The sequence below is a fragment of the Schistocerca cancellata genome, chromosome 5 (genome assembly GCF_023864275.1).
Source record: "Schistocerca cancellata isolate TAMUIC-IGC-003103 chromosome 5, iqSchCanc2.1, whole genome shotgun sequence".
Classification (NCBI taxonomy): Eukaryota; Metazoa; Arthropoda; class Insecta; order Orthoptera; family Acrididae; genus Schistocerca; species Schistocerca cancellata.
In genome coordinates this window covers 830,861,275-831,149,632 of record NC_064630.1, presented here as the reverse complement: position 1 = coordinate 831,149,632, position 288,358 = coordinate 830,861,275, and the positions used below count along the sequence as shown (strand labels likewise).

Genomic DNA, 288,358 nt, shown 5'->3' with positions numbered 1-288,358 from the left:
ACTGGCAAAGAAAGGAACATACAGCAAACAATGAGAAGAAGAAGGACAGGATTACAGCACATGTGCTAAGGCATCAGGGAATAACGTCCATGGTACGAGAGGAAGTTGTAGAGGGCAAAAAGTGTAGGGAAGACAGAGAGTACAGTACATATAGCAAATAACTGTGGACGTAGGCTGCAAGTGCTACTCTGACATGAAGAGATGGCACAGGAAAAAAAATCGTGGCGCACCACATGAAACAAGTCGGAACACTGACGCCTCAGAAATGAATGAACATATCAAATCTAATTGGCATCCTTAATCTGAGCATTCTGAAACATGACAAAGACAGAACGTTGTGTTTCAATGTTACGGGAGCCTTCTCTTGCGCTTTTTCAAAATGAGAGAACAAAAAAATTTTCTTTGTACAACTTGTCCTATTTCTCAGAATATTCAAGTTTAAAATTTATTCACTGTTGCATGCGTTAGAGTCTATACTGGAAGAACTGTTTCCCTACACTTAGCCGACCGCGGTGGCCGTGGGGCGGTTCTAGGCGCTCCAGTCCGGAACCGCGCTGCTGCTACGGTCGCAGGTTCGAATCCTGCCTCGGGCATGGACGTGTGTGATGTCCTTAGGTTAGTTAGGTTTAAGTAGTTCTAAATTCTAGGGGACTGATGACCACAGCAGTTGAGTCCCATAGTGCTCAGAGCCATTTGAACCATTTGAACCCTACACTTAGGTCGGTACCTTAAGTACATGGCTCGGGACGGATTCGAAAAGTTCTAGAGATGGTGCGTCTAACTGTTGTCCACGTGGGGCAATAACGTTTAGGCGATAAATCAGTCGAATGGGGGCAATGAGACATTAGTACGATGTTTCTCTGCGTCAAGCAACCTCCTCAGTTCTCTTGTAGCGTATATGCTACATCCATCTCTTTTTTCTCGCTCAGGCAATTAACTAAACTTGCTGCGCTGACTGTAACATTTACTACTTTATAGAGTGTGCTTTCTCTGCATCAGTTGTTTTCGTTTCTGCAACTTACCAATAAGTTTCAGCATGTGCCAGAAACAAGCTGTTTATCGCAGTGTTGGCACGATTCCTCACAAAAAAAAAAACAACCGTACCAGCAGCAACAGCAAGGATGTTGCATGCCACGCCTCAACTTGAGTTGACGAATGAAGCCCAGAAAAGTCGTGTTAGATATGCGCTGCCATGATCTAAGGTTTTCACACTGTTGCAGTGCACTAAACGCAGAGTAGTGAAATATATCTTTGACGGAAAAAAGGAACTGTTGTTTGCAATTTCATAAAAAAGGAGGAATGGACAACATACAGTGCCTTTCATAAGTTTTGGGAAAAAGAGAATAGTTTTGCATTTACTTTGAGAAATAACAGGTAAACAATTAAACGTATTATGTTTGTTATTCCAACAGACAGAATGATATTCACAGAGCAACAAATTGAACATTTTACTTCATTTAATGACCACAAAAAACAAATAATTTCATATAGTCAGGACATAGATTTGCCTTCGCAAAAATTTTGGGACAGAGTGCCGAAATGAACCAAAAACTAAGAAATGAGGAATTAGTACTTCCTACTTCTACCGCGATGTTGTAACACCTGCGCTACGGTCGCAGGTTCGAATCCTGCCTCGGGCATGGAGGCGTGTGATGTCCTTAGGTTAGTTAGGTTTAAGTAGTTCTAAGTTCTAGGGGACTGATGACCTCAGATGTTAAGTCCCATTGTGCTCAGAGCCATTTGAACCAATTTGTAACACCTGTGTCAGCCGTTTTGCCATACTTTGTACGAGCTTCGGTAAGTACGAAATACTTAGATTTTCCCATTCTTCTAACAGTCTCCTCTTGAGGTCTTGTTTGGACTATATGGGGATTTTTCGAATATTTCTAACGCATCCCATAAATTCTCTGTGGGGCTCATGTTTGGACTTTGTGGAAGGGGTTGACAAGTTTCGGACAGTTGTACAAGAGACACAACCGCACAATACAGGCAGTATGTTTGGGGTCGTTGTCCTGATAAAATTTGAAACAGTCTCCAATCTCCGTATTTTGTGCGCTCTTCTTCAAATTATTCCTTAGAATCTACAGGTAAATTATTTTTTCCATTATTCCCTCATGAAGACCAGCTCACCCACTCCCTGGGCCGACATACAACCCGAAACCATAACATGGCCAGTGCCATGTTTCACTGTAGCTCGCATATTTTTTTTCTTTCAGCTCTTCGTTGGGCTTCCGCCAGACCCGTTATTCGTCCATTCGGTCGTGGTATGTTAAATTTTGATTCATCCGAAAAAATTACTTGACTCCACCACTCCTTGTTTGTGTGTTCCCTTGCGAATAGCAGGCTGTTTCTCCTAATGGCAGGACTGATGTAAGACTTCCTTCTTGCAGTTTGCCCTTGGTAATTCTTTTTTTCTTTTACGGTATTCGTATGATTGTGCTGCGACTGGCCTTCTTCCCAAACTCTTCCTCAGCCTCAATGGCAGTTCGTGTAGCTGTGATTCGTGGATCTTTCTTGACTTTCTGTACTATTGGCCTCTCTTCTCTCCTCACAAACATCCTTCGACGGCCTACCTTTGCAGATTTTCTACCCTGGCTTCATATTTACATCGACGGACAATGTTCCCCACAGTACTTTTCTTCATATTCAGTAACTTTGCTATTTCTCGGCATGTTCTTCGCTTTTCGTGGTGGGATATTACTAACTGCCTCTGTTCAAAACAGCTTTTTTTTTACCTCTGTGTACCTACAAAGGAATGGCCCTGACTAACATTAACCTGTACCTTTCACGAATCACTTACCTCACAAAAATCTTCGTTACTCAAGCTACTGCAATACAGCGAGCGCCACTACTGCCAGCTAAATAAAAGATTCAAACTACAGAAGGCACTAACTACTGATAGGCATAGTTAGCAATTGAAAGATGTTAATAGAGAACAAACAATGTATTTACCTTAACAGTCATAATAGATATAGTAGTTCATGACATCCAGTGTTACAAATTTCAAAACTCCGCCATCTCTCTCCCCACATCCACCACTGCTGGCGGCTCACCTCCAACTGCGCAACGCTACGCGCTGTTAACATCCAGCTGCCCAACACTACAATGGCAGACAACAATGCAAACTAGTCACAGACTGCACACAGGACAGCCAGTGATTTTCATACAGAGTGCTACGTAACGTTGCCAATAAGAAAACATAAACAGCCTACTTACATAGCCCCCATGCTCCCCACAAAAATTTTACAAATTGTTTTGGGCAGTGGCTAACAATGATTTGATAAAATTTTTAATAATTACAATAACAAAGAAATCAAATGCACACACTTATTGATACAATGTTGGTCAAAAGCTAAAATTTTCTCACAGTCCATAAAGACAGTCCTCCAACAGAAACGTGTGCAGTGAAATGTAACTTACAAGTTACTTAATTTGATGAACTGGTGTCAATTACAATTTTATAACATAAAAATACAATAACAAAGGTACAAAATACATCATTAAAGAACATAACAATACAGATAACATTTGTGGTACAGGCTTTACAAAAGAATCGTACTAACATATACATCAGTGTTACAGGAATTATGACATAAGTAAATACATAAAAGATCAGAATAACTTTTGAAACATCAACTTTACACATGAGCATTAAAACAAAACAGAATAAATAATGTCTAAGCAAATTTACAAGGTAAATAACATATTATTAATGCCAATTATATTTGAGGATAACAGTATTCCTTATTCCTCATCATAGTGAATGTAGCTTAGTATTAGAAGAAGAAGAAATTCTATGAAACTACACAGAGACAGGAAGAAAACAAATACACAAGGGTACACAAACACATAGTGGGATAACACAAAAGGAAAGGACAGGGTTCGTTTTCAGTGTAACATTTGGTACTGCAGTCCAACCCAAAACTTGATTCCATAGATCTTTCGTCTTATTTCGATATTCACTCCAGCCAAAAAAATCCTATCCAAGCATGCTTCCTGTATTTTTCTCGTATAACCTCTCAGTGCATTTCTTCATTCATCGCAACTCATTCTCTTATAGGCTACCCCCTCTTAAGCTAACGTAAATCTACTGAGCTCAGATGCTAAACTAAGGGACGAGGCAATGCAGCAGCACAAAACAATTAACACAAACACCAATGAAAAAAAATGGAAAATTGCAAAGCAAGCTACAGTAAATCTAAATTACCAAGCAATACAACATTACAACTAATATGAGCCAATGTGCAGCAACAAGAAAAATAAATCAGTAGTAAAACTAGCTTAACAGAGTAATACAAAGTGAAATTTAGTAGCACTATACCTGGCAAACAGCAGCAGCAAATGCAATAACTTATATCTAAACATGACAAAGCTCAAGCATAAAAATATTACAGTAAAGACAACAATGCAGATAAGGGAAATGTCTATTCACATCTTAATGTTTATTTAATTAAAGTGGTGCACCACAAGAAGTTATTCTACAAAAAAAATTACCAAGTAGTTGAAAAGAAAATTCCGTATGCAATGCCTGTGCAGGGAAATGTCTTTGTGCTCCCCCATTTTTGGGAAATGTATTACAAAATTAGTATTTACTGGATCTGTAGACAGAAAATATTTATATTAGTACATCTATAAAATTCTACTTTAACCAATGCTGCAGTGCAGCTAGAAACTAGATATTAAAAAAAATGAAAATATGTACAAAGGAAGGCATGAAACATCATTCATTATCCATATGGCATTTCATAAGGTAGTAAAAAATCTCTCAACTATAAAGACAGTAGTCATAATCAGGTGTATAGACATAAAATATTTCTCGTCATTTCATTAGGCATTTCAGTAAATCATAAATTAAGAGCTCCACAATGTAATCATATGTTTTCAAGTTTGAGCGTGTCGTATTTGGGATGCTTTCTACAAAGGAATGTCAATAGCGAGGATAAGGGCCTCCCTTTTTTTTCTACCTGTGCCTCTGAAAACACACACACTAATGGCTTTTTCTCCAGGCATCTGACGCAGCTGGATGCCCACGACGCATTACGTGCAGGTGGTCACTTAACTTTGTTACGGAAATATTTACGACAGCAGTTTCCCCTACAGTGACAGTCTCATATACAAAATTTCAGGGGTCGAGAATTTGCGTTGCAAATGTGTAGAAACAAAATCTTATGAATATAACAGTGTCCAATAAACTTTCGCCGGCATTGTGATACATTCACGCATTTACACACATTTCATAACTCTTAAAGTACGAATCTTGGTTTCCAACATCCTTTTTCACAAGTCAGAGTCCCTGACCCCTATTCATTACTCCTTACCTTATTACACATATATATATATTCGTCGACATGTCAATCTTGCGACGACACTTCAATATTTCATCATAATAAATACATAGCATAATCAAATTCCTCATATAGCATCAGCTTATTGATCATAAACATACCGCAACAGCATAATACACATATTCATCGTAATAATAACATCATAACACCTCAGTCAACTCTAGAAATCGCCGTAGCTTCCTCCAATAATTTCAAAAACGAAAAAAATTCTCTGCTCATGTCAAAAGTGTCATCTGCCTCAAACGTACTTTAAAAATCGTGATCCCATACCAAATATATCATTCAAAGCTCTCATAATATCACAATGGGTCCAAAACAATATGAACAGTTCACAAAGTACAGACAAAATACAATTTCGTAAGTGTGAAGTTATCCAACGGTGTAATTACGTAAACATCTGTCACTGCCGTAGTAAAAAAGTTTGTCTCTCTCAGTTAAATGATCAGATAGCTATGTAATTTATGTGTTAGAGGAATATGGTACCGATGGGTAAAGTTGTATAAGCAAATACCATATTAGCTAGGGCTCCTTGTGCTTGCCAAACACATGATACACAAAGTAAGCGTGTACCCCCCCTGAGGATTAATATAATTATACCCTCAGGTGTTACAGATTACAAGAATGGAATGAAATGTATTACTGAAAACCTTTGTATCATTGTACTTCAAATATCTTTAAAAATAAATGATTTAAGTACAAAATTAATCACACAAATACGTGTCCTGTAGCGCTAAATGTGCATCTTGCTGTAAGATAATCTCTATGGAAGTGTCGTAGTTACTGTCCTCCGAAAGCTAAGTTCTGCAGAAGTCAATGTACTTACCTCATTATAAACAAAAGTGAAACGCTTTGCGTATAGATATCTTAGTTATTACGCTTATTGTTGTGATGAAGAAATTACTGTGCTGTAACGTATTGTTGTGCTACGGAAAAGGCTGTCTCATTGTAGCTATACCACAAAAGTTACTACTAAAACATGTTTTACTTTCCAGAATAATACAGAAAAAGTGTGCAGATATGAAACTGAAACACCGCAAAAGCAACATTGTAAATTGTCACTCATTAGTAGCGTCGTGATAAAATCGTGTAGCTGTCACACAAACTAACCACTGTCTCATCTGGTATCTCACAGAAAGTACTTTAAGTCCAGAATGAATTTTCAAGTAAACCAAAATGTTGCATTAAAATCTCATTAGCAGTACTGGTAAATGTTCTAAGTATGTGAGCCTTATAGTCGTTACGTAATCGTGCAACTAACAAGCAAGAATGTACAAATAACAACATTGTGTCGTCTGTTCACTATAACAATACATTCAGAATTTCTGTTGAAATAAGTTCTCTTGGTTCTTGACTGGATATTTAACTTCAAACATTGTTGCAAATTAACAGATTCTAAGTCTGGCAAAGCCTCCTAGCAATGTAAAGTGAAAAGTTATATGGCAAAGACAAAGTTAAAAAGCAGATTATCTCTCAATAAACGGTTTTACATGTGAAATGTGGTGTAAACCTTTGCTCTTCCTAGTACGCAGAGTATCAACTTTAAACGCAATTATCATGTGGTATATGTCGGTAAAGAATACTGGAATTTTTCTCAAGGTTAGCGTCTATGTTATTTTTCCCTGAGCCAGCGGGCGCACGTGGCTGCCTGCGGTGCGAGACATTGTCTGTTTCTTTGTTGGCGCGCATCGTTCCTGGGATTAGGAGACCTAACTTCTACAAATTCGCCTTGCCGAGAGGGCCCAGCCTTGTCAGAATCTTGCCAGGTCTGATGGAATTCAGGCCTGTCGTTTTGTCGGTAGTTTACATAGTTTCTTGTTTGTCGGTCATGTGGTGGAGAATTTCTCCCGGAATCGTAACTGCGTGGTGGAACGTTGCGTCTGAAGTTATTCTGTCTCCCTTGATAATAATTATTTTGGATCCCAAATTGTCTGTTTCTATGGTTGTCTCTGTCACATTCATTACTATGGAAAAGCGATCTTTCCCTGTAACTATTATTCTGCCAACGGTTGTCATACGGGTGGTGTCTATTTTGGTCAAGATTTGTGTTGTGGGAATAGCCTTGTCGCGTCCAGTTATTATTTCTTTCATCGCGGAATTGCGATGGATGTGACCTGTAATTGTTGTGTTCCTGTTTTCGCGTTCCGCGATTGTCAGTGTCAATTTCCAGTTCTTGTAACAGTCCCTGAAAAGCTTTAATGTCGTCTTTGCAACGTCCTGCTAAAATAATCTGTTGTAAATGTTCAGGCAGTTTGATTAAGCAAATGCGGATGAGTTCTGAGGGGCTGTATGGGTTTGAAAGATACTGATTCTTATGCAACATGTCTTCAAAATATTTCATAAGACTGGAAAATTCAGATTGTTCGAAACGTTTCATCATTATGATGCTATGTTTTACTCGGTCTTGTGTAGCTTGAGACCAATACGCTGAGAGGAAGGCATGATAAAATTCTCCTTCACTGTGACGATCGTGAATGACCGATCGCATTCTTACAGCTGGTTCATTCTCCAAGTAGCCACACATAAATCCTAACCTGTGCTCCAATGACCAGTTGGGAGGAAAACAATGAGAAAATTGATGAAGCCATGCTTGTGGATGAATGTCGTTGTCAGAATTCTTAAATGTTTTGAATTTACGTGTAGTAATGAACAGCTTATAGTCGAAATCATCGTCTCGGCGAGTCGCACATCGCTCATTGTTACTTCGTTTCGGCGGTTCCATCTCAAAATCCAATGCACCTTGCCAATTTCTTTCATAATTTCCGAAGTGTCCTGTCTTATTATTTTGTGGTTGTTCCGTATTTCTATGTCCCTCTTCCCGTACTGGAGCACAACTGTCCTCTGAAATATGTAATTCTTGTATTACCTGCATCAACTGATCTTGTACTTCCCGGATTTCTCTTTTGTACTGTGTATTGATTTGATTCTGATTTTGTTTGAATTTTCTAATTTGTTCATACTCTTCTGTGTCAGTGAAGGCTACGGGTCTTGTGTCATTCAGATCATCATCTACCTTTGTAGATAAGTTAGTGACCTGATCCGAAAGTTCGGCTACTTTCTCCGATAGTGAACACATTTCCTCAGTGTGTTTTTCTGAACCAAGTTTCAGAGTGTCCATTTGTGTTGAAATCGTATCTACTGTGTCCTTTAAGTTTTCTTGAGTTTTTGCAAGTTGTGTAACCAAATCGGTAGATGCAACTGAGTCAATTTTAGCCCACAAGGTCTCATGATTTTCATGAACAATGGTTTGCAGTACTTTTATGGCTGCTTCGTGATCCTGTAATGCATTTTCATGCCGCGAAAAAATAGGTTGAAAATGCTCACAAATTTGTGTTTTTACGTCATTACAGTCTTTTTGACATTTCGATTCAATGTTGTGTAACTCAGTAGTTAAATCTTCACGTGTTTGTTCAAGTGTGGTGTCTAACTTCCCAAGATTTTGTTCCATTGTGTCTAACTGTTGCTGTGTTTGTTTCTGGTGTTGTTCCATTGTGTCTAACTTTTGAAGCCTTTGTCCCATTTGTCTCTGATTTTGTTCCATTTGTTGCATTAATTGCAATAATAATGTATTAGTGTCTGGAATCTGTTTCTCTATGCTTTTTGGCAGTGCGTTTTCACCGGCAACATTCACATTTTGACAAGCAGAAAATGTGTCTTGACTCATATGAGAAAACGGTGAGGACCCAAAACCTAAGTCTACAGTATTTGCAATATTGTGTTCTGTCATTTCGGATTCCTGAGGCGAGCTGTTGCCGACCGATCGATCGATAATGCTTCCTTGTTCACTACCTGTTTCACTGTCTACACCATTATTTGCCGCCCGCTCCATTTCCCTATGCACAATTACCAAATTACTACTTCGAATGTCTGTTAATTCACTACACAGTGGTGCTGATAAGCTACGCTCGTCGTCACTATTATTTCTCAGTTTAATTTGAAGCCTAGTGTTACGTTTTTCACACGCCATTATTGTCACAATATTTCACACGATAACACAGAAAAGCACAATTTGAAGAGCAAAAATAAGAGAACACATTAATATAGCACTGAAAATAATATGTAGTTAATTGCAAGCGCAGCTGTGAAATACTTGGTGCAAATCTACATGCATGCCACAACTGTTTTACTGTACAACAGTGAAAGACTGCAACTACAAAGGAGATTCTCTCTACAATTACACACTAGAAATAAACAATAGCTACACTAATTACACAAACTACAAGAAAAAATCAGAAGATTCCAGGTTCGTATCCTGGCAGGGTCGCCATATGAAACGTCCCCTTTGAAAAATTATGTATAACTGTGCTTAAAATGACACACAATATTTTTTTAGCGCAACGCAATCTGACTTTCAGAAATCCCTACAAAGGAATGGCCCTGACTAACATTAACCTGTAGCTTTCACAAATCACTTACCTCACAAAAATCTTCGTTACTCAAGCTACTGCAATACAGCGAGCGCCACTACTGCCAGCTAAATAAAAGATTCAAACTACAGAAGGCACTAACTACTGATAGGCATAGTTAACAATTGAAAGATGTTAATAGAGAACAAACAATGTATTTACCTTAACAGTCATAATATATATAGTAGTTCATGACATCCAATGTTACAAATTTCAAAACTCCGCCATCTCTCTCCCCACATCCACCACTGCTGGCGGTTCACCTCCAACTGTGCGACGCTACGCGCTGTTAACATCCAGCTGCCCAACACTACAATGGCAGACAACAATGCAAACTAACCACAGACTGCACACAGCACAGCTAGTGACTTTCATACAGAGCGCTACGTGACGTTGCCAATAAGAAAACATAAACAGCCTACTTACAACTTGTGTTTCCATTGAGCTCTCGAGAGGTAATGGCTGAGATCGCAGGAAGTAGGCTAACGAATAACAGTGATATGTAGACTGAGACTGTTGCCAACATTTGTCCGAAAACTTTTGAAGTGCCAATTTTCAAACCTCGCAGTAAGAAATGGGTCTTGGTCTGTTCTAAATAAGAAAACATACGTGACTGTACTTTTCGTCGCCCATGTTAACATGTACAACTTGGGGACGCGCGTCCTTGTTTCCGTATTCACCATCACACATTCTTTCATATTCAGACATACTGTGCACAATGTTTGTCCCAAAACTTATGAGAAGCACTGTGCCTTTGTTGTTGTTGTGGTCTTCAGTCCTGAGGCTGGTTTGATGCAGCTCTCCATGGTACTCTATCCTGTGCAAGGTTCTTCATTTCCCAGTACGTACTGCAGCCTACATCCTTCTGAATCTGCTTAGTGTATTCATCTCTTGGTCTCCCTCTACGATTTTTACCCTCCACATTGCCCTCCAATACTAAATTGGTGATCGCTTGATGCCTCAGAATATGTCCTACCAACCGATCCCTTCTTCTAGTCAAGTTGTGCCACAAACTCCTCTTCTCCCCAATCCTATTCAGTACCTCCTCATTAGTTATGTGATCTACCCATCTAATCTTCAGCATTCTTCTGTAGCACCACATTTCGAAAGCTTCTATTCTCTTCTTGCCCAAACTATTTATCGTCCACGTTTCACTTCCATACATGGCTACACTCCATACAAATACTTTGAGAAACGACTTCGTGACACTTAAATCTATACTCTATGTTAACAAATTTCTCTTCTTCAGAAACTCTTTCTCTGCCATCGCCATTCTACATTATATCCTCTCTACTTCGACCATCATCAGTTATTTTGCTCCCCAAACAGCAAATCCGATCAACTACTTCAAGTGTCTCATTTCCTATTCTAATTCCCTTAGCATCAGCTGATTTAATTCAACTATATTCCATTATCCTCGTTGTGCCTTTGTTGATGTTCATCTTATACCCTCCTTTCAAGACACTGTCCATTCCGTTGAACTGCTCTTCCAAGTCCTTTGCTGTCTCTGACAGAATTACAACGTCATCGACAAACCTTATAGTTTTTATTTCTTCTCCATGGATTTTAATACCTACTCCGATTTTTTCTTTTTTTCCTTTACTGCTTGCTCAGTATACAGATTGAATAACATCGGGGATATGCTACAACCCTGTCTCACTCCCTTCCTAACCTCTGCTTCCGTTTCATGTCCTTCGTATGTACTTGAAAAAATAAGTCACACTTCTCGTCCCACGCTAAGAGCATTAAGCAACAAGTGAGTGCAGACACCGTTATGCTGCGATGCGTCTAACAGGTACATCACTGTGTGGGGGCGTAATGGTGTGACAGTTGGAAACGCACGCCAAAGCTGGCGCTCACAGTGCAGTACGACTCCTGTGGGCAAAACGTCTACGCGTCACACAGGTTCACCGTGAAGTCCCGGCGTTGTGTGGACCGAGCCGCAGTGAGCTCTGACCGAGGCAGTGGTCGCGTGGCAAGGGTGCAGCCGGGGCCGAAGCTCAGCGGCTGCCAGAACCTTCCGTGGTGATTATGCTGAAAAGCAGTTACAAGGCAAACACGGTGAAAAAATAGTGAACTGAAAATAAGCAGTGGAAAGTGATGTCCACCCCAGGTTATTAACCCTTTTTATCACCTACACGGTAATCTTCAAGGCATGTCCTCTGTGCCATTAGATACTGCCGAAAATAGGTACGCTGGTGTAATATCACATTACACCTGCCGGCACTGAATTTCACCGTTTTGCTTACACAAAGATAACACGAACGCTATGAAATTAAAGTCCTTAACACTGTTCTGCATTTGCGTCCTATATCTTCACTGATTATCTAGAGGTGTTTTAGCTCTTCTATAGATGTCTCGTGGATGCAGTTTGTAGATACTGATATCCCCACAGGATTCTTCTTCTAAGCAGGTCGCGAGTTCGTTGGTCCTATATCGAACGGTGCAAGGGCGAACAGTTGTACAAAATAAAATTCTAAATTGTGACTCGGCCGAAAGAAAGGAACGGACACTGACTTAGGATGCCACAAATACCTCTCCAAATGTATTCGAACTGTTCCATCAAGAACCAGCAGACACACGGAGCCAGAAAAAGTAAATTTTGAAACTTGGAATATTTCTTGAACACCGTGAATAACAGTCTCATTGCACTCAACATGCGTTAGCGTTTAGTTTGTACATCTTTCGGCAGTGTCGAATGAAATATCCCAGTATGCTGTCTCTTCTTTCCACCTTTCAGTCCCGATCGCGACTTGTGCAACCGCTCAGCCACCGTTTCGCACCTGTCTCCGCCTGCTCGCTTCTGATTGGTCCATCTCAGCATCTAATGAAAGTTCACCTTAATTAAAACACCTAACATTTCTCGTAAAAATTGTTAAAGTTGTTGAAATTATTAAATAATTGTTCCGAGTGCAAGCAGGACGACCGTATGGTTGGAAGTTCAGATTTAATAGTAATCTGCAAAATCAAATTGCTAGCGGTATGCGGCTTGGCGCCCCGTCCGGACGGCTACTCACTTCTGCTCCAGCATAGGAAGCCTCTCGAACGTTCCGTGTCCCCACATTACGTGACCATCTGGCGTCGCGTGCTGTGAGCGTAGCTGCCGACTTACGGCGACTGATGCAGCTTCGCTCGTTGCACTGCAGCCTACAGCGTAATGTAGGAATAAAAGCGGAACGCAATGTGGCGTAAATGCCACACCCGTCATGTATCGGTCTCACTTTGAAGTGAAGCACATAATTCAAGAAAATTACTCGACCTGCTACGGTAATGTCTATCTCATGTTTTCAGCTCTATCTACGAAAAATTTTTTCATTGTCTTTTCAGACATAATAATAAAGTAAGATTTCGTGGTACTTACCTAAATATACAGTGACGAAAAGAATCAAAACGTTGTGCGACATAAGGAAAATATGGTTGCCGTGTTTCTAACCTGAAAGATGATATCTGTTCAAATTTCAAAAAAATGGTTCAAATGGCTCTGAGCACTATGCGACTCAACTACTGTGGTCATAAGTCCCCTAGAACTTAGAACTACTTAAACCTAACTAACCTAAGGACATCACACACATCCATGCCCGAGGCAGGATTCGAACCTGCGACCGTAGCGGTCGTGCGGTTGCAGACTGTAGCGCCTTCAACCGCTCGGCCACTCCGGCCGGCTTCAAATTTCAGAGTAGTCGCTTAAGAACGGCGCTAGTAGCGCCACTGTGGGGATCCAAATTGGGAAACGTTGTAACGGTCTTTCAGAAGGGACGTCGTGAGTTAATGTTGAAACGTCCCCTTAGAAAAATTATACAAGACTGTGCTTAAACTGACACAATGTTTTTAGCGCAACGCAATCTGACTTTCAAAAATCCCTACAAAAGAATGGCCCTGACTAACATTAAACTATACCTTTCACAAATCACTTACCTCACAAAAATCTTCATTACTCGAACTACTGCAATACAGCGAGCGCCACTATTGCCAGCTAAATAAAAGATTCAAACTACAGAAGGCACTAACTACTGATAGGGATAGTTAGCAAATGAAAGATATTAATAGAGAACAAACAATGTATTTACCTTAATAGTCATAATATATATAGCAGTTCATGACAAATTACAAAAGTCCGCCATGTTTCTCCCCACATCCACCACTGCTGGCGGCTCACCTCCAACTGCGCAACGCTACGCGCTGTTCACATCCAGCTGCCGGTGCCCAACACTACAATGGCAGACAACAATGCAAACTAGCCACAGACTGCACACAGCGCAGCCAGTGATTTTCATACAGAGCGCTACGTGACGTTGCCAATAAGAAAACATGAACAGCCTACTTACAATGTTGATCAAAAATACCTGTAAGGTGACGAAGACGCCACCATCAGCACCTCCCTGAGTCTGAACGACGTCGTGTGATACGGCTAGGAGAAGCTGGATGTTCCTTCTTCGATACTGCAGAAAGACTTGGCAGGAATGTAGCCACTGCACGTGACCGTTCATAGCGGTGGTCACTGGAATGTGTGGTCGCAAGAAGACCGCGCTCTGGACGGCCACGTAGCACTATCGGGACGGAAGACCACCGTGTTGGGCGTGTGGCTGTGGCGCATCGCACTGCATTGCAGCAGTTGGCACCACGGTGCTACAACCAGCTGTTACGTATCGAATACTTGAAGCACAGACGCCCTGCAGTGTGCATTCCAGACCCCAAACCACCGTCTTTTGCGACTAAGCGGTGTCAAGCGAGAGCTCATTGGAGAGCAGGGTGGAGGTCTGTTGTGCTTTCGGATCAAAGCTGGTTCTGCCTCGGTGCCAGTGATGACCGTATGTTGGGTAGCTTGAGGCCAGTTGAGGGCCTGCATCTAGCTCATCTGTATGATACACACACTGGACCTACACCTGCAGTTACGGTCTGGGGAGCGGTTTCGTAGGGCAGAAGAAACACTCTCGTCGTGTTCCACATCGACCTGGTGCTTCGAGCTGCTGTGCTGCCATTCATGAACAACATTCCAGCAGCTCTTTCCCAACAGGACAATGCTCGCCCACATACCACTGCCGTGATACAACAGGCTGTACATCTACTTCTAAATCTACGTGATTACTCTGCTGTTCACAATAAAGTGCCTGGCAAAGGGTTCAATGAACCACCTTCAAGCTGTCTCTCTACCGTTCCACTCTCGAACGGCACGCGGGAAAAAAGAGCACTTAAAATTTTTCTGTGCGAGCCCTGATTTCTCTTATTTTATCGTGATGATCATTTCTCCCTATGTCAGGTGGGTGCCAACAGAATGTTTTCGCAATCGGAGAAGAAAACTACTGATTGAAATTTCATGAGAAGATCCTGTCGCAACGAAAATCGCCTTTGTTTTAATGATTGCCACTCCAATTCACGTATCATGTCAGTGACACTATTTCCCATATTTCGCGATAATACAAAACGAGCTGCCCTTATTTGTACTTTTTCGATGTCATCCGTCAGTCCCACCTGATGCGGATCCCACACCGCACAGCAATACTCCAGAGTAGGGCGGACAAGCGTAGTGAAGCATTCTCCTTGGTAGACCTGTTGCACCTTCTAAGTATTTTGCCAATGAATCGCAGTCTTTGGTTTGCTCTACCCATAATATTATCTATCTGATCGTTCCAATTTAGGTTATTTGTAATTGTAATCCCTAAGTGTTTAGTTTAATTTACAGCCCTCAGATTTGTGTGACTTATCGCATAATCAAGATTTAGCTGATTTCTTCTAGTACTCATGTGAATAACTTCACACTTTTCTTTACTGAGGGTCAATTGCCACTTTTCGCACCATACAGATATCTTATCTAAATCATTTTGCAACTCGTTTTGATCATCTGATGACTTTAAAAGACGGTAAATGACAGCATCATCTGCAAACGGCTACTCAGATTGTCTCCTACGTCGTTAATATAGATCAGGAACAATAGAGGGCATATAACATTTCCTTGGCGAACGCCGGATATTACTTCTGTTTACTCGATGACTTTCCGTCTATTACTACGTACTGTGACCTTTCTGACAGGAAATCACGAATCCAGTCGCACAACTGAGGCGATACACCGTAGGCACGCAGTTTGGTTAGAAGACGCTTGTGACTAACGGTGTCGAAAACTTTCTGGAAATCTAAAAATATGGAATCAATTTGACATCCCCTGTCGATAGCACTTAGTACTTCATGAGTATAAAGATCTAGTTGTGTTTCACAAGAACGATATGTTCTGAATCCGTGGTGACTGTGTGTGAGTAAATCGTTTTCTTCGAGGTACTTCATAATGTTCGAATACAGTATATGTTCGAAAACCCTACTGCAAATCGACGTTAGTGATATAGGTCTGTAATTCGGGGGATTACTCCTACTTCCCTTTTTGGGTATTGGTGTAACTTGAGCAATTTTCCAGTCTTCAGGTACGGATCTTTCTGTGAGCGAGTGGCTGCATATAACTGCTAATTATGGAGCTATTTTATCAGCACACTTTGAGAGGAACCTGACTGGTATACAATCTGGACCGGAGGCCTTGCCTTTATTAAGTGATTTATGCTGCTTTGTTACACCGAGGATATCTGCTTCTATGTTTCTCATCCTGGCAATTGTTCTTGATTGGAACTGAGGAATATTTACTTCGTCTTCTTTGGTGAAGGAGTTTCGGAAAACCATGTTTAATAACTATTAAGGTGTGGACATATTGCCTTGACCTGCTTGATCACAAGATATGTCTACAATCGAGCACAAATGTGACATCCTTGGATGACAACTCCTGCGTCATCCACTGACAGTGTTTACTGTCCCTGTACTGATCGACCGAGTGCAACAAGTATGGAACTCAATCCCACAAACGGACATCCGGCACCTGCACATCACAATGCATGCACGTTCGCATGCTTCCATTCAGCATTCTGATGGTTACAATGGTTATTAATGTACCAGCTTATCACTTCTGCAATGACCTACCTGTCCTCTTGCGGTGTTAATCACTTAAATATGTTTTCTGGAAATTTCGTTACTCTGCAGTAATTATATTTTGGTATTGCGATTTTCCTTTCGTCAGTGTATTTATGTATTTTAGATCAGTTAAGAACAAAATCCCTCAAAGGAACAGCTGGAAATATGTCATTACTAGGTTAAAACAAGTATTTGGGGCGCCTTGTCACGGTACGCGCGGCTTTCCCTGTCAGAGGTTCGAGTCCTCCCTCGGCCACGGGTGTGTCGTTCAGATGGTTCAAATGGTTCAAATGGCTCTGAGCACTATGGAACTTAACATCTGAGGTCATCAGTCCCCTAGAAATTAGAACTACTTAAAACTAACTAACCTAAGGACATCACACACATCCATGCCCGAGGCAGAATTCGAACCTCCGACCGTAGCGGTCGCCCGGTTCCAGACTGAAGCGCCTAGAACCGCTCGGCCACAACGGCCGGCGGGTGTGTCGTCGTTAGTGTAAGTTAGTTTAACATAGATTAAGTAGTGTGTGTAAGCTTAGGGACCTATGCCATCAACAGTTTGGTCCCATAAGACCTTACCACAAATTTCCAATTTTCCAAGTATTTGTAACCTGATGTAGCGGGTACGCCACATGTCCTAACATTTTGGTGAACCACAGCAGTTTTTTAAATTTATTATTTTAATATTATTTTGCCCCAGAAGAACGCACTGCCGACCAACATAAACATTTAATTCACAAAATCTAATCTCAGGACGAAGGATGGCGTTCTCTGAGACACTAGGTAGTGTCGGTGAAGTTTCCGGTTTTTTCGTCGATTTCTTCACCAGTCGGAATTATCTTTCCTTCGATATTCTAAGGATATCCATTGTGACCAAACAAACGGAGGTCATTTCCGTTGATGTATTTCGTGAGCGAACCACTTTAGATGGTTTCGGCTCGTCTTGGAACGTCGAAAGAGCTGACTGCTGAGTAGGTTCCGCTTCGCGCGAATACGTTCAAGTTTTACCTTCGGTTACGATATTTATATGGATTTTGCATTTCCTCAGTCGTACATTTCCAATGCTTCCCTGTAACCAACTGACTTGAACCTGTTTTTCCGGCCGTTATGGCCGAGCGGTTCTAGGCGCTTCAGTCTGGAACCGCGCAACCGCTACGGTCGCAAGTTCGAATCCCGCGTCGGGCATGGATGTGTGTGATGTCCTTAGGTTGGTTAGGTTTAAGTAGCTCTAAGTTCTAGGGGGCTGATGACCTCAGATGTTAAGTCCCATAGTGCTCAGAGCTATTTGAACCATTTTGAAAAGCGTCTGACACAGTGCCTTATTTCCGGCTTTTGACGAAGGTAGAACCATATGGAATAGGTTTACAGATATGTGAGTGTCTCGAAGGCTTCTTAAGTTATAGAACCCAGCATGTTATCCTGGACTGCGAGTGTTCATCAGAGACAAGGGTATCGTCAGGAATGCCCCAGGGGAACGTGACAGAATGACGGACAAGGCATCTGTGGTTGGTTACTATGATGCTGTGTTGTACAGTAAGGTGTCAAAGTTGAGCGACTGTAGGAGGATACAAGATGACTTAGAGAAAGCTTGTAATTGGTGTGATGAATGGCAGCTATCTCTAAATGTAGGAAAATGTAAGTTAATGAGGATGTGTCGGAAAAACAAACCCGTAATGTTCGGATACACCATCAGTTGTGTCCTGCTTGACACAGTCACGTCCTTTAAATTTCTGGGAAGAACGTTGCAAAGTGATACGAGAAGGAATGGGATTGTGAGGATTGTGTCAGGAAAGGCGAATGGTCGACTTTGCTTTATTGGAAGGGTTCCAGGAAAGTGTGGGTCATCCGTAAAGAAGACCCCGTATAGGGTGCTAGTACGACCTGTTCTTGAATACTGAGTGTTAGGGATCCGTACCAGGTCGGATTAAAGGAAGACATCGAAGCAATTCAGAGGTGAACTGCTAGATTTGTTACTCGTAGGTCCGACCAACTCGTAAGTGTTAGGAGACGCTGCAGGAACTCAAATGGAACTCCTTGGAGGGAAAGCGACTTTCTTTTAGAGGAGCACTACAGAGAAAATTTAGAGAACCGGCATTTGAAGCTGATTGCAGAACTATTCAATTGCCTCCAACGAACATTGTATGTAAGCACCACAAGATAAGATACGAGAAAGTAGGATTCATACGGAGGCATATAGACATCGCTTTTCCCTCGTTCTATTTGCGAGTGGAACAGGAAAGGAAATGACTAGCAGTAGAGTCGAATACCTTCCGCCACGCGGCGTATGGCAGAGTGCGGGGTATCAACGTAGATATGGAACAGGGGAACAAAAAAAAAATTGGTTCAAATGGCTCTGAGCACTATGGGACTTAACATCTTAGGTCACCAGTCCCCTAGAACTTAGAACTACTTAAACCTAACTAACCTAAGGAAGCCTGTTTCTTCACGAAAAGTTGGAAGCAGGAAGAAAATTCTGCTGTTAGGTAGCACTCATGGAAGAGGTGTGGGCCAACTTCTGCAGGCAAAATTAGGTGACAGCTACCAGGTCACAAACTTTATCAAGTCTAGTGCATCTCTCAACCAAGTGATAGAGGGCATAAGATCTTTGTGTAAAGGTTTCACCAAGGAGAATCATGTTGTAATAGTGGGTGGAGTAGGGAATAGTATCGATTGGGTCCAAGGCTACAGTATTGGTAGTGACCTGGTAAAAATAGCATCGCCAACGAACCATACTAATGTTGAGTTAGTGCCTGTTTTCAAGTGGTACTGTCGACCCCAGTTTAATAGCTCTGTGAAGAGGGTCAATATGAAGTTGGATCGACCGCTTCGGGCTGGTGCTGGGTCAGGGATTGGTTTGGTTCCTGTTGACACCATTGGTAAGTGGTGCTTTACTTCTCATAGCCTGCACTCAGTAGAATAGGCAAGGATATACCGGCTAGGTTGATAACAAATTCTTTAATCGTGGACACTACAACTCATGGAAGTAGTTCTTTTTTAGGTTAAACTCAATATCTACACATTCAATATTGAAACAAGATGTGTCTGAAAATGTTAAGCATAATACTTGTGAAGACAAAAAAAAAGTAACTGCAAAGTAACTAAATTTACACGTGAGGCAATACTGACCCTACGACTTATCTTAGAAGATAGATTAAGGAAAGGCAATCCTACACTTCTGGCATTTGTAGACTTAGAGAAAGCTTTTGATAATGCTGACTGGAATACTCTCTTTCAATTTCTGAAGGTGGCAGGGTTCAAATACAGAGAACGAAAGGCTATTTACAATTTGTACAGAAACCAGATGACAGTCATAAGAGTCGAGGGGCATGAAAGGGAAGCAGTGGTTGGGAAGGGAGTGAGACAGGGTTGTAGCATATCCCCGATGTTATTGAGTCTGTATATTGAGCAAGAAGTAAAGGAAACGAAAGAAAAATTCGGAGTAGGTATTAAAATCCATGGAGAAGAAATAAAAACTTTGAGGTTCGCCGATGACATTGCAATTCTGTCAGAGACAGCAAGGGACCTGGAAAAGCAGTTTAACAGAATGGATGGTGTCTTGAAGGGAGGATATAAGATGAACATCAACAAAAGCAAAACGAGGATAATGGAATGCAGTCGTATTAAGTCGGGTGATGCTGAGGGAATTAGATTAGGAAATGAGACACTTAAAGTAGTAGATGAGTTTTGCTATTTGGGGAGCAAAATAACTGATGATGGTCGAAGTAGAGAGGATATAAAATGTAGACTGGCAATGGCAAGGAAAGTGTTTCTGAGGAAGAAAAAATTTGTTAACATCGAGTATAGATTTAAATGTCAGGAAGTCGTTCCTGAAAGCATTGGTATGGTGTGTAGCCATGTATGGAAGAGAAACATGTAGAATAAATAGTTTGGACAAGAAGAGAATAGAAACTTTCGAAATGTGGTGCTACAGAAGAATGCTGATGATTAGATTGGTAGATGAAATAAGCAATGAGAAGGTATTGAACAGAATTGGAGAGACAAGACTTTTGTGGAACAACTTGACTAGAAGGGATAAGTTGGTAGGACATATTCTGAGGCATCAAGGGATCACCAGTTTCGTATAGGAGGGCAGCGTGGAGGATAAAAATCGTAGAGGGAGACCAAGAGATGAATACACTAAGCAGATTCAGAAGGATGTAGGCTGCAGTAGGTACTGGGAGATGATGAAGCTTGCACAGGATAGAGTTGCATGGAAAGCTGCATCAAACCAGTCTCTGGACTGAAGACCACAACAACCACCTTAGCTTCAATCTATTGTAGAAAAGAGATGGAGAAAAGAGGAGTTGCCACTTACATTAGAAAGGGTCATAATCATAGAAACATTGACATTCTTAAATACGGAAGTGATCAGCATTTTGAAGCATGTGCGACACAAGTAGAAACACACAAAAGAAAAATAATTATAGTCACAATATACAGGGCTCCAACTAGAAATTTCCAGCTATTCACTAAGCAGCTTGATGCAGTATTAAATTTATTAACTTCTAAAAATAATGAACTCATACTAAGTGGAGATTTTAATTTAAATTTTCTGGAGGATAGTTACTCAAGATCCATACTATAGTCTCTTACCACTTCTTATAATCTCATTCCCTTAGTACAGTTCCCAACCAGGGTTATGGGTACCAGCAGCAATGCTATTGACAACATTTTCATAGATACTACCGCACTAGCAAATCATAGTACAAGTCCATTATTTAATGGCCTTTCAGATCATGATGCCCAGTTGCTTACAGTTACTATAGTCTGATTCAACTAATAACAGTCAGTGGGAAACTCTATGAATTACGAATGAAACAGCAATTGAAGGTAGAAAAACTGTTTGAGGAATACAGACTGGAAAGATGTATACAATTCACCTGGGATAAACGAAAAATATAACTGTTTCTCTAATATGGTCATAGGTCACGTTGAAAACTGCTGCCTCAAGAAAGTAATCAAAGCAAATAGGTTAAATGTTTCAAAACCTTGGACTAGAAATGGAATAAAAGTATCTTGCAAAACAAAAAGAAGACTGTACTTAATGTCAAGGGAAAACGATGACTACACAGCTAAATCACATTAAAAATTATATTTTAAAATTCTAAACGAGGTAATCAGAACCTCAAAATGTTTTTATTTTCAAGAAAAAATAAATACCTCTAATAACAAGATAAAATCTATATGGAACAGAATAAAAAGTGAAACAGGAAAAGCTAATCAAGCAGATGAGGAAATTATGTTAAACGTAAATAATGAGTTGATCAGAGATACCTCCAAAATTGCAGACACTTTCAACAAATTTTTCCTTTCAGTAGCAGCCAACTTAGGTTTGCATAGTTCCTCAGAACACAGCTTAAAATATTTAAAAAATGCATTTCCACAGATGTTTGACAAAATTCAACCATATTCTACCTCACTGAAAGAGATTTCTAATATTATTAGCTCTCTTAAAAACAAATGTTCCAGTGGTTATGATGAAATCAGCACTACCACAATTAAATGTTGTTTCTCAGAACTTCGTGACATACTGAATTACTTATGTAATGAATCCTTGCACAATGATACTTTTCCAGATAGGCTTAAATATGCTATTGTCAAACCATTACACAAGAAAGGAGACAAATCATCATTGGAGAACTTCTGTCCCGTTTCATTAATAGCAATATTTTCAAAAGTGTTTGAAATGGTTATGTACAATAGACTTTATAAACTATTAGTACAGAAAAATATTCTCATACACAATCAGTTAGGATTTCGGAAAGGATTGTCAACTGATCAAGCTCTATTCACTTTTACAGATGACATGTTAGAATCAATAAATCAAAAGTTATTACCACTTGGAATATTCTGTGATCTGGCTAAAGCTTTTGATTGTGTTACGTATGATATCCTTATACAAAAGTTGAAAGATTATGGGATAACAGGAGTAGCAGGCTCATGGTTCTCATGCTATCTTTTTAATAGAAAATATTTTGTATCTGTATCAGGCTTACCAAGTAACAATAGTCATTCAAAATATGAAATTAATCAGACGAGATCCCTTGTTGTTTCTATTATATATTAGTGACCTTCCATATGCAGTGTCACAAAATGCAAATTTTGTCATATTTGCAGATGATACAAGTATTGGTATAAAAAACAGTACCAAGTGATTTCACTGAGAAATCAGCAAATGAAATATTTGTAACAGTGGGTGATTCACGGCAAATGGATTGTCACAGAATTTTGACAAGACCCAGTACATACAGTTTAGTACGTCACAAAGAAAACCTGACCCGATAAGTACAAACAATGAAATTAAAGCTGTAGACAGTGTCAAAATTTTAGGGCTAAAAAATTGAACACAACCTAAACTGGAAAACTCACACTCTAGACTTAATGAAACGCCTTTGCTGTACGCATGATAGCCGAAATTGCTGATTCAAAAATGAAGAATTTAGTTTATACGGCCTACTTCCATTCAATAATGAGTTATGGAATTATCTTTTGGGGAAACTCCTCTCACAAAGAGAATATTTTCAATATTGAGAAACGAGTCATTAGAATTATATCTGGTGTCAGTCCTAGGTCATCATGCAGAGACCTCTTTAAGAAACTTGGTATTCTAACTCCTACTTCTCAGTAGATATGCTCATTGATGTCCTTTGTCATTTCCAACATTTCTCTTTTTACACAAAATAGTGCAAAACATGATTATAATACCAGAACCAAAATCAGTCTGTATAAGGACTATAAGAAGCTTAACATTAGTACAAAAAGAAGTCAAGTACTTGGCTACTCATATATTCAATAACTTACCAGTGCATATCAAAGGTGTTGTAAGTGATAAAGATCGGTTTCAGAGTGAATTAAAGAACTTCCTGCTGGCCAACTCCTTCTACTCCATCGATGAATATCTTCCCAAGGATTATAGCTCATAACTTTGTCTCCATTAGAATTGTACAATATGGATGTATCTGAGTTAAAAAGAAAAAACCTTTGACTCTTCCCACATCCCAGAGACTCCTCTCCAAGGGATCCATAGATTCATGGAAAACGATAAATGTAATGTAAAAAAGGGCCCTGTTTTCTAGTGGATCCCTGCAACTTCCGAGGTCCTCTCGGGCTGATGTTAGCGTATTGGACAAATATGAAGTGCATCCCGGTAACGTTGAAGGTACAGCTTCTGAATAAGAAAAGCTTAACATCAAACGACATGCAGCTATACAACCAGCTTTCTGTTTACGACATTATAATTTACGAATGTAGGCCTCTACGTAACATTTGGTTCTTTAACCTACCTTTTCTTAAGCATCAACGATTTATTAGTGCTGTTCTCAGTTTGCCAGTTATTGGGTCGTACCTACGTGTACTGCTTAATACATCTTCTTCGTTGAAATGCAGCTCACAAAGCTTAAAAGAAGCCTACAGTTTATATTATGAAAAATACCGTTAAGACGGGCGAGACTGTGTATTGCTTCCATTCATAATACGTTTCGGAATAAAAGCTATTATGCGTTGCGATTTATTTAATGGTACTATAGTAGTTAACAAACACGACGCTACTTGCAACTGAAGGTTTACTAGGTGCCCAATCTTGTCTTTGAACAGCTGACATCCGTTTCCGTCTTAGAGATTCAGCAGAATGGAAAATAAAACATAGAAACTTCAGGCCCATTGCCGTAATTGCCTCTGCAATTTGGCATGCAACACCTCCGCGGCATTCTGATCAGCGTTTTAACTTCCGAAAGGCTCAAAGAGCTCGGTTTGCGTGACGTCACAGCCGCCTCAGACGTGCGCTGCGAGGCGTTGTCTCCCGTCAGTCCTCTCGAGTAGCACCGAGGGGCACGCAACGGAGCGATCGTCATCTGAAGTCTCTCGTGCCTTCACTTCTTGAAGGATTTCTGTAGCGAGCTTTGCAATTTAACCCAGGTCATCGGTGCAAAGACTCGTAATCACAAACTTCAGGCAACCATCTGGCTTCCCCCATCTGGCCAAATACTGACAGTGAAAATTTTCTACCACAAGGATTCGATATTCCCATCGAGTACCACGACGCAGGTGTCCTTTAGTGACATCGGCTACGGAGCCGAGTGGTGTTTACCGTAGATTTATTCGATTTTATGGCATTAAGACATATTTTTTGGTACTTACTTGTGTAATACTTCAACTGAATACTTTTCCTCTAAAAACTGCAGTGGCAGTACTATGCCACAACTAAAAATCACCTTGACAAATTCCACCCGAAAGCCATTTATATATAAACGGGGACAATTACTTTTTTCCTTCTTTTAAGCAATTTCTAAGTAGTATTTTTCTTCGAGCAGCTTTCGCACTTTGGTAAAAACCAGGATGGTGAAACCAGAAGTATCGTCCTATATTTAGATCACTGTGGCAGACACCTCTTCTCATTACGTAACATCTGCTCACTGCTAGAGTGATCGCATGGTTTCAGATTTTCTGCACAAATAATTCACCAAGTATCAACAGATGGCCGTGTTCCTTTTACTAACTTATTCAAATGAATACTACTGTAATTCGCGGTTCCCATAGTTTAGTGGAGTTTAGTGCCGACTGCATATCAACTAGTAACAAATAATTTTTGTTTTAATTGACACTTTAAAATTTCCTGGTTAAGATATTGCAAATATGCCTCACAGACAAAGCTTTGCCGATCAGAGTGGCCGAGCGGTTCTAGGCGCTACAGTCAGGAACCGCGCTACCGCTACGGTCGCAGGTTCGAATCCTGCCTCGGGCATGGATGTGTGTTATGTCCTTAGGTTAGTTAGGTTTAAGTAGTTCTAAGTTCTAGGGGACTGATGCCCCAGCAGTTAAGTCCCATAGTGCTCAGAGCCATTTGAACCATTTTTTTTACAAAGCTTTCTTTAAACAGAACGCTCACAATCATTGTCTGAAAAAAGAAAAGGTTTATGTATATAAATACGCTTTTACAGAAGTAACGAACCGAACATATGTACTGTTTGTGTTAAAAATTTAGAAAGAAAAAACAAAAAAGTGAACTTCTCTCATAAAATTCGACGATGAATTACCCTGGCTTACTACAGTTGCAAAACGATTTTCGTCATCCAATCAAAAAACCTTTAGATCGTCCAGAGCAGCCCAGCTGAAGGCGACTACTCGCTGGCTTCCAGCTCCAAGTATTGCCACCATGTTAGAGATGGACTTAAAAGCGAGGCTCTGAATGTTCTGCTTGCCTCCATATTCTTCCACCCGAGTCAGTTCACTGCTGAAAGCGTTTGAAGCTGAACGAGTCTGACAGCGGCTGTACGGTGGGTGCCTGGATCGCCCAATGCTCTGTTCACGTGTCCAAAGTTACTCAGCGTTTGTTACAAAACACTGACAGCATTTCTGCCTCAAGGCAAGAACATCTTGTACAGAACTGCAATAAGCACACACCTGAGACACAGTTTCGTAACACATTCTGCAATATTTCTTTTACAGTACAACGCAATCCATCCGCACTAATTAATCCATTAATAACGATTAATTAGCAAAACAAGCTGTCAGTTCAGCTACGTTAGAGCGTAAGGGATGTTACAACGTGAGGTACGCGTTTTCTTCTGACACGCTGCGGCCTCACCCCGAGGTCTTAGGCGCTGCAGTCCCCAACCAGCTAACAGGTTCTCCGCCGCACACCTCCTTCCTTACTCGTCGCCCTGGGAACACGAGTTCCATCTTTCCGTGTCGCCCTGCTTTTGTCCCACACCGACCGACTTCCTCTTCTGTATTCTTCCAGCCGCACAGTGTCCGCATTGTTGCCGGAGACTTTTCTCCCCTGCCGTCAAATCCGATTCCCCTCGACGACAACCAGGCCGCCTCCCCCTGGGGAAGCCGAGCACTCTGCTCCCCGACTGGAGCGTCTCCAGTCTTTCCGTAGTCGTCGGCGGAGAAAATTACGCGTCCCTTTATGCGCCGGAAATGCGTGCCGTTTTCCCCTCCAGACCTGTTCTCCGACTGACGGTTTCCAGAATCTGCCGCAGCAGAGAGAGCTTCTCAGTTTCTGCGTCTCTTCGAAGATGCTTCGTTTCAGTTACATTTAAAGAAGGGGCCCCCAATTTCTGACCATCAACTACAAATTTGCTTTGGTACACATCAACAAATTGAATATAAATAGCAAATACGTACGGTAGCCTTCCGAAACTAATAGCCACGTTTATGGAACGGTCAACAGGAACAACAGCATTCGAGTTACGGATGTTAGAGACATCATAGGCATCGTCTAGAAGCACAAACTGAATGAAGGCAGTAGCTAAAGTTAGAGTTACGATCGTTAAAAACAGGCTTCTGTCCAGAGAAACAAGTGGAGGAACAGTATCGTGAAATGATAACGCCTCAAGTTTACTACAACCAGTGGTGTTATTCAGTGACAGCGGACACCAGCGAAAGCCACCTTGTAGGAGCACCCTACAGCGATCATTTAAGACAGCAGACACACTCACCAGGAAACACTGTTACGCTGCACAGACCAAAGAAAGATATACTGATTGACGTTCAAGTTGAAGTAGTCATATTCGTTGTGAAGCAGCGAAAAAATAGCCTGGATAGGCAAAAAGAAGGAAAGAATAGGAAGTGCATTGAAAATTTTGAAAATTTCTTAGTCTTGCATTACATGAGGATGGTTTTAGTTTGACAGTTCGTAACCTTAGCCCCACAGTTTTTCATTACAGCCCTTAGACGATTTAATGTAATTTTAATAGCAGTTTATACGTTCATTGGCTTTTGTAATAAACACGCAACTAATGGCTATCGCATTTAGGCACTGCTGTTCCCTACTGCACCTCCAGTGAGATGTGTGAACGTGCGTACAGGCACTGGACAAGAATATGGAAACAATGTGAGAAATGCTTGCTCGAACATAAATGCCCGGTCGTTGCGCTGTTGTATTTGACCACGGACTGCACCTGTGCAATATCCCTAACACGTTGCAACTGTCGTGATGAGAACACTGTTCTGTCTAACTGTCAGTGCATTCCGTCGCGGCTGAGTGAGTCCGACCGCGGGCAGATTTTTGGTGCTCGTATACTAGGTGTTTCCGTAACGAAGGTAGCCTAAGTGTTCGGTATTTCTAGGGACATCGTATCGAAGATTTATACAGAAATTTGATGAGGACTGCGTTCACACCCTTCGTGAAACTGTTTAACAAACCACTCCGCTTTAGGCTATACAATTATGTTTTAATACCGTAAAGCGGAATTATTTCATTTAAAGAAAATTGTTTATACCTGATGCAGGGAAAGCGGAAAAACAACATCCGCTAGGTGGCAACGTGAACGAAAGTCTTTGTTGAGTTATTGTGACAGACGTTCATTGTAAAGGATTGTGACGGAAAATAAAGGGGCGACAAACACTAAAAGTCACTATAGAACAGAATGTCGCAGCCGCGAAACCTGTCAGCACCAAAGCAGTGCGACGTGAGCTGCATAAGCAGCGAATTGCAGGGCGATCTGCAATTCCAAAACCAATCATCAGTGATGCAAACGCCCGTAGCGCGAAAACGTGGTGCCGAAGTCATAAAATATGGTGTATGGATCTAGTGTAATTTTAACAACACTTTATACGTTCATTGACTTTTGTAATTAATACACAACTACACGCTATCGCATTTAGGTGAGATGAGACTTGCTTCACTGCCTTTGCAACTTATGGCTGAGTTCACGTCCCAAGAATGAAATGTGCCAGGGGTTCAGTAATGATTTGGGTAGCCATATTGCTGTATTCCATTTTCACGGTGTTTGCTCTGAAAGGTGGCAATACTTCCGAAGATTATTTGCATTTTGGCTGATCAGGCCCAGCCCATGGCACAATTGTTTTTTTCCTCCGGTGGTGATGCTGTATTCCAAGACGACAGAGCCCCTACTCACACAGCGCGCATCGTCCAGGACTCGTTGTTTTTCAGCACGAGGATGAAACGCCACCACAGTCACCATATCGCAATGTCATCGAACTTCTGTGGTTGACCTGAACTCGCGACTGTTTTGCAGGAAAAATGGCGTCAGACAGCATTTAAATCCACTTAGGATCTGTATTTATCCATTCTCAGGTGACTGGAAGCCGCTTTGAATGCTAGTAGGTTTCCTGTGCGCAGTAGCTTCACATTCACCTTGGAATATCTCAAATTCGGCTATTCAGATTTTGGTAATTCCTTAAATCAGTTGTGTTGGTCTTCGATTAAAAACTCTCGCTTCCCTGTCCCGCCATCATACCTCGCACTGCTCCAGCCAGGTCGGTATTTACTCTGCCTCCAATCACACCGACATGCATACAGTTCTCCCACATTCGTAGCACCTGCAAAATGCGTTTTACAAGGGTGCAGCACTTTCTGTAGACTACAACTGAAGTAACTGCAAAAGGATGGGAATTTAAGGAGTCGGGACCTGGATAAACTGAAATAACCAGAGGTTGTACAGAGTTTCAGAGAAATCGTTAGAGAACGATTGACAAGAATGAGGGTAAAATACAATAGGAGAAGAATGGGTAGCTTTGAGAGGTGAAATACTGAAGGCAGCAGAGGATCAAGTATGTAAAAAGGCAAGTGCTAGTAGAAAGACTGGAGTGACAGATTCTAATTGCTGAAAAGAGGAAATATAAAAATGTAGTAAATGAAGCACGGAAAAAGGAAAACAAACATCTCATAAATGAGATCGACAGGAAGTGCAAAATGGCTAAGCAGGGATGGCTAGAGGATAAATTTAAAAATGTAGAGACATATATCGCTAGGGGTAAGGTAGATACTATCTACATGAAAATTAAAAACAGCTTTGGAGAGAAGAGAACGACTTGTACGAATATCAAGAGCTGAGATGGAAAACCAGTCTAAGCAAAGAAGGGAAAGCAGAAAGGTGGAAGGAGTACATAGGGGGTCATTACAATGGCGATGTACTGGAGGACAATGTTATGTAAATCGATAGGGATGTAGATAAAATGAAATGGGAGATACGATACTGTGCGACGAGTTTGATAGATCACTGAAAGACCTGAGCCAAAACAAGGCCCCGGCAGTAGACAACATTCTATTAGAACTACTGATAGCCTTGGGAGAGCCAGCCGTGACAAAACTCTACCATCTAGTCACCAACATGCGTCAGACAGGCGAAATACCCTCAGACTTGAAGAAGAATATAATAGTTCAAATCCCAAAGAGAGCAGGTGTTGACAAGTGTGAAAATTACCGAACTATCAGTTTAACAATTCACAGCTGCAAAATACTAACACCAATTCTTTACAGATGAATGGAAAAACTGGTAGCAGCCTTCCTTGGGGAAGATCAGTTTAGATTCCCTAGAAATGTTGGAACACGTGAGGCAATACAGACCCTACGACTTAACTTAGAAGATAGATTAAGGAAAGGCAAATGTACGTTTCTAACATTTGCAGACTTAGAAAAAGCTTTTGACAATGTTGACAGGTATACAGTCTTTCAAAATCTGAAGGTGGGTAGAGTCAAATACAGGGAACGAAACGCTATTTACAATTTTTACAGAATCCAGATGACAGTCATAAGGGTTCAGGGGCATGAAAGGGAAGCATTGGTTGGGAAGGGAGTGAGACAGGGTTGTAGCCTATCCCCGATGTTATTCAGTCTGTATATTGAGCCAGTAGTAAAGGAAATAAAAGAAAAAATTGCAGTAGGAATTAAAATCCACGGAGAAGAAATAAAAACTTTGAGATTTGCCGGTGACATTGTAATTCTGTCAGAGACATCTAAGGACATGGAAGAGCAATTAATCGGAATGGGCAGTGTCTTGAAAGGAGGATATAAGATGAACATCAGCAAAAGAATAACGAGGATAATGGAATGTAGTCGAATTAAATCAGCTGATGCTGAGGGAAATAGAATAGGAAATGAGACACTTGAAGTAGTAGATGGGTTTTGCTATTTGGGGAGCAAAATAACTGATGATGGTTGAAGTAGAGAGTATATAAAATGTAGACTGACAATGGCAAGGAAAGCGTTGCTGAAGAAGAGAAATTTGTTAACATCGAGTATAGATTTAAGTGTCAGGAAGTCGTTTGTGAAAGTATTTGTATGGAGTGGAGCGATGTATCGAAGTGAACCATGGACGATAAATGCTTTTTAGAAGAAGAGAATAGAAGCTTTCGAAATGTGATGATGCAGAAGAATGTTGAAAATTAGATGGATAGATAACGTAACTAATGAGGAGGTACTGCATAGAATTGTGGGAAAGAGGAATTTGTGTTACAACTTGAGTAGAAGAAGGGAGCTGTTTGTAGGATATGTTCTGAGACATCAAGGGATCACCAAGTTAGTATTGGAGGGCAGCGTGGAGAGTAAAAATCGTCAAGGGAGACCAAGATATGAATACACTAAGCAGATTCAGAAGGTTTTAGGCTGCAGTAGGTACTGGGAGATTACGAAGCTTGCACAGGATAGAGTACCATGGAGAGCTGTATCAAATCAGTCTCTGGACTTAAGACCACAACAACAACAGTACTTTCTGTACAACTGTGTGAAGTATTTCGTACATTCAAAAACTATTCGACTGGTGGAAAAGTATCTTTGCTTGCATTTCGAAAGCTTTCCAACTCTTTGCCAAATAGCATGAATCAGTGATCAAGTCCAACAGCCCTAAACATACCTGCTTCTTCTTTGACCTCTGACGGTGAAAATTTTGTGTATTTGGCGTAGTTCCGAAGTGTAAATAAGTATTCGGAATGTAATAACTAAAGTAATTATCTGAGCTCGTGTTCACCACTAGACGCGTCTGTTTGCGAGGTCGGTGACTCACGCCCGCAGCCGACGCGAGGCAGCCGGCCTTCACCCCGTTGGTGGGGCAGTTTTCTCCAACAGTGTGCGCAGGGCGCCGGCAGGGGAGCCGCCGAGGTGCGGCCGGCACGTTCGTAGCCGCCAGTGTCCCGAGTTCAATTCGGAGCGCCTCCGTAGTCTCGTCGAGTGAGGCGGTAGGCCCGGCGGCGGCGTCGGTGCTGCTCCAGGGCAGAAGACTGCACACTAGCGCGGGCTGTCAGCCCCTCTCTGCGCCAGCTACACACGCGTCACGGCTGCCTACACCCGCACAGCACGAGGAAAGGTGCTACTGTGCGAGCAGCAAGGACGTCCCTCCTGATCAGGAGGCTGCACGCTGCACACACGCTTTAACCCGGAGGCGCACTGACCGCGCATTCCAAATACAACGTTGACCACGCCGAGTTTACGACGTCACACCGTAGAAAAAGCATGTTGGGGGGAGGGGGGGAGTCTTTCCGAACGGGTAGAGCGATATCAAGCACGACAGCTATCATGAACGTGCGTTTCAACGTAGCAACGTAGACCAGTGACAAAGAAGGACGGCTCCTACGTCGCATGCGTGCCATGTCTTCTCAGTACGGAGTGTGAAGACACCGTACTGGCTTTCAGCGGAACCCATATATCCTGGGTTTCACATTATAACCGACGTCCTATGAGTATACGCCATTTGATAGCAGTAGCAAAGTGATGTCTTGCAAACGTATCGTTTATTGGCACGATTTCTAAAAAATTGTTCAAATGGCTTTGAGCACTATGGGCCTTACATCTGAGGTCATCAGACCCATAGGACTTAGAACTACTTAAACCTAACCAACCTAAGGACATCACACACATCCATGCCCGAGGCAGGATTCGAACCTGCGAGTAGCGGTAACGCGGTTCCAGACTAGTAATAATTATCACATTTGTTATAATTAAATGTCAGTAATGTGTCAGAAGAGCGTAATATACGACAAGTTCGTATCTTATACTAGTTTAGTGCAACGTAATGAATTAAGGCGATTTACAAAATGATGTATCATGTGTTCCACGTACATATCTCACTCCAGGCAGTCTTTTCTACTGACATCCGCGTTTTTTATAGGTTTTGGACTTTCGTACTGTTTCAACACAAGCATATTCTGTAATGTTTGATGTTATGTAATTATAAGTGCGCTCTCTCTCAGGAATGTGTGTGTTTGACTGGTTGTATGTGCAAGAGAGCTTGCACTACATAAAGTGAGAAATATTATACATTCTTGTTTTGTCATTTATTTCAGGTATTCTAAAGATTCTGCTGTTGATTAGAAACAGTGGTCAAATGAGCGTGACCTTTGGATTTTACTAAAAATTGAGAATCATGAAAATATTTTTATCTGATGTGAAAGACTGTTGTAAATTTGTATCGCGCTTTTTCTAACGGAATTTTTGTAAGCTGATATCCTTAATCACTGTATATGGAACTTTCCTTTCTGCCTTGTAACATGGTCATAGGTATAAAAGATATTATTTATGTACGCTCCAGACAAAACAACATCACTACTATTTGAGAAGATAGGAAATGTGAGTTTTCATGGGGAATTGTACGCCCGTCCATTTCGTAAATAGCGCGCGTGTTTTGCGAGCCAAGTGCAGCTGACACGTGCCGCAGGAGAGCGCTGCGTGCCCACAAGCCGCGACGTCCCTGAGCGTTCAGAAGCGCGTCCAACTCGCCACGCTGAGCGTTGTCGTTCGAATGCGCAGTCAGTGTACCAACGGCCTTAACCTCTCCCAGTCAAGAAAGCCACACGATTATCTCTACTGTTTCCTTACTGGTATTTAGGTCCGTAAAGAAAAATGCCAACTCACCCTCTCTTCTAAAGTAGCGTGTTTGTAGGCACGTCTCATACCTAGCATTATCAAAAGTAGTTTTCCCAGGCCCTCGATACAGAATTACGTCTATTCACGGATTAACCAACGTCTCTGACCGCTTGATCACAGTTACAATCAGACTTCTTTGAACACATTATAGTGCCATGATATGATGAGAGTTAGTCGCTTTTTTACCTTTTACTGACAGTACACAAAAACTGATATGGACCACGACATTGTATATGGGTTTCATGAAATGCATGCAATAGTCGTTTATTATTTGCTGAATGTTAAAAACTGTGGTCCCAAGGTGGCTATTGCCGTCTTGTAAGAATTAAAAGTTTTTTAGTCTCTTCTAAGCGCCCATCTCGAGTTATTAGCCACTTCGACTGTTATTGGCATACGCATTCGTCAAAAACATTTATGTACGGACTACCTTTTTACTGTCGAGTACTTTACGCATCAACCGACCTTATGGCTCATTGACATTTGACGATGGCCGGCCGCTGTGGCCGAGCGATTCTAAGCGCTTCAGTCCGCAAACGCGCTGCTGCTACGGTCGCAGGTTCGAATCCTGCCTCGGGCTTGGATGTGTGTGATGTCCTTAGGTTAGTTAGGTTTAAGTAGTTCTGAGTCTAGGGCAGATGTTATATCCCATAGTTATAAAGCCATTTGAACCATTTCAACATTTGAGGACATGTGCCTCAACAAGTCTGCAAAGAGTGTAACATTTTGGGCCGTATTCAGGATGAACCACAATTCGCGTCGAATGGTTACTTGTATACTCGTACTAACAATACAAAAACGTCTGCAACAAAATTTCGTGCTGTGCATATTTCCAGTGCAACACAGTTCGCCATCACTATAGTCACATCTCAATCCAGTACCGCCATCGCAGCGAGCAGACTTTTGCGTCAGAATACTCTATTTTCAGAGTCAGACTTCCGATTTACACTACTCGCCATTAAAATTGCTACAAAACGAAGATGAGGTGCTACAGACGCGAAATTTAACCGACAGGAGCAAGATGCTGTGATATGCAAATGATTAGCTTTTCAGAGCATTCACAGAAGGTTGGCGCCGGTGGCGACACCGACAACGTGCTGACACGAGGAAAGTACCCAATCAATTTCTCATACACAAACAGCAGTTGATCGGCATTGCCTGGTGAAACGTTGTTGTGATGCCTCGTGTAATGAGAAGAAATGTGTGCCATGATGTTTCCGACGTTGATAAAGGTAGGATTGTAGCGTATCGTGATTGAGGTTTATCGTATCGCGACATTGCTGCTCACGTTGGCCGATATCCAATTACTGTTAGCACAGCCGGCCGCGGTGGTCTAGCGGTTCTGGCGCTGCGGTCCGGAACCGCGGGACTGCTACGGTCGCAGGTTCGAATCCTGCCTCGGGCATGGGTGTGTGTGATGTCCTTAGGTTAGTTAGGTTTAAGTAGTTCTAAGTTCTAGGGGACTTATGACCTAAGATGTTGAGTCCCATAGTGCTCAGAGCCATTTGAACCATTTTTTTGTTAGCACAATATGGAATCGTTGGGTTCAGTAGGGTAATACGGAACGCCGTGTTGGATCACAACGGCCTCGTATCACACTAGCAGTCGAGATGACAGGCATCTTATCCGCATGGCTCTAACGGATCGAGCAACCACGTCTCGATCTCTGAGTCAACAGATGGGGACGTTTGCAAGACAACGACCATCTGCACGAACAGTTCGACGCCGTTTGGACCAGCATGTACTATCAGCTCGGAGACCATGGCTGCGGTTACCCCTGACGCTGCATCACGGACAGGAGCGCCTCCGATGGTGTACTCAACGACGAACCTGGGTGCGCGAATGGCAAAACGTCATTTTTTCGGATGAATCCAGGTTCTGTTTACAGCATTCTGATGGTCGCATTCGTGTTTGGCGACATCGCGGTGAACGCACATTGGAAGCGTGTATTCGTCATCGCCATACTGGTATATCACCCGGCGTAATGGTATGGGGTGCCATTGGTTACACATCTCGGTCATTCTTGTTCGCATTGACGGCGCTTTGAACAGTGGACGTTACATTTCAGATGTGTTACGACCCGTGGCTCTATCCTTCATTCGATCCCTGCGAAACCCTACATTTCAGCAGGATAATGCACGACCGCATATTGCAGGTCCTGTACGGGCCTTTCTGGATACAGAAGAAGTTCCACTGCTGCCCTGGCCAGCACATTCTACAGATCTCTCACCAATTGAAAACGTCTAGTCAGTGGTGGCCGAGCTACTGGCTCGTTACAATACGCCAGTCACTACTATTCATGAACTGTGGTATCGTGTTGAAGCTGCATGGGCAGCGATCCAAGCTCTGTTTGACTCAATGACCAGGTGTATCAAGGCCGTTATTATGGCCAGAGGTGGTTGTTCTGGGTATTGATTTCTGAGGATCTATGCACCCAAATTGCGTGAATATGTAATCACCTGTCAGTTCGAGTATAATATATTTGTCCAATGAATACCCGTTTATCATCTGCATTTCTTCTTGATGTGGCAATTTTAATGGCCATTAGTGTAGGTGTTCTTTATTTTTGTTTATCTTTTTCCAATCTCAGACTGCATGTTATAGCACCCTTATTGTTATTATTTAAGCAACAATTACAGACGGTCTTATCAAAACACGTGCAACTGTGTCGTACTGACACGGAAACGAGAGAACAGCCCGCCGGCACAGCAGCTCACCTCCGGCCTTCGAGGAGGCCCGGCGTGTCGGCCAGGCGGGCTGCGGTCTCCAGGCGGTCTCCTACATCCGACCAGGTCACACAGCCTCAGCTGGTACCCACCTCCCGCCTAGTTGCACGAAACTTAAAAGTAATTAACAAACGGAAATATTTTAAAATTAACAATTTATGTATACAAGATGAGAATTTAGAAACATCGCTAAGAGGTTATAACATACCAACATTATGACGCATTATAATTCGGAAAATTTTCTAAAATAACAAGATCCTTGCATGTAAGAAGGTGAAATGAAAGATAGTAGGAAAGTACATAGATACGTATTAGAGATATACGTATTAGAGATCCCACCTCCTGGCTATCTCGCATGTAGGGCCTGACGAATCATCGAGCCTATCACATTAGAGATACTGTACAGAATACACACTGAGGATCTAAAGAAACTGGTGCTCCTGCCTAATATCGTGTAGGGTCCCCGCGAGCACACACACGTGCCGCAACACGACGTGGCGTGGACTCGAATAATGTCTGACGCAGTGCTGGAGGGAACTGACGCCATGAATCGTACAGGGCTGTCGATAAATCCGTAAGAGTACGAGGGTTGGAGATCTCTTCTGAACAGCACGTTACAAAGCATCCCAGATACGCTCAATAATGTTCATGTCTGGGGGATTTGGAGGCCGTCGGGAGTATTTAAACTCAGAAAGAATTGGAACCACTCTGTAGCAATTCTGGACGTGAGGGGTGTCGCATTGTGCTGCTGGAATTGCCCAAGTCCGTCGCAATAAACAATGGACATGAATGGATGCAGGTGATCAGAGAGGATGCTTACGTACGTTTCACATGTCAGAGTCATATCTAGACGTATCAGGGGACCCACATCACTCCAGCTGCACACGTCGCACGCCGTTACAGAGCGCCCACCAGCTTGAACAGTCCCCTGCTGACACGGAGCTTGTCTCGATACCCAAACACGTCCATTGGCTCAATACAATTTGAAAACAGACTCGTCCAACCAGGCAACATGTTTCCACTCGTAAACATCCCAACGTCGGTGTTGATAGGCCCAGGCGAGGCTTAAAACTTTGTGTCGTGCAGTCATCAAGGGTAAATGAGTGAGCTTTCGGCTCTGAAAGGCCATGTCGATTATGTTTCGTTGAATGGTTCGTGCGCTGACACTTGTTGATGAACCACCATTGAAATCTGTAGCAATTTGTGGACGGGTTGCACTTCTGTGACGCTGAGCGGTTCTCTTCAATCGTCGTTGGTCCTATTGTTGCAAGATCTTTTTCCAGCCACGGCGATGTCGGAAATTTGATGTTTTACCGGGTTCCTGATATTCACGATACACTCGTGAAACGATCGTATGGGAAAATCCCCAGTTCATCGCTACCTCGGATATACTGTGTCCCATCGCCTAAGCGCCGACTATAACACCACGTTCAAACTCACTTAAATCTTGATAACCTGGCACTGTAGCAGCGGTAACCAATCCAAGAACTGCGCGAGACACTTGTTGTCTTACATAGGCATTGCCGACCGCAGAGCCGTATTTTTTTTGTTTATTTGGCCTTTGAGTCAGAGCCGTATTCTGCCTGTTTACATATCTGTCTGTTTGAATACGCATGCCTAATGAGTCAAATAGCTCTGAGCACTATGGGACTTAACATCTGGGGTCATCACTCCCCTAGAAGTTAGAACTACTTAAACCTAACTAACTGAAGGACATCACACACGTCCATGCCCGAGGCAGGATTCGAACCTGCGACTGTAGAGGTCGGGCGGTTCCAGACTGAAGTGCCTAGAGCCGCTCGGCCACACCGGCCATGCGTAGCTATACTAGTTTCTTTGGCACTTCATTGTACCTTTCATACATGTTTGTATTACTCTTCTATTATATTTGTTACAGATCGTATGTGTTTATAAAGCATTTAATCGGTACGTCATTTGCGCATCTTTAACGTGCAATCATTTCGTAGTGACACAAAAATGGGAGTACAGCCCGCTACGTGTTTGGTGCGTCGTGTAGTGTTGTCTGTATGGTAAAACTTTATCTAAGCTCAATCCACAATTATTTCATTTGAATTACAGGTATTACACAAGATGTTTGTACTTATATTAAAATACTTTATCGCTGTTGATCCATTTCAGTTTTTCTTAATTTTGATCTATCTGACATCTAGGCCCGTATATTAATCTCACTTCCTGTGTGTGTGTTTTTGTCTGTGTTTGTGTCATTCGAAATATCCACTTCCTGCGTTTGTGTTTGCCCTTATTAGGGCATGTGATTGTTATTATTTGTATATTTCGTGTAAGCTACGTGACACATTATCGGTTATGCTATTCACTGTAGTAGACTTTGTGCTATGTTTTCATACTCAGTTCGGGGTCATTTATGTGTGATCCTGTCGCAGTGTCAAGTGACATGTACAGGAGTTTCTAAATCAAATGGTTCAAATGGCTCTGAGCACTTCGGACTTAACTTCTGAGGTCATCAGTCCCCTAGAACTTAGACCTACTTAAACCTAACTAACCTAAGGACATCGCACACATCCATGCGCGAGGCAGGATTCGAACCTGCGACCGTAGCAGTCGCGCTGTTCCGGACTGAGCGCCTAGAACCGCGAGACCACGGCGGCCGGCACAGGAGTTTCTCGTTATCCGCAACTGCACGTGGGCGTTCGGCTGAAACCAAAGCTGTGGAAGTGTTCTGAGTATGGGTCAAGGCCGGTGAGAAAATGGACGTCGCCGAGTGTGGGATCTACATGTTTTAGCGTCATTTGTTCCTCGATATTTGGCAAAAGGTGTACGAGCGACGCCCCTTTTCTGTCAAATCCCACTCGTTCGGCCAGTTGTTTGGTTGGCGCCTTCCAAGTACTTAGTGGCACCTGCCTTTCTTCAGCCAGTAGCAGTGACGTCAGAGGCGCACGCACAGTGGCTCCGCCGCGCAACGCCAGTGCGGCCACGTCTCACAGTGGCGGAGCCGAAGTCCCTGCGCCCAGGCGCTGGCTGACCGCCACTCTGTATTTCCTGGTATTTAGTCTTGCTGGTTTCTGCGTCATTTTCATTGCTTTGTCGGTTGCAAATTTTAGTTTCTCGTCAATGTGTAAACCTACGTTAGTTGTCACTCTTTTCTGTTGCACGGTTGTGTAACACCACAGCTCTTATGCTGTATGAATTTATTTTGCTTTTGCTTTATTTAATGTTACATTGTTGATCTTCTGTAAGTGTGATTGAATCGATAACATAAAATTGTATACTCTTTTCTTTGTTAAACCTTTGAAGTCATGTTTTGATTCTATGCAAAGTAGTGTATCTGTAATTTAAAGTTCTTTGTCCCATTTGGAGGGAACAGAACTTATTGTATATAATTGTAATTTTGTGTGAATAATTTTTTGTAGAAGTGTTAATATGTGAAAATGTTCTGTTTTATTTAATGTATTTGTTTGCTGTTATCTAAATTGCTGATCCTCACTTAGGGTTCTTAGTTAGTTTGTATGTAAATGGTGTAGTGGTTCCCCTCTGGAACGGAACTGTGTAGCGCGCGCAAATTGTGGTTGGCCAGGGTGGAAAAGGTGGAACTGATAGTAAGTAGGAGATGAGCAGTCAGTCGGAGACGAGCAGTCAGTCGGAGATGAGCCAGCAGTCGGAGACGAGCCACCAGTCGGGGAAGAGCAGTCAGTCGGAGACGAGCAGTCAGTCGGAGATGAGCCAGCAGTCGGAGACGAGCCACCAGTCGGGGAAGAGCAGTCAGTCGGAGACGAGCAGTCAGTCGGAGATGAGCCAGCAGTCGGAGACGAGCCACCAGTCGGGGAAGAGCAGTCAGTCGGAGACGAGCAGTCAGTCGGAGACGAGCAGTCAGTTGGAGATGAGCCAGCAGTCGGAGACGAGCCACCAGTCGGGGAAGAGCAGTCAGTCGGAGACGAGCAGTCAGTCGGAGATGAGCCAGCAGTCGGAGACGAGCCACCAGTCGGGGAAGAGCAGTCAGTCGGAGATGAGCCAGCAGTCGGAGACGAGCCACCAGTCGGGGAAGAGCAGTCAGTCGGAGACGAGCAGTCAGTCGGAGACGAGCTACCAAACTGTACACTGCTATGTAAAGTGTGCTTATTGTGCTGGTTCCGGGAGAGGCTTTTACTGCTTCTTTCCAAGGCCTCGGATGGGTGGATAAATAGCTGGAACTAGTCTGGAATTTGTATTTATCATCGCCACCAAGAAATGACAGAGTCCAGCAATTCTACCTGCAATTCCACCTACCAACATGCAGTTGCCACCACATTGCGCAATCATTGTATCGGAATACTGCATTGATGTACAGTGAAGGATCAGCCTAATGGATTTGTTAGTGTGCTGAAATATAAGGTAATTCATATCGGAATTTATGTACCTACCTTGATTTTACTCCTCATCATAACACCTCTCAGGGTCCTCTCCGTTTGAAGTAAAGTGATTACCGAGTGTCCTTATTGAAAGTACATTGAAACTCAGTTTTTTTTAATAATGCCTCTTGAACTTATTAAAAAGATAGTTAAAGCTAATGTGGTAACAGAGTGAGTTAAAGCAAATGTTATTTGTCCAATAATAATTTTCCTATTGAAACTGCTATTTAAAGTGCTGTTACCAGCTTCAAACTTAAAAGATTGACTGAGGCTTAAGTAAAGTAAATGAACACATTGTTGCCTGTAGTAAATTCTAAAAGGAGAGTCAGTTTCTTGCAATTTTGTCAACATTGTGTTTCGTTGTAGTAAAAGTGAGAAAGCTGCAGTTGTGAAACGTTACATTCTCATGTTTGCCAAGTGTTTGTCTCTCTTGTGTATTAGAAGTGCACATTAATAATAATGTTATAAAGACCATTCACTTTGTGTAAACCCTGAAAGTAATAGTGTGTTTCGGTATCTGTTATAATTCTGAAAATAGTTCATGCTGCTCTAACTGTTAGTTTCAATCTTAAAACATATGTGTGTCAGAGTTCATTGCACTCGGGTGTGACTATCTAGGTTGTGTTTGTCCGTTCTGGTTACTTATACCTGCTCTCTTAAACGAGAACGTTAATCTTTCTCGTGCCTAATTAGGCTGGTGACCGTTTCCCTTATTCTAGGAATAGTATAGCTAGGCAAAATTTTGTTTGTCACTATTCCAATATTTACGTAATTCTGACTTTCATTTCCGATAAGCCACCTCCGTTAGGAACAACACGGTCAAACTAACAAAATTCCTCTCAGAGGGTAACACTGCTCTGTTGCTTTGTGCCATAGTTGCTTTTACAAAATTGCTTTATGTTGCAACCTGCTTCTAGCATAGAGGTTATGGTACAGTAGTAGCAGACAGGGAGTGTTATACGTGGCTTTTCCGTGACAGGACTATTTGTTCTGTTGGGGCATACTACGTAATAAACCAAATTTCGTAATTGATTTCGTAAGCTACGTAAACGCTGTTGTAGTGTTATAGTTGTGTTACTTACCTTTATGCTGAAGTTTCTTTCCAGTTTTCCCTTCATTAGTAAGTTCACCGTTTTATTTGCTGAAATTATTAGTTTACTCTGATTACGTCATTCAGTGATGTCTACGAGGAGTTAAGCAGTCTTCCGTTCTCGAGTTCGCCGATACCCCTACGAGCAAACCGTGACTGTACGCCACTATCCCCTTTGCCCTTTCATCGTTCTCTAGAATATCTATCAGCGGTTCAGTGGTAAGGACCAGAATATGTGTCAACGTATGCGTCCTGGTGGGCATCCTTGCTGATTTTCTTCACAAGGCTTTGTTAGACTGCCCGTCATTCGACAATAGTCGAGAAAGCTGTCATGTGAAGCTGTTGAGATTTCAATTTGTGTTAACGCTACGAATGGCTGTGACCAGCAAAGGTTCTCGAAAGCGCCAGATATATCAATTAACATGCCCCCACATATTTTTCCTACGTGCTCTACGTTACCTTTAAAGCCCTGTTTATTGCAATGTCCATAGAGTTGTACGGTCTGAACCCATACTGATTTGGACTGACGCCCAGAAACTGTGTACCCTTTACTCTCACATACAGTATCCTCTCCTTGACCTTGCTGAGTACATTCAGTGGACAGATTGATGTGTATGATGTTGGATCTGTCGAGTCCTTGTCCTAAGACAACACGTCAGGATCCACGTTGACACAGCTCGCATCGTCTGTGTTCCGGCATAACGTCGAGCGCCGGCGACGCTAGAGTAGAGGGGGCTGTGAAGAAGACGCACGCGGACCGACCCCTCTCTAGGACGACAACGAGACAGCAAAGGCCTCTGGGTGAAGAGGACATAAGCGTCGTTTTAGGCACGGTAATTGTTGTGTCTAGACAAGACAGTCTAGACACAAGGCGAGGAAGCCGAAAGGGCACGCGTCAACTCACGCCGGCTTGCGTTAAGTCTGAAACAGGATACGTAATGAATGCTATAAAGAAAAGTACGTAGCTGCTGGAATATTTAACTTTAATCCATCATTTGTATACAGCATTCTTGATGATACAAGTGAGACTCTCTCTAGAAATGGTTAATGGCGCCTTGCTAGGTCGTAGCCATGGACTTAGCTGAAGGCTACTCTAACTATCTCTCGGCAAATGAGAGAAAGGCTTCGTCAGTGTAGTCGCTAGCAAAGTCGTCGTACAACTGGGCCGAGTCCTAGTACGTCTCTCTAGACCTGCCGTGTGGTGGCGCTCGGTCTGCAATTACTGACAGTGGCGACACGCGGGTCCGACATGTACTAATGGACCGCGGCCGATTTAAAGCTACCACCTAGCAAGTGTGGTGTCTGGCGGTGACACGACAGTAATGTTTTGTGTTTTTGGTCCGTCCTTTTGTCTAATCCCGTATTTGAATAACTTTGACGGTGCCCACTTTGGCAGAAAGACTTTCCTTAAGTGTATGGCTCTGAGCACTATGGGACGTAACATCTGAGGTCATTAGTCCCCTACAACCTAGAACTACTTAAACCTGACTAACCTAAGGACATCACACATATCCATGCCCGAGGCAGGATTCGAACCTGCAACCGTAGCGGTAGCGCGGTTCCAGACTATAGCGCCTAAAACCGCTCGCCCACACCGGCCGGCATCCTTAAGTGTAGACTGAAAGCAGTGGCGTATGTGTATGTCCATGGCACGTGATGTTTGTTACAAACGTAGGATGATGTGAGTTGTCTGTATGGGTTAACGCACCTCAGAAAATACGATGTACGATTAGTTAAAATACGGCAACGCACGACCTTCAGACAGGTAACACTCCCTCCTTCCCTCCCTCAGAGTACCTGCCAACTGTAGCGACAGGGGTCAACAGCCACCAGTTTAAAATAAACTAAAATTGCCGAAGCAGGAAATCAGAGGACGTTTATAACACGGTAAACACTGGTAAAGGGAGAGGCTCACAAGGATGGTATAGTCTCATTGTGTCCAGTTCGATTTTGAGAAAACGCTACACCCAGTTCGGTTGAAGTAAAGTTTATATTTTTGACTTGCATTCAGTTTTAGTGCGCTGTTGTGTCTGTAAGTGAACTTCAGAATGACTCGCTCACCAATGATGGTCAGTGATGTAGCCTACTTGCTTCATCTTACTGTCTAGTGAAACGATGTTTCCAGAATATTAAGAAGCTTTCCTTACTATTCATCTCGCACGCCACGGTCTTCTGCGCTTGTCTAAGGTATTTCAGTTATAACTGACGTAGTTCCGTCAGTGCCAGTAGGAATATTCCCGAAGTATAACGGACGTTCAGCTGGCGGGATTCTCCGATATTCCACGTGTTAGAGTTCTGGTGCGACGTCTATTGGACTTTTGGAGCGCAGAACTCTCCATTGAATTCCGGGAGGGGCTGAGGGGGAAAATAATTCCTGTCCAATAGCTGCCGGCGGAATCCAATAAGGCGGCCGTCGCCGTCGCCGTCGCCGCTGCCGCTGACGTCACGCTAGGTGGCAGGCGTGAGGCCTGGACACACTGCCCTTCAGCTCCTCGCCGTGTGTGGTCGCCGCGGTTCGCTGCCAGGCCACATGCAGCGCTGCAAGTTTATCTATCAGCCCATCGTCTCCGTTTCTTATTGGGTGATTTTAAGTCTTCCATGTTTGCCTTGGTTTCGTTAAAAACAGGAGCTAGTCTTGTAGCATTGTGGTCCAGATTACGACTTCGTGTGTGTATTGCACTCTTTGGATTGAATTATGTATATGTTGCTCGTATTCTGCATTATTTTTACTGGAATCGATAATATTCATTGGCGTAAATGTGGTGTCACCGCCAGACACCACACTTGCTAGGTGGTAGCTTTAAATCGGCCGCGGTCCATTAGTACATGTCGGACCCGCGTGTCGCCACTGTCAATAATTGCAGACCGAACGCCACCACACGGCAGGTCTAGAGAGACGTACTAGCACTCGCCCCAGTTGTACGACGACTTTGCTAGCGACTACACTGACGAAGCCTCTCTCTCATTTGCCGAGAGACAGTTAGAATAGCCTTCAGCTAAGTCCATGGCTACGACATAGCAAGGCGCCATTAACCATATTTAAAGTGTCTCATTTGTATCGTCAGGAGCGATGTACCACAAGGATGAATTAAAGTTAAGTATTAACGCAGCTACGTACTTTTCTTTATAGCATTCAATACGTAGCCTGTTCCAGAACTCACGCCATCCGGTGTGTGTGTACGCGTGCATTTCGGTTACCTCGCCTTGTGTCTAGACTGTCTTGTCTAGACACAACAGTAAATGATTCCTTTTTTTTCGTGTAAAACGGAAGCTGGTTTCGTCGCATAGTGTTCTCTTGGCATTTGTTCCTGCCTACGAATCCGTGTGAGAAGGGCTCGATTTAAATGTAATTATATTGCCCATATTCTGCTTCATTTTAGCTTCCATCTTTCCTCCATACATTCTCGCATTTAATGGAAAATTCCATGTTAGCAGCTTTTGATACAATTAGAATTAAACTTCATTCAAAAAATGGCTCTAAGCACTATGGGACTTAACTTCTGAGGTCATCAGTCCCCTAGAACGTAGAACTACTTAAACCTAACTAAGGACATCACACACATCCATGCCCGAGGCAGGATTCGAACCTGCGACCGCAGCGGTACCGCGGTTCCAGACTGTAGCGCCTAGAACCACTCGGTCACTCATGCCGGCTAAACTTCATTACTTCTTGTCCAGGGATGAGTATGTATTTCTGCTTTGATGGTGTTGCGTCTCGCCATTTGGTTTTACAAGTAAATAATTTTACAGTTCAAAGGTGACGTGACGTCATTTAAAAAAATACGTGACTTTGAGAAGTTAATGTTTGTTTTTGGATGAGATTTTTCGAATATATTACTTTGCAAGGTCACAAAAACCGTTCGTTTTGTAGACACGAACTTTGTTACTAGACTAGGGAGTTCCACCCATAAAGTAGAAACAAAAAGCATTGTCAGCTAAATTATATATTTCTAAATAGAAATACGGATTTTGGCCCCATATTGTCTCGTATGCAAAGCTGACGGCCAGGCCGCTTGGAGCGCTGTCGTCGTCCTGCGTTTCCGTACTGTGGCACAGGCGTCGACCTCTGACGTGGCGGCGCTGTGCGGCCGTCCCCCACCGCCTCTCAGCGAATTCGCACAGACGCTGCACGTGGCGCCCTGTGGACGAGGCCGGCGAGCCACCGCCTCAGACTCCACACAGGCGACCGTCAGCTCCCGCAACTGAGAAATACACTACTGGCCATTAAAACTGCTACACGAAGAAGAAATGCAGATGATAAACGGGTATTCATTGGACAAATATATTATACTAGAACTGACAAGTGATTACATTTTCACGCAATTTGTGTGCATAGATCCTGAGAAATCAGTACCCAGAACAACCACCTCTGGCCGCAATAACGGCCTTGATACGCCTGGGCATTGACTCAAACAGAGCTTGGATGGCGTGTAGAGGTACAGCGGCCCATGCAGCCTCAACACGATATCACAGTTCATCAAGAGTAGTGACTGGCGTATTGTGACGAGCCAGTTGCTCGGCCACCATTGACCAGACGTTTTCAGTTGGTGAAAGATCTGGAGAATGTGCTGGCCAGGGCATCAGTCGAACGTTTTCTATATCCAGAAAGGCCCATACAGGACCTGCAACATGCGGTCGTGCATTATCCTGCTGAAATGTAGGGTTTCGCAGGGATCGAATGAAGAGTAGAGCCACGGGTCGTAACACATCTGAAATGAAAAGTCCACTGTTCAAACTGCCGTCAATGCGAACAACAGGTGACCGAGACGTTTAACCAATAGCAGCCCATACCATCACGCCGGGAGATACGCCAGTATGGCGATGGCGAATACACGCTTCAATGTGCGCTCACCGCGATGTCGCCGAACACGGATCCGACCATCATGATGCTGTAAACAGAACCTGGATTCATCCGAAAAAATAACGTTTTGCCAGTCGTGCACCCAGGTTGAGTACACCATCGCAGGCGCTCCTGTCTGTCATGCAGCGCCAAGGGTAACTGTAGTCACGGTCTCCGAGCTGATAGTCCATGCTGCTGCAAACGTTGTCGAACTGCTCGTGCAGATGGTCGTTGTCTTGCCAACTTCCCCATGTTTTTACTCGGGTATCGAGATGTGGATGCACGATCCGTTACAGCCATGCGGATAAGATGCCTGTCATCTCGACTGCTTGTGATACGAGGCCTTTGGGATCCAGCACGGCGTTCCGTATTAACCTACTGAACCCAACGATTCCATATTGTGCTAACAGTAATTGGATCTCGGCCAACGCGAGCAGCAATGTCGCGATACGATAAACCGCAATCGCGATAGGCTACAATCCGATCTTTATCAAAGTCGGAAACGTGATGGTCCGCATTTCTCCTCCTTACACGAGGCATCACAAGGACGTTTAACCAGGAAACGCCGGTCAACTGCTGTTTGTGCATGAGAAATCGGTTGGAAACTTTCCTCATGTCAGAACGCTTTAGGTGTCGCCACCGGAGCCAACCTTTCGTGAATGCTCTTAAAAGCTAATCATTTGCATATCACAGCATCTTCTTTCTGTTGGCTAAACTTCGCGTCCGTAGTACGTTATCTTCGTGGTGTAGCAATTTTAATGGCTAGTAGTGTATGCCGATCACTTTGCTTACAGGGCGTAGGTCTGTGCTGAGAGCAGAAATTGCAACATTCACCTGACGGTTTCCGATTGACGATATTTTATGATTTTCCTCGTTTCTGTGCACAACATGATGTGGACATTCGATTTTGAATGGACGTTTAGCTGTGGCGGACGTCTGTCCCCGTTGAATTCTTCTGTATGAGAAAACAATTGTGGTTGGTCTCCACGCGTAAGGAAATACACAAAAACTAGACCCGAGGAAATGGAACATCGTGTAAAATTCCGTTACGGGAGAGCCAATAACCAAGCAGCAGCCAACTGTTTGGGTGGATCGCTGACGAAGCTCTGTCGAGGAAATAATCACTTCCTTCTTTGATTGCCGGCCGGTGTGGCCGTGCGTTTCTATGCGCTTCAGTCTGGAACCGCGTGACCGCTACGGTCGCAGGTTCGAATCCTGCCTCGGGCATGGATGTGTGTGATGTCCTTAGGTTAGTTAGGTTTAAGTAGTTCTAAGTTCTATGGGACTGATGACGATAGAAGTTAAGTCCCATAGTGCTCAGAGCCATTTGAACCTTCTTTGATTACCCTGAATGTTGTGGATTGGCAAGACAGCCAATCCACTATGAGGAAGCCGAAAGGCACGCGTTTAAGCTCACGCAGGCTGGCGTGAGGTCTGGAACAGGTCAAGGAAATGAGACTAGCAAAAACCGTACGTAGCTGCTGGAATACTTAGCTTTAATCCATAATTGGTGAACATCGCTCTTGACAGTACATGTTTTACAGCATAAGTGGTAACTGGTAATGGCGCCTTGCTAGGTCGTAGCAAATGACGTAGGTGAAGGCTATGCTAACTATCGTCTCGGCAAATGAGAGCGTAATTTGTCAGTGAGCCATCGCTAGCAAAGTCGGCTGTACAACTGGGGCGAATGCTAGGAAGTCCCTCTAGACCTGCCGTGTGGCGGCGCTCGGTCTGCAATCACTGATAGTGGCGACACGCAGGTCCGACGTATACTAACGGACCGCGGCCGATTTAAAGGCTACCACCTAGCAAATGTGGTGTCTGGCGGTGACACCACACTGAACACGCCTCGACTATTGTTTTGGAGAATCGAAGAAACCGTAATGCTGAATGGTACACAACATTTTATTTGCCACAAGCCAGCTGTGAAATCATGAAAACAACTGAAAACTTGTCATCATTCTTAGTCACGGTAACTGTTACGTAGGATGCCAGAAAATGGATTATTTGATACAGAAAAACGCCGTCCCATTTGCCTCAGTCACGTGATATACTGCCTAACCATTTCTCTTCGTTCCGATGTGTCAAACAGAAAACATTCACAAGAAAGTGTTTAATACAGCCAAAGGCATGTTTGCGACGTAGAAGCAACGCCTTGGAAAAAAGTGTATAACTTTTCAAAGGGAACATTTTGTGAAAAATGAAACAAAAACTACCAAATTGTTTGATGAAATTTGAAAGCTGTAAAAATGTGGAAACATAGAGAAAAATCACGTGTTTTATCGGGCAAAGTACTTTTCGATTCACATTCTCATGTTTACGAGTTATGTATGCTGCTGAGAGACATTCATTGTGATATTAAATCCACAGGAACACGTATTTAACGAAGTTGCAGGAAACCCAAACAGAAAAATGTTCAAAGATAATGGTGTACCACTTGGAAGTAATTTCACCTTGTCACGTGTCACATAGCGCTAGTACCGAGTAACAGCTCCTCTACGCTTGATAATTACATGTTTGGCCAGCAAGGAAGTCTGTAACGTCCTTCAAGTACGCCATATCCAGCTGGAGTCACGACAACGTCGCACAGGGCCAGCAAACTGTAGGGACCTGGTTGAGGCGTTTCACCCGCTCTTCCAGACATTTTAGATGAAATTAAGGTCGCATGAGTTATCGGGCCATTCGTGGTGCGAAGGGGCCTGAGTGCTCGTCACGCCAGTAGCGCGCGCGCGTGCAGTCCTACCGGCACGGCTGCTGCTATCGTGGAATCTGAGAGTGTGCACAGCACACTCACTGCGAGGAGGTACGGGAAAGGACCGTCAGAATGTTCCATTAAAGGTCCACGTTCGTCTTCAATAAAATTCTTCAGGGTATCAGACCGCATCGTCATAATTTAAAATGCGCCAACGTTTCGGCCAGCGTTGCAGCTAGCCTTCATCAGGGCCTTATGTTAAACTGCTAAATGAAACACACTTGGTTCCTTAAATAGCTGCACGAGAAAACCGTGTCGTTACTTGATTGGCTGAAAAAGGAGGAGGAGGAGGGGTGAAAGGTATGCTTTATTGGTGTTTCCTTTATTATCTGTAATTGGCTGAAATAGCTGTTTTCTATTGGTCTTTATATTAATCCACCCCATTGGAGGAGACGGACGAATAGCGAACAGGTGATGGCTGTGACGTCACACTGTTTACATGCTGTCCAGAAGCCGGCTGCGGCGTGCCATTGCTTTGTGTGGTCGCGACCACTACTGCGGCTCTCCGCGTGTCTGCATGGGCCGCCACGGCTCTGCCGCCGCTCCGTAGCCCTGCTATTGCAGGCAGCCAAGACCTCGGAAGCTTGTACCCGTCCTCTCTATTCATGTTGGCGGGTCTTTTGGCTATTTCTATCGCCTCTCTAATCTTTCTTTTGAAAGTGAGAGGCTGTTTCGCCAGGACGCGAGCTTCTTGAAAAAATATTGGTTTCCCGCACTCGTCTCGGTGTTCCGCCACTGCTGACTTAGTGTGTTGTTTCAGGCGGATATATCTTTCATGTTCCGAGAGCCTTGTGCTAATCGGACGTCCCGTCTCACCTATGTAGACTAATCCACACGCACAACCAATTTCATACACGCCAGCTGTGTGTAGTTTGTCAACTGCATCCTTGGTAGAACCGAGCATGTCTGATATTTTGTTTCTGCTTCGGAAAATTGGTTTGATGTCGGCTTTTCGTAGAATTTTGCCAATACCTTCGGTGACCCCTTGTACATATGGTAACACAGCAATGCTCTGTGCCTCCTTCTCCTCTTCCCTATTAGTCTTCTCCCTTGTCGACATGGTGCTGTCTATCGTCTGCTTCCCATAGCCATTAGTTCCGAAGATGGACCTGAGGCGTTCAAGTTCTGTCTTCAGATGTTCTTCGTCGCTTATCCTGTACGCTCTCTTCGTTAGCGACACGGTTTTCTCGTGCAGCTATTTAAGGAACCAAGTGTGTTTCATTTAGCAGTTTAACGTAAGGCCCTGACGAAGGCTAGCTGCAACGCTGGCCGAAACGTTGGCGCATTTTAAATTATGACGATGCGGTCTGATACCCTGAAGAATTTTATTGACGATGACAACGGCCGCGGAAGCCTACGCTTACGTCCACGTTCGTGTTTATTGCAAACTGAGCGAGTGGACACTATCGTGCAATGGAAACCATCACCAAAGCATCACAGAGCCACCTGAACTGCACCTCTCCTAGACAAAACGTGTCATTTAAATGGCCCATTGGGTCGTCGGTGCACTCAATGGAAAAAGAAGCAAACCCGCGACTCGTGTGAGCACTGTACGCGCCTCCCACCAGCCACTGTCCGCCCTCTGCGGTGTTCGGCCCACCGAGGGTGTGCAGGTTTACGAGGTGCCACTCTCGAGACCTGCATTCGCGTGCCGAGGCAGCACGAGCAGCAGCCGGACCCTTCACTCGCTGCGCGCGCGCACGCCGAGGAATGCAGCCACGCAACACGTGGGAGTGCAGGGGAAGCGGCGCGAGGCCCTGCTGCGCAGCCAACAGACGTGGCGTGACGGGCGAGCGATGTGGCACGTGGTGTGCCAGATAAACGGCACTGGCGTGTCACACGTGTGACCCAATGCGAAAAGAAGTGTAAATAATAAGCAACGAAACCTCGCGTCTACTTCGGATGATGAATCTGTCTATCAAAACACTTTACTTTGGAACATGAATTAGCATGTAAGCATTGTATTATGTTGACCTGTGCTCTGTTTTTATGAAAAAATCTGTTGTGATATTGAATTCTGTCTATTATTTCATGTAGACAAGGTCCCTCGGTCACCTTTAATAATATAACTGTCTTACTTGGGAAATTATAGGAGTAGTCGTGAAGCAAAGAAAATACATTGATGGGAAAAAATCACAACACCAAAAAATAATTAATGTATAGCAATGAAATTTCAGGACTACATTTGCCTAGGTAACGTATTTAAGTGATGAACTTTTCGAGACAAGGTAAGCCATTGAAAATGTGTAACCACCTGAGTGTTGAAAGTAACCATGCAAACATGCATGAATTGTATTGAACAGGTGCTGGATGTGAAATGGTGCGATGGAGGTCCATGCCTGTTGCACCTGATCGGTCGATACATGAATCTTAATAATGTTTGTGGATGATACTGGAGTTGATATCCTATAATGCCCCATATGTGCTCGATTAGAGATAGATCTGGTAACCAAGCAGGCCAAGGTGACATGTCAACACTCTGTAGAGTATGTTGGGCTACAACAACGGCATATGGGCGAGCGTTATCCTGTTGAAAAGCACCCCATGGATTGCTGTTCGTGAATGGTAGCATAACAGGCCGAATCACCAGACTGACGTACAATTTTGCGTGGGATAACCACGAGAGTTCTCCCGCAATCACACCCCAGCCCGTAATTCCAGGAGTAGGTCTGGTGTACCTAACAGACAGAAGGGTTGCGTGGCGTCCTAACCAACACACACACCGCTATGGCAGAACCAGCTTTCATCAGAAAACGCAACACACCTCCAGTCTACCCTCCAATGAGCTCTCACATGACACCTGAGAGATATTAACATCTGATGAGTCTGTTGATATAGCAGATGCCACAACTTAATATTCGGATCTTAGAATTCTAGAGGCAGCAGAGGTAACAAAATAATGAATTTAGCTGATGCCAAAAGGCTAAAAGTTCTATTACAAGAATTAATAATAAGAATTACAAGAATAATCTGTGTTGTCTTGGAGCAATAATAGTTGCTGTAACATATCATACAAACAGTATCGTGGGCAGAGAACCGAAAACAGCTGAAATTAAGAAAATTAGAGAAGAAGATAAATACAAATTAGAGAAAGAATGTTGAGCAACTACTAGATATCCAAATAAATGTTGCGTGTGCTGAAAATTTCAATTCAGTTATGTGTTGTGGTCCTGAGAAAGTAGTAAATATATATCTGTATACAAATAACAACCATTTGGATATGATTAACGTTTTGACTCCCAGCAACGTGGAAAATATATAATTTTAAAATTATTTACAAAATTCATCTTTATTGTCATCATAAGCAACAAATACAAGAATATTGGCGAAAAGTAAACAGTCAATTGTTTTAAAGGGGTGCTGTCACTTTGGAATAACTAGAACGTACAGTTTTCAACCATCATTTCATGCATATGTTTCAAAGCAAATTCTGACTTTTCCTGGACATAAATCCACACCACGAAACATCCACAAACTTGTGATGCCTGAAACAAATTATAGTCCTAAATAACAAGCCAAAATGGGCCTAAAATTTCATAAATTTTGTATCAAAACTGCGTACTGCACCAATGTCTTTTTTTTTTCAAAGTACTCATGACATCATTAGCATAAGTTCATATCTATGTTACAATCGCCTTATACTTACTTTCTCTGTCAGTGATTTCCTCAATATGGCCTATATAAAAAATCCACATGTCACAATCTCCTGCAATCACGTAGCACAATCTCTGTGCCGATTCATGCTTTGAATGCTATGAGCGACTGCTACAATACACTACATATATAGCAGTACCTTATTGTACCACTACCTCTGTCTTGCAACAGCTTTCGCGATTTCATGCCAAAGGCATTGGTATTTCAAGGGAAAGGAAGTGGTGGTTTTAAATGGAATCCACTGGTACTCAAAGGGTTAACAATGTTATCTTTCGTAGTATCATTATATTTCTGTGATAAATGTAACAAAACGTCTAACAACAGGAACGAACATAAATGCAAAGTAGAAAGCAAAGTCTGTATCGTATGCAAAGGCAAAGGACACAGTACTGTGGAAAATCAGATACAGTGCAAAAATTGTAGTAGGTACTGTCACAATGAAGAATGTTTAAACAGTCATCAAGAAGTTTGTGACAGATTTTATAAATATGAAGAATGTAAGTCCATACGTTTGAGGTATGAAGTTTTAATAGATGTAGTTTTGAAAGATGTAGAAATTGTCATCTTGAAGCATAAATTAAAACTCATCAATGCTATAAATATATGCTACAATATAAAACACAAAAAGTTGATCAATGTATACGGAACATGTATTTTTGTCAAAGGATGTCAAAATTGTAATAAAAGTAGATGTACTGTTAATGGAGAATTTAAAAATGCAATAATACAGTTAAACAGCTTGAATATTGTGAAGATGGATTCCCAAAGAAAATCCCTTGTTCCTGTTCTGAAAGATAGTTCTGGTTTAACCATCGTCAAGAAACCAGAACGCATATTCCGAATCTAATAGTAATTCAGAATTTTAATGGTGATGCTGTTTATAAAGTTAAGGCAAACAATGCATTATTTAATTGAATGATATCAATATCATGATGATTTTTTTTTCGTCAGTCTTCTGGCTGGTTTGATGCGCCCCGCCACGAATTCCTCTCCTGTGCCAACCTCTTCATCTCAGAGCAGCACTTGCAACCTACGCCCTCTATTGTTTGCTGGATATATTGCAATCTCTGTCTTCCTCTACAGTTTTTGCCCTCTACAGCTCCCTCTAGTACCATGGACAGATGTCCTATCATCCTGTCCCTTCTCCTTATCAGTGTTTTCCACATATTTCGTTCCTCTCCGATTCTGCGTAGAACCTCCTCATTCCTTACCTTATCAGACTACCCAATTTTCAACATTTGCCTGTAGCACCACATCTCAAATACTTTGATTCTCTTCTGTTTCGGTTTTCTAAAAGTCCATTTTTCACTACCATACAATGCTGTACTCCAGACGTACATTCTCAGAAATTTCTTCCTCAAATTTAAACAGATATTTGATATTAGTAGACCTCTCTTGGCCAGGAATGCCTTTTTTGCCATAGCTAGTCTGCTTTTGATGTCCTGCTAGCTCCGTCAGGCATTGGTTATTTTACTGCCTAGGTAGCAGAATTCCTTAACTTCATCTACTTCGTGACCATCAATCCCGATGTTAAGTTTCTCGCTGTTCTCATTTCTACTACTTCACATTACCTTCGTCTTTCTTCGATTTACTCTCAATCCATACTGTGTACTCATTATACTCTTCATTCCGTTCAGCATATCATGTATTTCTTCTTCACTTTCACCCAGGATAGCAATGTCATCAGCGAATCGTATCATTGATATATTTTCACATTGAATTTTAATTCCACTCCTGAACTTTCATTTTAATTCCGTCGTTGCTTCCTCAATGTACAGATTGAGCAATAGGAGCAAAAGGCTACATCCTTGTCTTACACCCTTTTTGATACTACGTTCTTGGTCGTCCACTCTTATTATTCCCTCTTGTACATATTGTACATGACCCGCCTCTCCCTATTGCTTACCCCTACTTTTCTCAGAATTTCGAACATCTTGCACCATTTTACATTGTCAAAGGCTTTTTCCAGGTCGACAAATCCTATGAACCTGCCTTGATTTTTCTTTAGTCTTGCTTGTAATACTAACCACAACGCCAGAATTGCCTCTCTTGTGCCTTTACTTTTCCTAAAGCCAAACTTATCGTCATCTAGTGCATCCTCAATTTTCTTTTCCATTCTTCTGTATATTATTCTTGTAAGCAACATGGGATGCACGAGCTGTTAAACTGATTGTGCGATAATTCTCGTACTCGTCAGCTCTTTCCGTCTCCGGAATTGTGTGAATTATATTTTCCCGAAAGTCAGATGGTATGTCGCCAGAGTCATACATTCTACACACCAACGTAAATAGAATTTTAGAAATTTTAGAAATTCTGATGGAATGTTATCTATCCCTTCTGCCTTATTTGATCCTAAGTCCTCCAAAATTCTTTTAAATTCTGATTCTAATACTGGATCCCCTATCTCTTCTAAATCGACTCCTCTTTCTTCTTCTATCACATCAGACAAATATTCCCCCTCATAGAGGGTTTCAATGTATTCTTTCCATCTATCCGCTCTATCCTCTTCGTCTAACAGTGGAATTCACGTTGCACTCTTAATGTTACCACTTTTGCTTTTAATGTCACCGAAGGTTGTTTTGATTTTCCTCAAAAATGGTTCAAATGGCTCTGAGCACTATTCGACTTAACTTCTGAGGTCATCAGTCGCCTAGAACTTAGAACTAATTAAACCTAACTAACCTAAGGACATCACACACATCCATGCCCGAGGCAGGATTCGAACCTGCGACCGTAGCGGTCGCTCGGTTCCGGACTGTAGCGCCTAAAACCTCACTGCCACTCCTGCCGGCTTGATTTTCCTGTGTGCTGAGTCTGTCCTTCTGACAATCATTTCTTTTCCGATGTCTTTACATTTTTCCTGCAGCCATTTCGTCTTAGCTTCCCGCCACTTCCTATTTATTTCATTCGTCAGCGACTTGTATTTCTGTATTCCTGAGTTACCTGGAGCGTTTTTGTACTTCCTCCTTTCATCAATCAACTGAAGTATTTCTTCTGTTACCCATGGTTTCTTCTCAGTTACCTTTTTTGTTCCTACGTTTTCTTTCCCAACTTCTGTGATGGTCCTTTTTAGAGATGTCCATTCCTCTTCAACTGTACTGCCTACTGAGTTATTTCTTATTGCTGTATCTAGAGCCTTAGAAAACTTCAACCGCATCTCATCATTCCTTAGTACTTCCGTACACCACTTCTTTAGCCGGCCGTGGTGGCCAAGTGGTTCTAGGCGCTACAGTCTGGAACCGCTACGGTCGCCCGTTCGAATCCTGCCTCGGGTATGGATGCGTGTGATGTCCTTAGGTTAGTTAGGTTTACGTAGTTCTAAGTTCTAGGGGACTGATGACCTTAGAAGTTAAGTCCCAATGTGCTCAGAGTCAGTTTTTGAACCACTTCTTTGCGTACTGATTCTTCCTGACTAATGTCTTAAACTTCAGCCTACTCTTCATCACTACCATATTGTGATCTCAGTCTATATCTGTTCCTGGGTACGCCTTACAATCCAGTATCTGATTTCGAAATCTCTGTCTGACCATGATGTAATCTAAGTGAAATCTTCCCGTATCACCCGGCCTTTTCCAAGTATGCATCCTCCTCTTGTGATTCTTGAACAGGGTTTTCGCTATTGCTAGCTTAAACATGTTACAGAACTCAGTTAGTCTTTCTCCTCTCTCATTCCTTATGCCAAGCCCATATTCCCCTGTAACCTTTTCTTCTACTCCTTCCCCTATAACTGCATTCCCGTCCCTCATTACTATTAGATTTTCATTCTCCTTCAGATACTGTATTATCCTTTCAATATCCTGATACACTTTCTTTGTCTTTCATCTTCAGCTTGCGGCGTCGACATGTATACCTGAACTATTGTTGTCGGTGTTGGTTTGCTATCGATTCTGATACGAACGACCCTGTCACTGAACTGTTCACACTCTCTGACCTACCTTCTTATTCATAATGAATCCTACTCCTGTTATACTATTTTCTGCTGCTGTTGATATTGCCCGATACTCAACTGACCAGAAATCCTTATCTTCTTTCCACTTCACTTCACTGACCCCTACTATATCTAGACTGAGCCTTTGCATTTCCATGTTCAGATTTTCTAGTTTCCCTACCACGTTCAAGCTTCTGACATTCCACGCCCTGACTCGTAGAACGTTATCCTTCCGTTGATTATTCAATCTTTTTCTCATGGTAACCTCCCGGAGATCCGAATGGGGGACTATTCCGGAATCTTTTGCCAATAGAGAGATCATCATGACGCTTCTTCAATTACAGGTCACATATCCTGTGGATACACGTTACGTGTTTTAATGCAGTGGTTTCCATTGCCTTCTACATCCTCACGCCGTTGATCATTGCTGATTCTACCGCCTTTAGGGGCAATTTCCCACCCCTGGAACAAGAGAGTGCGCTGAACCTATGTCCGCTCCTCTACCCTCTTTGACAAGGCCGTTGGCAGAATGAGGGTGATTTCTTATGCCGGAAGTCTTCAGTTGAAATTCAAAATTCATTCAGAAGTGCGCTCAAAATACAATAAAATCATTTATTAACTACACTGGAACTGAACTGATGTCATTGTAAATAAAGCAGTTAGGTCTAAAAGTTATAGATAGCAGCAATATTGTACAAGGCCCACTTAGTAGCCATTGAATTTGAAAGAGTTAATGAAAGCTTACTTCCCACATTTGTTCAACATGGAAAAAATGAAAATGACATAGGGCTTATTCTTGGTAAGAAATATTTTTGTGTTGAAACTAAGGACCCAAAAGACAGAGAAATATTTCTCAGGCGGCAAAGCCAAAAAGTTAGTGAAAACTTTGTACTCAGCATTAGGAAAAAAGTTAATGAACACTGTAATTTTGATGGAAATATATTGAGAAGAGGTAATTTAGAACTACAGAAACAGTTCCTATAAATAGCTAACTTAGATCCGTTCTGTTACCTAGCAATTGGTGGAGTTATATGGTTGCATGCAGATGGCTGAACAGTTCAAATGGTAATTCAACAAGCTGTTAATGGTGGTGAAGTAAGTATAGCTGAAAAACAAGTAGATGATTTTGACAAAAAAAAAACAATAACGTCAACAACATCATGATTATTTTTGTCATGGTTGTAAAATCTTTTCAGCTCAATTAACTTTACCAACAGCAGTACACTTTAACATAATTTGTGTTATTTTGAAAGAAACCAGCTTCAGCAATTCATTTTGCCATATTCAGGCCCCTGCATAATAAAAGAGTATACATGTTGTAATATAAAGGTGTACAAATCAAACTTACAAGAAGTCACAGGTAATTATAATACCACTTAAGCTTAAAAATTATGAAAGTATTGAAGTAGTAGTAGCTTTATTTATCTGTAGATCTCTTTTTACAAGAATAAAGGACATGACAAGGTATTTACAAGTTTAGACCAATTTCAATAAGTCATTTACAGACTTCTAGTTAGAGACAATCATTAGATTTGCTCATGGTATACAATACGTTTTTACAAATAACTTATTAAATAATGTAATGCCACACTGTTCACTCATATCTCACTATCAGTCACTGCACACACTATACACACATTGTTTGGTAACACTTCACTCACTACACACACCGACATACATACACACACACACACACACACACACACACACACACACACACACACACACACTGGTGATCTCTGGGTCATTTTCTGTACCACAACTTCTCATTTGCTATCCTGAAAAACTGAGGCGGCATCCCTCTATAATGAGTGAGATATTGAGCTCAGAAAGAGGAAGAGGTGTTAGTATTGTGCAATGCATAGCTTGGGGGTAAGTTTTTCTAAAAAAGGAAAAAAGCAGGGAAAAAAACATAGTATGAAGGTGTTATGTGGAATGTTGGATATTTTATAATCATTATTGTTATTTATTCGTAAAACATTTTTTTACCGAACCCCTGTTCTGTTTTACCTAAGTAATCCTTCAGTGTATAAAATGTATTGCATTACAGGTACTTTTTAGCTGTCTTTTTAACTAAGTGTATTTTTGCAATTTCTTTAATCTCTTTTGATAGTTTATTGTACATTTTATTTCGTAATAGAAAATGCTGTTTTGAGTTGGCGTTAATGAAATCTATGTGTACATCCAGCACAATAGACTAAAACACGCTCATATTAGCATTAAACCTAACCTCTGTGTATATCCTGCACAAATAGACTAATACATGTCTACATATTTGTTAGTCATAAAACTAACATTACAGATTTATAAGAGAACATGTAAATTCAGCAGGTCAGCAGTAGACACTGTACAACCAAGAGCTCCATAGAAACAAAGCTAATCTTTTTTTATTTTTATTATTTTATTTTTGTGATAATAAAATCCTCTGAAATCCTGTTTGATGAGGAACCACCTAGTATATATATCAATCTTCATTTAAAGTTCAAATGGTTCAAATGGCTCTAAGCACTATGGGACTTAACATCTGAGGTCATCAGTCCCATAGACTTAGAAGTACTTAAACCTAACTAACCTAAGGACATCACACACATCCATGCCCGAGGCAGGATTCGAACCTGCGACTGTGTCAGCAGCGCGGTTCCTGACTGCAGCGCCTAGAACCGCTCGACCACTTCATTTAAAGTAAAATGTCACACAGTACGCTATGAAATACAACAGTATGCATGTTTGCAACCTAGGCAATATCACGGATGGTAAGACAAGTAGTTGTCACACCATCAAAAATAGCTTGACGCAAAACCCAACGGCAGTCGACATATTAAGAGAAAATCGCATGCATAGCGAACACTAAGAATATTCACGACTATCTTGTGGCCTAGGTCGTACAGTAAATCGGAATAAAAGATACGTTGGTTTCCTTTATATCACGTAACAGGTCGGTATTACCACAGTGAAACAAATCAACAAGAAAGTCAAATCCTACTTCAGCAAGGCGATCCCTTCAAGTTTTCTTACAATTTCACTGGGAGTATAAGGCACTACCTAAGACGACCTATTTATTCATACCAGACCATCTAAATACTAAGACATAGGAAGTTGTGTCGCGATAGGGAAACGTGGGTACGGAGAAAATAAAAGTTAAGTGAGTGTGCCAAGACCACCAAATCGTCGAAGTTGAAGCCCATAAAGCGATTACCATCATCTATTTCCGTAAAGACCAACACTGATCTCTAGCAAGAACATCATAACGTTCTCCCTAAACTGTACGGGGAAGTAATGGCAGCACTGACAAACTGAAAACTTAACCGAGTCCTGATCCTACTCATCAGGAGTTGTCAAGACGTACCGATTTCCCACAAGTGAACTGAGAAATACGTCAGTTCGGGTCCAAAAAGCAACGGGCTAAAAGGTGCTAGCTGACAATAGGAAACACAAGCTCCCATTATAAGGAAGCATTAAATGTTTCATTGTCCCAAGTATAAAAGTAGCGCATAAGATACCAGTAAACTAAAACATGGTCGCTAATAAGCATACGCTGCCTACCGTTGGAGTAGGTTGCTATAAAGCGGATACAAAGATTTGCAGAAAACAAGATCTACGAGCTCATATGAAGGTGACGTATAGTAAGCTTCAGGTAACCAATCAGTGCGTTGTAGCAAGGTTGAAAAATTACATTCACGCTAAGATTCTTAGACGACAAAATATAAGAGAAGAACTGCACATTGTCGGAAACATAATGGTGAAACATGTAGGTGCTTAAATAATGTATGGAAATGAAGTCCCTTGACAGAGCGTAGGGGAGACCTGCACCGCCGCACTAGGGAAGGTCCTAATGGAGGCGGTTTGCCGTTGCCTTCCTCCGACCGTAAAGGGGATGAATGATGATGAAGAAGACGATACAACAACACCCAGTCATCTCGGGGTAGGTGAAAATCCCTGACCACGCTGGGAATCGAACCCGGGGCCCCGTACTCGGGAAGCGATAACACTGCCGCGAGATCGCATATAGAGGTACATAAATACTGCTAAACAAAAGTAGCATCTATCACCTGAATAAAAGTCCCAAAAATAACGATATGAAATTTACTACAATAAGCCCCAAAAATTACGTATGACTAGACACTTACATGCCAAAATCAGTATGGGTTATTCTAGCTCACACGGTATTATAGTTATGACAGAGATCGCACCAGTGGAATCCATTTTTAAATTTGTGTTCTGCCTCACGGCAGGTCTCGTCACGGGGGAAGCCTCGTCAGAGAAGTCCACGGCACGAGCGTCTAGGGAAGTGATTCCATTGGTGGTTTCCCGTTGCCTTCTACTGATGATGATGAAATGATAATGAGGAAAACACAACACCCAGTCCCTGAGCGGAGAAAATCTCCGACCCAACCGGGAATCGAACCCGGGCCCTTTGGCATAACAGACCTCCGCGCTGACCACTCAAATGGTTCAAATGGCTCTGAGCGCTAAGGGACTTAACATCTTAGGTCATCAGTCCCCTAGAACTTAGAACTACTTAAACCAAACTAACCTAAGGACATCACACACATCCGTGCCCGAAGCAGGATTTGAACCTGCGACCGTAGCAGTCGCGCGGTTCCTGACTGAAGCGCCTAGAGCCGCTCTGCCAACGCGGCCGGCTGACCACTCAGCTATTTTTTTCTTTTTTTCTTAATCTCATTTTGTTCGTTGCATGTGCTCGGGGCGGACGTCGCAGGACACCCGTTTGAGTTCGTCGTTGATCCATTAACTCAGTTTTTTTATTACAGAGGGCAGCTACCCCTCTGACCGAACAAGTTGAGCTACCGTGCCGGCTCTGTCGGGGCGGAGCCTGGAGTACAGTTAGTCGCTGTGAAACGACACGTCTCACTCAACGAGCCGACTATACATCACGGTGGAAAACCCTCGGAAGCCTAGTATCGGCAAACATGTATCGTCAAAGAAATGGCGGAAGCGTAAACAGTGCAAGGATTCACAACCAAAATGATGACCCCACCGCACCCTGTTATCGGTCAGAGAAGCGCTTGTCAAAGAAGTGCTTGTCATATTAAAGTCTGTACTGGGCTGCTATATTGGAAGGATCTCACGACACGAAGCTGAAATCAGTATCAAGTACATTGCAAAGGATGAAAAATGCAATTTGCAAATTCTTTATTTGGTGGGAATCGCTCATGACTCTCCGAAGTGCTGTAAAATACTTCAGAAAAAAATTGCCGACCTGTTAAAAAGTAATCAAACAGATCGATTTTATCCGAGCGTGTGTGCAATACCGCAACGAAACTGGGGTCAAAACATAAGCGTAAAACACTCACTGCACGTAATCACACTACTACAGACTGGTTGTAAACGCTCAGTCTGTGGTGTCCTGCTCTAATTACGTAATTTCTGATCCTCCGCTAACACATCGCAATAAACAGCGTCTATAAAGATCCAAAAACATCGCAAATAAAGATCTAAACATACCGCCACACACACACACACACACACACCACATATGTAGTCTTTAATGACATCTGCACCTTCCCAAGCAGATGTGCGGTGCTAGAAGACACAGTTAGTGCACTACACCTGGAGCACATTCACTCGGCGCAGCAGTAAGCGATCTGCTGGGCCATGCTGCCGCCTCAGACGGAGCTTTGTCTGCAGACCCAAAGTGGCTCCCCTATGTCGGCGTCTTGTGGCAGTTCTGCCTGTCTCATTTTAATTCTGTCGTTCGGCTTGTAGCACTTTTGTTGGGACTTTTATTACATATCTCTGATTCCAATACACCGTAGGATTACTGGGTACTTGTCTCTTCGTAGACAAATTAGATTTCGAAAAAGAATGGGGCCTCTTTGAATGTATACATTGATTTACGAATACGCTCTGCGATGGCTCTCGAGCCGTTAATTTTAACGTAGCAACACCGAGCACGATGAGTAACGACGCCGCAACACTGCTCCTGTCAGCCAGACACGGGAGACGGACTGCGCCGCATTTAGCCATCAACTGCCCCTCAGTATAAATGTCAGTCAGCTGCACATCTTCCCACTCTATTTCGCTGTGCCTCACCTTCGTACCTCACCATACATTCTCAACTTCCACTATAACTTTGAGGTCATTGTCATCTGCTACCCGGACATGTGTAGAAAGGATGAGTCTGCCGACATACCATCTGACTTTCGGAAAAACATCATTCGTACAATTCCGAAGACTGCAAGAGCAAACAAGTGCGAGAATTGTCCCACAATCAGCTTAACAGCTCATGCATCCAAGCTGCTGACAAGAATAATATACAGAAGAATGGAGAAGAAAATTGAGGTTGTGTTACATGACGATCAGTTTGACTTTAGGGAAAGTAAAGGCACGAGAGAGGCAATACTGACGTTGCGGTTGATAACGGAAGCAAGACTAACGAAAAGTCAAGACACGTTCATAGGATTTGTCGTCCTGAAAAAAGCGCTGGACAGTGTAAAATGATGCAAGATGTTCGAAATTCTGAGAAAAATATGGACAAGTTGTAGGCAGAGACGGATAATACACACAGAAGCTCCAAAGTAGCTCGTATAGGCCCGCGTATTCAAATACAGATATATGTAAACAGGAAGAACAGTGTGACAACCCACACGTCCAGAATTGCTACAGAGTGGCTCCAGGATCACTCTTCTGAGTTTAAACATTTTGGATGGCCACCAAACTCCCCAGACGTGAGCATTGCTGAGCATATCTGAGATGCCTTGCAACGTGCTGTTCAGAAGAGATTTCCAACCCTTGTACTATTACGGATTTATGGACATCCCTGCAGGATTCGTGGTGTAAGTTCCCTCCAGCACTGCTTCAGACGTTAGTCGAGTCCATGTCACGTGGTGTTGCGGCAATTCTGTGTGCTCGCGGAAGCCTACAAAGTATTAGGCAGGTGTACCAGTTTCTTTGCCTCTTCAGTGTATTTGTTCCTGTTTACAGATAATGTACAGTGAGAAGACCTAAAGTTACTTGACGGAGAACAATGCAAGAGCACACAAGGCAGCCATTCCAGGACAGTATCCAGAGGATAATTTCTGTGCGGTCTTGACCACTGGTCTCCTATAGGATGCCTAAGGGATCTGCGGTCTCGGAATGCTGTACAACAATTCAAACAAATAACATTAGTAGTTTTATTCCAAATAAGAAGAATGACAATAATTAACTCGTATTTACGTCAAGTGTCGCAAGCGATGGGCGACATGCAAATAGTAACGTTTTTCGCTATAAACAATGTCCAAACAAGCAATAGATATGGATCACTAATAACCGTTTTCGTAGCACTCTCTGCTAGGCCGTGCTAATACTCTGCGAATCCTGCCCACTGGCTGGCAGGAGTGGTGCTTATATTCCCTTCGGCTAGGGGCCCCCCTGTCGTGGTGCCGTCCGCAGCTCGTGGTCGTGCGGTAGTGTTCTCGCTTCCCACGCCCGGGTTCCCGGGTTCGATTCCCGGCGGGGTCAGGGATTTTCTCTGCCTCGTGATGACTGGCTGTTGTGCGCTATCCTTAGGTTAGTTAGGTTTAAGTAGTTCTAAGTTCTAGGGGACTGGTGACCATAGATGTTAAGTCCCATAGTGCTCAGAGCCATTTGTCGTGGTGCCGTCATAATCAGGGTACCAGTGGCCGATGTCGTTTCACCGCCTTCTCTGCTCTTGCGTTCTTCATCTTCGTTCCGGCGCTTGTGGTTACGCCAGAACAGTTTGTGTTACTGTTGGAGTACGTGCAGAACTATGTGAACGGATGATGCTCAGACATGACTCTCAAGTGCTCAGTGATGCAATTATTTTAACAGACCATTCGCAAAGCCATGTGTCCTCGTAGTCTTTCGAGACGGCATACATGAATAAAACGTTCTCGGTTTTCAAGCCGCGTCAATCCGAATAAAATCCTCGAGCTTTCGATGACCATCTCCGCCATCGTCGCCAGGAGTTCACTGACTGCCGGGGCTGCTACGGTTTCTCGCATGATGACATCATCAGCAGCCAATCAGACAGACCCGGGCAGCTAGCGGAGCTATTGCCCGTGTCAGCATCGGTGGTGCCCGGGGCAGGCGCCACGTTTGAAACTGTCGCGCATCTGTCTCTGCTTTCTTCCGATGTCCAACGCCCGCCTCCATGCCCAGCTGAGTGTGTACACCTGGTCTCTGTTGACACTGTCGTTGGTTAGACGAATCTCGGCCGCTTCCTTTATAACGGAGTCCTAATATGTAGATGCATGAGCCAACACTTTTGTATTTTCGAACTGTATCTTATGTCCGTTTTCTAGGCAATGCTCCGCTATGGCCGACTTGTCAAGCTCCCTTTGTTTTATATGGTGCTTGTGCTCAGTACAACGCTCCGCAACCGTGCGAATTGTTTGTCCGATATACATGCTGCCACATTCACAGGGTGCACCATACACGCCGGACACTCGGAGAGCAATGTCGTCTTTAACAGGGCGCAACGTATGTCGTATCTTGGGGGTGGGTCGGAACACTGGCCTTAGTCCGTGTTTCTGCAGCAGTCGTCCTAACTTGCTGCTGGTTGCTTCACAGTAAGGCACTAATGCAGTCCGTTTGGCCTCTTCTACTAATTCGCGATGTGTCTTTTTCGTCGGCGGCCCTTGAAAGCGTTTGCGATGTCTATTTTACTGTATCCATTTTCTCTATGATGAAGTATTGAATAGAATTGGGGAGGAGTATGTAGCACAACTTGACAAAAAGAAGGGACCGGTTAGTAGGACATGTTCTGAGGCATCAAGGGATCACAAATTTAGCATTGGAGGGCAGCTTGGAGGATAAAAATCGTAGAGGGAGACCGAGAGATGAATACACTAAGCAGATTCAGAAGGATGTAGGTTGCAGTAAGTACTGCGAGATGAAGAAGCTTGCACAGGATAGGGTAGCAGGGAGAGCTGCATCAAACCAGTCTCAGGACTGAAGACCACAACAACAACAACAACATTTTCTCCGAAAACACGTTTTAAGTTCTGGAATTCAGACTGCAGGTGGTCGTCGTCAGAGATAGTCTTGGCTCTATGAACCAAAGTGTTCAAGACCGCTTTCTTGTGTACAGGGTGGTGGAAACTATCGGCGTTCAAGTACCGATCAGTGTGTGTTGGTCTCCGGTGCACTGAATGACCAAGCTGGCCTCCTGCCTTCCGCTCAACCAAAACATCCAAGAATGGTAGCTTGCCGTGCTTCTCCATCTCGACAGTAAATTTAATGTTGGGATGGACACCACTCATGTGATCTGCGAACTGCTGTAGTGTATCTTGACCGTGAGGCCATATCAGGAAGGTGTCATCAACGTATCGTAGAAAGCAAGACGGCCGTAATGTCGCAGTTTGCAGAGCCTGCTCCTCAAAGTGCTCCACGAAGAAATTTGCGACTGCTGGAGACAGTGGTGATCCCGTGGCTGTGCCGTCCGTCATCTCGTAATATTCATCCCGGTACAAAAAGTATGTTGTCGTTAGGACGTGACGGAGCATCTTAATTGCAGATGGACAAAGTTGGGCCAAAAGATCGAGGGTATCTTGTATTGACACTCTCGTAAAAAGTGACACAACGTCCAGGCTAACCATTAGGTCGTTTGGGCCTATCTTCATTCTCGTGAGTGTCTCAACAAATTTCTACGAGTTGACAACATGGTGTTCACAATGTCCCAGTTTTGGTGCTAATAATCCTGCCAGATTTTTAGCAAGTCTGTAGATGGACAAACTGATTGCACTAACAATGGGCCTCAGAGGAACACTTTCCTTGTGTATGTTTGATAATCCATAAAGCCTGGGAGGTCCGGAGGCAAGGGCCTTCAGCCCGTACAAGTAAGTTTGGATTCGGGCCAGTAGATATTTTGCTGAAAGTTACTGTTGCTGTGCTATCTTTTCATTTAGTATGCTTTCGGCCATTTAAAACTTAAAAGTTAAGGTATTTTTTGAATTTTTGGAAAATCAGCTGTGGGCATTCAGCCGCTTAAAGCCTTGTTCTCAAAATTTCCTCTTAAGCGAAAACATTGCGGCCTTCTGCCTTAAAAGATTATGGTAATATATTTAAAATTTTGAAATTTAATTGTGGCCTTCAGCCGTTTGTATTTCACCTTATATACGTTTGTTCTATCCACTTCTGTCCTGAGGCTTTCAGCATATATATATATAGTTTGGTGACCGTCAGCCGTGAAAGATTTGGATTTTGAAACCCGTAGTTGTAAAGGTTTGGCTATGTGCCGTTTTCGTTTAAATGTGTTATTAAATTACAATAAATTACAATTTTGAAGTGAAACCGGCCGCCACTGCATTCGGCCCTTTCCACGATCCTAGTCACCTGTCCTGCCCAGCGGCTCTGGCGGGCGTGTCAATAATAAGTAGGATATCCGAGAGATGTGCAGTAGCTTAAGAAAAAATTACAAACGCAGGAAGGTTTCCAGGAAAAGTCAAAGCTGAATAAGGGGGGGGGGGGGGGGGGAGTGAGGTGTCAACCCAAGAGAGAAGTGAACAAATTGGAAAGGAATTCAGGAGCATTGGGCCGCATTAAAAGCTCTGAAAAAGAGACAGATGAAATGACACAGCTCGTAGTACGCCAAAACGAAGAAAGAAGAAGAAGAAATAGGCAACACATGCTAGTGTTCTAGAGAAATTACACCTATTCGGTCGCGAACGCGCCTTCGGCCTCCCCGGGCATCATCAGGCGACAGTGGAACGTCGCAAATCGAGATAAACTGACGAGTTATTAGTTGCACAAAAGATAGAGAAGATTCAGAAACGCAGTTCTCGTGAGACTGTTGTCTACGTAACCGAATGCCTATTCGTGATCAAACAAATATATTTTTTGTAGAAATTTAGCGAGTGATTCACACTTTCTGCTAACGACCAACGGGAATTTCAGTTCATGCAATTAACAATTATATAATTGACGACCTTTCTTTAAACTGATGTAATATTAACTAGGGACATGAAGAAGGTCGCTTCAGCGAAACTCGTAGCCAGTGAATAAATGTATACTATGTTAGGCAAGCTCTCGAAAGTTACACGACGCCTTCCTTTGAGAGACTGTCACTGTAGCTGCCGGTAAATCTTCCCGGTTTGTCATTTTTGTGACCCATCACCGCAAGGGAGCTCCCAAGTCGTACAGTGGAGCGGTGGAAGACAGAGAGGGGGAAGACCAACAGCAGTGCGGTGTGCGGACGTGAAAGAGAAATGTAGTGACGAGCAACGCTCAGTTCTGTCCTGGTCGCCAGTCGCGGCGCAATGCGCCGTGTTGCTTGTCCGGCCCGCCACTGAGGCGCCCTTCTCGACCTCCAGAGCAAGGGGCCGCGCCTGCCGTCCGGGCAGCGGCCGCCCTCGTGGCCGTGGTCGTGGCCGTGGTCGTGGTCGTGGTCGTGGCTGCGGGCGCTGGCGCGTCGCCGTGGCGGCGGCCGATCGATAGTGGCGGCCACAGCCGTACCTCACGTGACGTGCACGTGCCCAGGCTGCACCGCCAGTCCCTACTTACCAGCTCTCGTTACCCAAAGCCGAGTGAGGTATCTGCGAGGGTCACTCCAAAAGAAATGCACACTATTTTTGTAAAAATACAGTTTTCATTCTGCGTGTGTGAAAGTTTTACAGTGTACAGATACAACCTTTCCACTTGTTTTCAAACTTAGTTCGACCTGTTCCCGTGAGTGGCGCCGTCACAAAATTTCTTCGAGATGGCTGCTACACCTGACGTTCGTCAGAAGAAACGTGCTGTGAAACCTTCCCGTCTCCTCCACATCTCTTTTGTTACGCAACCTTCCTTTTTACAATAACCTATGAAACCTTCCCTTAGGATTTCTATCTCTTGCTTAATAATAACTAATGAAATCTTCCCTTTGAAATTTATTCTCTTTCTCAATCTTCGCATACACATTTAATTGCTGCTTATTAAAAGGGATTTGCTGATTATTTCGACGAAACATAGAATGTGTCGTCGTCGTGGCCCTCAGTCGTTATCTGCAATAACCCAAAACTGTTCCTTACTTTTTTTTTTTACTCTTACTGGATCGCCATCTCACTGCTACATCGAACTGCGACATGAATATACTTACTCTGTTTTACTATACTTCATTAGCTGCTGGTGGGCTGTCATAATAAGTGGCTGTATTTATTACCAAAGCTGACGTTTTTCTTTAATAGCAAAGCTGACGTTATTCTCTAATTAATTTCACTGACGTTACGCCATTCATAGTTAAACTTTTTCTTGACAACAATAAAATTTTGCAAAAGCTTTACGTTGATGGTTTTTGGGATGGATTATAATCAGCAATGCAATACTGCTGGCAAAAATTAATTATATTCTGAATGAAATGATTTTACAAACGTTCAAATGGGACTTACTTTTTACAATAATCTTACAACTAGCATTGCGCAAACATACCTTCACTAGTCTTGAGTTTCTCAAAAAAATAATTCAATAATATTAGTTCCTCTTATGATAACAGTTAGCTGATGTCACTGTACATCCGTTTATAATCTCTTCCAAATAATAGCTGGTGGCTGGCAGGCACACCGCTCCTCTCAACCTCTCGCTTCAGACCTGCTACCGACTCGCTTCACTTCTCGCTTACTACTGACTTCCTACGAACGCTAAAGTGCGGTCTCTCCTGCCAACAATGCTTTCTGATGCAGACATTCCCTGCTACCACAATTATTTCCAACATGACAAATATTAATTATTACTACATAACCCTATTAATAAAATATAAACATCTTTCATAAATTGTGGTTTGACAATAGACAATAGAAATATACACGTCTTACAGCTGTCATAGAATTCCTGTGCTGCGAAAACGAGATAATGGGAAACATCCACAAGAGATTGAAAAAGGTGTATGGAGATGTTGCTGTAGATCACAGTACAGTTAGTCGGTGGGCAAGCAGGTTATGTGATGAAAGCGGGCACGGCAATATTGAGGATTGTCCTCGCAGCGGCAGGGCTCGTACTGCACTCACTTCAGACACTGTGCAGAGAGTTGATGACTGCTGACAGACGCATCACAGTGAACGAATTGTCACGCTACGTTGGGATAGGGAAAGGAAGTGTTTGCGGAATACTGAAAGTGTTGGCGTTAAAAAAGATTTGTGCCAGGTGGGTTCCCAGGATGTTGACAGTGCCTCACAAAGAAACAAGAAAACCGGTATGCAGCGAACTTTTGGAACAGTACGAGATTGGTGGAGATGAATTTCTTGCAAGAATTATGACAGGTCATGAAACATGGCTCCATCATTTTTCACCAGAGACGAAGAGGCAATCAATGGAGTGGCATCATGCAAATTCACCCAATTCATCATGCCAAGTGGAACCACCATAAATTCTTATGGACATGTGACAACAGTGAAGAAACTTAGTGCCGTCACCGCCAGACACCACACGTGCTAGGTGGTAGCCTCTACATCGGCCGCCGTCCGTTAGTATACGTCGGACACGCGTGTCGCCACTATCAGACCGAGCACCGCCGCACGGCAGGTCTAGTCTAGAGAGACTCCCTAGCACTCACCCCAGTTGTACAGCCGACTTTGCTAGCGATGGTTCACAGTGTACATACGCTCTCATTTGCAGAGACGACAGTTTAGCATAGCCTTCAGGTATGTCATTTGTTACGACCTAGCAAGGCGCCATATTCAGTTACTATTCTGAACAGATAATAATGTGAAGCATGTACCGTCAAGAGCGACGTTCATCATTAATTGATTAAAGTTAAATATCAAACTAATTACGTCCGCTTTCTGAATTCTAATTCCTTGTCATGTTCCAGACCTCACGTCAGTAGAGTCCTTCCCTCCTCACGCCAGCCTGCTTGAGCTAAAACGCTTGCATTTCGGCCCCCAGTAGTAACACGGTGTTGGCTCTTCTGCCAACCCAACAAACTTCGAGCTCGACTGAGTCGTGTTCGACCACATCGGCAAAAGCAGAATGTTTTGCTGTTGCGCGACAATGCGCGGCCACATGTCAGTCAAAAAACCGTGGAAGCGATCACAAAACTCGGATGGACAACACCCGCCTCACAGTCCTGACCTGCCTCCATTTGACTATCATCTCTTTCGGATACTGAAAGACACTCTTCGTAGAACAAGGTTTGAAGATGATGACTCCCTTGTGCACGCTGCCTAACAGTGGCTCCAACAGGTTGGTCCAGAATTTTACCGTGCCGGTATACAGGCGCTGGTTCCAAGATGGTGCATGGCAGTTGAGAGGGATGGAAATTGTGGAGAAATCAAAATATTGTTCCTAAAGAATGTATCTACACACTGTACAACTTTCAAACATGTAGAATAAAAGATGGATTTAAAAAAAATAGTGTGCATTTCTTTTGGAGTGACCCTCGTATATATCTGTATCTAAGTACCTACGTTCTGCAAACCACTGGATCAACTTCAACCAAACGTACACCAACCTTAGACAACTTACAAATACACTGTAATTTCTTGACGATATTACAAACTTTCTTGGTGATGGGGAAGGTTAAATTTTTCAGTCTGAGGTCAGGAAAAAAAGTTTAGTAAAGATGGACTCGTCCGCAGCTCGTGGTGTCGCGGTAGCGTTCTCGCTTCCGGAGCATGGGCTACCAGGTTCGATTCCCGGCGGGATCAGAGTTTTTCACCTGCTCCGAGATGACTGGGTGTTGTTGTGTTATCTTCATCATCATCATCATCATTCATCCCCATTACGGTCGGAGGAAGGCAACGGCAAACTCCCTCCTTTAGGACCTTGCCAAGTAAGGCGGTGCGGGTCTCCCGCATCGTTCCCCTACGCTCTGTCAAGAAGCATGGGACTTCATTTCCATTTCCAAACTTGGACGCTGAAGTGTACACCACAAGAGCTGTGCTCACGCACTTGTTGATCTTGGCTAATGTGAAACAAACCTGTTCTTCTTAACAAGTGCTCGCAGCTCTTAAGGTATGGATTTACCGCTCTTGTTTACTAGTCAATTTTTTCTTCATTTGGTCCATATTAAGTCTGGTACCGCGCGCCGCGGAATATGAGTCCGCGCCAGACGTCGTGGACGTCGAAGACCCCTAGAGGTCTCTGCAGCATCGCGCCGTAAGCTGTGGCGGCGCGCGCCTCCTGGCCCGCTTTTAGTGTGGGGGCGCCACAGGGGGACACGTGGTCCCAGCGGCCAATAGCGGCGCCCCCGACAGCGTACTTAAGCGCCTGCCTCGCGCTCAGCCAGCCCTCCCCCCCCCCCCTTCGTCGTTTTTTCCTTCCTCCCTTCTTGTTCTTCCCCCTCCTTCAGGTCCCCTCCCCCCCCCCCTATCTGCCTTTGGCTCGGGAGTGTCATCTTTGTGCCGCCATTTTCGTGCAGTGTTTTACAGTGAGTGTTCCGTGTAGTGTTTTTTGGGAAGTGTTGCGAACGGCCATCAACTGTCGCTGGGTGTGCTTTTTATCTCTTGTGAACAGAAACCAGACTGTCGCCATGTTTTTTAATTGTGTGTGTACTATGTTACTTGTCTGATTCCTCTGTCTTTTATTAACATTGCCAACCCCTTTTGCTTTCTGTGTTAACATTCCGCATTTTTCCGCCATTTTACACTTCAAGTCACCGTTTTATAGCCTGTTTTTCTTGTTTCTTTTCTTCTTCCGTTTTTAAAAAATAGTCTGTAGGCTTTAGAGCAGCGTACTAAGCTGCTGCCAGCCCGCCCCCCTTTCGTGTTTCCATTCCAGTGGACGTGGTTGTCTTGTTCAGTTCGTTGTTGTATTCATTCTGTCCTCCGTCGGTCGTGTCCGTCCTCCTCCGCTGTGTTGTTGTTCGCGGGTCCCGCCGCGCTTTCCGTCATTGCTACCCCGCGACCGTCCTGGTCGCAGTTACAACACTAACTGCTCCCAAAATATGGAAAGCAAACAGCTGGCAGCAGAAGAGGTCCCCTGTCGGAGGTATCAGAAAGATTTTCGCTTATCATTTGAGACCCGGTTGTTTCCGGACCAGGTTCACTTACCTCAGATTAATATATTCACCCTACTGCATCATGCTTGATAGCTTCTAACACCATCATCCTGTGTAACTTATTGGCTGGAAGTAAACGTTGTGGGACCAAGTGTACCACGTCCTATTCGGGTGAGAGTGATAACGTGGAAAGAGAAGGGGGAAAGACGAGATGGACAGGCACAAAAAAGGGGAAGGAGGAGATCGACACGTTTACAGGAGAAGAGGATGTGGACAGAGAGATGCGGCAGGAAAAAGGAACGCGAGGGGCGCGAGGGGATGGACAGAGAAAGGAAAGAGGAGGAGGTGGAGGAGGGGATGAACAGAAAGGGAGGGGGCAGGTTCAAATGGTTCAAATGGCTCTGAGCACTATGGGACTTAACTTCTAAGGTCATCAGTCCCCTAGAACTTAGAACTACTTAAACCTAACTAACCTAAGGACATCACACACAGCCATGCCCGAGGCAGGATTCGAACCTGCGACCGTAGCGGCCGCGCGGTTCCAGACTGTAGCGTCTTTAACCGCTTGGCCACCACGGCCGGCGAGGGGGCAGGAGGGAATGAATCAATAGACGACTGCAATAAATACAAACCTGGTCGGTGTCGGGAATTCAGCTAGTCTAGTAGCACCGCCATGTGCGTGCCGCTCCCGCAGAGGCTGTGCCGGCAAGGTTGGATTAATTACAGCGCGCACACAACCGCTTAAGAAGGTACAATGGGAAAGTAACCTCTGCCACACGATCGCCAGTAGTTTGCAGAGTATGGCTGCAGATGAAGATCGACGACCCCGCCGTCGCCTCCAGTAGGAAGAGCCAGCTCGCTGTCGTCTTTTGCTTCGGCACAGCTACTCACTAATCACATAACTAAGCAGCAGCTCTATGGAGGAAATCGAATGAAATTAAAGTAAGCACTACCTCTTCCATACGATTTTCCAATACCTTCGCAAGATCTTAGAGAAGCAGTTACAGAAATTTTTATAAGAAGAGTAATCATCAGAACTGGTCTCTCAATTTCATGCTGAAAAAAATGAAACTAAATACAGTACAATTTAACAAAATCACACAGGTACACAAATAGGTAACTAGAACTAGGTAGTAAATTTAAATATCTCAGAGAAATCGTGCACCAGAACATTTGCGGTAAGATCCGCTTGCGTGACTCTGTCGTTTCTGAGAATCAGTAATGTACTGCTAGACTCACAATACGTGCTGCTTCGTTGAAATTTCCATCAGGTGGAAATTAAATCGAGACGTTCCGCTAGCTCTGCTCCAGCCTCTGACAGCTCGTGCGTAGAACGATTGTCGCTGGACGTCAGCGTCGCCTCTGGTTTCTCGGATTTTTTGGTTTCACTCATTTCACAAGATGTACGTGGGACAAGGTACAAGTTGCCCAGCTCGTCCCAAAATGTATTCTCTCCAGAAATGGAAAGGTGAACTTCTGTGTGACGCACAAGGCCTCTCTTGTAGTGCCTGCCGGTAGAGTTGACTGACCGCCTTCGCAACGCTCTTGCCCAGAGAAAATAAACCCACGACGAAGAACATCGCTCTTCGTTGAAGCTTGTCTGCCTGTTCTATTAATCCAACAGAATAAGAGTCCCATACTTGTGAACAGCACTCAAGAATTGGTAAAACAAGAGCTTCGTAAGCCACTTGTTTCCTGGATGAAGCACATTTGTTTAAGGTTCTTCATATGAATCTCAGCCAACTATGTCCGACATAGGTCTAAACGTATGGTCAATCCTAGGTATTTTATGGTACCTAAGCTACTGACTGTTAACGGCCTCGCCGCAGTGGTAACAGCGGTTCCCGTCCGATCACCGAAGTTAACCGCTGTCAGGCTGGGCTAGCTGTCGGATGGGTGACCATCCGGTCTGCCGACCGCTGTTGGCAAGCGGGGTGCACTCAGCTCTTGTGCGGCAGACTGAGGAGCTGCTTGATCGAGAAGTAGCGGCTCCCGCCTCGTAAACTGACGCACGGCCGGGAGAGCGGTGTGCCGACCACACAGCCGCATCCAGAGACGCCTGTGCTCTGTGGATGACACGGCGGCCGGTCGGTACCGTCGGGCCTTCATTGCCTGTTCGGGCGGAGTTTAAGCTGCTGACTCTCAGCAACAGTACAGCTGTACAATGTTCGCCTGACTGTGAGCAGTACGCCACAGAGTGAGGTGCGGGTGCTGCCGCCATTCAGGAACCTCCAGCCTCCTGGCGTCGCTGCCTTCTAGACAACTCCGTGAACTGCAGACAGCACAATGCAACTTCCGACACTGTCCACTCTTCACTGAGTAGTCGTTTTAGTTCAAATATTTCTCGAAGTCGGGCTTATGGTTATCACGCAGTTAAGTGCAGATGCAGGAAGACAGAAATTCATTCTTAAAAGCTGCCTGAAACTTACACAATGTTTGAATTTTTTCTGCTATTTTAAAACCCCCTTCCACGGCATCACTTCTTAAATTACCAACTACATCACTCATTTTCTTTATATCTGACCAACATTTAGATAACAGTCCCTGAAATGGCGTTAAAACACAGATGCGTGTAGACAACCAGCTACAGTACATCATGCGAAACAAATTTGAGTAAACTTAATTCTTCTGCTTCGCTTTTGTTACAGTAGGATAATTATTTGCTGACTTCTTAGAGTTTCTAATTTTCTTACGAAGTGAGTACTACTTTTTTTCGGTTGATATCATTTTCCAATGTATCTCAGTTTTGTGTAAATGCTAAGTACATTTTGTAGCATCGGCACTAATTCCCGTTGTAATCCAGCCCTGGTCTCCTTCTTCAGGTGTCTCAGCTCTTATTATGAGCTTTACACGTAGCAGTTTCCCATATTTAGCAGAGACTTCCTCTAATTTGTGGCCAGCGTTAATGGTGACAAACCACTAACCCATAAGCTTCCGATATTGGTAGAAACAGGTGTTTCACTATTACTACTTAACTTCTCTACTTCCTTAGATGCCACTGTTGGACTCACAGGTAACGTGTCTTATAGTTTACTTCACAGTTACTGACAGTGTCTCGCCCACTTTCCTGAATACTTTTTCAGTTGATTAGTTTCAATTTTTAAACTCTTTCATGTTTGAATAAATTCATATTTTACCACTTTTCTACAATCACCAAATACATATCGTAAATCAGATTTCAGTTCTTTGGAGTTAACATCTAATTGGTCTGATTTCATAGTATTGGCATGTAATTTAACGGTATTAGAGTCCAAGTTAGATTGTAATTTATAAAAACTTCCTTCGTAGCTCTGAACGTCTCCAGAACTTCCACATCTCCAGACTTAACTACGACTCCTAATGGACTATATATCTTTGAATTTCATAGATGCTTTGTCACTTTCATCTTTATCACATTCTGTCAACGAAATTCTTCATGGTACCTGTCCACAATGCCAGTGTGTGAAATTCTCCGACGTCCCCCCCCCACCTCCCCATGCACCCCCTCCCCCCCTTAGCCCATTTCGCTTTTATCGACAGGGACAACGGCCGTGGAAGCATATGCTTACATTTATCACTTTCGTTCCTATCTTGTTTCTACACACTCTGGCCTTCCACACAAACTAGGCACACTAATCTCGTTATTCTCTTGCACTTGCAAGTCCTGTACTGATTATTTTTACGCACATGTGCGTGGCAGGGCACCCGCCATTTGGAGGCAGTAAGTGCACTCCCTCAGCTGCGACACCTCGGAACGCCTCCCCCATCCCCCTCCCCTCCTCCCATTCTCCAGTACGTGACTGTGACCGTGGCCGCTGCCTGCGGGCCACACCGCAGAGCTTCACCTGCTGAGAGGAAGTGTCCCTCCCTCTGACCCACGAAACTTTCCCTGCTGCTGCCGCAGAGTGGGTGATCCAGTTTGCTGACAGCCCACTGTGAGGAGATCCGAGCGCGCGACCGCCAGCGCTGGACCTCCTACAGGGCGGCAGGAGCCGCGCAGTGCACGCAGAGCCAGTCGGGAAGGAGCTGAACCTCACCCCTACACAGAGGTGCGCTGTCGCTGGTCTGTGTGTGATTCCTAAATAATGTCTCGAATTCCCTACCCGTCTGACCAATATAAAAACTATTGCGGGACCCGCACCTTCTTTATAAACATTTGTGTTGCTGCGTTCGTCTCTACCCTCATATAGGCTATGTCCAAAAACAGTCTTAGCTTATTATTTGTTCAGAAACCTACTTGTACATTAGATTTTTTTAAGAGTGTCGTAAAATTTTTAGGAGCAGTACAAAAGATGCAGCCGCCCGTATTTCCAAGCCTACGTAAGTTCGAGCTCCGAAGAAATTGCTGTCGCTTGTATAAGTTGTATGTTGATTTCTTAGTACGTGGTACATATTTTATTTGAAATGTCTTTGATGGTCAGTTACGTTTTAGCACATGCCCACTTTTAAGACACTTGTGTAATCTTCCAACATCGTAAAAATAAATTTGTATTCTACTGCGAATTTGTCACCACATCGTATGAAAAGGCCAGAGCCTGAAACGTGTAATGAATTGTAAGTATTGGAACGACGATGATAGGGAGCCACTCTGCATTGTTGCCAGATATATCCAAGATGGTGGCGATGACGTCATCCAAAATGGTGGCGTGTAGACTTGGCAACAGCGCACGACGTAATCCGAGATGGCGACCGTGACGTCAGCTGATGACGCAAGTACCCGTTATTCGAGATGGCTGCATACATTTTGTTCAATGTGCTCTAGGACACGTGCATATACACAGACATACAGAAAACAGCGCAAACACCCTCCGAATGTGGAGATGACTGGAGACAGTCGAGTACAGTGTTATATTACACCTCCCGATCAGTGCATTTGGTTTACATGTTGGCAGCTGTGGTACATTTGCTGGCAATTTTAGAACACAGAACGAGATGTTATGTCGTGATCGCATGGATAGATTTGACCTAAAGTCGATACCATTGCGAAAAATGACCAACGAATAGGTATAAATTGATATATACACCGAAGTGCTGGGAAATTAAGGAAGTACTTGTGTATCTTCTGGATATAGCCAAACAATTTGTACATGAGGTCAAGCATACGGCCACAGGAGGAATCCGGGAAAATGTTGACATCGAAATGAAGAGAATCAGGGAAGTAGTGAAATTTTTCTGTCAAGGCAGTATTATACTGCATGTCTGTTGAGGTACCAGTGACTATAGTATTTGATGCTTTTTCAGGAGGACAGAGGACTATTCATCTCTAAACTTACTTGCATCTGCGTTAAAGGATAACAGAGAGTGAACGAGGTGGTTGATTGAGATAGAACTGTAATGAGGTACGATTTAATGGTTGACTGATTGATTTTAGAGAAGGAGAAGTTGGTGGAGGTCAATTTTTTTCCACTGTTCTGTCCGGATGCATCAGTTGCGTGACATAGCCTGCGTTCTACTCATATATAACAACGTGTTCTGTATGCGGTTTAAAGCAGTGTTTACTTGCGAAAATTAATGGTAAACCTATCGGTCATCAGAGGACTTCCATCTCATGTGTGATGAAACTTGACACATTCCTCTAAACGAACTTTGATTTTGTGATGTACTCCTATTCCACCCCCCCCCCCCCCCCCCATCGCATCTTGGGTGTAAAATCGAGACTTCAGCGTCATAACTAAGTTAGCGATAAGAGCTTGTGAGGTGTTGCAAAATCTGTGTATATATTTGCCTGACAGATGTGCTGTTTACAAAGTTAGTGATGGAATGACTTGTAATTTTCATATATCGGATGCTGCTGCTATAGGTTTATTTGTTTCCTTGTAGGATGTATCCCCCGCTACTAACTATCATTTTACATAGGTCTGATGCAGGCATGGTATAATTTCGGAACGGTGTTCAGATGTGAACAGTGGACACTTTACATCTCCGGAAAGCTATATGGTGCTCGTATCACGCAGAACAAGTGTTTTACGTTTCGATAAGATAGTTTTTCATAGAGAAAGCGGGAAGGAGGATGTATGTCATGGGCTTGAAATATATTTCCCACAAAGGAAATGCATTGCATACATGTGATAGTTCAGAAAGAAGGTAATCTACCATTATAGACCGATAGTAAGTACAGAACGTTGTAGCGTTTGGAGTGCGTTTCCTTATGTTCTCTATTAGCAATACCTTCCATGTACCGATCCTAGACTCTAGAACAGTACTTTAGAGTTGATAGCTTGGTTGAGTTACGTAAAAATGCGTAGAACTCCATCCGTCTGCAGCTCCATCGCCTATAAAAACATTCATTTCTTGTTCTTCTTAACTGCCTGCTGTAACATCCCAGCACTTTGAAATCTGTTATACAGATAGACAAGGAGAGCTGAGCTCCTCGACATGGGCGCATCTCTAGATGGGTGAGGACCCAGAAAGCTCCATTCATTCACGAGATGTGGAGTATACTGGTTTTCTTCTGGTCGACTGCAGATTAATTCGCTAATGGTGTTGCATGGCTGGTTGGTCATTGACGATGTGAGGAGGATCTTTCACTCTCTAATTTTACCATAAGATAGCGATAATGCTCTGTGACTCCCATACTCAGAGAGATAGACCGTAAATTAAACACTATGCTCGAAGTGATAGAAATATGTGGAGCACTGTCTGGTATACTTTGATGATTTGTGTGTTCGAGAATTAATACTGAATGGATGTACTGCACAGTCATCTATCTATGTTCGCACTGAGGCCGGCCGGAGTGGCCGAGCGGTTCTAGGCGCTACAGTCTGGAACCGCGGACCGCTACGATCGCAGGTTCGAATACTGCCTCGGGCATGGATGTGTGTGATGTCCTTAGGTCAGTTAGGTTTAAGTAGTTCTTTAGTTAGGTTTAAGTAGTTCTAAGTTCTAGGGGACTGATGATCTCAGATGTTAAGTCCCATAGTGCTCAGAGCTATTTGAATCATTTTTTTTGTTTGCACTGATACTCAGAAAGTGGAGAAGGGGTGGTTTAGCTATGATACTGAAATTGGGGGAACATGCTGTCACAACACTGGCCAGTGTTGAAGTTACTGAAAAATTGTTCACGCTATCAACAGTGCTGCTTATTATTACAGTACATCGATGTTGTCTTTTCCATCCCATCCGTGCACTGGTTACCACATAATGATTAACTGATATTGCTTGTTTGAGTTGGGGAAAAAGTTTTGGTGGATGGACAGCAACTTCTGGGGTGGATAGCACCGAAACAGAGATCGCGTACATGTGTGCAATATGAGGAATCAGTGGAAAGGGAACGCAGAGTCATGAGCTATTCCGTCAGTGTGATAGACGAGTCTAAATGTAGAGTTCCTGAATCACCTTCGGACTGTAGTATGGAGACCTACGCCAAAGTTGCAAAACTCTTCCAGTTTGCTTATGTTGTAATTGTCTTTTAGCAGTGTGAGGTGTGAATTTGGTGAGGGAGTGGTTATACCATTAGGAATGCTTGGAGGGCTGCACGTTTCCCTATTCTGTGGAAGCATTGCGAAATCTCTTTCTCCGTGCCGGACTGCACCACAGCTTGGGCTGCACGTTTCGCTATTCTGGGGAAGCATTGCGAAATATCATTCTCCGCACTCGACAGCACAGCAGCTTTGAGTCATTGCACCAGTATCGGTGACTATGTGACTTCTAATCAAAATATCCACGGGTATGCTGCCGGTCTATAGTGTCCAACGGGCACAATATTTCGGCGATCAAACATGTCGCCATCATCAGGTGAACTGACGGACTGAGCTCCTGTGAACGTGCCGGCACGGAGATCCGTACGCTATGGCTGCTCAGAGGGAACTGGGTTTGGTCGCGGCGGCGGCCGATTTAAATACCCTCCGCCCGCGGCGCGCTCCCTCCGCCGTCCGCGCCCAGCGCCACGGTCGCGCGGTGGAACAGATTGCGACGGCGTCTGAGATGACGTCGGTGTGATGGCTCTGTCCGCCGTGGTCGTCACAACTATACGTCTGCTCGATTTACTCTTGATTAACCCGATCGCTGGTTCCCAAGCCTTGCTAAGATTATAGCCACAGTCCCGGTTTATGAGGTCGTCATTGGTGCGAATTTCGATGGCCTCTCTAACAACGCTGTCCCAGTATCTCGACGTCTGTACCAGAATCCTCGTGCGGTCATACTCCATGGCGTGATTTTCCGACAAACAATGTTCAGCGACCGCCGACTTGCTCGGATACATCAGTCGAGTGTGCCTCTGGTGTTCACGGCATCGATCCTCGACGGTACGCATCGTCTGACCAATATACGACTTGCCACATTGACACGGAATCTGGTACACGCCGGCCTTCCTCAAACCGAGGTCATCTTTGGCGCTCCCCACCAGTGCACGAGTTTTATTTGGAGGACAAAACACAGTTCCGACCCGGTGTTTCTTCAGAATGCGGGCGATTTTCCCCGAGAGTGCGCCTGTGTATGGAATAAATGCAATGCCTACCTCCTCCCTCGTGACTTCATCCATCTCAACAGGTTGTGCTGCAGTGGGTGGGCGGAGAGCACGTTGAATCTGCCACTCTGAGTACCCATTTTTTCGAAATACAGTTCTCAGATGTTCCAATTCCTGGGGTAGACTCTCTGCGTCAGAGATAGTGCGCGCCCTATGTACTAGAGTTTTAAGTACCCCATTCCTCTGTGAAGGGTGGTGGCAGCTGTCTGCATGCAAATACAGATCAGTGTGCATAGCCTTCCGATACACCCCATGACCTAGGGTGCCGTCAGCCCTTCTCTTGACCAAGACGTCAAGGAAAGGTAATTTACCCTCCGTTTCAGTCTCCATAGTGAATTTGATGTTGGGGTGTATGGAGTTTAGATGTGTAAGGAAGTCAAGGAGTTTATCCATACCATGTGGCCAGATGACGAACGTGTCGTCCACGTAACGGAAAAAGCAAGTAGGTTTCCATACGGATGACGACAGGGCTTCCTCCTCGAAGTTCTCCATGTACAAATTCGCTACTACCGGTGAGAGTGGGCTACCCATGGCGACTCCCTCCGTTTGTTCGTAGTATTCTCCATTAAAAAGAAAATACGTGGAAGTCAAGACATGCCTAAAAAGTTCAGTGGTCTTCTCATCAAACTTCTGACTAATCAATTCTAGTGACTCTCGCAGGGGTACCCTCGTAAACAAGGAAACGACATCAAAACTCACCATGATATCTGACTCATCCAACCTGAAGCTATCAAGGCGTTTAACAAAATCCACGGAATTACGGATGTGATGAGGGCATTTACCCACATAAGGACTTAATATTCCCGTCAGGTATTTGGCCAACAAATATGTAGGTGCCCTGATGTTGCTGACAATGGGGCGTAATGGTACCCCCTCTTTGTGAACCTTCGGGAGTCCATATAGTCTAGGCGGTACCGGACCTTGGGGTAACAATTTCTTAGCGTCACCCTCCGGTAAATCTGCGTCTTTGAGAAGCGCCCTCGTCTTGTTCTCCACCTTCTTTGTAGGGTCAACGCTGATCTTCCGGTAGGAATCGTCATTTAGCAGGCTCTGCATCTTATCAGTGTAGTCCTTATGGGAGACAACAACTGTAGCATTGCCTTTGTCAGCTGGTAAGACAACAATTTCAGAGCGCTCCCTCAGATCACGAATGGCCGCCCTCTCTTTACTGCTGATATTTGACTTCATCGGCTTGGATTTCGTCAACGCACGACAAGTTTCACGACGTATTTCCTCGGCTGATTCTGGCGGAAGTCGAGCTGCAACCTGTTCAACAGCACTAACAATTTCTGCGACCGGAGTGAACTTGGGGGTGGGAGCGAAGTTGAGACCTCTCTGCAAAACCGAGACCGCATCATCACTCAACACCATGCCACTCAAATTGATGACAGTCTTGCACGGAACTTGCAGGGATGGTTTGTCAAGGAGACGTGAGAACTTAGCTGTTTGACGTCCTGTAGCCTTCTTATGGGCGGATTCAGCTGACACCCAGGTGACACCATCAATCCAATCCCAGGAACAAGAAGTGAACTTACTAGCTAGTTGCAAATGTAGTTTGAGTAATTCCTGTGAGATAAACTCAAGGCTCCGGCGGGTGAATTGCACTCTCTCACGTACCAATGCGAGGCTGGCTCGTTTCTTGATTCTTTTAGCTGCTGCAGAATCGATGTGATGCATAACCTTAGCAAAATTTGGAACAACATTCTCGGAACGACATCTCTTTAGAAAGATTATCAAATACGCCGGGAGAAACTCAAGAATCACATCATACACCTTTACGGGGAGGAGATGTATCGCAGCATGAAGAAATTTGAAAAGTTGCGCCACCGTAGATGTCGTTTGCTAAGTACTCTTGCCTCGGTGTAGGAACGTGCCGAGATATTGTTTTCTTTACTCAGAGCACGATGCGGTGCTAGATACATTTATTTTTGTTGTGGTATAAAGTAAAACCACATTATGAATGTATTAAAAACAGTAAATAAAAATAAATAAATAATAATTCGCACAAAAGATTTCCCCTTCCCATCCCTGATTCCTTGATTCCTTGACGGACGAGGGGGACACTGTGACCGGGCCTCGGGTTACGACCCCTGATCGCTCTGCCTTCCCCGCCCTCCCCCACATCCTACTTAAAAGAAAAAAAGGTGGTAGAGAAAAAAAATTAAAAAAAAAACGGTAGAGTCGTTGGGTAGTAAACGGGATCACGGGATTGTGGCTTCGACCCTCGCTATTTATTACATTTTAACTAACTCAGTTACGATCTTATCGGAATTCTGTATACAAAGTTTTGTCTGTACTGCTTATAGTGCACCCCAAAGCATATTTACAAGGTGCTGCCAAAGCACTTGATCTTTGAATGTATACACACATATCCCAAAACATCAGACACATTAAAATCCTAATAAAACACAATGAACAACTTTAAAATTTTACTGATATCTGATTGCCAGGAACGTAATTCATCAGCATTCAACGTTAAGGCGAAGCGCTTGAGTTTATCTAAACAGTCTGCATAGCTAAAGCGCCGCCGGTTCGGTGGCCGAGCGGTTCTAGGCGCTTCAGTCCGGAACAGCGCGACTGATACGGTCGCAGGTTCGAATCCTGCCTCGAGAATGGATGTGTTTGATGTCCTTAGGTTAGTTAGGATTAAGTAGTTCTAAGTTCTACGGGACTGATGACCTCAGATATTAAGTACCATTGTGCTCAAAGCCATTTGAACTATTTTAACTAAAGCGCACAAAATTTTTAAAAAGAAAGTCAAACGTTTTGTGGAATGATTTGCCCAAAAGTGAGGTATAAAACATACTAGAGAATCATTTGATGCACATTTTATGCACGCGATTGCCAGGATCATTCAAATGCTCACCAAATATTTCTCTGATTTATTTTACTTCCTTTAGCTAGATCATTTCTCAAAAGATATGCTCGATTTGTTTTATTTCTTTTGTTTTCAAGTTTTATTCAGAAAACATGATCTTAGTGACACTTCATTTGCCTCTTTAGCGTCTTGCATTCTCGAAATTTCTAAATGCAGTACTTCATTCAAAGGAAGACTTTTTGACAGTTACATGTCATACCAAAGTATCTTTTCACGAGCAAGATAGCTAAGCCTCCAACAGATGACATTTTTGAGACTTCATTTACAAAGCTAGCAGCAGATATTCGTGAAATATTTCAGTTTCTCCTCAGATCAGTAATTAAGTTTTCCTTAGTTACCCCGATTAGTTTCAAGCAATTAAGTATGTTCCTGCAAAACTGAACTTCACGCTGGTCTCTGTGATACCCCATCTGCCCATTTCTCACTCTTTGTTTGGCTATGAAAATTCGGACAAAACCTCATTGTGTAACTTATAGGGTGGCTTGGTTTCCCCCCGTTCAAACGTTTGACAGAGACGTATCGAGTGTTATCGTACGACAAAATGCGTCCTGTTTGCGTAATGTCATTTCCAAAAAAGCTCCTTCCAATATCTTGCACCGTGTATGAAATACGGCGATTTTTACGACCACTTCATTCCAGATACGCAGTAAAGGATTGGGGCGCCCCATTAGCAACCCGTCCGCGGATTTCGCAACCAGTACCTCGAAACGAAAAGAGAGATCATTCCCCTCTCAAGTTTAAATACAATTTCGATACGTTGGCTGCATTTCATATGCAATAATGCGTGGTCTAAAATAAAATATACGCAAAGTCTAAACAATGCAATTTTACCGCTACAAACTCTTACAAAATTTCGTCCTGTCATTTACTAAGTTTCGTGTTGCACAGTGACTTCGACGAATAAGGAAAATAAATTCAGACCTGCGTTGAGTGGAGATGTCAAGCTGTAATATGCGGAGGAATCAAATGTTTTCAGCGAATAGTTTTTTTTTTAGAATCCGGTGATAAGTATTTCACAGCAGCGAGCGCGTCCGCTGCACTGCTTTGCCGAGATGGGTCGCGGCCGTCGCTCTCACTGTGGCACGTGCTGCAGCGACGAGCTTTCGACGCGCTGCCACTTGCAGCAGACAACAGCCAGCGCCACGGGCGCCGCTGCGGCTGCCGGCTGCGCAGGAAGCGGCTCGGCCCGACACGCCCACCGACCCTCCTCGGACCGCACGCGAGCTGAGTCAGCTTCGGCACTGAACCTCTCAGCGATGTGGAACGCCTCACCTTCCTTCCGCTAAAGTTTGTTGAGCATCTCCGTAAGGCTCCGTCGGTTCCTTTAAATAAACCTACGACGAAAGGTGCCACTGTTTTTTGGGTCTTTTGTATCTCTTCTATTCGTCCAAACTGACTAAGGTCGCATACTGATGAGCGATATTCTAGAATTGAGGGAACGAGTGTTTTGTACACCCGTATCAACTGCCTTTCCCTAACATTCTTCCAGTGAATCTCAGCAGAGAATCTTCTTTCCCTACAACTGGTTCCCTGCCAGGCCCAGTGGACCGCACGCATCTACAAGTTTCTTCCTCCACTGTATTCTGTCCATTGCTGCTATCCACCATTCATCCACATCTATTGACACTCGGTTTAAATCTTCATGGAGTCCATCCCTCCAACGCTTCTTGGGTCTCCCTGGCGGTCTCTTTCCTGTACGTGTGAAATCCAGGAGCTTCTGAGGCCATCTGTGATCCTCCATCCGGGCCACATGGCCGGCCCACTGCATTCGTTTGGCTTTGACACTTCCTGCTATGTTGGGCTGCTGGTATAGTTCCTCAAGCTCTTGGTTGTATCTGATCCTCCATTCCCCTGTATCGGCATCCAGAACCGGACCGAAAATCTTCCGAAGCACTTTTCTCTCAAAAACAAGGAGCTTATGGAAGTCCTGTTTCCGGATACTCCATGTCTCACAGCCATATAGAACAACAGGCTGGATCAGGGTTTTGTACAGTCGAATCTTGAACTGTCTGGAGAGAGATTTGACCGAAGCAGTTGTGCTAGGCTGTGGTAAGATCGGTTTCCTGCTTGTATTCTGGCATTGATCTCTGCTTCACATGACGAGTTCTCAGTGAAAAGTGCCCCTAGGTATTTGAATTCTTGCACTCTCTTGTAGGAATGGTCCCCAACCTGCCGTGATTGTAGATGATCAGCAGTCTGACAATGACCACGCGTGATAACGAGGTACTCTGTCTTAGCTTCGTTTATGTTTAGCCCAAACTTGCTGGCAGCCTCCTTTAGTGCTTTGATCATTTGCTCCAACTCCTCTTCCGACCTAGAGAGTAAACACATGTCGTCTGCATAGGCTAAGTATGCCAGTCTCTTTCCTTCGATTTCAATCCCTTAGTTCTCTTGGAATGTCTGGCGTACGATCTTCTCGAGGGCAAAGTTGAACAGGATAGGGAACAACCCATCACCTTGCCTGAGTCCTGTCACAATTTCAAATTCCTCAGTTACGCGATTTCACATCTTCACCTTTGCATGTGTTTCGTTCAGACAGATCTTTATCAGATTGATGAGTTTCTCCGCTATGCCAAACTCCCTTAAACAGTTGAGCAGGCTCTTGTGATGTATGCAATCATAGGCCTTCTTAAAATCAACGAATGAAATATGCAAATCTTTACCGTATTCACCCAGTTTCTCAGTGAGCTGCCGGAGACTGAAGATGTGATCTATCGTTGACCGTCCTGGCCGGAAACCTCCCTTGTACTCCCCAATCACCGATGGGGAATTCTATGTATGAGGCAATTCGACAGGATCTTATAGCACACGTTAAGCAGGGCGATTCCTCGATAGTTGTCACATTTCAGTTTGTCGCCCTTCTTATGTATTGGATAAATCAAAGCTGTTTTCCATTCTCCTGGTAGTTCTTCTTTGGTCCATATTGCCTGTATCAGTGGGTGTATTTTTTCTGCAAGTTTCTCTCCTCCTGCCAGGATCATTTCAGCCTGTATTCCATCTTCACCTGGACTCTTATTCTGTTTAAGGTGTCTGATTCTGGAATTTATCTCATCCAGGGTAGGTGGGGGATAGTCTGCATCGGCTGTAATTGGGTACTGGAAATCAAACTGCAGTTCGGGTTCATCACAATTTAGCCGCTGTCGAAAGTACTCTTTCCATCTCTCAGCTATGTCCCTATCGTTCGTCAGGATCTTATCACGGGAATCTTTGACAAATTTCTGCTTGGCCTGGTGACCTTTGCAGAGGTACTTCACCTTCAGAAACATTTCCCTCGTCTTTTGTCCTCTGAAGTCTGTTTCTGCTTCAGTGATGATATTCCTTATGTATTTCCTCTTTGCTCTTCTCAGAATTGCTTGTGTAGTCTTTATGACCTCCTCAAATTGTGCTTTGGCCTGTGCCAGATTTGTCCCCTTCAGTCATTTGTTCCTGGCTTCCTTTCTCCTTTCCAGGGCATCTGCACATTCCTTTCCAAACCAGATCTTCTTGCCCACTGGGTTTCCCATGAGTGTTTCCTTTGCTGTATCCCTAACTGAGCTCTGGATGTTTCCCCACATTAGTTCGAGGTCCTGATTCGCACCTACTTCACTGAGTGCTTCAAACCGGTTACTAAGTTGCAACTGGTATGTGATCTTCGTTGCCTCATCTTTCAGTTTCTCCACATGGTACCTTTCCACTCTTTTTAACTTAGGCCCCGTTCTTCCTTTACACTGTATGTTTAAACGGCCTCTGACCAGGAAATGATCACCCCCACCTTCCCTGCCATTATTCTACTTTATGCCATTCTCGACGCTTACTCCTAGAAAATTTACGGTTGTAGCTGTTCCCAGTGATTTATCGCCAGTAGCGTAATATAACAATAACGGATCTAAAAAAAAAATGGTTCAAATGGCCCTGAGCACTATGGGCCTTGACTTCTGAGGTCATCAGTCCCCTACAACTTAGGACTACTTAAACCTAAATAACGTAAGGACATTACACACATCCATGCCCGAGGTAGGATTCGAACCTGCGACCGCAGCGGTCGCGCGGTTCCAGACTGAAGCGCCTAGAACCACTCGGCCACTCCGCCCGGCAACGAATCTCATTTCGTATTTGTACGCAATACGCTAACTCCGTTTACATTCAGTGTCAGTTGCCAATCTCTGCAGGAATGCTCAATCGTTCGCTACTGTCATACCCGCATATCATAATTTTTTCATTAATACGCTTCTATCTTACTTACATTAGGTACGCACACTTATTGTTTCTTCTTAGCCCGTTTCATTTAACAATAAGCATTAATTTTACGCTATTAAGACAACAGATTTAATATGCACCGATTTTTCCATCGCCTTGAACGCGAAAAACTTTAGTTCGAGATAAAACAATAGGTAGAGCCCTTGTTGAAGGAATTTTAACCCCACTCTCCCACGCCACTCTTCCGCGCAAATTCATAAACTGACAGCAAAACCTTGTGGTACTTCCGAATCTGCTGTACTCCATATTAACACAATACAGTAACATCGACAGAATCTCCAGATGTGAGCACATGTTTTGTTTCTCCAAGAAAGGGATATAAAATAAAACTGCAATCTAGGTAATTTGACGAGTTTAACGATAAGGTAGTGCGTAGAACTGTACTTAGTTATTGTCACACAGGAGAGTCTCTGACGGCTAGAAAAAATCGGGTTGATCTCCGTGAAAAAACTAATTGTTCTGATTCAGAGACATCTGGTGTTAGTCTTCTCCGGTCACGTGTTTTCGATTCGGAAATAGTAATAGTGGATGAAAATTTACAGAGACATTGCTGCAGCCAGAGCACTTATTTTGTGCTGAGGACAACAGTCTCGTAGTGTACTTAGATTTGACAAAAACCGTACTATGAAATGCACTAAAAAAGGCGCATCATGGAGGAATTATCCGAATGCAGCGGATATCGGTAGATGTGATGTAGCAGTACAGACAAACAAGTGTACATACTTTCAGAAAAATTACATGATATATTCAAGACAAAGAGCTTCACAAAATCAGCGTGGCATTGATTCGTAGAGTTGTTCGATGTCCCCCTGCGAGACACTGCACCAAATTCTTACCGACTAGCGAGTTAGATTTTCAAAATCCCGAGCTGGTTGGGGAGCCCTTTCCATGACGATCCGACAATTCCACCCTGATCAATGAGATTCCGGACCGCCCAGGACAGCTCAGGGACGCCAACCTAATCGTCACAGACCATAAGGCACGACAGCTGGGAGCGATGCTGTGGAGTCCCACTTCATTTGACAGCAGGAGCGCGGGACCCTCGCAGCACAGCACTACGTCGCCGGCGTCCTACGCGCCGTTTTATTGCCCTTCAAGGGAAGCCGTCCTGGGATTATATTTCAGCAAGATAATGCCCGGCCACGCAAGGCAAGAGTTTCTACTGCCTATCTCCGTGCTTGTCAAACCCTAGTTTGGCCAGCAAGTTCATCCGATCTCTCCCCAATTTAAAATGTTTGGAGCATTGGGGGCAGGACCCTCCAACCAGCCTGGAATTTTGATGACCTAACGCGCCAGTTCGACAGAATTTGGCACGATATCCATCAAGGGGGGGGGGGGGGGGGTCGAATAACTCTATAAATCAGTGCCAAACCGAACAACTGACTGCATACAGGCCACAGGTGGATTAAAGTGCCATTCACTTACTCAATTTGTGATGTTCTTTCTCATGAATAAATCATACATTTCTGTGAAATTGTAATCATTTTTCTGTGCACATGTACATCACATCTACCGAATTCCGTCGCACTTGGATAATTATGGTGAGTAGTTTTTTGTCTTTTTTGTCTTAGAGTATGTATTTTGCTCAACTTAAAGGGAAATACTCGCCTGAAAGCACATGCAGTTACTTTTCTATAACGTACATCGGCGTTTTGAGTGGTAGGTACAGTGACGAAGGGTCTGTAAACGTTGCAAACACAAAGTTTTCGAGAGACACGGATTATTCTCGGTGCGCTTAATGCGACCCGAAGGAACAAAAATTCTGACAGCGGAATACAATACTCGCGCCCTGCCGAGCGCCGAGTCTGTCTGTAAGAACATCTTGTAAGCGATAAACTTTTTTCCTGTCATCATTTTGTGGGGGTTGTCAGCGAGAAAAAGTTTCGTGAAGTTTTGAAATTATGCGTGAAGCTGATTGCACTACGTGCTCTCCCTCTCAAATACTGACTACCTCCGCGTCGTGAGCTACTCTCTTTTTTCACCCCCACCCCTACGCTTTTGAGAGACAGTTAGTTCTTATCCCCCAAAGTGGGCCGGCCGCTGTGACCGAGCCGTTCTACGCCCTTCAGTGCTGAACCGCGCTGCTGCTACGGTCGCATGTTCGGATCCTGCCTCGGGCACGGTTGTGTGAGATGTCCTTAGGTTAGTTAGGTTTAAGTAGTTCTAAGTCTAGGGGACTGATGACCTCAGATGTTAAGTCCCATAGTGCTCAGAGCCATTTGAACCAACCCCAAAGTGGTACTTTTCAGACAGCAAGTGGTAGGAGTACAAAGCTTGTTTGAAATTGATCCAGTGGTCTAGAAGGAGATGTGGGACATACATATATAGTACGTACATCCAATTTTATAATATGTTTAGTTTGCATAGTTCTGACAATCAATACGCATTATAAAAATGTGTGTAAAAATGCATGTTCATCATCTGATTCTATAGCCCTAAATCGTTTCAGCCAATCTTGGTAGGCATATTACTTACTGTATGGAAAGAATCGCTGTAGATGTAAGAAGCTCCTTCCTATCTAAGGGTTGGGCGTGGGGGTGCGGAAGAAGTATACCCCATGACGCGTGAATACTCAGAGTTTATTCATCCACTATTTGCGAATGAGAGTACTTAGTGACTCAACGAGCTGCACTCATAATTTCAAACCCTTACGAAACATTTTCTGACAACCTCCACAAAATTATAAAAGGGATAAATTCAAAAGGTTACTACCTTGTCTCTGTTCTTGCTGTAAAACTGCTGCATCAGACATGCCCTTTTTAATTCATTTCTTCTTTGCTACTTACTCCTCGGACATGGGTGTGTGTGTGTGTGTGTGTGTGTGTGTGTGTGTGTGTGTGTGTGTGTTGCTCTTAGCGTAAGTTACTTTAAGTAGTGTGTAAGCTTAGGGACCGATGACCTCAGCAGTTGGGTCCCTTAGGAATTCACACACATTTGAACATTTCACTCTTCTTTATGCACTATTCGCAAACACCACTGAATGTTCCTGCAAAATTACTGCAGTTTACCACACATAGTTCAGGATATATAATGTCATGAATGATGTGGATTGGCAAGAGAGCCAACCCACTATGAGAGGAAGCCGAAAGGCACGCGTTTTAGCTCACGCAGGCTGGCGTGAGGTCTGGAACAGGTCAAGGAAATGAGACTAGCAAAAAAAAAAAAAAAGAACGTAGCTGTGGAATGCTTAACTTTAATCCATAAATGGTGAACATCGCTCTTGACGGTACATGTTTTACAGCATCAATAGTAACTGGTAATGGCGCCTTGCTAGGTCGTAGCAAATGACGTAGCTGAAGGCTATGCTAACTATCGTCTCGGCGAATGAGAGCGTATTTTGTCAGTGAACCATCGCTAGCAAAGTCGGCTGTACAACTGGGGCGAGTGCTAGGAAGTCTCTCTAGACCTGCCGTGTGGCGGCGCTCGGTCTGCAATCACTGATAGTGGCGACACGCGGGTCCGACATATACTAACGGACCGCGGCCGATTTAAAGGCTACCACCTAGCAAGTGTGGTGTCTGGCGGTGACTCCAAATTCCTCCCCCGCAAATCGGCGTACGGTTGTGGCATAAGGCTTCCGCCCGCCGTGGGGAGGACCCCACGTTGACGTATGCGACGAGGTGGGGAGCCTAACAACAGGCGAGGCTGTGCCACCCGCACCCTGCCATTCGGACCGAGGGGAGCTAAGAAACGCCTGAAAACCTGCTCCAGGGTGCACGCCAACATGCGGTGTATGTGCCCGCAGAGAGACAGGAGGGGCCGAAGGGTCGACCTCCATCGGGCCGGGGCACCCGACGGGCAAAGACGACATATGGTCTGTAGCGGTCAAGAGTTCCATGTCGGAGGACAACTGGTCAAGGGAAGCGACTGGCGGCGCGTGACCCAGGGAGGCGACCGTCGGTTGCAGCGACGCGTCCACTGCGGGCGTCGCCGGCGGGAGAACAGGCGGCGGCGGCGGCGGCGCGTCGCCATGGGGAAAATGGAAGGCAGCGTCGGGAACACCTGGGGCTGAGGCGAGCCAGTAGATGGGTCCCCAGGGCGCTGACCGGACGGCACCGTCGCTGAAAGCAGACGGGGAGTGGCAGATCCCGTGCGACGACAGAGGCGCAGCTGATTGAGATGCCGACGCACCTCACAAGAGGCCCCCAAAACCAGATACATAGCGCAGCCGAGGCAGCAAAGAATGCGCCCTTCGAGCCAACGCCGTGAACCTCGATAGTTGCGGTAGTAGACAACGTCGCCTGGGGCAAATGCAGGTGTCTGCCGCTGCACAGGAACCTGATGCGGCGGATGTAGCAAAGACATCAAGGTTCGATGAGTGCGACCGTGAAGCAACTCAGCCGGCGAGTGACCATCTCGGGGCTGAGAGCAATAACGCGTCCTCCCGAGAATGCGACACTTTCAACTTCAACATCTGTGACTTGAAAGTCCTGACCAATCGTTCAGCGGCAATGTTTGACTGTGGCGAAAACGGCGCGGACGTCAGATGTTGAATACCATTGGCCTTGCAGAATGACTGAACTTCTGCAGACACGAATTGTGGGCCATTGTCGGAAACAATAGTCTGTGGAAGACCTTCAATGCAAAATATAGCAGATAACGGTTGGATGGTGGCAGATGACGTTGTGGAAGACATCCGGACAACAAAAGGAAAATTACTGAATGAATATAACACAACCAACTCCAGTGTCATCCACAAACAACATTAACCACACCTGTATTGACCGATCACGTGCAACAGGTATGCACCTCCACCCTACAAACTGACATCCTGCACCGTACAACACAATGCTGAGGGAATTAGATTAGGAAGTGAGACACTTAAAGTAGTAGATGAGTTTTGCTATTTGGGGAGCAAAATAACTGGTGATGGTCGAAGTAGAGAGGATATAAAATGTAAACTGGCAATGGCAAGGAAAGCGTTTCTGAAGAAGAGAAAGTTTTTGACATCGAGTATAGATTTAAGTGTAAGGAAATCGTTTCTGAAAGTGTGTTTGTGAAGTGTAGCCATGTATGGAAGTGAAACGTGGACGATAAATAGTTTAGACAAGAAGAGAATAGAAGCTTTCGAAATGTGGCGCTACAGAAGAATGCTGAAGATTAGACGGGTAGACCACGTAACTAATGAAGAGTTACTGAATAGAAGTGGGAAGAAGAGGAAATTGTGGCACAACCTGAGCAAAAGAAAGGACCGTTTGGTAGGACACGTTCTGAGGCATGATGGGATCACCAATTTAGTACTGGAGGGCAGCGTGGAGGGTAAAAATCGTAGAGGGAGACCAAGAGATGAATACACTAAGCAGATTCAGAAGGATATAGATTGCAGTAGGTACTGGGAGATGAAGAAGCTTGCACAGGATACAGTAGGATGGAGAGCTGCATCAAACCAGTCTCTGGACTGAAAACCACAACAACAACATGGACCGAATAACGAATTCATGCTACAGGTACCTTGCACACACAAATTTAACAGTTTGTTGTTTATTTACAGCTGCGGGAATCGGTTATGCGTGTAAGCGATTTGCTTTCCGTGAGTTCTAGTTTATGGCAGAAAAAATATTTGGAATGAAAACGTGGATACATTGCAGGATGTACGCATTTCTCATTACAATAGTTTTTATTTTTAATCCTAGTGTGACTAAGGAAAGAAAAAGAGTGATAATTAGATTACAAACATTTTGATAACATTTGAGTTAATAGCTGTATTGCCCAGGGATTACATCGTTTGTAATAAAATGTTTTCTAATATGCAAACGCATTTTCTTGCAACTGTTGCCTGCTCTTCGCCAATTAGTTCTCAGTGGCTTTGGTTAACGACCATTTCCGCTAATTTCTCCGTCGACAAGGAATTCCTGGCCCGTTGATTTCCGTATCGAGACTACATGCAGATGTGTAAAGTTGCCTTTTCAGAAAGTTATGTAGGTATAAAGTAGCCGTAACAATCTTTTTCGTTTTTTTCTGTAATATTGAAGACCTTAAACGTAGAAGCTAGAACACCAAAAACTTTATCCAGTGCGCTGTGTGCACTGGACAGTCTATAATTGAACCTTCTTTCCAAAGAACCTGTTTAGGGTTTCTTCAAAAGTTTCATAGACTATTCTGTTAACACGAATGGTCTATCAGTCAAGGTCAAGCAAAGAACGTCAGTTGCATATGGTACTTGGAGTACGGCCGGAGAAAGAATTTTCAGCGATTTTTCTCGTAGTTTCTTGTATTATACCAGTGTACGACACATAGTTCCACTACAATAAACAAGACAATGCTGAAAAATTTCTTGTAATTATAATATTCCGTAGATGAGATTATGTGTGGTTGTAATGTGATGCGTTTTCCGTCCATACCTAATATGTTGTTGTTGTGGTCTTCAGTCCTGAGACTGGTTTGATGCAGCTCTAAATGCTACTCTATCCTGTGCAAGCTTCTTCATCTCCCAGTACCTACTGCAACCTACATCCTTCTGAATCTGCTTACTGTATTCATCTCTTGGTCTCCCCCTACGATTTTTACCCTCCACGCTGCCCTCCAATACTAAATTGGTGATCCCTTGATGCCTCAGAACATGTCCTACCAACCGATCCCTTCTTCTGGTCAAGTTGTGCCACAAACTTCTCTTCTCCCCAATCCTATTCAATACTTCCTCATTAGTTATGTGATCTACCCATCTAATCTTCAGCATTCTTCTGTAGCACCACATTTCGAAAGCTTCGATTCTCTTCTTGTCCAAACTATTTATCGTCCATGTTTCACTTCCATACATGGCTACACTCCATACAAATACTTTCAGAAATGACTTCCTGACACTTAAATCTATACTCGAGGTTAACAAATTTCTCTTCTTCAGAAACGCTTTCCTTGCCATTGCCAGTCTAGATTTTGTATCCTCTCTACTTCGACCATCATGAGTTATTTTGCTCCCCAAATAGCAAAACTCCTTTACTACTTTAAGTGTCTCATTTCCTAATCTAATTCCCTCAGCATCACCCGACTTAATTCGACTACATTCCATTATCCTCGTTTTGTTTTTGTTGATGTTCATCTTATATCCTCCCTTCAAGACACCATCCATTCCGTTCAACTGCTCTTCCAAGTCCTTTGCTGTCTCTGAAAGAATTACAATGTCATCGGCGAACCTCAAAGTTTTTATTTCTTCTCCATGGATTTTAATACCTACCCCGAATTTTTCTTTTGTTTCCTTTACTGCTTGCTCAATATACAGATTGAATAACATCGGGGAGAGGCTACAACCCTGTCTCACTCCCTTCCCAACCACTGCTTCCCTTTCATGTCCCTCGACTCTTACAACTGCCATCTGGTTTCTGTACAAATTGTAAATAGCCTTTCGCTCCCTGTATTTTACCCCTGCCACCTTTAGAATTTGAAAGAGAGTATTCCAGTCAACATTGTCAAAAGCTTTCTCTAAGTCTACAAATGCTAGAAACGTAGGTTTGCCTTTCCTTAATCTTTCTTCTAAGATAAGTCGTAAGGTCAGTATTGCCTCACGTGTTCCAGTATTTCTACGGAATCCAAACTGATCTTCCCCGAGGTCGGCTTCTACTAGTTTTTCCACTCATCTGTAAAGAATTCGTGTTAGTATTTTGCAGCTGTGGCTTATTAAACTGATTGTTCGGTAATTTTCACATCTGTCAACACCTGCTTTCTTTGGGATTGGAATTATTATATTCTTCTTGAAGTCTGAGGGTATTTCGCTTGTTTCATACATCTTGCTCACCAGATGGTAGAGTTTTGTCAGGACTGGCTCTCCCAAGGCCGTCAGTAGTTCCAATGGAATGTTGTCTACTCCGGGGGCCTTGTTTCGACTCAGGGCTTTCAGTGCTCTGTCAAACTCTTCACGCAGTATCGTATCTCCCATTTCATCTTCATCTACATCCTCTTCCATTTCCATAATATTGTCCTCAAGTGCATCGCCCTTGTATAGACCCTCTATATACTCCTTCCACCTTTCTGCTTTCCCTTCTTTGCTTAGAACTGGGTTTCCATCTGAGCTCTTGATGTTCATACAAGTGATTCTCTTATCTCCAAAAGTCTCTTTAATTTTCCTGTAGGCAGTATCTATCTTACCCTAGTGAGATACGCCTCTACATCCTTACATTTGTCCTCTAGCCATCCCTGCTTAGCCATTTTGCACTTCCTGTCGATCTCATTTTTGAGACGTTTGTATTCCTTTTTGCCTGCTTCATTTACTGAATTTTTATATTTTCTCCTTTCATCAATTAAATTCAATATTTCTTCTGTTACCCAAGGATTTCTACTAGCCCTCGTCTTTTTACCTACTTGATCCTCTGCTGCCTTCACTACTTCATCCCTCAAAGCTACCCATTCTTCTTCTACTGTATTTCTTTCCCCCATTCCTGTCAATTGTTCCCTTATGCTCTCCCTGAAACTCTGTACAACCTCTGGTTCTTTCAGTTTATCCAGGTCCCATCTCCTTAAATTCCCACCTTTTTGCAGTTTCTTCAGTTTTAATCTACAGGTCATAACCAATAGATTGTGGTCAGAGTCCACATCTGCCCCTGGAAATGTCTTACAATTTAAAACCTGGTTCCTAAATCTCTGTCTTACCATTATATAATCTATCTGATACCTTTTAGTGTCTCCAGGGTTCTTCCATGTATACAACCTTCTATCGTGATTCTTAAACCAAGTGTTAGCTATGATTAAGTTGTGCTCTGTGCAAAATTCTACCAGGCGGCTTCCTCTTTCATTTCTTAGCCCCAATCCATATGCACCTACTACGTTTCCTTCTCTCCCTTTTCCTACACTCGAATTCCAGTCACCCATGACTATTAAATTTTCGTCTCCCTTCACTATCTGAATAATTTCTTTTATTTCATCATACATTTCTTCAATTTCTTCGTCATCTGCAGAGCTAGTTGGCATATAAACTTGTACTACTGCAGTAGGTGTGGGTTCGTATCTATCTTGGCCACAATAATGCGTTCACTATGCTGTTTGTAGTAGCTTACCCGCATTCCTATTTTCCTATTCATTATTAAACCTACTCCTGCATTACCCCTATTTGACTTTGTGTTTATAACCCTGTATTCACCTGACCAGAAGTCTTGTTCCTCCTGCCACCGAACTTCACTAATTCCCACTATATCTAACTTTAACCTATCCATTTCCCTTTTTAAATTTTCTAACCTACCTGCCCGATTAAGGGATCTGACATTCCACGCTCCGATCCGTAGAACACCAGTTATCTTTTTGCTGATAACGACATCCTCTTGAGTAGTCCCCGCCCGGAGATCCGAATGGGGGACTATTTTACCTCCGGAATATTTTACCCAAATAACACTCCTGGAAATTGAAGTAAGAACACCGTGAATTCATTGTCCCAGGAAGGGGAAACTTTATTGACACATTCCTGGGGTCAGATACATCACATGATCACACTGACAGAACCACAGGCACATAGACACAGGCAACAGAGCATGCACAATGTCGGCACTAGTGCAGTGTATATCCACCTTTCGCAGCAATGCAGGCTGCTATTCTCCCATGGAGACGATCGTAGAGATGCTGGATGTAGTCCTGTGGAACGGCTTGCCATGCCATTTCCACCTGGCGCCTCAGTTGGACCAGCGTTCGTGCTGGACGTGCAGACCGCGTGAGACGACGCTTCATCCAGTCCCAAACATGCTCAATGGGGGACAGATCCGGAGATCTTGCTGGCCAAGGTAGTTGACTTACACCTTCTAGAGCACGTTGGGTGGCACGGGATACATGCGGACGTGCATTGTCCTGTTGGAACAGCAAGTTCCCTTGCCGGTCTAGGAATGGTAGAACGATGGGTTCGATGACGGTTTGGATGTACCGTGCACTATTCAGTGTCCCCTCGACGATCACCAGTGGTGTACGGCCAGTGTAGGAGATCGTTCCCCACACCATGATGCCGGGTGTTGGCCCTGTGTGCCTCGGTCGTATGCAGTCCTGATTGTGGCGCTCACCTGCACGGCGCCAAACACGCATACGACCATCATTGGCACCAAGGCAGAAGCGACTCTCATCGCTGATGACGACACGTCTCCATTCGTCCCTCCATTCACGCCTGTCGCGACACCACTGGAGGCGGGCTGCACGATGTTGGGGCGTGAGCGGAAGACGGCCTAACGGTGTGCGGGACCGTAGCCCAGCTTCATGGAGACGGTTGCGAATGGTCCTCGCCGATACCCCAGGAGCAACAGTGTCCCTAATTTGCTGGGAAGTGGCGGTGCGGTCCCCTACGGCACTGCGTAGGATCCTACGGTCTTGGCGTGCATCCGTGCGTCGCTGCGGTCCGGTGCCAGGTCGACGGGCACGTGCACCTTCCGCCGACCACTGGCGACAACATCGATGTACTGTGGAGACCTCACGCCCCACGTGTTGAGCAATTCGGCGGTACGTCCACCCAGCCTCCCGCATGCCCACTATACGCCCTCGCTCAAAGTCCGTCAACTGCACATACGGTTCACGTCCACGCTGTCGCGGCATGCTACCAGTGTTAAAGACTGCGATGGAGCTCCGTATGCCACGGCAAACTGGCTGACACTGACGGCGGCGGTGCACAAATGCTGCGCAGCTAGCGCCATTCGACGGCCAACACCGCGGTTCCTGGTGTGTCCGCTGTGCTGTGCGTGTGATCATTGCTTGTACAGCCCTCTCGCAGTGTCCGGAGCAAGTATGGTGGGTCTGACACACCGGTGTCAATGTGTTCTTCTTTCCATTTCCAGGAGTGTAGTATGTAGAAAATCCGACTTTTTTCCAACCTGTTAATCATTCTTGCACTGAACTTGGTAACTGTAAAAATAAAGAAACAGTTAAGTTGTAGGGTTTTCATTTCAGGACTGTGAAACGTCACACAGCGACCGGTGTTTATTGCTTGTGAGTTAACGAGCAATGCGCTCTTATTTAAATATATGGCCGAAAGAGTCAGCCTGCAGGAATTGTGAAACGAATCCGGTCGTCCAGGCCGCGTGCCGCAAAGGGCGCAGATTCACCACGAGATGGGGAAACTCACAGGCGTCTATTGTCTATTGAGGCCTAAGCGTTGTAGTGTGCGAGTGAGGCAGACGAGAACGTACGTCATAGAGGAAACCCAGTAGAAGCCGTTGGTGGCCGCAGCGACGTAGCCGTGTTAAATATGGCGGTTCTAAGATCGGCTATGAAGGGAAACATTTATGAAAAGTAATTCTGTAGTAATGCAGGAAATCAAGCCACAGTAATTTTAATCTGCCATCCTCCATAAATTTTCCTGGTGATCCCAATAAAACTTCAATATTGATCATATCTATAATAGTTTAGGATTTACTGTTAAAGTGAAATTCACAAGTTTTGTAACAAAGACATGAACGCTAAAATCTGAACGCTTTGGTCAGTCTTAATGATCGACATTTCATATAGAATCGCATGATTAAAATGACAAATGCTGTAAATGTCAGCCAGTCGCTGTGATTGAGCGGTTCTAGGCGCTTCGGTCCGGAACCGCGCGACTGCTACGGTCGCAGGTTCGAATACTGCCTCGGGCATGGATGTGTGTGATGTCCTTAGGTTACTTAGATTTAAATAGTTCTAAGTTCTAGGGGACTGATGACCTCAGATGTTAAGTCCCATGGTGCTCAAAGAGCCATTTGAACCATTTGTAAGTGTCTACTCAGTAACTTTATTTGTCTAAAAGATGTAGTACATTTAAATTATCAGTATTTTCAGTTAAGCATCAGATCATCATTTCCTCCACACAAAACACATTGAACGATGACAGCATGACGCTTTATTGAGTCATTAGGTAGTAGAATATTTGTTGTAAAGTTTAGTGCATAGCAGTTACTTTTATTCTTGATTTATTTATCAGAAAGTACATTGGCTCAAGGCTACTGGTCGTGACATCCAGAGTTAAGAAGTAAATTGTATTGGTTTTATGTAAAAGAATTTAACGTTTATTATGTAATGGATATTATTGTTGTTTTATTTAGAACGTGAAAGTGGTCAAGCTTTGATTATTTAAATATTTTAAAATGTGAAATAATTTAGAATAACCTGTAGCGAGTCAGATGGACGGCTTCAGAAGAGGGAACTGGCCTAGTCAGCTGGGCAACGATATTCGGCGCGAGGGAAACGCCGCCGGGGACGGACGGAGGAGTGCTGGTGCAGTCGCGGAAGCGGACAGTTCGGATGCAGCCGCGAAAGCGGACAGTCGGTCTTTAGGCAGCTAGGAAGTGAAACGACTTAGAAAATGTCGCGTTGTCTGGTATCGCGAGGCTTAGTCTCTGAGCAGTGAGCAGCCTCGCGCCTGGCGTGATTGTGAATGAGATTGTGAACGATCGAACTGTGTCAAATGGAAATGCGCTCGAGTGTAACAGTAACTCTAAATACGACCACTTTCGCAATTAGTTTGCCTTCTGAATAAACATTATTCTATGCCAAATCGCAACTATGTGGCCTACATGATTTATGGGTCGTTAATTTAGTTCCCGATATTATTATCACCGCTGTTATATGTTAACATTGTATTTCGCAAACTTGCCATCAGCCAGACAATTTAACCAAAGGGTCGCAGGTGTCTAATTTAGGGCGCGTAATGCGACACGTGCGGTTCAACCTCTAGACGAGTTTGAGCCGAGACATTTCGACGAAGAGGACTGCATGTGAGCCCGAACATCTTTGGGACGTTAGCTCGCATGTTGGAATAGCGGAATGAGTCTGTCGCTACTGAACGAGTAACCGCTGCTAAGTCATCAGAAGCACCTTCACCCAAAAGGCACCTCAAAGATCGCAAGCCAGCCAGCGTGGCTGGAAGCACCCGAGAGACAAACAAAGCTCACGCAGCCCAGCTTTTCATGTGTTTGACGTACAGCCAGTGAGCTGCGAAGAAGCGACTCACTTAACTTAGCATAAGCGAAGTATGCGACCAATAACGTAATTTTCGACACTGATATGGTAAAATATTCGTATATTTATGTCACCGAAAATTACACTGCAGAAGGCACGTTGGTAGAAACAGCACCTCATGTTATGCTACAAACTATACATTCAAAAACAACAAAAACCCAGCAACCAAAACCCTTCGAGATACATCTACATGGTTGCCTAAATATTCTGTGTAAAAGCGTCCAATAAAGACTGTAATTCACATAGTTTTATAGTTAAGTTTTATTTCACTAACCTTTCTACATTCACTGGATGAGAAACCCAGCGTTGCCCAGATATTGTAGTCTCTTATTAGATCATCTCCTCCTCGTTCCTGTCTCTGTCCCCTCCCTCTACCCATCCCTTCTATTTTTATCCACTTCTCCTTCCCCCCACTCTCAACCTACTCCCCCCGTCTACCCCTCCCTCTGTGACCCTTTCCTCCTCTGCTCTATCTGTCCATCTTCTCCTCCTCCCTTTCTCTGGCGATCTCCTCCTCTCCCCTCTGTCTATCCATTTAACCCTCTCCTATCTCTGGCCATCTCTTCCTCGTCCGGTCTGTGCCTGTCTCCTGCCTCTCCCTCTCTATCTGTCCATTTCTTCGTCCTTCCTTCTCTCTCCACGTTATCACACCCACCCCATCTCTTTCAAGATTGTTAATAATTTGTGTACCAAATCTGACTGAAATCATTTCAGAGGTTTAGAATGAGCTTTTAACCCGTAGCTTCGCTCGCATACGCACATGTCAATATATTTCACATATATTTAACGCAATTCACGCGTGTTAGTAAGTATATTTCGCCTGTACGTGTAACGAATTTTTTCCTGCAGTTTTATTTTCTCGGATCTCCCTAAATCCGTACTGTACAACGGCATAGTGTTGCAGGAACATCCAATTATGTATGTGCCTATTGTTTGCGAACTGTGTTGTGAATACTGTTAGTAGTAAAGAAGTAATAAATTAAAACGTCGTGTTTCATGTGGCAGTTTTACTGCATGAACAGCGAAAATGTAGAAAGCGACAAACTTTGTTTCTTTCATCATTTTGCAAGTGGTGACAGCGAGATAAATTTTCCTAAAGCTTTGAAATTATGTGTAAAACGTGTTGCAAGTCTGTAAGTGCCCTCATTTTCAAATAATGGATAACTTAAGTATGGGTATTTTTACGTTTTGCGCCACATTGCTTTTTCACCTCTCCCCTATACCCCCCTTACCCCCACAGTGATTCTTTACAGACAGAAAATGATAGGTGTACCAAGTTTCGTTGAAGTCGGTCCGTGGTTTAGGAGGAGATGTGGAACATATATACATACATAAGTACATTCATTTTTATAATTTGTATAGATTCAACGCACCGGTGATGGCATGACAAAGCTCAGACACTTTTTTTGGTGTTCTTTGTTTGGAGACACGGGAAAGATATTGCAAGCTTGAATAGAAGTCTAGTAGTAGTAGTAATGGTAATCTGCCTTACGGCAGGTTTTGTCATGGGTTAAGCCTCTTCCACTTTTGCCTGTCCATAGCCAGTCTTTTCATTTCTGAATATTTGTCTCCTTGGATATTGTCCAGCATTTGTTATCTTCTTTTTCCTCTTCCCCTTTTTCTCACCACCGTTCCTTCTATTCCTTCCTTCAATAAACAGTCCCTCCTCATACAATGTCCAGTCCAATCCCGTTTTCTCTTTTTAATGGAGCCGGCCCTTTGTGGCCGTGCGGTTCTAGGCGCTTCAGTCGGAACCGCGTGACTGCTACGGTCGCAGGTTCGAATCCTGCTTCGGGCATGGATGTGTGTGATGTCCTTAGATTAGTTAGGTTTAAGTAGTTCTAAGTTCTAGGGGACTGATGACCTCAGATGTTAAGTCCCATAGTGCTCAGAGCCATTTGAACCACTTCTTTTTAATGACTTTCAGCATGTTTCTTTCTTCTCCAGCTCTTTTTAATACTTCCTCATTACTTACTCGGTCTTCCCATTTCACATCTCTAGTGCCTCCAATCTTCTTTCATCTTCCTTCCTCAATGTCCAGGTCTCGGCACCATACAGTGACACGCTCCATATGTGACACTTGGCAAGTCTTTTATTTGTATCTTTGTTTAGTGGTCCGCAAAGTAATTTCTGTTTCCTCTCGAGTCCTTCTTTTTCCATTGCACTTCTTTTCCTAATTTCATTTGAGTAATACGTATCACCCATTATTACACTTCCCAAGTAATTGAAGTTATTCACTTGCTCTATTTCCTCTCCCCCTATTTTCATACAGTATTTTCTCCTCTTTCCTCCAATTACCATGCTTTTCGTTTTCTTCTTCTTAATCTTCAAGCTGCTGTCACTTAGAATCTCAAAGTAAGTGCGAATCTCTTCTTCATAGTAAGCACTTTTCAAAACTGAGTTGATCCGTGCACGGCTCGCGTTTATCCCATTTATTGTTTGTCATCTTCTATTACTATACTGCCGCCTCGTTTTCTTGTTCCATTTACTGGGGTCACAAACTTCCTGCCTTACTTGCCCGTGAGTGGCAGCAGCAGCGCATATTGATAAGTGCACTGCCGTACCATCTCTGCATTTCCGGGCCGTCGTGTGTCTGGCAGTCGGTTCGGGACGGACCAGCAGCGCAGTCGCGACGCAGCAGCAGTGGAGTCGGGGACGGAGCGCCGGTGAGGGGGGGAAGTTGCAGCGGGACGACCGTTGTTTGGTCGTTCGGTTGGTCGTCTCATCAGCAGACGTGTATTCGGTCCTTTCACAGTTTCTGGGCCTGAGCAGTTGGTCGGTTGGCGTGGAGCAGCGAGGAAGTCTCCGCGGCGCGTAGTTTGCTCGCTGACAGCTTCTATGCGATCTCGGAGTGTGTGGGGCTGTTCCCATTCCAACGACGTTCGTGGCTCACCGATCCTGGACATGAAAGTTGAGTTTTTACTTAATCTACCAGCAAGTCACGACCGTTCACATTGTGTCGTTTCGAGTTCGTTGCCGGCTGTTGGGATATTCCCGCGAGCAACAACGTGTGTTTTCAAGTTGGCAAATTTTAGCCACCCGGCGGTGGAGTTGGTTATTTGAATTGAAGTGCACCAGCGGAATCTTCTGCCTTGTGGCCGTTAACGTTCCGGTTACCTGACATGGCCGTTGACGTAAATTCAGGCAGTGTATTTTTCTCATCGTATTGTCGCTGTCCAGCACGCTGTGTAGTTTGACAGCTCAATATATAATTGGTTGTGGGCGCCAATACCATCTACGTTGTTCCATTGAAGTCCCTGTTGTGTGCTGGTCGTATGAAGCGGAGGTTATCTTGTCGGTGGGTCCGTTGACTGTCTGTCGGTTGGGTTGTCGCCAGATCGACAATGGTTGGGCCGGCTGCCTGTCTCACCTAAGCGAGCGCCAGTGTTTGAAGTCCAGGCCGACCCACGGAACTTCTGAGCGCCCTTGGGTGTACTGCCTTTTCTTGTTTGTTCTTGTTGTTTGTACTTGTATGCCTTCTAGCCGATTTTTAGATTAAGGTTGTTTTGCCCTTAAGGCGTCAGATGGTTTGGGCCTCCAGCCTAATTTTAGAACTGTTTTAAGATAAGGTTTTGCCTTTTACATTTCTGATTTTGGTTGAGCTTCAAGTTATTGGTTTTCAGCCGTTTTTAAATTACAGTGGTCTTGCCCTTAAGGCATGAGATTGTACGGCCCATTCAGCCGCTTATTAAGTTCCAAAACTAAAGCTGGTTTTTTTTTTTTTTTTAAATTCTTGGCTGTTGTAATGTTTGTTCAAATAAAAGGTTGTAAGTTCGAGTGTAACTGAAAACCGCTTATTTTGGCCCCTTTCCACAACTTAAACTACCTGTCCTGTCCTGCGGGTTTAGCGGGGCGTCTCATGAGTATCGTTTTTTTTCTTACTTTTGTCTAGATCATCGTCCTTTATTGTTCAAAAGCATGTAACGGCAATGGATTAAAATTTTTAATTGCTTCTTCCACCACTTCGGAAGTCATATCTTGCATAAGTCTGTTTACCTACTGTATTCCTTGGCGACACAACTCTGTCATCCATCAACGCAGTGTCTGGGTTTCATGTTGTTTTCGATGTTAAACATCAGTACGCATGCAGTACGTTTTCGTGAGTAGTCTCTGAATCTCTTTGAGACAACTTCTCATCCATCTTTTTTTTTTTTCTCTATTTGCAACGAGGTAGATCAGTTACCACAGCAGCAGCGTCTTTTTCGTCAACACTACGAACCACAATATAATATTATTCACAATGTTATCCAGCAGTCTAGGGTGAACGGAAGAGAAAGATTATTAAACTTCTTATGTTGATGCTCGAACCTCTGATATACACTAGTGTAAAACATTAAAGCAGGAAAGGGAAATTTTTCAATATTGCGTTTATTTTACCACAAAACAGTATAAACGGGTGATAATAAAGTAGAAACAATGTAAAGAACACAGAACATAATCAACTACAACATGCATAACGGTAGACAAAAATGTTCTTCGTTTTTTCCAACTTAACGGATTTGCACAGGCATTTCGACAACTGATTAATGTGCTCAGTATTGTGTGTGAGCGCCTCTGGCAGCAATACAGGCCCGACAACGACGGGGCATGCCGTGAATGATGACACCAGTCTCACGTTGAGGCAATGACGGCCATTATTCCCGGAGAACTGCTCGCAAATCTTGCAGAGTGGTTGGTGGATGCAGACGTGATCCAGCCTGTGTTCCTGGTGCGTCCCAGACATGCTCTGTGTGATTCAAACCCAGAGGGCGAGCAGGCCACGCCACGCCACGCCATGCGTGCAGTATCTTCCGTTTCCAACAAAACGTCACTCACCCTTGCTCTATGAGGTTCAGCATTATCGTACATTCACACAAACTCTGGGTCCGCAGCACCTCGCACAGTCCCACATCATTCTCAAGATCTCTTCACGATACCTAACAGTAGTTAAACATTGTCAGTTCACCAGTACAATTTCACGAAGAGGTTTTCGAGTGGTCGAGTGGTCATCCTAATCGGTCCCTCCCCACAATGTTTGGATCCCGAAATCGTGTTCTAGGTTCCATCCAGATGTCAGTCCGTCGAGAATCACTCCCCAGACCAAATCGGGACTGATCTGTGAAAAAAATATTGATTCACTGTTCGACCGTCCAGGTGACATGTTGCCGACTCCGCTGTAGACGTTATCTTCTTTGAAGACACGCGTCAGAGGTACTCATACAGCAGGTCTCCGACAGTAAAGGCCACTCTGCCGAAGTGTCCTGTACACCTTTTGCCTCGATACAACACGTCCAGTGGATGACGCGGGGTCAGATGCCAGTTGAAGTGCAGTACTGAGGCAGTGCCGTCGTGTCATTACAGCCAAATAACACTCCTCTCTTTCTGATATCACACGTTCCCGACCCTGCCCTGTTCTTCGGGATGCAGTTTCGGTCTCTACAAACTGGTGCCACATCCGAGAAACAACATAATGCTTCACATTAACCCATCAGGCCACATCAGATTGCAACTGTCCTGCTTCTATTCTCCCTATGGCCCTCCGCCTCAGAGAGTGTGGTGGGCGCCTCCTCTCTGCCGTACTGCGCCGTCTGTGAATTTGCAGACGGCTATAGCGAGTGTGGCAACACGCGTCTGATAGGTGCCCTTACGTCATCGTTGGCATGGTTGTCCGTTGTCCGGAATACCATCTTCCATGCACAACTCGATCTTAGGGACATCTGTTAACAGTTTGTGTGATTATATCGTGAAGTGGACATATGGCGGGGAAATAGCTGTTTGTTGCTTTAATTTTTGGACACCAATGTATTACTGCAAATGGTTGTCAACATACACAGACATCCCCATACATAAATAAGCACATCGGCCTCGCTCTCGTTAGATTTCTGTGGCCGTCTATATACCCGTGATCAAAAAAGAAAATACTACAATGAGAAAAGTAATTCCAGCGCCAATGTTTACTTTTTGTGGCACAATACGTTGCCACTGGCAATTCTTTAGAAGACTTTACAAGTGCAACATATGTTATGGAAACGTATCATGCAACAATTCGTGCACTAAACCATAGTATTCGGTGAAGTGTGTCTATACACACACATAATTATCTATATATACTTTTCTTCACAATTTTGCATCAATTAATTTTTTGAACATCGTCCTACGTCACCTCCCTCCGTATTTTCTGAGCAACAAATCACACAATTCAGTCTCAACATTTCTTATTACGACATTCATTCCATAATTCCGAATTTTTTGACATCAGCTGTATTGGACACAGACATACTACTTATTCGTTACATGAAAATTTGTGCCAACCCGGCTTCCCTGCTTTCGTCTCAACCACATCGGCTAACTGCGCACGGTCGCCGAAACGGCCCAGACTTTCATGTGCCTCACATTGTCTACATCCCCTAATGTTTGCACATTAAGCGATTCCCGCGAAAGAGAGAATGAGACCTGTAATACTTTCATTTTATTTTACAATGTCTGTTCCCTCAGACACGCAAGTCTTCATTACCTAGACATTCCTGATTCTTACTTTTCTGTCCTAACGACCCACAATAGGATCAATTATTTGTTCATTTCGACGTACTCTAATCACAACAGTCTTTCTTCCTGTTTTGAACTCACTTACAACACCAAAACAACAACGAACAGTAAACACAATGATATCCACATTCTGTAGAAGGCGAGAGACTGGAAGGGCATCCCCAGTACTGCCTGCGGACAGCAGAATATTTCCCTGCAGTGCAGTACATTCCAAAAGTTTTTGGTGCTGTCAATACTACTGCGCAGCCTCTCACTCTCACCCATACACATTCAATATTACTGACCATCGAGAAAATGTCGTGCAGTATTATGGAGGGTCTAGGGGTTTAAGGCTTGTTTGTAAGAGAGGCACTCTTTGTATCGTATCCGTCTGGACTGGCCTGTCTGCGGTGCAATTATTACTGACTGAAGCTATTGCTTGGATTAGTTGAGTTACAATAGTTTTTGCTGTGATTTAGCGTGTTATGTTCAGCTGTTTTGTAAGTGGCGCTCGGAGCGGCGGAACTTTACCTCTCAGTCAGGTGCTGAATCTGAAGCCATAGCCGCGGCCCTTGTACTGGAGACTTACTGCCCTCAGCGGATTTGTATTTAGCTCTATTGTTCAGGTGTTTCACCCGAGTCTAGACTGAACTATCGCGCTCTAGATTGTAAGCTATTAAATAACTTTGAAATAAGAACGACCTCACATTTAAGAAAGGGAAGTGCCAAAAGTTTAATTGAACTTTTTTTTTTTCAATTCGAAACTAACGCTTACTTATTACTCCGTTCATTTGTAGCTCTTTCAAGCCATTTCCACATTTTTGTGGTGACGCTCCCTAACAACATTTGCAAAAACTCACCACTTCGCCTCAGTCGTTTGGTTTTGAAATATTTCATATACATTTTAGCTAAGAACTTGACTTGGATGGTACCGTGGGAGTTCGTTCGATAAGATAATCTTATACACCACTGCTACGAGAAAATCATTTCAGTAGCCAATTTCATTCCTTGAACATATACAAATGAAGTCATTCATGTACCTTCTGTAACTCATTTTGAATAAAATGGAACAGTTTCGCTTATTTTCAAAACTAGTTATCAAAACGAGTTCTTCTGTGAACCAGTTTTGTGCTTTTAGTCGATGAAATGGTCACAATTCATGCAAGGAAATGTTATTGGGAAATAGTTTCGAACAGTGCCCAGTTTCGGCTGAAAATAAGGGCTCTCGTAAGCAGGGAATGAATGGCGAAAATATTATACCAACTGAATGTTCTACGAACATGCTGACTGCTCAAATATATGCAGTGCTTTCACTTCCTGCCAGTCACGGTAAGGGCTTTGTTGCAAAATTTAGTACAATATTCTGGTTTACAGTGGAGCTTCCGTCTTGTGTCAGAGTTACACTGACTGTCAACACCCAAAGTATCGCGGAAGTTTCAGAACTGAACGACTTAGGAAAACCGAATAGCAAACAGCTGCGTGCTGTTGTTGAGCTCTTTGAGACAGTTATGTTCCTGCGAGACGAGCTATGTGTTTCTCTTACTTCTGTGCAAAGCTGAAGGCGAATGCAGTAGCCCAGTCGAGGAAGACCAAATAAGTTCGAATAGGAGAAAGGATTCGTGCAGTCACCAATTTTCGTACACTGGTGGGACGGAGGGCCATGAAAAACATACTAAATATTCAGACACGAACAAACGATATCGCGAGGGAACACTCAAGATACGGCTGACGCTGACGTGCATCGCTGCAGGTGTGTGTGTGTGTGTGTGTGTGTGTGTGTGTGTGTGTGTGCGCGCCAGCGAAGCTGTGAAGCGGACAAATGATAGCGCTTCGCGCCAGGCGACGCCGCGCAGTGCGCGTGTCCTAGAGCCGCCTGTTTTGGTGACGGCCAGCACGTCAGTGGGGGCCGACCCCTGGTGAAGGGACAGCTGACACACACAGGCGAGTCGGAAATAACCGGAACGAATCTGTGAGACTGAAAACGTTCTCATCACCAGTATTTGGATGGTAAATTAGGAGAGCAGGTCTGAAGTTCCTCATCATCACGTTTCATCCTGGGCCATATTCTAATTCTTTCTGTAATGACGACATATGCCACTGTTGATGGTGATCCGTCTGTCGAGTCAGAATGTTAAGTTCTGCATCCTCCTTGATGCTATCGGAAAGGAACAGAGTTTGTGCCGGGTCCAGGTTTCTTTTTTTTTTCACATTGTCACCACCACATTTATGTTAGGGATGGTTGCTGGAGAAGCTTGAAAATCACCCACATCCGAGATTTTTTAGACGTGCGACATGAAAGGAGAACCCAGAGGTGAGCACTCTTCCAAGTGGACTGGCCCAGTCCTCGCTACTTTTGCCTGGGCGTTATCCTGCTGGAATATGACGGGTGGTGTTGCCGAAAGACAGTGGTATTTCGCACTCTAACACCATTCTGTTTGGATGAATGCTGCTCAACTGGCTCTCAACGTATACAAAATGAGATCGAACGTTGAATCCAGTTCCTTCCCAAACCATCACTTTTGTCGCCTGCGCAGTACGCAGACCGATAGTCTGTGATTACCACTAGTCTTTGCGATGCAGCTATTATGCAGAGCATATTGAAGTACAACTTATTCAAAAGCCCTGCATTTGGCTTTTCAACATGTAAGCAATGACGTTCATGAGTCTGGGGGTGTCTGCAGTGCGTGTGATGCTATTAATTTGCTCAGCGCAATCTGTAGTGCACGTAATGATGCTCGCGTGAGTACTCTGCTGTAAGCTACGCCCCCGCACACGTATCATCGCAGTATCAGGTTCCGTGTGAAGCAAAAATGTGGCAATGTGTCACACTTGCTTTCCAGATTCCTGTCCCTCTGTCCCGTTCTAACTTATTCGCTCGCTGACGACAACTTACTGAATGAACTCCTGGCGGAAGTCTTTACTCACATGAGTGAGGCATTGTTGGGCCTTTGACGACACAGCACTCTGGATCTGTCGTCGTTAGTATACTGCTACACACATGGTAACACTTTGTGCATACTAGTGTCTTTCTTTGTGAGTCCAGCAATGTCTCACAAACTTCAGCGCTTTAAGAGTATGCGCAAACAGTTCCAATACAGGACACAGTAAAGGTACCTCTAAAATACAGCGAAGGAGAGATTCAGCCTCCGAGTTCCACGGAAATGATACACGAAATGTTAAAAGAGTCAACAATTTGAAGTTCCGATAAGAGTGGCCCTAATTAACAATTAAGAAAAGGGCGTTAACTAAATAAGAATTACAAAATCTGGAGTCGACCGACAGAAACTGGTTCATGCTGTTCTTCAATTTCTTTACACATTTTAGCTCTTGTGGTGAAGACAACGACATATTTTGTAGAGGAATTTTTTTTCTGTGGAAACACATTTCTTCACTTGTACAAGAACAAATATGCAAAAGTGAGCGATCCATTCTATCGCTGCGTTATGGAATCTAACGTCTGCAGTTGCATTTGAAACCCAACAGTTAGTATGGTAAGAACAAGTAGTGCTGAGGAGAAATCAAACACATCATTCACGCATCACGTTGTGCACTCAACACTCCTGCTCGGACAGATGGTCCGCATACTGTTCCATCACTGCTGAGCAGGGCTTGCATTGAGCTTTGTCACCTCATCAGTTAGTTGCTTTAAAAGGCAACAGTTACCGAAATTACGGCGAATTACTGACAGTGGATTACATTACTTTATCCCTGCAACATCCAGATATTTCTTTACCGGAGGTGAAATTTGATTCAAAATCATACATACAAAGTCCACATTAAAAACTTTGGAAAAGTGCAATCTATGTTTAGACAAGACCTAAAACTATAATCCACTTCCAAAACAGCCGAGCCGTCTAAGGCGCTGCAGTCATGGACTGTGCGGCTGATCCCGGCGGGGGTTCGAGTCCTCCCTCGGGCATGGGTGTGTGTGTTTTTCTTTAGGATAATTTAGGTTAAGTAGTGTGTAAGCTTAAGGACTGATGAACTTAGCAGTTAAGTCCCATAAGATTTCACACACATTTTTTGAACACTTCCAAAATGTCAGCATTGTCTTTATGCACTACTCTTTCACTAAAACAAACTAGAAAGACTGAAGATCTTTGTTAATGTATAGAATGTGTCAGGTATGAAGGGAAGCGAGAGCGTGTTACGTCAGACGTCTTTCCAACAGAATTCTTCTTTGCCATCATCGGGTGACCGTGTAGGGATCACTGAGTAAATCTCAGCTACTGGTCTCGATAGCCTCTAGAAACTCGCCAGCCATTGCTTTATGTAGTGATATCACTTAGAGAAGAATTCAGCGGGATACCTGTGTTATAGCACGTAAGCACGTTTCGTGAAGCCGAGGTGGCTAGACCGTATGGCGCACCAGGATAGTGTTGAACCGTGGCTGTTCCACAGTCTCACACGACACACAAACTACGTACTAATGAAGGAAATAAGTTTCCTAGGTGAGTCTGTGATCATTGTGAATGTAGCCATCTACATTGGCAAATACATATCTTTATTTGTAACGTCGTACCAGCTAATGTTACCATGAGACTTAACTTACAAACTGATAGCCTCCACAGGCAGAAAAAAATTTTTCTCAATGACAAGAGGATTCTTCAAGTGAGTATAGTAGAAAGCACGATATATTCCTCTGATGGTACGCTGTTAGAATTTAATAAGTCGCCAAGTGTGAGGCTACCGAACAACGTACAGAGATGTCTTGGCCTCAGCTGGTCAGAGGTAAACAACTGGGGCGTGAGGTAAATTTTGGTGTGATACTAGTAAGGACAGCTGGTCAGTTGCTGGGCGGACGCTTTACCAGCAGAGGCTGTCGTCGGCCACTGTGCCGCTAGTACAGTGGCGCGCTCCACGTGTGCCCACAGGATGCGCAGCAGCAGCAGCAGGGAGCGCAGGCGGCGCCGCCCCCCGAGGGCGCGGGCCCCCAGCCGCCGCCGCTGCCGCCCCCGCCGCCCCCGCCGCCCCCGGCCAGCCCCGGCGCCGGCGCGGACGAGGAGCGCGACCCGGTGTGGCGCGCGGCGCGCTTCCTGCGCGCCTACTACCGCGAGCTGGCGGCGCGGGAGCCGTCGCGGGCGCCGCCGCCGCCGTGGGCGCCGCAGCTGCCGGCGGGCGCGCTGCACGCCGCCGCCTTCGAGCCCGCGCTGCAGCTGGCGGCGCTGCGGCCGGGCGAGCCCGAGCCGCGGGAGCGCATCCGCGCGGACCAGCTGCTCGCGCCGCTCAGGGTGCGTCTGCGTCTGCGCCTCTCCCCTAGCGGGAACGTCAGAGCGCGGGAGCTGGGGGGAAACTCGTCACAGGCCGACCTCTGACACGTTAACCGTAGGATTCGTCCCACTGATCTTCATCAGTGCAGGGAAACAGTAACAACTGTAGTGAGGATGACCGGATTGTAATTTTAGCTGTCATCCTCAATAATACGAATCCAGTAACTTTTCACTTCGCGACCTTGCTCGGTACTGAACTCAGGTTGGTAGCTACCAATGGTAAGTTTCTCGATTCATTGTCCTCTCTAAAAGTGAGGAACAACTATAAGACCTGTCGAAAGTAATAGACAGTCCGCCGAGTAACAATTATTGAACGAGAATGAACCTAACACGGATGAAACCATTGAGATGCAGCAGGAACGAGAATACTGATAAACTTGCCCTAAGAATTAGGAGGCCAAATGGTAGACACCGTGAAGCATTTCTGGTATCTCGGAAGAAAACTAATGCGTGACAAATGAAGCAATAACATGAGAATCCAACCAGAACATACAAAGAAAGCATTTGTCGCCAAACTAAGTCTATCAGTGCCAAACATACGAGTGTTAGGGGTGTAGGTATAGACATTGCGACAACTGAAACCTTTATTTATACCATCTTTAATGTGTTAGTTCTTTCATGTCTCTTCCTATATCTTCCCACGAACACATCAACTAATTTACACTACTGGCCATTAAAATTGCTACACCAAGAAGAAATGCAGATGATAAACGGATATTCATTGCACACATATATTATACTAGAACTGACATGTGATTACATTTTCACGCAATCTGGGTGCATATATCCTGAGAAATCGGTACCCACAACAACCACCTCTGGTCGTAATAACGGCATTGATACGCCTGGACATTGAGCCAAACGGAGGTTGGATGGCGTGTACGGGTATAGCTGCCCATGCAGCTTCAACACGATACCACAGTTCATCAAGAGTAGTGACTGTTGAATTGTGACGAGCCAGTTGCGCGGCCAGCATTCACCACACGTTTTCAGTTGGTGACAGATTTGGAGCATGTGCTGGCCAGGGCAGCAGTCGAACATTTTCTGTATCCAGAATGGCACGTACAGGACCTGCAACATGGGGTTGTGCATTATCCTGCTGAAATGTAGGGTTTCGCCGGGATCGAATGAAGGATAGAGCCACGGGTCGTAACACATATGAAATGTAACGTCCACTGTTGAAAGTGCCGTCAGTTCGAACAAGAGGTGACCGAGACGTGTAACCAATGGAACCCCATACCATCACGCCGGGTGATACGTCAGTATGGTGATGACGAATACACGCTTACAATGTGCGTTCACTGCGATGTCGCCAAACACGGATGCCACCATCGTGATGCTGTAAACAGAACCTGGATTCATCCGAAAAAATGACGTTTTGCCATTCCTGCACTCAGGTTCGTCTTTGAGTTCACCATCGCAGGCGCTCCTGTCTGTGATGCAGCGTCAAGGGTAACCACAGCCATCGTCTCCGAGCTGGTACTCCATGCTGCTGCAAACGTCGTCGAACTGTTCGTGCAGATGGTTGTTGTCTTGCAAACGTCCCCATCTATTGGCTCAGGGATCGAGACGTGGCGGATAACATGCGTATCATCTCGACTGCTAGTGATACGAGGCCGTTGGGATCCAGCACGGCGTTCCGTATTAGCCCCCTGAACCCACCGATACCAAATTCTGCTAACAGTCATTGGATCTCGATCAACGCGAGCAGCAATGTTGCGGTACGATAAACCGCAATCGCGATAGGCTACAATCCGACCTTTATCAAAGTCGGAAACGTGATGGTACGTACACATTTCTCCTCCTTACACTAGGCATCACAACAATGTTTCACGAGGCAACGCCGGTCAACTGCTGTTTGTCTATGAGAAATCGGTTGGAAACTTTTCTCATGTCAGCACGTGTAGGTGCCTCCACCGGCGCCAACCTTGTGTGACTGCTCTGAAAAGCTAATCATTTGTATATCACAGCATCTTCTTCCTTTCGGTTAAATTTCGCATCTGTAGCGCATCATCTTCGTGGTGTAGCAATTTTAATGTCCAGTAGTGTACTATCAGCATAGTCGTAACTGCACCGTGAAGTCGACTATGCCTGTCAGTATAGGCTATCCAGTGAGGTGAAAAGGTGTCTGGCAGTGGGTGCCTGCCATTCGGCTGGGATCAAACATCTCCAGCCACAAACATGTCTGGCAGGGGCTGACAGCCACTCAGCTAGGGTCAGTTAGTTCTGGACATACTGCTCTAGACGTCCGCTCTTTGAGGTACAAACACGTCTGTTCCTGGATGTCTGTCAACCAGCTCTACCACATCGCTCGAGACTTGCGTTCAGTGAAGTAAAAAGATGTTTGACAATGACTACTTGCCATTTGGCTAGTATCAGCCAGGTCCATCCGCACATGTCGAGAGATGTGGTCAGTGACGGACGAACATGTCTGGAAGTGGATGGTTGCTACTGAGCTAGGGCGGGCAATCTCTGGCCACATTTCTCGAAGCACGGCTGTTACGAATGTGCCTAGCAGTGGAATCGTGTCACTTTTCAGGGACTGGCCAGTGACAGCCATATTGCTCGAGACATAGGCTCAGTGAGATGCAAACATGTCTAGCAGTCATTCTCCTACAGGACCTAGGTGAAGGTGAGTTAGTTTTGACCACATTGCTCTAGACAAGGGCTTAATGTGGTCCAAACATGCCTGGAACTGGCTTCCTTCTACAAGTCGAGCCGCACTGTTCAGTATATGGGTTCAGTAAGATGTAAACATATCCAAAGTGGCTGCCTGTAACTCAGGTGGGATCAGCCATCTCCAGACACATTGCTTGAGACACTGGTTCAGTAAGGTTTAAATATGTCCAACAGTGTCTGCCTGCCAGACTAGGGCTAGCCACGTATGACCACACTGCTGTAGATGTGGGTTCAGTGAGGTACGAACATATCTGCCACTTGTATAGGATCAGCGAGCTACGACCACATTGCTCGAGTTGTGGGATCTGTGAGGTACAAACATCTCTGCTAGTGGCTGCTTGCCACCCGACAGTGTTAAGCCAGCTCCGGCCACACTACTTCAAACGCGAGCTCAGTGAGGTATAAGATATCTTGCAGTGGCTACCTGCCACTCAGGTAGTATGAGCCAGCATCAGCTGCTCTGCTCGAGATGTGGGCTCAATGAGGTATGTGCATGTTCAGATGTGGCTGCCTGTCAGCTGGGCTGTGCCACAACGCTCGAGGTGTGACCTCAGTAAGGTTCAAATGCGTCTGGCAGTGGCTGCCTTCCACTCAGCTAGGGTCAGCCAGCTCCAGCCATTCTGCTCATGACATGTGTTCTGTGAAGTACAAACACGTCTGCCAGTGGTTGCCTACAATTTGGCCCCGATGCACCAAGCAAGAGTGGCAACAGCCAAAAGTGATCATCATATACACTGATCAGTCAGAACATTATGACCACCGATCTAGTGTCAATATAAACTTGTCCAGTCGACAGCAATGCCACCTGGTGAGGAATGTCTACTACTCAAACAACTCACAGTGGATGTAGTATCAGCGACCATGCTGTCAGTGTATAGAATGGGGAAGGCGCGCAATTTATTCGACTCTGACCGTGGAGAAACTGTGCTCAGCCTGAGCATTTCAGAAACTGCACGACCTGTTGGCTGTGGTGACTGTCTTCAGCGCATGGTGAAACCAAGTTGAAACCATGTCCAGACATCGAGCCGGCCGCGGTGGTCTAGCGGTTCTAGGCGCTCAGTCCGGAACCGCGCGACTGCTACGGTCGCAGGTTCGAATCCTGCCTCGGGCATGGATGTGTGTGATGTCCTTAGGTTGGTTAGGTTTAAGTAGTTCTAAGTTCTGGGTGACTGATGGCCACCGATGTTATGTCCCATAGTGCTCAGAGTCATTTGAACCATTTTTCCAGACATCGAGATACATATTACAGATGTCGGACGTTGTAGACTGAGCAGACAGGCGGTGAACTGTGGTAGGGTACAAGTGTAAACCGAACACTCCTGATGATGGGCCTCCGCAGCTGATAATCCATTTATGTTCCAGTGTTAACACCATGAGATCAGCAAGTACGACTGAAATGGGCATGTGGCCGTCGGCACTTTACGTTGTCGGAGTGGAAAAGCGTTGCACTGTAAGATGAAACTCGATACCTTCTTCATCATGCCAATGGGTGGACGTCAATCTGTCTTCTGCCAGGGGAACAGCTTCTTCACACCTGTACTGCGTGAAACCTGTACTGCAGAACGCAGACAAGCTGGCGGCAGCTCCATTATGCTCAGGGAAACATTCGTGTGCGTATCCATGGGTCCAGTGGAGCTTGTGCAAGGCACCATGACAACCAAGGGGTATTGTACACTGGTTGCAGACCACTTACACCCCTTCATCAAGACCATCTTCCCCAACGGCAGTGGCATTTTTCAACGAGATAATGCGCCATGTCACAAGGCTAGGAGTGTGACGGAGTGGTTCGAGGAACATAGTGGCGTATTCCAGTTGAAGTTTTATATATCGAATACATCTGGAATGTGACTGAACGTGGCATCAGAGCTCATTGCCGCACTCCCTGAAATTTACGGATATTAGGTGAACTGTGTGTGTGACAAAAAGCAGATTTCAGAGTACCTGTCGGCTCAACACAAAAGTTTTGTCTCAAGTACAGATAGTGTTGAGGATCAGTGGACAAAGTTCAAAACCGTCGTACATTATGCGTTAGATGAGTATGTGCCAAGCAAGATCGTAAGAGATGGAAAAGAGCCACCGTGGTACAACAACCGAGTTAGAAAACTGCTGCGGAAGCAAAGGGAACTTCACAGCAAACATAAACATAGCCAAAGCCTTGCAGACAAACAAAAATTACGCGAAGCGAAATGTAGTGCGAGGAGGGCTATGCGAGAGGCGTTCAGTGAATTCGAAAGTAAAGTTCTATGTACTGACTTGGCAGAAAATCCTAAGAAATTTTGGTCTTATGTCAAAGCGGTAGGTGGATCAAAACAAAATGTCCAGACACTCTGTGACCAAAATGGTACTGAAACAGAGGATGACAGACTAAAGGCCGAAATACTACATGTCTTTTTCCAAAGTTGTTTCACAGAGGAAGATTGCACTGTAGTTCCTTCTCTAGATTGTCGCACAGATGACAAAATGGTAGATATCGAAATAGACGACAGAGGGATAGAGAAACAATTAAAATCGCTCAAAAGAGGAAAGGCCGCTGGACCTGACGGGATACCAGTTCGATTTTACACAGAGTACGCGAAGGAACTTGCCCCCCTTCTTGCAGCGATGTACCGTAGGTCTCTAGAAGAGCGTAGCGTCCAAAGGATTGGAAAAGGGCACAGGTCATCCCCGTTTTCAAGAAGAGACGTCGAACAGATGTGCAGAACTATAGACCTATATCTCTAACGTCGATCAGTTGTAGAATTTTGGAACACGTATTGTGTTCGAGTATAATGACTTTTCTGGAGACTAGAAATCTACTCTGTAGAAATCAGCATGGGTTTCGAAAAAGACGGTCATGTGAAACCCAGCTCGCGCTATTCGTCCACGAGACTCAGAGGGCCATAGACACGGGTTCACAGGTAGATGCCGTGTTTCTTGACTTCCGCAAGGCGTTCGATACAGTTCCCCACAGTCGTTTAATGAACAAAGTAAGAGCATATGGACTATCAGACCAATTGTGTGATTGGATTGAGGAGTTCCTAGATAACAGGACGCAGCATGTCATTCTCAATGGAGAGATGTCTTCCGAAGTAAGAGTGATTGCAGGTGTGCCGCAGGGGAGTGTGATAGGACCGTTGCTATTCACAATATACATAAATGACCTGGTGGATGACATCGGAAGTTCACTGAGGCTTTTTGCAGATGATGCTGTGGTGTATCGAGAGGTTGTAACAATGGAAAATTGTACTGAAATGCAGGAGGATCTGCAGCGAATTGACGCATGGTGCAGGGAATGGCAATTGAATCTCAATGTAGACAAGTGTAATGTGCTGAGAATACACAGAAAGATAGATCCTTTATCATTTAGCTACAAAATAGCAGGTCAGCAACTGGAAGCAGTTAATACCATAAATTATCTGGGAGTACGCATTAGGAGTGATTTAAAATGGAATGATCGTATAATGTTGATTGTCGGTAAAGCAGATGCCAGACTGAGATTCATTGGAAGAATCCTAAGGAAATGCAATCCGAAAACAAAGGAAGTAGGTTACAGTACGCTTGTTCGCCCACTGCTTGAATACTGCTCAGCAGTGTGGGTAGGGTTGATAGAAGATATAGAGAAGATCCAACGGAGAGCAGCGCGCTTCGTTACCGGATCATTTAGTAATCGCGAAAGCGTTACGGAGATGATAGAAAAACTCCAGTGGAAGACTCTGCAGGAGAGACGCTCAGTAGCTCGGTACGGGCTTTTGTCAAAGTTTCGAGAACATACCTTCACCGAAGAGTCAAGCAGTATATTGCTCCCTCCTACGTATATCTCGCGAAGAGACCATGAGGATAAAATCAGAGAGATTAGAGCCCACACAGAGGCATACCGACAATCCTTCTTTCCACGAACAATACGAGACTGGAATAGAAGGGAGAACCGATAGAGGTATTCAAGGTACCCTCCGCCACACAATGTCAGGTGGCTTGCGGAGTATGGATGTAGATGTAGATGTAGATGTGGTGCCAACGCCCTCCAGCGACCTACCAAGACCCCATTACTTCCATGCCATGGCGCGTCGCCGCTGTTATCCGTGCCGAAGATGGACATACCGGCTGTTAGGTAGATGGTCATAACGTTTTGGCTGATCAGTGCGGAAACATCGACTGCATCTATTTTTGTCTCAGAAGACAAAACTTATCAAAGAGTATATAACTGACAAAATAGAAAGATGAGATTTAAGTTTTCGTCAGGTTATTCCTTGCATCGCACAGCATCCTGTGTCCTCTTACGAACTCGTGGTAAGAGCGGTTGCTGTGTTCGAGTAATGCTGTTGTCATAGCGCACAATCTTGGTGCCACAAAGGCTAGAGACTCCACTGGAGGGTGACAGTTACTTCTCAAGTTTGTTTTTCTTTCTTCTTTGTGCTATCTCCCAGTTCTATTCCACAAAAAAAGAGCTGTATGTAATTTGGTGAACCCACATGTGAAAAACAGAACGAAAATCACATAAAATTTATTGTATCTAAAAAAATATTGTTTATGAATGACTGGTTAAGTAATAACTTTATTACTTTACACTTAGTTACAAATACTTTTGTATTAAGGTTAACAATGAAAATTTATAAACTATTATGTAAAAAGTATGTTTTGCAGTTACGTTGTGTAAGTTACATTTTTTTTAAAACCTGTTAATCAGTGTAAAGTCTAATTTTATGAGTTGGAAACTTATGGCGATACTAAGATGCAATCTGAGGTACACATTGATTCTCTATCTCTAGATTTATTATTTTATTCCTTAATTTATTTTATTTTAATTTTTTGTAAATTATTTATGATAGTCTTCCTTTAGTCTTACGTCGTCTCAACTAGATCGTTACAAATTTCATTTTGATAAACTGGTGTAGAGCATTGAAGGAACATTCAATTTCTTGCCACAATAACGATCTGTCGTAAGGAATGTGCACCGAAATCATACATGGCAGAAATTGCTGTTATTTTACTAGAAACAAACGGTTCAGTTATTGATGATTCCCGACACTTGATCGCTTCTTGCTTGAGTCCTTTTAATATTTACGTTGGTGGTTCTGCATCACGATTCGGTGCGAATTTTATTTTCCATTCAGGAGACTAATTAGAATCAGAATCGTCAGGGTTAGAAGAAAGGAACGATAACCGATTTTTGAGTTTTGTAGCCACATATGAGAGATATTAAGCTCAATAACTTGATTTCTATAATGTTTTGAAATAACTCTGAAATCCAAATGATGTGCTTTCGCTTCTCAAGTGTCACGGACACTCCAGAAATGGTTTCTCTTCGCATGCTCACAATTAAAATTCATCACGAACGTAAAACATTTACAAGTAATAAATAGTTTCCACCGTTCACGTTGCACATTGCGCAGACCCTGGAATAAGGAAAAATGACATTCTGTTTCTATAAGAGAGATCGCAGTTAATTCGAAACCTTCAAAATAATCGTCTCTAGGCTGCTGTTCTTTAAAACACACAATCGAGGATTCGAGATGTTGTTTTGATCCAAGTTTTTCCGTCTCGAATTTACTAACATCGATACTAGAGCAAGTAGTATGAAATTTTTCAAGATTTTATGGTCCCTATGCTTCTAACAACGGTTTCACGTATGCCCATAAGAGGTAATCTTTTCCAGAAGAGTTACTTAACAAAAACTAAAATACCTCTAAAAGAGCACCTATTTGATGCTGTTGAGTGAAAAGCTAGCGCTTCCAGATAGCACTGTGAAGCCCCCTTTAAAGAGAGTTTCAGAAACATGTTTTTCCAGGTCTTACTGGATATTTCTTTTCTTTTCAAATACATTTTTGTGTAAGATATATATGTTATATTCCCATAAATATGTAGCTTACTGATTTGCTAAATTTCATTCTTGGTCTCTAACGGCACTCGTGTCTTTTTCAGGGGGTAGGGGGGGGGGGGGGAGAGGGGGGGATGGGAGGTTTTGGGGCGCTCAACGTCGAGGTCATCAGCCCCTGTTCGCTTATAAGCTCCGTTTCTCAGATAATTACCGATTGAAATTTGGCCTTCGTTTCTTTTAACCGATGACTGAACAAGACCTGGCTTTCTTTTTCAGTAGTAGTAATTTTCAAAGCATTAGCATGTGCCACAGCCTGAAGATTTTGGGAAAAGACACGTTTCATTTCGCTTTTGAACTTCCGACTATCTTGTAGCATATTAATACAGTTGCCTCAAAGGTTTTGAAGGAGTTTCTCAGTTCCTGTACAGGAATTCGTGCGTTTCTTCAAAAAATCATTATTTTTCCCACAGTTAGTGTGGCACTTCGACACACCTGAAAATTGTGTTTGAAAACCATTAAAGTTTTATGGCCTATAGTAAATTAGTAAATTACTTTCGGTTTCTTCACGCGGGTAGCGCCTGAGAAAATACATCATATTTCACATGTAAACTGAAGACATTGCTCATAATACTACTGCTGCTTTCCCTCGAAAAGAGCACAGTGGTGATCAGTGTTGTCGGTCTAAAAGAATGGCGTCTTAGCTCTGTATTGGGCTCATATCTTCATTACACCAACTAACGAATGCTACGTGTGAAATGATAACCTATTCGGTTAAAAAATTGAAGTAAGTAACTTGTTTACGTTAGGCAACGACTGAATTTACCCTGCAAAAGTAATACTTGGTAAAACTGATGTTTTTTTTTCTATATTTCACATTTTTGAAGAGTATTTTATTGAGCTCAAATTTTAAGCAGTTCGTTACTGATTGGAGTAGAACCATGTTGAGAGGCTGTGCAAGAAAAATTATGATTTTTTTAAATGTGCCATATAAGAGCCACCAATTTGGGCTGGTATTAAGAGAGGAACGTTGATCCCTTTGTATTTGTATTTATGAGTTGTGTATTTATGACTACCACGCAGTAGGGAAGCACCAGATTTTCATGTGAAATAATAAAAGGGATTCGTAAGCAAATTATGGCTATTGATAACTCCAGGTGTCAGTCCGGTATGCCTAGCACAGAGACAGGTTGGTTGCAGACCCCCAACCGACCCCTTCTAACCAACACACAGCTATGACCGACACCGAGGTGGAACCAGCTTTCATTGGCAAACAGACAGATGTCAATCCTGCCGTCCAATGAGCTAGGACTTGACACCACTGAAGTCGCGAGTAGCAGTGATTGGGGTCAGTGGAGTGCATGCCACAGCGCTTCTGGCTGGGAGCTTTCCTTGAAGTAGCCGATTTGTAACAGTTCGTTTGAGTCACTGTGGTGCCAACTGGTGTCAAATTGGTGCTGCAGATGCAGGACGGTGCACCAGAGCCAGTATTCCCTCTCAGTGCCTGTCCAGAGCCGTCTCCTTGCAATCGTACATTCCCGTGACCACCGCCGTCAACAATCGTGTATAGTGGATACATTCACGTGAAGCCTTTCTGCAATATCGCAGGAGGAGCATCCAGCTTTTCATAACCCTATTACACTATCCCATCCAAACTTCACTGAAGAGCCACAGAAACTGGTACTCATGCCTCATATCGTGTAGGGCCCCCGCGACAACGCAGAAGTGCCGCAGCACGACATGGCGTGGAATCGACTCATGTCTGAAGCAGTGCTGCGGGAATCTGACACAATGAATCCTGCAGGGCTGTCCGTAAATCGGTAAGAGTATGAAGGGGTGGAGATCTCTTCTGGACAGCAGGTTGCAAGGCATCCAAGATATGCTGGATAATGTTCATGTCTGGGGAGTCTGGTGGGCAGCGGAAGTGTTTACACTCAGAAGAGCGTTCCTGGAGCTACTCTATAGCAATTCTGGACGCGTGGGGTGTCGCCTTGTTCTGCTGGCATAGCCCAAGTCCGTCGGAATGCACAATGGATATGAATGGATGCAGGTGATCAGACAGAATGCTTACGTACCTGTCACCTGTCAGAGTTGTAAGCACAAGTATCAGGTGTCCAATATCATTCCAACTGTAGACGCTCCACACCATTACAGAGCCTCCACCAGCTTTAACAGTCCCCTGTCGACATGCATTATCCACGGATTCGTGAGGTTGTCTCCATACACATACACGTTCATCAGCTCGATAGAATTTGAAACGTGGCTTGTCCGACCAGGCAACATCTTTCCAGTCATCAACAGTCCAATATCTGCGCTGACGGGCCCAGGGGAGGCGTATAGCTTTGTGTCATGCAGTCATCAAGGGTACACGAGTGGGCCTTCGGCTGTTGGCTTGCACGCTGGCACTAGTGGACGGCGCAGCATTGAAATCTGCAGCAGTTTGCGAAAGCGTTGCACTTCTGTGACGTTGAACGATTCCCTTCAGTCGTCGTCGGTCACGTTGCTGCAGAATCTTTTTCCGGATTCAGCGATGTCGGAGATTTGACGTTTTACCGGATTCCTGATACTCAGGGTGCAGTCGTAAAATGGTCGTACGGGAAAATCCCGACTTCATCGCTGACTCGGAATTGCTGTGTCCTGTCGCTCGTGGACCGACTATAACACTACGTTGAAACTCACTTAAATCTTGATAACCTGCGACTGTAGCAGCAGCAACCGATCTAACAACTGCGCCAGACACTTGTTGTACTATGTAGATGTTGCCGATCGCAGCGCTGTATCCTGCCTGTTTACATATCTCTGCATTTGAATCCGCATGCCTATACCAGTTTCTTTGGCGCTTCAGTGTAAGTAAGGTGGTAATAATGGCGTCTTGGGCTCCTTAAAGGTGTTCTTGACTGACATCAATTCACCACGTCCAATCTCGAAGGTAGTTCGTGTCACGACTGACTGTTGGAGCGTGAATTTGAAGTGATCCTGATTTGCATCCTCATAGTGCCGCTACTATCGCCACTCTTATACGACTGGTACGAAATTTCATCTTCTAGATGTAGAAAGACGCCTACCAACTTTAATTTATGTCGCACAATTAACTCATGGTGCTGAGATTTTTTTTTTCGTCAGTGCAGTTATACAATGTGGCAATAAATGGGCATTTTAAGAAGTGTAGCTACATCCAGATATGAAAGTAAGTAACATTTAACTTACAGATGCTTTCCAAGGTCAGGACTTTTACTTAAGTCTATTTTTACACGCAGATGTGCCAACTCCACATGTCGCTGTGCGACAGTGATGTGATACCGCGAGGTGAGTATTGTGTGTGCACGCACCGCCTGCAAAGTCCACAGCAGCAGCGCTGACGCGTAACTTGTCGGGCAGACGAGCGACGGCTCGCTGCTGGAGGCGCCGCGGCGCGTGCTGGTGGAGGGCGCGCCGGGCTCGGGCAAGACGGCGCTGGCGCTGCGGCTGCTGCACGGCTGGGCGGCGGGCGGCGCCGTGGGCGGCGAGGCGTGGCCGTGGGCGGCGGGCGTGCGCCTCGCGCTGCTGGTGCCGCTGCGCGCGCTGGGCGGCGCCGCCGCCGCGGGGGCGGCGGGGCCCGCCGGCGCCGGCCCCGGCTGCTCGCTGGCCCACTTCCTCACCAGGGAGCTGCTGCCCAAGGCGGTCAGTAGCAAGCGCTGCTCTAGGCGGGGGCATCCCCAAAGCGAGAGTCTGGCCACTGTGCGGCCGTCCGGTCTGTCACCTCAGCGCCTCCTGTAAATTCCGGTAATATACTTTTTCGAGGCAGCTACTCGACATCGTCGCGTAGGGTGTCCGGTTACTGCCGCAAACAGCAGCTTAGAGTGTAACACTGTGCTCGAAAGGTGCACGACCAGAAGTTGCAGATTCGCGACCGCTGCTGCCAGATGGATAACGGTTGTACGTCCGAAACCGGCTTTTTGGAATCGAGCTGTGGCCTCCTGTGTGTGTACTGGGTCGGCAAGGCATCTGCTGAGGGTCACCGTAACCAAGGCTGGTAGCAGGTGTATCCCGTAGCATACTGCGACGCAGCTGTGGTATGCGTACTCGTTCTCCTCTGCATCAGATGGGGGCAAGCATGTTGTCGTTGTTGTTGTTGTTGTTGTTGTTGTTGTGGTCTTCAGTCCAGAGACTGGTTTGGTCAGCTCTCCATGCTACTCTATCCTATGCAAGCTTCTTCATCTCCCAGTACCTACTGCAAGGCTGCATCCTTCTGAATCTGCTTAGTGTATTCATCTCTTGGTCTCCCTCTACGACTTTCACCCTCCACGCTACCCTCCAGTACTAAATTGCTGATCCCTTGATGCCTCAGAACATGTCCTACCAACCGATCCCTTCTTCTAGTCAAGTTGCGCCACAAACTCCACTTCTCCCCAATTCTGTTCAATACCTCCTCATTAGTTATGTGATCTACCCATCTGATCTTCAGCATTCTTCTGTAGCACCACATTTCGAAAGCTGATATTCTCTTCTTGTCTAAACTATTTATCGTCCACGTTTCACTTCCATACATGGCTACACTCCATACAAATACTTTTAGAAACGACTTCCTGACACTTAAATCAATACTCGATGTTAACAAATTTCTCTTCTTCAGAAACGCTTTCCTTGCCATTGACAGTCTAAATTTTATATCCTCTCTACTTCGACCATCATCAGTTATTTTGCTCCCCAAATAGCAAAACTCCTTTACTGCTTTAAGTGTCTCATTTCCTAATCTAATTCCCGCAGCATCACCCGACTTAATTCGACTACATTCCATTATCTTCGTTTTGCTTTTGTTGATGTCCAACTTATATCTTCCTTTCAAGACACTGTGCATTCCGCTCAGCTGCTCTTCCAGGTCCTTTGCTGTCTCTGACAGAATTACAGTGTCATCGGCGAACCTCAAGGTTTTCATTTCTTCTCCATGGATTTTAATACCTACTCCGAACTTTTCTTTCGTTTCCTTTACTGCTTGCTCAATATACAGATTGAAATGCATTGGGGGGGAGGCTACAACCCTGTCTCACTCCCTTCCCAACCACTGCTTCCCTTTCATGTCCCTCGACTCTTATAACTGCCATCTGCTTTCTGTACAAATTGTTAATAGCCTTTCGTTCCCTGTGTTTTACCCCTACCACCTTCAGAATTTGAAAGAGAGTATCCCAGTTAACATTGTCAAAAGCTTTCTCTAAGTCTACAAATGCTAGAAACGTAGGTTTGCCTTTCCTTAATCTCTCTTCTAAGATAAGTCGTAAGGTCACTATTTTTTCACGTGTTCCAACATTTCTACGAAATCCAAACTGATCTTCCCCGAGGTCGGCTCCTACCAGTTTTTCCATTCGTCTGTAAATAATTCGCGTTAGTATTTTGCAGCTGTGACTTATTAAACTGTTATCTGTCAACACCTGCTTTCTTGGGATTGGAATTATTATATTCTTCTTGAAGTCTGAGGGAATTTCGCCTGTCTCATACATCTTGCTCACCAGATGGTAGAGTTTTGTCAGTACTGGCTCTCCCAAGGCTGTCAGTAGTTCTAATGGAATGTTTTCTACTCCTGGGGCCTTCTTTCGACTTAGGCCTTTCAGTACTCTCTCAAATTCTTCATGCAGTGTCATATCTCCCATTTCATCTTCACCTACCTCCTCTACCATTTCCATAATATTGTCCTCAAGTACATCGCCCCTGTATAGACCCTCTATATACTCCTTCCACCTTTCTGCTTTCCGTTCTTTGCTTAGAACTGGGTTTCCATCACAGCTCTTGATATTCATGCAAGTGGTTCTCTTTTCTACAAAGGTCTCTTTAATTTTCCTGTAGGCAGTATCTATCTTACCCCTCAAGAGATAAGCCTCTACATCCTTACATTTGTCCTCTAGCCATCCCTGCTTAGCCATTTTGCACTTACTGTCGATCTCATGTTTGAGACGTTTGTATTCCTTTTTGCCTGCTTCAGTTGCTGCATTTTTGTATTTTCTCCTTTCATCAATTAAGCAAGCATAGAGATTCAGATTGTACATAGTCTAAAGTTCGAGTCCCTCTTTAGGGCGAGTGTGTGCAGTCTCCTTTGTCCGGCAGTCCCAGGACGAAACTCGCCTTCCCATTCGTCGTGCGGTTTCTTGTGCTCAGGCAATGCTCTGCTACTGCAGATTAATCTGGACAGACCAGGCGAGTATGACAGTGGCGTTCAACACACTAATCTTACACAGCACGACAGTATGCGAGGTTCCACAGTGATACAGAAAGTCACATACACTCGGTTTCCTACTGTGGAGATCGTATTGGACAGAATCTGGTAAAATTTTGCCGAATATACGTATCGTGATCCTGTGGTAGACCTGATACCTTAACGTTCAATAAACCCATCAGGATAGCTTGACGTACAAATCTGTAATTATTTGACTGGTGAAAATGTCTCCCCAGGCTTATTTGTGTTTCATATTTTTCACCTTTGCAAATATTTAAAGTGTGGTAGGAACATAAGAATTCATAATTTAAAATTTGTTGTACTATACATAATTCAAATAATTAACGTAATTTAACGCAATTTAATTTTGTTTGTCCAGATGACGCTCCAAATACTTCTATTTGTTATTAACTCCAAATGTCACACTTAAGAACTTTTTTGGCCAAGTTGAAGAAGGAGCTTTCAGTTGTGATGATTGTTGCTGTGCTTAGTATCATGGTCATAGCTGTAAACCTAAATTTCGTCAACAGTGAAAAACTTTGGAAGATAATCTGTACTTCAGCATTTCTTCAGGTTCCCTGCAGGCTTCAACACGAAGTTGCTCCTGATTAAGTAGTAGTAACACTAACTTCGGTGCAGGCCTCCTCATATTCACTTCTTCCGATAATACAATATGTAGTGTCGTACACTGTTGCCGGCCGGAATGGCCGAGCGGTTCTCGGCGCTACAGTCTGCAACCGCGCGACCGCTAGAGTCGCAGGTTCGAATCTTGCCTCGGGCATGGATGTATGTGATGTCCTTATGGTAGTTAGATTTAAGTAGTTCTAAGTTCTAGGGGACTGATCACCTCAGAAGTTTAGTCCCATAGTGCTCAGAGTCATTTTGAACACTGCACTTACAGCTACTGCAGTTGGTATCTCCCCAGAACGTGACCACAAGTTAGAGACAGTCACTGCCAAACGAAGCGACGAATGAGAGATATCCACCGTAACATGTGACTGTACTTCGCTACTTTGCAAGTGTAACAAACATTCTAGTACTCAGCGACAGTAATGAACATCCAGAGTGTACCATTTATCATCACCACCTCCTTTGTGTGTGAAAAAAATTGTAACTGGCCAGGGATGCATCTATGTCAGGGGCTCACGCTGTGGGTGGAAACACTCCATAAAGGTTCACGAACACCACTTTCAACACTTAAGTTATCTTTCTTTTAAATGGGACATGTATGTTTTTTTCAGTTTTTATCGTTCGAAAACGTGGATCATAACTACACACATCAAAAAAAGTTTTGCTTCGCCTCGGTTCCGAGAGCTCCAGAACTTGTACAGAAAACCTGAACAGAGATCAACATAAACATCATTTCTGCCCTTTTTACTGCTCATGAAAACCACACATTGCGTGTTGTACCACCATACAGCGAGACCTTCAGAGGTGGCGGTCCAGGTTGCTGTATACACCGGTACCTCTAATACCCAATAACACGTCCTCTTGCATTGATGGAGGCCTGTATTCGTCGTGGCATATTATCCACAAGTTCATTAATGCACTGTTGCTCCAGATTGTCCCACTCCTCAACGGCGATTCGGCGTAGGTCCCTCAGAGTGGATGGTGGGTCATATCGTCCATAAACAGCCCCTTTTCAATCCATCCCAGGCATGTCGGATAGGGTTCATGTCTGGAGAACATGTTGGCCACTCAAGTCGAGCGATATCGCTATCCTGAAGGAAGTCATTCACAAGATGTTCACAATGGAGGCGCGAATTGCCGTCCATGAAGACGAATGCCTTGCCTATATGCTGCCGATACGGTTGCACTATCGGTCGGAGGATGGCATTCACGTATCGTACAGCCGTTACGGTGCCTGCCATGACCACCTGTGGCGTACATCGGCCCCACATAACGCCACCCCAAAACTGGAGGGAGCCTCCACCTTGCTGCATTCGTTACAGGCTCCCAGGTAGATGCTATTTTCCTTGACTTCCGGAAAGCGTTCGATACAGTTCCGCACTGTCGCCTGATAAACAAAGTAAGAGCCTACGGAATATCAGACGAGCTGTGTGTCTGGGTTGAAGACAGAACACAGCTTGTTGTTCTCAATAAAGAGACGTCTACAGACGTTAAAGTAACCTCTGGCGTGTCACAGGGGAGTATTATGGGACCATTGCTTTTCACAATATATATATATATATATATATATATATATATATATATATATATATATATATATATAAATGACCTAGTAGATAGTGTCGGAAGTTCCATGCGTCTTTTCGCGGATGATGCTGTAGTATACAGAGAAGTTGCAGCATTAGAAAATTGTAGCGAAATGCAGGAAGCTCTGCAGCGGATAGGCACTTGGTGCAGGGAGTGGCAACCGACCGTTAACATAGACAAATGTAATGTATTGCGAATACATAGAAAGAAGGATCCTTTATTGTACGATTATATGATAGCGGAACAAACACTGGTAGCAGTTACTTTTCTAAAAAATCTGGGAGTATGCGTGCGGAGTGATTTGAAGTGGAATGATCACATAAAATTAATTGTTGGTAAGGCGGGTACCAGGTTGAGATTCATTGGGAGAGTCCTTAGAAAATGTAGTCCATCAACAAAGGAGGTGGCTTACAAAACACTCGTTCGACCTATACTTGAGTATTGCTCATCAGTGTGGGATCTGTACCAGATCGGGTTGACGGAGGAGGTAGAGAAGATCCAAAGAAGAGCGGCGCGTTTCGTCACAGGGTTATTTGGTAACCGTGATAGCGTTACGGAGATGTTTAGCAAACTCAAGTGGCGGACTCTGCAAGAGAGGCGCTCTGAATAGCGGTGTAGCTTGCTCGCCAGGTTTCGAGAGGGTGCGTTTCTGGATGAGGTATCGAATATATTGCTTTCCCCTACTTATACCTCCCGAGGAGATCACGAATGTAAAATTAGAGAGATTCGGGCGCGCACGGAGGCTTTCAGACAGTCGTTCTTCCCGCGAACCAGACGCGACTGGAACAGAAAAGGGGGGTAATGACAGTGGCACGTAAAGTGCCCTCCACCACACACCGTTGGGTGGCTTGCGGAGTATAAATGTAGATGTAGATGTAGGTAGCGGTCATCCACTGCAGCAGTAGCCCTTGGGCGCTCTGAGCGAGGCATGTCATCGACAGTTCCTGTCTCTCTGCATCTCCTCCATGTACGAACAACATCGCTTTGGTTCACTCAGAGATTCCTGGACACTTCCCTTGTTGAGAGTCCTTCCTGACACAAAATAACATTGCGGATGCGATCGAACCGCGATATTGACCGTCTAGGCACGGTTGAAATACAGACAACATGTGTACCTCCTTCCTGGTGGAATGACTGGAACTCATCGACTGTCGGACCCACTCCGTCGAATAGCCGCTGCTCGTGCATGGTTGTTTACATCTTTAGGCGGGTTTAGTGACATCTCTGTAAACAGTCAAAGAGACTGTGTCTGTGATACGGTACCCACAGTCAACATCAATCTTCAGGAGTTCTGGGAACTGGGGTGATGCAAAACTGTTAATATTTGCAAGAAGAGTGATGAGGAAGATATGGGGACCGATTTTTAGGAAAAGCTGAATGCAATATGCGGAATAAGAGGAAATGTGCAAAACCAACAATACTACAAAAGCTGAAGACGAAAAGAATCAACTGCATGTGTCATGTAGCCCTGATATCAGAAGAAAGACAGCTGAAGAAAGCATTTGAGGCGTAACATTAATCTTAAACTTTATAGAACCTACGGTTGTGACAGGCAACAGAGCAATCCACATCTCAAGAAAGTACCTCGCTAGGGTATATTACTCAATGGCGGAGATGGCGACTAATTACAGAGCTCCAGACACAGTGCTCACAAGCTTGGATGACACTATTTTGTGCATTTAGTGCAACATCCATTCAGTATGATACAAACCATTTATAGGTTTATGTAGAGGGTTTATCATTCCTATATCGCTTATATAACATTCGTGATGGCACTACACCCATAGCCCAATGTGACCTAATTTAAAATAACGCGAAACCTACAACCCATAGACATGTTCTGCTTTGAAATCGAAAATCAAGAGATGCACATTCGTCCTCTAGTGCGGCCCGTGCTTGAGCGGTGGTTGAAAGATCGAGAAAGAGATTGAGGTACTATGCGTGTAAAATTCACCCCTACTTTGTGTGGAATGGATTGTGGCTATTTCACCGGCTGTTAAGAAATTGTATTCGTAACCGAATGACATGGGTTGTTTCTTCCATTAGCAATGTGGGATGTACAAGAGAACCCCTAGGTTTTGTAGTACCGCGTTTTGCCGCTAGGAGTGTATAGAGTGAACATTCCAGAGTCAGTAAGCCGAGTGCCGTGGCTGGAGGAAGCCAGGACGAGTTTTGGCAGACTTTACAGTGTCAGCTGTTTTGATATATTGTCTTTTTCCAATGGCTGACTTTTGTGAGCAGCGTGCGACAGTGAAATTCTGCATTTTTCTCGGAAAAATTGGGAACTGAAACTCTTCGGATGTTAAGAACGGCCGGCCGGTGTGGCCGAGCGGTTCTAGGCTCTACGTTCTGGGACCGCGCGACCGCTACGGTCGCAGGTTCGAATCCTGCCTCGGGCATAGATGTGTGTGATGTCCTCAGGTTAGTTAGGTTTACGTAGTTCTAAGTTCTAGGGAACTGATGACCTCAGCAGTTAAGTCCCATAGTGCTCAGAGCCATTTGAGCCATTTTATTAAGAACGGTGTCCAAGGATGATGCTATGGGGAAAACTCTAGTATTCGAGAGGTTTCCCGTTTCAAAAATAGCGAAATGTCATTTAATTGTTGTTGTTGTTGTTGTTGTGGTCTTCAGTCCAGAGACTGGTTTGATACAGCTCTCCATGCTACTCTGTCCTGTGCAAGCTTCTTCATCTCCAAGTACCTACTGCAACCAACATCCTCCTGAATCTGCTTAGTGTACTCATCTCTTGGCTTCCCTCTACGATTTTTACCTCCCACGCTTCGTTCCAGTACTAAACTGGTGGCTCCTCGATGCCTCAGAACATGTCCTACCAACCAATCCCTTCTTCTATTAAGTTTTCCCACAAATTCCTCTTCTCCCCAATTCTGTTCAGTGCCTCCTCATTAGTTACGTGATCTACCCATCTAATCTTCAAACGTCTGTAAAGAATTGGTGTATTTTGCAGCCGTGATTTGTTAAACTGATAGTTCGGTAATTTTCACACCTGTCAACGCCTGCTTTCTTTGGGGTTGGAATTATTATAATCTTCTTAAGCCCGAGGGTATTTCGCTTGTCTCATAGATCTTGCTCACCAGATGGTAGAGCTTTGTCTCCCAAGGCTATCAGTATTTCTTATGGAATGTAGTCTACTCCCGAGGCCTTGTTTCGGCTTAGGTCTGTCAAACTCTTCACGCAGTATCATATCTCCCACTTCCGTTTATTGTATTGGACAAACTCGAAAAATTGCAACACAGTCTTATAATAAAAGACTCTGAACTCAAGCTATCCATGAAAATATCACCCTACGAGAAGTGCGGACGAGGACAAGTAAGCAGTACAACCTAGCAAATGAAGCTTTACAATATGACACTACGCAAGAATGTAACAAACATAAGCACGTTTAATCGGAAAAATGAATAACATCTGCGAACTTTGTTACGCGAAAAAATTCAATACAGAAACATCAGGATTATGTTGCATGAATAGAAATATTCGATTACCACCACTGGAAACGCCTCCGCAGGAATTTTTACAGTAGATAACCAGGGAAACTCCAGAATCAAAACATTCTATTCAAAATATAAAAGCAAACAAACGAGTTATTTCGGCGTCCGATTAACACCAACAGAAATGAAATCGAATATGGTTTTTTTTTTCATCTAAGGACAAATCTATCACATCATGGGATCATTGCTACCACTACGCAAGTACATTTTATCGGAAACGAAGAAACAGAAATTGATCAACGATGCACAAATATCTGTGGATTCAGAGAGAAATAGCCCAAGATATATTGAAAACAGCACTAGACCGAATGATTTCTGATGATTAAAAAGTTATAGTCCGAGCAGACAAGAGATCATCTGGAGAAGACGAACTACGATTTAACGCACCTCAGATACACGAAGTCGCAATCGTAACTGTAAACAATGAAAATATAAGCCGTGACGTAATTTTACAACGCATTGTAGAGACACACCGTTCATATGATGCCCCCCCCCCCGCCCTCCCTCTTCCCCAATAACCATTAATATTTCTGCGCGGAGGGGTTGGCGTCGTCTTGTCACAACGTTTCGATGAGACAAGACGACACCACCACTCGGCTGATAACCCGAGAAGAATTCATCAAATTCAACCTGAAACAGGCGTAGAAACAAACAAAAAAGTCATTTCCAAGAAGTTCTAAGCGTACCGCTTAATAATCAGAGACAATGAAACATACAATCACAGACTCAACTTTCGCCGTGTGTTCCAACAGTTCCTGGTCCATACGTATGAAAAAAACTGATGCTTTACAAAAGACTGAATCAGAAGGAACTACGCATGGAAGAACACATCCACCTTCGTGACGCAATCATAAATGGGTGGAAGCACTGGCGACATTGGAACAATGGTAATCTTACCGTCATCATACATAGGAATTTTGTGACACGTGCACGAACACATTCAAGATGCCATGACCTACATAAGAATATATGGACGACGTGACTTCTTCATAACATTCATATGCAGCTCGTCGTGGCCAGAAACCAAAGATGAACTGAGATCAGGACAAGACCCCACGCATCGACACGGTAGAATAGCCTGAGTTTTCCGACAAAAACAAGGGAGATTTATAAAATACCATTAATAAATACCATATCTTTGAAACTGTTAGACGCTGAATGTACACTTTTTTTTTGGTTCACCAGTCTTCTGACTGGTTTGATGCAGCCCGCCACGAATTCCTCTCCTGTACCAACCTCTTCATCTCAGAGTAGCACTTGCATCCTACGTCCTCAATTACTTGCTGCATGCAGAGCTTTTGCCCTCTACAGCTCCCTCTACTACCATGGAAGTCATTCCTTCATGTCTTAACCGATGTCCTATCATCATGTCCTTTGTCCTTATAGGTGTTTCCCACAAGAATATTCTGCGCAGAACCTCCTCATTCGTTACCTTATCAATCCACCTAATGTTCAACATTCGTCTGTGGCACCATGCCTCAAATACTTACATTCTCTTCTGTTCCGCTTTTCCCACAGTTCATATTTCACTATCAACAATGCTGTACTCCAGACGTACATTCTCAGAAATTTCTTCCTCAAATTATGGACTACGTTTGATACTAGTAGACTTCTCTTGACCAGGAATGCCTTTTTGCCACTGCAAATCTGCTTTTGATGTCCTCCTCCTCCGTTCGTCAATGGCTATTTTGCTGCCTATGTAGCAGAATTTCTTCATTTCATTTACTTCGTGACCAGCGATCATGATGTTAAGTTTCTCACTGTTCTCATTTCTGCTACTTCTCACTACTTTCGTCTTTCTTCGATTTAATCTCAATCCATATTCTGCACTCGTAAAGCTGTTCATTCCCTTCAGCTAATGATGTAATTCTTCTTCACTTTCAAAAAAACGGTTCAAATGGCTCTGAGCACTACGGGACTCAACATCTGAGGTCATCAGTCCCGTAGAACTACTTAAACCGAACTAACCTAAGGACATCACACACATCCATGCCCGAGGCAGGATTCGAACCTGCGACCGTAGCCGTCGCGCGGTTCCAGACTGAAGTGCCTGGAACCGCTCGACCACCCCGGCCGGCCCCTCTTCACTTTCACTCAGGATAGCAATGTCATCAGCGAATCGTATCATTGATATCCTTTCACCTTGAATTTTAATTCCACTCCTGAACCTTTCTTTTATTTCCATCATTGCTTCTTCGATGTACAGATTGAAAAGTAGGGGCGAAAGACTACATCCATGTCTTACACGCTTTTTAATCCGACCACTTCGTTCTTGGTCGTCCACTCTTATTAGTACCTCTTCGTTCTTGTACATATTGCATATTACCCGTTTCTCGCTATAGCTTACTCCTATTTTTCTCAGAATTTCGAACATATTGTACCATTTTAGTTTGTCTTACGCTTTTTCCAGGTCGACAAATCTTCTGAACGTGCTTGATTTTTCTTTAGTCTTGCTTCCAATTTCAGAATTGCCTCTCTCGTGCCTTTACCTTTTCTGAAGCCAAACTGATCGTCATCTAACACATCCTCGATGTACACTATCGAACGGCAAAAACAAGTACTGCCTCACTCACACTATCTCGCAAGGCTACACTACAGAATTCGTCCCACGGATATCAACAAAATCATCCATGCTGAATTTCCCAATTCACAAGAAGATCCGGAACTGTGCGGAAAATGAACACAAAAAAAGAAAAAAATACTCAAAACCATACTTGGACGACACACAAACCGGATTTGATGGCTATCCCAAATATAAAAGACGATCACGCAAAAACGAGGGCTTCACAGCAAAGATACGAAAACGAGACAGCGACGAACTGGAAATACACTCCTGGAAATTGAAATAAGAACACCGTGAATTCATTGTCCCAGGAAGGGGAAACTTTATTGACACATTCCTGGGGTCAGATACATCACATGATCACACTGACAGAACCACAGGCACATAGACACAGGCAACAGAGCATGCACAATGTCGGCACTAGTACAGTGTATATCCACCTTTCGCAGCAATGCAGGCTGCTATTCTCCCATGGAGACGATCGTAGAGATGCTGGATGTAGTCCTGTGGAACGGCTTGCCATGCCATTTCCACCTGGCGCCTCAGTTGGACCAGCGTTCGTGCTGGACGTGCAGACCGCGTGAGACGACGCTTCATCCAGTCCCAAACATGCTCAATGGGGGACAGATCCGGAGATCTTGCTGGCCAAGGTAGTTGACTTACACCTTCTAGAGCACGTTGGGTGGCACGGGATACATGCGGACGTGCATTGTCCTGTTGGAACAGTAAGTTCCCTTGCCGGTCTAGGAATGGTAGAACGATGGGTTCGATGACGGTTCGGATGTACCGTGCACTATTCAGTGTCCCCTCGACGATCACCAGTGGTGTACGGCCAGTGTAGGAGATCGTTCCCCACACCATGATGCCGGTAGTTGGCCCTGTGTGCCTCGGTCGTATGCAGTCCTGATTGTGGCGCTCACCTGCACGGCGCCAAACACGCATACGACCATCATTGACACCAAGGCAGAAGCGACTCTCATCGCTGAAGACGACACGTCTCCATTCGTCCCTCCATTCACGCCTGTCGCGACACCACTGGAGGCGGGCTGCACGATGTTGGGGCGTGAGCGGAAGACGGCCTAACGGTGTGCGGGACCGTAGCCCAGCTTCGTGGAGACGGTTGCGAATGGTCCTCGCCGATACCCCAGGAGCAACAGTGTCCCTAATTTGCTGGGAAGTGGCGGTGCGGTCCCCTACGGCACTGCGTAGGATCCTACGGTCTTGGCGTGCATTCGTGCGTCGCTGCGGACCGGTCCCAGGTCGACGGGCACGTGCACCTTCCGCCGACCACTGGCGACAACATCGATGTACTGTGGAGACCTCACGCCCCACGTGTTGAGCAATTCGGCGGTACGTCCACCCGGCCTCCCGCATGCCCACTATACGCCCTCGCTCAAAGTCCGTCAACTGCACATACGGTTCACGTCCACGCTGTCGCGGCATGCTACCAGTGTTAAAGACTGCGATGGAGCTCCGTATGCCACGGCAAACTGGCTGACACTGACGGCGGTGGTGCACAAATGCTGCGCAGCTAGCGCCATTCGACGGCCAACACCGCGGTTCCTGGTGTGTCCGCTGTGCCGTGCGTGTGATCATTGCTTGTACAGTCCTCTCGCAGTGTCCGGAGCAAGTATGGTGGGTCTGACACACCGGTGTCAATGTGTTCTTTTTTCCATTTCCAGGAGTGTAGATAATCTATGCGTAGTACCGTACAAAACAACTATCCAAAATGTTCCAAGGGCAAACAAAAGTAGAATACTGCAATCCAGCGAAATTTATCAAATATGTCTGTAAGTATGTGAACAAAGGCACTGACATGGCAGTACCTCAAACAGCCAAAGACAGTCAACAACAAAACAGAAACGACGAGATCCTCTTGTACCAAATGAGAAGATGCATCAACAATAACGAAGCAGCGTGGCGGGTTTTAGGTTTTCACATACACGTATGCGAACCAGCAGTGCAAAATCTAGTAGTACATTTGGAGACTGGACAGAGTGAGTACTTCACAAAAAACACCGCCAGAAAAACTGCAAGCGAACCACCTCAGAATCCTACATCAATAGCTTTTTACCAGCTTTGCCAAACGTATCCATTCCCTAAAACATTACTATATGTCGGCCATCCCTACCTACTATGTGTGGAACACAAGAAAAAACACCTTTTAACGACGAAAAGAAGGAATTCCAGTAGAAGGCCATCCAGGAATAATGCAAACTAAAGCACTAGACCGAGTATACACCGTACATCCGAACAACGCCAAATGTTTCTATCTCCTGATGTTGCTAGATGAAGAACGGGAACCAACAAAATTCCAGAACTCAACACTGCTGGCGGCTACCAATGACAGAAATACAGAGAAGCGTACCAACGCTTAGAACTCCTGGAATACGACAACCACTGGGAATTAACACTACATGAAGCCTCACTCACTGCCTCAGCTGAACAAACGACGGAGTATTGGCCACAATCCTAACAACATGCAACCAAATCAAAATGGTTCAAATGGCTCTGAGCACTATGGGACTTAACATCAGTCCCCTAGAACTTAGAACTACTTAAACCTAACTAACCTAAAGACACCACACACATCCATGCCCGAGGCAGGATTCGAACCTGCGACCGTAGCAGTTGCGCGGTTCCGGACTGCGCGCCTAGAACCGCTAGACCACCACGGCCGGCAACATGCAACCCACCGAACCCAAAGCAGTCGTCGGACTCCTTAAAAGTGAGTGTGAGTGATGACATACTGTAGCAAATCCGTCAAAACTCATCCTGAACTGACCATCGAATTCAACGACGACATCGCCTACAAGACATTCATTCACCTGCAAGATAAATGTTTAACAGACTCCAGTACAATTTGGGCTGCAAGCACCACGAAAAGATGCTGTCAGTATGCTGAACTCGGAAATTAAGTAGGAAAGAAATCTACATCAGTGAACTACTTCAATACATTTCTCACAACAAATCACTCCTCAGTGATTTACATGGGCCGATTCTACAACACTGGGCCGGCCAGTGTGGCCGAGCGGTCCTAGGCGCTTCAGTCCATGAACCGCGCTACTGCTATGGTCGCAGGTTCGAATCCTGCCTTGGGCATGGATGTGTGTGATGTCCGTAGGTTAGTTAAGTTTAATTAGTTCGAAGTCTAGGGGACTGATGACCTCAGATGTTAGGTCCCATAGTGCTCAGAGCCATTTGAACCATTTTTGACACTGGCAGAATTATTTACTTGGACGCACCATGTGGCACCGGGAAAATGTTTCTAATAAAACTATTGCTGGCAGAAATACGTGTCAAACAACACATCGCACTTGCTCCGGTGGCATCTGGCACTGCAGCCACACGTATGTAAGGAAGGCGAACTGCCCGTTCCGCCCTACAAATACTGTTGCATATAGAGCCGAAGAAAAATTCCCGGTTTGTAAAATCTCAAACGCATCTGGATGGGTTGAACTTCTAAACCAACTAAAATTAGCTTCTGGAACGAATGCACAATGACACGCTCAAAGGAATACTTGCGAGGAAGCTCTGAGGTTACGGGAGGAGCCCTACTCATACTCTCAGGAGATTTTCGACAAACACTTCCAGTTATCCACTACTCACCACCAGCAGACGAGATCAATGCATACTTTAAAAATCACATCTCTGGCCACACATACAAATACTGCGACTAACAAAAAATACGAGAGTTGAGCTACCGAAAGACGAAACAACAGATCATTTTGAAAAATGGTTCAAATGGCTCTGAGTACTATGGGACTGTAGTGCCTAGAACCGCTCGCCCACTCTGGCCGGCTCAGAAAATTTTGTTCAATAGCTTTTACAAACAGGCGAAAACACATATCCTACTGACCAAACGACCGGCCTCAATAAAACGTGGTTTCTGGAACATAGCCGCTGCTGAAAACGAACTCATTATCCAAACATTGTTCACAACTATACCAATCGGGACTGGCTATTTGAAAGGGCAGCTCTGGCAACTAAAAATAATATTTTAGCGGACGATTTGGATGGGATTCGGTTAATGAAAAGGGGACATATAATTCAAGGTTTATTTCCGCAAAACAATTAATTAATTAATTGTAATAAATTACACTGTGGCTTACAAATTACAGTGACACAAACAAATCAAGCTACTTGCAATATGAGGTAATAAAAATGTTATATGCCACTGGTGAACAGAGAAACTTCAAAACTGTTTACAATTTGATACATTAACATATAATCATTGTGCATACTACATACTTCCACCTAATACAGTTAAATTTTATAATGTGAAGCACAAATGTATAATTTACAATTAAATTTTCTGTCGAAGTTACTCCTTCCTATACCTTCTTTAAAAGAGTGATAAAATTTCCAAAAGCTATCTCAATTAAAAATGCCCTAAAACCCTTAACACAACAACACGTACATGACTAGCTCAAATAATAAATATATGTACGGCAAAGTCAACATCAACAGCGCAGACCACATTCAAACTCTAGCCAACATGGGCCACTTGCCGGTCAAAACATGTTACGACTGCGGCAGTGGGCAAACTTACATAGGTAATAAAAGAACACAGGCCACCTAGTAATCTTACCAAAATCGGTTTACACGAAGGAGGAATAGGAGGGGGGGGGGACATAATAAATACCATATACAAGTGCACTTTCCAAACCTACTACTAAATACAGTATAAAAGGATCTCAATTAATGATAAATCCGGGTTAGGCCCAGTAATATTGCACCTGAGCGCTAGTAGCCAAAATAAGGTTGATAGATACCAAGGTCTGACATCATCTTAGGGCTAACTGCCACAAGAAATAAATAAAGGTAAAAGAACAGACAAATGACAATGCCCAGCAATTTAAATAAAAATAAGTAAGCACAAGGCTAAAAGCAATTGCTAGCAACTTAACAAGCACACATAAAAATATCAGACTGCTGCCACATCACAAAACGGAACAGGTGCGCGCGCAGCCCCAGCAAGCCAGAAAACCAATAACACACACTCCAGCAACCGAGCCAGCCAGACCACAGTAATTTCAACTCAGAATCAGGGCGCGTGAGCACACCGGGTCCACGCAAAACACACACGCCAAATAATTCCCACCAACAGATACGGCTGCCCCCCCCCCCCCCCCCCGGGCGGGAAAACAGGGGTGACGACCGGGTACACACCAGCAGAAAACTCGACACCTAGACTCCGGCCAAACGGAGCACGCAGAAAATATAAACATCAGCTGAAGTGAGGTGAAACGAACCCCGCCACGCAGACCGGACAGAGAAAACACACAGAAAGCCTGCCCTGTAGTCCTTACAACTCCTGGGTGCGGAAACCCAAGCGATATCGTGGCACCCTTTTCAGAGGCGGAGAACCTCGAGCGATCGCGTGCGGGGATCCATCAGTTGTCCACTACAGCACATCACCAACACGCCACACCGCCCAACGGCCAAATCAGGGAGGCCCGCCAACAACGAGACCACACCTCCGTGGCGGTGAAGAAGGCAAAATACGACCAGCTCAGTGCGAATCCAACTGCCGAGACGAGCGCGCGCGGCCCCCCGCGAAAAACGCTCCCGAGGGCAGCAGCCGCCTCAGCGCCTGCGCAGGCCGAACCAGACGGAAACAGAAATACAAGTCGCTATCGACAGTGCCGGATACGCAACGCGCCAGAGAAATGGCACAATATTATCAACGTTATCAACTTCAAAATTCAGAAGAAAATTCGCGGTGACGATAGAATGTACAAATCCATCGACTCCATGGTAAACGTTGAAGAAAGTGTGAACTTCGCTACAGAAATTGTAAACGCTTTTCAAGTACCAGAAATGCCATTAACTGCCTTCGACTTAAAACTAGATCTCCGATCATACTACTCAGAAATCTCAACTCACCAGAACTATGTAATGGAACAAAACTGATCGTCAAATAGCTGTTGAATAACATCATTGAAGACTAACTTATGACTAGAAAGTACAAAGGACTACTATGTAACCCCAGAACATTACTGGTCTTTACTGATCAGCCATTCCAGCCTGAAAGAGTGCAGTTTCCAATCAAATTAACCTACAGGTTTACAATTAACAAAGTGCAAGGACAAACTTTAAAATCATACGCTATCACCCTCAAAGACCCCTGCATCTCTCACAGTCAACTATACGTAGTTTGCTCTCGAGTAGGAAATTCGAAAAATTTGTACGTATTTACTCTGGATAACAACATGAAAAATATTGTTTATAAACAAGTATTGTAAAAAGCTAGAGTACAATTATTGTGAATAGCTTGAACATGTTTTCAATGAAAAATTTTACCTCTCATACTTTAACATCTATTGTATATAGTTGGAATATGTTTATGCTAACTTTTTTTTTTTACCTCTTCTACTTTAAAGCTTATTCTTTTATTCCAAGTATCACACAACCCCATATCAACTCACTGAACGAAGCCGGGTACGTACCCCAGCTAGTCTTTTTATATTAAAAAATGTAACATTGTTTTACTTACTTATTTTAATGATGTTTGATGAAAGACTGAGGTATTTCTTCTCTAAAATTTAAAATAAAAGACGTTTATTTCTGAAAATTTATTTTTGACAGCGTACTATTCATTTTAGAGACCATATTGTCCGTTGGTTACACTAGAGTCTTCCTGAACGCAATGTTAAAATGGCGTCACCCAAAACACCATTGAAATATCAATAAAACAGTGGTTTCGTACTGTGGGTCGAAACTGACCCACATGATGATTCAAGGGGTGTGGAGTAGTCCAGTACTTCTAGTGTTAACTTATTTTCCTGGCATAGTTTGGAGTAATTTATTGCGAACCTAATAAGACAATAGCAATATGTAGGTACATAGGTAACGTAATACTTCCCATTATGGAGAATTAAGTACGTTTGTTTGGTCTAATTTTTCCAACAATCCAAGGAAGGTATATAATTCATTTAACTGTATTTTTGCCTTGGCTGTTGTTAATGTGTTAGTACGTTCTCTTGTAATCCTCAAAGCAAAACGTGGAAGTCAGAGTAGTTACTGCGAACTTACAAGTTCCCTGTATAGACTAAAAAGCTAAGAGCCCGTGTAAAACCATAATGTTTTGTAGCCCTCCCTATAAGCCGATAATTTAGTTAACTGATCAGTTACTGTGCTCATACAAGTCGTACGAGTTTCGGCTCAGTTTCACGTACCTACGAGTATCAGCCTGGCAGCCACTCAGTCCTGTGTACCGCCCCCGGTACGTCGCCAAACCGTAGCCACCGGTCCTCGGAAGACCAGTTAACATAAATGATCTCAAATTTCATATTCGACTAGAATGCAAGACAATCAAACTTTTGTTTCTTCTCCTTCGTCCTTAAGTTATAAGGCCCCAATCATAGTAAAATCACGACACCAGGTAGGCCTTCTTACTTTATTAATGCGCATGCTCATTTACTTATTTGTTCATTTTACGTACTGTATTTGCTATTGGTTAATGTTTTATTCATCGTTAGTAAATTTTTGAAGTATTGTAAATAAATGACAAACGAATAATTTGAGGAATTAAGTAATTACTATGGCACGTATTTTTCTGCTGAAAAATACTTTTTGTTTTTTGTGTCAATTTCCTTACATCCTCTTTTTTGTTCTCAAATATCTCATAAAATTACAGTTTTGACATCGGAAAATAAATGACGTATTAACTGTTGTCTCTACTCAGACCATCAGCCATTGTATAATATAGACCTCTAATTATTTGTCGAACAACTTCGGTAGAATATTTTTGCATTTTCATAGAGCAACATTTTTCTCTTTTTAATAGATTCACAAGGTGAAAGATTGTTCCTAGGACTGTATTTTGCTGAAGGTCCGCCAGCGGCCGATTGGTTCGTGAATCCGCTGTCAACCAGTGACGTGACGAGGTTGCCGATAACTCCGGCAGGTGGCGGCGCCCTCGCTGTGGAAGAGCCTGCCGCAGCTGGAGGAGCGGCTGCTGGTCGTGGTGGACGGCGCCGAGGGCGACGGCGAGGGCGACGGCGACGCGGCCGACCTGCTGTCGGGGCGGCTGCTGCCCGACTGCCGGCTGCTGGTGACGGCGCGCCCCGGCCGCGCCGGCCCCCACCTGCTGCAGCGCCTGCAGCGCCGCGTCGCGCTCCGTGGCCTCGACTGGCCGCACGTCGAGCGCCTCGTCGTCGCCTACTTCGGCGCCAGCAAGAAGCCAGAGTGCGCCAGCAGGTTCCTGGAGGTCGTCGGCGGCAGTCACCAGGTACTTCAAATTATCTGCTTAGCTAGAACTCACAGACAAAGAAACTGGTACTCCTGCCTCTTATTGTGTAGGATCCCAGCGACCGTGCAGAAGTGCCACACGTGACGTGGACTCGGCTAATGCCTGAAGTAGTGCTGGAGGGGCTGACACCGTGAGCCCTGCAGAGCTGTCCATAAATCCGTAAGAGTATGAGAAGGTGCAGATCTCTTCTGAACAGCACATCGGAAGGCATCCCAAATTTGCTCAATAATGTTCATGTCCGGAGAGTTTGGTGGCCAGCGGAAGTGTTTAAATTCATAAGAGTGTTTCTGGAGTCACTCTGTTGCAATTCTGGACGCGTGGGGTGTCGAATGGTGTTGTGTACATAGTTCCGCGTAGTCAGCGCGTACACAACTTTCCCACTAGAGCGCGCCCCGCTAAGCACAACAGCGCTGGCGCAGCGCTCGTCCGTCTCCGCACAGTGAGATGGCGCTCTCTTAGAGATAGACCAAATTCTGCTTCCGCCAATCCACGTATTAATATGTCACGCAGCCAATGAGATTGCTGCTAACGTAGAACCATTTCTCCTCGCAGATCTCACTCGCGCAGTTATAGCTGAATGCGTGAGGTATTATAACGAGTGTACAGACCTCCGATTAGTCAGTCTGCATTAGTCTATAGTCAAGTTTCAGTCTGCGCCTAATAACATTACCATATTCCTGTACATAACCATGAAGATAAATGTATAGACACTTTGTCATGTATCAGAGATATGTGAGAATAAGATTAACGTACCAAGACCAAAGGAACTTCAGATTGTCAATTGTAAATAGCATCCAGAACCAAGTTAAGTTATTTTTACGCTTGTTATTATTTTAATAAATGTGTGTGAAAATTAATCAAGTTCTGTTAATGTTGGTCACCGTCAATCTGGTACTCTAAGCATGCAAGTGGCATTTCTATCGTCTGACCTAACGGCAGAAGATAAACACGCCACGATAAGACCACGAGACATATTGCTGACACTCACCTACTTCGTTAGAGCGACAAGTCAAATAATCTGATGTCGTGTGTTCCGAAAGTCTTACAGTACGCACACCACAAATGGTCCTGCTGGAATTTCCCAGCTCTGTCCGAATGCACAGTGGACATGAATGGATGCAGGTGATCAGGATGCTTACGTACGTGTCGCTTGTCAAAGTCGTAGGATAATGCATCAGGGGTCTCATATCACTCCAACTGCACACGCCCCACACTATTAAAGAGCCTTCACAGATCACATGGAATTTTCGTGGATTCATAACGTTGTTTCCACGCCTGTGTACGCCCATCCGCTCGATACAATTTGAAACGTAGCTCGCCCAACCAGGCAATATGTTTCCAGTCATCAACAGTCCAATGTCGATGGTGACGGGCCTAGGCGAGGCATAAAGCTTTGTGTCCTGCAGTCATCAAGGGTACACGAGTAGGCTTTCGGCTCCATGATGTTTCATGGAATGGTTCCCACACTGACACTTGTTGATGAGCCAGCACTGAAATCTGCAGCAATTTGCGGAAAGGTTGCACTTCTGTCATGCTGAATGATTCTCTTCCATCGTCGTTGGTCCCGTTCTTGCAGGATTTTTTCCGGCAGCTGCGATGTCGGACATTTTATGTGTTACCGGATTAATGATATTCGCAGTACACTCTTGAAATAGTCGTATGGGAAAATCCCCACTTCATCGCAACCTCAGAGATGCTGTGTTACATCGCTTGTGCGCTGACTATAACACCACGTTCAGAGTCGCTTAAACCTTGATAACCTGCCACTGCAGCAGCAGTAACCGATCTAACAACTACACCGGACGCTTGTTGTCTTATATAGGCGTTGCCGACCTCAGCGCCGTATTCTGCCTGTTTACATATCTCTGTATAAGAATACGCCTGTGGTTAGTGTATTTGCTATATTTATCACCCTTTCTGTTGGAACGCGTGTGAAATGTATTTTAGGGAAATATTCAGGACGACAGTTACTGTTTGAAGAAATCTGCTTTGTAAATAATGTCAATTCGACGATACCAGGAAAGTTTTTCATATGAAATTAAGCTTTACAACAGTTTACTTGCCAACTCACTGATGAAAATAATTTTCCTGTTATTCCTAAATTCAATAAACGTTTTATCAATGCAACACTAACAAATTCATACTTTTAGCAAGACATTCAAATCGTTCGAGAATGATAATTTTTGGTTAACACTTTGAAGGCGAGGGCGAAAATCTTCAGAGACAAATAGCAAACTGCATTTGCCAATTTATCTCTGACGATATTTCCGACAGAAGGGCACAAAACGACAGTGAACAGTTTTGACTGAAGTAATATTTTTTTTTAAAGCGTGAATGATACTGGTAATGATGAATTATGAGAACAGAGCTTAAAATTCTATTATGATGTTATTTCCGTTTACAAATTGTTTTAGAAGACGCTTGTGAGTAATTTCCAGTACTGAGTGATGTGCCAGAGTTGTAACGACATGAACGCACGTTCTTGGTGATCAGCACTCTAATGCCCGTCTAACAAAACAGAATTCGGGTCTCCTTCATTAAGGTAACTGTCCGGATGGTTCCTTTGAAAGTGTATGTGTTGGACTGCCCTCATCATCTCTATGCTCCATCTCTAATGACCTCGTTGTTGATCTAATCTCAACCCATAACGTCCGTTCATTCTTTTCTTCTACTTTCACTTTTTACGTAAGAGATGTCCACCTTATCTGAATAAAAATCATTCCTGTTTTGTTGCACCTCCCATGTCTCAGTCTATCTTTTCAGTGCTGACAATGCAGTGTGATGTAGATCTATATGAGACCTGCGAGGCTGCTCACTGTCTCTGGCCCTGACCATGACCTGCAGTGGACTGTTCGTAATCTTGACGTCCTAGATCCTCTGGCCTGTTAAATATGCTCTGTTTTTAACTCTAAATCCTCCTTTACTTCCGTGATTCCCAATTACTTCATTCTTTTCATCTCTTGTCGGCCAAAACTGCATTCCAAGAATGTGCGGCTTCTTCCTGCACAGAATAAACATTTCATCCAAACTTATGGATGTCTTTCATGTGGCTGAAGACATCAATCCTGGCATGAAACATGTGTTCACACAAGTCACACAGAATTGTACAGGAGAGTGGGTCTGTAACTGATTGAGTTTTCTTGCTTGTCACTTGGCCTCCTCATGTCTGCAGCGTTTTGCTTCAAAGAAGTTGGCAACAGTGGATGTAGAGTTTCTCCATAGTAAGCTGTTTGCAGCACATTCTTACTATGGTTGAATGTTTATACCACCGTCTTCATGATATCTTTTAACTGCTCCTTTAAGAATTTCAAAGAGGCTCCTTGAAGTCTGTTGCCAAGCAGAATTCACCATAAACCATTTGGCGGGGAAGTCTTGTATCACCCATGCGATTAATGTGGCCTAACCATAAGTTGATAAGTGACGATGGCTGCCTCAGTGCTGTTTGGATGGGCTTTCTGAAGAACTGTACAGGTGATCACATGGTCTTCCCACTTAATGTTCAAGATGTACTGTATTTTTGTTGGTGGAAGTTTTTTATATTATGGTGATACAGCGTCCAAGTCTAACAGCCATACACGAGCTTAGAAATGACAACACATCTGTACACCACGAGTTTTGTATGCAGTGTTATGTCTTTATCCATGAACACTCTGTGTATTAAATGTCCAAATGCTGCATGGATAGCCCCAATTCTTCTGTCAGTTTCTTGTTCGAAGGTACAGCATTTAGACAAATGCTTCCAAGACACGAAAAGTGCTCAACCTGCCCGAGTGCTGTGTCTAGAATGGAGATACTGAAGTTACGAAGAATAAATCCTGGGAAAGATTGTCCTAGTGCCTTCGTTTCTCATGTATTGACGGTAAGACCAAAGCGATCATGTGCTATTTTAAAGCATCTAACTCTGTGTTTGCTAGTGTTAGAGCAGGAGATGCGGTGTCATTGTCACACTGCAGTTCTGTCACCTGGGTACGTCTTTGTGTCTCCTGGGTATGTCTTTGTGAACGAAATCCTGCCAGAATGAAGAGACCTCCATCGAAACAAAATTTAATGTCCACGCCAGATGATTCGTACAAGCACACAGCCTTGTTTCAAACCCTAAATGATTGGAAACGAACCCTATGCAGAGCTACTGTGAAAAATCTGCCCAGATACGCGATCATGAACAACTTGAACCAGTTCCACGTGATGCTGAGGACATACAAAGTGTACTAGTATCTTCCACAAGGCAGACCTAGGTACTGAATCAGGGACTTCTTCCAGGTAAAAGATAACTAAATACAGAGACTTCTCTTGCACTCTGCTTTTTTACTGAATTTGTTGAGCATAAAAGATCATGTCTGTTGTGCCTCTGGAAGTTCAGGAACCACATTCAGTCAAAATCCTCTCTGAAATAATTTCGAGCCGATTCAATCGTATTATAGAGAGAAGCTGTACGTAAATGAAGATGAAAGACAACATGGTAGTTCCCATGTGCACTATGGTCGCCTTTCTGAATGATGATGATGATGGCAGCATTCTTCGAGGCATCTCTCTGTGGTGTGATACCGACTACACAAAGTGTCTTCAAAGGACCTCCCTACTTCTCCAGAAAAGTGCTGGTAGTGGAGAGGAGTTGATTTCATGAAACGAGCAGTGTCGCCTCTTTGTCATTCCGACACAGACCATCGTGCTCTGAAATTTCAGTTGAAGTCACATCTGGCCACCATCCACCTCCTCGCAGCTACATTAAACTCTGTGTCGAAAAACTTGAGAGTGCTACCCTCCATCCAACTGTACGTAAATGAAGATGAAACACAACATGATGACTGATGGTAGAGTCCTCACAAATAGACTGATAATTCTCCATCATTCTGAAGGGCATAAATGGAACACAACCCACTTGTTCCTTGTAAATAACACTACCACGTGTTGCATTGCTGCGAACAACAGTGAAGACACGGCCACCACGGTCTGTGTGCCGTCTGCAGGTGCTGCGCCCCCTGGCGTCGTGGCCGCTGGGCTGGCTGCTGCTGTGTGTGCTGTTTGAGGAGGAGGGCGGGCGGCTGCCGGCCGACTCCCTGGAGGTGCACCACGCCCTCTTCAAGTGCATCGTGCGCCGCAGCCTGCACAGCAGAGGTGTCGAGCTGCCACCTGGCTCCGACCTGCCGGGCCACTGCAAGAAGCTGCTTGCAGAGTTCGGCAAGCTAGCACTGTCTTGCATCAAGGAGGACCGCTACACTTACACCGACGCTGAGATACGTGCGCACTGCCACGGGCTCGAGGTCAGTCTCGTGCATCTGTGTAGGGATTGCATTTTGTGCTTGTGCTTACTGTAACCGTGTTTAAACACCAACCAATTCGTCATAAATACTTAATACTTGTAATGCCTTATAATGTTTCTGTGTTCGCTCTAAAATTATGGTGTAAAGGATATTGTATCTTAGATAATGAGAAATAATTAGTACTAACATTTTCTTTGTACGTAGCTGTTGTCGTCTTGGACGCCAAATGAGAAAAATGTGTGTACGCTTTCGTATGTACCCTAATGTCCTATTTTTAGCACAATAATCGTTTCACTATGTCTACGTGGGAGAGAATAATAACTCATCAGCACATTCTATGCATGAAAGCTCCCAGATGTTCGAAAGCAATTCCTGGCATGTTGTATTGCATCAATCTCTTAGCATATCATAGTCAGTATTACTTTAGTCTTACATTATTCCTACTAAAACAACAATTTCTCGCTTTTTTTTTTTGCTTATCTCTAGATGACATCATTTAAATCGTTTCGCTCATTCTCACAGAGTGTTCATACCAAATTAGTTGCTTCGTTCAACCGAATCATCATTTTTTGTTCTCCTCCCATAGATTCTCTTGTGGTCTCATTTCAAATATGATCCATTGAAGATATGCTACTGTTTCCCTTCCAGAATTCCAATTCGACATGAATAACCTCTGGCTTTACGTCTTGTTCAAATCGCGCTTATCTGCCTTACTTTGCTGATACAGTGCACAATCGAATTTTATATTTTCACAGAGGCTTAAAAACTGAGAAAAAGTGCTTAAATTGTACAGTAACTTTATATGACATTTTTATTGGTTTTTTATATTTCGTAACGCAGATATGATTGTCAGAAAAGAAATTGAATTTTTAATGTTATATTTTAGTAATTAAACGATAGAAACTGATGATTTTCTAAAAAATAGATACAAAACACACTGAAATCGCATACTCCTTTTTTTCACATTAACATGATATGAGTTGCATATGGTATAACACGAACAGTTACACGTGTCATAACACTAATGTATCATTCTACAACAATAACCAGTTTTTGACAATTCACTCACATTGTCTTGGCTACCGCCCTTTAAAGCCCAAAATTACGTCGACATTTTTTCACATCCTTGATTGTACTGGACTTAATCGGAACTTCTCCAGGTGGGTGCGTTAGGTTTTTGGTGCACCCGCTAGAAGCCCAGAAAAATAGTGTGACTAATCAGTCCATTAACCAGATAAAAGCCGTAATACAGCCCTTCGCTGTGTTGTGCAAAACCTGCTGATAGGGAATGTCAACTTCATATGTCCTCTATTACTTTAAGCATCTTCAGAAATGTTTTTCTTCCTGTAATACACTTGCCACTGTGTCGTCATGCACAGAAAACGATCTGACTTCTTTTCTTTTTCATTTTTATAGCGCTAATATCCATATGGCTGCGTAAAAGCTGTGTCCTCTCACTAGGAATAAATGTGAAATCTCCCAGAATCGGTTAAGTACAATAAAAATGAAATGAGAGGTCGTGTGTCTAGAGCCTCCCGCCCGGTAGACGGGTCACCTGGTGCAAGTCTTTTGAGATGACGCCACTTCTGCGAATTGTGCGTAGATGAGGATGAAATGATGATGGCAACATAACCTCTGACCCAGCCGGGAATCGAACCCGGGCCCCTTTGCACGGCATTCCGTCACGCTGACCACTCAGCTGTCAGGGCGGACTAGGTACAACATGAGCTAAGCAGTCGTATGGGAACAGATGTTGTTCGGTGTATTCGTGTGCTACATATTTTATATAGCCACTTAGGAGAGGTGTTGAATGACAGACAGGCACAAGGAAAAGAATACTACATCTATAATGTCTTGAGGTAGAGTCCTTCCTCAAAAGTAGGAGTCACCTATTCACGCAACAACAATTCACATACACATGGCTACTCTCTCTGGCCGCTGGGGCCTGGTCATAACGGATCACACAGCATTAAAATTAATGATGAACTTAAACATACCACTGCTTCCCCCTGTGAGCTTTATGGCTTCGATTTCGAACTAATGCACCATCCCTGGAAAATGCACAGTAATACAGATAGATTAAGTCATAAGATACACATGGTGGAGTGTGTTGGCATTTCTGCAAACAAGCAGCGAAAAGCATGGGCCACTGACCAAAGCTGTCTGCGGTTCCTGAACGAAGATCTGTTCTGCGCTGAGGACAGAGTATTGTACACCAAAGTGCGGAAAACGTATAGTCCTACCGGAATGTTTGCTTGACAACGTATAGAGCCAGGACAGAGGAGCTGCTGAACCACTGAATGACGCATTGTGAAAAATTATTGGTGGAATAAGTGTAAACAGGATGCATTGAAAAGACTGCCAGGCACTAAGAGACTTTTGACTATAATTTGCCTCTTTTCACACTATTGATCTATACTGCCACACCAAATCAGCAGGTCTGATGGTAGCTCAGGTGATGTTTACTCATGGGGTTTTAAAGTTTGGGTCAGTGGAGAATGTGATAACCGATCAGGGTGCTAATTTAATGTCCAGTCTAATGAAACAGTTGCATCGATATTTGCAGATTTGGAAGTGCAGACAAGCGCATTACAGTCCCGAGTGAATGGGGGACAGAATAGGTGCACAAAATCACCAGGAAAATGTGAACGTATTAAGTGGATATTTGTTATAATGGGTGGCACGCTCTAATACCATATGTGGCGGCAGCCTGTAGCTCAACTATGCATCTGACTGTAGGATTATCACCATATGGGGTCTTCCCCTTTCAAATTGTGTAAACGTCAGCAGTACATAAGTTTGCTAAGAGATTAAGGGGCATATAGCAGCATGCTAAAAAAGCGAAGGCACACAGAAACTGAAGGCCAAGCTACCCATGCACTATGTCAGGCAATGGGTAATGTTGCGTGACCCCTTTAGTTCGGAAGAGGAGACAGAGCCCATTACACGATACCAAGTAACTGAAATGACCTTTCCAGTGAACGTAAAGTTACAACTACCAACTCATACCAACGTGGTGCTCATAGTACTACAGAGGGGCCGAGCGAATAACGGGTCTGCACGATGTCAGGAATCGTCTGGAAGCGCTAGTGTCGCTAAGAAAACACGATTATTCAGTGAACCGTACATAACTCTACAAAGGGTGGTGCACTGTTGGCCGTAGTTGCCTCCTGCCCTGGTCTCAGACAGACTCTGTCGGACGTTGCGCCAGTTCTTGAGCCTGCGTCCCAGCGAGACGCCGTTTCTCTGGCGTCGATACGGATGCTCAGCCCAGTCTGGTGCAGCACTGATGGCCGCTACCGGCTGAGGGACTGTACTCGACGCCACTCGGTGCTTCTTCTTCCCTTGGCCACCCCGTCCATGGTGTGATGTGGGTGGCAGGCGTCAAACTCAGTACTGCCGGCCCGTTCGCCGTCTTCCGTCCCACACTCAGGGTGCAGCACCTGGTGCTGCACCGCTGTTGGTCTGCTGGCAGTTCGTCAGCTCTCCTGTCAGTAGTGGCTGGTGTGAAGCACGAAGTTCTCAGTGGAGTTCAGCACTGCGGCACTCCGTGGCTGGCTGGTACCGCGCTGGTTGATCTGAGACGGGACTTACTAAAACAACGTGGTCACAGAACGGAATGTCGTCGACACGGACTCCATCGTTCCCGTTGACCTGAACCGTTGTCATCTACTTGGAGCTGGGGCTCCGGTATTTAAGGAGTTCTGTGAGGTGTGGTTTACTAGCGATGACCGCATGTGGCCTCGTTGTTCTGCCGCCCTTAGCTCTCTTAGCAGCTACTCAAATTGCTCTATGAGTGTTGTCCCTAGCCGTGCCTATTGCTTCTTGTGTCATTCCACCGCGCGATCGAGCGTGCGTGTTACTTTGCTCAGTCACTGTCCTCCTCTGTTCCTCGCTGCGGGTGCTCACTCAACTGCGGCAGAGTTGCACACTGTCAGACTGCGCTACCCGTCTGTCTTGCATCACCGCGCTTCCTGGTCCGCCGCTAATCGTGGCATAACCAACCTATCTTACGTCTGGGTGCCTGAACTCTGTTAAAAGTTTTATAGCTTGGAAACCGTGCTATTCTGAGCCGTAACACTCCAGTGGCCCAGAAGGCCTGCCTCAACTGCTGACAGCTGCTTCAAAAGGAGAGCAGCAGTGGGGAAGAGAACAACGGTACACCTGGTGGAATGAATGAATTACTCCTATTCGTAATGCCTTGAGGCCATGAGATGGCTTATAAAGTGTTTTGTCATTTACCTCTATCCTGTTCCGTGGGGGTGTACGCTTCTGAAGAATTTCGTGCGATTGAAGGTGTGCTACATATTATTTGTGCCAAACAGGAAGTCCTAAAAATTATTTTCAGCCACAGAGTTGCTACAGTGACAAGCCGACTCAGTCACAGTATGTCATACAGAGTTGATGCATGTGGTCGCAAGGTCATCAGAGTTCTACCTGTTCTTCACAGAGAAACCTTCAGATGATTTTCCTTAGGAAGTGATTACAGGTGAAAACGAATGCTTTGAAAGGGTAGGCTCACATTTCCTTTTCTCGGTGGCAGAACTGGTAGTTGTCATCTGCACATGCTACACCTGGAGACAGTTAAGTAACACGCAACGGATAGAGCTCTTAAAGCAAAATTTAATAATCAAATGGTTCAAATGGCTCTGAGCACTATGGGACTCAACTTCTGAGGTCATTAGTCCCCTAGAACTTAGAACTAGTTAAACCTAATTAACCTAAGGACACCACACACATACATGCCCGAGGCAGGATTCGCACCTGCGACCGTAGCGGTCTCGCGGTTCCAGACTGCAGCGCTTAGAACCACACGGCCACTTCGGCCGGCATCTAATAATCAGTGGCATTCGTTGTGACATATCCATCCCTCTTTCCAGCTATCCGGTACCAGTACCAAAGTCACATCCTTAAATACCACCTTTTCACTACTCTACTTACCCGACTTTCCCTTCCAATTTCTTCCTGGAGAAAACCTGACTTATCTGAACGCTTCCTTCGACTGAATATTTCATGCCTCACTGGACATGATACTAGCCCCCCAGAATGGTCAGAATTCGATACAGTAAATAGTTGAGGTTATAACAGAGTAGTTTAGCGAATATCAATACAGACACATCACGTGGGGAACGTATATGTCAACGACACTTGTAATTCTGCTAATAATAGGCACTGCCTACTGCTTTCTCAAGCATAGAGTCGCACAGACTCCATCCCTACGTGTCTTCCACATGCAGGCTTGTACCATTATATTATTAGCACCTATGAGGAAGAGGTATTGCTGTTGAGGACTTACAAATGCACACTTATAAATAATATGAGCCAAAGACTGACAGAATGTGTACGAAATGAACTGTAATAATTTGACTGCGTGGCTGGCGACAAAAGTGAAGCATCCAGAACGGCGGGAGGAAATGGAAGGTTGTAAACATATGCAATGTCATTTCAGATATGACAAAATTTGTCAAATTTACGAAGAAATTGGCAGTTTGGGCCCATGTGTCAGCAAGACGTTGAATCTCATTTTTCTTGCATGCAAGCTTGATTCGGTTGGGAAGGGTGACATGTAACTGTCGTATCCTCTCCCACAGCTGTCTTAAATGGCCCTCTATGTTCTAGACTCTGGCACTGGAATGGCTTTGACGTCAGAGCTGGCCCAGCACATGCTGCTACCACTTAAATATACAAATACGCAATCTTAACAGCCATCTACACTCCTGGAAATTGAAATAAGAACACCGTGAATTCATGGTCCCAGGAAGGGGAAACTTTATTGACACATTCCTGGGGTCAGATACATAACATGATGACACTGACAGAACCACAGGCACATAGACACAGGCAACAGAGCATGCACAATGTCGGCACTAGTACAGTGTATATCCACCAATCGCAGCAATGCAGGCTGCTATTCTCCCATGGAGACGATTGTAGAGATGCTGGATGTAGTCCTGTGGAACGGCTTGCCATGCCATTTCCACCTGGCGCCTCAGTTGGACCAGCGTTCGTGCTGGACGTGCAGACCGCGTGAGACAACGCTTCATCCAGTCCCAAACATGCTCAATGGGGGACAGATCCGGAGATCTTGCTGGGCAGGGTAGTTGACTTACACCTTCTAGAGCACGTTGGCTGGCATGGGATACATGTGGACGTGCATTGTCCTGTTGGAACAGCAAGTTCCCTTGCCGGTCTAGGAATGGTAGAACGATGGGTTCGATGACGGTTTGGATGTACCGTGCACTATTCAGTGTCCCCTCGAGGATCACCAGTGGTGCACGGCCAGTGTAGGAGATCGCTCCCCACACCATGATGCCGGGTGTTGGCCCTGTGTGCCTCGGCCGTATGCAGTCCTGATTGTGGCGCTCACCTGCACGGCGCAAAACACGCATACGACCATCATTGGCACCAAGGCAGAAGCGACTCTCATCGCTGAAGACGACACGTCTCCATTCGTCCCTCCATTCACGCCTGTCGCGACACCACTGGAGGCGGGCTGCACGATGTTGGGGCGTGAGCGGAAGACGGCCTAACGGTGTGCGGGACCGTAGCCTAGCTTCATGGAGACGGTTGCGAATGGTCCTCGCCGATACCCCAGGAGCAACAGTGTCCCTAATTTGCTGGGAAGTGGCGGTGCGGTCCCCTACGGCACTGCGTAGGATCCTACGGTCTTGGCGTGCATCCGTGCGTCGCTGCGGTCCGGTGCCAGGTCGACGGGCACGTGCACCTTCCGCCGACCACTGGCGACAACATCGATGTACTGTGGAGACCTCACGCCCCACGTGTTGAGCAATTCGGCGGTACGTCCACCCAGCCTCCCGCATGCCCACTATACGCCCTCGCTCAAAGTCCGTCAACTGCACATACGGTTCACGTCCACGCTGTCGCGGCATGCTACCAGTGTTAAAGACTGCGATGGAGCTCCGTATGCCACGGCAAACTGGCTGACACTGACGGCGGCGGTTCACAAATGCTGCGCAGCTAGCGCCATTCGACGGCCAACACCGCGGTTCCTGGTGTGTCCGCTGTGCCATGCGTGTGATCATTGCTTGTACAGCCCTCTCGTAGTGTCCGGAGCAAGTATGGTGGGTCTAACACACCGGTGTCAATGTGTTCTTTTTTCCATTTCCAGGAGTGTATTATGAATGTTATTTTTCTTCATATTAAATATGTGTATTTAAAGGAGAGCCACTTTAATTATTTACGTGTTTTTCCTGACGAGTGAATCATCAGTTCACTCAATCTGAATCCCCAGAAGTTGTCTAAAATCAAATTTTCGAAAAAATATAGCTGTTTTTATTATTTCATTAATATTATATTTGTTTCTACTTGTATTTTATTTAATTTCGCGTTGTTGTTGTTGTGGTCTTCAGTCCTGAGACTGGTTTGATGCAGCTCTCCATGCTACTCTATCCTGCGCAAGCTTCTTCATCTCCCAGTACCTACTGCAACCTACATCCTTCTGAATCTGCTTAGTGTATTGATCTCTTGGTCTCCCTCTACGATTTTTACCCTCCACGCTGCCCTCCAATGCCAAATTTATGATCCCTCGATGCCTCAGAACATGTCCTACCAACCGATCCCTTCTTCTAGTCAAGTTGTGCCTCAAACTTCTCTTCTCCCCAATCCTATTCAATACCTCCTCATTAGTTACGTGATCTACCCACCTTATCTTCAGCATTCTTCTGTAGCACCACATTTCGAAAGCTTCTATTCTCTTCTTGTCCAAACTAGTTATCGTCCATGTCTCACTTCCATACATGGCTACACTCCATACAAATACATTCAGAAACGACTTCCTGACACCTAAATCTACACTCCTGGAAATTGAAATAAGAACACCGTGAATTCATTGTCCCAGGAAGGGGAAACTTTATTGACACATTCCTGGGGTCAGATACATCACATGATCACACTGACAGAACCACAGGCGCATAGACACAGGCAACAGAGCATGCACAATGTCGGCACTAGTACAGTGTATATCCACCAATCGCAGCAATGCAGGCTGCTATTCTCCCATGGAGACGATCGTAGAGATGCTGGATGTAGTCCTGTGGAACGGCTTGCCATGCCATTTCCACCTGGCGCCTCAGTTGGACCAGCGTTCGTGCTGGACGTGCAGACCGCGTGAGACGACGCTTCATCCAGTCCCAAACATGCTCAATGGGGGACAGATCCGGAGATCTTGCTGGCCAGGGTCGTTGACTTACACCTTCTAGAGCACGTTGGGTGACACGGGATACATGCGGACGTGCATTGTCCTGTTGGAACAGCAAGTTCCCTTGCCGGTCTAGGAATGGTAGAACGATGGGTTCGATGACGGTTTGGATGTACCGTGCACTATTCAGTGTCCCCTCGATGATCACCAGTGGTGTACGGCCAGTGTAGGAGATCGCTCCCCACACCATGATGCCGGGTGTTGGCCCTGTGTGCCTCGGTCGTATGCAGTCCTGATTGTGGCGCTCACCTGCACGGCGCAAAACACGCATACGACCATCATTGGCACCAAGGCAGAAGCGACTCTCATCGCTGAAGACGACACGTCTCCATTCGTCCCTCCATTCACGCCTGTCGCGACACCACTGGAGGCGGGCTGCACGATGTTGGGACGTGAGCGGAAGACGGCCTAACGGTGTGCGGGACCAGCTTCATGGAGACTGTTGCTCCTGGGGTATCGGCGAGGACCATTCGCAACCGTGTCCCTAATTTGCTGGGAAGTGGCGGTGCGGTCCCCTACGGCACTGCGTAGGATCCTATGGTCTTGGCGTGCATCCGTGCGTCGCTGCGGTCCGGTCCCAGGTCGACGGGCACGTGCACCTTCCGCCGACCACTGGCGACAACATCGATGTACTGTGGAGACCTCACGCCCCACGTGTTGAGCAATTCGGCGGTACGTCCACCCGGCCTCCCGCATGCCCACTATATGCCCTCGCTCAAAGTCCGTCAACTGCACATACGGTTCACGTCCACGCTGTCGCGGCATGCTACCAGTGTTAAAGACTGCGATGGAGCTCCGTATGCCACGGCAAACTGGCTGACACTGACGGCGGTGGTGCACAAATGCTGCGCAGCTAGCGCCACTCGACGGCCAACACTGCGGTTCCTGGTGTGTCCGCTGTGCCGTGCGTGTGATCATTGCTTGTACAGCCCTCTCGTAGAGTCCGGAGCAAGTATGGTGGGTCTGACACACCGGTGTCAAAGTGTTCTTTTTTCCATTTCCGGGAGTGTATATTCGATGTTAACAAATTTCTCTTCTTGAGAACTGCTTTCCTTGCCATTGCCAGTCTACATTTTATATCCTCTCTACTTCGACCATCATCGGTTATTTTACTCCCTAAATAGCAAAACTCCTTTACTACTTTAAGTGTCTCATGTCCTAATCTAATTCCCTCAGCATCACCCGACTTAATTTGACTACATTCCATTATCCTCGTTTTGCTTTTGTTGATGTTCATCTTATATCCTCCTCTCAAGACGCTGTCCATTCCGTTCAACTGCTCTTCCAAGTCCTTTGCTGTCTCTGACAGAATTACAATGTCATCGGCGAACCTCAAAGTTTTTACTTCTTCTCCATGAATTTTAATACCTACTCCGAATTTTTCTTTTGTTTCCTTTACTGCTTGCTCAATATACAGATTGAATAACATCGGGGAGAGGCTACAACCCTGTCTCACTCCTTTCCCAACCACTGCTTCCCTTTCATGCCCCTCGACTCTTATAACTGCCATCTGGTTTCTGTACAAATTGTAAATAGCCTTTCGCTCCCTGTATTTTACCCCTGCCACCTTCAGAATTTGAAAGAGAGTATTCCAGTCAACATTGTCAAAAGCTTTCTCTAAGTCTACAAATGCTAGAAATGTAGGTTTGCCTTTTCTTAATCTTTCTTCCAAGATAAGTCGTAAGGTCAGTATTGCCTCACGTGTTCCAACATTTCTACGGAATCCAAACTGATCTTCCCCGAGGTCGGCTTCTACCAGTTTTTCCATTCGTCTGTAAAGAATTCGCGTTAGTATTTTGCAGCTGTGACTTATTAAACTGATAGTTCGGTAACTTTCACATCTGTCAACACCTGCTTTCTTTGGGATTGGAATTATTATATTCTTCTTGAAGTCTGAGGGTATTTCGCCTGTCTCATACATCGTGCTCACCAGATGGTAGAGTTTTGTCATGACTGGCTCTCCCGAGGCCATCAGTAGTTCTAATGGAATGTTGTCTACTCCCGGGGCCTTGTTTTGACTCAGGTCTTTCAGTGCTCTGTCAAACTCTTCACGCCGTATCGTATCTCCCATTTCATCTTCATCTACATCCTCTTCCATTTCCATAATATTGTCCTCAAGTACATCGCCCTTGTATAAACCCTCTATATACTCCTTCCACCTTTCTGCTTTCCCTTCTTTGCTTAGAACTGGGTTGCCATCTGAGCTCTTGATATTCATACAAGTGGTTCTCTTCTCTCCAAAGGTCTCTTTAATTTTCCTGTAGGCAGTATCTATCTTACCCCTAGTGAGACAAGCCTCTACATCCTTACATTTGTCCTCTAGCCATCCCTGCTTAGCCATTTTGCACTTCCTGTCTATTTCATTTTTGAGACGTTTGTATTCCTTTTTGCCTGCTTCATTTACTGCATTTTTATATTTTCTCCTTTCATCAATTAAATTCAATATTTCTTCTGTTACCCAAGGATTTCGCGTAACTTGCTGAAATGTAGATAATTTAGACTGTAAGTTAACGAGTTTAAACAATTTTGCAGCAAGTGCAGCTGCTTGATATGAAAATTGGGGCACACAGCTCGACCCTAAGACAATATCGACTAATATTTCAGATAAATTTGGTCGTTTGCCAAATTGTGTGTGTGTGTGTGTGTGTGTGTGTGTGTGTGTGTGTGTGTGTGTGTGTGTGTCATCACACTTCTACGCTGTAGTCGGTTTTCCTCATCTAGAACTGACTGTTTTGTGATGCAGTTTAAGAGCACACACTAGTACTGTCGCAACACACACACTGCTTCGATTAGGTCGTTTTCACATAGCTTTTATGTTCTCTCCTGAAAGATGTCAGACTAGTACTGTTGTTAAAGGCTGGTGCCACTCTTGGTATTGACATGCAGAATGAGTCGAGTCGACATGCAGACTGGTGTTGCACGTGTTGTGTGGGACACCGATAAAGAGATGTTGCTAATCAAGTATCACGCAGACAGTCCATAGGTACACATATTAAGTTTTGATGAGCATTGTCCTGTTGGTAGATGGGAGCGGGTACTATCTAAGGATTCAGGTCATCTGTGATACACTGCTGTGTCCTGAAAAACTACCAGAGATGACGTAAAGCCTTACCGAGCAGTTCTTCACCTCACAACGCCAGGGGGACACCGACATGTGCCTCCAAGACATTGGTATTTAAATGTTTGTCTATCTAATTTTGTGATGTGGTGGTTGGGTACCAGCCCAACGTTTTCCTAAACAAGCGGGGAAGACCGCCTAAAGGCGTACTCAGACTGGCCGCGACGCGCCTCGCGAACTCAGAAGCTGGCATGGCGCACGGACATCTCTGTCTCACATCCTCCCACTGTTCGTCATATATGTAAATACACCTCTCTGCCCAACTGCTGTCCCCTCCGGGTATCTTCTCTAGAGTAACGTAAGTACAATTACACTACCGGGAAATAGTACAAAACCTTCAAGGAAAAGGTAATTTGTTGACAAGCGATGTGACAGTTTATCTCATTTTAGGAGTACGTAATAACAAATTCAGCCCAGTTGGTATATACATGTCACAGTAAAAGTTGTCCAGTCTGATCAGTACACAGTGTAACAAGTAAATGATTGTAAAGGTGCTGATTGGTACCCTACAATAGACTGTCCTGAGCATCCTGCACCTTTCGTTGCAGGCACTGAAGATCGAGTAACTTTTTGCTTCATCATGTCCCATTCATGTTACATTGGACAGAGATCCAGAGCTATTGCTGGCCAACGCAAGTTGTCGTACACCACAAAGAGCACAACGTGTTGCAGCAGTAGCCATATTGTCCTGCTGAAGAAACGTGTCACCTTCCCATCGAAGAAATGGCTGTGGCAATGTAGCAGGCGCTGCTTAGTTTATAATTGTAAAACGTCAAATGTGACCGTGAGTAGTGTCGTGAGTGAATACGGTCCATACAAGGTCAATCCCCACGTGTTTCCATACATGTGTATATCCACACTCACATACAGACACAAAAAGCAAAAGAGGGTCGTTCCACTCTGCAGCCGACTCTCGGGGGCCACCGGAGTAGCCGTGCTTGGTGGTGTTACGGTGTAAGCAGCAGTTTGGACAGAGGTACACGTGGTCTTTGTTGTGATGCAAGCTGACGGTTCTCAGTGGCCCCTGACGGCACAGCAGGTGCAACAGGTGATTGGATTTCGTCACTGGATGGCCTTCAGTCGATCATCGCTGTTTGTACAATGTGTCGATAGTGACACGAGTCTGCACTGTGTGAACATCCAGATGCTGGTCTACAGGTGTGTGGATGTTCCACAAACCGCTGCTGACTGCAGTGACACACCACCGATATATTGCATCCAACACGTGCAGCAACGCGTCGATGCAGCCATTTAGCTTCTCGCAGGCTCAGAATACAAATCCGTTTGAATGGCTGAAGCCATTCAACCTATGTACTACTCGGTTGGGCACGGATGTAACCTAGAATACATGCGGGAAATACTGTTCACCTCTAAATTCAGCACCGTTACTGCCTGCAGAGACATCACCGAGTGTGCACAGACCGACTTCCTGAGCGCCGTTTGGTCGCCAATGTCCACGAGAAATGACAACCCCTTAGTATGCACATATCCCTGGTCCGCTGAACACAATCCTTAGGATTGTCGCACTTTTTTTTCAAATTGTGTATTTATGTATATATTTGTGCTACATTTTGGTGCAGATACTTCCCTCTAAAATGCAAGTAGTAGCTAGAAGTATGTAAAGTGGAAGACTCAGCGTGGCGCTGGCGGGGCAGGTGCTGGAGATGGGGTTCCTGCGGCGCAGCATGACGCTGGGCCAGCGCCCCGACCACTACACGCCGCTGGCGCGCAGCCTGGCCGACTTCCTGGCCGCCTACTACCTGTCGTCCGTGGTGCACTACGCCAACATCCTGCGGCGCGAGCTGGACGAGCTGCCCGGCCTGGCCGCCTCCGCTCCCGCCGCCCCCGCCGCCCCCGCCGCCCCCGCTGCTGCCGCCGACTCGCCCACCGTGGTCGTCGTGCGCTTCCTCGTCGGGCTGCTGGGCCGCAAGGCGCACCTCGTCTTCAACCAGCTCTGCCCGCTCGACTTCCCCACCAGGACACTCTTCAGTCTGCTCCAGGTACTGCCACCTGCCACCCGTAACTTTCCACCTGCTACCTTCCTCTGGGCTAAGTACAGTCACGATAGGACTTTTCCTGAGAGTGCACGTGCCTAATAACTCCTGACAAAACATCACACTTCTGTAGACAGATTACTGTTTGGGTAGTCTCCAAAACATAACTGGTTCTCAAACCTCACATTCAACCTGTGACACATGTCTATGACTTTAATAATAACAACAATAGTATTTGTAACTACCATATGGTTATAATTAAAGTGCAGCTACTAGCGAAGGGCCCAGTATAGGCTGTAATTATCATATGGCAGTGAAACTTGGTAGCCGGCTGTGGTGGCCGAGTGGTTCTAGGCGCTACAGTCTGGAACCGCGCGACCGCTACGGTCGCAGGTTCGAATCCTGCCTCAGGCATGGATTTGTGTGAGGTCCTTAGTTTAGTTAGGTTTAAGTAGTTCTAAGTTATAGGGGGCTGATGACCTCAGAAGTTGAGTCCCATAGTGCTCAGAGCCATTTGAACTATCCATTTGTGTTGACAAAGGGGCGATGCCTGGATGGTCACCTCAAGGCAGACCTGGTACCTGGTGCTGCACTCGTGCGCCATTCGGGGATGAGGGGAGGGGGGGGTATGCCACAGTGGGCCGAAGACTGTCCTCCCATATATGGTGTGACGCCGGAGGTGGTGGCAGCTGCCTGTTCTCCAAGCAGTGGACGTTTGAATAAGCTATTTGGGGAGTTCTCCCGAGCTTTGTCGTTGTTCCAGAGGGGTCCAGTCTTTCCGAGAAATATGTTTAACAGATTGCATGGTGCATCCTGTTCTTGTCTTTTGTCTACCTGTGACTGATTTCCGTAGACTGGAGGCAGTATATCAATACCACAAGAAGAATCTGTTTGTGGACCACCAGCAGCAAGATCACACAGGTCTTATCCCTACCTATGGTGAGGAGAGGGAGGGATGAGAGGTGGTAGGGGGGACCGTAAGACTGCCCCTGAGATGGTTAGTTCGTGAGCGCCCATCGAGGAGGGCACAGCTGCAACTGCCACTCCTCTTACGTGATGCAATCTTCTGGGGTCGGTTTTTGCAGGAGTTGTGTTATTGCAATGACATTTTCCCAATCCCCAGTTCATGTGTCGCATTATGACCCATTGTTCACGCGTGTTGTTTTTTTCTTCATGACAATTTCGATGTGTAATTAGAACACTGAAACATTTCCATGAGTTGTGGTAGCGTGTGTCGACTTAGATTACCCGGGCTGCAGGTTTATTATCGAGTAATGCAGGCGGAGGCGTCTGTATTGAACTGTGACGTCAAACAGCGACAGATACAGTCCTCAGCTGTATGCTTAAACTCCTCTGTGTCCAACACCAGCAACCTGTCAGTTGAACGCAATTCCCGTGAAAAATAAAGATGGTACCTTGCACTCCATCCTTTTGCCCATCCACTTGTAAGTGAAGGGTAGAGTTTGAGTATGTCTGCCACTAAATTCGAATAGCATTGTGCAAATTTTTCCCAGCTAGATAACATCAATTGTATGTCAGTGTTAATTTCTGACCTGTACTGCGATTTTATACACTCCTTGTGTAGCATTATGAATAAAGTTGTGGAATTAGGACCGAACTTTATGATTAATTACGAAATCTGGACCAATCTTTACTTCACTTTCCCAACCAAAATAAATAAAGTATACTAAACCAACCTTCCTCTCCTTCGTCTGGACAGTTTCCACGTGTTGAAGGGTGCACTTGGGCTTTCCACCAATTTAGTATTGGAGGGCAGTTTGGAGGGTAAAAATCGTAGAGGGAGACCAAGAGATGAATACACTAAGTAGAGGGATGTAGGTTGGAGTAGGCACTGGGAGATGAAAAAGTTGCACAGAATAGAGTAGGATGGAGAGCTGCATCAAACCAGTCTCAGGACTGAAGACCACAACAACAACAACAACAATTAATGTAATGTCGATTTGATATCGAAAGTGCCCTTGTGCCACCATCTTCCTACTACTAATAGATCCCTACCCTTTCGCATTTGCCACCTCTTTAGGGAGAACAAAGAAAGTTTTGTAACAGGTGAAGTGAGTTCCAGGGGCTCTGTTTCACTTTCAGTGGAAGACGAGACACGGAACAATCTTCCACGACGTCTCAAGTTTATCTGATGTATTACTTCCGAGAGGTATACGGACTTTATAAGCACCACGCCTTTTGACGCATAGATTGTCCTTCACTGAGACTAAGAAGATTTCGTTTATGAACAGAAAACGCACTTGACTTTAAGTTTTCTTACTAACTTTCCCACTTCTGAAGAAAGAACAACTTGTCAAACGTGCACCAGGTGAAAGGCACGGTGAATCATCTGTTCGGAATATCGTTTTGCAGGAGTACAGTATCGGTGGCATAGGTCGGTACTCTGAATCCACTACGGCTTGTGGTCTGTAGAGCAGCATTCAAATCACACCGCTGTGTCGGAGAGGGTCATACTAGCTTCTGGCCTGCATGAAGTTGTCTGTGTGAGACGGCTTGACAGTACACAGCTTTACAAAGGTCTAGTCTCAACTTCAGAATGCATATTGCAGCGACAGGTAGAGATCTGTTACATATTGCTAGATTCTCACTTCGTACTTCTTCTTCGTACCTAGCAATGACGCTTTCGTGGGACGATTGGCATCTACGATCGAGAGTCTGCCAGTTCAGGTTTTTCAGCACTTCTTCAGCCCGTCTCTGTTTACGTTCAAGTATTCGCTGTCGGATTCGGTCGCCTTCTGTTCTTCCGCGGTCACGGCCCGGCGCTAACCCGGTCGCTGTCCCGGCTGCGGCAGGCGGCGGGCCCCAGCGAGGCGAACGTGGCGGCGGTGTGCCGGCTGGTGGGCGCCGCCGGGGCGCGCGCCTGCCCCCCGGGCCCCGGGCCCGGCCCGCCCCCGCCGCCCCCGCTGGTGCGCACCTCGGCGCTCGAGCTGCAGGGCTGGGCGCACGTGCTGCGCAGCGAGGCCTGCGCGCTACCCGCGCTCGAGCTGTCGCTGCAGCTGCAGCTGGACGCCGGCGCCGGCGCCGACGCCGACAAGGCGGCCGCGGCCGCCGGCTGCGCGCCGCGCGACCAGCTGGACGCCTTCTTCGCGGCGCTGGCCGCCAACGAGTCGGTGCGCGCGGTGCGCGTCTCGTCGCTGCTGGGCCACGAGCCGGGCGCGGCCGGAGGGGGCGCCGCAGCCGCAGCCGCCGCGGAGCTGGCGCGCCTCGCCGGGCATGTGCGCGCCACGCTGGCCAAGCCGCGGCTCGCCGCCTTCGAGCTGGCCATCACCTGCCTGGAGGACAGCGCGCACGACAGGTGCGTCCCTCCCGTCCCGGTCCCCTCACTAACAATCCCGCCGTATGGCCTCCCTCTCAACTGTTTCGGCTATTTGTCGTTCGTGGAGATCAGTGAGGCTTTATAGGTCAGGTAGGTGTTCCAATAACTTTTTTTTCTACAAGAGAATCCAGAACACGGCATGGAAAACACTGTCGAAAGACTCATTGTTTGCGACAACTCCAAGGTCAGACTAATGTACCCACTTCTTCCTTCTTCCAGCTGTTGTCCACATTGAACAATACTCTGTGCAATTAATAAGCAAAGTCTTTCTGAAGATTTTGAGAGGAGCGAAGATTACAATAAACATCCAGGTGTACTTAGTTTGTCATGTTGAAATGGCTCCAGTTCTTCTTCTCCAGGGTCTGATTCTTGAAGCTGAATACTCGCATCAGGTCCTCACAGTTAGTTTGAACTAAATAAATTTGAAGAGTGTTTTTGCAGAATTTTTTGTGGTAAATATGCACTACTGGCCATTAAAATTGCTTCACCATGAAGATGACGTGCTACAGACGCGAAAATTAACCGACAGGAAGAAGATGCTGTGATATGCAAATGATTAGCTTCTCAGAGCATTCACACAAGGTTGGCGCCGGTGGCGACACCTACAACGTGGTGCCATGAGGGAAGTTTTCACCTCATTTGGCATACACAAACAGCAGTTGACCGGCGTTGCCTGGTGAAAGGTTGTTGTGATGCCTCGTGTAAGGAGGAGAAATGTGTACGTACCATCACGTTTCCGACTTTGATAAAGGTCGGATTGTAGCCTACTCCGATTGCAGTTTATCGTATCGCGACATTGCTGCTCGCGTTGGTCGAGATCCAATGACTGTTAGAAGAATATGGAATCGGTGGGTTCAGGAGGGTAATACGCAACGCCGTGCTGGATCCCAACGGCCTCGTATCACTAGCAGTCGAGATGACAGGCATCTTATCCACGTGGCTGTAATGGATCGTGCAGCCACGTCTCGATCCCTGAATCAACAGATGGTGACGTTTACGAGACAACAACCATCTACACGAACAGTTCGACGACGTTTGCAGCAGCAGGGACTATCAGCTTGACGCTGCATCACAGACAGAACAGCCTGTGATGCCGTACTCAATGACGAACCTGGGTGCACGAATGCCAAAATGTCATTTTTTTTCGGATGAATCCAGGTTCTGTTTACAGCATCATGATGGTCACATCCGTGTTTGGCGACATCGCGATGAACGCACATTGGCAGCGTGTATTCATCATCGCCATACTGGCGTGTCACCCGGCGTGATGGTATGGGATGCCATTGGTTACACATCTCGGTCACCTCTTGTTCGCACTGACGACACTTTGAACAGTGGATGTTACATTTCAGATGTTTACGACCCGTGGCTCTACCCTTCATTCGATCCCTGCAAAACCCTACATTTAAGCACAATAATCCACGACCGCATCTTGCAGGTTCTGTACGGGCATTTCTGGATACAGAAAACGTTCGACTGCTGCCCTGGCCAGCAAATTCTCCAGATCTCTCACCAATTGAAAACGTCTGGTCAATGGTGGCCGAGCAACTGGCTCATCACAATACGCCAGTCACTACTCTTGATGAAATGTGGTATCGTGTTGAAGCTGCATGGGCAGCTGTACCTGTACACGCCATCCAACCGCTGGTTGACTCAATGTCCAGGTGTATCAAGGCTGTTATTACGGCCAGAGGTGGTTGTTCTGGGTACCGATTTCTCAGGATCTATGCACCCAAACTGCGTGAAAATGTGATCACATGTATAACATATATTTGTCCAATGAATACCCGTTTATCATCTGCATTTTTTCTTGGTTTAGAAATTTTAATGGCCAGTAGTGTATTTTCTTGGTGTAGCAATTTTATTGGCCAGTAGTGCATTTTCTCTCTTTTTAGTACATCATACAGTCTTTTGATTTTTCACGTCAACAAAGCCGAAATTACTGTACATTGTTCGCACCTATTATACAGAAATACGTCCGATTATATCAGAGGGAAGCTTATTCGCACTCTCTGCGAAAGAAAACAATATTCCAAAGGCTTTACAACTTTTCTTAACAAATGAATTCCTACTAGCTTTCGTGACATTATTAATTTCGATTATTATTTCATAAATCAATCCAGAGATAAACATAGTGAACTGTACAGAATTAAGTAATTAATAATACAAATTTTAAATGTGCAAATTTTTCGTAATTTCAAATGTTTCTAAAAATATAATTTTACCTGTAAATTCAAAACTAGTACCTATCGATTATAACATCGAAACTAAAATATTTTATAAAGTAATTCCTTTTCGTAAATTTTAGCTTGAAATACGAAAATTCTATGAAAGTATTCACAAAAGCAACCTATATAGTACTGACCTGTCCAGAATTCGAAAAATTATATTGGTATCGACATGTAATGTGGAGAGGAGGATGTCCCGTTACAAGGCCTAGGGCCTTTTTCCATCTCACCATCTCTTCCTCACTCTTCCGCCATTTCTCATGCCCCACAGTTTACACTGCATTGCTAATTTAGGAAGTCTTTCTTCCAGCATACGACGTAGCTGTTCTCTCCATTTTTCCTTGTATTTGAGTGCCTTTTGACTTACTGATTGCATCCCTTATTAGACCCTCATTACTTTTTTATCTCCGTTTTTCATTGTTTAATTGCATAAGGGAACAATTGACAGAAATGGGGGAAAGAAATACAGTAGAAGAAGAATGGGTAGCTTTGAGGGATGAAGTAGTGAAGGCAGCAGAGGATCGAGTAGGTAAAAAGACGAGGGCTGGTAGAAATCCTTGGGTAACAGAAGAAATATTGAATTTAATTGATGAAAGGAGAAAATATAAAAATGCAGTAAATGAAGCAGGCAAAAAGGAATACAAACGTCTCAAAAATGAGATCGACAGGAAGTGCAAAATGGCTAAGCAGGGATGGCTAGAGGACAAATGTAAGGATGTAGAGGCTTATCTCACTAGGGGTAAGATCGATACTGCCTACAGGAAAATTAAAGAGACCTTTGGAGATAAGAGAACCACTTGTATGAATATCAAGAGCTCAGATGGAAACCCAGTTCTAAGCAAAGAAGGGAAAGCAGAAAGGTGGAAGGAGTATATAGAGGGTCTATACAAGGGCGATGTACTTGAGGACAATATTATGGAAATGGAAGAGGATGTAGATGAAGATGAAATGGGAGATACGATACTGCGTGAAGAGTTTGACAGAGCACTGGAAGACCTGAGTCGAAACAAGGCCCCCGGAGTAGACAACATTCCATCAGAACTACTGACAGCCTTGGGAGAGCCAGTCCTGACAAAACTCTACCATCTGGTGAGCAAGATGTATGAAACAGGCGAAATACCCTCAGACTTCAAGAAGAATATAATAATTCCAATCCCAAAGAAAGCAGGTGTTGACAGATGTGAAAATTACCGAACAATCAGTTTAATAAGTCAAAGTTGCAAAATACTAACACGAATTCTTTACAGACGAATGGAAAAACTAGTAGAAGCTAACCTCGGGGAAGATCAGTTTGGATTCCGTAGAAATACTGGAACACATGAGGCAATACTGACCTTACGACTTATCTTAGAAGAAAGATTAAGGAAAGGCAAACCTACGTTTCTAGCATTTGTAGACTTAGAGAAAGCTTTTGACAATGTTGACTGGAATACTCTCTTTCAAATTCTAAAGGTAGCAGGGGTAAAATATAGGGAGCGAAAGGCTATTTACAATTTGTACAGAAACCAGATGGCAGTTACAAGAGTCGATGGACATGAAAGGGAAGCAGTGGTTGGGAAGGGAGTAAGACAGGGTTGTAGCATCTCCCCGGTGTTGTTCAATCTGTATATTGAGCAAGCATTAAAGGAAACAAAAGAAAAATTCGGAGTAGGTATTAAAGTCCATGGAGAAGAAATAAAAACTTTGAGGTTTGCCGATGACATTGTAATTCTGTCAGAGACAGCAAAGGACTTGGAAGAGCAGTTGAATGGAATGGATGGTGTCTTGAAGGGAGGATATAAGATGAACATCAACAAAAGCAAGACGAGGATAATGGAATGTAGTCGGATTAAGTCGGGTGATGTTGAGGGTATTAGATTAGGAAATGAGACACTTAAAGTAGTAAAGGAGTTTTGCTATTTGGGGAGCAAAATAACTGATGATGGTCGAAGTAGAGAGGATATAAAATGTAGACTGGCAATGGCAAGGAAAGCGTTTCTGAAGAAGAGAAATTTGTTAACATCGAGTATAGATTTAAGTGTCAGGAAGTCATTTCTGAAAGTATTTGTATGGAGTGTAGCCATGTATGGAAGTGAAACATGGACGGTAAATAGTTTGGACAAGAAGAGAATAGAAGCTTTCGAAATGTGGTGCTACAGAAGAATGCTGAAGATTAGATGGGTAGATCACATAACTAATGAGGAAGTATTGAATAGGATTGGGGAGAAGAGAAGTTTGTGGCACAACTTGACCAGAAGAAGGGATCGGTTGGTAGGACATGTTCTGAGGCATCAAGGGATCACCAGTTTAGTATTGGAGGGCAGCGTGGAGGGTAAAAATCGTAGGGCGAGACCAAGAGATGAATACACTAAGCAGATTCAGAAGGATGTAGGTTGCAGTAGGTACTGGGAGATGAAGAAGCTTGCACAGGATAGAGTAGCATGGAGAGCTGCATCAAACCAGTCTCAAGACTGAAGACCACAACAACAACAACAATTGCCATTCAATGCAACACCCTAACAAATGAAGTAGTAAACACAAAATATAATCCTTAGACTTTTTATGTGTTGGTTCACTTAGTAGAATGTGAGTGGCTCTTTTTACAAGCGAAAAGGAGACACTAATCGTCTCCCTATCAAGAAGGACGTTTTATGGAATAAAGTTCAGTTCAGTTCGAATATTCCCATAATTTCCATTCGTTCATTATGCCACATTCCCAAAATGTCTCTTCTTATTCTTCTACTACTACTACTACTACTACTACTGCAAGCACTTCTTCCTGATCTCCCTACTTCTCCCTCATGATTACCATTTTCTTTTACCCCTTCTCATTGTTTTTTCCGGAGACAGCGCCTCATGCACAGAACAGTAGTGGCATATGATAGTAACGCACCTGGCCCTCTGTTTCCGTATTCCAGTGGAAAAATGGTTGTTCACAGAGAAGAAATGAAATCTTTAATAAACCTGATCTAACTATAGATGTTGCATGTGGAACACTGAATCAGGAGGAAACTCAGACTTCTGTGTGCAAAAGGAGTCACAAACGGAAGAGAGTAAAGCACACATCACAGTCTGACAAACCTGTAAATTTAGACCCAGCTGAGTCACACTGCAGCCAGAGGAAGTGCACTGGTCCTCGTCTGGGACGCCCAGCCTTGCAGGTTACGGGAATCACAACGTCCTCCGGAAGAGCGACTCGTGCCCTGTCACTGCCTCTGACACAGTCACAAGTTCATGAATAGTGGTAACAACGCTACTACTACTTTGCATCTCACCGTTTAGTAGCTCTTCTAGATGTAATACTCGTTCTTTAACTTGTAAAAGTGAACCTTCATTTTATTACTTTTTGTTCTCGTTAATTATTCTATATAATTTTATATTTTATATTTTCCATATTTTTCTTTTGTATGTAAAAATTGTTTCTCGTTAAAATTGAAACGCTTAAATCTCTGACAGATAGCCCAACGAAGCTTGATTAATCTTTTTTTTCTGCATTGAAAGCGAGTCGACAAGTGAAATTTGTCGTCACTTACAAGCAGAAACATGTTCCTCAAGTATTTTACTGCCTCGAAAAGATGTTCAGTTTCAGAGAGATACGACAGGATTTATCGGAATACCCTGCTCCCGGACGACAATGGGCAGTTGTTACCAAAACAATTTCCCATGTTGACGTCTCTGTCAACGAGAATCACCACACAACTTTAATTCACTGTCAAGTTCTGTCGTGTCCATATATAAGGTGCTCTGCAGAGAACAGAGCTGCAAGAAAGTTTGAGCTGCGCCAACATCCTGAATATATAAAGAAAATATATAAAGGAAAAGATAAAGCCACAATCTAAAATATAAAAATGGGTCAAATATTAGGAAAAATAAAAGTGATAAACTGTAAACGAGTTGAACATCTAGAAGAAGGATTGGAACAAATTATTTCCAACGTTACAATCGAAAATTATCCTAGAAAAGATAGATATATTTTTAAATTCTAAAATATAAAAAGTTGTTATGTATCTAATTATTGATTAGACAAATAGATTTAAATTACGAGATTAAAGTTAAGATTGGTAAAATTAAAACAACACCAGATAAACACAAAGATAGATTAGCGTTTTTGTTGTTAATTTTATGATCATTTAGAATTTGTTAAACATAAACAAAATATATTTTCTCTCAAAAAATTGTTTAGCAAGATAACTGGTAAATGGATCATTGTAACATTCAAAATACGATCAACATTCATTAACATACAAACAATGTTAATTAACACACAAACAACGTTAATCAACATACGATCAACATTAGCAATCAATGAAATGATGACAAACCAATAAAACAACTAACCAAACATCCTGGGCAGTGTGGAACTTGACGGGAGTGCTCCGCTGTCACGATGACGTACAGGGAGTACCGGTCTCTGGAGCTCACAGGGCAGCCTTTGCTCGGCCGCAGGTTCCAGCCGCTGGTGGACGCGCTGTGCACGGGCCTGGAGGTGGACGCGAGCCCCTCGCTGTCGAAGCTGGTGCTGGACCTGAACATGGGCACCCGCCAGGTGGCGCAGCTGTGCGCGGCGCTGCGGCGCGCGCCGCAGGTGTCGGTGCTGCAGCTGCCGCACCTGGTGTGCGGCGGCGAGGGCCTGCGGGCGGTGGCGGCGCTGGTGCGCGCGCGCCCCCTGCTGGCGCTCAGCCTCGCCGGGTCGTGGGGCGCCGCGCAGCGCCGCTGCGACGACCCGCCCTCCTCCTCCGGCGTCAGCCTGGGTGAGTGCGGGGCCCCGTTACTTCAGTCTCTCCTACTTCCAAAGTACACAGCGTATCTCGTCAATTTCTTGATTAGTGTGTGCAATGATATGGCATGGAACGTCTTAGATTATTAGTAGCATAGAGAATGCAATTTTCGTATGCCGTAGGATTTATGCTCGCAGTAATGTGTATGCCTTTTACGAGAAAGCTGTGTCGGTGTTGTTGGAGCGACTGTAGTTCTGACAGGGGCCCTAAGGCATAGTGGAAATAGCCTGTCACTACTGAGCTGCCTGGAAAAGCGACTGGATATGCAGTCATAGGATTAGTTAAGAAGAAGCTACATTACTTCGGACTGCAATTTAATTATCATCGGTTTACTACACCAACATTTATTCTGACGCTTCCAGTCTCATTGTCAGATGTACTTCACACATACACACTGAACTGATGTGTGGGGTGTTCATTATGGCAGGAACACGTCTTACCGATGTACAGCCTCGATAGTTTAGCAGACAGACTGTGCCAATCTGGTCCTGCACATCCTGGGTTTACTTTCTCATAGGGGTACGGATTTTCCTCATTCCAGTCCCTCCTGGATGGCCCAGGTCGACTTGACCAGCTATCAGTTGAGTACCGGGGATCCTTCTCTCCTCACCCTCTCCCCTCCTCCTAGTGCTGTGGCGAAGAAATGCCATCTACTCTCAGCACAGGCTTGAACCACAGACTAGACTTGCTGACATAAATTCTCCTTCAAGAACATTCGCTGTCACAACATTTCACACGGACAGGTACTGCCCAGAGGCTGGATACAAGCTGATACCTTACTTAGAACAGAAGTCTGCAGAGGGAAAGTGTATAGTGGTTCCAATTGTTTTCACATTTGACCAGTGTTGAAGTGGTATGTGGAAAGACTTTATTGTGTTTGGTGTGATCTACTCGAGAAGGTCGCAGTCCAAAATCCTGTCTTGAATATGGTTAAACCAAATAAACTGTGATAGCCTAGCGCACGCTAATATTTCTAATTTGAAGTCACTGATGGGCTGTAGTAGCTTTTAACTAGTATCGACAGACTTGCCTCCACAGAGTGTGACATTCACAAGTGGCTGACTGGAGATGGTAATCGCTCGTTAATCTACTTCTAACGGCTCTGTCTCTGACACTCTATTGATTCCTAGAGCCAGACAGATAGAACACCACATCCTCAACAGCCTAAATGAGAAATTAACCACTCAAGATGTGACAGCAGCAAAATCTGATAAAGAAAATAGTATAGTCATTATCAATCAAACTGACCATGTCAATAAGCTAATGAATTTCTCCAAGTTAATAACATTACAGAAATACAGCATAGCTGGATCAACAACTTTTCTTTCTACACTAAAAGAGCCATTAAAAAATAATAGTGTAATTTTCAGTGACCAAGAAAAGTGACATACAATGTCACGAATCCATGCACCCCCACATTACATGTGCAACCAAAGATACAAATAAAACAAATTCTTGTCTACCCAATTATAAACTGCATACATAACCCATCCTAACTATTAACAAAAAATAAAAAAATTAACTATTGTATACACCACTAATAAAAAGTACACTGTGAATATGTTTGTTAATGTTTGCATGTATGATTTTCAGCCTCTCTTGCTTCTTTATGCGGTTCTGTACTGTGCGTTTGGGGCACACAATACTCATTAAAGCCTGTAATATGGTAAGTGAGTGAGGTTCACCTTATGAGAAAGGATTTTCGTATAGATATGACCGCGTGTACCTGAATGGAGGCAAATCAGACTTACACCCACTCTGTAATAACAATGCTACGTCAAGCAAGTTCGAAACGCAACTACACGCCAGGATGGACAAAAAGCCATACAGAAGATGCTACCAATTTGTTAATAATACGGTCGCCAGCCTAATTAGGCATTAACTGAGTTTCTTCCCTGTACAAGTTGGCAGATATTCGTGCAAAACAACAAGTAGTAACACTGCATAATATAGCAGAATTTTAGAACCAGAAAATCTATTGAACTGATAGTTTAACATTCTGTACTGATATGGAAAAACCATGAATACATAACACTACACTATAATGTATACTACAAAACTTTATACTGTCTATTAATCTGATTAAAATCAGGCATAGGTTACCCTAGAAATAGCACTTCCAAGCCACACACAAAATGTCAATTTTGATAAAGATAATACACTGATACATTTTGACTTATATATTGACTTTAACTTTTGCTGGTCAAACCAATGTGAAACACTTCACAATTCAAATGAATAAAGAGGGGGGGGACCCTGAAACTGTTATGATCATTATATTAAAAAAATAGATTACTGAAATTATCATGCGTTCAAGATTTCCAGTATATGAGTTACTACTCTTTTTATCTTATTTACTTCTCATTTAAATACCTTTATATCTGTCTCGAAATAATTAAAATTCATTACTATATCAATATTAAAGTTATCTTTCAACTTTGTTAGACCTTCGTTATTCATTTACTGGTCATTAACAAAACAGTTCTTTAAACACCATTCTAACATAACTAGGTCTGCAAGTAATTATTATTAACACAAAATTTAATTTTTCATTTCGGGACACTTGCATCGTACAACATTTGGGAAGGACCCTGTCCAGGTTAGTTGTGAGGATAATTAAATGATGGGAAAGTTCTGGTAAAATTTAGGTTATTATTGAACAGTTCACTCTATGGTCCATACGAATACAGTACATAAAGTTTCAACCTGCTTGTATCGAAGCGGCGGTTGACGGGCGGCGAGATGGCGAGGCACAGAGCACACATACAACCACAGCTATGGCTCTTGATGTATCGGCACTTTAATTATTCTTAGCGTCGCAATACTTTTCCAATTAGTGCCTATGGAATTTTGCTATGCTGTGTGGGATTTGGAAAGGCATACCCGAGGCTCAGTGAAACTACGTCTTCCAGGAGAGCCTCCTCGCTCCAGGAGGTGTTGCTCAAACCAGTGCCAGACTCCAACTACTACAGAGCCCGTTGTGCTGTGCAGTGCCCATGCGCATTTTCCCGCGCTCGCCTGCCATCCACCTTTTACCGCTCCCTTACAGACAGGGTATTCACCTGAGGTTTTGCATTCTACATATCCTAACACATTGCCTACGTATGGACCAGACACACAGTTCCAATTTTAAACATGTTACAACAGTTTCAACATTTGTTACATTTCAACTCTATCACAATATTACTTGACATTTGACATAAACATTAATCTTCACATTGAAACTTGTTTAAAGTTTTCTTAACACAATGGCATGAAACAAAAAAGAAATGAAATCAGAACATAAATTACACAAGTTTAACGAAAAATCAGAAGAAAAAATTTACTTATTCGTACAATAGTACAGCGTTGTTGTTGTTACAGTTAGACTGCAAACTGAAATTCGAACAAAATGAATCTTAAAGTGTTTTTAAATGCTAATGTTAGAAATGTTATTTTTGTATATACCTATCAGTAGACAAACAAAAATACCATTTCTAACACTCAAAGATTATTTTGTCCGATTTTTCTGGTTGCAATCTACCACAAAAAAACACAAGAGAGCCAGAAAATCATATATGCAAACATCACCAAACAGATTCATGTGAACAAATGCACTTGAAAATGAGAGTAAATTCTAGACATGCGTTGTGCTAAGCATCAAAACATAAGTAACTGGTGCAGTTTTCCTCATTTAAATCAAATGACACAGTTCTAGGTTTTCCTGAAACATTTGATATGGTGAATGAAATTAAGAAAGCTCGCCATTGGCTCCTGTATGGCATATAATTGTCAACTCCACCCAGATACAAGCAGAAATGCAATCTGTAAAAGTAGGGTCTTGATCATAAGTAAGATGTAAATAAGATTCATTACTGACAACATCCACAGGTGCTCACCAAAATAGCATTTTAAGCCGAGACAGGCAAGCTTGTTGTCCAGAAATATCTAGATAGATGCAAATAAGTATCACATTGCATCTACTGGGTTTGACTACTTGTAAAATCATTCGAGTAAGTCTGAATGTGGTATTGCTGCTAAGTAGCGAGTGAAATGACTTCTTTCGGTGTCTAACAATTCCTTAAAAACAACTTCCACTTACTGTAACAATAATTCATGTTACTTACGCAGCTAGAACTATGTGTTTATTAAATGATTAATTGAAAATAGAGTAATGGTTAGTATTTCAATTATTTTTAGCTATATCACTTCTTAGAGAAGAATAAACACATCAGGTTTTATCTGCTCACCACAATAGCGGTGGTGAATCTTAAAAGACAATTTGTATCGAAAGACACATTGACACACGGAACTTTGGCCATTTCTAATCACTGCAGCTTCCTACCTGCTAACTGTTCTTCCACATACAAAAGTTTATGGCAGTGCTGCACATACAACTAATACAGAAGGCAGTGCTTAGGATAGTAAAGTATAGTGTGTTGGAAATGTGAAAGTTGAGCTTTGAAATTTGTTAATCCTGACAGAATCTTTAATTTGGAAGTAGCAAAGGTAATTAAGTACAGTATTATGTGAAGCGAACAGCAATTATTGCTAGTACAACTATTCAAAACCAACACATTGAATGTATCTGTTAAGTGCAGTCAATTGGCTTCACTACATATATTTATTATGTCTGACAAAAGACTTCATTTACTAAAAAAAATATATTTTTAAGAACTTCAAAGAATATATGCAAAGTTAACCTTTTTTTCGATTTGAGGTCCGCCAGTTATGCAAAACACCGTTTTTCTCAGTACCCAAACATGTTTCGGCAAAACTGTGCCATCATCAGTGGGTTTTCGTTTTTATTTATTCTGTAATGTGAACATTTTTGTTGCATGATTATAAAATTATGTGCATTTTTAGTTCAAACAACAGAGCGTTCCTTTTTGTAAATACCTTTACATTTGGTGAGCATGAATTTTCTGGACCACTTTTGTGTTAATTATTACATGTAGCTTGTGATCTGCAACCGAACGATGTTGATGAGAAAGTTTTTTTTCTTTTTCTTTTTCTTTTTTTTTTTTTTTTTGGTTAAACTATCTTCTAGAGTGTAATTTAGTTTTTCGCGATGTTTTCGCGCCTATTTTCGTATTTACTTACATTTCGTGTGGCAAGCACTTCCATTCTCCGCATTATGCTGAGATGTGATGCATACGTAGCTATAACAAATATTTTCCACAAATAACTTAGTAAACCGCTTTTCACTACACCAGAACACAGTGTCATTGTGGTTTGTTATGTGTCCCAGCCCAGTCAGTGCTCATTTGCTCACCAGAGAGTTCGGCGCCAAATTTGAATTTTACTTGCATTTTATCTTTGTGTATGTATGTGTGTGTGTGTGTGTGTGTGTGTTTTCTGTGTGCTTCTTAGCTGTGTGTGTTGTCTTTTATGTGGTATTCCTATTTTTGTGTATATGGTGTGTCTTTGCAGGTTTTAGTGTATTTCTTTTTCGTGTGTATGTGTGTGTGTGTGTGTGTGTGTGTGTGTGTGTGTGTGTGTGTGTGTGTGTGTGTGTGTGTGTTCGTGCGTGTGTGTGTGTGTATGTAGACTTTATCTATATGTGCTGTTTTTATTTGTAAAGTTCCTTTAATGTGTTAAACAGTGTGCCCTTGCAGAGTGTAGTGTATTCGTTTAAGACCTGTTTTCCTTCCGCTATTGCCTTATGTATATGGAAGTTTTCCTCAATGGTCAGTTTGCTGTATAGGCTCTGGCTCGGTTTTAGTATTCTTAAGTCTGTTTCTATTGTGGTTGGGTGGTGGTTGTTGGCTATAAGGTGGTCAGCAAATGTGCTATGGGAGCTGTTGCCTTTTAAAGCTCTGAGATATTCCGAATATCTTGTTTTGAAGTTTCTGCATATTTGTCCTATATATACTGACTGGCAAGTGTTGCATGTGAGTTCATATATTCCTGACCTGTTTAATTTATCCATGGGTGTTTCTTGTGTTCTGATCTTCTTCTATGTTGTGTTCCCTGTCCTGTATACTATTTGGAGTCCCTGTTTCTTTAATATGTTGCCTATTCTGTGAACAACCTTGTTATTCTAGGTGAGTATGTGCCATTTCGTTTTGTGTGTGTGTGTTGTTGCTCTGTTGTGTCATGTATGTGGTCATTGTTTGTGTTTTGTATTGTTCTGTGCTGGGTGAGGATTTGTGTGTGTGTGGTGTGTTCATTTTTGTTCTGTTTGCATAGTTTTTGATTTAACTTGTTTACCATATGGGTAGTATAACCATTTTCTACTGCTGTTTGTTTTATTGTGTTTAGTTCTTGTGTGTAGTTCTGTTTGTTCATGTGTGTTCTGTTTAATCTGTGGAGCATGAATCTGAAGTTTGCATGCTTATGTGTCAATGGGTGGTTTGATAGGTTGTGAATGGTTGTGCTTGTGATTGTTGGTTTCCTGAATATTGTGAAGTTGTTTGTGTTGTTTGTTTTTTGTATGGTAAGATCTAGAAAGTGTAGTGTGTTGTTAGTTTCTGTTTCTAATGTGAATGAATTTTTAGGTGTAAGTTGTTTATTTCATTGTGTAGCTGTTCTGTGTGTGTATGTGGTTCATCAATCAGGCATATTATGTCATCGACATAACGGTACCAGTATTTAACTTGGCAGTTCTTTTGTTTTATTATGTTTCTGAAGATCATGTTCTCCATGTTTTGTTTATTTTATTTATTTATTTATTGCCAAATTATAGACCTGTTACCTGATGGTTAAAACAGGTTGTACATCTTACAATTTTCGTTTTTCATCTTTTTACAGTTTTCTTTTCTTTTGTCTTATCTACAACATTTACAAATAATTATACTTTTCAAAATAACAATAATTTAAGGTGGAAATATAAATAAAATTTTGTTGTTTTTTAAGAAGAATATAAAAAGAGGATAAAGGAGAGATTTGTTAGTACCATTCCTGAATGTGACTGACGGTGAATATCTCAGAATGGTTTCTTCGTTCTGTTGACTGCCAGTCACACACACACACATAAACGGTTATTAGTAGAGAAATATTGTTGCTTATCTTATTTATTACAATTCTATGTATTAACTACTGTAGGTGCCCATCCATATACAGTATTTGGTGTTTTATTGACTAGATCGCTAGCACTTTTGCTTATTTACTGTCACATCTCAGCTGCCTCCTCCTGTTCCTCCTCATTGTCACTATTTTCGCTGTCACTGTCGGTATCGCTGTCCATCCTCTGGAGATTGTTGTTACGCTGGACATAGGCATGTCTGTAATGTCGTGTCCGCATGATGTACGCTTCATGTGTTGTTTTTGAAATACTGTTTGTCAGTGCGTTTAATTGTGCCCATTGTTCTTCATCTCTTATTGCTGTGTATGTATCTATGTCTGTATCTGCGTAGTGTAAGTGTAGTGTTGGTCTATTGTTCGCGTATTACCCGCAGAAAAAGGACAGTGTGTTCTGGGAAACCTTCTTCCCCGCATGTGCATGTAGGTGTCTGCCTCAGACTCACGCGGTTTAAGTGCGTGGGATAAGGTCTGTGTCTGGTTAAGATATGTACCATACCGTGGCTGGGATCGATATGTGTCATTCTCAACCGCTTCCTTATGTCAGGGAGGAAGTCGTGCAGTCTATGTCCCTTATCACTTACATGCCACTCACCTTGCCACGTATCCAAACGCCAACTTTTAAGGTGATGTATCGTCTCCATCGGCACACCGGTTATTGTGTGTACCTCATCTAGTCTCCCCACCTTTAACCAGAACCTTGCAGCTCTGTATTTGATTGTGATATCAGTGGGGCATATTCCGAGCACCACACACAGTGCATCCGCTGAGATGGTACCGAAGGCTCCAGATAGCCTAAGTAGGACACTTCTCTGCCCTCGTCTGACAGATGCTTTGTTGGTGACCACATTCAGTCTGTGTGCCCACGTGCTAGCTGTTAAGCTGAGTACTGACTCGAAGAGCGCACAGTGGTATGTACGTATGACTGGTAGAGGTAGTCTGTACTGTTTTGAATTTAGCCTCACCAGTTTGTGTGGTATTTTTTCTTCTTTGTCTGTTGTTAGCCTTATGTGTTCGTGGAAATTCAATTTTTCATCTATCTGTACCCCAAGATAACGCATAATGTGTGCTCGTTTGATGTTTGTGTCTCAAATTTTAACCGAAGGATTCCTTTGGAGTGATCCTTTCAGTAAAGTGTATGTTGTTTTGTTTTCGGCTGTCCTGAGTTTGTTGTTGTGACACCACTGAGTAATTGTTTGTAGTATTCCACTGGCTTTCTCTTCTAAATGGGCTCTGTTGTTTGCAGTGACTACAAGAAATAGGTCATCTGCGTAGGCGACTATTCCGTCTGACCTGTCATCCCCATCCAGAAGTTGTAGGAGCGGTTCGATTGTTATGTCCGAGAAGATGGGGGCCACAGATCGACCCTTGAGGACAGCCTTTGCTAATTCTTTTAATTACTTTCCGGCTCTCCATCTGCCATTCGACTACTCGGTCTTTACAGTAGTCTAGAAAACTGTTGTACAGTTACTGCGGTACCTCCAGATGTCTTAGCCTCTGAAACAGAGCGGGCCACCAGAGATTATCAAATGCTCCGGGAATGTCAATCATTATTGCCATGGCGTATTTCTATGCGAATGGAGTATTTAAACTACTAGGTGACAGGAAGGCTGGTAGCCCTACCTAGGACCAGTTTCTCCTGAGCTGAGGGAAGTCGATGCCGATCCACCAGTAGTAAGTACATCCCAGATATAACTCGCACGTGCCTGATATTGGCTAGGGGGAGGTGATATGAACAGCAGATGATTGTTTTATAAGTACATTGAGGAGGGAAAGACTTGAGGTTCATTTGAGGATTTTTCAGACTGTGCCGTCAGTGAGATTCCCGACAGTCCATTCTCCCATAACGGACCCATCGTTTCTCTGTCGACAAATCTAACCACCCCGAGCACCTGCTCCGGCGGCGCACTTTCCCCTGTAGCCGTGTACGTCCGGCAGACGTCGAGGTGAGGGGCGGGCTGCGCAGGCTCGGGCAGCAGCAGCGGTGGCGGCGGCGGCGGCGCGCTGCAGAGCGGCGGGGGTGGCGGGGGCGGCGGGGGCCGGCCGGGGGCGGCGCCGCTGTCGAGCACGCCGTCCAGCGGCGGCTGCTACTACTTCTCGTCGCTGCCGCGCGGCGCCATGGCCGCCTACTCGTCGAGCCTGGGCCGGCACGCGGCCACGCTGCCGCGCCAGCCGCTCGCGCTGTCGCTGTCGGGCTCTGCGGCGGGCTGGCCGGACGAGTGCAAGCGCAACTCGGACTCTGTGCTGTGCGGCCGGCTGCTGCAGCCCGCGCCCGCCTGCGACGCCGCGCAGCACGCCGCCGCCTCCGGCTTCCACCACGTGTTCGAGGCGGCGCGCGACCCCGGCTGCCAGCTGCGCAGCCTCAACGTCAGCAAGTGTCTGCTCGGCACCGAGGACGCCCTCTGCCTCGGCGAGACCGTAAGTCGGCCGCACGCGGCAAGAGGGGCCCCAAATCCCGACTCCATCCTCGCGGAATACTCTCGTGACCTATTAACCTTTGCCACCTGACCAAATCTTGCACGTGTCATTCAGAGCACGCTCCCACTTTAACACTTGTGTGACTGGTTCTGCCCTATCTTCTGACCACAGTGCGCAAGGATGCTTTGTGAGTGTCTTAGGCATTTGTGTTTAACCTGTGGTCTGCAAGGTAGGAAGACATCAGCTCACCGTGCACAGTTCAGAAGACTGCAGCCATACAGTCAGTGATGTAATCAGACAATGATCTCAATGTCGGTTCCACTATACTCCACGTAAAAGAAACGTTTTCGCTAACAGAAATTAGTGTACGGGTTCAGGCATAACTATATTTTAGCAAAAGAAATGAAAAAGATTTTCGTTATTAAGGTTTATTTTTTACTCTAAGTACGACTTTATGACATATTAATCATAATTGTAATATGTACAGGATGGTAAAATATTGATACTGGGTGTTCAAATCTGTGAAGTAATATCCCTGACTATTCTAAGGTTCTTTAATAGTAAGATGTTTGAAGACCATGTCCAAGAGTCGATAAAATACGAACAAATTAAATACATTTGGCGCCAGATATACCAATTAAGCTAAAAATGCAGATGAAAATACCCAAAATTGAATGGGGTCTACATCTACATCTACATCTACATTTATACTAGGAAAACCACCCAACGGTGTGTGGCGGATGGCACTTTACGTGCCACTGTCATTGCCTCCCTTTCCTGTTCCAGTCGCGTATGGTTCGCGGGAAAAGCGACTGTCTGAAAGCCTCCGTGCGAGCTCTAATCTCTCTGATTTTACATTCGTGATCTCCTCGGGAGGTATAAGTACGGGGAAGCAATATATTCGACACCTCATCCAGAAACGTACCCTCTCGAAACCTGGCGAGCAAGCTACACCACGATGCAGAGCGCCTCTCTTGCAGAGTCTGCCACTTGAGTTTGCTAAACATCTTCGTAACGCTATCATGTTTACCAAATAACCCTGTGACGAAACGCACCACTCTTCTTTGGATCTTCTCTATCTCCTCCGTCAACCCAATCTGATACGGATCCCACACTGATGAGCAATACTCAAGTATAGGTCGAACGAGTGTTTTGTAAGCCACCTCCTTTGTTGATGGACTACATTTTCTAAGGACTCTCCCAATGAATCTCAACCTGGTACCCGCCTTACCAACAATTAATTTTATATGATCATTCCACTTCAAATCGTTCCGCATGCATACTCCCAGATATTTTACGGAAGTAACTGCTACCAGTGTTTGTTCCGCTATCATATAATCATACAGTAAAGGATCCTTCTTTCTATGTATTCGCAATACATTACATTTGACTATGTTAAGGGTCAGTTGCCACTCCCTGCACCACGTGCCTATCCGTTGCAGATCTTCCTGCATTTCGCTACAATTTTCTAATGCTGCAACTTCTCTGTATACTACAGCATCATCCGCGAAAAGCCGCATGGAATTTCTGGCACTATCTACTAGATCATTTATATATATTGTGAAAAGCAATGGTTCCATAACACTCCCCTGTGGCACGCCAGAGGTTACTTTAACGTCTGTAGACGTCTCTCCATTGATAACAACATGCTGTGTTCTGTTTGCTAAAAACTCTTCAATCCAGCCACACAGCTGGTCTGATATTCCGTAGGCTCTTACTTTGTTTATCAGGCGACAGTACGGATCTGTATCGAACGCCTTCTGGAAGTCAAGGAAAATAGCATCTACCTGGGAGGCTGTATGTAATATTTTCTGGGTCTCATGAACAAATAAAGCGAGTTGGGTCTCACACGATCGCTGTTTCCAGAATCCATGTTGATTCCTACAGAGTAGATTCTGGGTTTCCAAAAACGACATGATACGTGAGCAAAAAACTTCTTCTAAAATTCTGCAACAAATCGACGTCTATAGTTTTGCGCATCTGCTCGACGACCCTTCTTGAAGATGGGACTACCTGTGCTCTTTTCCAATCATTTGGAACCTTCCGTACCTCTAGAGACTTGCGGTACACGGCTTTTAGGAGGGGACAAGTTCTTTCGTGTACTCTGTGTAGAATCGAATTGGTATCCCGTCAGGTCCAGTGGACTTTCCTCTGTTGAGTGATTCCAGTTGCTTTTTTATTCTTGGACACTTATTTCGATGTAAGCCATTTTTTCGTTTGTGCGAGGATTTAGAAAAGGAACTGCAGTGCGGTATTCTGTGAAACAGCTTTGGATATGGCCGTGACAGAGCGACGTTGGAATTTTATTACACTGCGCTGACGGGACTCATGACCCAACCGCCATCACGTAAACGGCAGACAGAGGTTAATCGTCTCAAATCACACCTACTCTGTCTCACCACGGAACAGCTTGATGGAGTCCGAGTCCTGGCAAGGGTGCAGAACACCATCCCCACCGAAATGGCATCCGTATGTCACGCCATCAGAGAGAGACGCCACCTTATAACATCAGTAGAGGCAGTAGAGGGTGGACGCGTCGACTCGCAGTGTGCCATCGCTGTGGCATTCGTCCAGCATTACAGGTCGTTTTACGCCGAGAACCCACAGACTGTTGGGAGTACGAAGACATCCTGTGCGGTCTGCCTGACTCCAGAGTAGTGGCCCAGAATGACGCCCTGCTGGCTCCCATAACTGCTGAACATTTAACAGCGGCCTTGGCAGGCGACGCTCCGAACAAGCCACCGGGTCCAGACGGCTTACCGAACGAATTCTACTGCGCCTTCTGTCCCCTGATGGGCGTTCAGAGGATTCAAATGTTTCCAGACCTCCTCCACGACTATTTTACCGTCCCCACAGATTTCCTCGAAGGCATCCTGATACCAGTTCTCAAACCGTGCTGTTTTCATCGTTATTACGAATATCGTCCTCTTACACTCCTGAACGCGGATTATGAACATTTCGCCCGTACCCTTCGCACACGACTTCAGACCACCATCGGACACATGATCAGACGTGTTTAGGCAGTGACAACAATATGCACAGGGCACTTGGCGCCTACCGCGACGTTACATCGCTGGCAGCGGACTGCCGCCTCCGAGGTGCTCTTGTCACCATCGATTTTGATAACGCCCTTGATCGTGTCGACCACAGTTTCCTTCGTGCCGTGCTCGAACGCATGGGCCTCTCGCAGGCGTCAGCAAGGATAATCTCACCGGTCAATTCACGGGGCACACTCTCGGATTATGATCAACGGCCACCAGACTGAACACATCACTCTTGGACGGTCGGTGCGACAGGGATGTCCTTTATCAGGAGTCTTATTCGCGGCGGCCCACGAACCCGCACTGCACTGCCATCGCCAATGACTGGAAGCCATCTGCATTCGAGATGTGACCTTCCAATGTGCTGCCTTTGCAGACGACGTGGTGCTCTTCGCGCGGTCAGCCGACGAAATCCAGGCGACGCTTCAGTGGTTGTGCTGCTACGGCGCAGTATCGGGCAGCGTCGTCAACATGCAGAGACGACATACATGGATGTCGGGAGAGGCCTTCTACACCCGACAGAGATACCCTTCCAAGAAGTTCTCTCACTGAACGCATTGGGGGTGCATTTCTCCAGTACAGTTCGCCGAACTGCGACAGCCACATATCACCGGCTACTACAAAGGACACAGGCACTGCTCTGTGACAGCAGATTCCGCAATATGGATATTATTCTCCGAACGCGCTATGTCAGCACTTACTTAGCTTCCAAACTTAATTACTTTGCCCACATTCTTCCTCTGACAGTCTCCATGGCCCACAGTTTCCAGGCAGTGTAGAGACAGTTTGTGATTGCAGGTCATATCTTCAAAGATCGCTACACTACTTTAACGAAGCCTCCACTGGTAAGGGGCCTGGGGTTGACTCATGTCCACAACCACGCGTGGGCATTGCACCTACGGACTATGCGGCTCGCATGGACTGTGGCCAACAACAGCTTGACGGGGATGCTGCTACAGATTGTTGTGCCACGGGATCTTCATCCACCGGGCTCCGTGGGCCACATAGCCCCATCTCTTGCCCACATACGCGATTTCCTAGTCGAACTGAGCTACATGACCTATGATCTACCAATGACGAAGCCACCGAGCACGAGAGATTACTACCGCATCTACCAGGCAAGACAACTCCGTAACAACCATCCGCTGGACCAGGGTGTGGTGAACCGTCCGCACCCTATACCTGCCCACGTACACTCGTTCCTTGTGGTATGTGGTGCTGAACGACAAATTAGCCACACGCCAGCGCCTCCATTCCATACATCTTGCTGACAACGCTTTGTGTCCGCACTGTGCAGTCGTCGATTTCGATGCGCACTGCCTGACAGGCAGCTGCTGGGATCTTGTACAATGTATGCTGGCGCTCCTGTTGCGACGATGGCCAGTCTATCACACCAGACAAACTCCTACACCCAGATACCGCTCACTTTCCCACTACCAGAACGAAAGCCGTCAACTAGCTGAAGGACATAGTGCTGTATTATGTTTTGTAAACCGCGCCTGAAAACGCTCTGGCCTTGTGGGTCCACCTGACGCCGACTCATGAGGCGTTCCGCCACCATGCATTGTACCGCAACACGACTATCGAATTATTTAGGTGCATTATTCGAGGATCCTCCTGCCTATTGGGGCGTTCCGAGTACTAGAAGACACACTTGAAAATGGTTCACGGCACAGGAGTGATCCTCAGAGAAAATGGTTTAGAGGGAGGCCCTCTTACATTCGCTATCCGACGACGACTCGGAAGCTTCTGGTGGCCGTTGTAGGATCCAGTTAAAAATAACAATAAGAAGACTAAAACAGAACAAAAAAGAGTTCAAATGGCTCTGAATACTATGGGACTTAACATCTGAGTGCATCAGTCCCCTAGACTTAGAACTACTTAAACCTAACTAACCTAAGGACATCACACACATCCATGCCCAAGGCAGGACTCGAACCTGCGACCGTAGCGGCCGCGCGGTTCCAGACTCAAGCACCTAGAACCGCTCGGCCACAGCGGCCGGCAAGAATAAAATAAAAGACCACAGGGTGAGTCATAAATGAGGAAAAATATGTCGTGCAATTTGTCACACACTGAGCTACAAACAAATTCGTTATCCACATGTTCCTGTGTCAATAGATGATAATGCAATTGAATGGAAAAAATCTGGAAATATGAAGTGGGCCAGCCGTGGTGGCCATGTGGTTCTAGGCGCTTCAGTCCAGAACCGTGTGACTGCTACAGTCGCAGGTTCAAATCCTGCCTCGGGCATGGATGTGAGTTGTCCTTAGGTTACTTAGGTTTAAGTAGTTCTAAGTTCTAGGGGACTGATGACCTCAGATGCTGAGTCCCATAGTGCTCAGAGCCATTTATGAAGTGGACTTTTGGGTGTTACTGTGCGTCGACATTGGCCAAGGGGACAGATCGACAACAGGGCACAACATGCGAGTGTTGCAGTTAGTCTAGCCGCTGACGAGAAGGCGAGGCATGCGGCGTCATGCGACGGTCTGCGTGACACCGCGAGCAATGACAGCGCCCACATCTCACTCATTCTGTTTACGCTGGCCGGTATTATGTATCGTGGCTAGTTGGCACAGGGAAAGGAACGTGAGGAGAGGCTGCACTACTGTGTACATGCATGTTTTATAATTTGTTTTTTGTGTCCCAGACTTAGTTTTAAGAAACGATACATAGATGCAGAATACAAGATACAACTACACAAGTATGTGGCAGTTAATACAAACGAATACAGTACAGCTGTACAAATCGAAACTAACATAGAAACACATGACCAGAAGCTGCAGTGGCAGTACTGTTCGAAATGACAGCCACGATGTGTGTGGCAAAGTTGAACTCTTCGCAGGAAGGATTGCTGAACACGATCCAACATGTCTCTATCTCTTTGCGTAATATCACAGGCATGTTGTATTCCGTGTTGAAGGGTGTTGACACCAACAACCTCTCCTTCATATCCCACAAAAAGAAATCCAGTGGATTCAGGTCTGGTGATGTTGCTGACAACGCTACAGGGCCTCCACGACCGATCCATTTCGAAGGGAAGGAATCGTCCAGGTAGCGTCGCACTGTGCCGCTGAAGTGAGCGGGGGCACCATCATGCATGTACCACAGGTTCATACCAGAGGCCAGACTAACGTCTTCCAATAATTCTGGTAATGTAGCACCCTTGAAACACAGATACCGCTCTCCTGTAAGCCTTTGTGGTATCACATGTGGCCCTATGAGATGGTGATCAATAATACCACACCAGATTGACACTGCATCGTTGTTGGTACCCTCGTATCACTGTTCTGTGGGGGTTTTCTTCCGCCCACTCGTGCTAATTATGCGAATTCACTATACCGTCCTTCGTGAAATAGGCTTCGTCGGTGAACAGTGTCGTTCGTGAAAAATGCTGGTCGTGGATCTGACGCCGTAGGATAAAGTTGCAGAAGTCCACCCTCCTCTGGTAGTCTTCCGGCAATAATGCCTGTACCTTCTGCATGCGAAAGGGATGGTAATGGTTTCTATGGAGTACTCGCATAACAGTAGATTGTGACATTCCGACCTCAGTGGCGAGAGACCTGGTGCTTATTGTTCGGTCCTCCGCAACAGTTCGTAACACTTTTTCTTCGTCATCCGCACTGTACGTCGACGGTCGGTATATATACTTGAATATTTCTGGTATCTCAACTGCAGATTTTTCAGCGCTCTTTTAACTTTAGGACTCTGTATCTCAGAATGAACAAAAATGGAGTTGTACCACTACTGAAATAAGCTCTTCATATATTGTCCAATGAAGTTCTCTTGATCCTGTCAAAATCCTTTCCCTCCTTGGCTCTGGAAAGGCGGGAGTGGGTCACGGAGGCCAGGCCTCGAAAGACGACCCCTGACATGTTTTCCCCCGACCCCTGTGTCAGGTACTAATAATAATAAAAAAAGTTGGTAGAGCTTTTGCCTGCGAAAAGCAAAGGTCCCGAGTTCGAGTCTGAGTCCAGCAGGAAGTTTCATATCAGCGCACATTCCGCTGCAGAGTGAAAATCTCGTTCTAGAGAAGATGGTGATTTCATTTTATTTTCGTAAAACAGACGCACTTTGACAGCTAGGAAACACGTAGCCCCAATTAACTGCTCGCATCCATGCCATAGTCTGCAGTATTTTTCTCCAATTTCCGAGAGGTTCTCGCTAGATGGCTGCATTGACAGATAGGACATTTCGACGTTCCAACACTCAAAAATTCATATTACTTCAGTGGGGCGTCTGTGCCCCCCCGGACCACAAAAGGGTTAACTAGTACAGGTGTCACATTCTACAAATGAATTTGTGTCTAACAGTGACGGCAGTCCTAAACCAATGCTAGTATTGTTAAATTGCCAAAAGAAAATTCTGTACCATTTGAAGAAAAAGTTTAGAATAAGAAACATTTCAGAGTACAGTTTCAGTATTTTTGAGTCTATTCTGAAAGCAGTAGTTGATGTTCCTGAAAGATCGAAATCTTACATATTTAATTTAGAAACCACAATTTCATCTTTCACTCAATTATACAGGGTGAGTCACCTAACGTTACCGCTGGATATATTTCGTAAACCACATCAAATACTGACGAACCGATTCCACAGACCGAATGTGAGGAGAGGCGCTAGTGTAATTGTTTAATACAAACCATACAAAAATGCACCGAATTATGTTTTTTAACACAAACCTACGTTTTTTAAAATAGAACCACGTTAGTTTTGTTAGCACATCTGAACATATAAACAAATCAGTGCCGTTTGTTGCATTGTAAAATGTTAATTACATCCGGAGATATTGTAACCTAAAGTTGACGCTTGAGACCTCCGACGTTCAGTTGCGTGTTGTAACAAACACGGGCCACGGTCGGCGAGCATTATCTGCAGGGACATGTTTACGATGACGACCGTGTTTACGAATGTGGCTGTAGTGCACTGTTGTGGTTTGGTCTAGCTGTCGCAGTGTCCGCATGTAGCGCTTGCTGATATTGTTATTCTGCATTCGTCTCCACACGCAGACCAACTGTAGTACACCGTGTTACCAGACGTCTGTGATAGTGTGTGTTGTAGGAACTGTGACCATGGTGTATTCGAACTCTGAAAAGGCGGAGATGATACTCATCTATGGCGAGTGTCGACGAAATGCAGCTGAAGCCTGCAGGGTGTATGCAGAACGGTACCCGGACAGAGAGCATCCAACGTTCCGCACATTGCAAAACATCTACCGCCAACTGTATGCAACAGGTATGGTCGTAGCACGCAAACGGGACCGTAACAGGCCCGTCACAGGGGAAGCGGGTGCAGTTGGTGTGTTAGCTGCTATTGCCATGAACCCACACGTGAGTACATGGGACATTGCGAGAGCCGGTGGACTGAGTCGAAGTTGTGTCATGCGCATACTGCATCGTCACCGCTTTCACCCGTTTTATGTGTCGCTACATCAGCAATTACATGGTGATGACTTTAATCATCGAGTGCAATTCTGTCAATGGGCATTAACAGAGAATGCGTTGCAGTTCTACCTGTTTACCGATGAAGCGGGTTTCACGAACCACGGGGCAGTGAATCTACGGAACATGCATTATTGGTCCGTGGACAATCCTAGCTGGCTCATACAGGTAGAGCGACAGCGACCGTGGACTGTAAATGTATGGTGCGGAATCATTGGCGACCACCTCATTGGTTCTCACTTCATTGCAGGGGCGCAAACAGCTGCAACATACATCGCGTTTCTACAGAGAGATCTGCCAACGTTGCTCGAAAATGTCCCACTGGAAACGCGTCGACGTATGTGGTATCAGCATGATGGTGCACCTGCACATTCCACAATTAACACTAGGCTGACCCTTGACAGGATGTTCGACGGGCGTTTCATAGGACGTGGAGGAAGCATAAATTGGCCAGCCCGTTTTCCTGATCTTACACCTCAGGACTTCTTTCTGTGGGGTACGTTAAAGGAGAATGTGTACCGTGATGTGCCTACAACCCCAGAGAATATGAAACAACGTATTGTGGCAGCCTGCGGCGACATTACACCAGATGTGCTGCGGCGTGTACGACATTGATTACTCCAGGTATTGCAGTTGTGTGCAGCAAATGATTGCCACCACATTGAACATCTATTGGCCTGACATGTCGGGACACACTCTATTCCACTCCGTAATTGAAAACGGTAACCACGTGTGTACGTGTACCTCACCCCTCATGGTAATGTACATGTGCGTCAGTGAAAAAGACCAATAAGGTGTTGGCATGTGGACGTAATGTGCTGTTCCAGTCTCTTCTGTACCTAAGGTCCATCACCGTTCCCTTTGGATCCCTACGTAATTCGGTGCTCTCCGATACACACGGTCGAACAGCAGAGGACTGGTACTCAAGCGTCAACTTTAGCTTACAATATCTCCCGATGTAATTAACATTTTACAATGCAACAAACGGCACTGATTATGTATTTGTTTATATGTTCAGATATGCTAACAAAACTAACGTGGTTCCATTTAAAAAAACGTAGGTTTGTGTTAAAAAACATACTTCCGTGCATTTTTTTATGGTTTGTATTAACCAGTTACACTAGCCCCTCTCGTCACGTTCGGTCTGTGGAATCGATTCGTCAGTATTTGATGTGGTCTACGAAATATATCCAGCGGTTGTGTTAGGTGACTCACCCTGTATATACTGCAAGATACAGGGGTTGGATAGAAATATGGAAATACTGCGAGAAATACATGCTCGAACATAAATACAGATTCTGGCAAAGTGTGCAGACTGCGCTGTTCTGTTTGGCCGTGAGCGGCATGTGTGCAATGTTCTCAACACGTTGCAGCCATCACGACAACGTTCCGTGTAGTTGAGAGTGCGTTATGTTGGAGGTAAGTGAATTCGAACGTGGGCAAATTGTTGATAGTAGTACGGTAGATGCGTCCGCAACCGAGGTAGTTGAAGTGATCGGCGTTTCAGGAGGCACTGTATCGAAGATTTATGCCACATACAGGGAAGGAGAAACGTCGTCCGTTAAGGCGCAACGTGGACAGAATGCGTGTAGAGTGGTCGTGACAGACGGTCATCGAGAAGGAGTGAGACGAAGAGCAAGACGACGACAATTGCAAAAGTCACTGCAGAACTGAATGTCCCACTCGCGGAACTTGTCAGCAGCCAAACAACACGAAAGGAGCTCTATAAGAAGGGAACTGCGTGGCGATCTGCAATTCCAAAAGCGTTCATTAGTGATGCAAGTGTTCGGAGCAGGAAATCGCGGTGCCGAAGCCACGAAGCCTGGACTGTGGAGCAATGGAAGAAAGTCGTCTGGTCGGATGAGTATCGTTTCGCAATGTTTCCAACGTCTTGCCGTGTTCTCGTGAAACGCGGCGGGCGTTCGGTGATCATTTTGGCAGCCGCGTCGTTGTGTTCCGTGGGCACTCGGTTGCTCTCCAACGTCGCAGTACTGCCAAATACTATGTGACCATTTTGGTTGATCTGATCCATCCCACGACACTCCTTTTGTTCCCAAATGGTGATTCTGTGTTGCAGGACGACAGGGCCCTTTCTCACACAGCTCGCACCGCCCGATACTGGTTTTGTGATCACAAAGGTGAACTGCCGCATTTCCCCCGGCTACCACCGTCACCATATTTAAATATTGCGGTCTGCTTCGGAGAGAAGGGTGCGTGATCACTCTCCACCTCCGTCACCAGTTGTTTCACACGAAGAAGGATGCAAGATTCCCTTGAAAACCATATGGGGCATACCGTCATCCATTCTGAAACGTCTGAAAGCTGTTTTGCATGCCAACCGCTTTCCTACACCGTGTTAGGCGAGATGATGCGTCGCGAGTTCGGTGTTTCCATGTTTTTGTCTGTCCGCCTCCTGTGTATGCATATAGTAGAAGTAGCTTGCGGCTGCAAAGCTCCGTCAGCAATCAGTCTCTTAGAGTTCTGTACATGTACCTTGGCTGTAATCTCAGTCAGATATAAGAAATTGTGTATCTCCACACTAAATGACGACACTTGAGCCGCTTGCGGTAGCCACGCGGTCTGAGGCGCCTTACCAGCGGTTCGCGCGGCCTCACCCTGTCGGAAGTTCGAGTCCTCCCTCGGGCATGGGAGTGTGTGTTGTCCGTAGCGTAAGCTAATTTAAGAGGGGTAGGACGTCAAACGGGCAACTTGGAGCAGGAGAGGCACTACAGGACGTTTTAATTTCCACTGTCTATACTTTTACAAATAAATTGCTAAATCTCTGTCACCATGACCAGGAAGGATTCAGCCTTCACACTCATAGCAGCTAAGCTTCAGAAACACAACAAAATATTTTTTTTACATGTAAAATTTCATCATTTTTTCACTTACTATTGGCTGCATTTGTTGCTATAGGTGCACTTTTTTTCATAAGTAAGAGATATTCTTCAATGAACTTTGTACAGCATACAAACCATACTTACAGGTTTATGAAACTCTGTAACCTATTTAATCTATGAAAAAATGAATGACTTGTTACTTTTTAAACTTTATGTTTAGAAAAAACTCAAATTTACAGTTAATTATCTCAATTTTTACCACAGTTTTTAATAGATTTGAAAAATTTTAGAGTTTCATACAGCTGTAAGTATGATTTGTATGCTGTGCAAACTTCATCGAAGAATCTCTCTTACTTATGAAGAAAAGAGTACCTATAGCAACAAATGCAGCCAACAGTAAGTGAAAAATGATGAAATTTCACACATATTTATTTTGGTACGTTTATGAACTTCCACTGCTATGAGTGTGAATCCTGAATCCTTTCATTGTTATGGTGAGAAAATTTTATGAATTTGTTTGTAAAAGTATAGACAGTGGAAATTAAAATGTCCTGTGGTGCCTCTCCTGCTCCAAGTCCTACCCTCCTTAAGTTAGATTAAGCAGTGTGTAAGCCTAGGGGCCCATGATGTCAGCAGTTTGGTCCCAAAGGAACTTACCACCACCACGACCACGATACTTGAGATACTTCAGTATATCTTGCAACTCTTAATAAATAAGTCTTCGTAAATTTCCACTGTGTACACGATATTAAAAAATTATTACGTTCATAAACCTGTATGCCAACCATACCATATGACTCACTCCACACACTGTCCTCTTCAGATGCGACCACGTTTGTAACTCGAAAACCCGTACTGTCCTTTTGCACAATGACAGCACCAAGGCTGTTGCTGCCTGAGTGGTAACCTGTAGAGAACTGCAAGCAAATATGAACCGTGGATTTAATTTCAAAGAATATTCTTAAGAATTTGTTCTATTTACTAGCGATTCATCAAGAACATTAACACATTTGATCACACTATGTGAGCGTGGAAGTAGTTGCCAGGGAGTAACTGATGAAATCATAAACAAATGGTAATTTATTCACTTTAATGGTGACTAAAATATTTTCTAAAAAAAAAAAAAACAGATTTAAAATTACAATCAGAAAGCACCCTCTAAATATCATGTTACAATTTATTCGGAGGCAGAAAGAAACAAATTTTTGAGTGTATGAGCTTTCGGGGTGAGAACCTTGCCATTCCCTTTTGACACAGCCATAGTCACTACCACTCACAGCAACCTCTGAAAGACTACACTGGTGCAAATCTGCAACGCGCCAGATTACCATAAAGTAAAAGTTTTAACAATTCACACAAGCACACAAACTATGCCCCCGTAGGAAGGATGGAAATGGTACAAAACACTAAAATTAAAAAATTAACCTTGCCACCGAAGGTGCAACTTGATTTTAACTTCTAAGAAAAGTCTTACGGTGGACAGGTGACAACTTCTTATACTAAAATGACCATTTAAATAAAAGACCATGAAATGCAATCTTCTATAAAATTCTATAAGGTTGGCCAAACAAATTAACATGCTCTACAGTGCACAGATACTGCCGCTCAAGATGATAGGCAAGATCAAAACATATTTCAGGTTTTAGGCTGTTACACTTCAAGCAATAAATCCGTTAACACACCAAATCCGACAAACATGACAGAGGCAGCTCCGAACGACAGACTGACCAATAAAACAAGTAAAATTTAACAAGAGTAAACCACACAACATATCACCAATCACAAATACAGACGAGAGACAGACGAGCAAGCTGGGGACGAGAGACTGACCAAGAAAACAAGTAAAATTTAACAAGAGTAAATCACACAACATATCACCAATCACTTAACTTCTAATTAACTGCGATTTCTAGAGAAGACCTGGCGCAGAACCCCCAAATCGCTCTCCCGAACCGTCCGCTGCCAGCTGCTTCAACGGGCGCAGGAAGGCGCGCCGATCTCCCGTCTTTCCCGGTCTGCAGCAACCGACCGACTGCCCACTGCTCCGTCCGCTACTGCTGCTCCGTCGCGACTGCCTTGCTGGTGCGTCTCCCACTCACTTCCAGACACACGACGGCGGAAATACTGGCTCGGATCCAACCATACAGAGGAAACATGCCCACTGGCAAAACAACGTCCCTGCACCAGGGAAGGACCGAGCCAAACTCCACCAGATGGCAACTGAAGGGGCCCAGAAGCGCTTGGAGAACCAGTTACACCACGACCTCGCTGCTCGCACCGGCCAGACTGATGTCGTGGGTTGACGAGTGTTGCTCTCGTGTCGACCGCGAAGCCACTACCTCTCCCTATACGGCGCGGCTCACTGGACCCACGTGGCGACCTCACATGCGCCGACGCTCAAAACGGACAAGTGATCTTGTGTCACAGTGCGCGACCGACCAACCGATCGATCCAGCCGCCAATGACCATTGCCTGAACAAACTCGCACAGACTGGCGGCCTAACGCGCAAACTCAGATGCAGGAACTAAGCCCTGACCGGGCGACCACTCACTGAGTTCTCTTACTGGCGGAGTGGAAAGACTCTCATTTTGCTGGCTTTAAAGGTTGATCCAAACGACAGACATGCTAGCAATCCGAACGACAGACAGACTCTAACTGCCTCTCAACTGCAGACGAGAGACAGACTAGCAAGCTGGGGATGACAGAGTGACCCAGACTCACTCCGGACTGACCGCAGACTCTGACCCTGACTGACCGACTGGCGAGCTCATAGCGCCCCTTAAATGCACGTGAACAGGCAACCTTTGCCCTGTCCCACCAGAGGGACACACTAAAGCTGCGATCGCCACAGGGGCGCCACCGCCAAACGGAGGGCGACTGCTTTACACTACGCGCTGCAATGCGCTCTTCAAAACAGCAATTTTTACCACAGCTCAAAATATATAAAGAGTCCAGTGATTTGCTTAGCCTTAAAACAGTGGACAGCAAGAGCCGCCAGAAAGACCTCCCCCGCCCCACCTCGCAGCCGCCCCTCGCTCTGGGTCGCGCCTGTGCTGTGGGATCGTGGGTATGTGGTGGAGTTGAGTTGTGCTGAGGGTGGGGCCGCTCGGCAGGTGCGGCGGTCGCGCAGCCTGGCGGCGCTGCGGCTGGAGGGGGCGGCGCGGCTTGGGGAGGTGCTGCCGGCGCTGCTGGGGCTGGCGGACAGCGCCTCGCTGCAGCTGCTCGACCTGGGCTCGCAGCGGCTCTGCCTCGACGACGGCGCCGCGCAGCTCGTGTGCCAGGCACTCGCGCGCAACTCCACGCTGCGCCTGCTCAGCCTCGACGGCTGGACCTTCCGCATCGAGGTACGTACTGGCTCCTCCCTCAGCTGCTCGCGCCTCTTTCTGCCTGCCAGGGTCTCCACGTGGCAGCCGCGATGGCAACCGTGGTCCCACGTGTTTTTACTCGACGTTGCTAAGAAAATGTTTGTTGTGGCAAGTAAATGCACACTAGTTGTTCGACTTCCTACAGTTTGCTTACGAGGTGACCGTTTCGTCACAATTTTTCGATTCAGCAGCTGCACAGGAGTAGTTACTGGTGAGTCTAGTGGATAGCACTGCCGTGATTCGAAAAACTTTTCGGTTCCTGACGTTTCGTCCAAAACTGCACTAGACATTGAGTCTCACCGACTGACGAGTCGGACGTCTGGAAGCGACATACACTGCATAAAATGGGGATCGTCGAGTGACACTGATCGACAGAGATATTCTGAGAGACAGATACGTAATGCATTCAGGCCCAGGCGAGTTTAATCTACAGAGTACGAAGACACTCACCACTTTGGCCTTTTGCCGTATTTTGTTGCCATGTCGTCAAGAATCGGACGAGTCCTCGGAAGATGTGACATTAAGTGTGTTTGTCGACCATCTGCAATACTGAGAAACCTGTTCGGTTCGGTAAGGACGATCTCGTCCTGAGGAAATGTGGTGTGTACAAGATTCCTTGTCAGTATGGAGCAGCAAATATAGGCCGGACATTTCGCACAGTACAAGAACGCTGCAATGAACATCAGCATCATACATCCCTTCCTCAACTCGAAAAGTCGGCAACTGTGGAACACACTGTCTGAATACAGGTGATCCCGTGATTCATGAAAAGACGCAAGTTTTATCCCCGACATCATCTTTCTGGGACTGCATCATTAAGGACGTAATACAGATGATAATCTCATCACGAGGTATGTGGGATCTCAACTGAGCACAGCCTGGAACCGTGCAATGGCTGCTATTAAATCACTACGCAAAAATCAAGATTTTTCGATAACAGACCCGTCATAACATTGGTCTAGTACGGTTTTTTTAATGAGTCTGGCCGCACTGAAAGTAAACACAGCGTACAGCTGTAATATTACTGGCCTTTCCATCGTATGAAAGCTGTGAGTACCATTGGAAAGGCATTCATCTAACTGTGTATTAAATGATAAACTTATGAGATGAGACCCATTCCTTGAAGGACATTTGTTTTACATAATTTACGTAACTGTAAAGATGCGCATCTAGTGCGAACGCTAATACATCGACTGCGCAGTCAAAGAAACATTTTAACAGAAGCTGAACTGAGCCTTCCACTTCGATCTAAATGAAAAATATGACGCTAAAAACTTTCGTAGATCTTTAGATTTTATCGTACTTCTTCTTGTAATGTGAAAGCGTAAAGAAGGTCGTCTTTAAGCCATAAAAGCGAGCGTGCAGACAACAGTTATTAATTAATAAAATTCAAGTAATTTATGTTCGATACTGTAAATCGGCAAGTTATTGTTATGAAGGTGTGGAACGGTGCAAGAATTGTCTCGAAGGGAGGAGAAAAGTAATGACTGTAATTTGTGACAGAAACGTGAACCAAGAAGCTAACACAGGACAGGCTGAAATCTGATCACACCATACAGTCAGAAAATTACCTATGTCATTTATACTGTTAATAAGCCCTGATTGCTTGTGAGAATTATTTGAATATATTTGGTGTTTACTACATTTCTTATTCTTTCTTTTCCTTTATTTTTTTACCTCCATGTCATATTATTTTTATAAATGTCAAACAGCCTCTACTACAGCAGAGAATACTGCGGCTTCCTGGTCGTAGACAGAAGGCCGCACCTTGTTTTCTATACAACTCATAGCCGCCCCATTTATTAATGATTTCATTTGCAAATGCAATTTTTTTTTGTTCATTGTTAAAGATCCCTTAGGTAATTATAAAATTGATACTGCTTACGTAAAGGAATCGGGGTTGTTCTTTTCCAAATAATGGAAGCCTTTGCGTAATCAAAAACTGGCCGTCATCTGACAACGATCAGGAGCTGACCAGAAGACGGACGTCTTCGACCTCTTTCGTGTTTCCTGTGGCAAAGCTGTGCCAAACTGGGAACGCGACATTCTAGAATGAAACACAATACATATACACTCCTGGAAATTGAAATAAGAACACCGTGAATTCATTGTCCCAGGAAGGGGAAACTTTATTGACACATTCCTGGGGTCAGATACATCACATGATCACACTGACAGAACCACAGGCACATAGACACAGGCAACAGAGCATGCACAATGTCGGCACTAGTACAGTGTATATCCACCTTTCGCAGCAATGCAGGCTGCTATTCTCCCATGGAGACGATCGTAGAGATGCTGGATGTAGTCCTGTGGAACGGCTTGCCATGCCATTTCCACCTGGCGCCTCAGTTGGACCAGCGGTCGTGCTGGACGTGCAGACCGTGTGAGACGACGCTTCATCCAGTCCCAAACATGCTCAATGGGGGACAGATCCGGAGATCTTGCTGGCCAGGGTAGTTGACTTACACCTTCTAGAGCACGTTGGGTGGCACGGGATACATGCGGACGTGCATTGTCCTGTTGGAACAGCAAGTTCCCTTGCCGGTCTAGGAATGGTAGAACGATGGGTTCGATGACGGTTTGTATGTACCGTGCACTATTCAGTGTCCCCTCGACGATCACCAGTGGTGTACAGCCTGTGTAGGAGATCGCTCCCCACACCATGATGCCGGGTGTTGGCCCTGTGTGCCTCGGTCGTATGCAGTCCTGATTGTGGCGCTCACCTGCACGGCGCCAAACACGCATACGACCATCATTGGCACCAAGGCAGAAGCGTCTCTCATCGCTGAAGATGACACGTCTCCATTCGTCCCTCCATTCACGCCTGTCGCGACACCACTGGAGACGGGCTGCACGATGTTGGGGCGTGAGCGGAAGACGGCCTAACGGTGTGCGGGACCGTAGCCCAGCTTCATGGAGACGGTTGCGAATGGTCCTCGCCGATACCCCAGGAGCAACAGTGTCCCTAATTTGCTGGGAAGTGGCGGTGCGGTCCCCCATGGCACTGCGTAGGATCCTACGGTCTTGGCGTGCATCCGTGCGTCGCTGCAGTCCGGTCCCAGGTCGACGGGCACGTGCACCTTCCGCCGACCACTGGCGACAACATCGATGTACTGTGGAGACCTCACGCCCCACGTGTTGAGCAATTCGGCGGTACGTCCACCCGGCCTCCCGCATGCCCACTATACGCCCTCGCTCAAAGTCCATCAACTGCACATACGGTTCACGTCCACGCTGTCACGGCATGCTACCAGTGTTAAAGACTGCGATGGAGCTCCGTATGCCACGGCAAACTGGCTGACACTGACGGCGGCGGTGCAGAAATGCTGCGCAGCTAGCGCCATTTGACGGCCAACACCGCGGTTCCTGGTGTGTCCGCTGTGCCGTGCGTGTGATCATTGCTTGTACAGCCCTCTCGCAGTGTCCGGAGCAAGTATGGTGGGTCTGACACACCGGTGTCAATGTGTTCTTTTTTCCATTTCCAGGAGTGTATAATTATCAGATTAAAATTGAAAAAAAAATTGAAATAAATTTAATTTATTATTTCCTTTATCACACTAGACAGCGCACGCTCAGGAGAGTCAGTCTTCGATTTTCGGCAGAGGGCGTTTTAGTATGGCACCATCTATCTGCAAATCATTGCGCATGCCTGATTTCCGAGCCTGCACATTCTTCGCGCTCGTGAGGAAATGGGGTGTCAATGTGTGGATACCGTCAACCGTACCTAGCCGCCAGCAATGTTGAACCACCTGAAGATGGCGGGCAGTTTCTCTGAGGAAGTATTGAGGAATTTGCACAACGTGATCCGGCGGCAAATCCGTGAAGACTATTTACAACATATCCGCCGGGAAAGCTTGAAGAATCACAGAAATAAAACTTAACTATTGATTGACGTCCGTCAAGTATGAAATCTTGGCTCAAATGGCTCTGAGCACTATGGGACATAACTGCTGTGGTCATCAGTCCCCTAGAATTTAGAACTACTTAAACCTAACTAACCTAAGGACATCACACACATCCATGCCCGAGGCAGGATTCGAACCTGCGACCATAGCGGTAGCGCGGTTCTAGACTATAGCGCCTAGAACCGCACGGCCACTCAGGCCGGCGATGAAATCTTGTCTATCGATTCTGCAGAAATACTTTCCCATATATTACCAAGTTTCGTAGCTCTTGTTAAAACCTACGTATTTATTTCTGTGTCTGAATAGCCAGTTTTCTTTAAAGCTTGCTTCAGACATTTTAATTCAGCATCCGAGTGCTCTGGTGTGCAAAGTTGTAAGGTGGCTATTTGATATGTCCTGCTTAACCCGCAGGACGGGACAGGTAATTTAAATTGTGGAAAGGGGCTAAAATAAGTGGCTGTCAGTTACACTCGACCATGCAACTTTATTTAGTTGATCAAACATTACAAGAACCCAGAAATTTTTTTAAAGGAAAAACAACTCTCATCTTTGGAACTTGATCACCAGCTGAATGCGCCGTACAATCTGATGCCTTAAGGGCAAGACCACTTTAATTTAAAAACGGCTGAAGGCCAATAACCTAAAACGCTAGCATAATCAGAAATTTAAAAACAAGCCTTATCTTTCAACAGTTCTTTATTTAGGCTGAATGACCAACGAATCTGAGATTTTCAGAGCAAACATCTTGAGTTCAAAATCGCCTGGAAGCTCAACACTTACAGCTAAATAACATTAATTAAAAAAACAAAGTCCTTACGTAAAAAATTAGGCAAAACTCAATCAAAATAGAAATTTAAAAGGCAAAGCCTTTTCTTAAAGCAGTTCTTAGTTAGCCTGAAGGCCCAAAGAATCAGACACTTTAAGAGCAAACAAGTTAAATTCAAAATGTCGTGGTTGGGTAGCTCAGTTGGTAGAGCACTTGCCCGCGAAAGGCAAAGGTCCCGAGTCCAAGTCTCGGTCCGGCACACAGTTTTAATCTCCCAGGAAGTTTCAAGTTAAATTCAAAATCGGGTAAAGGCGCAACTCTTAAAATTCAACAACATTAAAATTTTTAAAATGTCAAAGGCCTTACGTAAAACAGTTCTTTAAATTAGGCTGAAGGCCTAAAGAATCTTACGCCTTAAGGGCAAAATACCCTTAATTTAAAAAAAAACGGCTAGGAGGCATAAAGTACAAACAACAAAAACAAATAAAAAAGGGCAGTACATACAGTAACGCTCACTTAGGTGAGACAGGCAGTCGGGCCAACCATTCTCAATTCGACGGCAACTCAACCGACGGACAGTCAACAGACCAATGAACAAGATCAGTTCTGCTCCACACTTGCACAAAAACTCAAACGATGCTAGCAGCAGAAACAGTGGAACAACAACAAGAACGGATCACAGACAGCCCATAAGCAGTGGACGACCTAAATACACGTCGTCTAATCAGACGACCGACCAAACGGCCAAGCAAGGTCGTTGCCACTCGAACGTGTGTATCGGCAATCGTCGGACGAGTGATGGCTATCTTGTCCTTCCTCGGTACTGCACGCCAACGGACCAATACAGGGCCAGTACGCCGACAACGTTTAAATTAACTTGTCAGTCAAAATCACATAAACTACACACGGTTTCACGAACACTTGCACGACGAACTAGACGATGCTAACGGCAGTACGTACTGTGCAATTACAAGGACGAATCACGAGTTGGCCCACACAACCAATCCATAAGCGATCGCGGACCGAATACACGTCGTCCGACAAGACGACCGACCGACGATCAACCAAAGTCGTCCCCACTCGAATCATGTGTGTCGCAATCATCGGCGAGTGATGGCCACCCGCGCCTCCCAGGCGCTGCATGCCCCACTGGTGCTACGACGCGGCTGCGCCAACCGACCAACTGATACACATCAGCGCGGAGACAGCACTAAAATAACTGGGCAGTCAACATCACACGCTACACACAATTTCACAAACACTTGGACGAAGAACGCGACCAATGCTAAAAGCAGTGACTGTGCAATCACAAGGACGAACCACGAGTTGAGACACAAACCGCCAACCCATAAGTGATCAGCGAGCAAATACACGTTGTTAATTTCATGTTTAATGTAGTTTTTAAATGACATTGTCCTTCTGTTGTGTTTCCAGTAGACATTTTCACTATTCTGTAATCTCAGTGATTATTTGTGTAAATTTAAAGTAGCACTGCATTGCCTACATGTTTCTTAGTTCCCCATGTAAATTGTTTGTATTCTCTGTATGTGAAGTTACTATATTCATCAATGAACAATTTTGTGCACATTTTTAAATGATATTTGTTAAGAAAAATGACTTGTCCTATATCATGTGTACTTTGTACAATATGTGATCCACAGGATAAATAAATACAATACAATACAATACACGTCCGGTAAGACGAGCAACCGACGATCGAACAAGACCGTCCCCACTCAAGCCGTGTGTGCCGGCAACGGTCGAGCGAGTCGTGGCCATCCGAACCTCACTGCCACTTCTACCCGACCGAACTTCTACCGCGTCCCAACTGTCCAACTACAAGGTCAGAACTCCACTGCTGGCGAATTCCAACTGATTGGACGACACACGATGGCCAGGAAGTAATAGCAGTCCAGCAAGATAATACGGCCGGGCTTATATCGATAAGCGCTGCTGCTGCCGCTCACAGGCAGGCAAAGCAGGAACTCAGTGACACAGTAATAGAAACTAACATGACGATGTGGCGGCGCGGTAAAAACACAGGATGTTAAATAAGAGATGGCAGGAACATCAGTCATGCATGGCTCAGCTATTTTTTATGCTGTTATTGGATGTATTAATATTTGTAAAGAAAAACTGATATTTGAACAATTGCGGACATATACTGTCATTAGGCAACAGTACCTCTGTCTGTGGACTCGTAGAATCTTGCACTGTCAGTAGTACAAAGCAGTAGTATGCAGTAAGGGGGAGGGCGGATTTGTTGAGTTTACAGTCTAATGCATGACCTCACTTTTGAAACTATGTGAGTTGCAGATTTATTAAAAGGAGGAATGATGACTCAGAACAATGGTTGGATAGCATACAGGCATAAAAAAGGTTTCGAAATGAAGTACAAGGTATTATTTGATTAAGTAAAAAGTTTATTTTTATTTTTGTGGACTTGTATTCTTGGTCCACTTCACCCTCCTTAGAGGCGAGTTTTTAATAATTATTCTATTGATTGATCTTCTGAGTTAATTTGCTGCACCATGGAAGTTATTAGATTAAATGAACCTTCATATTATAGTCTGGAATTGTTTTCTTTGATAAGTTCCTCCGTATCTGAAATTTCAGTACTTAAAAGTTCAGTCATGTGTTTCATTCGCATTCTCTGTCAAGATTATGAACCTAGTTTCCCTGTACCTGCAGTACATTTTTAGCTAACGCGGAGCCCTGCTGTGTTGCTGCTTCTGCCAGCACTCCATTTTGTAGGCGGGACTGTGATACGTGATTGTTTCGTTTCCTTTGCGCAATTTAGGCTGTGTCAGTTTCTTTATTTTACCAGGGCCATATGCCAGTGCAGAAATTTTCATGCGTTTCGCGTTATTTCTTATACAGATCAACATTACAGTTTTTTTTATACAGTTATTTTTTTTTCAAACTGTTTGCACTGACCAAGTCTACTGAGCGTGAAATTATTGGTTTATATGTTATGAACTATTGGTTTGCTTATTTATTTGCTTATGAATGAGACCGCCTTTCACACACACAGTATTATTTTCAATTTCATGTACGTGATGTGTCTTTGAGATCAGTAGGACATTTAGGTTGTCAGCACACATTCCCAGGTTTGTATTTACTATAACACACAGAAGTACAGGGTGTTTCAAAAATGACCAGTATATTTGAAACGGCAATGAAAACTAAACGAGCAGCAATAGAAATACACCGTTTGTTGCAATATGCTTGGGACAACAGTACATTTTCAGGCGGACAAACTTTCGAAATTACAGTAGTTACAATTTTCAACAACAGATGGCGCTGCAAGTGATGTGAAAGATATAGAAGACAACGCAGTCCGTGGGTGCGCCATTCTGTACGTCGTCTTTCTGCTGTAAGCGTGTGCTGTTCACAACGTGCAAGTGTGCTGTAGATAACATGGTTTATTCCTTAGAACAGAGGATTTTTCTGGTGTTGGAATTCCACCGCCTAGAACACAGTGTTGTTGCAACAAGACGAAGTTTTCAACGGAGGTTTAATGTAACCAAAGGACCGAAAAGCGATACAATAAAGGATCCGTTTGAAAAATTTCAACGGACTGGGAACGTGACGGATGAACGTGCTGGAAAGGTAGGGCGACCGCGTACGGCAACCACAGAGGGCAACGCGCAGCTAGTGCAGCAGGTGATCCGACAGCGGCCTTGGGTTTCCGTTCGTCGTGTTGCAGCTGCGGTCCAAATGACGCCAACGTCCACATATTGTCTCATGCGCCAGAGTTTACACCTCTATCCGTACAAAATTCAAACGCGGCAACCCCTCAGCGTCGTTACCATTGCTGCACGAGAGACATTCGCTAACGATATAGTGCACAGGATTGATGACGGCGATATGCATGTGGGCAGCATTTGGTTTACTGACGAAGCTTATTTTTACCTGGACGGCTTCGTCAATAAACAGAACTGGCGCATATGGGGAACCGAAAAGCCTCATGTTGCAGTCCCATCGTCCCTGCATCCTCAAAAAGTACTGGTCTGGGCCGCCATTTCTTCCAAAGGAATCATTGGCCCATTTTTCAGATCCGAAACGATTACTGCATCACGCTATCTGGACATTCTTCGTGAATTTGTGGCGGTACAAACTGCCTTAGACGACACTGCGAACACCTCGTGGTTTATGCAAGATGGTGCCCGGCCACATCGCACGGCCGACGTCTTTAATTTCCTGAATTAATATTTCGATGATCGTGTGATTGCTTTGGGCTATCCGAAACATACAGGAGGCGGCGTGGATTGACCTCCCTATTCGCCAGACATGAACCCCTGTGACTTCTTTCTGTGGGGACACTTGAAAGACCAGGTGTACCGCCAGAATCCAGAAACAATTGAACAGCTGAATCAGTACATCTCATCTGCATGTGAAGCCATTCCGCCAGACACGTTGTCAAAGGTTTCGGGTAATTTCATTCAGAGACTACGCCATATTATTGCTACGTATGGTGGATATGTGGAAAATATCGTACTATAGAGTTTCCCAGACCGCAGCGCCATCTGTTGTTGACAATTGTAACTGCTGTAATTTCGAAAGTTTGTCTGCCTGAAAATGTACTGTTGTCCCAAGCATATTGCAACAAACGGTGTATTTCTATCGCTGCTCGTTTAGTTTTTATTACCGTTTCAAATATACCGGTCATTTTTGAAACACCCTGTATAAAAAGGCTGCTCACAAAGTCTTTTGGCTTTGTCAGCAAGACTTTTAATGACATATCCCTTTTGTTGCGGACAATGATTAGAGTTCTTATGCAAATATCTGTCTGTGCACATAAATTTTCGAAAACGACCAGGTAGTACTAAGTAGTGGGATACAATGGCTGTGAGCGCATTTTGTTTGTATGGGTTCCATATACTGAGGGGTAAGAATACTTTCGGAGGATAATTATCCCCTCTCCCATCCCTCAACCTATTGTTATACTAATTGATTTATGACCCACTGGGAGTGGATGTGTGATGCTCCAGGGGATAATGCGTCATTCTGAGAAACCCCTACCCCTCTCCCTCCTCCTCCTCCCCTTCTGGAAATTGACGAGAAATGCTGAGTCTGTGGTGAGCTGTTGGCATGGGAGGATCTCATGACATGAAATTCAGACCAATCTCATTTACAGTGCAGAGGATATACTGTTCATTTATAAAATTCAGTTAGCATATAAGACATGGACTTGGTAACTATGTTTATTTATTTATATGTGTATTATTCTGCTGGAGGAATTTCCTAATTTTGGTGGGGAAACCGAACTGACAATTACTCTACAGTCTTGCTGCCTGAAATTCAAATAAGCACAACTGCTCCCCTCCCAAACTTGTGAACTGTGCTGAGCAGCCAGAGAGGAAGGTTGTATCGAAATGTGAGAGGGATGACTCCTCTCCTCCACTTCTGAACTGGTGGGAAAAAATATGGAGAGGAAAGTGCTGCCTTTGTTTTTGGTAGAATTGACGAGATGTTGATGTTGGAGAGAGAGGAATTTAATATGTGTATTATCAGTAAGCATACAGCTGAGAACTGCACCCAGATCTCCCTATAAGGGGAATGATAGTAGTTGATAGTGGATGTGAGTAGTGGGAATACTTTCCAGCACATAATGGTGAAGCAGCTGGATGTGTTGAGGATGCATTTTACAACTGAAGAGACTATTGCCTTTGCTGGAGCTGTTCCTTTTTTTTTTTTTTGAAAAAGCCAGTCAATTCACAGTGCAGGAAACAATTTTGTCCTGTTTCACTGCTCCAGACTGAATCAACCAGAGGTGCTCCCACTGATGTATGAGGCTCAACTGAGGACACTTGAAGTGGGTTTTGTTCCCTGGGAACCAACAGGAATGCGGCATTCCCCTCCCCCCCCCAACCTGAAAATTGGCGGGAGGCAATAGGATCGCAGGAATATTACATCCAGTCATGTGATAATGACATCAGGAGGTGCAAGACGGATGCAGCTTCAGTTGCAGTCAGTCAGTGGAAGAACTGTGAGGTGTCAACAGCAACCAAGATCATCAACCGTCTCTGCCTTGTAGAAGAAGTGTAAAAGTAAGTTCATACAGTTTAGTTCCATGTCTCTGTTCAACTCCAGGTCCCTGTCTGTGGATACTTGCTGTTTGTTCTCCTTCATGTTTGTCAGAGACCTCTGACACGCCCAGACCAGCAGCAACCTCTGGCTTGTTGGAGCCTGCAGAAACTTCCGGAATGTCTGGGTCAGTAGCAGCCACGGCCTCGTGGAGACCTGCAACAACCTCTGGACTATTGGGACAGGCAACGGCAGCAGCTCCAAGGGATTCTGTAGCGCATCTTTCCAGCATGTTGGGGCAGAACAATGAGCTGCTATTATCAACCCTGTTCATCGATTTGTGTAATGAAGACACTCAACCAATCCCCGACACTCAGAAGAAATTTGCTGGGGGGTCCTACTACACACGGTGCAGATCAGTACAGTCTCCAACAACCATACCATTCCAGAACATTCTGGTGTTACTGTAAGGACAGAGTGCTCATTTGGTGGAGGAGAAGCTGCCGATTCCTCCCAGTGCTCTAACACTATTAACTTCAACTTATAACAACTTGCAGTTCAAAGTGCTTAAATGCTGTTATAGAAGCATCAGTGAATAGTTACTGTCATGTTGTGCTAGAAATTTGAAGTGTATCAAGAAGTGTTGAGGTGCAATTTACAAAGTTGGACTGGGAGGAACTGTGTCACGCAGAACACTGCATAAATCAACAGATGACCAAGGAGTATTATCCATTTTGTTCACCCCCAGGTGATTACTGTGCTGGCCTTAGACTATCATCACATCATTGTATGATGGCGCAGCACTCAAGGTGAGTTCTGTAGGCTGATCCATTTATTTGTAGAACCCCACCATTACAGACTTGTTTGGCCTAAGGATGGTGCTAGTCCTTATATCAGAAAGACTGAACAGATGACTGCCTTGTGTTCAAGCAGCAGATAAATATGTTGTGAACTGTCTCTGTATGTACAGTGTGCATAGAAACGATTTAGAACACTGCATCAGTACGGTGTCAAAAGAATAAGCTGAAGGAACACCCATTAGTTTTTGCATATATACCCGCTAGGTGCAGCTAGTTGTTTGACTGGTTTCATTTTGTTACAAAAAGTATAACAGGCGCTTGTTGTCGTCATATGGTGCCAAGATTATACTTTTGAAGGGATGGTAGAGTTACTTAGAATTTGTTTCAGTATATAGGAACCTGCAGTTCGTCATAAATGAACATTTTTACCTGACATTTCACAAAGAAACATGACCCACTAACATAAACACACCAAAGATTGTGACAATGTGCCGGCCAGGGTGGCCGAGCGGTTCTAGGCGCTTCAGTCTGGAACCGCGCGACCGCTACTGTGGCAGGTTCGAATCCTGCCTTGGGCATGGATGTGTGTGATGTCCTTAGGTTAGTTACAAGTAGTTCTAAGTTCTAGGGGACTGATGACCTCAGCAGTTAAGTCCCATAGTGCTCAGAGCCATTTGAACCTGCGGGCCGCGCTGTTGCAGGAGGAGGGGTCGCTGGCGGCGCTGGTGTCTCTGCTGCGCGCGACGGGCGTGCGCGACCTGGCGCTGCGCGGCTGCCGCCTGCAGCTGGCGGTGCACGAGGGACCGCTGGCGGCGGGGGCCGGCCCCGGGGGGCGTGGCCGCCGCGCCGGTGCCGCCGCCGCCGCCCACCTGCTCGCCGCGCTGCCGCCCTTCACGTGCGCCGCCGTCCTCTTCCTGCGGCTCGCCGCCTTCCAGGTCACACCAGGCTTTTTGCTATTAAATTTCCTTAAAAGTTGTACAAACGACATTTCTGTTGTATCCTAGTACGAGGGTCGTTCAACAAGTAATGCCCCGCATTTTGTTTTGAAAGGCCATAATATACATAGACAAACATCCTTCTTGGTGCTTCGCATCTGATGTTTGTTTTGTGCGCCGGCGAAGTTTTAAACCGTTCTGGCAGATGGTACAGCCGTAGTACAGCGTCAAAATGGGATCTGCATACTACTCACATTACAAGCTGCGTGCTGTTAGTGAATTCTTGTGCACGGAAAAAGAAACCGTGGTCAACATCTGTAAACGTTTGTGTGCAGTGTATGCAGATGCTGCAGTTGATAAGAGTACAGTTGGGTGATGGGTAAAGAAAGTTGCAGCCTAAGGAAATGCAGGAACAGTGATCTGTGATCGGCCACACTTGGGACGTCCTATCACAGCCACTGCTCTAGACATGCTAAATCGCGCGGCGCATCACAACTCGGCAACTGGCTCTACAGTCGCCGGTCAGCGTTGGAAGTGCGTCTGTAATGATCGAGACTCTCGGATATTCAAAGAGGTGCTCACGACGGGTTCTACGAATGCTCACAGCGGATCACAAGATTCAAGGAAAGACCATTTCATCTGAATTGATGGAGTGTTCTGAGACCGACGGAGAGACCTATCTGCCACAGATCGTTATGGGGGATGAAAGCTGTGTCTACAACTTTTCACTGGAAACAAAAAGGCAGTCCATCGTCATCATTCACCACAACCCCCTCCGCCAGAAAAGTCATGGTGGCAGTCTTCTGGGATTGTGATGGCATCATTCTCGTGCACGTGATGCCAAGAAGGTCAATCATTAATTCAGAAGCATACGTGAAGAGGCTGAATAAACTCAAGAACCATTTCTGGTGTGTTCGATCAGACAAGAATCTACCAGAAATCTTGCTCCAACACGATAATGCACACCTACACAGAAGTCTGAGAACCCGGGAACACATCGCCAAATTGGGTTGGGCATCATTGGCTCATCCACCCTACAGTCCAGACCGGGCACCCTTGGGTTTTCATCTCTTTGGGCCGCTTAAAGATTCTCTACGGGGAGTACATTTTGAAGATTACGATAGTGTCAGTCATGCAGTGAAAACATGGCTACGCCTACAGGACAAGAGCTTTCACCAGCAGGGAGTATATGTTCTTCCACAACGTTGGCGTACGCCCATGGAACGTGATGGAGACTACGCAGAAAAATAGCACATGGACAAGGACATTTGATGTATATTCGCACCAAATTCTGACTCTTTTAAAAAATATGTTTTGAGAAAAATAAATGTGAGGCATTACTTATTGAATGACCCTCGTATGTACTTAAGATTAAACAGTTAAATGAAAACTTAAAAATAACTCTAGACTGACAAATGAGAGGATTTTAACTAAGGGTTATTTGATTAGGAGCGGAAAAGAGAAGAGGACAGATTAAAATGAGCGAGTCACATCTCCAGTGCCATTCCAAATGCGAGGACGACGGTAGCGCACTTCGAGCCACTCGCCTCCACGCGGCGTACTGATTTCTCACTGATTGACTGACTTTAGGGAAACATCTCCACATGAACGTGGAGGCGCTGCCTTTAGTCCGTCTCCTATGCTAGTCTAACGAATCTTCTATTCTAATACAAGTCCCTGTATCGTTCCATGTGTGTGGTTGGTGTATTTCATCAGTATAGCAACAATCTAGCTATCCACTGGTACTGCTACCACACTGTAGCAATTCCAGGTTTAACATGCCTGTTTAGGGCACAGCCGAGCATGGTTATAACTAGCTGTAGTCTACAGATGTTATTTCTTGGTGTCTTCTGATTTGGAAGATATTAGGCGTCATGTGCCGCATTCTGCTGCCACTGCATCGTTCGTCAAACAGAAACTGTCGTTCCTGGCAGCCAGTATTTTCGTTCTGCTCTGTGTCGGCTGCTTGCCAAGAGTGAGCCTCATCCCATGTAATTGCCTGTCTGGTTCGTCTGTACAGTCTCTTTTCTATGTATTCGCCGCACAGTATGCATCACATAATGTGGAATGTAAAACCATATAATTTAGGAAATGTAAGATGAGTAACCACACTGCTCATCTCACTGATTCCTACTGTATAGACAATTGTCTGATGGTCAAGTCATTCACTGTTGCTTTCACTGAAGATCAATTCGTGAGCCCCTTGTCCGTTGGCACGAATAAGGGAACTAAATAAAAGTCAGACAAAGCATTCTTCTTAGGGTCTTCTAATGTGTGACTGGATTTCAAATAGTCACTGCCCAGGTCCCAAGCAATGCACCTCTCACATTAACCCCATGTGAAACAATTCACCAGTTTAATACTCGTAAATACACGACAGGAATTTCCGGTGAAATAATGTTCACCTGAATCTGTGATTCACAAATTGAGTTTACTGCAGGAAAAAACAAACAAAACATCATTCCACACTTCTCACCATCTTCTATTATTAATATAATATCATCAGTCCGAGAACCTAAGTCTGACAAGCATCATGCGTTCATTTAATCTTCCGAAAATCCACGAAAACTATTTAATATTGTTCAGCACACTTCTATGCTCAAGTCCTGCAGTCGCGAAGTAACGATATTATACTGTGTGTTAATCACTCTCAGTGCTGACTCAGCACAGTTTCCCCATTTAGACTTAGTCGCCTAAGCCGAAAATATATTTCTCACGCTGGAAGTGTTTCAAAGTCTTTGCGATTATCACACCCAAATTACTACAACTCCCAACCAAACAGTTCGCCCAACACTAGTTTTTCCAAGCCCACAAGAGTTCTTGTAATCGTCACATCCGAAACTTGGCATGTAGTAATTCCATGGAAATGTCTTGATCACTAAAAACTTTTTTCGACTACTCATCATCAAATAAAATAGGTATCAACAGCCCGACTAGGCACTATGCATATTTTATCTGATGGTTCAAATGGCTCTGAGCACTATGGGACTTAACTTCTGAGGTCATCAGTCCCCTAGAACTTAGAACTACTTAAACCTAACTAACCTAAGGACACCACACACATCCATGCCCGAGGCAGGATTCGAATCTGCGACCGTAGCGGTCGTGCGGTTCCACACTGTAGCGCCTAGAAGCGCTCGGCCTCTCTGGCCGGCTTTTATCTGATGATTATCACTCGACACATGTCATAGATAAACTTTTTAGCGATCAAAACGTCTGCATGGAATTACTACATGCCACGTCTGCATGGTCGTATACCTTACAAATGGAAGACTTCACCAGTCAAACATCTACATCTACATCTACATCTACATCTATACTCCGCGAGCCACCTTACGGTGTGTGGCGGAGGGTACTTATTGTACCACTATCTGATCCCCCCTTCCCTGTTCCATTCACGAATTGTGCGTGGGAAGAACGACTGCTTGTAAGTCTCCGTATTTGCTCTAATTTCTCGGATCTTTTCGTTGTGATCATTACGCGAGATATATGTGGGCGGTAGTAATATGTTGCCCATCTCTTCCCGGAATGTGCTCTCTCGTAATTTCGATAATAAACCTCTCCGTATTGCATAACGCCTTTCTTGAAGTGTCCGCCACTGGAGCTTGTTCAGCATCTCCGTAACGCTCTCGCGCTGACTAAATGTCCCCATGACGAATCGCGCTGCTTTTCGCTGGATGATGTCTATCTCTTCTATTAATCCAACCTGGTAAGGGTCCCATACTGATGAGCAATACTCAAGAATCGGACGAACAAGCGTTTTGTAAGCTACTTCTTTCGTCGATGAGTCACATTTTCTTAGAATTCTTCCTATGAATCTCAACCTGGCGCCTGCTTTTCCCACTATTTGTTTTATGTGATCATTCCACTTCACATCGCTCCGGATAGTAACTCCTAAGTATTTTACGGTCGTTACCGCTTCCAATGATTTACCACCTATGGCATAATCGTACTGGAATGGATTTCTGCCCCTATGTATGCGCATTATATTACATTTATCTACGTTTAGGGAAAGCTGCCAGCTGTCGCACCATGCATTAATCCTCTGCAGGTCTTCCTGGAGTACGTACGAGTCTTCTGATGTTGCTACTTTCTTGTAGACAACCGTGTCATCTGCAAATAGCCTCACGGAGCTACCGACGTTGTCAACTAAGTCATTTATGTATATTGTAAACAATAAAGGTCCTATCACGCTTCCTTGCGGTACTCCCGAAATTACCTCTACATCTGCAGATTTTGAACCGTTAAGAATGACATGTTGTGTTCTTTCTTCTAGGAAATCCTGAATCCAATCACAAACCTGGTCCGATATTCCGTAAGCTCGTATTTTTTTCACTAAACGTAAGTGCGGAACCGTATCAAATGCCTTCCTGAAGTCCAGGAATACGGCATCAATCTGCTCGCCAGTGTCTACGGCACTGTGAATTTCTTGGGCAAATAGGGCGAGCTGAGTTTCACATGATCTCTGTTTGCGGAATCCATGTTGGTTATGATGAAGGAGATTTGTATTATCTAAGAACGTCATAATACGAGAACACAAAACATGTTCCATTATTCTACAACAGATTGACGTAAGCGAAATAGGCCTATAATTATTCGCATCTGATTTATGACCCTTCTTGAAAATGGGAACGACCTGCGCTTTCTTCCAGTCGCTAGGTACTTTACGTTCTTCCAGCGATCTACGATAAATTGCTGATAGAAAGGGGGCAAGTTCTTTAGCATAATCACTGTAGAATCTTAAGGGTATCTCATCTGGTCCGGATGCTTTTCCGCTACTAAGTGATAGCAGTTGTTTTTCAATTCCGATATCGTTTATTTCAATATTTTCCATTTTGGCGTCCGTGCGACGGCTGAAGTCAGGGACCGTGTTACGATTTTCCGCAGTGAAACAGTTTCGGAACACTGAATTCAGTATTTCTGCCTTTCTTCGGTCGTCCTCTGTTTCGGTGCCATCGTGGTCAACGAGTGACTGAATAGGGGATTTAGATCCGCTTACCGATTTTACATATGACCAAAACTTTTTAGGGTTCTTGTTTAGATTGTTTGCCAATGTTTTATGTTCGAATTCGTTGAATGCTTCTCTCATTGCTCTCTTTACGCTCTTTTTCGCTTCGTTCAGCTTTTCCTTATCAGCTATGATTCGACTACTCTTAAACCTATGATGAAGCTTTCTTTGTTTCCGTAGTACCTTTCGTACTTGATTGTTATACCACGGTGGATCTTTCCCCTCGCTTTGGACCTTAGTCGGTACGAACTTATCTAAGGCGTACTGGACGATGTTTCTGAATTTTTTCCATTTTTGTTCCACATCCTCTTCCTCAGAAATGAACGTTTGATGGTGGTCACTCAGATATTCTGCGATTTGTGCCCTATCACTCTTGTTAAGCAAATATATTTTCCTTCCTTTCTTGGCATTTCTTATTACACTTGTAGTCATTGATGCAACCACTGACTTATGATCACTGATACCCTCTTCTACATTTACGGAGTCGAAAAGTTCCGGTCTATTTGTTGCTATGAGGTCTAAAACGTTAGCTTCACAAGTTGGTTCTCTAACTATCTGCTCGAAGTAATTCTCGGACAAGGCAGTCAGGATAATGTCACAAGAGTCTCTGTCCCTGGCTCCAGTTCTGATTGTGTGACTATCCCATTCTATACCTGGTAGATTGAAGTCTCCCCCTACTACAATAGTATGATCACGAAACTTCTTCACGACGTTCTGCAGGTTCTCTCTGAGGCGCTCAACTACTACGGTTGCTGATGCAGGTGGTCTATAGAAGCATCCGACTATCATATCTGACCCACCTTTGATACTTAGCTTAACCCAGATTATTTCACATTCGCATTCGCTAATAACTTCACTGGATATTATTGAATTCTTTACTGCTATAAATACTCCTCCACCATTGGCGTTTATCCTATCCTTGCGGTATATATTCCATTCTGTGTCTAGGATTTCGTTACTGTTCACTTCCGGTTTTAACCAACTTTCCGTTCCTAATACTATATGCGCACTATTTCCTTCAATAAGAGATACTAATTCAGGAACCTTGCCCTGGATACTCCTGCAGTTTACCAATATTACGTTAACTTTTCCTGTTTTTGGTCTCTGAGGACGGACATTCTTTATCAACGATGATAATGTCCTCTCTGGTAAGCCGTCAGGTATTTTATCGTTTCGCCCAAGGGGGGGTCCCTCTAACCTAAAAAACCCCCGTGTGCACGCCACACGTACTCTGCTACCCTAGTAGCTGCTTCCGGTGTGTAGTGCACGCCTGACCTGTCTAGGGGGGCCCTACAGTTCTCCACCCAATAACGGAGGTCGATGAATTTGCAACCATTATAGTCGCAGAGTCGTCTGAGCCTCTGGTTTAGACCCTCCACACGGCTCCAAACCAGAGGACCGCGATCGACTCTGGGCACTATGCTGCAGATATTAAGCTCAGCTTGCACTCCGCGTGCGATGCTGGTTGTCTTCACCAAATCAGCCAGCCGCCGGAAGGAACCAAGGATGGCCTCAGAACCCAAGCGGCAGGCGTCATTCGTTCCGACATGTGCTACTATCTGCAGCCGGTCACACCCAGTGCGTTCAATAGCTGCCGGAAGGGCCTCCTCCACATTACGGACGAGACCCCCCGGCAAGCACACCGAGTGCACACTGGCATTCTTCCCCGACCTACCCGCTATTTTCCTGAGGGGCTCCATAACCCGCCTAACGTTGGAGCTCCCTATAACTAATAGGCCCGCCCTCTGTGACTGTCGGGACCTTGCCGGAGAATCGGCCACTGGCCCAACAGGCGAGGCATCCTGTGGTGGCTCGGAAACGATGTCATCACCACTAGGAAGCACCCCGTACCTGTTGGAAAGGGGTAAGGCAGCCGCCACGCGGCCAGATCCCACCTTCGCCTTTCGGCCAGGCACGCGCGAGCCCACCACTGTCCGCCATTCACCCTGGAGTGATGGCCGACCGGTAAGATGCTCACTGCCGGAAGACGCAGCGACATCAGGGGTTCCATGTGATTCCAAGGCCACCGAAGTAGGCATAGGTCTCACCACAGTTGCCCCAACGCCACTACGAGCCGACGCCTGCGCCTCGAGCTCGATGAGCCTAACAGACAAAGCCTCCACCTGCCGCCGAAGAGTGGCCAATTCTCCTTGCGTCCGCTCACAACAACCACAGTCCCTACACATGACTATGTTTACCCTACCCTATACGGTGACAAATTCCCAAGATAATCTTCTGATGAGCTACTCTGATAATCAAGAAACACTGACTGAAATACGAGACGCGAAAACTACGCTAGGTTTTCCCAGAAAAACTATTTAAAAGCTAAGCGCAGCAAATAAGTACAAAAACGCTTTATACAAACAGTACTCGCTGCTGCTGGTGCTCTCGCTCTGGCTGTCACAAGACAACTGCTGATTCAAGTGACTAGTGGCTAACGGCCGCGAAACAAACAAAAGACGGTTTTAGGGCGCTTTCTGTTCTAAACGATCAAGAAAACACTAAGAAATCTAACACGAAAACTACGTAAAGTTTTATCAAGAACTGTTAGTTACTATGCAGAGCAGATAAACACAAATAGAATCCCTTCCTTAGTGGAAGGTCGTAAACAAAATGCAAAATAAACGCTTTATACAAACAGTACTCGCTGCTGCTGATGCTCTCGCTCTGGCTGTCACAAGACAACGGAAGTCATGTGAAACTTTTACAAGTCCAGGACTGAATATTTAGGTAATGTATCTGTTACACACACGAAGCGACGTCTAGCAGCACACACGACCAAAGTCCGCTCCAACTGGCAGTCGAATCCAAAGTGTCCCACACAAAAACTGCCACTGTTACTCATAGCCTTGCACTTGCGAAAGCACACATCAACTATAAGTGTAATGTTATTTATACACATTACGCATGAATTTGGACGCAAAGTTCATCAGCTACACAGTGCTGCTCGTAGGTTTTGCGAAGCTTGAATGATTTTGTTCATATGGACTATATTTTGCGTCGTTATAGCATTAATAAAGATTAAACAACTAAACTAATTACAGTCATGCATCTATAATAACATCTATTTACTAATTGTGCCGCTACTTTCACTATTTCGTGTTTTATTTAGGAGACAACTCACTTTTTCAAGTGTGGAATATACACTAATCAGCCAAAACATAGTGCCCTCTGCCTGGCGCGACAGTGGATGCCGCCTGGCGGCGTTGCGGTCACGTGACGCGGTAGCGAAGATAAGGGAAATCCGTTGAGATGAGCGGCTTTGACAAAGGACAGATTATTCTTATGCAGAGCCTGTGAACGAGTATCTCGAAAACAGCGAAGCTGATCGAATGTTCACGTGCTACTGTCGTGAGCATCTACGGGAAGAGGTAGAAGGTCACGGAAAGTATCACTAGGCGCTAAACGGTTGGACGCCCAACACTCTCACGGAAAATGGGATTCGGAGACTTTTCTGCTCTGTAAAGTAGGATAGATGGTGATCTGTAGCATCTCTGCCGAAAGAGCACAATGCTAGTGCACCCATAAGTGTTTTGGAGCACACCGTTCATCGTACATTGTTGAACATGGAGCTCTGTAGCAGGCAACAACCCCTACGTGTTCACACATTGACCCAACATCATTTCATTGGACACGAGAACATCGGGATTCGGCCGTCGATCAATGCAAACGTGTCGGCTCTTCAACGGAATCACATTCTTACTAGGTTGATGGTCACTTCCACAAAAGCTGTCATCGAGGTGGTCGGTGGCACAAAGCGTGCAGCGCGCCCCGGACGCAGCCCGGTGGGATCCGTATTACGTTATGGGAGGTATTTTCCTGTGCTCGCATGCGATCTGTTGCAGTAATCGAAGATATACTGCCAGCTGCTAACTACCTTCATCCCTTCGTGGTTGATGTCTTCTCTGACAGCGACGTCATCTTTTAGCACTGTAACTGCCCATGTCTCGGAGCCAGAATCGTGCTACAGTGGTTTGAGGAGCACTGGAGTGAACACAACGTCGATGTCTCGGCGACCAAAATGCTTCCGAAAGAGTAGGTCAGTCCTTACAGTACCTAGCTGAGTGTATTTAACAGCGTCTGTGATATGTGAAGCAGAACATTCGTGATTTTTAGCTTTCGAAAGGAAATTTTGAAGACTCTCTTTGCCTACTCCCCACTTACGCCATTCAAAACCGTCATTACCCATTCCAAATAGTACACAGTGAAAACGAAAAGTTTGTTCCTTACAACGCTAGTTATTTACCCAGGAACATATCTTCCAAAGAAAGACGAGAGAAGAATGTAGGATTTTCTTACAAAATTCAGTGGATCTCTTCATAAGATAAACGGGTACATGGCAGGTTGACGTAGTCAGCAATACCATGCGTTACAAGATAATGATTTAAATATTAAACAACTTACAGCACAATGACAAGCCAAATTGACGATGACACCTCACATGTGAAACGCACACCGAAATGTACTATACTAATCAGTTAAACACTACCACTGCTTCTACATTTTAACTACAAAACTCATGTTCCAGGTTTCACCATAAACACATCTAGTCCGTTGATATCAAAACCTACCTACTACGTTTACGTGGGATTCCAAAACTAGGTTTTGTAAACCGATTTCTCAATACCGATTTTGGTTGGTCGTGCAAAGACTGCAAAATCGTTTCTTCTTGCTGCCGGTTTTCATCTTCCACAATCGATTTTCGCTACCCTCTAAACGTATAACCGTCCTTAAAACGTGCTTGGGCTGTCAGGTTACGACTTGTTTTACTAAATTTCTACTAACACCGATAGAGTGACTATTTGCAGGATGGAGGAGAAGTAGAATGAAATTGTCTACTTCTAATAGTATTGAAGAGAAGCAGTGATTCTTTCGACTTAATCAGAAACTGGAACAGCTGATTTCCAAACGCCATATTTGACTGGGCTACCAAATCCGCTTTAGGCTTTAACATGTAAACATGACAGCAAAAAACGATTTCCGAAGTTCGGTTTTCATGTGCCGAAAGATGTGTCACATGTAAACGTAGTGACAGACACGCTAAGGAATTAGCGATGTTTGAAATAACTAAAGCTACTAAATTTTAATCTGAGGAAAGATGAAAATATATAGGCTAATTCCTATCGTCTTACAAAAACGTGGTCTTACTGAGCTGGAGACTAAAAGCGACACCAGTCCTCTGTAACTGTACACCACAGACGTGCTTCAGTGACCACAATATAGTGCGGTGGAGCAACGTTGTGTGTCACAGGGAACATGGCCCAGGTCATGAGGACAGTAAAAACTTCTGAAACTTCCTGGCAGATTAAAACTGTGTGCCGGACCGAGACTCGAACTCGGGACCTTTGCCTTTCGCGGGTAAGTGCTCTACCAACTGAGCTACCCAAGCACGACTCACGCCCCGTCCTCACAGCTTTACTTCTGCCAGTACCTCGTCTCATACCTACCAAACTTTACAGAAGCTCTCCTGTGAACCTTGCAGAACTAGCACTCCTGAAAGAAAGGATATTGCGGAGACATGGCTTAGCCACAGCCTGGGGGATGTTTCCAGAATGAGATTTTCACTCTGCAGCGGAGTGTGCGCTGATATGAAACTTCTACCAAAAACCCCTCAGTCTCAAATTGGTTTCCATGCTGATCAGATGCGTAACTATTGTGCAGGAACAGTCATTAGTGGGAAACCTGTATAAACGTTGTCGGGGCAAGCGTGGCTGTGTCTGGGTGGATCTATATAAGTGGTAGGGTACTGGCGCTTTCACCTCACATTGCAGGTTGCATACATTCAGGGGTAAGCATACATTCAGGTGCAAATTTGACTGATTTATGACCTTGGCATATTGTTATTCTAATTGATGTATTGCCCTCTGGGGGATGATTTATGAACCTTGGGCATATTTGTCCTTGTTAGAAACCCCTATCCGTCCCTCTCCTCCCCCGTCACTCCTTTGGGAAATCCCTAAACCATCCTGCCTCCCCCCTCACGGATACAAGCAAACTTTTGATATCAAATTAATTGACTAATTAATTAAACAGATAGATTAACTACCCCCACCTCAGAAGCCCACCAACACTACCCTCCCCTCCAACACTTCCCCCTCCCCACCAGGAAAAATTAGTGGGAAAAGTGCAGGCAAAGCTTCAGGTAGCAGCATCCCTTATAAATTTGACACCAGACTCACTTCCTGCCTCTCTCTCTCCCTCTCTCTGCCTCAAGTAGTTACTTCCTGTTTGTTTGAACCAACATATGTAAACACACATATAGCAAGATGTCCTCTCCATCTCTTCTCCCTTGCATACCCCTCCTCTCATCATTCATGAAGAGTGGTATCAGTATACACCTTTCTTCTCACAATTCAACTTCTGTGGAAACCTGTAGCAAATGGAGCAAAGACATTCTAGAAGAAGTAGATAACGTCTGTCATGTGCCACACTAAACTCACCTATGTACTGCATCCTATTTAAAGGATACTAAAACTGGTCTACGGTGGGATTCGATCCTGATAACCACCTGATTTCCAAACCCTTCTGGATTTTTTACCCTTGCCTACTATTGCTGGATACTGACACAGTAATGTCATTTGGTAGGAAGTCAGTTACATTGGAGGGAGCTCAGAATTTCAAATTTCAGCTCAGTTTCGTGCTATGTCGTTAAGCAATCTGCAGAATGAGTTGGATCGATGTGTGTGCTCGCAGTACAACTATCGGACACAATAAATTGTCCATTCAGAAAATTCACGTCTCAATTGGAATCGATACTGTATACAATAATAGTTGGAATTTTAAATTTCTGCGTGATTTTATACCGTCTTGCTTATGGAATTCTCGACCACTGCAGGTTTGCTGAGTGTCTTTTATAAAGCACTATAGAGCTCCTACATCTGTTCTCTCAGCTACAGCAAGATGAAGAAGGATGAGGAAAGGGTCTGCCGAGTGATAGGGTAGTAACAACAACAAATACCACTACAAGACAGAGTGCACTGTAATGTGTTGGGAAGTAATAAGCCACAGTCTTAGTTGTGGTCACGGCTAGGTGCCTGAGATCACTGAAAACACTCGTACATATAGCCCGCTCACCTCCCAGATGTTCACCTTCTACACCGCCAGTGCCAACACTCAGAGGCCATGAAGGGCCGGCCGGAGTGGCCGAGCGGTTCTAGGCGCTACAGTCTGGAGCCGCACGACTGCTACGGTCACAGGTTCGAATCCTGCCTCGGGCATGGATGTGTTTGATGTCCTTAGGTTAGTTAGGTTTAAGGAGTTCTAAGTTCTAGGCGACTGATGACCTCAGCAGTTAAGTCCCATAGTTCTCAGAGCCATTTGAACCATTTTTAGGCCATGGAGGGCATCTGGGATGATTCGAGCGGTAGGAATTTGGGTGTTATCAACACGTCCAGAGCCAACACATGGAAGTGATCTATATATAATCGCTCAGTTTTACACAAACTGAACATTGATTCACTATTGATCTACCTAAAAGGCGCCTTGAAGGCCGCAGCTGGTATTTGTCCCCACGGCTGTGTGAAGGAACTGACTAGCCAGCCGACTGGAACTTTTTTTCGTACCCACCGCACATGACAGTCTTAAGCCAGAAATGTCAATTCGTTCTCGCCACCAGCTACGTCCACCACACACTCTAACGGCCAGCAGAGTAGTCCTAGGAAACCAGTCACATACTTATCAATATAATTAAAATTAAATACTATGATTGCAGATCCAATCTAGTGACATTCGATAAAGAGCAAAGTATCGGAAATTCGTCCTCTTGACTGCCGTGGCTCTAGCTATGGCAACTGACAACATAAATTTATATTCTTCTTCGGGCTGCACATAACTTTCCACTCCAGTGTGGTTTCAGTTGGTCTTTCTGAATCTTGTAACTGCTCCTCAGTGCCTGCCCTGCTCTCCCTGCAGCCTTGTCCATGTGGTTGATCCACTTTAAGTCGGAACTGACAGAAAGTCAGAGAACCTTATATCTACAACCCTTCGCATCCTGTGGAGAAACAGGGTCACGTGAGTTGATGCGAAAGGACTGTGTTTTAACCACTCGGTGGAAATGGGAACATGTTTTCGTAGCTCAGCCGACCATATACAATGTATAAGGCTAGTACAAATTGTAGCTTTCTCCTGCTACATGAGGTAGTAGAAAAGACAGTAAAAGCAGTTGGTGGGGATTCTTATCGGGAAATGAGGAAGACTGCACATCATACAGGAACTGGAAGATGGACAAGGATTTTGCTACTGCATTGTGGTGTATTTCCAAACTACATATAGATACTGCCGTCCGAAGGAGATCTGCGTATTCAGCGTGGATTCATGTCTACCACTCAAACATCTCTCTCTCTCTCTCTTTCCTCATTATTTTGTATCATCCAATAGACGAAAACTACTAATTTTATGCAATCAGACTCTTAAGTTCCATACCATGCTCTGTAATAGCATATCACTAACATCGCCTGGTAGAGAACCCAATGAAATTTTACCGTACATTGTCTCTCCCTTCCAATATGTTGAAAACAAACACAGCCTGCATGGCGGCATCGAGTATACGTCGGCTGGGTAGTCAGTTCTTTCACCGGCCGGAGTGGCCGTGCGGTTCTAGGCCTGCTGCAGTCGCAGGTTCGAATCCTGCCTCGGGCATGGATGTGTGTGGTGTCCTTAGGTTAGTTAGGTTTAAGTAGTTCTAAGTTCTAGGCGACTGATGACCTCAGAAGTTAAGTCGCATAGTGCTCAGAGCCATTTGAACCATTTTTTGAAGTCAGTTCTTTCATACAGCCGTGGGGACAAATACCAGCTGCGGCCTTCACGGCGCCTTTTAGGTAGATCAATAGTGAATTAATACTCAGTTTGTGTTGGGCTGTCTCCACAATCGTGGGTATTCCATGTATAGTTTGCGTAAAATTGAGTGATTCAATATCCATAACTGCTAAGTGTTGGCTCTGGACGTACTGATAACATCCAAATTCCTACCACTCCAATCATCCCCAGATGCCGTCCATGACCAGAGTGGTGCAATTTGGCTGATACGTGTGTCCACTACTGTGGTTGCAGTCATGACAGGAGTTTCCTCTGGCCTCTGATTGTTGGTGCTGGCAGCATATGAGGGGACAGGCTGGCCGATTGTGGGTATCTCGAAGGTGAGGTACTCCCAAATGTGTTTCATTTGGGACAGATCTGGGGATCTTGCTGGCCACGGGCCACGGTAGTACCTCAACTCACGGAAACAGTTCGTAGACACACGTGTCGCGTGTGAACGAACATCGAACTGCGGAAAAATAGCACCACGATACTGTCACATGAGAGGTAACACGTGAGGACGCAAGCTGTATGTCATGCACTGTTGTGCTTTCAGAGTTCTTTCAGTCACTATTAGTCGTGATTTGCAGTCCTGCCCGAGGGTACCTCACACCGTGACGCTAGCAATAATGCCGTTGTTCTCTCCAAAGCGTTGGATCTATCGCCATATGGCAGCCAAATTATTGACAGTGGACATCCCAGGGAGTGATGAACTGTGCTCGCCATTGAACACTGTGTGACGCCATTGATTAGCAGAGCAGGCTGCCCAGTCCTGACCAACTTCAAACGCAGCGTGGGACACTAATCTCCCACTAGTCTGCGATGAGTGGCGTGGGATGATACAGAATGTTGCGGCCGCGCGGGATTACCCGAGCGGTCTGGGCGCTGCAGTCATGGACTGTGCGGCTGGTCCCGGAGGTTCGAGTCCTCCCTCGGGCATGGGTGTGTGTGTGTTTGTCCTTAGGGTAATTTAGGTTAAGTTGTGTGTAAGCTCAGGGACTGATGACCTTAGCAGTTAAGTCCCATAAGATTTCACACACACTCCGGAATGTTGCGGTGAGTCCCTTACTTGATCTGGGACGGCAGGCGCGGACGTGAAGGGGCTACGTTGCGCTCGGCGCCCAGTACGGCTGACGGCCTTTGTGGCGGTCGGGCACGGTCGACAGGAAGTTTCAGAGAGACAACGCCTGCCGCCACGTTTTCACGCGGTTCGACTTCGTCTCAGTCGCGGCCAGTGGGGGTCACGTGGCCGCCTGCGCCGTCTCAGTTCTCCAGAGCGACCAGCGCGCTCTTCCAAGCGGGTGACCGGCACCCGTGACCTTTAATATGAAATACTGCAGACACGCCTCGGTCCTTTGTTCGTTGTCATCTTCTCTGACAGATTTCTTTCCATATCCAACAGAAATTATAGGTTTTCATACATCCTTCATTCTAGTCCATAGTTTTTCTCTTAAAATATTATCGAAAACTTTTTTTTAAATTTACAAATTTAAGTGTCTCACTTAGTAGAACTTTGCTTTATTTCAGTGAGCTATTATAAAGTAAAAGTAGCATCAGTAGATGAACGTCTTTCCCTGCAGAGACTTTCTGTCAGAAAATAAAAAGATACGGCTCCCATATGACACCGTTATTGTGTACTTCTTAACAAATGCAAATTTTTTATACTCCGGTATTAAAAGCCGAATCACTTGGTTAGCAGAAGCAATGACTTTAATAAATTTTCGTTCCTAGAACTCATACAGGTTCCAGCCATACATTCATTTCATTCAGTTTTCAAAATGGCTCTGAGCACTATGGGACTTAACATCTCAGGTCATCAGTCCCCTAGAACTTAGAACTACTTAAACCTAAGTAACCTAAGGACATCACACACATCTATGCCCGAAGCAGGATTCGAACCTGCGACCGTAGAGGTCGCGCGGTTCCAGACTGAAGCGACTAGAACCGCTCGGCCACACCGGCTGGCATTCAGTTTTCCTCCTATTTAAAAAAAAATAAATAAATAAACACCTACTGAACGATATTCCTCTGAGAATACCACCACGAAACGAATGGACATGATGAGGATTGCTGCCTACCGTGACATCGACACATACACTAACTAAATTAAAATCTTTGGAACAAAAAGGATCAATATGAATTAAATGAAATTATATCAGTGAAATCACCAGAAAGTTAATCTGCAATGTCTGCAATGAAATGTATATGTAACAACAAATCAGTTTTGTGGTCATATTGAGACTGAATCAGATAGAAAGCCGACTGGAAGGATGACAGCCAGTTGATCTTCGGCGGTTTATACAGCATAGCACTTACGGATCCATAGACGTATCTTAATGGATATGAATTCCGCTTGTTCTCCGCCATTCAAAGTCTATGTGCATAAGGTTAGTTACGGTATCCAGTAATTGAAAAGACTTTGACTACAGTTTTTACGTTTACAGTGCTACCTTCTTTGCTGATACTACCATATTGCTTCTTACTTTTGGTGACGATGGCAGAGACTTCCGTCCAAAGCTCAAGTGTTTTATTCGAAATGACGCAGCTCGTAAACCCGGAAGAGTATATTCGAAGAACACGAGCGTCCGACGCCTACTGCGCCACCAGACGTCAGCCTAACAACAGCTGTGCTGACGCCAGTCAGCTGCAGGCGACTGTAGTCGACCTGCGGGACGAAGCCCACCGCTGTATCCTGGACGAGACCGCTTTCCGACACGCCACAGCCGTTCCCTGTCGCCCTACAGAGGTGCCGCCGAATTCAAAACAACTAAGCGAGGCAACCATCTTTGGACGTCAAGACGCCCCAGATCAAAATCCTCCATGAACGACTATTACCAAGACGAGGAAAATCTCATCGACTTCACCGTCGATGACCATTCTGCTTGGGTACTAGTCTTTTTCTGTAATGTCCGATGTTTATTATTGCCAGCTAAAGAAGACTATGTATCGTGATTCGAAAGCGATTGTGTCGAATGTCGCAAATGGGTATTACATCCAGCCGACAGGAACGTGTGCTGCAAGAATAACTGTCAATGACGGAACACAGTCCCTCGAATTTGTCATTTAACAAAATACAGTCATAATGTTATTCTCAGATGGAACTTCTTGCTGGCATCACAAGCAATCACACACTCTCAATGATCAAAGGCTCAGGTAGACTAGGGTATTCCAACCAGCGCACGCCCCGAAGACTGTCCTGTGCAATTGCTTGCCATTAACTATGTAATCGACGAGACGAATCCCAGTTGTCAGTCTGGATGCTCAGTTAAACTTTGAAGTGTTTATCGAATGAAAAAAGCTATTCAGACTCGTGATAGGTATGTGTATACCAGTGACCATAGCAAAATTGTAGGTGATCCGGGAGAACTTCCGATTATTAACTGTATGAGCAACCACAGATCATCCCTAAAGGTAAGCATGTAGGAACTGCAGAAAAAGTCCAGAGTGGGCAGCTCAGTGGCATCGATGAAGAATCGTGTTACTCTACAGACAATGCGAGCGAGGAAGATACTACCAAACTGTTAACAACATCTGGTCTGGCCGAGGGACAACTCCAGGCAGCGCCAACTCTTCTGTGCCCATTGACATAAGCTTTCAAATCCAGAGTGGAGAAAAGAGATATCAAGCGGCCTATGGTAAAACATCACATTAGGAAGCTCTCTTATTGGATTTCGCCAGCTGAGCGACTCATGATTGGGGAAGAAATGGAGAAGATGCTGCGACATCATTGAACATTGAGCGACTCCTCGGTCCTCCCCTGTGGTCCTTGTGAGGAAGGGGGACGACAAGTAGCGTTCCTGCATCGACTATCGATGACTGAGCAAAATCATGAAAAAATATGTCTACCCATTGCCACACATTGATGATGCCCTACACTGATTGAAAGGAGCAAAGTATTTCTCAACTTCAGATGCGCAGAAAGGCTACTGGTAAATCGAAGTTGACGAGACAGAGTAGAAAAAAAACTGTGTTCGTAACAAGAATAGTTGACGTGATCGCCAAGAATTCAAGTTAATGAAGGTTGGTAAATGTAAGACTCCAGCCACCATTGATCATATAGACGCCATGCCTTAACTATCTGAATGACATTGTCTCTTTTTTTGAACAATGTTTGAAGAACATCTAGACTGCCTGACAATCGTGATGTGTGTACAGATCTGAATACGAAAAAGTGCCTCATTGTCACTCAAGATAAGGATTTTGAGACACACAGTGAATGGCAATGGAGTTGTGCCCCGACATGGAAAAAATAAGTGCAGTCAGAGATTTGCCGACCGCTCGGCACATTTTTGATATGCGAAGTTTTCTCAGAATGTGTTCGTACTACTGGTAGTTCATAACGAGATTCTGTACCAAGGCATGTCCTTAGCAAGGACTATTGCAGAGAGATGTCAAATTTTCCTGGAATGAGATCCAAGAAAGATCTCTCCTTTTCCTTAGGGACCCACTAACATCTATCCCAGTTCGGGCATTGTATGACGAGAATACCGAGAATAAATATCACACCGGCGCTAGTGGGTATGAAAACCGTGCAGTTCTGTTGCAAATTACGGAAGATCTGAGTAGGTGGTAGCTTACGTTTTCAGAGCCCATGACTGAGATGAACTATTCTGTAACCGAGAAAGAGCGCCTCGCAGTTGTTTGGGCTATCAACAACTTCCAACTGAATTTTTTTTTTTTTTTTTGCGAAGAATTCACCATTGTGAGGGACGACATTCTCTGCTAGCTGACTAGCTGAATGATCCGTCGGGTCGACCGGTGAAATGGGCACTGAGGCTTCGGGGTTGCACTGTCCTGGTGTTACAACAAAGGGAACGCAAACAGGAGGACGCCTACTGCCTTTCAAGAAGAACCTCTGGAGGAACACACCAGGATGGATGAAATTTCAGTCATCACTGCATTAAATGACAATGCTGCTGAACAGATGAAAGATCCAGAATTGCCGAAAATCACAGAGGCCTTAAAACAGGAGGGACCGAACAAAGGAGAATTACAGTTAATAAACGGAACATTGTATAACGGTACTGTAATCCGTTGTGGTGGAAATGGCTGTTCGTCATCTCAGCTCGTCTTCAGCTAGTTCTCCTGAAGTATTTCTTCAACACTGTACTGTATCTCTGTGTGCTTTGTTAAGGATTTTCATTGTGTTACATACTAGCGCTTGCTTCCGTGGACGCCATCTTCGATTATATTTACAAACCATTACAAAGATTCTTGTTGGGCCTCTTTTACAACCTTTTTATCAATATTTCTCTTTTGTTTGTAAATCTGATGATTTTCTACTATTCGTTTGTTAAGATAACGGAGATAGACTTTGTGGTCGCTTCGAGGTCTGGTGGCCAGATTTTGAGCCTCCCTTCCCAACGCATATTTCTCTTCCTATCCAATACTCATCAGCAGCCTTCGTTATTGTTCTCCTTGTATTCTTTCGTTACTGCTCAGTATTTCCATGTCAAAGCCACAATCAAGTCAAAATTCGAAAGGCAAGTCATTAATGAAGTACAACGCTTAGCACATTTATTATGGAAAGCAGTGGACAAACAGAACAGCATATAACTGCCCCGCGAACGGAGGATGCTGCTATTTATACAAATATCGAAAATTCCAGAATATCTAAATATGGAAAAACCCGACAACTATCTAGAAATGACAAATAAGGAATGGCATTTATTTGCTTGTGATTGTATTTGAAGTCTGGACTCACAGCAAGCCGGCCAGTAACGGTAACCGCTAGTCACGCTGCACTCGGTATAGCTGACAGCACTGGTCCATCTCCTGGATAAACAGTCCTCAGTCGGGCCGACTACAGCACCTTGCAACCCGTCCTCTGTGCGGCAGCGCTGCAGCATCCTCTTTACTGTGGTGAACATCAGAGACAGCCCCTCCTGTCGCATATTCATACGGAAATTTCCCATCGTCAGTCTGCACCTCAGGACTGCAGTAGGGATTCATATATATTACATGGACGACGTGTCTGCGTTGTTATCTTCAAGGTGAATGGTCAGAATCAGCACAGTCCAAGTCTCTTGGGCCGTACCTCACTGACCATTGCTAGGCGTTATAGCGCTCTCGGTCCTTCTCCTGGGCGGCCAGAGACCTACGGACCGCATGCGAGCCAGTTGCCTCGCTTTTCGTTCATGGTGATGAGATGTTTCACGTAGCAGTAATCAATATCGTTGGGCGAAACGAGAACAGTGTATCCATTCTCATGTTGGACTTGCAACAGTGGACAGAAGAACGGCGCGAAACCTGTAGTGTCTCGTTTCACTGTGCTACACGCGAACTTAACGATGGTCAGCATCATATCTAAATCTCTCTGTTCGACATCAGCGTATATCTGCCAACTCTTTATTACAGCCTAAGCGAGGCCATTTGTCTGTGGGTGTTAGGCAATTGTAATCTTGTGGGCGATGTACAATGTGAAACTGTCTCTCATACTAGTCTCAACGAGAAACTTTTCCACAATCCGAGACATCTGGCAGAGTGCTGTGTGCTTCAAGATTATTTATTCTGTCAGGAGCCTTTCAATATATAGAGCATTGGCAGTTGGCGTGGTGACAGCATAGTGGATGAGGTAATCAGTACAGACTATTAACCATCTATTCCCATTTGTCGACTTCAGGAACGTCCTCAAGAGGTCGCTTCCAAACAGGTGAAATGGTGATGCTACAGGTAGAATTGGTACCCATTAGTTGTTGGGTGGCAAGATGCTGTAGTAGTCGACCCGACTGAGGGCTGTTTATCCAGGAGACGGAGCAGTGCTGTCAGCTGTACCGCATGCAGCGTGACTAACAGTTACCTTTACTGGCCGGCTTGCTGTGGGTCCAGACTTCAAATACAATCACAAGCAAATAAATGCCATTCCTTATTTGTCATTTCTAGATAGTTCTCGGGTTTTGCCATATTTAGATATTCTGGAATTTTCGATATTTGTATAAATAGCAGCATCCTCCATTCGCGGGGCAGTTATATGCTGTTCTGTTTGTCCACTGCTGTCCATAATAAATGTGCTTACACATGTATAGAGTTGGGAGGTGTGGCCCAATTATGCTATGATGTCCTTTATTATTATTTATTATTATTATTATTATTAGTCTTATTTATGCTAAGCGTTGTACTTCATTAATGACTTGCCTTTCGAGTTTTGACTTGATTGTGGCTTTGACATGGAAATACTGAGCAGTAACGAAAGAATACAAGGAGAACAATAACGAAGGCTGCTGATGAGTATTGGATAGGAAGAGAAATATGTGTTGGGAAGGGAGGCTCAGAATCTGGCCACCAGACCTTGAAGCGACCACAAAGTCTATCTCCGTTATCTTAACAAACGAATAGTAGAAAATCATCAGATTTACAAACAGAAGAGGAATATTGATAAAAATGTTGTAAAAGAGGCCCAACAAGAATCTTTGTAATGATTCGTCAATATAATCGAAGATGGCGTCCACGGAAAGCAAGCGCTAGTATGTAACACAATGAAAATCCTTAACAAAGCACACAGAGATACAGTACAGGTAAATAACACAAGTCAGCGGCACGCAATAGGTCGAACGATCGAAACGCGTTTTGTATGGAGGCGAAGAGACAGAAAATGGGGAAATTGCATGTATAGAGTTGGGAGGTGTGGCCCATTTATGCTATGATGTCCTTTATTATTATTTATTATTATTATTTATGCTACGATGTTCTTGCAAAATAGGACAGCTTCAGGCATGGACAGCATCAACAACGAAATTCTATCCGGTGTAATTGCTCTCCATCTGACAGTGGTAAATCTATTTCGTGACTGTTGGAAAAGAAGTGTTGTACCAAGAGCATTTTAACAAGGAAAAATTGTATTTCTATTTTTAAAAAATGTGATAGAAGCTGCTTCCAGAACTACAGAGGGATTAGTTTACTGGAAGATCCATAAAAATTTACTCTTGCATCCTGAACAGCAGACTAAAAATAATATCAGTTGGTTCACTATGTGAAGAACTGATGGGCTTCCTTAAGTGGAATATCGAAAATGGATGCAGTATTTATGACGAAGCAGATCATATAAAAGCATGCATAATTTGTTCGAGACACCACTTAGCACTCGTTGATATGGAAAAAGCCATTGATAAAGTTGGTAAGGAAGAACTACCGATCATAATAAATAAACAAGGATATCCATCCAATTGTGTTCATCAGAACAGCATAACAAGACTATATGAAAACACGACAACTACGTTCGATGAACAGAGTTTGGACGAAAAAATATGGAAACGTCAAAAACACGACACATTACCGTGCGTAATGAGGTGCACGAAACACGTTGCATCTTGTTACCTCAGGATCTGTACGGTTTTCGAGGGAACAGTGTACCATTCTTCTTGCAAAATAAGTGCAAGTTCAGGAAACGATGAAAAGAAGTATAGCGATCACGCACCGTTCTTACCAACGTAGACGACAAAGCCTCAATAACACAGAGATCTGGTGATTGTAGTGGCCAGAGGAGGTGCGACAATTCATGCCCGTGCTCACAAAACCAGTCCTGCACGATGTGAGCTGTGTGTGTCGTTTTGGAACACAGCATCACACACTGTGCCGTGATAACAACACGGAAAGCCACAATGGTCACATAATCCTGGAGAGTAACCATGCGGCTCAAGTTACCACCGAACGCCCATCATTTTTCAGTCTTGGACGTAAATTCGGCCACAGGTTGGAAACAGTGTGAAACACTTCTCTTCCTAGCAAATAACGTTCTTCCATTGGCTACGTTTCATGGCTCCGTGCTTCTGCATCATTGATGAGTCCTTCGTGAGTGCTCCGTTCATTTCTGCTGTGACTTTTGAAGCTCTCGTCGGTCTTACTTCCCGTCACAATCCTTTTCAATGACCGTCAGTCACGGTCACTCACCACACACTTTTGTCAGTTTATCACTTAGCTGATGATGTTGTTCTGCTTTTCGTGTTGTTGTTGTTGTTGCCTTCAGATCGAAGGCCGGTTTTATGCAGCTCTCCATGCAACTCTACCCTGTGCGAACGTCTGAATCTCTGAGTAACAACTACAACCTACACACTTCTGAATCTGCTTAGTGTATTCATGTCTTGTTCTCCCTCTACGTTTTTACCTTATACGCTTCCCTCCAGTACTATATTGGTGATCCCTTGATGCCTCAGAATGTATCCTGCCAACCGATTCCTTCTTTCCACAAATTCGTCTTCTCCCCAAGGATACCAGCAACTCTGACGGAATGTTATTTACTGCAAGTGCCTCCGACTTAGGTCTTTCAGTGGCTTCTCCGTTTATACAATATTTCCTTCGGGTTCATTTCCCTTCTGTACCCCTCTATATACTCGTTCCACCTTTCCTGAGTTTACTTAATAGTGGTTTACCATCCAAGCTCCTGATATCTATACAGTTACTTCTCTTTTCTGCAATTGCCTATTTAATTTTCCTCCATATGTTACCTATTCTTCCCCTAGTTATGTACGCTATTGTATCCTTACCTTCGTTCTCGAGCCATTCCTGTTTAGGCACTTCCTATCAATTTCATTTTTTAGACATTTGTATTCCTTTTTGCCTACTTCATTTTCCTTGCGTGCGACGTAAATGTTCGATATAGTGCCTCTTTAAACACCAGATTCTTCGCCGTCCTTGGAGCTTTCATCAGCAGTTTGCACACGTTCGAATTCACTTAGCTCCGACGTAATGCACTCACGCTACTACATAACACGCTGTTGTCGCCATGAATGACACTTGCAGTGTATTTGTGAAATAGCGTAGGAGCCGTTCTACAACAGCGCAACCTGCTGGCTTGGCTAGCATCTGCACTCATGTGCAAGCACGCATCTCAGGCGGCATTTCCGTGTTTCTGTCCAACCGCTGTAAGAGGGGGACCGTCAGCACTACTCTCATGCTTTTAATATATCTTCTGTGTGGACGGTAAACCAAATTTCATGCCGGTAGAATACACAAAGAGACTGTTGCGCATTATTTTTTATGTGCTAGCGATATCACAATTTTATCACAGGAATAAAAGGAAGTTGTCTTCTAAGGGAAAGAACAGAGGACAGCAATGTGACTCTGTACAAAAAGAAAACCTAAAACAATATCTTTTATTGTGGGAATTCCGATAAGAACAAAAGCGGTGGTAGAACAGATCAAACTACACAATACAGGATGTTTATCATTTGACAGACTGTACAGGCCAGGTCCTGCGTTGTATCCTTCGGACCTCATTACACGTCCCGCCAAGGTTGTCAGATGTTCTGCTTTTCATACATGACGGGTGCATATATCTGTCTCGAGTATTTTTCTTGCACTTGACGAGCACTATTTACTTTCGCGTATGTTTCGTCGTCGATATCCATAGCTTGCTTATCAACACTTATCAGCCAGTCTGAAGATGCCTTGAATTAGGCGAAACGCACAACATTGATGACAAAATAAACGATAATTTCAACATCGCAACCGAGACTGTTGTTTTCTCCCTCATATGGAAGTGCTTTGACGATGTGGCAGCAGTTTTATGTTTACTGCACTTAATGAGGAAACGCTCTCTCTCTCTCTCTCTCTCTGTGTGTGTGTGTGTGTGTGTGTTTGTGTGTGTGTGTGTGTGTGTGTGTGTATGTGTGTGTGTGTGAGAGAGAGAGAGAGAGAGAGAGAGTGCATGTGTGTGTGTGTGTGTGTGTGTGTGTGTGTGTGTATCTGTCTTCAGTTATCTACATCTACATCTATGCTCCGCAAGCCACCCAACGGTGTGCGGCGGAGGGCACTTTACGTGCCACTGTCATTACCTCCCTTTTCTGTTCCAGTCGCGTACGGTTCGCGGGAAGATCGACTGCCTGAAAGCCTCCGTGCGCGCTCGAATCTCTCTAATTTTACATTCGTGATCTCCTCGGGAGGTATAAGTAGGGGGAAGCAATATATTCGATACCTCATCCAGAAACGCACCCTCTCGAAACCTGGCGAGCAAGCTACACCGCGATGCAGAGCGCCTCTCTTGCAGAGTCTGCCACTTGAGTTTGCTAAACATCTCCGTAACGCTATCACGGTTACCAAATAACCCTGTGACGAAACGCGCCGCTCTTCTTTGGATCTTCTCTACCTCCTCCGTCAACCCGATCTGGTACGGATCCCACACTGATGAGCAATACTCAAGTATAGGTCGAAAGAGTGTTTTGTAAGCCACCTTCTTTGCTGATGGACTGCATTTTCTAAGGACTCTGCCAATGAATCTCAACCTGGTACCCGCCTTACCAACAATTAATTTTATATGATCATTCCACTTCAAATCGCTCCGCACGCATACTCCCAGCTATTTTACAGAAGTAACTGCTACCAGTGTTTGTTCCGCTATCATATAATCATACAATAAAGGATCCTTCTTTCTATGTATTCGCAATACATTACATTTGTCTATGTTAAGGGTCAGTTGCCACTCCCTGCGCCAAGTGCCTATCCGCTGCAGATCTTCCTGCATTTCGCTACAATTTTCTAATGATGCAACTTCTCTGTATACTACAGCAGCATCCGCGAAAAGCCGCATGGAACTTCCGACACTATCTACTAGGTCATTTATACATATTGTGAAAAGCAATGGTCCCATAACACTCCCCTGTGGCACGCCAGAGGTTACTTTAACGTCTGTAGACGTCTCTCCATTGAGAACAACATGCTGTGTTCTGTTTGCTAAAAACTCTTCAATCCAGTCACACAGCTGGTGTGATATTCCGTAGGCTCTTACTTTGTTTCTCAGGCGACAGTGCGGAACCGTATCGAACGCCTTCCGGAAGTCAAGGAAAATAGCATCTACCTGGGAGCCTGTATCTAATATTTTCTGGGTCTCAAGAACAAATAAAGCGAGTTGAGTCTCACACGATCGCTGTTTCCGGAATCCATGTTGATTCCTACAGAGTAGATTCTGGGTTTCCAAAAACGACATGATTCGTGAGCAAAAAACATGTTCTAAAATTCTACAACAGATCGACGTCAGAGATATAGGTCTATAGTTTTGCGCATCTGCTCGACGACCCTTCTTGAAGACTGGGACTACTTGTGCTCTTTTCTAATCACTTGGAACCTTCCGTTCCTCTACAGATTTGCGGTACACGGCTGTTAGAAGGGGGGCAACTTCTTTCACGTACTCTGTGTAGAATCGAATTGGTATCCCGTCTGGTCCAGTGGACTTTCCTCTGTTGAGTGATTCCTGTTGCTTTTCTATTCCTTGGACACTTATTTCGATGTCGACCATTTTTCCGTTTGTGCGAGGATTTAGAGAAGGAACTGTAGTGCGGTCTTCCTCTGTGAAACAGCTTTGGAAAAAGGTGTTTAGTATTTCAGCTTTACGCTTGTCATCCTCTGTTTCAATGCCATCATCATCCCGGAGTGTCTGGACATGCTGTTTCGAGCCACTTACTGATTTAACGTAAGACCAGAACTTGCTAGGATTTTCTGTCAAGTCGGTACATAGAATTTTACTTTCGAATTCACTGAACGCTTCACGCATAGCCCTCCTTACGCTAACTTTGACATCGTTTAGCTTCTATTTGTCTGAGAGGTTTTGGCTGCGTTTAAACTTGGAGTGAAGCTCTTTTTGCTTTCGTAGTAGTTTCCTAACTTTGTTGTTGAACCACGGTGGGTTTTTCCCGTCCCTCACAGTTTTACTCGGCACGTACCTGTCTAAAACGCATGTTACGATTGCCTTGAACTTTTTCCATAAACACTCAACATTGTCAGTGTGGGAACAGAAATTTTCGTTTTGATCTGTTAGGTAGTCTGAAATCTGCCTTCTATTACTCTTGCTAAACAGATAAATCTTCCTCCCTTTTTCATATTCCTATTAACTTCCATATTCAGGGATGCTACAACGGCCTTATGATCACTGATTCCCTGTTCTGCGCTTACAGAGTCGAAAAGTTCGGGTCTGTTTGTAATCAGTAGGTCCAAGATGTTATCTCCACGAGTCGGTTCTCTGTTTAATTGCTCGAGGCAATTTTGGATAGTGCACTCAGTATAATGTCACTCGATGCTCTGTCCCTACCACCCATCCTAAACATCTGAGTGTCCCAGTCTATATCTGGTAAATTGAAATCTCCACCTAAGACTATAACATGCTGAGAAAATTTATGTGAAATGTATTCCAAATTTTCTCTCAGCTGTTCTGCCACTAATGCTGCTGAGTCGGGGGGTCGGTAAAAGGAGCCAATTATTAACCTAGCTCGGTTGTTGAGTGTAACCTCCACCCATAATAATTCACAGGAACTATCCACTTCTACTTCACTACAGGATAAACTACTACTAACAGCAACGAACACTCCACCACCGGTTGCATGCAATCTATCCTTTCTAAACACCGTCTGTGCCTTTGTAAAAATTTCGGCAGAATTTATCTCTGGCTTCAGCCAGCTTTCTGTACCTATAACGATTTCAGCTTCGGTGCTTTCTATCAGCGCTTGAAGTTCCGGTACTTTACCAACACAGCTTCGACAGTTTACAATTACAATACCGATTGCTGCTTGGTCCCCGCATGTCCTGACTTTGCCCCGCACCCGTTGAGGCTGTTGCCCTTTCTGTACTTGCCCGAGGCCATCTAACCTAAAAAACCGCCCAGCCCACGCCACACAACCCCTGCTACCCGTGTAGCCGCTTGCTGCGTGTAGTGGACTCCTGACCTATCCAGCGGAACCTGAAACCCCACCACCCTATGGCGGAAGTCGAGGAATCTGCAGCCCACACGGTTGCAGAACCGTATCAGCCTCTGATTCAGACCCTCCACTCGGCTCTGTACCAAAGGTCCGCAGTCAGTCCTGTCGACGATGCTGGAGATGGTGAGCTCTGCTTTCATCCCGCTAGCGAGACTGGCAGTCTTCGCCAAATCAGATAGCCGCCTTTAACTCCACTATTTCTTTTTGTAGTAATTCTGGCACGAACTGATACCTGAAATCAGTATGTGTAAACACAATATAATATTGCAGAATGTTCAGGGAAGGTCCATTTTCCATTTGACATAAGAAAGGAAATGCACGTGGGGTAACAAAGATTAACAATGCAGCAGAGAGAAGGCATTTTGCTTATGACCAAATATTTACACAGCTCTTGCCGAAAAGAGCTTATTTGTCTTGTGTTGTGCTGCGTTTGCCACCTTTCTACACTTCTTCCCACAAAGTGTCTGCTTAACGTACTCGTCGGGAGCGGCACTGCCTGCGCAGGTGACGGTGAACGACCGTCCGGCCCTCCGCGGCCCTCTGCTCCTGCCGTTCCTGCGAGGCTTCACGCACCTCAGCGACCTGGACCTGAGCCTGGAGAAGAGCAGCGTCTCCGGGACGGGCGTGCCACTGACTGTCGACGACAAGGCACTGGTGACCTTCTTCCAGACGCTGTCGGCCAGCTTCCGGACGCTGCAGAGCCTGCGAATGAGCCACTGGCGGCTGAGCCTGGAGGACGCGGAGCGCACGCTGCGCTGCGTGGGACGCGCCCTCAAGGCGTGCTCGCTGAGCCACCTGCAGGTGGACGGGCTGCGCGCGGCCGACGTGGCGTGCCGCGCGCCCGCCGAGCACCTGTTCCTGCAGGCGGTGGTGGCCAACCTCAGCTACCTGAGCTGGCTGAGCGCCGCGGGGGTGCCGCTGAGCCAGGCGCAGGCGGCGGCGCTGGGCCGGTGCGTGCGCGACCGCTTCCCCGGCACGGCGCTGCAGCTGAGCGCCAGGGACATGGAGGCGGCGGCGGCGAAGGCGCTGGTGGCGGCGCTGCGCGACGGCGGCCGCCTCGAGGTGTCCTTCCTGGCCGGCGCCGGCCCTGGCTGCGAGCTGCGCGTCCAGCGCGTCGCCAAGAACCCCAGGCTCCGCGTCAAGCTGCGCCGCTTCACCAGCCTCAAGGAGTGAGCCTCACCCCGCATCGGCTGGCGCCTCTGGATTCTCCGACCAAATCCTGCCACAACAGCTACACGGTTAAATGTTTTGGATGTCTGTGCACTTTAATATTATTGAGAGCAAAACCGTAAATATTATTGTGTTTTTCAGAAGCTAGTTTTCAACTTTAGACTCTGTGACATTCTCGTGAGTCTAAATGTTACGAATTAAATGAATGGAGCGGTCTAAAAAAGTTTTAAACGCATATTTAAAGGACTTTCCTTCTTCGGAATACAACAAAAAATTCTACAGCAGATTACACCAGTACAATTCAAACTTTCCAAACTAAAGTGTTGTAAGAAAAATTTGACTCACATTTTATTTTCCCTGCATTGCACCATACATTGGAAAAGAACTGCTGACTATCTCAAGTAACCGTGTACTGAAAACTGTTAACATTACAGTATTAATACTATTTTGGTAATATTTCTCAGTCAATGTCAGAGTAGTATTTGTGGTAAAGTATCACTGCAGTTCCAGAATGAGAAATTGTGATGGTAACTAGTTGAGTCAAGTTGCTCGTCCTGCTAGAATCCGTTCGTTGAGGAAATGGTGAGGTACAGCCATCATTTTACTGAAGGAACTCTACGTCTGTATTACGTTTTGCTTCAGGGATTGAAATAAATCTTTGTGTCTGTGCGAAATGTGAAATTTTAACGTATACATTATGTCCGTGAATTAAATAGTGTTGTAGTATTTCATACTGTCAGTGGTCTACAGTGTCAGATGTTTCCTTTCCTTGTGACATTTTGACATTTTCATAATCCTACAATGCGATATTATCTCGGCTGGGAACAGAAAGAAGCATATTTTGCCCATATTTCACCTTCTTATGCCATTGATAGTCTGTAACTTTGGATTTCAGTTTGGTGAATAAATACGTAATATTGTAATCCAGTTTTTTCCAGAATCCAATTTTTCAATCAGAAAAGTTTGTCTGTGCATCAATAGCCATTGTTACACTAGCACCAAACGTTATCCTGTGCTTAACTACAGTTGGTAACCTTTTAAAAAACGAATTTTTGTAACTCACACTGGTAGTACACGAAGATTGTACTGAGATTTTCCACAGGAAATTTCACTCAGTCAGTATTTCTACAATTCTTGAGAGAATATCATATTACTACATCTTATAACGTGAATTGTTTGAAATATTAAAAGTCAAAATAACCATGGAAATACCTATTCATATTTACCAAGCAACTACCAGGAGTACATTATGAATGCTTTCCTTGTAACTTTGACCATTCAAAGATACATGCCGCACCATTTAGTTTACCATTAATGAAATAAGGGCTAATAAAAGTATCCCATACCAGATATCAATCCCCCTTCGATACTGATGTTCCATATCTCGGCCACCGCAAGGTTTCAGTGGACCAACAGTGAATGCTCTTTGTGTCTGCCTGTGCGTTTTAGAAGATATATTCATTGATAAAAAGAACATCACAGAAGTTATAGTCAGCGAAGATTTGAGTTGAGCGCACTGACAGAACTGTACATGATGCAGGTAATCATTCTCGTCCAGTTCCTGGTGTAAATGTACATGAAAACAGAAGAACATATTGCACACATGCCATGTACGCTTGCTTTAGGAATGCGATATCATGTTCAAGGTGCCGTGTGTCTACGTGTGGATTCATGGCGACAGAAAGGAAAAGCGCAGCTTCACTGGCTTCGACTGTGCGATTTCTATGATGACTGCATTGCCTCCCGTTGAACCTTCACACTTCTTGAAGCAGCAATCGTTGGGTTCCATCAGGAAGGCGTCTTTTGTATCAGGATATCGTTCTGTGTAGAGTTCCTTTGTCAGAGTAGTATCACGCCTACCTTCAAGCAAAAGCGAAGGAAAGTAATGGTGACACAGTTTTAAATCAATAATGTCCACAACATATTGTTTAAGTGTACTACATGCATCCATATAGTAAACAAGAAAACATTGTTGTAATACCTGTTCTGCCAATGCTGTTCTGTTTCATAGATGAGTATCATCTTTTCTCCGTTGTTTCCACGCAAATCTTCAACAGAAGATGTCTGACAGAATGACGGGCGTCCATTTTCCTTGTGTTTCCATTTCTTTACTGTCAACTCCACCTGGCGGGCGAGTTACATCAGCCTGGGTGCCTACACTGTGTACCAGTACTGCAGAGTCAAAGTCAGTTTAGTACAGCAGACTCAGTCAGTTTTGTGTTTTGTATTTAACTCCATCATGTTTGCATGAACGGCACATAGTAAGACGTTTTTGAACAGGTTTTATGCAGAGAAAGTGGATTACCGAATAAGAGATACCACATGTTATTTAAAATAAATATAATATCTTGATAATGAATAAAGCTACACGAAAGGCAATGATGTTCGTTAATGTCGTCCTGATAGATAAACAATTGCATGACACAATTTTTTTGTTTTATTTGTGGACAAAAAGTTGTTTGTGATGGTCAATATAAATTTGACACGCAATATAACAACATTCTTGTACTGAACGTGTAGATGTTGTTCTACAGCATTGCACTGATAAGCCAAAAACATACGTGCAAGTTTTTTTCAGATCAGACGGTCTTTTATTAAAACTAGCATAGAAAAATCGCTATGTTATGGTTCTCCTCAGGTAAAATTTAACGATATAGCATCACAAATGTGAAGGTTTATTGTGTACTCTATTCAATAATTATGGCGCTGAAGATTACCTCAGTTGTTTACTAACTCACTTGTCTTCTTACATGCAACTCATTAAAAATTCACTGTTAATCTTGGAGAGACTATCATTGTTTACATGTTCTGCAGCTATAATTTGTGGCTGTAATTGGAAGAGTATCTGGACAAACTCGAGTATTTGACTGTCGTAACAGCTCTGTCATACAGCAAAGTGATAAAGTTATATAAAAACGATATTATAAGTATAACGTAAGCTGCTGATACAACACATCTTTTCATTGTGGCAAAGGCATTTCTTCCCAGAAAACTAAGACAAAAGAACATTCTTCATTACTCTACATGCTCCGATTTCTTTGGTATTACTTCAAATGCTGCATTGCTCCTTTGTGATACATTAAGAAAAAGGTTAAGCTGGTTTATCAAAATTTATGCTCCTTGACCATAAAACCACGTTTTCACAAGTAGAATTACCATCACACCATCATTTTAAAAAATGTGTTCTGCTTCGATCCTTGGACTTACAGATTGCTTTCACTCTGTACTAATTTAACTACTAGAAATTTAGACATCTGAGAGACAAACTGTTATTGTGATCATCGTTGTGTGACTCTTAATAGGCAAACTGGGACGGTACCTCTGGAAAGGAGACAATGCACATTGTAGGATTAATATGTTGTGAATGTCTAAATAAATGTAATTTATATCAGGTTTTGGAAAAGCACAAATATAAATTTTATAAATGTGTGAATTAGCAAGAATTACAAAGTTTTATTGTTCTACATGGTGCTATGTGTGAAAAATGAGTGTTTAAAACTGTTCTATTCAGTAGAAACTGTTTCATAAGAGGATGTTATTTTAAATAAATTAGTCTTCAGCATTTTGCACTGCAGAATGTAGCAGTCATGGTATGTCTAATGGAAATTCCAGACACGTATTTTGAAAAGGATACTCAAGTGTCGAATATCACATAATAGTAGTTTACACTGCAGAATGATAGATGTTTCCATAACAGATTTCTAAGAAAAGTGTGTTTCCTACATCCTGAAATATTTGATACATTTACTCTGGTATTGTTACTGCACACTAAATTAAATATCTATCTGCTGTATTATTCTCATTTTGTCATACATGGGATTCATTAAGTTTTATATACATACTGAGCAACATAAAAGAAAGACAAAAATAAAACAAAAAATATGGGAATGAATGATGTTGACAGATTATATATATGTTTTGTATTATTGTTATTGGAAGAAAGTTGCAGCAAGTGAGTGCCCTCAACGGCGTTACATGCTAAGTTTGCCATTGATATCTCTGATGTGTATATATATATATATATATATATATATATATATATATATATATATATATAAATATATAAATTTCTAACAATTGTACTACTTATCTTCGTTTAAGTGGGAAGATAGGTTTTATTTAGAAATATTTAATACAAATTTGTTAATGTGACACAAATATTTATTTCAAAATAAATAATTTTCATCAGACAATGCTAATTTAAATGCATCTGATTTTCCTATAAAAACTATCTACATGTGAGTTGTAAGATTAAATAAAAGACTGTTACTTGGAAGCAAACCTCATTCACACCGGTGGAACTTCCCATTCGCTCTCTAACACGGCTGGCATATTGCTGCAGTTCACTACTCTGTTCGACAGAATGATGGAATGAAGAAGACAGGAGGGCCGATGAAAACTAAAGGTTACAGAAGGTCAAAAGACTAGCATCAAGAATAAGTGAGTAAGCCAGCCAGATTTTTGGTTGAGGACAAAAATGAGAAGATGGACAGTTTCTTGTTTTGGGCGATATCACTTGACTGCCTTGTGCTGTATTATTTGTACAGTTACATTATGGAAACTCACTCCCTCTCCCTCCCTCCCTCTCTCTCTATCTCTCTCTCTCTCTCTCTCTCTCTCTCTCTCTCTCTCTCTCTCTCTCTCTTGGTAGTCTTGGAAATGTCGAGTGGTCAACATCACACATTATGCAGTGTGATGATGATGATGTTCGGTTTACAGGGTGCTCAACTGTGCAGTTATCAGCCTTTGTACAAAGTCGCAATCTTTCCACAGTCCAATCTCGCCCACGTTCACGAACCGTGATGACGACAACATGAACACCCAGTCCCCAGGCAGAGAAAATACCCAACCCGGCCGGGAATCGAACCTGGGACCCAGGACCCTGTGAACCAGAGGCAGCAACGCTAGCCACTAGACCAAGAGCTGCGGACGTTATGCAGGGTGACTCTGTTATGCCGTGACGGTCAACGTCAAATGTGTCACTCTGAGATTTGGAACCTTGATGTGGAACAACTGAATCGAAGCTTTAACTGAGGGAGAGAAAATTTTGGACTAATTTGGATTGCTGAATATGAACAAACTGTGATACACACAATATTTTCTAATGGTTTCATTTTTATGCACTACTTGCACTGTGCACTATATTCACAACAGTCACCAAGCTTCTATGCAGTTATGATATCACAACATTTTCGTTATATTTGCTCAAACAGTCTGATGTTATTTGAACAATGTCACTGTCAGAGATAATTCTGTCTGAGATAATTCTTAAGCTGAGACAGGTGTCTGAAGCTCAAAAAAATTCAAGCTGGATCAGATTAGGCGAATTACTTGATCAAGAAATAGAACTTTAAGGACTACATTCGAATTAACAACTGTATTTCATTGGATAAAGATCAATTTATGGGTATTTGTATTGCACTGGCTGTCTTATCCCACTATGTGGTTGACATGGTAACATCCAACACATTTGTTAATGTAGCAGTTGTCCTTAACACAGTGTGATAGATTTGCCCTTCTCCATAAAACACATAGGTTTCGACAGGGTAATTCACTTTCGACCCAAGCTCGGTGCCTGGCATTGCATGGGAACTGATACTGGGGAGGAGAGGCGAGGAGAAAGGAAAGGAGAGGAGACCAGGATAGAGGAAAGAAGAGGAGAGGAGAGCAGGAGAGAGGAAAGAACAGAAGAGCAGGGATGAGGAGAAAAGAGGAGAGCAGGGGAGCGGAAAGAAGAGGAGAGAGCAGGGGAGAGGAAAGAAGAGGAGAGCAAGGGAGAGGAGAGGCGATGAGAAGGGAGGAAAGGAGGATGGAGGGGTGGTGATGGAAAGAAAAGGGATTGGGAGGCATGTGGACTGGAGGGGAGAGGTGATGAGAGGACAGAGAGGGACATGCAGAGAAGAGTAATGAGTAGGATAGGGGCGGGGTCAGCATGATTGGGAGGCATGAGAACAGGAGGGTACGTGAGCGACTGTGGCCTGGCCCATTCTGAGCTATGCGGGTGGCACGGTGGTTTCAGCTTTACTGGACCTGAAGTATAAGAAAATCATTACCCCACTTAGCACTTTTAACTGGTGTGTCAGTCAGTAATGTATGTTCACAGCACTGTGCACAAATCGGAACCTTACGAAGTCACCTACATCTACATGGTTACCCTGCAGTTCTCACTTAAGTGCCTGGCAGACGGTTCATCGAACCATTTTCATACTACTTCTCTGCCATTCCACTCTAGAATGGCGCGTGGGAAAAAGGAACACCTACATATTTCCGTTAGAACTCTGGTTTCTCTTATTTTATTATGACGATCATTTCTCCGTATGTACGTGGGTGTCAACAAAATATTTTCGCATTCGAAAGACAAATATGGTGATTGAAATTTCGTAAATAGATCTCTCCCCAAAGAAAACCGCCTTCGTTCCAGTGACTGCCACCCTAACTCGCGTATCATATCTGTGACACTCTCGCCCCTATTGCGCGATAACACTAAACGAGCTGCCCTTCTTTGCACTTTTTCGATGTGCTCCGTCAATCCTACCTGGTTAGGATCCCACACCGCGCAGCAGTATTCCATCAGAAGACGGACAAATGTAATGTAGGCTGTCTCTTTAGTTAGTTTGTCGCACCTTGTAAGTGTCCTACCAACAAAGCGTAATGTTTGTTTCGCCTTCCCCACAATATTATCTATGTGGTCTTTCCAATTTAAGTTGCTCATAATTGTAATTCCTAGGTATTTAGTCGAATTGACAGCCCTTATATTTGTGCGATTTATCGTATACCCAAAATTTATCGGATTTCTTTTAGTACCCATATGGACGACCTTGCACTTTCCTTCGTTTAGTGCCAATTGCCACTTTTCGCACCACACAGAAATTCTCTTTATATCATTTTGTAATTGGAATTGATCGTCTGATGATTTTACTAGACTGTAAATTACAGCGTCATCTGCAAACAATCTAAGGGGGCTGCTCAGATTATCACCTAGATCATTTATGTAAATCAGGACCAGCAGAGGGCCTAAGCCACTATCTTGCGGAACGCCAGATATCACTTCTGTTCTATTTGATGATTTACCGTCTATCACTACGAACTGTGACCTCTCTGAGAGGAAGTCACGAATCCAGTCACACAACTGAGACGATACTCCATGTGCACGCAATTTGATTAATAGTCGCTTGTGAGGAACGGTATCAAAAACCCTTCTGGAAATCTGGGAATAAGGAATCGATCTGAGATCCCTTGTCGACAACACGCATTACTTCATGGGAATAAAAAGCCAGCTGCGTTGCACAAGAACGATATTTTCTGAATCCGTGTTGATTGTGTATCAATAAGTCATTTTCTTCAAGGTGATTCATAATTTTCGAGTACAGTATATGATCCAAAATCCTACTGCAAATTGAGGTTAGTAATATGGGTCTGTAATTCAACAGGTTACTCCTATTTCGTTTCTTGAATATTGGTGTGACCTGTGCTACTTTCCAGTCTTTAGGAACAGACCTTTTGTCAAGTGAGCGGTTGTACATGATTGCTAAGAAAGGCGCTATTGTGTCTGCATACTCTGAAAGGAACCTGACTGGTATCCCATCTGGACTGGAAGGGACCTTAAAGGATTTGAGTTGTTTTGCAACACCTAAAATATCTAGTTTTATGTCACTCATGCTAACAGCGTTCTGGTTTCGAATTCTGGAATATTTATTTCGTCTTCTTTCGTGAAGGAATTACGGAAAACTGTATTTAGTAACTCCGCATTAGTGGCACCATGATTGGTAACATTTCCATCGCTGTCCCGCAGTGACGGTATTGACTGTTTTTTGCCACTGGTGTACTTTACATACGACCAGAATTTCTTTGGGTTTTCTACCATTCTTTGAGACAATGTTTCATTGTGGAAACTATTAAAAGCATCTCGCATTTTGACGTCCACACTAAATTTCGAGCTTCCTTGAAACTTAGCCAGTCTTGGGGATTTTGCGTTCTTCTGAATTTGGAATGCTATTTTCGTTACTTCTGCAGCAGTGTTTTGACGTGTTTTGTGTACGATTGTGGATCAGTCCCGTCTATCATTAACTAGTAACAGTAGACCGTTTAGTGAGCAACTGATACAGGACAGCACCTATCTACAAGTAATACTGTGAGCTATGCCTTGGTATTACGTACTCTTCTACTGTCCAGAATTAAATAATTGTTAATCGTCTGCAAACCCGTTGCAGTATATTATTCACATCCCTGTCACAACATACGATTTGCTTGAAAAATATCAGTCCAATAGTTGTCCTAATTGCTCACTAAACTCTTGTTTTCGTACTATGTCTTTCTGTAATGGAAGAGGCCTTCCAGAACTCCACAATCCATTGCTCTGCACATTCACGAACTTTAATGAACGCTGTAATTTTCATCAGAAAAAAGGAGCATCTCAGAATCAGCCTCCATCACATGTAGACTACCCTTGCACAGTTTCAGTAGTGTGGTCAAGAAGCAGTGCCTCACCTGGTCAGTGAGTACACTACTGCTTTGTAGTGTTTCAGTTTGAGTTTGTGCTTATGTTTGTGAAGATGTTGTTTTTCACACCAGCCTTAAGTCCTCAATCGTCCAACGACTTTCTCGGACTCTTTTCTAAAATCGTACCCAGATGATATGGCAACTGGGTTGAGCTGTTTTGCATATCCCTTAAGAACCGTAAGTCCAATATCTGGTGACCTACAGAGAAGGGAAGCTTACCATAAGATCACACACATTTTAAGAAAATGACAGTGTCATACAATGGAAACATCTTGCTGAATGATATTTAATAGTCTTGGCCCACTCTACCATGAAAGTATGGGTTGTTACATGGCACACAGATATATTAATGAAAGTAGGGATCATCCGTCTACAACAAAAACAAGTGGTCACCTTAACGATCCGGTTTATTATTGTAAAGTATCAGTATATGACTTATCCCCTGTGACAAGTAAGTGAACATTTAGTAAATGAGCAAGAAACTGTAACTGTGAAATAGAACCTCGACATAAGTGGGTGAGTACAATAAAAACATAAATCACGAATATGGCATATGACTGCAAGAAAAACAAGTATGACTACCAGTAGAAACACCAAAGTCATGATGGAAGCAACTAGCTAACTGGCTGCAAATGTTGAAATTGTGCTGTTGGCCCCTGACAACAATAACCAGCATCACATCCCTACCGACTCAGTGACTGCATCGCTGCCTCAGTCTTACCGCTCCTATATAGCATAAAATTGGAAGGCGAAGCAGTTCTGAGCCCGGCTTCCACTCTGTACTCATTACTGAAACGGAATAACCCTACTGTATGACAGCGGCAAGTCTCGTCTGGCAGCAAGCCTTTTCTTCTCCATCATCTGTCAGTACATGTTTACTCTTCAGTCTCCCAGCAGCAAGTGTTCTCTATTTCAGCCCCTTGAAACTTAACTGTTTCAGGGAGTATAGGAGTCTCATAATCCACTTGCAGCCCATCTTGTGAGTTCTGTCCAGTAATGATTTTGTAAGTAAGTTAAACAGACTGCTACTCCTGTAATGTATGTTATCATTAACCAAATGTCGAGGCACAGGGAGGAAGACACAAAACCTCTCTCGCTCCATGACAGGATTCTGAAGCTCACGAATCAAAATGCTTACAAGTAGGCACACAGAAAAGCATGGCCTCTATAAAAGAAAATATTAAATATTATGAGGTGATCATAAAGCTGACTATTCTTCTGTGGAGAGACACTGTTGCTGAAGGCTGCAACTGGATCAGATCTTTCTTATCTTTCTCCCACTGTCTTGAACAATACATGGCAGATAACCACCACCTCAGTCACTCTCTGCAGGCAGTTGGGATGACGTGCTCTCAGGGGGCAGCTTTTAGCTCTGAACTAATTTATGATTCTCCCTGTTCCTTTAGCTGAACTCCTACATTGCATGCCAGTTAGAAAAAGTTCGCCATGAATGCAGGAAATGACAGGACAAGAGAAGTGGTAAATTATCTGGGCAGTAGTACTCAGTATTGTCTGCAGTTATTATGCAGCATTAAAGGATCGACCACAATGACCACAGGGATGCGTATATGACATGATAAAACATGTTTCATGACAGTTTAGGGATACCCTGCCGTGTAACATCAACCCCTCATTGCAAATATAATGGATGCTGTAGAAATTGTGCTGAGATTTGTCTGTAGCACAAGTTCACTGGGGTAAGGGTACTAATTCTGTTTTTTGTTTGACATACTCATCGCCTGATAAGTATTATGCCATGGGTTAAAATGGTATACTTGGTGCCAAGATAAACAACATGGAAGTACACAATCACACTTGTGTACAAGTCTCCTCACATTCATTCATCTGTACTGCTGCAATTGTCAATTTATTTGTGGAAACATTTAATAAGGAGAAACACCAGATATTACAATATTGCACACACATACTAATTGTTCTCATAATTTTCATGAATGAAGAGAGTGCCTTGATAAGAGTCACACACACATGGACGGCTTCTTGTAAATACCCAGACATGCTCAAAACAATCGACAGACAGTTAGGCCAACCACACTTTTTATTACAAAACCAAATCGTTCACACCATTAGACCAAAGCCTACTACACAGTATGTTACGCTGAAAAATAAAAATAACATTTATAGATACACGTGTACAGCAAGTCACATCACACAACATGATTAACATATACAGAAACACATGTGCATGACAAACAAGACATAAGAAAAGCAAAATGTACTATGCTTGCATTTTTGTATGGTTATGTAGCAATAAAAAGTCATACATTCTTAAAGGCATACATCCAGCAAGTGAAAATACAAAAATGACTACTACACCTATCGATAACTTCCCATATGCAGACTTGTGTTGCTGTGATCCATGTATCGATAAATAACTCTCATAAATGGGGCATCAAACAGTGTAAACCAATAAGTGACACAATTGCAAACATCAGAAATGTACAAATACTCACAAACTGTGACAACACCGATGGCATCTGTCTGAATCACTGTGTGAATAGCAGATAACAACAACAAATAACAATTGCAAAAAAATTGGAGCACTGTTGCTGATTTGATTTAGAATTACTGAATAAATTATGGATATGTCTACTGGCTTTCTTTACAATAATCCCTGAAATGTAGAACAAAACACCAAACAGCATACATTTCACTGTTCCTGGGCAATACACTGTTCACAACACGGATTCTTTTCAATGAAAGGTTTGACACACAAGATAATATGTAAATGAAAGAGTTCACAATTATAGTTCCAGTAATTATCCTCATGGAAGCATGAAGTAATTCACAAGCTCAAATTGGTAGTTAGTCCATGTGGTACAACTTGTGTATTATTAAGTGCTGACTAGCATAAGGTTTATATCTACAGCCTGCAGTTTAAAACAGTTGGTTCTTTCCCATATTGCAAACAGCGTTAATCATAAATTCCCTGCTCTAAGGTCTGACAAGTCTGCAATTATTTTGTGAGCAACAGTTCTTGGCTCCCACATAATTTGAGGTTGTGGCAAGTCTTACTGTAATGTTCATTCTCCAACACAAGCAATGAAGAAATATGACGTCGTGTGCAACAGTAATATGTAATTGGATAACCAAGCCAACAGTTCATGTCAGCTGACAGAGGCGTGTGATCTAATGGGCATCACAATATTCACAGAAAGTTTCTTATACAGACGTCCTACACAAGTTTACTAATGATTGAGGTTGACATACAGTTTACCAGGTAGTTAACAATGTCAAAATTGGTCGGATGTCCTCCACAGTGTCACCTCATGGTCCAAAGGATGATTGCTTGACAGCTGTCATAAGTCAGTCAAACTTGCTCCAAGCTTTTGTAGCAGGGTCTCAAGTTGAGCTGACAGAGTCGTCACTCGTGCTCATGACCCAGTCACATGGCGAGGGCTGTTCCACTACCTGGGGAAGTGGCAGCCCAGTCACATGCTGACTGGTATGTGGTATGTGGGTCTCTGCCATCAGGATACAGCTGGCGTGAGAGTGGTATGTTCCTCAGACATAAGTTGGTCTCTGGGGCTTGACAGTCAGTCAAGGCCACATTGTTTTCACTGGGCAGCTGTCTCTCTCATCAGGTTTCTGCCTCATCTTTGTGTGTGGGTTATATGTCTCGTGTTACTTGTAAAGACCTCGAACAGTGGTACATGAGAAAATTAGTTAAAATAATGTGTGTGTGTGTGTGTGTGTGTGTGTGTGTGTGTGTGTGTGTGTGTGTGTGTGTGTGTGTCTATTGCTGACCAAGGTCTTAATGACTGAAAGCTTTAATTGTGAAAGTCTTTTTGTTGTTCCTATCTCTGCTGGCAGTAAATTATGTACTGGAGGTAAATCCAAAACTCTGAACACAACTGGGTATAAAGAATAGAATAGACATTGGATTTTGGTCATCCACTATGAAGAACTACACTGCAGTCACCTAATGCTATAACTGCCACTACTATGGTCACATAGCAAAATACTGTAAGGAAAACAAACCGACATGGTCCCACTGTGGAGAGTGTGACCATCTAAAAAAGAATTGTAAAAATACCAAGCAAAATCCAGTGTGAATTCCATTTGTGAAAAGGAACAAACTATGCAGCCAATGAGGCAAAGACTGTGTGACATACCAAATGTACTTGGAGTAGGAAATTCAAAGAACTGAGTATATGAATTCTGTACAATTGTGTAATCCACTGGTGAGCATCACAGCAAACCACAGAGTAAATACAAACACAGAAAATATCACGTTGACAGTCAAAGAAGATGAAACACTGTCCAGGAAGAAAACTATTAAACCAGAGTCCACCGATCACATGGATTATAAAATTATCTATCATCTTTGTAAGAAATGGAAACCTCGATCAAAAAGAAAGCAAGATGCAGAAATCTTCTAAATGTTCTGGACCAATTTTAAGGGCAGAACGAGAAGAGACATAGTGACACAAAAAGAAAATGTGAATGACCGCATAGACAAGAGTGATAATGAGATGGACAATAAACAGCCCAACATTAAGAATAATCTAAGAAAAACTTATATCAAAAGTGGGGTTTCTGGAAATGCTAAAGAGAAAGGAAAACAAGGAAGGGCAGTATGCCTACCTCTGGACAAAGAAGGGTTAAAGAAATGTAGCATGCAATAGCTAATAGAGGAAGATTATGAAAATACTTGTACACAATCGTAAACCTACTCATGGCAATGGGAAGTATGAAAAGGATACAAACAGTGGTGGACATGACATGAAAAATGGAAGAACGTTATGGCTGGACCCAAGACCTGTTTACAAAATGTGTGAAAATGCAATGAGACTGGCTACATTAGATGCAAGTCACCTGGTTAGGTATAGTCATCCAAAAGGCTGTCCTATAAATTTTCCTGTTATGGAGGAAATTAATCATATTCAGATCAGTCAGCTTACCTACAAATACAAAGGAACTTCAGGCTCTACTTGACCTCATCTTTATGAGGAGAGAGAAGACACTTTATACTGAGTGTCTCTATCAGGAAATTGGTGATGACACATGGCACAATTGTATACGATTACACATTACACCAGCCCCATATCTGTGTGCTCATTAGGTTCCTGCAGCATTTACTTACAGTCAAATAGCATCCCAACAGCAATGAAACACAGAAAAATGATTAAAATCAGCAGAATAAATGTGATGTGCGGGGCTATGATGATGCAAAAACTCAGGAAATGTTAGAGGAGTTGGACCTATACATACAATGTGTACAGGAGCCATATACTTGATGACTTACAAATCCTTGTCTCAGAATGTAAAAACATTAAAATTATTTGTTTAAATGAACTTTGGCTTAGCTCTAATAAAAGAAATATTTTAAATAAAACTTAATTTGTCAATCTTGCAAGCAGCTAATACAGGGAGGAAAAATCTCACAGAGGTTGCTCCATACTCCTGGATTCTTCTATAAGCTATAAAATGAAAACAGATTTTAATTGTTTAAATGAAGGTTGTATAATCAAAAGCTAATGCATAGAGCTTAAAGACCTTAATATGTTCGTGATTTCAATTCATAGCATTCCAGAAAGGGCATTAGTTGAACCATTCCTCTCTACATTCCAGAGCTTGCTAGATGAACTAAAGAAAGACAAGAAGAAAAAATGGTAATAGTAGCTGATTTTAATATAAACACTGCAAATAGCAATAAAGAATCAACAAAATTTATTGATTCAGTTAAAAAGTCCCCCCCCCCCCATGAACCATGGACCTTGCCATTGGTGGGGAGGCTTGCGTGCCTCAGCGATACAGAGAGCCGTACCGTAGGTACAACCACAACGGAGGGGTATCTGTTGAGAGGCCAGACAAACGTGTGGTTCCTGAAGAGGGGCAGCAGCCTTTTTAGTAGTTGCAAGGTCAACAGTCTGGATGTTTGACTGATCTGGCCTTGTAACAATAACCAAAACGGCCTTGCTGTGCTGGTACTGCGAATGGCTGAAAGCAAGGGGAAACTACGGCTGTAATTTTTCCCGAGGGCATGCAGCTTTACTGTATGATTAAATGATGATGGCGTCCTCTTGGGTAAAATATTCCGGAGGTAAAATAGTCCCCCATTCGGATCTCCGGGCGGGGACTACTCAAGAGGATGTCCTTATCAGCAGAAAGAAAACTGGCGTTCTACGGATCGGAACGTGGAATGTCAGATCCCTTAATCGGGCAGGTAGGTTAGAAAATTTAAAAAGGGAAATGGATAGGTTAAAGTTAGATATAGTGGGAATTAGTGAAGTTCGGTGGCAGGAGGAACAAGACTTCTGGTCAGGTGACTACAGGGTTATAAACACAAAGTCAAATGGGGGTAATGCAGGAGTAGGTTTAATAATGAATAGGAAAATAGGAATGCGGGTAAGCTACTACAAGCAGCATAGTGAACGCATTATTGTGGCCAAGATAGATACGAAGCCCACACCTACTACAGTAGTACAAGTTTATATGCCAACTAGCTCTGCAGATGATGAAGAAATTGAAGAAATGTATGATAAAATAAAAGAAATTATTCAGACAGTGAAGAGAGACGAAAATTTAATACTCATTGGCGACTGGAATTCGAGTGTAGGAAAAGGGAGAGAAGGAAACGTAGTAGGTGAATATGGATTGGGGCTATGAAATGAAAGAGGAAGCCGCCTGGTAGAATTTTGCACAGAGCATAACTTAATCATAGCTAACACTTGGTTTAAGAATCATGATAGAAGGTTGTATACATGGAAGAACCCTGGAGACACTAAAAGGTATCAGATAGATTATATAATGGTAAGACAGAGCTTTAGGAACCAGGTTTTAAATTGTAAGACATTTCCAGGGGCAGTTGTGGACTCTGACCACAATCTATTGGTTATGACCTGTAGATTAAAACTGAAGAAACTGCAAAAAGGTGGGAATTTAAGGAGATGGGACCTGGATAAACTGAAAGAACCAGAGGTTGTACAGAGTTTCAGGGAGAGCATAAGGGAACAATTGACAGGAATGGGGGAAAGAAATACAGTAGAAGAAGAATGGGTAGCTTTGAGGGATGAAGTAGTGAAGGCAGCAGAGGATCAAGTAGGTAAAAAGACGAGGGCTAGTAGAAATCCTTGGGTAACAGAAGAAATATTGAATTTAATTGATGAAAGGAGAAAATATAAAAATGCAGTAAATGAAGCAGGCAAAAAGGAATACAAACATCTCAAAAATGAGATCGACAGGAAGTGCAAAATGGCTAAGCAGGGATGGCTAGAGGACAAATGTAAGGATGTTGAGGCGTGTCTCACTAGGGGTAAGATAGATACTGCCTACAGGAAAATTAAAGAGACTTTTGGAGATAAGAGAACCACTTGTATGAACATCAAGAGCTCAGATGGAAACCCAGTTCTAAGCAAAGAAGGGAAAGCAGAAAGGTGGAAGGAGTATATAGAAGGTCTATACAAGGGCGATGCACTTGAGGACAATATTATGGAAATGGAAGAGGATGTAGATGAAGATGAAATGGGAGATACGATACTGCGTGAAGAGTTTGACAGAGCACTGAAAGACCTGAGTCGAAACAAGGCCCGTGGAGTAGACAACATTCCATTAGAACTACTGACGGCCTTGGGAGAGCCAGTCCTGACAAAACTCTACCATCTGGTGAGCAAGATGTATGAAACAGGCGAAATACCCTCAGACTTCAAGAAGAATATAATAATTCCAATCCCAAAGAAAGCAGGTGTTTACAGATGTGAAAATTACCGAACAATCAGTTTAATAAGCCACAGCTGCAAAATACTAACACGAATTCTTTACAGTCGAATGGAAAAACTAGTAGAAACCGACCTCGGGAAAGATCAGTTTGGATTCCGTAGACATACTGGAACACGTGAGGCAATATTGACCTTACGACTTATCTTAGAAGAAAGATTAAGGAAAGGCAAACCTACGTTTCTAGCATTTGTAGACTTAGAGAAAGCTTTTGACAATGTTGAGTGGAATACTCTCTTTCAAATTCTAAAGGCGGCAGGGGTAAAATACAGGGAGCGAAAGGTTATTTACAATTTGTACAGAAACCAGATGGCAGTTATAAGAGTCGAGGGACATGAAAGGGAAGCAGTGGTTGGGAAGGGAGTAAGACAGGGTTGTAGCCTCTCCCCAATGTTATTCAATCTGTATATTGAGCAAGCAGTAAAGGAAACAAAAGAAAAATTCGGAGTAGGTATTAAAATCCATGGACAAGAAATAAAAACTTTGAGGTTCGCCGATGACATTGTAATTCTGTCAGAGACAGCAAAGGACTTGGAAGAGCAGTTGAACGGAATGGATGGTGTCTTGAAGGGAGGGTATAAGATGAACATCAACAAAAACAAAACGAGAATAATGGAATGTAGTCGAATTAAGTCGGGTGATGTTGAGGGTGTTAGATTAGGAAATGAGACACTTAAAGTAGTAAAGGAATTTTGCTATTTGGGGAGCAAAATAACTGATGATGGTCGAAGTAGAGAGGATATAAAATGCAGACTGGCAATGGCAAGGAAAGCGTTTCTGAAGAAGAGAAATTTGTTAACATCGAGTATAGATTTAAGTGTCAGGAAGTCATTTCTGAAAGTATTTGTATGGAGTGTAGCCATGTATGGAAGTGAAACATGGACGGTAAATAGTTTGGACAAGAAGAGAATAGAAGCTTTCGAAATGTGGTGCTACAGAAGAATGCTGAAGATTAGATGGGTAGATCACATAAATAATGAGGGAGTATTGAATAGGATTGGGGAGAAGAGAAGTTTGTGGCACAACTTGACCAGAAGAAGGGATCGGTTGGTAGGATATGTTCTGAGGCATCAAGGGATCACCAATTTAGTATTGGAGGGCAGCGTGGAGGGTAAAAATCGTAGGGGGAGACCAAGAGATGAATACACTAAGCAGATTCAGAAGGATGTAGGTTGCAGTAGGTACTGGGAGATGAAGAAGCTTGCACAGAATAGAGTAGCATGGAGAGCTGCATCAAACCAGTCTCAGGACTGAAGACCACAACAACAACAACAGTTAAAAAGTCAGGTTTTAAAATAAATTTTTCAGAGTTCACGAGAAAAAATATTCACTAAGCAACATGCATTGATAACACTGTAACAAATTCCTACTTTGACAATGTATGAGGTGCGACAATAAAGTAATGAGACTGATTTTCTTTGCGAGATGTGGCAATCCTGCAGGCTTGCATAGGCACAATATCTTTGACCTTGGTCTAAAGCTGCTTCTAGTCCAAGCAGCACATCGATGCAACTGCTCAGTCGTGAGTTGTGCTGTAATAAGTTAACACGTGTTTGTGTCTCTTGTCACAGAAATGGAACAGCATAATACTGCGCAACGGTATGCCATTTTTTTGGTTTAAATTGCGTGAAAACGCGATGACAACTTACAGTAAGCTTCAGAAGGCTTTTGGAGAGGAGGTTATGCCAAGAGCTCAAGTTTTTCGTTGGCATAAAATGTTTAGTGAAGGCAGAACGAATGTTGAAGATGAAGACCGCAGTGGACAACTATCAACCTTACAGACGGATGTCAACTTGGCCAGGGTGCATGAACTCGTTCAATATGATTGAAGATTATCCATGAAAAAGATTGCAGAAGAACTGAACATCAATCAAGAAGTGGTTCGTCTAGTAATAAGTGACGATCTTGGTATGAAAAAGATCTGTGCAAAAATGGTCCCCAAAAATCTCACACCACCACAGTGAGAAACACGGAAAAATGTGGCAGCCGATCTGTTAGAGCAAACGGAAATCAATCCATATTTGTTGAGCCATGTTATCACTGGTGATGAAAGTTGGTTTTTTCAGTACGATCCAGAGACAAAATGCCAAAGTTCACAATGGTGCTCAAAGGGGTCACCCAGGCCAAAAAAAAAAGCTCACATCTCAAAGTCAAAAGTGAAATGCATGCTTGTGTGGTTCTTTGATTCAAAGGCATTTGTTCATAAAGAGTGGGGTGCCTCTTGGACCAACAGTTAACCAATATCACTACAAAGAAATTTTAGAAAGACTTTGTAAAAGAGTTCTTCGTGTCTGTGCCAACATTGCTGATAATTGGATTCTGCATCACGATAATGCGCCATCCCATACTGCTCTGTCAGTACAGCATTTTTTAACCTCAAAAAAATGTCAGTACAACCACAGCCACATTATTCGCCAGATATCGCTCTGTGCGACTCTTTTCTATTTCCAAGAGTGAAGACGGCAGTCAAGGGACACAATTTTCAAACAACACAAGATGTCCAATAAACTATGACGACGGTCTGGGAGGATATTACAGAATATGAGTTCCAGAAGTGTTACCATGAGTGGCAGATGTGCTGGAAAACGTGAGTGCAATCATAAGGGAACTACTTTGAAGGAGACAACATTAAACTTGACTAAAGCGATAAGAAACTTTTTTCTCACATCAGTCTCATTACTTTATTGTTGCACCTTGTACACAAATTCTGTCTAGGCTCAGGATCTTCTGATCACTCAGCCCTATTTGCCTCACTGCCAAAAACTTATAAACATAATGTAAGAAAAACTTATATCGAAAGAAGTTTTAATAAAACAAATATTGAAATATTCTATGAGAAATTAAGTAAAGTTAAATAGTCTTTCAGGGATGGTGATTCAACAAAGAAAAACTTTAGAACAGCTTTCTTGAATTCTTTAATGAAACTTTTCCATCAAGATCATATTGCAACAAAACATCAAGTAAGATAAGATGGATCGCACCAGGTATAAAAATTTCCAGTGAAAAGAAATGGAAGCTACACAATCAGCTACAACAAAGATCCTGATTTTGAAAAATATATTATGGACTATAAAACTATTTTTCAAAAAGTTTTGAAAGCTTCAAAACAAATGGCAAATCATAAATTCATTCTGCAGCAAGAAAATAAAACAAGGGCTGTATGGTCTGTAGTTAAGCCTGAATTAGGTGTCAAAAATCACAAATAAGACATTTCAGAAACCAAGCTTAAGGACAAATCTGTTGTAAATCCAACTGAAATATCTGAGTGCTTCTTCCATGGGTACTTCATAATGGTAGCAAAATATGATTTAGATGTACCAAATAAAAAGCAGAAAGTAAACAGTTTTGCTTTGAAAGGCAACATCAGTGAATGTCTTAAAAAATTCAACACAGTCTCAACAAAATTTGTTGAAAATATCATACTCCTCTTAAAAGACAAAGAGTCTGCAGTTTGAGTGGGATACCCAGCAAAGTAATTAAAAAAGTTTACAGCCTAATAGCTCATCCTCTCTCTATCATAATAAACAAATCATCTGACGAAGGTTACTTCCCTGATCTCTTAAATACATGGAAGTAAAACCATTGTTTAAAAAAAGGGTCAAAATATGATATTGGGAATCATCACGCCATTTCTGTATTCCCAGTCATATCAAAAATATTTTAAAAAATTGCTGCTTTACAGATACAAAGCTTCATCACATAGTATGATATCATTTCAAATAACCAATTTGGCTTCCAACAAGCCAAAAACATAGTAGATGCAGTAAATGAGTTTACTGAAAAAATTTCTACGTCATTAGAGAGGAAAGCTTAAGTCGCAAGAATATTCTGTGATCATAAAAAAGCATTTATCTTTTTATACCATACCCTGCTGCTTTTCCAAGTAAACAGGTACGGAATAAGGGATATTTCTTTGAAGTGTTTTGAATCATACCTCATGGAGAGGAAAAAAAAGGATAATAATCACATGAAATAGAGCAGGTTACTCCTCAGAGATGAAAACTGTGTCACAAAATGTTCTGCAAGGCTCAATCTTTGGACCAATTTTATTCCTGCTGTAAATGACTCGTTTCTCTACATAAATTCTCATTTAACCTTGTTTGCAGATGATACTTCTGCCCTAATTGAAAATGAAAATTCTGGCAATATACCACACAATTGACAATATACTACACAATGTCATGAATACGTCGAATAACTTGGGAACATGGTCCAATCTAAATGGCTTAAGGCTAGACATTTTAAAAACCAGCATGATGAGTTTTAAAACCAAACAGTCAAAAACTGAAGAAATCTGTATTATTCACAATAAGAAGAAAATGGAAGAAATTTACTCAGTTTCCTAGGAATACACTTAGACAAAAATTTGAGTTTGAATTCATATATAGAACATTTAACAAACAAATTAAACAGTCTTGCATTTGCAATGGAAGTTTTAGCCTGTGCCACTAATATGGAAAACAGCACACTATAGCTACTTTGAATCTTGTATTAGATGTTGTTGTTGTTGTGGTCTTCAGTCCTGAGACTGGTTTGATGCAGCTCTCCATGCTACTCTATCTTGTGCAAGCTTCTTCATTGCCCAGTACCTACTGCAACCTACATCCTTCTGAATCTGCTTGGTGTATTCATCTCTTGGTCTCCCTCTACGATTTTTACCCTCCACTCTGTTCTCCAATACTAAATTGGTGATCCCTTGATGCCTCAGAACGTGTCCTACCAACCGATCCCTTCTTCTAGTCAAGTTGTGCCACAAACTTCTCTTCTCTCCAATCCTATTCAACACCTCCTCATTAGTTATGTGATCTACCCATCTAATCTTCAGCATTCTTCTGTAGCACCACATTTCGAAAGCTTCTATTCTCTTCTTGTCTAAACTACACTCCTGGAAATTGAAATAAGAACACCGTGAATTCATTGTCCCAGGAAGGGGAAACTTTATTGACACATTCCTGGGGTCAGATACATCACATGATCACACTGACAGAACCACAGGCACATAGACACAGGCAACAGAGCATGCACAATGTCGGCCCTAGTACAGTGTATATCCACCTTTCGCAGCAATGCAGGCTTCTATTCCCCCATGGAGACGATCGTAGAGATGCTGGATGTAGTCCTGTGGAACGGCTTGCCATGCCATTTCCACCTGGCGCCTCAGTTGGACCAGCGTTCCTGCTGGACGTGCAGACCGCGTGAGACGACGCTTCATCCAGTCCCAAACATGCTCAATGGGGGACAGATCCGGAGATCTTGCTGGCCAGGATAGTTGACTTACACCTTCTAGAGCACGTTGGGTGGCACGGGATACATGCGGACGTGCATTGTCCTGTTGGAACAGCAAGTTCCCTTGCCGGTCTAGGAATGGTAGAACGATGGGTTCGATGACGGTTTGGATGTACCGTGCACTATTCAGTGTCCCCTCGACGATCACCAGTGGTGTACGGCCAGTGTAGGAGATCGCTCCCCACACCATGATGCCGGGTGTTGGCCCTGTGTGCCTCGGTCGTATGCAGTCCTGATTGTGGCGCTCACCTGCACGGTGCCAAACACGCATATGACCATCATTGGCACCAAGGCAGAAGCGACTCTCATCTCTGAAGACGACACGTCTCCATTCGTCCCTCCATTCACGCCTGTCGCGACACCACTGGAGGCGGGCTGCACGATGTTGGGGCGTGAGCGGAAGACGGCCTAACGGTGTGCGGGACCGTAGCCCAGCTTCATGGAGACGGTTGCGAATGGTCCTCGCCGATACCCCAGGAGCAACAGTGTCCCTAATTTGCTGGGAAGTGGCGGTGCGGTCCCCTACGGCACTGCGTAGGATCCTACGGTCTTGGCGTGCATCCGTGCGTCGCTGCGGTCCGGTCCCAGGTCGACGGGCACGTGCACCTTCCGCCGACCACTGGCGACAACATCGATGTACTGTGGAGACCTCACGCCCCACGTGTTGAGCAATTCGGCGGTACGTCCACCCGGCCTCCCGCATGCCCACTATACGCCCTCGCTCAAAGTCCGTCAACTGCACATACGGGTCACGTCCACGCTGTCGCGGCATGCTACCAGTGTTAAAGACTGCGATGGAGCTCCGTATGCCACGGCAAACTGGCTGACACTGACGGCGGCGGTGCACAAATGCTGCGCAGCTAGCGCCATTCGACGGCCAACACCGCGGTTCCAGGTGTGTCCGCTGTGCCGTGCGTGTGATCATTGCTTGTACAGCCCTCTCGCAGTGTCCGGAGCAAGTATGGTGGGTCTGACACACCGGTGTCAATGTGTTCTTTTTTCCATTTCCAGGAGTGTATTTATCGTCCATGTTTCACTTCCATACATGGCTACACTCCATACAAATACTTTGAGAAACGACTTCCTGACACTTAAATCTATACTCGATGTTAACAAATATCTCTTCTTCAGAAACTCTTTCCTTCCCATTGCCAGTCTACATTTTATACCCTCTCTACTTTGATCATCATCAGTTATTTTGGTCCCCAAATAGCAAAACTCATTTACTACTTTAAGTGTCTCATTTCCTAATCTAATACGCTCAGCATCACCCGACTTAATTCGACTACATTCCATTATCCTCGTTTTGCTTTTGTTGATGTTCATCTTATATCCTCCTTTCAAGACACTATCCATTCCATTCAACTGCTCTTCCAAGTCCTTTGCTGTCTCTGACAGAATTACAGTGTCATCGGCGGACCTCAAAGTTTTTATTTCTTCTCCGTGGATTTTAATACCTACTCCGAGTTTTTCTTTTGTTTCCTTCACTGCTTGCTCAATATACAGATTGAATAACGTCGGGGAGAGGCTACAACCCTGTCTCACTCCCTTCCCAACCACTGCTTCCCTTTCATGCCCCTCAACTCGTATAACTGCCATCTGGTTTCTGTACAAATTGTAAATAGCCTTTCGCGACCTATATTTTACCCCTGCCACCTTCAGAATTTGAAAGAGTGTATTCCAGTCAACATTGTCAAAAGGTTTCTCTAAGTTTACAAATTCTAGAAACGTAGGTTTGCCTTTCCTTAATCTAGCTTGTAAGATAAGTCGTAGGGTCAGTATTGCCTCACGTGTTCCAATATTTCTACGGAATCCAAACTGATCTTCCACTAGGTCTGCTTCTACTAGTTTTTCCATTCGTATGTAAAGAATTCGCGTTAGTATTTTGCAGCCGTTATTTATTAAACTTATAGTTTGGTAATTTTCACATCTGTCAACACCTACTTTCTTTGGGATTGGAATTATTGTATTCTTCTTGAAGTCTGAGGGTATTTCGCCTGTCTCATACATCTTGCTCACCAGATGGTAGAGTTTTGTCTAGACTGGCTCTCCCAAGGACGTCAGTAGTTCTAATGGAATGTTGTCTACTCCCGGGGCCTTGTTTCAACTTAGGTCTTTCAGTGCTCTGTTAAATTCTTCACGCAGTATCATATCTCCTATTTCATCTAAATTCTCTTCCATTTCTATGATATTGTCCTCAAGAACATCACCCTTGTATAGACCCTCTATATACTCCTCTCACCTTCTACATCTACATCTATATCCATACTCCGCAAACCACCTGACGGTGTGTGGCGGAGGGTACCTTGAGTACCTCTATCGGTTCTCCCTTCTATTCCAGTCTTGTACTGTTCGTGGAAAGAAGGATTGTCGGTATGCCTCTGTGTGGGCTCTAATCTCTCTGATTTTATCCTCATGGTCTCTTCGCGAGATATATGTAGGAGGGAGGAATATACTGCTTGTCTCCTCGGTGAAGGTATGTTCTCGAAACTTCAACAGTACCGAGCTACTGAGCGTCTCTCCTGCAGTGTCTTCCACTGGAGTTTATCTGTCATCTCCGTAACGCTTTCGAGATTACTAAATGGTCCTGTAACGAAGCGCGCTGCTCTCCGTCGGATCTTCTCTATCTCTTCTATCAACCCTACCCACACTGCCGAGCAGTATTCAAGCAGTGGGCGAAAAAGTGAACTGTAACCTACTTCCTTTGTTTTCGGATTGCATTTCCTTAGGATTCTTCCAATGAATCTCAGTCTGGCATCTGCTTTACCGACGATCAACTTTATTTGATCATTCCATTTTAAATCACTCCTAATGCGTACTCCCAGATAATTTATGGAATTAACTGCTTCCAGTTGCTGGCCTGCTATATTGTAGCTAAATGATATGGGATCTTTCTTTCTATGTATTCGCAGCACATGACACTTGTCTACATTGAGATTGAATTGCCATTCCCTGCACCATGCGTCAATTCGCTGCAGATCCTCCTGCATTTCAGTACAGTTTTCCATTGCTACAACCCCTCGATATACCACAGAATCATCCGCAAAAAGCCTCAGTGAACTTCCGATGTCATTCACAAGGTCATTTATGTATATTGTGAGTAACAACTGTCCTATGACACTCTCCTGCGGCACACCTGAAATCACTCTTACTTCGGAAGACTTCTCTCCATTGAGAATGACATGCTGCGTTCTGTTATCTAGGAACTCTTCAATCCAATCACACAATTGGTCTGATAGTCCATATGCTCTTACTTTGTTCATTAAACGACTGTGGGAAACTGTATCGAACGCCTTGCGGAAGTCAAGAAACACGGAATCTACCTGGAAACCCATGTCTATGGCCCTCTGAGTCTCGTGGACGAATAGCGCGAGCTGGGTTTCACACGATCGTCTTTTTCAAAACCCATGCTGATTCCTACAAAGTAGATTTCTAGCCTCCAGAAAAGTCATTATACTCGAACATAATACTTGTTCCAAAATTCTACAACTGATCAACGTTAGAGATATGGGTCTATAATTCTGCACATCTGTTCGACGTCCCTTCTTGAAAATGGGGATGACCTGTGCCCTTTCCCAATGCTTTGGAATGCTACACTCTTCTAGAGACCTACGGTACACCGCTGCAAGAAGGGGGGGGGGGGGGGTCAAGTTCCTTCGCGTACTCTGTGTAAACTCGAACTGGTATCCCATCAGGTCCTCTTTTGAGCGATTTTAATTGTTTCTCTATCCTTCTATTGTCTATTTCGATATCTACCATTTTGCCATCTGTGCGACAATCTATAGAAGGAACTACAGTGCAGTCTTCCTCTGTGAAACAGCTTTGGAAAAAGACATTTAGTACACTCCAGGAAATGGAAAAAAGAACACATTGACACTGGTGTGTCAGACCCACCATACTTGCTCCGGACACTGCGAGAGGGCTGTACAAGCAATGATCACACGCACGGCACAGCGGACACACCAGGAACCGCGGTGTTGGCCGTCGAATGGCGCTAGCTGCGCAGCATTTGTGCACCACCGCCGTCAGTGTCAGCCAGTTTTCCGTGGCATATGGAGCTCCATCGCAGTCTTTAACACTGGTAGCATGCCGCGACAGCGTGGACGTGAACCGTATGTGCAGTTGACGGACTTTGAGCGAGGGCGTATACTGGGCATGCGGGAGGCCGGGTGGACGTACCGCCGAATTGCTCATCACGTGGGGCGTGAGGTCTCCACAGTACATCGATGTTGTCGCCAGTGGTCGGCGGAAGGTGCACGTGCCCGTCGACCTGGGACCGGACCGCAGCGACGCACGGATGCACGCCAAGACCGTAGGATCCTACGCAGTGCCGTAGGGGACCGCACCGCCACTTCCCAGCAAATTAGGGACACTGTTGCTCCTGGGGTATCGGCGAGGACCATTCGCAACCGTCTCCATGAAGCTGGGCTACGGTCCCGCACACCGTTAGGCCGTCTTCCGCTCACGCCCCAACATCGTGCAGCCTGCCTCCAGTGGTGTCGCGACAGGCGTGAATGGAGGGACGAATGGAGACGTGTCGTCTTCAGCGATGAGAGTCGCTTCTGCCTTGGTGCCAATGATGGTCGTATGCGTGTTTGGCGCCGTGCAGGTGAGCGCCACAATCAGGACTGCATACAACCGAGGCACACAGGGCCAACACCCGGCATCATGGTGTGGGGAGCGATCTCCTACACTGGCCGTACACCACTGGTGATCGTCGAGGGGACACTTAATAGTGCACGGTACATCCAAACCGTCATCGAACCCATCGTTCTACCATTCCTAGACCGGCAAGGGAACTTGCTGTTCCAACAGGACAATGCACGTCCGCATGTACCCCGTGCCACCCAACGTGCTCTAGAAGGTGTAAGTCAACTACCCTGGCCAGCAAGATCTCCGGATCTGTCCCCCATTGAGCATGTTTGGGACTGGATGAAGCGTCGTCTCACGCGGTCTGCACGTCCAGCACGAACGCTGGTCCAACTGAGGCGCCAGGTGGAAATGGCATGGCAAGCCGTTCCACAGGACTACATCCAGCATCTCTACGATCGTCTCCATGGGAGAAAAGCAGCCTGCATTGCTGCGAAAGGTGAATATACACTGTACTAGTGCCGACATTGTGCATGCTCTGTTGCCTGTGTCTATGTGCCTGTGGTTCTGTCAGTGTGATCATGTGATGTATCTGACCCCAGGAATGTGTCAATAAAGTTTCCCCTTCCTGGGACAATGAATTCACGGTGTTCTTATTTCAATTTCCAGGAGTGTATTTTGGCCTTTAGTCTGTCATCCTCTGTTTCAGTATCATTTTGGTCATAGAGTGTCTGGACATTTTGTTTTGATCCACCTACCGCTTTGACATAAGACCAAAATTTCTTAGGATTTTCTGCCAAGTCTGTACATAGACCTTTACTTTCGAATTCATTGAACGCCTCTCGCATGGCCCTCCTCACACAACATTTCACTTCGCGTAATTTTTGTTTGTCGGCAAGGGTTTGGCTATATTTATGTGTGCTGTGAAGTTCCCTTTGCTTCCGCAGCAGTTTTCTAACACGGTTGTGGTACCACGGTGGCTCTTTTCCATCTCTTTCGATATTGCTTGGCACATACACATCTAATGCATATTGTACAATGGTTTTGAATTTCGTCCACTGATCCTCAACACTATCTGTACTTGAGACAAAACTTTTGTGTTGAGCCGTCAGGTATTCTGTAATCTGCTTTTTGTCACTTTTGCTAAACAGAAAAATCTTCTTACCTTTTTTAATATTTCTATTTACGGCTGAAATCATCGATGCAGTAACCGCTTTATGATCGCTGATTCCCTGTCCTGCGTTAACTGTTTCAAATAGTTCGGGTATGTTTGTCATCAGAAGGTCTAATATGTTATCGCCACGAGTTCTCTGTTTAACTGCACTTAAAATAGTTTCACTGGATTCTTTGTCTCTGCCACCCGTTATGAACGTTTGAGTCTCCCAGTCTATACCCGGCAAATTAAAATCTCCACCCAGAACTATAACGTGGTGGGGAAATCTACTCGAAATATTTTCCAAATTTTCCTTCAGGTGCTCTACCACAACAGCTGCTGAGCCAGGGAGCCTATAGAGACATCCGATTACCATGTTTGAGCCTGCCTTAACCGTGACCTTCAAATTATTTCATATTTCGGATCTTCGTCAATTTCCTTCGATACTTCTGCACTTTTTATCGCTATAAACACTCCTCTCCCTTCACTGCCCAACCTGTCTCTGTGGTATACATTCCAATCTGAGTTTAGAATTTCATTACTGTTTACATCTGGTTTCAGCCAACTTTCTGTCCCTAGTACTATGTGGGCATTGTGACCGTTTATTAATGAGAGCAGTTCTGGGACCTTTCTATAGACGCTCCTGCAGTTTACTATTAGCACATTAATATTGTTATTCCCTGTTGCGTTTTTCCTACTACTACCTTGCCGCGTCTCAGGAGGCGTTTTGAGGGAATTCTCTAACCTAAAAGACTCACATGTGCACTCCACACGTACTCCGCTACCCTTGTAGCCGCTTCCTGCGTGTAGTGCACGCCTGACCTATTCAGGGGGACCCTACATTTCTCCACCCGATAGCGGAGGTCGAGAAATTTGCACCCCAGATCTCTGCAGAATCGTCGGAGCCTCTGGTTTAAGCCTTCCACTCGGCTCCAAACCAGAGGACCTCGATCGGTTCTCGAAACGATACTACAAATAGTTAGCTCAGATTCCACCCCGCGAGAGAGGCTTTCCGCCTTCACCAACTCCGCCAACTGCCTGTACGAACCCAGACGGCAGGAGTCATTGGTGCCAACATGAGCAACAATTTGCAGTCGGGGGCACCCAGTGCTCTCTATCGCCGCGGGCAGGGCCTCCTCCACATCTCGGTTGAGACCCCCCAACAAGCAGACCGAGTGAACACTGGCCTTCTTCCCCGACCTTTCCGCTATTTCCCTAAGGGATTCCATCACCTGCCTAGCGTTGGAGCTGCCAATAACTTATAAACCCCTCCCCCCGTGTGCCTGCTCGGACCTTGCCGCTATTTCCCTAATGGGTTCCATCACCTGCCTAGCATTGGAGCTGCCAATAACTTATAAACCCCTCCCCCCGTGTGCCTGCTCGGACCTTGCTGAAGGAGCGACCACATGTCCACACACAGGCAGAGCAGGCGATGCCACATGGCCAGCCTCCACATTGACCCTCCGCCTCGTGCGCCGCGAATTCCGCTGAACCCGCCACTCCCCTTGGGGAGAGGGTGGCCCAACCGCGCCCGGTACCCACGAAGATGTCTCGACAGCAGGGACAGTGGATGAAGAATGTAACACCTGGGGTGTACCATGCGACGCACCAGACTCCCCACTGCCGCTACACTCCGAGGCAGCAGCCTGAAGACGGCTGACTGCGGCCGTCAACACGCTCAGCTGTTCGCGAACAGTGGCCAGCTCTTCCTGCGTCCGTACACAGCAGGCACACATCTATCCATCCTAAGAAATCAATTTACTGTAGAGAGTTAATCAACTTTTAACTAGACTGCTAATTCACTAAAGGCGGCTGATAGATGACCAAACTGTGGTTACTAGACACTTCTTGTAAAAAACAATGAAAATAGCACTACCTGTCTCTGAACTGTATTGAAAACAAACACTAGCACTACTGGCACTATGGCTGGACTGTATTCAAAACAAACACGAAATCTATGGAACACTATTACTAGCACTCGAAAATTAACACTTCCTAAAAGCAAAAACACACGGAAGAAGAAGTGACAGGTAAAAAAAAAATAAAGTTAATACTTAAATAAACGTAGCTCTCTGCACAGCAGACTTGAAGCAGACGGCACTTACGACGACACTGACATCTTTCTGCTTTCCCTTCTTTGTTTAGAACTGGGTTTCCATCTGAGCTCTTGTTATTGAAGCAAGTGGGTCTCTTTTCTCCAAAGGTCACTTTAATTTTCCTGTAGGCAGTATTTAATTTGCCCCTAGTGATATGGCCCTCTACATCCTTACATTTGTCTCTAGCCATCCCAGCTTAGCCATTTTGCACTTCCTGTTGATCTCATTTTTGAGATGTTAGTATTCCTTTTTTCCTACTTATTTACTGCAATATTATATTTTCTCATTTCATCAGTTGAATTCAATATCTCTTCTGTCACCCAAGGGTTCCCCCCCATGAACCATTGACCTTGCCATTGGTGGGGAGGCTTGCGTGCCTCGGCGATACAGATAGCCGTACCATAGATGCAACCACAATGGAGGGGTATCTGTTGAGAGGCCAGACAAACGTGTGGTTCCTGAAGAGGGACAGCAGCCTTTTCAGTAGTTGCAGGGGCAACAGACTGGATGGTTGACTGATTTGGCCTTGTAACACTAACCAAGACGGCCTTGCTGTGTTGGTACTGCGAACGGCTGAAAGCAAGGGGAAACTACAGCCTTAATTTTTCCCGAGGGCATGCAGCTTTACTGTATGGTTAAATGATGATGGTGTCCTGTTGGGTAAAATATTCTGGAGGGAAAATAGTCCCCCATTCGGATCTCTGGGCAGGGACTACTCAGGAGGATGTTATCAGGAGAAAGAAAACTGGCGTTCTATGGATCGGAGCGTGGAATGTCAGATCCCTCAAACGGGCAGGTAGGTTGGAAAATTTAAAAAGGGAAATGGATAGGTTAAAGCTAGATATAGTGGGAATTAGTGAAGTTCGGTGGCAGGAGGAACAAGACTTCTGGTCAGGTGAATACAGGGTTATAAATACAAAATCAAATAGGGGTAATGTAGGAGTAGTTTTAATAATGAAAAGGTTAGCTACTACAAATAGCATAGTGAACGCATTATTGTGGCCAAGATAGATACGAAGCCCATGCCTTCCTTAGTAGTACAAGTTTATATGCCAACTAGCTCCGCAGATGACGAAGAGATTGATGAAATGTATGATCAGATAAAAGTAATTATTCAGACAGTGAAGGGAGACGAAAATTTTATAGTCATGGGTGACTGGAATTCGAGAGTAGGAAAAGGAAGAGAAGGAAATGTAGTAGGTGAATATGGAAAGGGAGTCTTGTTCCTCCTGCCACTGAACTTCACTAATTCCAACTATACCTAATTTTAACCTGTCCATTTCTCTTCTTAAATTTTCTAACCTACCTGCCTGATTAAGGGCTCTGACATTCCACGCTCCGATCCGTAGAACGCCAGTTTTCTTTCTCCTGATAACAACATCCTCCTGAGTGGTCCCTGCCTGGAGATCCAAATGGGGGCTTTTCTACCTCCAAAATATTTTACCCAACAGGATGCCATCATCATTTAACCATACAGTAAAGCTGCATGCCCTCGGGAAAAATTATGGCTGTAGTTTCCCCTTGCTTTCAGCTGTTCACAGTACCAGTACAGCAAGGCCATTTTGGTTAGTGTTACGAGGCTAGATCAGTCAATCATCCAGACTGTTGCCCCTGCAACTACTGAAAATGTATTATGAAATGATATTTGTAATTATAGGTGTTACTGTGTGATGGTAAGTATCTTTTATGCTTTAGCTTAGGGGGTGGCAACTATTTGGTGTATTATGATGGACCAAATAATGTGAAGAGAGACTGTAACATTGATATTAAGGTCATATTCTTTCATCCTTTAAGGGGTGAGCACCTGTGTGGTATAGATCAATGTAGTGTAGCAAATGGTGACCCTTTTTGAGTCTACCAAGATTTATTGTGGTATTATTACCCTTTTTTCCTGCAAGAGTACCATTCAGTTACTGGTAGGTGTAGTTTCTCTTCCAAACAGCATCCCATACGAGTAAACCAGTTGTGTATTCACTGGAGGTTACCCATATTTTAGTACTTGGGCTATGCATGACTCTGTTTAAAAAAAATAGCTTGATATAGTCATAGGGTCAAGCCACACACATCTGGTTTCATGCACCACAGCTAATTCACTAAAAATAATAACCCATAGATGTGAGCCTGCAGTCAAACAGTCTATGCTTTGGCTAGAATTACACATTAATAAAATATACAGAAATACAAAATAAATGTTTAATGAATAATAAGAAGGGTTCTATCCCAACATTTACAGTTGGTGTGAATGACAGACAATTATGTTAAATAATGCGTATTCAAGAAGCGACATCTCAAATAAATGGAAATTGGTCTTATGGTATTCAACTGAAAGACAGAAAGAAAATACTCTTATAAAATTCAGGAAAGTTATGTTGATACTCTTACAAGAACGGTTGCAAAACTCCCAAACTGAATAGTCATCAAACATATGCAATAAATAAGTCCATTTTGTAATCACAGTACATGATATGTTCACCAGTTCAGAGTTGAACATGATGATTTACAAATTAACACTCACCTTAAAAAGAATAATAACTAATTCTCTGTCTATCCTCAGTTCTGTAAGACAGACAGAGGGAGTTAAAGAGTCCTACTCTGGAGCACATTCAGACCTTTTGAAATATAAAGTTAATATATGGTAGTGGCCAATCACTTCCCAGAATCAACCACCCATATGACTGAATCACACATGTTACCACAAGCAGGTCAGCCTTCTTCCAGCACTCAGCATCAAGTGCCCAGAATTGCTCCCTTGACCTCTTTCTCCTTTGACCACTTTACTCAAATAGTCCCTACCTCTAGTTGACTCCCATATTGTTCCACTACTGTCTGCTTTTCCGTTGGCTCAAGGCAGTCCCCACCTAAAATACATCATTCTTAAGCTCTACAGACAGATCTGATTCAACTTGACCACTTCCTCAACTAAACTAAGATATTACAACAATATTTAAAGAAAGAAATGTTAAAAACGTTTGTTCATACTCAGAACATCCACAATAAATATAAATAAACATTTGTCCATAAATAAATAAGCCAGCATTCTTGCGTAAATGTGCTAATGATATAGGACTACACATTGTCATTAAATAAGGTTTAAAAATTATTTATTCCATCATGACAGAAGCATCTTGTGGTTCTCTTTTCAGTTGTGGTGTCTGCTAAATCATGCAACTGACCACTTCTAAATTAGAAATTATCATTTGCAGTTAATATTTAAATAAAGTTACTGACAAAATAGTAAATTGTACATCAAATAAATATTTTTTTTTATTATTGTGGTCTTCAGTCCAAAGATTTTTGATGCAGCTCTCCACACTACTCTAACCTGTGGAAGCTTCTTCATCTCCGTGCAACTACTACAACCCACATCCTTCTGAATCTGCTTAGTGTATTCATCTCCTGGTCTCCCTCTACAATTTTTAACATGCACACTGCCCTCCAATACTAAATTGATAATAGCTTGATGCCTAGTATGTGCCCTACCAACTGATCCCTTCTTGTGACACAAATTCCTCCTATTCTCTTCTTGTATAAACTATTTATTGTTCATGTTTCAGTTCCATACATGGCTACACTCCAAACGAATACTTTGAGAAAAGACTTCCAGATACTTAAATCTATACACAATGTTAACAAAATCTCTTCTTCAGAAACGCTTTCCTTACCATTTCCAGTCTACATTTTATATCCTCTCTTCTTAGACCATCATCAGTTATTTTGTTCCCCAAATAGCAAAACTCATCTACTACATTAAGTGTCTCATTTCCTAATATAATTCCCTCAGCATCATCTGATTTAATTCACCTACATTCCATTAGCCTTGTTTGCTTTTTGTTTATATTTATCTTATATCCTTCTTTCAAGACACTGTCCATTCTGTTCAACTGCTCTTCCAGGTCCTTTGCAGTCTCTGATAGAATTACAATGTCATCGGTGAACATCAAAGTTTTTATTACTTCTCAATGGATTTTAAATCTTACACCAAATTTTTCTTTTGTTTCCTTTCCTGCTTGCTCAATATACAGATTGAATAACGTTGGCAAGAGGATACAATCCTGTCTCACTCCCTTCCCAACCACTACTTCCCTTTCATCCCCTCAACTGTTATAACTGCCATCTGGTTTCTGTACAAATTGTAAATAGCCTTTCGCTCCCTGTATTTTACGCCTGCCACCATCAGAATTTGAAAGAGAGTATTCCAGTCAACGTTGTAAAAAGCTTTCTCTAAGTCTAAAAATGCTAGAAATGTACGATTGCCTTTCCTTAATCTATTTTCTAAGATAAGTCGTAGCATCAATATTGCCTCACGTGTTCCAACATGTCTACAGAATCCAAACTGATCTTCTCCAATGTCAGCTTGTAACAGTTTTTCCATTTGTCTGTAAGGAATTCGTGTTAGTATTTTGCAGCTGTGACTTATTAAACTGATAGTTCGGTAATTTTCACACATGACTACACCTGATTTCTTTGGGATTGGAATTATTCTTCTTGAGGTCTGAGGGTATTTCACCTGTCTCATACATCTTGCTCATCAGATGGTAGACTTTTGGCAGGCAGGCTCTCCCAAGGCTATCAGTATGTTGTTTGTTTCTGAGGGCTTGTTTCGACTTAGGTCTTTCAGTGCTCTGTCAAATTCTCCACTGCAGTATTATATCTCCCATTTCATCTTCATCTACGACCTCTTCCATTTCGATAATATTGCCTGCATGTAGATCTCCCTTGTATAGACCATCTATATACTCCTTCCACCTTTCTGCTTTCCATGCTTTGCTTAGAACTGGTTTTCCCTCTGAGTTCTTGATATTCATCCAAGTGGTTCTCTTTTCTCCAAAGGTCCCTATAATTTTTCTGTCAAAAAGAAGCAACATCATATGCAACAGAAGAGGACCCACTACCCCCACCCCCAAAAGAGGAACAGATAACGCAAACAACAGGAAAAGAAGTAAGGTCATCAGAGACCCGACAGATAAGATATGGGAGGGGAGAAAGAAAAAAGAAACCTATCAGGGATCAGGACTTCCTATATAATGAAGCCCGAAACCGGCCAACCTACAAGAGGCTGTCATCGAAGGAAACTCAGGATTTTCACTGGCACAAGACGGGCAATGCCACAACATAGCAGACAATATGAGAAGCACACCAGTACTAGAGTGTCAAAACCAGATGTACCCGGAGACGACAAAACCAGGAGAAAATGAAGGGAGAAAAAACATGAAGATAATGTTATGGAATGTAGAAGGACTGAAAAACGCAGCATGCATAGCCCCAACAGACTTTCTCGAAGGTTATGACGTAGCAATATTCACAGAAACTTTTCTCACAGATCATTGGCAACACCCTAAATTCTATAGCATAAATATGCTGATAAAGCAAGGAGAAAGGGGGCGACCCCAAGGGGGAATAACAGTCCTACTGAAACCGTGGATAACACTAATTATAGCGACAACAGAACTAAATCACTCCATTCTAATATAAGTAAAACACATCACAATATTAGCGACCTACTTCCAGCCAAGCGAATCAGCCATAGACATAATCGATGAACTGGGCCAACAAATAAGACGGAGCAAGAAGGAAATCCCTTTACTTATCGCTGGGGATTTAAACTGTCGGTTGGATGTACAGAATCACAAAACAAAATTAGTAATCGAATCACTACAAGAAGAAGGCCTCATCCTGCTAAACGACACAAACGTCCCTACGTACTTCTACCATAATGGCAAAAGTGCTATTGATATCGCCCTCATAAGAGAGAAAAATTCGGAGTAGGTATTAAAATTCATGGAGAAGAAGTAAAAACTTTGAGGTTCGCCGATGACATTGTAATCCTGTCAGAGACAGCAAAGGACTTGGAAGAGCAGTTTAACGGAATGGACAGTGTCTTGAAAGGAGGATATAAGATGAACATCAACAAAAGCAAAACGAGGATAATGGAATGTAGTCAAATTAAGTCGGGTGATGCTGAGGGAATTAGATTAGGAAATGAGACACTTAAAGTAGTAAAGGAGTTTTGCTATTTAGGGAGTAAAATAACCGATGATGGTCGAAGTAGAGAGGATATAAAATGTAGACTGGCAATGGCAAGGAAAGCGTTTCTCAAGAAGAGAAATTTGTTAACATCGAATATAGATTTAGGTGTCAGGAAGTCGTTTCTGAAAGTATTTGTATGGAGTGTAGCCATGTATGGAAGTGAGACATGGACGATAACTAGTTTGGACCAGAAGAGAATAGAAGCTTTCGAAATGTGGTGCTACAGAAGAATGCTGAAGATAAGGTGGGTAGATCACGTAACTAATGAGGAGGTATTGAATAGGATTGGGGAGAAGAGAAGTTTGTGGCACAACTTGACTAGAAGAAGGGATCGGTTGGTAGGACATGTTCTGAGGCATCGAGGGATCACAAATTTAGCATTGGAGGGCAGCGTGGAGGGTAAAAATCGTAGAGGGAGACCAAGAGATCAATACACTAAGCAGATTCAGAAGGATGTAGGTTGCAGTAGGTATTGGGAGATGAAGAAGCTTGCGCAGGATAGAGTAGCATGGAGAGCTGCATCAAACCAGTCTCAGGACTGAAGACCACAACAACAACAACAAAGAGGAAACATAAAAGGGGACATAAGCCCACTTTGGAATGCAAACCACACACCTATAAGAAAACACATCCCAATGAACATAGTCATACAAAGTGATTGGAAGGCAAGAGAGAACCAAGAGAAGAGACTGCTCTCAAGGAGACTGGATCCAAGGAAAGTGGAAAAATACCATGACCAGATAGAACAAATTGAGTCCTTAATCGACAACTCAAAAGTAGAGGAGGCAGCACTTGAACTGGAGAAACTCTTAAAGGAAGCAACTACCCCCAGGAAAGTGAGAAGAGCTAAACCATGGTTCGATCAAGAGTGTTATCAGCAAAGAAAAGAAGTACTCCAAGCCTTACACCGACTAAAAACGGACACAGATAATCACTCACTACTACAAACATATGCTGAGAAAAGAAGATCCTACAAAACACTAACAAGGGAGAAGAGAACGGCACACAGGGAAGAAGAGGGAAGAAGACTAGCTGAAGAAGCCAGGAGAGACCCATTCACTGCAATCCGCCCCCGAAAGCAGGCGCAGGCACAGTCACACTATATAAGCATGGAAGAATGGACGAGACATTTCAAAGACATTCTCAACAAAGATTGTAGAGAAGGAGCACAGGTAGCAAGTCAAGAGCTCACACCGCAAGAGATGGCAGCCTGGTCCCCACTCACTCCGAATGAGGTCCGAAACATCATTGAATCAACAAAAAGGAAGAAAGCAGTAGGACCGGACATGCTTTACAACGAATACCTTAAAGACACAGCCCATCTGCTAGCACCAACCTGGACAAAACTTTATAACAAATGCATTGAAACAGCAAAAATACCAGGCCAGTGGAGAAAATCAATAGTAAGGGTAATGTACAAAGGGAAGGGCGACCCAAAGGACACAAACAAATACAGAGGAATAGCCTTGGAAAACAACCCTTTTAAGGTATTCACAAAACTAATCACAGGAAGAATAAGACACACTTTGGAAGACCACCTCCCAGAATCTCAATTTGGGTTCAGGGAAAAAAGATCCACTATCACAGCAGTGGAACTGCTTTTAAAAAACATATGGGAAACCATCGATAAGAAGCAAAAATATTATGCTGTATTCATAGACTTCACAAAGGCCTTCGATCTCCTCGACCGATCATTAGTAAAAAGGATGCTCGACGAAACTCTGGGAAGAGACAGCGTCTGGACGAGGATTATAAACTCCATAAATGAATGGAATGAGATAAGGATCTCGGACAACCTCGACCTGTCTGAACCAATAAGGCAAACAAACGGAGTACTCCAAGGAGACCCACTAAGCCCGCTCCTGTTCATTCTGGCAGCAAAGCACATTATGGAAATCGCTCATGACGAAGATGTCGAAGCATATGCCTACGCGGACGACATCGTGATAGGCTCAAAAAACTTAAAGAAACTACAGGAGACTATAGAAGACGTGGAAAAATGGTGTAGAAAACACAAGTTTGTAATCAACACCGACAAAACGGAAATGATGGTATTCAGATCAGGTGGGCAAATCCCAAAAACGACAAGAATTGCACTACAAGGAAAGGAAATATCTATCACAAAAGATTACAAATATCTAGGGATAACACTCCAGCCGTCCGCAAAGTGCTTCACTAAACACACAACAGAGAAAGCAACGCAGGCCATCAGAGCGATAAATGAAATAAGTTCCATCAGAACACTAAATCTAGACACAGCTATGGCACTCTTCAAATCAAAAATAATACCGATACTGGTTTATGGGATAGAAATCATATGGATACACCTAAATGAAAAGAACTTAGAAACATTGGAAAGAGTAAAATCAACCTATATCAAAAGAGCATTAGGGGTAACAAAAACCACAAGATCAAGATTAGTCTACCTTCTCGCCCGAGAATCTTTCCTCATCGAGGATGTAAGGACAATGTTCTTACTTCCCAACACATCAGCGTCGGAGAACCTACTAAGATCACTACTCAAGAAAAGAGAGGAAGTACCAACGGAATTCTATGGATCCGGGGCCATGATCGACCGCACTTGGACAGCAGCAAATTTTGAGATGAGACACGTACTTACAAGATTCGCAGTACACGGATTCCACCATGAAATTTGTGCAAATACAGCATACCACGAACCGTCAAACCTTTGCAAGTGTACACTATTGGGCAGTCTTGTGAGAGATACCATATAGTAACATGCAACAAGAGGACCAAATCAATTAGAGACTATGCAATAAATGGTTCCAATGATAATCTGTTATAATACCTGCACTGAATGTAATCTACTAAGAATTATGCAGACACTCAATACATCCTTGTAATTCACTCTCAAATGATTGTAATCTAATGTAAAACTATAATGGCTATTCTGCTGCAATAAATGGTTCATAATTTTCCTGTAGGCATTATCCACCTTACCCCTAGTGGTATATGCCTCTACATCCTTACATTTGTCCTCTAGCCAACACTGCATAGCCATTTTGAACTCCCTGTCGATCTCATTTTTGAATCATTTGTATTCATTTTTGCTATCTTCATTTACTGCATTTTTATACTTCCTCCTTTCATCAGTTAAATTCAATATCTCCTGTTACCCAAGGACTTATACTAGCCCTCATCTTTTTACATACTTGATGCTTTGCTGCCTTCACTGTTTCATCTCTCAAAATTCCTCATTCTTCTTCTACTGTATTTCTTTCCCCCATTCTTGTCAAGCATTCCCTAATGCTGTCTCTGAAACTCCACTACCTCTGGTTCTTTCAGTTTCTCCAGGTCCCATCTCTTTAAATTCCCACCTTTTCGCAGTTTCTTGAGTTTCTATCTGCATTTCATAACCAATAGATTGTGGTCAGAGACCACATCTGCCCCTGCAAATGTCTTACAAGATTAAACTTGCATCCTAAATCTCTGTCTTACCATTTTATAATCTATCTGAAACCTGCCACTGTCTCCACATCTCTTCCATGTATACAACCTTCTTTCATGTTTCTTAAACCTAGTGTTAGCTATTATTAAGTCATGCTCTGTGCAAAATTCTACCAGGTGGCTTCCTCTTTCATTCCTCATTCCCATTCCATATTCACCTACTACTTTTCCTTCTCTTCCTTTTCCTACCATCAAAATCCAGTCCCCATGACTATTAAATTTTCGCCTCCCTTATCTGAATAATTTCTTTTATCTCATCATACATTTCTTCAATCTCTTCATCATCTGCAGAGCTAGTTGGCATTGTGAACACATCGTTCTTTGTGATATATATATTTATCTTGTCTTTTTCCCTTTTTTCCGTCTGTTCATATATCGTTGATGTTGTAGCGCATTTTTCCTTTGTCCTGTAATATAGAGATAAAAGTTGTTTTCTAGATGTAATATGTAACTGGAAATTATTTCTTTTTTGTAAGTAGATAAATATGTTTAGAGTTTATTGATTGTGGAAAGCTTTAATTTTTTTTTGTTTATCGTTTACTGTAATAAGTTCGGTAGAAAATAGTTGTGTAAAGATATTTGTATTTTACTTTGAGGTTGTATAAACTGTCGGCGAGAGTATTGAGAGAGAGACCAATATCGATAGTCGATCCAAGAAGGCGGAGGTGTGTTGTTGGGTAGCTAGAGGCGGACACCTGTTTTACTGTGGGAGTCGTGAGTTTTACTAGCTGGTGAAGATTGAGTTTAGTGGCAAGCAATGTACGTTTTCAATGACTGTTTTATACCAGGACGTGATATGATAATAGTGAGTGTAGAAACTGGGCGAAGTAAATACTGACACTGTGCCGTGAGACGAAGTAATTGTGACAATGCAACCGAGAATGGACGGTATTGTAGCTCTGTGTCAGTGAATTGAACTGCTCTTGTATTTAAACTGTGTTTTCGTACACTCAAGTACTGTGAACTTACGTATTTATTCGCGTTTCAATGAATTACCGGACGCCTAAAATCAGTAACAGTCGTTCTGAACTTATGCGAACTGTCTATTGTGTGTGAGTACATTCCCGCCCAGGACGGTTTTTCGCGATCGCGGCACTCATAATACGAATTGACTTTCTACAGAATTCGCGGTCGGCAAGTTTTACTGTGTGTGGCATAAGTAAAATTGTGTGCGTCAGAAACATCAAAACTATGCACATACGGACATCTGTAACAACAGTTACATCGACCAGCCTGTGGCCTGCAAAATGCCACTGCAATCAGAGTTCCAGCTTAATGAATACCACCGCCCGCCCGATTACAAGGAAAAATCATCAACTGCTGCCATGACCGTGGGAGCAGATCTCAGCGTTTCACCAGGACCAGCCAGCTGCCGTCGATATCGCGATCATCGTCACAACACACAAGATAAGATTTAAAAGCAGCGCTCTCCTCTCAAAGACTCAAAATTATTGCAACCAATTTTAATTTCCTTTCCTTTTGGCTGACATTCACATAACGTTTGTCTTCTTTAGAATAAAAGTGTTTTCCACGAAGCGATGTGTTCTATGTAGACATTGTTGACTTTCATTAGCTGTAGCCATTTCCCTTTTAATTATTTCCAATTTTTTTAAATTTTAAATCCGCTGCCGTTGCATGTATATTTTTTACAACTTTTGGAGGGTATGCGTCTAAATTCGTGTGTTATAACATTTAGCAAAAGTATTGTAATGTTTTGCTACTTGGACAAGGGAGCCCGCCATTAATTTCTTAAACGTCGACCAATGACAGTGAAGCTCGCTTGCTATTGGTGCTAACATTCTACAGTGGGTAATTCAAAGGTGGATAGCTGTCAAACCCATGGAGGTAAGAATTCTTACCTCCATGGTCAAACCACACAGGTTTTGATTACTTTGAATGTGAGTCATGTAAAATTGTGGGTTCATCACTCAACCTTGGCATTCTTTCGTTTATTGATGTTAGAAGCAATTTTTTGTCAGTGTCATTAAATCTTATTTAATAGGTTATTCTGTGCTAAACTGGGATAAATGCACAGTCAGATATCGTGTTGGGAAATAAAATTTGGAGAAACGTCTATTTAGATACGACTTGATTTTGACTGCATTAGTTAACACGGTACTTTTCGGGTATTTTGGCGATACTTAGTGACAGGGTAGAATCGCAGTCGTCACATATGGCGACCGTGGAGTGACACGACAGGGTATTTTGACGCTGTCTTAAAGAAGTGCAATCTTTGGATCTCAGTTTCAAAATTTTGATAATTAGAGGTAGTGGTTTGTTTGTGTTAGGATCAGAAAATAGACAAGATGACTATTAAAGAGGATGAATGTGTAGCCAGTTTTAAAGTGTGGGATGACGAGCAAAGGGAAAATAAAGAACATGAAATTGCTATGGAAATGGTGGAAAAGGATACAGTAATTAAGACACAACCAGAGGTTGATAAAGATGTAGATGGAACAGGAGGGGTAAAAAGTATGTTTGCTGTACTGTTAGCGGAAATGAGAGGAATGAAAGAGGGCTATAAAGGGTTAAGAGAAGATATAGAGCGTATAAATAAGAAACTGGAAGCTGTTGACAAAAAGGTGGATGCTGTTAGCAAATCACAAAAGGATATGGAAGAAGAACTAAAGAATTTAGATAGGATATTTGAACAAAGGCTTGAGGATTTTAAAAGGGAACTAGATGATGGGATAGAAAAGAGGATTTCAGATATAAAGTTGGATATAGGGTAGATTGCTTGGACAAGAATATTGTAGCACAGGCTGAAGTGTGTGATAAAAGACAGACAGAAGTGAAGGAATATTGTGATAGAATTTTACAGGATCATAGTAAGAAAGATCAAGTAGAAGTGGGAACAATCATGGAGTCCACTTTTGTGATTGAGAAAAGAGTAGGAACTTTGGAAAGAAAAGTAGAAGATAGGAATTGTACAGCTCCATCTGTGGTAGTACATATGAGAGATGGTAGTAATTTTAATAATATAGTATTTGATCCTAAAGGCAACGTCCATCCAGTGGCTTTTGTGAATAGTTTATGAAGTCAGTTTACTGTAGAGTGAATTGAGGAAGATAAATTGAGGAGGGCAAGAGCATGTTTAATGGGTGAGAGTTTAGATTGGGGAGCAGATGCACCAGATAGATATGACACTTTTGAGGATTTTGTGTCAGCTTTTCTAGCAGAGTACTGATCTAAAGAAAAACAGAGTGATGTAATTGAGGCTTTTAAGAAGGCACCATCGAGTATAGGGAGAGCATGAGAGAATATTGTGAAAGATGGATCGATAGGTTGAAGCATTTGGACAGTACTTGGAGTGATCGAGATACAATAGAAGTATTGATGGGGAAGTTACCTCCTAATAGGAGATGTGGATTAATAGGGCATAATAATAATCTGAAAGATATTTTTAATAGGGTGAGAGATGTGGATAGATGGCAGACAGATCGTTCTTTTAATGAAAATAGAGATTCTTGGAGGTACCAAGAGAACAGGAAACAGACCAGCAGAGTAAATCAGGTAAATGTGAGAGGTAGGGGAGAAAGTGGTCGAGGGAATTTTAGGGGTAATGATAGAGACTACGATAGGAGAGGAAGTTTTAATTTGGGAAATGGTACCCCGCAACAGTAAGGGCCCATGAAGGGGCGGGTCAAGTATCAGGGCCTACCAATGTTGCCAGCTGCCACAATGATGTCAGATGTTTTGCAATGTGCAGCAATAGTAATACTAATCATGGTGATAGGGGGCGTGGAAGTCAGAACTTGGTAACTGAAGAGATAGGGCCCAAAATTAAGTGTGGGAATAATATAGAATTGGGAGGTTCATGTATGGAGGTATTGTCTCATATGTATGATGGTGTTACAGAATATGAAAAGGAGCAAATAGACAGGGAGAAGGAGAATGAAGTGATACAAATGAAAAGTATTGAAAGTGAGGAGGAAGAGACAAGTAGTGGAAATGAAAAGTATTGAAAGTGAGGAGGAAGAGACAAGTAGTGGTAGTAGTGACAGTGAAGGGGGAGAAGAAGAGGTACCAGAGGATACATTTCTTTTGCAGAGTAATTTGCATAGGAGTAACGGGGAAGAGAACGAGCCAGTTTCTGAAGGTATTGAGGGAGAGATTTCTATCGATTCCTTGAACCATGGTGTAGATGCTGATGAGGAGGAAAAAATTAATGTTTATTATTGGCAAGAATAAGGATGTGGCAACTTGTAGCGAGGAGGAAGAGAGTTTATGTGCAATTAAAAGGGAGTCAAGATAAGAGGAAAGCTCGGAGATAGATTGTAGAAAATGGGAATATGATAATATTGAAAGAGATTTGTTACATGAAGATGGAGATGTGGGGGATATTAAAGCTGGACAACCTTTTGTGAAAATGAAAACCTATGGTAGGGAACAAAAGGCTCTTTTGGATACAGGGAGTGAAATAACTGCTGTATCAGAGAAGTTCTATAACTGTATAAAGGAAGATAATGAGGTAATGGACGTACCTTTGTTGGGGTTAAAAATAATGGGTGCTGCGGGCAAGTTGAGCAAAGCGATCAAGTGACAGATCATCTTAGAATTTGAACTTGGGGGCCTAAGCTAGGTACATAATTTTTTTGTTGTTCCTGGGCTCAGTGTGGAAATTATCCTGGGCGTAGACTGGTTGAGAGTGTAAAGCAGGAGTAAAATGTGGGGACAGTTTTGTCACTTTTTATAATGAAGGATTAGAAACAAGTGTGAAGTTTGATAGGATGATAGTGGGTAGCAATGATTTAGTTGGTCAGTTGAAAATGAGGGTGATGACAGTAGGAGTCAGTATGGGAAATTTAGAGTTGGATTATAGGGGTAGCAGAGAGGAGAGAGGGATAATAGAAGAATTGAAGAACCAGATGGACGAGGTAGAAGGGTTAAGTAAGCAACAGAAAGAAGAGTTAAGGGAAGTACTATGGATAAATAGGGAGGTATTTTCAGACAGACCTTGTAAAGTTAAGAACTTTGAGTGTAAATTAGATGTGACACCGCATGAACCCTTTGCAAGAAACCCGTTTTCTATACCATTTGCGTTTAAGGAAGCTCTACATAAAGAGATCGAGAGAATGGTAGACTGTGGAGTTATAGAAAGAAGCAAGAGTGAATACAATAGTCCCTTAATAGTGGTGGGCAAGAAAGATGGTAGTGTAAGAGTGGTTATTGATGCTAGAGCTCTGAATGGCACAGTGAATAGAGAGACCGATCGCCCCGAAAATATTGATAGGATATTACAGAAGTTTTATAATATGAACTACATGACTAGCCTCGATCTCATGCCCGGGTACTGGCAAGTTCCACTTGCGGAGGAGTATAGGAAGTATACGGCCTTTTTGGTAAATGGGAAATGTTACCAATATACTGTAGTAACCTTTGGATTGAATATTAGTGTGTCCGTATTCATTCGAGCATTAGACCAAGTCTTGGGACCAGAGTTGAGTTCTAGAATAACTGTGTACTTAGATGATTTGTTGATTTCCACCGAGTCATGGGAGGAATGTTGTAGTTTATTGGATGATGTGTTTCAGGCTTTGAGAAAAGGGGGCATGACCCTTAGACTTAAGTCGGCAAGTTTTATAAACTGTGTGTGGCACAAGTAAACTTAAATTGTGTGCACCAGAAACATTAAAACTATGCACATACGGACATCTGTAACACCAATTACATTGACCAGCCTGTGGCCTGCAAAACGCCACTGTAATCAGATTTCCAGCTTAATGAATACCACCGCCCGCCCGATTACAAGGAAAAAATTATCAGTTGCAATCACACGACCGTAGGAGCAGATCTCAGCGTTTCACCAGGACCAGCCAGCTGCCGTCGATATCGCGATCATCGTCACAACACGCAAGATAAGATTTAAAAGTGGCGCTCTCCTCTCAACGACTCAAAATTATTGTAAGCAATTTTAATTTGTAATTTCCTTTCCTTTTGGCTGACATTCACATAACGTTTGTCTTATTTAAAATAAAAGTGTTCTCCATGAAGCGGTGTGGTTTTAATTATTTTCAATTTTTTTTTTTATTTTAAGTCCACTGCTGCTTCATGTATATTTTTTTGTAACTTTTGGAGGGTATGTGTCTAAATTCGTGTGCTGTAACATTTAGCAAAAGTATTGTAATGTTTTGCTACTTGGACTAGGGAGCCCGCCATTAATTTCTTAAACGTCAACCATTGACAGTGAAGCTCGCTTGCTATTGGTGCTAACATTGTATAGTGGGCAATTCAAAGGTGGGTAGCTGTCAAACCATACGGGTTGTGATTACTTTGAATGAGAGTCATGTAGAATTGTGGGTTCATCACTTAACTTTGGTATTCTTTTGTTTATTGATGTTAGAAGCAATTTTCTTTTTTGTCAATGCCATTAAATCTTATTTAATATGGTTATCTATGCTAAACTGGGATAAATGCACGGTCAGATATCGTGTTGGGAAATAAAATTTGGAGAAATGTCTATTTAGATACAACTTGATTTTGACTGCATTAGTTAACACGGTACTTTTCGGGTATTTTTGATGATACTTTGTGACAGGGTAGAATCGCAGTCGTCACAGCATTTAAACTTGTACTACTGCGGTAGGTGTAGGCTTCTTGTCTATCTTGGCTACAAAAATGTGTTCACTATACTGTTCATAGTAACTTACCTCCACTCCTATTTTTTATTCATTATTAAACCTACTCCTGCAGTACTCTATTTGATTTTGTATTTATAACCTTGTATTCACCTGACCATAAGTCCTGTTCCTGCTGCCACCAAACTTCACTAATTCCCACTATATATGACTTTAACCTATCCATTTCCTTTTTATATTTTCTAACCTACCTACCTGATTAAAGGATCTGGCATTCCATGCTCCAATCCATAGAACACCAGTTTTGTTTCTCCTGATAAAGACGTCCTCCTGAGAAATCCCCGCCGTAAATCCAAGTGGGGGGCTATTTTACCTTTGGAATATTTTACCCAAGAGGACACCATCATCATTTAACCATACAGTAAAGCTTCATGCCCTTGGGAAAAATTATGGCTGTAGTTTCCCCTTGCTTTCAGTCGTTCACAGTACCAGTACAGCAAGGCCGTGTGGTGAATGTTACAAGGCCAGATCAGTCAATCATCCAGACCATTGCCCCTGTAACTACTGAAAAGACTGCTGCTGCACCTCTTCAGAAACCACATGTTTGTCTGGGCTCTCAACAGATACCCTTCTGTTGTGGTTGCATCTTCTACGGTATGGCTATCTGTATCACTGAGGCACTCAAGCCTTCCCACCAATGGAAAGGTCAGTGGTTCATGGGTGGGGGGTTGACAAAATGTGAGGTATGCAGTATTAATATGCTGCTAAGGACAAATATTTGCATAATGAAAGGATATAAAAAATTTAATAAATCCAGAAGTAAAATAGATACGGATACATAGCTTTCAGCAATGATAGCTATAGTGCATTGCTATCATGCGGGACACCATGTGTTGAAATAGCATGAAGCATTTAAAAATTTCTTAATTCAGAGGTTCATTGTGAAACTGTTTATTCACTGTGAAATATTAACTTCTGTAGTTTTAGAGATATCAAAATACTGTTGTGTCATTGGACGTGCCTCATTTTTCTGAGTTAGAAGATGTATTCAGATTATCTTCAATATGTAGCTGTGATTTATTATTGAAGTTCAGATTGTCTGACACTCCGCTATTTCTAAGTGGGTGCCTGGTGCCAAAATTCCCCATACTGGGATTAACCATTATCCAGCCCTTTGCTGCTGCACCTGGCTCACCTGGAATGGCTGCGGCAGTCCACCTGACTGTGACACTCTCTCAGTGCTGGGGCCACAGAGTTTTGCAAACAAATTCACCTTACCTTGTACCAATTCTAGGTATCTGATTATCTCACCTACATACACAGAACCTTTCTTCCTTGCTACAGGGAAGTATCTATTTAATGGTAATTGCTATTCTATTTGTATCCTTTTTACACTTGTAAAGAAACAGTTCTTTCTTCTGCCACATAGATTGGCCAGTTTTTGGTTGGAACATGCTAAAATAGAAGTGTCCACCAGAAATGGTAGTACTGATAGTAATTAAAATAATTGAGGAAAAAGGAATATTCTCCAAATCTTCTGCTATGAGAGGCATGCTATAATTTAATGTCATTCCCCTAACAAGTTTAGTTTATTGTCTAAATAAATTATTGTATCTCCCAGGAACAAAATACAAATGAAGATTTTATAGCATATAAATTATCACATTTTATAATGGATTTTGTGTATTTAATCTATTAAAGGCCAAAATTGAGTAAAGGTTTCCCACTGGGTGGTACTAATACTCATTGGTATCCATTTGTAGATGGGAATTATGTATTTTTTTTATTTTACTGTATACTGTGGTTGGGTTTGTACACATTACTTTTAGGATAGCTTAACTTAGCTTTGTTAAGTTAATTGCGTACCTTGGCTTATCAAAAAGTCTTTAGATTAGTAGTAGTAGTAGTAGTAGTAGTAGTTTATTCATCCAGAGACAATTTACATTGCATGGATTTCGTCAAAAAAATACATAGTATATATATACACACATATAGGGTGAACAATACTATACAAAATACAGATGTGCATAGTAGACTACGTAACATCAGACCACATTGAAATAGCATGTACAACTTTGATTATTTACATTGATGTATGAGAAAGACTTTTTACATGGAATACACAGTTGATATTTAGATATAACACATACAATTCTAGCACTTTTGTACATATTATTTATTTAGATCATAGCAACAGTCAGATAAAAATTACTATTGGCACAGAGTACATAAATATGATTGTTTAGTATGGAGCTATTCCAGGTATTCTTTTACACTATAATAGCAGTTGGTCATTAAAAATTTGAATACTGCTTCTTTAAATGAAGACAATTTTTTTATTTCTTTTATCTTTACCGGTAGTTTGTTATACAATCTACTTCCTTGTATGTTTGTTTGTTTCTGCGCCAAAGTCTTGTTAACTCTTTTTATATGAATGTCATTGCACTTTCTTGTGTTGTAAGTATGTAGATCCGAGTTGGATTGGAAATTGTTAATATTTTGTTTTATATTAATTACGCTTTTCTGTATATAGAGGCACGGTAGGGGTAGAATATTCAGCTGTTTAAATAATTGCTTTGAAGGAGTTAGCCTTGCACTGTTGGTAATAATTTAAAACCAGCTCTTGAAGCTTTGTCGGTAGACTTTCTTGGGATAGTCTACATCTATCTTCAAGAGTCTGCCAGTTTGGTTTCTTCAGCATCACTGTAATACTCTCCCACAGGTCCAACAAACCAGTAAAAATTTGTGCTGCCCTTCTCTGTTTAAGTTCAATATCCAACAATGGGAAATCCAGGATGGAATTTAACAATACCAGAGAAGGAAAGTTGCTACTCACCATATAGCGGAGATGCTGAGTCGCGATAGGCACAACAAAAAGATTCACACAATTATAGCTTTCGGCCATTAAGGCCTTTGCCAGCAGTAGACACATATACACACACACTCACCCGAACGCAGCTTGTACACACGTCTGCAGTCTCAGAGAGCTGAAACCGCACTGCGAACAGCAGCACCAGTGCATAATGGGAGTGGCAACGGGGTGGTGGTGACGAGGCTGGGGCGGGGAGGGGGAGGGATAGTATGGTGGGAGTGGTGGTCAGTGAAGTGAAGTGTTGCAGCCCCACCCAGTCGCACTCCCATCATGCACTGGTGCTGCTGTTTGCAGTGTGATTTCAGCTCTCTGAGACTGCAGACATGTGTGCAAGTTGTGTGTGTGTATGTGTCTACTGCTGACAAAGGCCTTAATGGCCGAAAGCTATAATTGTGTGAATCTTTTTGTTGTGCCTATCGCGACTCAGCATCTCCGCTATATGGTGAGTAGCAACTTTCCTTCTCTGGTATTAAGTTCAATATTTCCTGTTAGACCTATTTGGTATGGGTCCCTATGGGTTCATCACACCTATAAAATGATTGAACTTCGACCTGAAACATCTGTCCATATAGCACAGCTGTGGTCCAGGGAGGCCATTTGTTATGGAATATAGACATTGGAACTCATATTGATACTCACCGACAAACCATTATTAACAAATTACAAAATCGCAAATTCAGCAAGCAGTCTAATTGATATATCTTAGAAATATTGGAGGCCATAACAGAAGCAAGGAAAAATGACACGGAGATAAACTTGTTATGGATTAAAGGGCACAGGGCAATTTTCCACAAATAATAATGGAACACCTAGTAAAGACAAACATTACTGAACAACAATTCTCTCTGGCATGTATCTGAAAGGGCAGACACCAAGTGGCTGCACAACCACACACCTCTCCTCGACTGGGGTCAACTGTGTAAACCCTAGTAAATGTCATGTGACATCATTCATTCTTATGAGGCTGAAACACAAGTGTTACTGCGCACAATTTACATGGAATAAAAGTTCCAGTTTCTGTAACCTTTGATGAGGATCAAACTGACGTGGCAGATCCAAATCACGTAATACTGTTCAGAATTTATACACCGCCGGAAAAGAAATTAGTGCACCTTTTTAGAGGTTTCCAATTCGCTCAAGATTTATTGCTGCATATGGAGTGCACGAATGCAATGATTTCGTTTACAGAACAACAGCACAATCAGTTCTATGGTACCAGCTGTCGACCCATGCTGAAACAGCCATATTAGTACATGGTGTAGCCTTCATGGTTGGCAACACAGGTGTTGACTCTAGCATCCGGTTGATCCTACAGATGGTGAATACTGTCCTAGGATATGTTATGCCATACCTGCTCAACTTTTTCATGTAGTTCTGTAAGAGTTGTTGTTGACGAGTCTCATTGTGTCCCACATGCGCTCGATTGAAGACAAATCTGGAGTTTGTGCTGGCCAAGGAAGTTGCTGCATGTCTTTCAGAGCACGCTGAGTTTTATGGGCATTATGTAGGTGAGCATTATCCTTTCAAAACAACACATCATCTTCCTGCTGCAAGAACAGCAAAAGTATGTTGTTACATTCTGGTTTGCACTATCTCCAGAAACACCAGAGGTGAATGAGAGTTGTTGCTTATTGCATATCCTGACTATAAGGCCAGGGGTGGTGTGAATTTATCTCGAATAAATGCACTCCATGAGGCAGCACTCATCACGTCTACGTTTTATGTGTAAAAGACAGTCACTTGCATGCAAGCAGGAACAGCTTTCATTGCTGAAGACCGTGGCATAACATTCCATCTGCCAAGTTATCCTCCAATGGCACCAGTCAAGCTGTGCACTTCAGTGTCATGGTGTGAGTGAAAGACGGGCTAGAGGTGTACATGTTCGTAGTCCTACTGCTAATAACCAGTCCACAACAGTTTGCATTGACACATCTGGATTCCCAAACCCTTTTATCGGTTCTGTGATAGCTGTACAATCTGCCACTACTGCCATTACAATACGATGA

General features: G+C 43.9%; 1 protein-coding gene across 1 annotated transcript; it reads left to right on the top strand.

The window, feature by feature from the left end:
- Nucleotides 1-112,176: 112,176 nt before the first annotated feature.
- On the top strand, nucleotides 112,177-241,312 carry LOC126188830 (uncharacterized). Its single transcript, XM_049930443.1, has 12 exons — nucleotides 112,177-112,221; nucleotides 112,345-112,701; nucleotides 124,589-124,870; nucleotides 143,593-143,916; nucleotides 148,905-149,198; nucleotides 162,190-162,534; nucleotides 165,342-165,844; nucleotides 172,519-172,823; nucleotides 181,819-182,270; nucleotides 196,706-196,936; nucleotides 209,163-209,396; nucleotides 237,381-241,312. The coding sequence occupies exons 1-12, from the start codon at nucleotides 112,177-112,179 to the stop codon at nucleotides 238,047-238,049; spliced, it is 4,041 nt and encodes a 1,346-aa protein (XP_049786400.1). The 3' UTR covers nucleotides 238,050-241,312.
- The last annotated feature ends 47,046 nt before the right edge of the window (nucleotides 241,313-288,358 follow it).

Coding starts and splice junctions, on each gene's coding strand:
- LOC126188830 (XM_049930443.1), top strand. CDS start 112,177: ATGTCTTGGCCTCAGCTGGTCAGAGGTAAACAACTGGGGCGTGAG. Junction 143,917..148,904: donor TCGTCGGCGGCAGTCACCAG/GTACTTCAAATT, acceptor TGCCGTCTGCAG/GTGCTGCGCCCCCTGGCGTC. Junction 182,271..196,705: donor CCCTCTGCCTCGGCGAGACC/GTAAGTCGGCCG, acceptor GCCGCTCGGCAG/GTGCGGCGGTCGCGCAGCCT.